Genomic DNA, 280,609 nt, shown 5'->3' on the forward strand with positions numbered 1-280,609 from the left:
CACATTAATCATCATCAATTATTTGGTAACGAAAAAAAAAAATTTAGAAATGATCTAGATTAGAATTTTTTTCCTTCTTTTCTTTGGTCATCATCATTATGTTTTTTTTTCGTGTCTAGGTGTGTGTGACTGTTTGTCTGTTTGTTTGTTTGTTTATTTATTTGTCTGTGTAAAAGAAAGACAGAGAGAGAGAGATAAATCTGCTAGATACAGATAGGCCCAAAGTAATAAACCATATGGTTTTTTCTGACATAAAATAAATTCAATTTGGCCAGGCAAAAAAAAATCTGACCCAGACCATAGACCAAAAAAAAATTACATCTGCTGCTGGATTGGGTTATCCATAAATATTTCTTTCCATGGTTGTTGTTTTTGTTGTTGTTGATTTGTTTCTGGATCGATTGTCCAGCATTTTTTTTATTGTTGCACGTAGTAGTACGTGTGTTTGTGTAGATAAATCATTTTTTTTATATATATGAATGAATAAATCGTTTGTAAATCAAGCTGAACATTTGACATTGACACTAACCAATCTAAATGGATGATTGTTGAAATTGATCGAAAAGCTGACACGTGCCACAAGTTTGTTTTTATGTGTTTAACCCCTCCTTAAAATGTAAGTTGGCCAAAAAAAAAAAAGAAAAAAACCACATTTATGGTGGTGGTGGTCATTTTTCGATTTTCTTGCATTTATATCCATTATATACGCACAGATTTCATTCATTCAATCAATCGATGGGTCGTGTGTCCATTACATTACAACAACAAACGCACACACAGACACACCAAATGATCAGATTGAATGATGGAAAAAAAAGCTTTCAATCTTTTTTGATAAACACCTTGTATATTCCATGTCTGTCCATGTCGTTCATTCATTCGTTGGTTTGTTCATCAAGTTTATTGGGTAGAAAAATCTATTTCACATAGCCAAACAAGAAAAAAAAATATCATAAACAGCAGACGGGCACACAGTTAGTGGCCCTTAAAAGTTTATTTATACATGGTGGTGGTGGTGGTGGTGGTGATTGTGGTGTATCTGTGATTCTTCTTCATCATTCTCATCTGCAAGAAAAAAATTTTTTTTTTTTTTGACGAAGACCTTATGGACATTGAATGTATGCGCGCCAAATATTTATTTATTCGACGACGTGATTTTTTTTCCTTTAGTGTTTCATTAGTGATTGAAGAGAGAATATGGTGAATATAAACATTTTTTTTTTGTTGAGAAAAACACAAAAAAAACCATCTAATTTTTTTTTCTCCACTGGTGCATCATCATTTGATCTTTTATAATCTTCAAGTGCTGCTGTTGTGTTGTTGTGTGTGTGTGTGTGTGTGTGATGTTTGTTTATAAATAATCATCATCATTCACATCTTTGTCTTCATCGTTTTCTTCGTCATCATAGTATTGGTGGTTCTGGTGATGGTGAAAGGCAAAGTTCATTTTATTATGATGATCATCATCATCATCTCAAAGTTTGAAAAAGTCAATGATATTTGCATCATCATTTAAACAAGAAAATTATCCATTATTCCTCTTTCGAACAATACTGAAAATCTTTTCTTTTCTTTTCTGTTCAACAAATCGATTATTGTCCACTCGATATTATTTGTGACCATTGGCCAAAAAAAAAAAATTCTTTTATTACCTTTGACATCTTAAAAGGTTTCTCTCTCTTTGGGTTTTTCTTTGAAATTTTTTTTTTCATTTCAAAGTCAAGTGTTGTGTGAAACAACAACAACAACGACAACAACAAGTGAAAAGCCATTCTGTATATACCCATAAAGCATAATAGCACACATAAAAAAACTCAATTTTTTCTCTTCAATATAAAAAAAAGTAAAGTTTTCTCTATACATACAGGTAAATTTAATTTCAAACCTGGAATTAAGAAATAGAATGAAAAGAAAAGAAAAGAAAAACTTTGACTTTGCCGTAATAATCATCATCATCATCATCATTATCGTTGTCTTCGCCGTAGTCATAAGTTGTGTATATGTGTGTGTTCAAGCCGTTGGCAACTTTTTTTTTCTCTTTCAAACATTTTCTCTTTTTTTTCGATTTTTCAGCAATATTTTCTTTCTTTCTTTTTCGATTTCATTGCCATTACCTTGACGTTGCTGTTATTATTATTCACCTGTGTGCATGTGTGGTTTGTGCTTGTACAACAACAATCATCGAACAAATGAAATGAAATCACCATTTCAACGAAAGAAAAAAAAACACCAAGTCGAATGATCATTTAATATTTTTTTTTGTTCCTTTAAAATTGCATCGTATTCAAAGTTGTCGTAATTTCTATCAGTGTGTGTGTGTGTGTGTGGATGGCAGAGAGTTCATAATGTTATTGAACCAATAAATAATGATCGAACAAAGAAAACAAAACAAATGACCTTTGTTCACGAAATGTCATCACATGATTATTGATTACAAATTGACATTTTGACCTTATGTATATTTATTTATAATCTAATCAAATGACGTGATTCCCATGATTAATACAAAAAAATTGTCAACTAATCAATCAATCATTTATCGATCATTTTTGTGTGTTGTGTGTTGTTTTTTTTTCGTTGATTTGTTAGCAGAAAAAAAAACATTTGTCAACAACAAACATCAGGTGTTTGTTATGCGTGGTGCGTTTCGATTTGTTCGATGATGATATATTTTAACTAGAAATTTTTTTTTCATTTCATTAGAAAGAAAAACAAAAAACAGAAAAAAAATTAACACCATCATTTATTCAACCGTGACCAAACATACATCGATAATGGTAAAATTTTTTTTTTTGATTTTGATATTTCATTCTCATTTGCAATTTGAAATTGACTCTCTCTCGGTGTGTTTTTTACTTTTACCACCACCATACCTTTATGTGGTTCAACCCTTTCATCATCATCATCATCGTCATCATCATTTCAATTTATAGCCAGTAGTGGCCAGTATGTTCGCATCATCATCAGTTTAGTTTTCTCTGGTCATTTCAATACAATAGCAAATATTGGCCTTGAAAATCAAAAAAAAAAAAAAATGTAAATGCAGAAATTAGCATTTGCGGCTGCTGCTGCTGCTGCTTCTGCATCATGGTTTTTTTTGACGAAGAAAAAGAGTTTTCTGGTTGTTTTTGTTATTGTTGTTGTTGTCAACATTCTGACCAGAAATGTTTCAGTAATATAGCTTCTTTTTTTCCATTTGAATGGTACACATAGAAATTCTGGGTCACATTCTACATCAATCGGTAGTGGTGTATTGTGTGTGTGTGTGCATCTAGTGTTTTTTTTTCAGTTTTGCATCCATGCTGCTTTTGCTGCTAAAACCAATATAATACGGTTGTTTGCTGCAATAACGACAACAGATCGTCGTCGTCGTAGTCCACATTGTCAATAGTTGTCATAATCAAAAAAAAAACCACGATTCTGACAGCAAGAAAAAAAAACAGTTTATTCTCTCGGCTCTCTCTCTCAGTCTTGTTATCAATTGATAAACAAAAAAAAATTCATTTTCGTTCCATTTGTTGATGTAATGAAAATTGGCAAAAATTTTTTTTTTACAGCTAAAAAATAAAGTGTCATAATAGCCTAATTTCATCGCAATAACCGTAAGATGTGTGTTTTCGATCATATACAGAAAATTTATATTCGATGATGAATATATTACACACACGCAAACATAAATCGATTAACATCGGTTGTCATCGAAATTCAATTCATTCATTCATTCGATATTTACACATTTATGATGATGATGATGATCCAGATAACCATGGTGATGATTATATTACATGATGATGATGATCATGATAATTTATAATTATGTACCATATCAATATACCGCTACGTTTTTTTTTAATTTCTTCTGAAACAAAAAAAAAATTTTTCTATGTGATAAAAAAAATGTTGGTTCGTTGTTTATGATGATGATGATGATATGACCATTGACAGGCAACATTGACGAAACAAAAAAAAAAATTTAATGTGATGAGAGACTGCTGCTGCTACAAACACTGATGATGATGGTGAAAAAAATGAACATGAAACATTTCCAATAAACAACAACAACGACTACGACGAAGATCATCAAAACATTATTATCCTTTATGTGTTCATCCATCGAAATGATGATTTTCAAAAAAAAAAAATTCGTTCACATTTATTGTCATCGAATCGACTAATTATTATCATCATAATCATTCATCACATTTTCGGGCGTAGTCTTTAGTTGACAAAAAAAAATTTTTTTTGTTTTTTCAACTCGATTCATGTTTCATGTTTTTTTTCTTGGTAGATTTTTGAAACAACGAAAAAAATCTCAAATTTCATTTTTTGTACTGGAATCAATTTCCGTCGTGTTATATACTTTCATGGTGTGTTTCATCTTGAAATATTTTTTTTTTGTTCACATACAGACCAGCACACATATGTGACATATGAATTCATCAGACAAAAATTATATTGCCCTATGAGTGTTGTGTGTTGTGTTGTGTTTTTTTTTTTTTTGTCATTGTCATTCTTTCCATGAACAAACACACACACACAGACAGATATCGAATTTCAAACATTTTCTTTTGATCTTCAATATATAAAATACCAACGGGAAACGATTTGGACAACAACGATTCCCAGTCTCCGGTTCTGTTTTTTTTTCAAATGGTTTGAATTTTTGTTTTTTTATTTTTTCTATTTTAAAATAAATTTCAATATCATCATTATATCTTTGTGACCTTCAAAGATTTATGTCAAAGATCTGTGTGACTGTTTTATTTTCTCTTTCTCTCATCTTATATAAATCAAAGATGTTGTTGAATGTTTAATGATTTCAATATATGAAACGAAACCAAAATCCATAAATATCGTGACCGTAATTTCCGTCTCTAGTATATAGTATATTATTGCACTGCAAATGCAATGCAATCGGTTTTCTTATCAGACCGGCTGACTGTATGCCATACTTTCACCCAAATTTAATGAATTGAATCGAAAAACTAAAACTAAAACTAAAAAAAAAAAAAATTTGGGCAAGTCCTATGCCGTAGCACTGGTGAAGCCAAATGAATTTTAATTGAAAACTTTTTTTTTCTCCATTCAAATCAAGGTGAATATGAAAAAAAAACATCTCCTGATATATATCAAACACATGACTGTTCACAATGTTGAGATTTCTCGAAAAGAAAAATATGTACATAGCTAATTTGTCAATAGAAAAAAAAATCTTTTTTTTGCGGTTTTTTTTTATAGTCAACTATATATATGTGTACGAACGGTAAACAAAGATTATTTCTCGATTCATCAATTTAGATTTATATCACCATCATCATCATCGTTTGATATATTTGTGGTCATTGAGCGCATTGGTTCCTATGACAATAATCAAATTATATTATTAATATTACACAAAGATCAACAAAATTGATCTTGTGATATTTTCACTTGATATAACAGGTGTGGTGATTTTTTTTCTCAAAAAAAAAAAAATGAAAAAAAGAAACATTCTTTATCGATTTCCAAACATACACACACACACACACACAACAACCATACCAAACAGCAGCAGCACTAAACAAAATTAAAGTAATTTTTGTGTGTTTACTATTCTCACCAGATTTTCAATATTTTTTTTTTACTGAAAATTTTTTTTATCTTCTGCTTTAAATTCATCCAAATATTTTGGTCATTGACTCTTTGTTTTTGTTGTTTTTTTCTCTTTCATACAAAAAACATTTGTTCATCACCAAACATCATCCACATTATCGACAAAATGCAATTAACAACAACAACAACGATGATGATGATATATTTTAAACCTTGAAAATTTTTGCTTCACGAACGAAATCAAAACATCCGGTTTTTTTTTGCTTCATTTCAATTCCCGACGACGACGACAACAACGGATTGATTTTGAAACTTTTTTTTTCTTTCCTGGTTCGTTTGTATTTTTTTTTTATTTTTGGTTTTTTGTTCAGCGATAACTAAATCTTTGACCCCAAACCGTATCTATTATGATAATGATGATTTTTCCCATTTCGGAAGAATCACAATAGTGATTTTTGTTTTTATTAATGTTGTTGTTGTTGTTGCTACATGTTGAAATATCGTTTCCACACAGACACATATACACACACACACGCATATAATGACGATCATGAATCACCGCTGAATGAATGAAAACTAAACAACCAAAAGCAGCAGCAGCAGCAGTAGTAGGAAAAAAAATCAAATTGAAACGGTCAATTTATCAAACGCTCGGTTCAATTTTATATATTAATCCCCTCAACATGAAATGAACTACAAAGAGAGAGAGAAAGAGAGAAAGAAAATTAAGCCGAAAAAAGCAAATTTGTTCGATTGATTGATTTTCACAATGAAATTGCAGTGAAAAAAAAAAATTTTTTTTTCTCCAAAATTTATAATAATGATCCAATGGATGAATGAATCATCATCATCATCGATTTCCGGAAAATTTTGCACATTTTCAAAAAATTTCCGTTTCCTTTGCTATGTGGAATGATTGCTTTTTTTTATTTACACACAAAAAAATGATAAAAATGTTGTTTCACCCCAAGATTAATTGTGAGATTTATTTTTGGAATCATAAACTTAATCCATTTTTGTTGTTGTTGTTGTTGTTGTAATCATCAATATCTGTCATCATCATCATCATCATCAGATTAATTAATTGATGATGGTGGTGTATATCATCCACTAAAATACATTCATGTCATATGGTGTTGTGGTAGCAAGAGGGAAAATAACCAGAAAAAAATGACTTAAAAAAGTCCAAATAATCGCCGGATCAATCAATCAATCAATCAATCAATAGATAGATAATAGTCTTAAGTTGATTGACTTATCAAGATGATGATCCTCTCATCCTTGGATTTAATCTATTTGATCGAATGTATTCTCTCTTTCTCTATCTATCGCTCTAAATTTTACTACTATCTAAATCATACTTGTCACAAGACATTATGATCATCATAATTAATATTAAATCGTCTTTTATGATGGTTTAATAAATGCAAACATGTCACATACACAAAACATCTTGATGTTTGTCCTCGTTCTCCATTTTTTTTGTTGTTGTTGTTGTTCTAGAATCCATCAGTTTGTAATTAATGGATGAAAAAATTATAACGGCCATTCTTTTTTTCATTCGGTGAAACATAACAGGAACATGAAAAAAATACTACCAATATCAACATCAATCACGATTGATTTAATCGAAACATTTTTTTTTTGGTAAAAAACAAAAAAATTTTGTTGTTATTGTCAATCACTAGTACTAGTAGTGTCTCTCACTTTTTTCTCTATCTCGGTGTCTGTGTGTGTGTGTCGTCGTTGTTGGAAACAAACACACACACACACACACACACACACAGACCAAAACAAATTGCAGATAATCATTTCTATGGTTTTTTTTTCGAAACAAAATGACAAATTTTTATTTTTGTTATTCATTCATTTCATGTTGGTTTGTATAACTTGGCTTTTGGTTTTTCGTTGTTGTTGTTGTTGTTGTTGATAACATATCAACAAGCAAATGAGAGTCGTGAGAAAACCACAAACATACACATATACAACGTGATAATCCCATCAGTGTATATATCCAAATCAAGTTGATGATGATGATGTTCACATGGATATAGTTTTTTTTATGTGCTGGATACCAGAGAGAGAGAGAGAGAGAGAGAGAGAGAGAGAGAGAGAGAGAGAGAGAGAGAGAGAGAGAGAGAGAGAGAGAGAGAGAGAGAGAGAGAGAGAGAGAGAGAGAGAGAGAATGAGATAAAATCTCCTGTGTAGTAAATTTTTTTTTTACCCGGTAACCGAGAGAGAGAGAGGGAGAGAAAAAAAACCGAAAGAAATTTTGTTGACTATCTGATTATCAATGTGAATCATTATTATTTTACATTGGAAATCTACACCAGAAACCAAATGAGAAAAAAAAGAACAAAAACAATGAAAAATCATGATTAACGGAAATGTTATTTTTCGAAACAATTGCCTGAATTAAGTAAATAAATGTTTGAGTGTTTGTGTGTGTGTGTGTGTAATTCAATTCATTTCCGTTAAATTTTGATTGACTAACTAAATTGGTTGATTGTTGTTCAAGTGTCATCATCATTTTTGGTTGTTCATCTTCAATTTCCTTTTCAATTTATAAAATGAATGAATAAAAAAAACACGATATTTTTGTTTTTCTATATTTCTTTTTTCCTGTCAATTTTAATTTGTAGCCGCCGCCAATGATTTAAATCAATCAATCAATCAAATAAACAAAAACAAATAAAATTGAACAAAACAAAACAGAAACGGATATTTGACAAAATTAAAAACAAAAATAACAATGGAAAACGATCGAACATGGCCCCTAAAAATTAGGGTTTATTATGGAAATATCGAACATAAAAATGATGATGATGATGTTCTCATTCGTGTACGTGGTGATTATTCTATCGGTAATTTGATGGCTTTGATTGGACAACAAATTGGTAAGTGTAAAAAATTTTTTTTAAAAACTTTTTTAAGTTTTTAAATTTTTCTAGGTGCACAACATGATTGGTCAGATTATGCACTGTGGTGGCCAACAAAAAAACGATGGCTAAAAAATTGCCGTATGACAATGGACCAAGTGGACGTGTGTGCCAATACGATCCTGGAATTTCGACAAATGCATCAAACACTAAGGATACAATTTCCTGATCTGAATATTCAAGAATTAAAAATTGATTTCTCCGTCAATGTATTGCAAGCTGTGGCAAAATTATGTCAAATAATCAACATTAGTCATCCAGAAGAATGGTCATTTGCAAGACCATTGACAAATCATGAATTAAAACGTAATGATCATCATAACCATCATAATCGATATTTACAAGCAAGTCCATTGCAAAGGTTTCCATCAACAACAACAACATTATCTCGATATAAAACAACAACAACGAATAACAACAACAACAACAACAATATCTACAGTAATACAATGATGATGATGAATCATTCATCAAATGGTAGTCTTTTATCACAAAAATCATCGACAACAATTTCATCAAATGGTTCATCATCAATGAATGATTCAAATCATAGTCTGACGAAATCATTTTCGATCACCATCAACAACAATAGCAACAATTCACGTGATACAGTTCCGCTATTGTTACCGCATCCAAAATCATCAATACAAAAAGCCCGATTGAATTCTGCGTGGCTCAATGCATCCATTTCGTTGTTCGAACAAGATGTCTGTGAAAATGATTTGCTATTATTGAAAGTTAAATATTTTACATTTTATGATCTAAAATCATCAGAATTAACACGTATAAATTATCTTTATGAAAATTTAAAATGGAACATTCTCCAGGAACAAATATCCTGTACAGAAGATGAAATGTATACATTGGCTGGTATTATGTTACAGGTTAGTTATTGTAGCGGTGAAAATGGTCGTGGTAAACAAATTGATAATAGATTATTATCAACACCACCACCACCGTCAATGCATAACAATAATTCTAATGGCCATCATCATCATCATCATAATCATCACCATCAATCCAAAATGAATGGTAATGGTTACCATAATCACAATAATAATAATAATAATAATAATAATGGTAATGGATTGAATGGTTCAATATCATCATCAACATCAACATCGAATGATATTGATGAAGTAGATTGTGCATTAGAAACATTGGAAAAAGAATTACAAACATTTAGTATTGTGGAAAAATCCAATAGTGGTGGTGGTGGCGGTGGAATCGTCACCAGGATGGTTGGTTCAAAAATTCAAATACCAATATTGGAAGATAAATTGAAAATATCATGCCAAAAAATGAAAAATTCCACATCAACATTGGCAAGAATCAAGTCAACAATTTCTGGAAATGATCGTACATACTATACAATATTTCGTGATACAACATTATATGCATATAGGCCACAAGATTTTGATCACGATTCAATGAATCCAACAAAAGAACCGGAAATCGTATTGAACATGAATATATGCGAAGTGAATCCAGATGTATTGGCCAGTCAACAACGATATTGTTTCCAGATAATTGATTCATCAAAGTCACGTTGTTATTATTATGTTAAATGTCAAAGTGAATTACAGTACGCAAAATGGTTTGCTGCATGTAAACAAGCTAGCCAAGGTCATACAATGGCACATTCATCATATGATGAACAAGTCCATAATACATTGAAGCTATTACAGATTCAATCGAAATTTTCGAAAACAAAAAATGTCAATAAACAAGAGCTAAAAAGTTTGGATGTCGATCCAAGTCAATTTATTGCACCAAGATTTTTGAAACGTAAATCAAAAGAACAGGTAAACAATTTATTTGATTATAGTGAATTGAATTGAATTGAATGATTGATTAATTGATTGGGGTTCTACTTACAGATTTTGGCACGAATCAAATTGGCGCATGAAATATCCAACACAAACACATTGATTGAAGCACAAATGAATTTCATAAAAACATGTCAAACATTGAAAGATTATGGAATCACATTGTTTGTTGTTCGATTTCACAAATCAAAAAAAGAGGTTTGTTTTTCATCAATCTTGATTGGTTGATTGTCAATTTTTATTTGTTTGATTATCGATCAGGATCTCCTTGGTGCTATGCCCGATAAACTCGTATTGATCGATGTAAATAATGGAACATTGAGAAAAACATGGAGATATAAAACAATGATCAATTGGAATATTAATTGGGAAGTGAAACGAATGTCGATTAATTTTCGTGATGAAACATTAGAATTCGAATGTATTAGTGCCGATTGTAAAGTGATACATGAATTTATCGGTGGCTATATCTACATGTCAATGCGTGGCAATCAAATTGATTCATTTGATGAGGAACAATTTCTTAAATTAACCGGTGGCTGGAATGAAGATGATCTTGTCAATGGTGATGATGATGAAGATGAACACATTGCAATGTGTCGTCGAGAAGCATGGGCTAATCTACATCCAGGCTTAATGGTCAAATAAAATAAAAAATTCGATTCGATTCAATATGAACAAAAAAAACAAAAACGAACGCCATCTGGTGTTCATCTGTGAATCTTTTATTTTTTAAATTTTATTTTTTCCCGCACAAAAAAAGAAAATTGTAAAAATTTAAAACGAAAAAAAATCACGAAAACAAACCATCAAAAATTGACAGTCTCATTCGATTATATATTGTTGATTATTATTAATCTATATTATTTAGTCATTCATCATTTTATTTTGTATATTACAAAAAATAAATGCTACTACTACTACTACTACTCAATGTTTTTGGTTTGTCAAGAAAATAAAAATGAAAAATAAAAGACAAGAAAAAATCGATGACTATATATTCTACACAAATGTGTGAGTGAGCAAGATAGAGATTGTTGAGTGAAAAAAAAATGTGTGAGAAAAAATGAATGAAATTGCTACACAAATGCGGCGAAAAAAAAAATTAAATAAATCGGTTGATGATTGATTGATTGATCAATTGAATCAAAACAGGTGACAAACTTTTTTTTCCAAACAAAGTTTTGGCACATATATGAATCGTTTTTTTGCTTTGTTGTTCAAGTTTTCATCATTATGGTGTTGTGTAAAAAAAATGGAATAATAAATAAAAAAAAATAAAATCAAAATTCATTGATTGATTGATCGCGATTGAGTGAAATGATGGAAATATCGAATGGATTCATCACAGAATATGGTCGCCGCTGCCCAAGTGTTCCTCATCATCATCCTCAGCATCATCATCATCGTGATCATCAGCTTGAATTCATATTATTATCATTACGATTAATATTTGTCCAAAAATTTTCCATTGGATCCATTGGATTATATGTACCATTCATTTGTTTATAATAGATATCCAATTCCGGTGGATACGGATCACCCGAATGAAGACGTAATTTTGGTAACATTCTTTTTAGATTATCTTTGAATGACATGAAAATGTTCTAGAAAACGAAAAAATCAAAAGGATTTAGGGATTTAGGATTATTGGAACAGAAAAAATTATTCTACTCTACTTTTGGTTTTGAATCAGGATTGGTTGGCGGATACATTTGTGGATACATCGGCATCATTGGCTGTTGTGGTTGTGGCGGTGGTGGTGGTGAACTTGGAGCCGAATGGGTCGCGACAGGAGGATGTGGTTGTGGATATTTTGGATATGATGGATATGATGGATATTTTGGTTTAACAACATCCAGGCTAATATCAAATTTTGGTGCATTATCAAATTCATGATTCTTTTTGGTATATGACGAATCTTGTCGTTTGTAATATGGTGGATAACCACTACCATGGTCAGGAGCATTGATTACAATGTTTTTATTTATCTCAACCGGCATATTTGGTTTTGGATATGAATTCATCATCTGCGGCTGTGGGGCATATGGTTGACGAGCAGCTGCTGTTGGATATTGGTGGGCAATTGGTTTGGCATTTTGCATCGGTGGGACTTGTTGATGATGATGATTGGAACCGGGATAATTTCTCATCGGTGCCGCTGCTGAATGATACATATGTGGTGTTGGTGAAGGATATGAATGTACGGGTTTCGGTTGTGCATAAGCAATTGGTGGTTGTTGTGTGGGCGGATATTGCATCGGTGGCAATGATGTAGATGGATATGCTCGTTGTGGTTGTTGTTTGGGAGATGTGGGTGGTGGTGGATATGTATATTGCATTGGCCTATATGATGTCTGTGGTGGATGTTGATATTGCATTTGTGGTTGTTGATATTGTTGTTGTTGCGACTGGGGCGTTGCTGGTGAGGATGGTGTTTGGTATGGTGGACCAGGTCTTTGTGAAACATTTGGTTGTGCTTGTTGTTTTGCCGTATAATGGTTTGGTGTTGGTTGCCGATATGTCATTTGTGAGGAATATGGTGATGATGGTGGCAAAAACATTGGCATCGAAAATGGTCCATAAGGCATTTGAGGAAGTGGTGGCGGTGGTGGGTAAGGCATTCCCGGTGGAAACATAAACGGTGGCATCATTGGTGGTAAAGGATAGGGTGGGTAAGGCGGTATCATCATCGTTGGCTTGTTTGTAGTGGATGGTGAAGGTGTAGTAGTGGTCGTAGTTGATGATGATTCCGTTTCGATATCATCATCGTCATTTTCTTCAAAACTTGTTGGCGTATCATCTTCATTGCTTTCAGTTTCAGGCGTTTCAGTTGTCGAAGTTGTTGCTTCTTCATTTTCATTTTCTTTTTCTGTAGTATTTTCCATTTCTCGTTCTTCCTCTTCTCGTTCATCATCACCGTTGGTATTCTCTTCACGTTCATCTATTGGTGATGATGAATCTTCATCTACATCATCCGGTGACACGGTCGTACTAGTGGTCGATACGTCCTGTAATCGACGTGATTTACTACGCTCTTTTTTCGTCTTTTTCATATTTCTATTATTCTTATTATTCGTATTTTTATTTTTATTCTTGATTCTTTCTTGTAATTTTTGTGGTGATTTTGATTTCTGATTTTTCGGTGGAGGTCTACGAAGTTGTGATGTTGATTTTGCTGTTGTTGTTACACTTGTAGGTGTTTTCATTACATTTTCATCATCATTATCATTATCATTACTGACCATAACATCAGCTGTTCCGGCAATGTTATTACGTAAATCATCTAGATTTGTTAGCGATATTTTTTCCACTTTAACAATATAATCTTGATTTTGTTTAGGAATATCTGGCACATCATATTCACTTATCGGTGGTAATGGAATATTTTCAACACTTGCTTTCGGCAATATACGTACAACATTCAATGGTGATGGTGTATAGCTATTGATCAGGCTGTCTGTTATATTCTGTTGTCGATCTGTCAATCAATCAAATCAATCAAAATGTAAATGAATAAATTAATATAATTGAAAAACAAAAATGTAAATGGTTGTCTACTTACAATTATTGTTGAAAAAATTTCTTGATGGAGTCTGTCTTTGTTTTCCAAATGATTGTCGATGATTCCATTGTTGATTAGATACATAACTTTGATTTTGTCTTAGTCTCGGTGTCCATTTCCCATCATCACCATTATTGTTGTTGTTGTTGTTGTCGTTGTTTGAAAAAGCAGAACTCCAATGAAAAGCATCGAAAGTGATTGGTTGTGAAATTTGTTTTGTCGTCGTTTTGATTTGATTATCATCATTATTCGATGATGATATGAAGGATATCGGTCTAATACCTAGTGTAACTTCATCAATATTTTGTAGACTACTACTAGTGCTAGTAATGGTCGGTGGTGCTTGAATTATAGACACTTGATCATCATAATTCAATTTTGTCTTTGGTGTAATATTGAAATTAAAATCTTTTCTAGTCGGTGTAATCATTGTCAATATAGATTGTGCATTTTGTTGTGTTGGTGTAGAAGTTGGTAAATTGTAATCAGTGGTTGTTGTTGTTGTTGTTGTCGGTGGTAAAATCTGAACATTTTGTTGTTGTTGAATATAATGGTCATCATTATTATATGGTCGAAGGATTTTTGCTTTTGTTACACCACCATTATTGTTGTCATTCCAATTGATTGAATCTTAAAAAAAATAATCAAAATCCAGATTTGAAAACAAAACAAAACCAGTTGTTACTTACCAATTATGTTGTTGATTTTATTTCTATTATTATTATTATCGATTACAACATTCTCGACAAACTGATGAATCGATGATTGTGGTTGCGATAAAGCAATCGGTTTATTGGTGGTTGTTGTTTGAATATCCGTACTAGTAATTGGCTGCTGTTGTTGATTCAGATCATTTTGTCGATAATATTCCAACAATTGTGCCAATTGATTTTGATCAATTTCTGTAATTTGATTATTACTACTACCACCACCACCACCACCACTATTAGCAATATATGACGATTTTAATGTTGACTTTTGTTGTTGTTGTTCTGGATTTTTTTGATTAATCAAGCTACCTTTTGGATATAGTACATAATCTTCAGTCGTTATTTCAGGCTGCTGCTGCTGCTGATTATTACTAATCGTTGTTGTTGTTGTTGTTGTCGTAAAAGGTGTTGAATAATAATAAAACTTTTCGTCACCATTTAATAATGCTACAACGTTGTTGTTGTTGTTGTGAAATGATGAAAAAAAAATTTTATAATTAGTTTTCAATCAACCAATCGATAATTTCAGTCAAGTAAAATAAGGTGTGTGTGAATAAAAATAATTATCACTTGATTTGATTCGATAAATGGCTTAAGGATAAAAAAAAATTTTTTCTCATCGCCATTATAAATCTATGACATGTTGTTGTTGTTGTCGTTGTATCGATTAATACAAACAATCTCATAAATTATTGGCCAAGTGCAAGGTCAAGATCACACACACGCAAAAAAATATTTGACCTAATCTTCTTAATGACAATCTACTTAAAAATGTCACTTGACGGTGATTGTTGAATAAGTAACAAAAAAAATCAATAAATAAATCAGCCGGTATTTTATGATATGGGTATAAATGTCTCGCAATCATATTTGATGACCAGCAACATTTATGTTAATTAATTGATGACTTTTTTTTGTTTTGACCATTAAAAAAAATGATCATTAAACTTCATCATCATATATAATGGGGGCCAATAGTTCATTATATTTGGACAATTAATTATTAGAGCAATTGTCCATTGCCAGACAAAAAAAAATATTTGAGGTCATCAACTTACCTGAGGTTTGTTTTTGTTTATCATCAGCATCATCATTATTATTAAATTTGATATTTTGATTTTGTTTAAAATCAATCGTTCGATCTATCGATGGTGATGAATCAACAATATTTGTTGATGTGGAGGAGGTAACAGCAGTAGCAGTAGTTTTAATTGGTATGGCTGTTGTAAATGGAAAAATTGGTTCATTTTTGGCAACAAATTTATTCGTCAATTGTTGTTGATTCAATGATGATGATGATGATGATGATGATGATGGTTTTCGTATACGATATATATCATTGTCAATTTTTCGATGATTCGTTGTCGTTTGTTGTTGCGATGTTCGTGTTCGTGACCGTTGATGACCAGATATTGACGCCGATGACGGTGATTTTGTGGTAGTCGATTTCGATGTTTCAAGTATATCTATGGAGTGGAACAAAGAAACAAACAAAATTATATATAAAAAATGGTTTTATCAATTGACAACAACAACTTTTTGGCTTATTTTTGGTTTTGTTTTGATTATTATCCACAAAACCAATGTGGTCATAGACACTCATGTATGGTGTATTATCATCATAATAATCCAACATAACATCTGGGCTTTTATCATCATCATATTGAACAAATCTATAAACAACATCATCATTATTATTGATGTTTCCGATGGCTGCATTCACAAACAATGTAACATTATTATGATTCAAGGTAAATAAAAAAATCATCAAAATGAATTTCAATCGAATCATTGTAGCCATTTTCCGGTGGTTCATCATCAATATTTAAATGGCCACACAAAAGAAAAAGAAAATGCACGTGGTCGGCGTTTTTTTTTTGTCTTTAATTTATGAAAAACTTTCACATATGAATCAATCAATGGATGGATTTTGACTGACTGAATGAAACTTGAAATGAGCAAAACACACATACATACACACACATACACACAAGTTCGATTGATTGATTCAAAACGAAATGAAACGAAAAACAAAAAACAAAAAAAAAACTAGAAATCATAAAAGAGCATCAAGATAAAAGACATCATCATCATCATCATCTGATGGTCTTTGGAAATTTATTCATTGAAAGAAAAAAAAATAAAAGAGTCAAACTGTTTGTGAAAGTACCGAACAAACAAACAAACGAAAAAACGAAAAAAAAAACTTGGAGAGAAAGCGAAAATTCAGGAGAATGGAAATAAAGGAAATAAACGGCTGTTGTTGTTTTTTTTTCGATGTCCTGAATGAAAATAAAAAAAAAAGATAAACTAGCGATAATGGATAAATTAGCCACACACACATACATTTATCATAGAAGAAAAACGTGCAATTTTGCTTGTAGCATCCAGTTGTTGTTTTTTTGGATTCAGGATTTGTATTTTTTTTTCTTAAAACCACTACTTCTATATGGATAATAGATAATGGGATTGAGAAATGAACTGTCCAAAAAAAAACAGTTGTGTTTCCTTTTCATTTAAAATTTACATTATTTGATCATCATGTTGTTTGTTTCACGGAAATACCTGGAAATGATGACCTAATCTAAACTAAATATCAACAACAACACATCTAAAGTGTTATTTTTTTTTACTAATCAAAAATAACCATCACAATAACAACAACAACAACAACAACACCGGATAATCGTTATGTTTGTATTTTATATCGAACTAAATTAATAAATTATATTATAAATGATGATGATAATCTATGTGCATCAGCATTTAGTAGAAAAAAATAATATCAAGGATGATGATGATGAGGCACCCTTGGAAATATCGTGGATGGTAATAACAACAACAAAAAAAATCAAGAGTTAAACAACAACATGTCATAAGAAGTTCAATACTCTCGAATGGTGGTAGAGAGAGAGAGAGAGAATAAAATTCGGTCACTAAAAAAAAAAATTTCATGGCTATGGTGATGATGATGTTAATTAGATAACTTGTTTCTCGTGTTTTTTTTTCACTCGCTCTTGTGCTTCAAGGAAAAAAAAATAAATATCACTCACACTTGTATTTCAATATTTTCGCAAAAAAATAAAGGCAAAAAAAAATTATTTTTCCCTATTGATTCAATCTAAAAATAAAAGATAAGATCACCAGATGATATGATTTACCTTTAAATGATGATTGATTCGGTGGTCGCCTTTGTCGATCATCATCGGCATCATTCATCATTGTAAATAGATATTCATATGCTTTGTTACGATCATAATAATTGCCATGAATATTTGAATCGAATAAATTTTTCAATTCAATTTCACGTTCATTATCATTTGTTGCAATTTTTATTACTGGTGATTTCAATCTATGTTGATGTATTGTTGTTGATGGTGAATTGTTGTTTTTGACCACCGTTTTCAAACCAATCGATGTTGATGATGATGATGAACTAGTTTGCTGATGCGATATCGATTTATTATTATTATTATTATTATTGCCACCATCCAATTTTCCAAGGAAATGTTCCAATTTTAAATTATTAGTATGGTTTGACGATGATGATGGTGGTTTCATATCGAAAAATGTTGTTTTATGAAAATCATCATTTTTGGACTTGTTGTTGTTACGATGTTTGTCTAGGGTATTTTTCTTATGATTTTGATTTCGATCACCACCACCACCCAAATCAAAATCGAAAAAATTATCGACCATTAAATTTCCATCCCTGAATGATGATGATGATTTTTTCTGATTATTATTGCCACCACCAATATCATTGTTGTTGCGCTGGTTGTTTGGTTCATTATTAATGTTTATGTTCAAATTTTCTTTATCAAAAAAATTGAAAAAATCTGGTTTCAATTCAAATTCATTTGATGGCTTTTGTTGTTGTTTATGATTATGATCAAACTTTGATGATCCACCATGATGATCATCATCCCAGATAACGGCCATTATTTTATTATTTGGATCAAAATTTTGAACCATATTGTTTTGGTTGTTGTTTTTATTTGTGTTTGTTTTGATTCGGAATAAATCCCCATCATTATTACCATTACCATTATGGTTATGGTTATGGTTATGATGATGATGACGATGATGATGATGATGATTACCAGGATTATTATGTAAAGGATAGATTGGATTCAATGCTTCATCATGATGATCAATTGATTCAAAATTATTATGGCTATTATCATCATCATCATCATTTGTTGAATAATAAAATGACAATGGATTATTATTCTTCAATTTTTTCTTTTTATATCTTCTTGTATTCACAACGGGATTATTTTTCGGATCGATAATCGTTGTTGTGGTGGCTATGATCGTCCTGTGATTGTCATATGATGATGTAAATGGTGAATTTTTTCCAGATTTATCCTTGTTGTTATTGTTGACACCCGATGCATATATAACCTGAAAATTATCCAAATCTAAATGAAGAATAAAAACAGAAAAATTAAAAAAAAAGAAAACAGAAGGACAAGGACATGGTCATCGTTTCCAATTAAAGAAACACAAAATCCTAGTGGGCTATATTTGAATCAACAGCAGCAGCAACTACAACAACAACAGAGAAAAAAAGCTGATTATCAATCATCTAATCAATCAATCGGATAGAAAAAAATGGGCAAAATTTCTATTCTTGGACAATATTTTTAACATCAAAATGTTTATAGTGAAAAGATGTAAAGAAAAAAAAATCTCTATGCAAATTTTGCTGGACAAACAACAAACAAACACAAAATCCGATCGTCAAATCAATCGTATTACTTTTTTTTTCTCAAAATATCCACATGCACTAGGCTAACTGAACATTTCTTCACATGAATTAAGTTTATTTGTGTGTAAAGATGATTTCAAATCACCATCATCATCATCATCATCGTTGTTTTTTGTCCATGAATAAAAGAAGGTGAGAGGTCAGAAATAGAAAACAGAAATGATCGAAGACCAATTGTCATGAATGATGATGATGATGATGATGATGGTTTTTTTTTGTTGAAATCCAAAAAAAGGTGTGAGAAACAACAAAATGTGTGTGTGTGTGTGTGTGTGTGAACAATGACATTCAAAAAGGAAAAAAAATTTAAAAATAAAATTCAAAATTCACAATTCGTTCAGCTTCTGATTTAAGTAGCCAGCCCTTAGTTCAATTCATATAAATTAAATTTATAACCAAAAATACATCTGACATACCCTTGACAGATGATGATGATGATGATGATGATGGCAATGACGATGAAACTGGTCGCCGTTCAACAATGACACGATCCACACCATCTTTATCGTCGAATATTTGATTTACAATCTTTGAATATTTACTACGTTCATCTGCCGTTGTTGTTACATCGATTGCTGTGATGTTTTTTTTTGTTATTGTTGATGGTTGTTTGAATGGAAAATGAAAATAAAAAAAAGTCATTTTGTTGTCAACATGTTTCGGTCACGATTTTTGTTTTGTTTACCTCCATTATTCTTTGCATCAGCTTTACTTGCATCTTCATATAATTTGAATGGATCAATTGTTAATTCAGGACTTTTATAATTGCCAAATATTGATTTAATATCTATGTTTTGTGGTGAATACGATGTTGTTGCATCACTAATCATTTTGGATCGTTCAGGTTTAGCCACTATAATAGAATAGGAAAGAAAATGTTTTTTTTTCAATTTGATCAATAAGGCTATTAGCTCATAACAATTACCTGTTTCAATACGTTGACTTTCAGCTGACAACATCATTAGATAATCATTATCATCAACAAGACTAGAAACATAGTGATTATTGTTCCTGTTACTATGATTGTTTCGCATCATTAAATTATCATCAACATCTGTATTATCCATATAATCAATATCAATTGATGATTCTGGATCTTCTGGTTTCATCATTGTTATTGTTTGATTGTTTTTAGCTTTACGAATATTTGTATGATGATGATTCGAAATCATTGCAGATGACAAAGGCAATGTATCCATAGACGGTATATAATTGTTTTCAACGATTGGATTTTTGATTGATTGATTTTTATAATCAGATAATGTTGATGGAAAACTTTGATGGCCAACAAAATTATCTAATGATAATGTTGATGATAGTTGTAACACCGATGTTGTTGTTGTTGGTGGTGGTGGTTTAGTTGTTCGTCGTCGTCCATGTTTATGTTTCGATGACGATGATGATAATGTACCATTGTTGTTATTAGATATTTTTTGTTGACGTTTCTTTTTCTTTTTACGTCGTGGTTTCATTGCTACTGATACTGATGGTGATGGTGATGTAGTTGATTTGAAATCTATTTTTTTTTTTCATTCACCAGAAAATAAAAATTATCAATTATGAATATTATGGTTATCATCATCAAATCAACACACTTACCATTCAATTTTATTGTTGTTGTCGATGTTGGTATGAAAACCGGTGCCGGTTGTACTATATCATCACCATCATCATCTTCGTCACCGTTTTCGGTCAATGATACTGGTACATATGTACGACTATTATTCAAACTAATAATCTTTGATTCTTTATCGATTATATTCGATTTTGATAAAAAATTTGTCTCTGTGTGTGGTTGAAATAAAAAAAAAAAAATTCACGTCAAAATTTAATTCATCATGGTCATCAAACTTACTTGGAGCTAATGCAGCCGTATATGGAACGGATGATTCTTCTTTTATATTATCATCATATAAAAATTGTGATTGCTGCTGCTGCTGCTGTTGCTGTTGACGTTGTTTTTTAAGTTGATTTTTTTCAAATGTAATGGAAAAATCTTGAAAATTTTCATTCAAATTTGTTGGTATCATTGAATCATTATTATTATGGAACAATTTTCGATTCGAACTATCTTTACTTAGATAAAGGACATCCAGATTATCATCATTGAATAGTGATACATTTTTTGTCGCTAGTGTTGACAATTCACAATCATTAAAATTGATGATGATGATGATGATTGTCAGAATCATTAAAACTATACAAATTATGAAAAGAGAATATTTGGACATCAGAAAAAAAATTTTTTTTTTGTTGGAAAAAATTTCTACTTACATTTCAATGATGATGATGATGATTTTTGAAAAGCCATCATTTATCGATGAATTTGAATTGATTTTTCATTCAAATTTTTTTTTTGTATTAATTATTTTGATGACTTCGAAAAGTGTGTCTATGTGGGTCGAAATAGAATAGAATGTTTTTTGTTTGATCGAACAATTTCAATCAATTTTTGACATTCTGAAATTTAAACAGAATCTTGGCAATGTTTTTAGTAATGTGTGTGGCTATTTTTGTCATGACAATGAATAATGATGATGATGATGACGATGAAGCAAGCCACTGGCAAACAAATATAATAAATAAAATTCAATTTATTGCTCGGTCGATAAAGTCAAAGTTTAACTATTTTTACAATCACATAAAACACACACACACACACACACATCGACATCGACGATGACAATGAAAGGTGGACACAATCGATTTTGATAACCAAAACTAAACAACCAAATCGACCCTTACACACAAACACACGCACACATCATTTATGACAGTGGTCATTTGGCCAATGAAAGAAGAAAAAAAATTTTTTTCTTGGCTCTGATAATCGATGGTCATTTTTGAATGAAAAAAAAAAATAAATTTTTTCAAAAGGGCGTCAAACAACAACAACATCGTCAACATTGAATAAAATGGTTGATTGTCAAAACAACAACAAAAATTGAATAAAAATTTCACTTTGAATTTCTTCGTTGGTTTTTGTGCGAGAAACAACAAAACAAAAAAAAACATAAACAGAAAATTCAATTCATGATGGGCAGGCATGCAGGTATGTGACAATTGTCAGATGATGATGATCATCATCATTGTCAAGAAAAGAATTTTTTTTTTTTTGAAAATCAGATGAATCACCAGAAAAGAGAGAGAGAATAGAGAAAAAAAATCGTTGGCTTAATGGTATTTACTTGATGGTAGTGAGATCATCATCATTGTCACATATTTTGAAACATGGTTCTTTTACATTTGTTTATGAGAAGAAGCAACAAGCAAATATGGATGAGAGCCACTGATGATGATGATGATGATGAGTGGATAATGAATAAATGAATGGTGTGGAAACAACAAAGAACCACCAACATGGAAAAATAAATCACAAACTAATTTAAAGTTAAAATTTTTTTTTTATTATTACATTCACTCACACAATATTCGAATGAAAAACGAAAATTTTTTTTTTTGTTTCTTTCCGTTGAACAACAACGATATCATCTGAATGATAATAGTCTTGTAGGCAAATTATCGTTTGTGGTGAAGCCGATTTTTGTTTTTTGTTTTTTAGTTGATGATGATCATTTTTTTTTTAGTAATTCGGTTCCAAAACAGTGATTTTCATGTGTTTTAACATTTTTTTTTTATCACCGAAAAAAAATCAACACACACACATATGACATATCAATCGAATTGAATTCGAATGACTAAAAACATTCGAATTTTTTTTTTCGGTGGTAGCCAAAAAAAAATCCGATCATTCGTCAAAGTTGATACAAAAAAAAAGAGATGAGATAAGATATTTTTTTCTGGTTTTTTTTTCGGTCAATTTTATTTCGATGTGGACAAATATATCGAAAATTATGATGAAGAGACGATCATCATCATCATCATCATCATCGACAATGTTTAGATAACAGATAACTAGGGATGATGATGGTTCAGACGAAGATTATAAACTCGAAGTCGAAAAAAAATAATAATAATAAGGATAACCGGAAATTTCAAATGAAAACTTTCAGAGAGACTAAATTAGTGATTGATTGAACGGAGAGAGAGTAATTCATGTGGATGGGGGATATTGAGATATGGTTAAAAGATGAAATTTTCGTTGATTGAATTGAGATACGAGCAATTTTTTTTTTTTTTTTTTTGGTTGAATTTTGTTGATTTTCTGCTGCTTCGTGATTACTTTTCGTTTCGAAAACATGTGTTTCGTTTTTTTTTCGTCAATCAATTTTTTTTGTTGTTGTTGTTGTTGTCACAAAAAAATGAATGAATGAATGAAAAATCGCTTTTTTTTCAGTTCTCGTTGCTTATGTTTTGTCCATCATCGTTTCGGAATCGAACAGTATAAGTAAAGAAAAGTATGTCGGTGGCACGCAAATCTTATTGGATGATGATGAAGATGATGGTGATGGTGGCCAAAAATAGTGAAATTTTTTTTTCTGCCCCCAAATAGCAGCTTCGTGATATAGACAAAAAAAATAAACAAAACACTTGCTTTCGATCTCTCTCTCTCTCAATCACTCTCTATTTCTACATAATCATCATCATCGAAAAAAAAAAAATTTTTATTCAAATCAAAAATAAAACAAAAAAAAATTACCGCTAATCAGGTCCATTTGGAATTTGTACGCTGTTTTTTGGAGTTATTCATAAAATTCGTTATGAAACCAAAGCAAAAAAAAAACTGGTACACACCCACTCAACCAGGTTGAATTTGAATTTTTTTTTTCGCATGCGAAAAAAATCCAACATTAACAATGTCAACCATTCATCCAAATGATCATTTCGAATCATCATTAGCCAATATCAACCAACACCACCATCAAAAAAATGGGTAAATTGAATTGAAAAAAAATCTTACTACTAATGCTGCGAAATGTGCAAGAAATAAAAATATAATCCATCTCCATTTATAATCGATCAAACAAACAAACGAAAAATGAAAGAATGAACCCAAATTTAGATTCGGGTGTCATTCAGAAAGAGAAAAAAAATGCATCATTATCATTATCATTGGCCATTGTGTGTCTTTGTCGTTTTTTTTTCAAGAAAAAAAATAAACAATAAAAATCATCATCATCATCATTGATTGTTTTTGCCAGAGAAGAAAAAAAAATGTTTGAAATTCCAGTGTCAAAAAAAAAAAAAAATTCCCAAAAACTCACGCACACACACATACACACATTCTGATCGATAATGATCATGGTGATAATTAGATTTTAGCAGATCCACACACACACACTGATCAATGTGAAATGGTGGAAAAAAAATGAAAATTTTTATTTGTTTTATCATTCAATTCAATATATAATCACTGGCATCGTTTTTTGTTTCTGTCTTCACTCTTCTTGTCGATGTCGATCAAGTGGTGAATGTGTTCACCATGGTAAAATGCGGTCACCACTAAATATATTATGATGATGATGATGATAAACAGACACAGCCATAGAAGAAAAAAAATATATATATTTGACATCGTTTTTGATTTTTTTTGGATTTTTACCATTCGTAAATGTGTGCGACATAACCGTAAGTTTCTATTTTAGATATATTCGAACCAGTTATTTTTCATTCATCCAACATCATCCAACATCAAGCGTGACATACAAAAATGACGTATGACTCTGCTACTTTATTTATTTTTTTTTCATTTCAAAATTTTCAAAACAAATAGAAAACAAAAGTTCACTTTTCATCATCATCATCAAATGACAATCATTCATTTTGTAAAGAATCGTTGAACAATAAAAGTTCGTGTGTACGAATTGCAAAAGAATTCATTTTCAAATGAATGATCAAAATGAATTCAACGTTCGATTTTACTAGTTGATGATTGTTGAAAAATGTGATAACATCTTTATCGTTTTCGTTTTATGTACAAAAATTATAATTTTAGAAAGAGTAATATATTTTTATTTTAAAAAATGAAAATAAAAAAAAATCAGTTAAAAATGCGTGTGTGTGTGTGTGTGTAAATATAGTTGGAAATAATACGGTCATCAGATTTTTTTTTAGTTTATCGTTCTCTCTCTCTTCGTGTACGATGGCGATAAGATCATCAATCAATTGATGATCACAGACACACACACACATCAACATTGTCCACGTCTTTTAGGTTTTATATAACAAGGTCCAGGTGGTGCATCAACAATACGACAATTTTTTGATCGTTTCATTACTGGATAATATTGTCCATTACTTGATACATATTGTATAGGTGCAGGTGCAAATGGTGAATGATAACAATATGGAATACGAGAATAATATGGATAATAATAATAAGCCGAATATATAGGATAATATGATGATGTAATCATTGGGCCCCAAATAAGCATTTTTGTTTAGGTTTTATGTTTCAAAGATTCTATATCAAAAAAAAAAAATAAAACAAAACGATGTTATTATCATTGAAAGTTAATGAATGAATGAATGAATGAAAGTGAATGTGAAATTATTACGCAGTAGTAATCACAAGAAATTCTATTATTATTATTATAAACACCTACGCTTTTCTTCTTTTTATGTGTTTTTGGGTGCAAGTAGCTTTGATGTTGATTGCATTTTTTGATATTAATTTCGTAACTGAGTAGTAGAAGATATTGACGATAGGCTGGCGATTTATATATAGACGTTTTTTTTCCAAACTTTGGAAGTGGCATAGAAATAACATTGATGATGATGACTTGCCCATTTCCGATAAGTATATGTGAATGTAGAATAAATTTACGATTATCGTCGTTTTGAACAAACGGATGATCTTCGATATGATGATGAACAAGGACGTTGTGCAGCAACAACAGGTGCCGGTGGTACACATACTCTACTGCTCATAATGGAAATCGATGTTGCCGTTGGAATTATAGCCGGCATAACCGCCGGAACAGGAACAATTGCTGGTGCTGGAACAACGGCCAAATTCATTTGATAACAATGACGACAACAACGTTGTTGAAGTGGATAACCAAAACAGCTACACATTGTCATATAGGCATTGCTTACAACCGGTACGCTTAAACCAACGTTGAAAAACATTTTGAAGAAATCAAAAAAATCATTGAATCTAAAAAAAACAAAATGAAAAAATGAAATGAAATAATTTCCAATGAAACGTTTTATATTTATACCATTTTTTTTGAGATGGACGTCAAATAATTCTACCAAATCATCATCGTCATCATTCGATCTATTCATTGAACATTATTGAATGGAATTAATCAATGAAAAAACAAAACAAAAAACAAAAACAAAAAATCATACCTTTTGATCAATCAATCAATCAATCGAACACTGCAAAAAAAAAGAATTCACACTACACATACAATATTGCTGTGGCGCCACCTTTTGGTTTGTTTTTCGAATAAAACACTTTTATTTTTATTTTTTTTCATCAAATATCATTTTAAAAATAATAATAAAATTGATTGATAAACAAATGAAAAGAAAAATTGATTTAAATAATTTTGAATGAAAGATAGAGGAAAAATCTGTTCTTTGTTTTGTTTTTTTTGCTGTGTTTCTTCATGCTTGTGGGATAAACTTTGCATTCAAATCGAATGGTGATAAGATAGAAAGTGGTGAGAGAGAAAAAAAACTAAAATGGAAAAAAGATGAACAAAAAGCATTCTGAATGATTAATGATTTTCAAACGAAGCATACATTTGATGACATTCTGCGGTTTGTTGTTGCTGTTAATTAAGAACTAATGATTTAATGATCGGCACACACACACACATTAAAGTGAAACAATTTCACCTGGAACTTCGGGCTGTGGTGATTCAGCTGTGGCATGTCCATTCTCTTGATGACTTATTACATCATTGGCCACCGGATCACCATTACAGGGAATATTTTTTAAAACATTCTCATTATTATCATTCGATTGTTGTTGTTCATTTAATTTAGTGGTGGCTATTGGATCAGCAACAATTTTTTCGCCAACATTATCAATATTGACTTGTTGCTGTGATTCATTTTCTTTATTTTCACCAATCATTTCGGCTGGTTTTTCACTCTCAGTTGCCACTTGTTCCGGCTGTTGTTGTTCTATTGGTTTATTGTCAGCAGAAATTGCTTCTTGACTTGATGGAACAACTTCTGGTTGTGGCTGTTGTTGTTGTTCGGGTTGAGATTCAATTTCTTCGGTTGTTTTTACTGGTGTTGGTGTTGGTTGACTAGCGAGTTCTTCGGTTACAACTTTTTCTTCCGATTTTTCAACATTTGAAATTTCGGATGGTTGTTGTTCAGCCGATTGTTCAGCTTGTTTTTCCTCAACTTTTTCAACAATTTCTGGCGTTTGTTGTTCCTCATTTTTAACTACTTCTGGTTCTGCAGTTGTGGGCGGATTTTCTGGAACAACTGAAGCGGCAGCGGCAACAACAGGTTCTGGTTCCTTGTTGATTGACTGGTGGGGCAATCGATTCTGATTCTTTCACAGATTCAACGGGTTCTGGTGTTTTTGCAGCTTCAACAACTACTGGTTCTTTAGCTGGTTCATCACCGACAACAGCAGCAGCAGGAGCCGTTTCAGTTACTGGTTGAGCTTCTTTTTCCGGTTCTGCAACAGGTGCAGCTACTGGTGAAACTTCAACAACTGGTTCAGGCTCTTTAACCGGTTCGACGACTGATTCTGGTTCTTTCACAGGTTCACTTGGTGCAGCAGCAGCAGTTTCTGGTTCTGAAACTGTTGTTGGTTGTGGTTCCGGTTCTTTAACTGGTTCAGCATTGGCTAGCTCAGGAATTTCGGTAGATTTTGTTTCCGATTCTTTAGCCGATTCGGTACTGGCTGGTTGAGCCGCTGGTTCAACAGTTTCTTTGGCTATTTCTGGTTGTGAAGGAGCAGCTGCTGAATCATTTGGTTGTGGTGGTTGTTGTTGTTGTTCGGGTTGAGATTCTTTAGCAACATCCGAAGATGCTTGTGCCGTAATAGCCGCAACAGCTGCATTTGCCGCAGCTGTAACTTCTTCGGTCAAACTTGGTTCTTCAATTTTCGTTGCTGTTTCTGTAGCAGTAGCTGTATCAGCAGCGGCTATTATATTTCCATTCGACGACGGTGGTTGTGTATCCGAATTCTGGTCATTATTATGATTAGAATGAAAACCAAACATAAGAAATGTGAACAAACAATTATAATAATGGTATAAAGTCTGAAAAATTTCTTTTACCATATTTCAACTTGTGTGTTATGTGTGCTTGTGTTTGAATCAATGAAACGCACAAAAAAATGAGTGAAACAAACAAAAAATAACCGAATAAATAAATCCTAAACAACACACTCTGATCAAGAATATGAAAAACAAAAAAAGATTTCCGAATCTAAATTTCATTCGCTTTATAAAGTACGCGAGAATGAATTGTGTTTACGACGTATCACATTTATAGCAACAAAAATATTTCATATTTAACCATACTCTGGATGCAATGAATAAATTCTACAGAATTTAAAGAAGAAAAAAAAAACTATAGAACATTCATATGTCAAAACATATTTATATGTCAACTACGTTTTTGTTTTTGCTTTTCACATGACTAAAAAACATTTCTACATACATAGTTCTATTCTATTCCGCTATAAAGAATTTCGTTTGTTTGTATTTGTTTCATCACACGCATACATGCACACACACAGAATCATTGAATCTAATATTTCAGACTTTATAACGACAACAAAACAAAACAAAAACAAGAATAGCAAACCTTGGGAACATAAGTTTCACGTGCTGTACTTGAAAATTTTGCCGCAGATGATACGGAACGTTTAGATTTTTTGGATCCTTTACCACCACCACCACCATTTGTTGTTACAGTTGAATCATTGGCCACTTCTGAAGTCGGTTTATCTTTCTCGGTAAAACTATATGAACGTCCACGTCGTCGTTTTGTAGATAATTTTAGACCCATTTTTTTCCAACTTTTGAGGCAGATTGAAAATCTATTTAAATCAATTAAAAATCACATGATTAATGAGGAAATTATTTTTCAACTTTCAAATTCTTCAACACACACTGCTGCTACTGCTGCCACTTTTCACTCTTGCTTACAGAGCAAACACACAACATTTGCCTGCCCCTTTTTTTGCATCATCATTATCATCAACATCTGAGAAATTCCAGTCTTCCGTAAAATGGGAAAAAAATCGAATATATGAAATGTTGACATATGCAAGACAAACAACACATTTGAACACACAAACAAGCGAAAAAAATTTATTTAAATCGCAAAAAAAAACAGAAAAAAATCATTCATGCAAAAGTCATCATCATCATCATTTCATCATTTTTCAAGGTTAAGAAAAAAATTTTTTTTCCTCATTCTCAACAACAACCAAAAAAACAACTTTAATACAGTGAAAAAAAAATGAAAAACAAAAATCAACATTGACACACACACATACACACAAACACAAACAGAGAGACACTTTATAATTTACGCTTCAAGAATTGGAATTTAGAGCAAGACAAAATGATGATGATCAAAGATGTCAATGTTGACAACAACAAGCAACATCAACAAATTATAAACATTCAACAACAACCAAAAAAAAAACTTTAAATCTAGGCGATCATCATCATTATCATCGTCATTGCTATTTTTTTGGATCATTACCCATTCAATTCAAGAGAGAGAGAGAATGACAAAAAACAAAAACATCATTGTGTGGGTGTGTGTACAATGCCATCTAATGTCATAAAAAAAGTTTTTTTTTCTAGGACAAGCAAAAAAAATTTTTTTTATAATCATCATTAATCTAATTAAATTATAACGATAATTGCAACGACAACAACAACGATACCTGTGATTCAAATTTCAATGCCAAGAAAAAAAAACACAAATGATGACAGCAGACATTTTTTTATATTTATTACACACATAATAGTAAGAAACAATAACAAAATGTTTGTCAACCAAAATTAAACACACACGCACACACACACACACAATAGATTCCAACCTGAAAGAATTTATCAAAAAGTAAGAAATAAAAAAAAAAACTAACTTGATTCGTTTGACTTATCAACAACAACAACAACGAAAAGCGATAAAAGGAAAAAGATTTTGCCTAAGCAAAAGGTCATCATCATCATTACCATATTATCACACACACACACACACACACACACACAGAAACAGACCAGACACATTTTTTGATTTCTTAGTCTGTTTTTCTCAGTCTAGTTTTTTTCGTTTGATGTTGTAGGATGTAAGGCAACAAGTTTTCATTTTATTTTTTATTTTTTATTTTTTTTTTTGATTCGTTTGGTTCATTGAACCTGAATAATAAAAATAATGATTATGATTATGATGATGATTAGCCAGTTGTGTAATATTATGTTGTGTTGTCCATCAACTTTACGCATATTTTACACAAATCACCACAAGTGTACCACCACCATCACCACCACTACCACCATTATCATCAGCAAAAAAAAATAACTTCAAACATAGATGATAATGGATAAATAATAGAATCATTATTATGAAAAAAAACTTACATTTTTTTTTCTCAAAAAATTGTTGGCGATAAAGAGGAAAAAATCTGGTTCAATCCCCACAATAAAATATAAGAAATGAATGCAAACAAGATTAGCTCAAATTTCATAAAGAAAAAGAAGAAAAAAAATTCTCTTACAAAACACAATGCTTCCAGGTGTTTTTTTTATGATGATTATATATCTTTATTATTCACAATAGCTATTACTATGTAACATTATTGTACAATGATCAAAACTCAAATCTCATAGCCATGTAATGTAACATTCAACAGGTAGATATATCTATCTGTTCGTTGACAATCAACAGTTCACATATACCATATATACTGTTATTAAATTATTATGCTGATGATGCTTGTAAGAAGAGAAAGAAACATGAGTCATTCAAATGAAATAAAAAAAAAAATTGCAAACGAATAGAGTAACTTATGATTTACATAGATTGCCATCAATTAGATTTTCAGAAAAAAAAAATTTGGAATTTACCATGGTAATCCAAATCTCATATTGAATATTTTTTTTTTGCTCAATTCAATTTCCGTTTGAAATGTACAGGGTGTGTGTGTGTATGTGTAATAAAAACATTTATGTATCGGTATCATCAAATGTTGGAAAAATTTATTTATGACAAAAATTTTGATTGCCATTTTTTTTTGATCATCATCACCATGACATGATGATAATCATAATCATCATTTTTTTTCACTGATTTACAGAAAAAAAACGACGGCAATGATGATTATTGTATATATACATAAACAACCGATTTTGATTCATCGATGATGATAAAACAGAAAATTCGACCTAAAAAAAAAAATCAAAGCCGTTTCTCACCAGAATGAATGAATCAATCAATCGAATGGATGAATTTATTGAAAAGAAAAAAAAGTGTCAATAAACGTTTAAAGGAAATGAAAAAGAAAAACTTGTTCAATTCATATATACAACAACAACAAAACCAATTTCAAGATGGATGAATTTTGACGCCAAATTGATACAAGGCAATGAATCGGCAAAATGCAATCATCTGCTGTTATTGTCATTGTTGTTTCTGATGACAAAAGTTGTTATCAATTGAGCTAGCAGGATTCTATTATTTATTATTGGCACAATCGAACCGAAACCAAAATGTGAAAAGATTTTTCTTTTTTGGTTTCACAAACGATGACAATGATTTTTATTTTTCAAACTTGTTGCTGCTGCTGATGTTGCAAATCAAATCGTGACCAATCGATTTTCTATTTTGTTTTTTTTTTGTCATTCCATCCTACTATTTGATGATGATCGAACTTGATCATCAGCGAAATAAAAAAAAAAAAATTTTTGTGGACAAAATGTACGAATCACAAACAAAGATGTTGTTATTATATAATACGAGATAGATCTGTCTAATCGAATAATGAATTTCGGTTTTTTTCCTCTTTTCTTTTGTTTTGTTTTCCAGTGTTTCAAATACCAGAAAATCGATATGTGATCGATGAATGATTTCAAATGATTGGAAAAAAAATCGAAAATCTGATTGACAGCTACATACACACACACAGCAAACTTATTAGCATTAATCATCAAAAAAAAATCATTCATTTCATTTCATTTAAACAAAACAAAACAAAAAAAATCAAACCATTCATCAAACATCGAATCATAAAGGTCATTGTTCTCTTTTTTCAATTCGACAAAACACGAATTTGTGAATAACACATTGAATTCCATTCATTCTGTCGTCAACATATATTACAATCATCATTATCAAATAGTTTGCAACAGGTGGGCGAGACTTGATTTTTTAGGAGAATTTTTTTCATCAGAAAACAATTCAAAAAATATCAAAAAAAAACCGATTACATAAATAATAAATACAAACACACGTACACACAGGTGGCAATAATTATCAAGCAAACAAACAAACAAAAAAAAATCAATCAATCAATCGATTGATGATTGGCGAAAACAAAAAATATCAAAAAAAAACAGGACATATAACATACTTCATGATCATGATCATCATCATCATCATTAAAGCATCGAGTTAAAAAATCATAAACATTCATTTTTTGAGAAAAAAGGAAATTCATCATCATCAAATGAATCAATAAATCAATCACACACACACGGTTGTTATTGTTTTTTTTTTGACAAAAAAAATCGAACGTAATGAAAAGTTTTGTTGTAAAAATTTTCAAAACTCATCTTTTCATCATCATCATCATGATGATGACATAATCATCATCCTGTGTGTTAAGCCATTTGTATAAAAATAAAAAGTTATTTATGAAACAAAAAAAAAATTCGGAAATATGAAATTATTGGCAACAGCAACAATAATAACAATATATTACACTCAATTCATATTGATTGATTGACCGGATATCGATAATGACACACACACAGGATGGATATACATTCGTTGCTGTTGTCGATATTTTTTTTTAATGCATTCGTAGAAACATACGCAAGAAAAGAAAAAAATTTTTAAATCATCGATGAATGATTCTTGCGGGATTGATTTACTCATGTTACAAAACAAAATGAATACATACCAAATTTAAATCTAAATTTTCACGATGAAAACTGGTGAATTAGTTGTTGATTGAATTGAAAAACGGAGAACAAATGTGAAAATTAAATTCGTTAAAACAACAAAAAAAAAATCCAAACGAATTACAGGCATGCACAAACACAAACACAAACACTAAACACACACACACAAAGCAGCAGCTATTGACAATGACGGTTTTTTTTCGCTTTGCTGCTTTCTCTATTCGAATCAAATCAAATCGAGTGAAAAAAAATTCAATAAAAAAAAACACATTGGACTTGGACTTGTGGATTTCGATGATGATGATGATGATGATGATGCCAATCACATATATATCAGAAAAAAAATTGGTATTTCAATGTGAAAATGGAAATGAAATTTTTTCTCGTTCTCTCTCTCTCTATTTTGGCTGGATTGCTGGCCGGTCGTTGATGATCGTGTGTTTGGCTTGATTTTTTTTTTTTTTTTGGTTGCTGTTTGGTAGATAATGTCTATATGATGATGGTCTGCCTTTTGGTTTTTTGCCTTGCAACAACAACAACAACAACGACGATGATGATGATAATGGCTGCTCTATTGAAGCTATATATTGCTGATGGCTTAATGCTGGTGGTTGGTTGGTTGTTGGTGCTCGCTTTTTTTCTGGTGGAATGGTCGAACTTTCGATAAAAGGCGTGCTTTTGACTTTGAAAAAAAACTGAATTTATTTTTTTTGCTGAACTGTTGCTGAGTTTTTGTATGGTGATTGTGGACGTTCGTGTGACTGTGTTGTGAGTTGTGTTTTGTTTGTCGACGATGACTTTCTCTCCTCTCCCTCTTTTTATCATCTTGCACTAGGAAAAAAAAGAGAGTATGTGATGATGGTGATGATGATGATCTCAGATCTTGTCTTGCTCAACTTTATGGCTGGCCATTTGATCACATAAAACAAACAACATTGTGGTGGCCACAACACAAACAATTGAAATTTTGAATGGAAAAAAAAAATTTTTTTCCAGCGGCAAATACAACTGTGTCTGGATTAGTGGGGATCAAACAAAGAATATCGCCATCGTTCAATGGCCTGTTTCAGGCCTGTAGTATTTATATTCGGGCGTGTATATATGTGTGATGATTCATTCAATTTTTGATTCAAATTTCAACCATGATGAATGTTGTTGGAAATTGAATATTTATACAAAAATTAAAAAAAATCGAATTCGAATTAAATCAAAGAAAAAAAATGGCAATTCTTTGATGGATGGGTGGGTGGATGGATGCCAAAAATGAAAGGTTCAAATTACTACACACAATTTTAATTTGTTTGTAAAATCATAGACAGATCCAGTTTCGAATAAATTCGAATCATCATCATTCATTCACAAATGTCGTAAATCATTATGATTCGATTCTGATTTTTTTTTTTTTTTTGGTTCGACAAAATGAATGAATGAATTACGTCTGTTTGTTGGTTTTTTTTATTGCTGCTGAATGAATTTTCGCGGAAAAAATGATGATGATGATGATGATGACAATTTACAGTACAGTAGCCGGTTGACGATGAAATTAATTAATTAACATCTGGCCTTGGAATTTGCAATATAGACAATTCACAGACCGAGAGACATTGATTGGCCTTGACATTTTCAAATGAGCAACAGCGACATTTTTTTTTTTTTTTTTTTTGATTGGATCCAGAGATATCCAGATTTTTTTTTTGTAGACATGCGGTTGGTTGCGAATGAAGAAAATTTATTGTGAAAAAAAATAAATAAATGTTTCCTTTGCGTGTGTGGCAATTGATTTATGAATGAATTTTTTTTCTTTCTTTCTTTCAAAATATAACATCAATGCATGGATTTTATTTCTGTTTTTCTCAGAATTCTAAAGAAGAAAAAATCGTGGTTTTTCTATTTTTGTATTCAGAAATTTGAAATTTCATTTCATTCTGATGCCTTGTTCATATCGTGCAAGTTGTTTTCAAGTTGTTGTTTATTGATTCAATGCTGAGTTTATACGATGATTTTTATTTTTTATTTGTAAATTTTTGGCCGGTTTTTTTCTTTAAAAATCTTAATGTCCCGATTTTTATTACCAACATTATTATTGTCATCATCATTTTGGACATCTATTTGTCATCATTGTTCATCAACGACAAACGGCAGCATCAGCTGTAGTGTGAATAAAATGTCAAACGAATCATCAAAATATTCGATTGGCTATGTGACCATTTCGAATGCCGAAATGGCTAAAGAATTGGCAAAGTAAGTGAATCAGTATTGATTTGTATTTATTCATCATCATTCAATCAAATTTTAAACAGGAAATTGGTCAATGAAAATAAAGTTGCCTGTGTTAATATATTGCCAACAATAACATCAATTTATCGATGGGAAAATGAATTACAAATTGATGAAAATGAATCATTAATGATAATGAAAACAAGAACCGCTGCCATTGATGAATTGATTGAATTTATTCGCCATAATCATCCATATTCAGTGCCGGAAATTATATTTACAGCGGCAAGTTTTATATTGATTTTTGTTGTTATTATTGGAAATCATTATTGTTTATTATTATTATAGATTACGGACGGAAATCCTGATTATTTGAAATGGATTTCATCATCAGTAAAACTATCGAATGAATCGAATCCATGAAAACCAGACAGATTTAGTGTGGCATGAGTCAAACTGCTGAAAATCAAAAACACAAATCTGAAAAATGAAATTTTTTAATCGATTGGAAATAACAACCAAACCTTTTATTTCGGCGGTGGTTTATAGAATTTGAATCGATATTTTTTATTCTTGATTATACCACGATTTACATCTTCATAACGTGTTCCATAACCACCTTTATAGCCTTGTTCATACATTAATTGTACTAGTGGATGAATTGGATAATAAAGTGTTACGAATTCTACATCACCATTGAAAAATTTATTATCCGATGATGATTTCTCTTTTTTACATTGACCATTGTCCAGCAATAGTGATAACAACAACAACAACAACGATAATGTGATGATGATTGATCGTCTCATCATCATTGTGTACGACGAACGATGGCAGCAAATAAAAATGAAAATTTTTCGTCTCAATTTTCATTTTTACGAAATTTTTTTTGTCTGTTTCATTGTTTATTCGCATCAATGGCCATCTATGTCATCGATGACTCTTTTTTTGGTGTGTGTGTGTGTATGTCTGTACGGACATTACCGGATTTTTGTTTGTTTGTTTGGTTGGCAGGTTCCTGGAACTTGTTTTTTTTTCATTTATTTATTCATTTGTTGCTTAAATTGCTTAATTTGTCTGAAAAAAGCCTTCAATTTGAAATTTTAACAAATAGAAGCGCAAAAAAAAATTTTATCGATTTGTTTATCGATTTTTTTTGTTTTTTTGTTTTATTTCCTTTCCCATTTAACTCTTGTTTTTAGCAAAAAAAAAAAAAAAAAAAAAAACAAACGGAAAAAATGCTGCTGCTGGTGGTGGTGGTCAATGTTGTTAATTTATGAATTGTTTTAAAAGTGTGTGTGTTTAAAAATATTCAATAAATCAATAAATCATCATCACCACATGCAGCAACCACAGTTGCAACCAAGAATCAATCAATCGATTGGATTCGATTCGCACAATTTTTTTTTTAGTTTGTTTGGTTAGAGATATTTAGCTGGAGAGACAAATTTTTCATCATTGTCGATGATTCAATGAAAAGTTTTTGGTGAAGAAAAAAATTAAAAAAAGTTTTTCCTCATAACATTTCTCTCTATGTTTTTTTCAATTTTTTTTTACTGGGTACAAATATTTCGTTGTGATTCAAATGTCATCCTTCTACGTTTTTTTTTTCACTTTTCTCCACAGCTATAGCGTGTGTTGAAATGATCGGGTTATTTTTCCACTTCTCGCATATCAAATCATTTCATTTCTCTAATTTCGTTGTTGTCGTTGTTGTCGATGTAAATATCGAATGATCGTCGTCGTCGTCGTCTTGGTGTTTGATTGATTGAAAAACAATCCAAATAATCGTTTCATATAGACAAGAAAAAATGGAAATTTGAAACTTGAACTCACACACACAAACACAAAGATTTTATGCAATTTGAGTTGTATAGAAAATTTTTTTTTTTATTTAATCAAAATTTTGCAGAGAAAAAAAACATCATCATCATCGATTCGAATACAAAATTTTCAATAACCCAAAATAGAAGGGTAATAAACTAAGAAAATGGGGATTGATTGATTGGCATGGCACAACATGAGACGAATTTTTCTTCTTCATTTTTTTTTTGTTTTAGATTCGTTTATATGTTCGAACGGAAGTGACACCATCACAGGATGCAGTCTAAGAATAGAAATATAAATTTGATTTTGGGTTCCATTTCACTTGAAAACATCACAAAAAAAAACTTACCACAACAACTTCATCGCCATTGAATTCACGAATAATTTTCACTTCTTTATCACCGAATTGTGTTTGAACAAATTTATTGTCACCTTCTTTTTGGATGACCGTTTTCACTCGTTTACCATCGGCACGATCTTCTTCGAATTCTTCGCCCAATTTGAATTTAGCTTCAGTATTTTTGAACGTACTTAATGAACGGAAAATGTATTGGTCATTTTCTATTGCCACTTCAAACGTTGGTTTCAATGTTTTAGCTGCCGTTTTCACCATAAAACCGACGCCCAATTTGTCGAGAAATTCATCGAATTTTTCCGATTTTTCTAATTTATATTTACCTTCAATGCTTGCCATTGTTTTTGATTGATTGATTGATTGATTGATGAACACAATATTAAAACAAAAAACAAAGTGGAAATGAAGTTTTCAATTTGATTTATCGTCGTCGAATGTGTGTGTGTGTGAAATGTGAATTGTTTGGTGGTTTATAATAATAATGTAACGATGGTAATGATGATTTTATCGAAATAAAAAAAACTGATGACTATGAGACTTTTATACACGCATTCACAAGCGAAACAAACAAAAAAAAAATGATGCCTGCTAGTAGCTCGACGACGACTACGAAAAAAAGATAGCGGTTTTTTTTTGTCAACCAATGAAACTACTCATGTATAACTCATATCATGCTGTTTCCTCCCAACCATCACCACCACCACCAACACCACCACCGAAACCATCCGGCGTCATTGTCATTCAGCATCATCATCATCATCGTGTATGTCATAAATGTGCACACGTATATTTAACATTTATTTATCGCAAGTTTGTAAACGCAACGTATATCGTGAATCGACCGCGCGAGTACATTGTTTTGTTTGTTTGTTTGTAATAATAATTGGTGAATGTGATAAAATTTGTGGCCCCACCACATATATCAGTTATTGAGGAGAAAAAAAATTTTTTTTTGTTTTTCTTGCTGATATGAAACCATTTTTTTTATCTAAAAATTTTGTTGATCGAATGTTTGAGTGTGTGTGTGCGTTTACACAATTGTAACAATCGCAGTGTGTTGGTTATATTCATTGTGGTTTCTCAAATTTTATTATCATCGTTGATAAGTACAACTGTAAAAAAGCTCTATATAATGAATTTCGATATGAATATGGCTGGATGAATGTGATTCGAATGATGATGATGACGATGATGATAAAATATATGCCACTGATGTATATATGTTGATTTTAATGATTATGATGATGATGTGGAAGAGGATGGAGAGTTTTTTTTTCGATGTAAAGAAAAAATGTATCTGTGTGTTTGTAGTAATATAATAATAATGTGTGTGTACAAAGGTCAATAACCAAAAAAAAAAAAAAAAAAAATATTGAATTTCGTAGTTCGTGCATGTAAAACATTTTGTTTTTTTTTTGTTTGTTTGTCGGTACATTCATTCACAAATATTGTTCAAAACGATTTTTACAGTTGTCGCTGTTGTTGTTGTTGTTTTTTTCTGCTCAGATTTATCAAATCGAATAGAATGTCATCGAATTCGTCAATCAATCAATCTGAAAAAAAAACAGAAATTGATGACATTCAATCAGTCAGTCAATCAATCAATCAATCAATGCATTGGCTTGAAATACATGATGTCTGGCATGTTTGGGTGTTTTTTTTCATTGATTTGTGATAATCATCAATTATCACCAGGCAGATATGGACTTTGTGCACTTTTTTTTTTGATGAATGTGACAAACAACAACGAATCCAATCGGACATTGTTGTTGCGTATACCCGAAAGATATCACATAAAGTATAATACTGTGGTGATATTTATAGCTACTAGATATATGTAAAAAAAACGAATTTTCTAGAATCAAAAAAAAATTTTTTTTATTGATCAAATGAAAATTTTATTTTATCAAAAATTTGAAAATTTTAGACAGATTCAGACGTTTTTCAGATTGTCTACCATCACAAACCACCACCACTACTACAAACGTTTATAGAAACGAACGGAAGTAACACCATTCACTGTGGCTATTACATTCAATCCATCATCGGTAAATTCTCGAACAATTTTCACTTCTTTATCGCCTTTCTGTATCTGTATCATTCGATTATCACCTTCCATTGTGATGATGGTCTGATTGGATTGGAAAAAATTCAAATCATGTGATTAATTAAAGGATTTTTTAGGAACAAAAAAAAACCAAACCTTGACCAAAACATCATCGGCACGCATTTCTTCAAATTCTTCATTCAATTTGAATTTAATCTCTGTATTTTTCACTGTTGTTTCCGTTTTGAATACATAATAATCACCATCTTTGGTTATGGTTACAACCGGTGTTACTCTTTTGGCCAGATTACGTTTAACAAAATTGACACCTGTTGTTGTTTTGATATTCAATGACATGAAAAATTTTTTTTTTTTTTTTGGAAATTCAACAGTTACCACACTTACCCAATTCGCTGAGAAATTCATCAAATTTTTCGGATTTTTCCAATTTATATTTGCCTTCAATTTGAACCATTTTGTTTTTTTTTTCGTTCGTTTAAACAACACAACACAAGTGGTGAAAAATGAAAAATAAAAAAAATTCAAAATAGAAAAAAATTTTCCAAAAGTTATCCACTATTTATACACCACACACACAGCAACCTGACTGTATTTGAAAAGAAAAAAAAATCGAATGTTTGAGATTATGATCATCATCATGGTTACCTTGGTGAGCACAACATCCGCAGAGATATTGTCTTGAAATTTTCAAATGTACTACTTGCATTTCTAGTGATTGAAATCTTTTTCATCATCATCCATGTAACAATTATTTTTTTTTATCTCTGAATAAACAACAACGGCAATGATAATGATGTGAATGAAAGGGGAAAAAAGATAACTGATGATCAAACAAGAGAGAGAGAGAGAAAGATGGCGTGAGATCCAATGAGGCATAAATAAATAATTACCATCATCATCATCATCAAACGAATGTGATTGTCATGGCCATTTTATTATTATTATTATGATGGTGATGGTTACCTTGGATTCCAACGTTCTCATCTAATGTCTGTAATCGGTTTTTTTTTCTATTGATAGAATTCCATCATTAATGTTTGTTTGTTTGTTTTTTTTAGACATAATGCCAATTTTTGCACTAATCAAATAATCCGATTAAATATTCTTTATTTTATTTATAGATATTTATTACAAAACCAGTCAAATCGATGATGATAATCACCGTTATATTAACCACCAATCTGTTGGTGATAATAAATAATGGTAAATTTCCATAATCATTGCAAGCCACCATTTTTATTTGCAGGTACAATAGTACCGCCAACCATTATCAATTGACAAGAATGAATGGTTGTGTGTGTTGTGTTGTGTTTGTGTAGACAATTCATCATCAATTTCTGATCAATTTATTTATTCATTCAATTCAGATATCGATTAACAATATTGATATTGTGCCATAAATTACAATTTGTATGTGGGAAAAATAAGAAGAAAAAAACAACATAAACCAAACATTTAGCTGTAGCTGTAGTTCAATGATTATCATGATAATAAATGTTGATCAAGAAATTCTTCAATCGTATCGGTATCCCATTTCTGTATATTCAGCTCATCAACAACATCATGATGTTCATTCAATAGTTTCAATATTGGTAATATACCACGTACAAATTTAATTTTAAGATTGGAATATTTTTTTGATTTATCACCACGTATGAATGCTATTGTGAATGATAAAGGATAAAAATCACAATGGTGGAATGTTTTTTTCCAAAAAAAAAAAAAAAAAAATTCAAAACACAAACCTTTTATTTGGGGAAAATTTGCAATATTACATTCACAATATTCTAATCGTGCAAAGGAATACTGGTGGATGGAAGAAAAAACATCATGTTAATAAAATTCGAATGTTTTGTCTGTATTTGATTCATACTTTTTTCGAATTTGAATCATCATCTTGACGACAACATTTCATACACGAATCTTTCAGATTATCTAGCTCAAATTTTGTCAATTCTAAACACCGAGAACAAAATAGTTCCGCTGGATTATAACCAAGTTGATTACATTCATTATCGGTTAATTTTTCGCCCACAATCGATGTGATAATCACAGACATGAAACAGCCGAATAGATACATCTGCATGGCGAGAAAAAAAATTTGAAAGTTTTCGTTGTTCAATATTATAAGATGAAACTTACTGGATTCATTTTTTTTTTGTTGCAAATTTTGAGACCAAAAATTGAGAAATTGAAATTGAAATTTTTTTTTGTTTTCAAAAAAAAACACGTCAAATATATTTGAGAAAATTTCAAATTCTACTCGAATGGTCCATTGGTTGGAAATAGTCACAACTGTTTTTTCAATGTTGTCACAAAAATTTATTGATTTATTGATGAGAAAGAACAAAAAAAAAATGGATTGGAAACAAAATCTTATCGATTCAATAAATCAAGATGAACAGATAATTTTCATTAAATTTTGTACATTACTCAATCATAATGCTCAACAGATTGAAGATGAATTAATCAAAGCTATCGGGTCCAAAGCCTATTCATTGGCCGCGATTCAACGTTTTCAGAATGAATTAAAAGAACGACAAAATCGAAAAACCAATGAAAAAATTATCAAAAATATTCTGCTGAAATCCGAATCGAATAACAGCATCAAACCTAAAAAAGTAAGTCAATTGAATTATTGATCATTGACTCTGACTCGAATCATTTGTTGAACAGGAAAAATATCTCAACAACTTACTGTACAGTGATTGTCAAAAATTGGCAAAAAAATCCATGGCCACGAAAAATCATTTTGAAAAAAATTACCTAACAATTTTGGACAAAATATTAAATGCTCATGAATGGAATATTGATGAAACATTATTCGAATTGATTTTGATCAATTCCTATCAAACACAATCAAGTGAATCATTTTGGAAATATGCCAATAATTGCATCTATAAAAAGATTGATCTGAAAATTGTTGACATACATAATATTTATTGGAAATTTCTCTTTCTTTGCCATTGGCTCATGAGAAATGGCCATCCAAACGTTATTAAAGATGCATATGGCCAACGATCATTATTGGTGGAGTTGGCTAAAATCAAAACCTGTATATTACCAAATTGTTGCCTTTTTAGTCAATTGAATCCATTGTATTTTTCATTGGTGCTTCAAAAAATTGAATTCCATATGGAACATGTGAAAATTCCTGGAAATTTCGTTATCAATTCATTACAATTAGAACAATTGGGAAATCAGGATCCATGCGTGTACGAAAAAATCTGTATTGAACTTTTCAATTATATGGATAAAATTTTACAATTACAAATGGAAATTTTCGATATTCGTGGCCTAAATATTGATGGTGCGCAGCAAAAATGTATACTGAATCCATTGAAATTATCGATAATTGAATCAAGTCAAATTTATGATTTAATTTTTCAATTAATGCAAAAATTACACAATCATCATCACGAATCATCATTTGTTAGTGAAAATGATTTGAAAAAATATCAACATCGTTTCCGTGATCAATTTATGCAGCTAAAATTATTTTATTCCAAATGTCAAGAATATGATTATCTCAACGATTCGATACAGATACCTGAATTGGTGGATGAGCCACCAAATTTCGGCAATCCATCGATGAATGATGATGAATTTGAACAACAAACACCAGTGTTTTATCCACGTATTGTTATTGATGAAAATTAATTATTATTCAATCGATTGATAATTGAATTATTTTTACAATACATACAAAAGTGCCCGGTGTAAATCACCAAACAACAACAACAACAAAAAAAAGTAAAACGAAAATGAAACCATTGAATTTGACATTGGGTCATCAGATTTTATTTTTTTTATTAGTAACAACCGGTTTATTATTGATTTTCGCTCATTCATTCATGAAAAATGATGTTACAAGCACAAATATTTTGGATAATAATGTTCCGTCATCTAGAACATTGAAAATATCGAAAGATTTGATTGAAATTATTTTTCATTTCAATTCAAAAATTTTCATCATCGATCCAAATCTTTTAATGGAATTTTTAAATCCACAACAATCGTATGAATTACAATGGAGATTTAATCTGAATTTGAATGAATCTGACCGTCTAGCAACAACATTCGGTATATTTGATTATCATTTACGAGAATTTCAAAATTTATTGAAAAAACAAAATATTACCGTTGAAAATTATGGCAGTCAATTTCCATTTAATGATACCAATGTTCCTGTTCATATCGTTTTCCAAATGAATAATTTGACCATTCATGTTGTCGTTTTTTATCATGTTGAACATTTTCTATGGATTGGACAAATGTCTCCGGCAAATTGTTGTTCACCATCACCAATGTATGGCAAATTTGAACAAATTTTCGATCCATTTAAAATTCAATTTATCGACATTATACCAGTACCAGATGATATTGAATGGTTTCTAAGTCAATTACCAACATCACGTTATTTACATTGTCCAATTGGTGAAAAAATGAATTGGTTCACGAAATATCGAATTGAATTGAATGAACAAAGAATCCATAAAACAATTGAATCAATTGTAACGATGAAATCATTAATGAGAGCATTGCGAATGGAATTCTGGATCATGTGCGGTACATTACTGGGATGGTTTCGTCATTGTCATCCCATTCCGTATACAACCGATACTGATCTTTCGACTTGGTCAAAATATTTTCAAAATGAAAACAGCAGTCACGGAGACTGGATAACTGATCAGTTAAAATCCGTAGCTCTCAAACATGGATTGAATCTTTTCTATCGTTTTGGTGAACCAAGTCAAACATTGGAATATTCATTTCGTACACAATTTTATGATGAAAAAATTGATTTATTTGTTACATATGATAATGATGGTGGTGCTGGTAGTGGTGCAAATGATTCATATTTAATACCAAGTCATATTACAAAACATAAAAAATATCGTAATTATCGTTATCCACGTTATGAACTTTGTTCCATCACGCTGTTAGGACATAAATTACTAGCACCATGTCAAACTGAACAAGTTATTATCCGTGAATATGGCGAAAAATGGAATGAACCAATTAAAGATTGGAATTATGTCTCATCACCATTTAATGGTGATGAAATTATAAATTTTTCATTTCCAATCGATCAATATACAGAATATCGACGATTATATAAATCAAACGAATTGGTCATGATAAATTGATTTTTTTTTCGTTTTAAATATCCAATCTTGCTGTATCTTTGGTGACAAATTTGTTTGACTGTAAAAAAAAATAAATCAGAATTATTCGTTGAATGAAATTTGAATAAATTTTTTTTTCTTATACACAAACCATTTGCCAAATTTGGAAAACATTATCATCAGAAACTGAACAAATCATCAATGGATCGTCGTCATTATGATTCCAATCAAAATCATAAACCCTTGATGTATGACCACCATGAATGAATGTCAATGTTGAAGGGCCATTATCAATTTCTTGTGGTAATAATGAATCAAAAATTTTATCCATATCGAATAGATACACTTTTCGATCATTGGTCAGCGCACCGAACAGTGTTTCACAATGTGGTGACCATTTTAATGTATGAAATTTTTCTTGTTTCAATTGAATTGAATGTAATTTTTCATTCATATTACGAAGATCCCAAGCGGCTATCTGACAATCCGAACCACTAGTGATGAAAACATATTCCGAGAATGGATTAAATTTTATCTGAAAAGCTGATCCTTTATGTCCATTAAAATAATGACTCGGACGTTTCACATTATTCGAACGAATATCCCAAAGCAGGATATTTCCTTTCAATGTTGATGCACCACAAATATCTGGATGTTTTTGATGCCAACTAGCATCATAGATGAAACCAACATGATCATTACCATCATCATCACAACTGAGTATCAATTTTGTTGTCAATGTTTTACGTTTTTTCTGTGAATTCAGATCCCAAACGGCTACTTGATTACGATCGTAGCCAGTTAATAATAATCCAGATGTTTCATGATTCCATTCAAGATTTGTTTCACTATTTAAATTTGGATACGATAGAATTGGTGATGTTGTTCCTAAGTTGTTGTTGTTGTTGTTTCGAATCAAAAAAAATCATTATTCAAATTAGCACTAAAAAATAATTCATCAAACATACCAGCTGTATCATAATCAACAAGACAATCTTTAATATCATAAATGAATAAATCATTATGATTCCTGGTGGCAATAATATTTTCTTTTCCATACATTGATCTAGCACATTGAACAGGTCCATTATGATATAATTTAAAATCTGCTTCCAATTGATCTGAAAAAATTTTCTTGATTAGACATTTTTTTTTTGTTTACCATTAATATATTTACCATTATAATGAATAAATGTACCGAATGCATCTTCTGGCATATTATAAAGATCAACTTTTGGTGGTTCTCGATATCCAGGCAATGCAATCGATGCCACTATAAGATAATTATCTTCATTGAATGCACCAGTATTTGTTCCAAATAATATACGTTGCAATATCGATTCATATGGATCATCATCAATTTTTTCAATACCATCATTTAGCCATTGTATGGTTTGCGATGGATATTCCAATATACGTGTCATCATAAAATCATACATAAATGGTACATTCTTTTTCCATTGTTTATATTCATCGCTTGTTACTCGATCCTCGTCTTTTTTTGATAATTAAAATAATGAATGAATCGAAATTGAATGATAAACAAACAAACAAACAAAAAACCACTTTTTACTTACAAACATCAGTCATGTTGTTGTTTATAATATAATGATGATCGATGATTCGAAAAGTTTTTTTCTGGTAAATAAAATTCGTCAATTTCAAACACAAATCATTCAATGGCCACAAATTGATCATCAATCATCAAATAGTTTAAATGGTTAGTTGGCGGCACTGGTGAACAGACAAAAAAGAGAGGGAAGAAAAAAAATTCAAATTTCAAGCGAGAATGTGAAAAATTGATATATTTTTTTTAATGTAACAAAAATCTATAGATCTTTTTATGTATTGGAAAAGAATGATTTTTTTTTTCTTTATTGAATTCAATAAAACGCATTGGTTGGTCGTACATAAATATCGTAAAAAACGTAGATACAGACATCTATCGTCAGATAAATTAATTTAAAATAAATTTTCAATCATTTCGAATAAATTTCGAACCTTATCCAATTCCATATTGTCCTGATTATCACGAAGATAACGACGTATTTCATTCAAATGATCACGCTGGTGTGAATCAACTTTACGAAATTCTTCGACTAAAATTCGTTCCAAATATGACCGTGCATTCAAATAGGCAGCCTTTGATGATTTAGAAAATTTACGAATTTCTTCTGACAGTGATGCTTTTTGTGATCGCAGTTCACGTTGTGAAATTGTTTGGCCAATCGATAATTGTAGACGTTGTTTGTTTGGAAATCTAGATTTACCATCACCATAATCATCAAAATTATTTGTCATTTCAATTAGTCGTCGTTGTTTTTCAATTGTATAGCTTAAAATTTGATTCAAATGAGCTCGATTCAATTGACCGACTTTTAGGTTTCCTCTTTGTAAGACCAAGAGATTTTGTTCCAAATGTTGAATCTTTTTCAACTGTTCTGTCGATATTTCTGGATACAATCGTTCAAGATCAACACTTAATATTGGATTTCGTTTTTCTTCACGTGTAAAATTAAAATCAAATGTTGCCATCGGTTGAATTGTTCGGGTTCGTACAATACTTTGACGTGAAGCACGGATTAATTCATTTTTAATATTTCGTTGATTCTTGACACTTACATCACCAAGATAGGATTTAATCTTTTTTTCAATTTCTAATGCAATAATCTGATTCTTCAATGCCTTGTACAACAGATCGGCCAAATTGTTTGCCTTTGTTGAATCGCAAATCTGATTCACCATGAGTGGTTCAGATTTGGATAATGATTGTTGAATGTTGAGATTGCAATTTTTTATTTTGGTTGTTGTTGTTTTTAGTTCGCAATCAAGCCAATCACTATCATCAACGAAATTTTGAAAATCATCATTCATATGTTCACCCCAAACTTCGGCAATTTCCAACATATTCGAAATGGTAGCCACATCATAATTAAGTAATCGTAATGGTTTAATATGATCCAATGAAATACCAGCCAATAATTCCAGTGTATTTAAACAAGAACGAATCATTTCCAAACGTTCACGATTCGTACGCAATGACAAATCACATTTGACACGAAATAATCGTGTAAATATTGTGGCCCAAAATTGATAGTTTATGTAACGTGATGATACTAGCCGTGGTACGGCCAATGAATGTTTAACGATTAATCCATTTACACGATCGACAAGATTTTGATTAGGAAGATGATCCATGTATTTTCTTGTTTCGAAATTATTTCATTTGACAAAATGAAAAATGAAAAATCAATAATGTTTTCTCAGTACAACACCAGCAGTAGTAATAGGTGAAATTTTAATTTTCAACTGTCAAAAAATTTTTTTTTTTTTTTTGTTTTTTTTTTGATTCGAATTTAACGTTTGATTGGGGTCGTTCATAAATGAGGTGTTTTAGGGAAAAAAATTAATTCGAATTTTTTTTCATTTTTTTTTTAATCAGATTCAATACTGTCTAATTACACACGTAAAATAAAATTTTTATTTTTATATATTTGTGCTCATCATTCATCAAAGATCAAACAAATGTTCAGCATATTGTCTGATCAAACTCCAAGAATAAAACACATCATTTTCGTTTGTAGTACGTGCACAAATGGCAAAACGTATGATGAATTTATCGTTCACTTTAGATGGTGTTAAAAATATTTCTCTACCATGATTTATTGTCTGTAATAATTTTTCATTCATTTCATTTGATCCTCGTAGCCGAAAACAAACCAATCCCATACGAATTTCATCAATCAATTCAAAACGTTCATCAGTTTTTAATAGTTGTCCAAATAATTGTGCCAATTCTATTTGCTGTTTTTGTTTTGTTTTGGAAAAAAAATGATGAAAAAAAAATTCGTCAAATACAAAAATGAAATTCCACTTTCACAAACAACCTTTCGTATATGTTTTTGTAATCCATCCACTCCATAGCTACGGAATACGAACCACATTTTCAATGACCGGAATCGTCTTCCTAATGGTATTTGCCAATGCTATATATAAATATGTTATTATAATTTCGAATTATTTATATATAGCCAATGAAAATTACCCGATAATCAAGAATACGATTCTGATTTTCATGTTTAAGATATACTGGATTCACATTGAATGCATCCTCGATAAGACTTTTATCTTTTACCCTAAATAACAAAATCAATTCATTATAGTGGAAATGTGTCAAAAACAGTGGTGACAAACAAAACTAACCAGAATGCATTACAATCAAAATTGACCAAAAGCCATTTATGTGGATTCACTGTGAATGATGTTGCATACTGTGTGATGAAATCAATAATAATAAATTAATCAAGTAAGTCAACCATAAATGGAATGAATCAATAACTTACCTCTATACCATTCATATAATGACGAAGCTCTGGACAAACAAATGCTGATCCAGCATAAGCAGCATCCACATGTAGCCATATTTCAAATTCAGAACATAATTGACCAATTTTGTAAAGATCATCGAATGCACAGGTATTGGTTGTACCTAATGTTGCAATAACGATCATTGGTATTAAACCACGTTCATGATCGGCAACGATCCTTCTTCGTAACGCATCGACGTCCATCGAAAAATCTTCATCATTAACCGGTAAGAGACGAATTCTTGTTGCACTCAACATTGATGCTTTTTCTACACTTGAATGTGATTGATTCGATGTATAGGCTACCATACGACCAAGTAAATCATAACGTTTTGAATCTTTATTTTCACCATTTTCGTCATCGTCATCATCATTATTGGTAATTTTATTATCTAAACCATATTTTTGAAGAATTTTTGTACGTGCACCAAGTATTGCGATCAAAGTGGATTCACTGGCTGTTGTTTGGATGACACCGCCGCCAGGTCCACCATTTTTAAAATGAAAATAATCTGGTAGTCCAAGCATTTGTGCAAGCCAATCCATCATACGCATTTCTAGTTCCGTACATGAAGGTGCTGCATTCTGTAAATTATTCAATTGATTTATAAGAAAAAAAATGGAAATATTATTACGCTTACCCAAGTGAAACCAATACAAGCCAATGCCGTGGAAAGCATATCACCACAAATTGCTGGATATGAATTGGCCGTTGGAAAATATGCATGGAAACGGGGTGAATGCCAATGTGTCATCTATTATCCGCGATCATTCGTTCATTCATTATTATGATTCCGGTATCCCCGACAATTCATTTGATACATGGATGTAACAACAGTGACGAAAAGAAAAGAATGTAAGCAAATATTTCACACACACACATTTACAATAAATTGATTTTATATACAACAACAATAATGGCAAGTATAGCCTTTTTGATTTTATCAAAATCAATTTTCAATTCTAAATTCTATTATTCTCTTCTTCTCGATAGGAAAATAGTCAGAATTTTTTTTTGTCACTGATAATAATGTACATTATTATCTAGCTCTATTATATTTAATAATGAAATGGTGATATTGAAAGGACACACACAGAATCAATAATAATAATAGTGTTTTATCAATGTGTCTCATTATTATTCAAAATTCATTGATGTGATCAATTTCTTTCTTTTTTTCTCATTTTTCTTTTTTCGTTTTACAGATAATAGACACACAGAGCCAGAAAGAGATTTATACAACAAAACATAATTATGATGATGAACCGGAATGATCCAATTATTTTTTGTTGGAATTTTTTTTTTTGCTTCTCATTCATTCAAAATGCAATATTTTGATCATTGAATGGATCAATAGATGCAATATTGTAAAAAGTGATAGAGAAAAAAAACTTACGCCTTTCATAATGACCGGTTCGATATCGTTGAATAGATTGATCCATGGTTCACCTTGTTCTGGCGGTGCATCCGGTACCAATTCATTCAGATAGCCCGGTTCAACATCCGGTACGACAGACCTGGTACGTAGACCTTCAATATAATCAGCAATATAATCCGTTAATTGTTTGGCTGCTTGACGAAATTCATCGGAATTCATTTTCAAATCAACGACGAAAAAGTAAAAAGCTCAAGAAGAAACATACAGGAAAGAATTTAAAATTTTCAACTTTCACACGTACACACACGATGTATTGTTGATGATGTTCAAAATGATAATGTTCGAAATGCAGTAAAGTGGCCATTCATTACATTCCAATCCATTCCATTCAAAATCCTTATCTTGTCTTGAGATATCGACTTCAACAGCTACTGCTACTATAGCATCATCATCATCAAGGATGTGTGTGTGTGTATTTTTTCCACACGCATTATTGAATGATAACACTATTTAAAAAGGCAATTCGATTATAAACCAAATCGATTATATAGGAAAAAATGTTTTCCAATCACACACGCACACACATCACGCATATGTTATCGCAATGTGAAAAAAGAACCAACGAATTTTTTGAATACCAAAAAAAAAAAATCAAAATCTTTTTTGAAAAAATGACAAACACGTTGGGACATCTAGTGGATTTTAGTGGTTAATAATTTTTTTTACTGATCACATGTGTACATCAACATTCATTCATTTTTTGATTTGAAAGAAATTTTTTCGGATCTTTTTCTGAAAAAAAATTATAAACCAAACAAACAAATAATGTCTGTCACATTGCATACCGATTTGGGTGATATTAAAATGGAATTATTCTGTGAAAAATGTCCAAAAACTTGTGAGGTTCGTTTATTTCATTGTTTTGTTTTTTGATTCATATGATTTTTATTTTTTTTTTTTTACAGAATTTCTTAGCACTTTGTGCTAGTGATTATTATAATGGATGTATATTTCATCGTAATATCAAAGGATTCATGGTTCAAACTGGTGATCCAAGTGGTACCGGTAAAAATGGCCAAAGTATTTGGGATAGAAAATTTGATGATGAATTACACGATGATCTGCGTCATTCACGGCGTGGAATCGTATCGATGGCAAACAATGGTCCCCAATACTAATGGATCACAATTTTTTATTATTTATGCTGGCCAATCTCATTTGGATCTTAAATATACGATTTTTGCCAAGTATGTAATTTGTATTTTTATCAAAAAGAAAAAAAAATGTTTTCTATTCTAAACCTTGATATATATTTTTTTTTCGTTTCATTTTTATACAGAGTGATTGATGGAATGGATACATTGAATGATTTGGAAAAAGTTGCCGTTAATCCGAAAAATTATCGTCCATTAAAAGATGTTCATCTGAATTGTGTGACAATCCATGCTAATCCATTTGCTGATCCAAATGTTGCACAATGATTTTGTATTTATTTTTTTTTTGCCCAATAGATGGCATGTATATGTATGTATGTGGACGTTCGAATGAATTCCTTGTGACCAAACATTTCGTTTGAAGAATTTTTCATTTTTTTTAATTAATCACAATCATCAAAACCATTTTCGTCATTATATGTCTATAATATTTATTGATCAATAAAAACGTGGATAAATAAAAATTAATTTTGATCGATCGATTGCCATTCAGGCAATGTAAACAACGAAACAAAACAAAACAAAACAAAAATGAAAGACGAAAAACAAACAAACAAAAAATTATTTGAAAAAAGGTCCATTCAATTGATATTTGAAATATTTGCCAGTAATTAATATTCTTTGTTTTTTTTTCTCTTTGCTCTAGAATCATACACGAATTAATAATGGTCGAAAATCGATCAGATGATGATTTTCATCTACATTTCAAATGGAAACATTCGGTTCTCTGTTAGCAGCAGCAAAAAAAAATCATACATCAATTATCATCATTCAATACAGACACACAGCTGTTGTCTTCTAAATGAATATATTACCCATCGAAACAAAACACAAAACAGGTGAACAATCATGAATGCACTTGTTGAATATTTTTTTTTCTTTCGTCAAACTAACGATAAAAAAAATCAAGTTTGCCATTTCAAAGAAAAAAAAAATTTTCATTGTCAAAAACAAGGTGTTTCAAGGATGTCAACCTTTTGCTGCTATTGTTGTTGTTGTTGTTGTTGTTGTAAATCATCGTTTGATATTGTATGGTATGTTAGTTTGTTTTTTTTTCTTCACTTTTAAATATCCATCATTATCATCATCTTGAACACGAACATTATTTTGATGCTTGTTCTATGTTTGTGTGTGAAGGTGAATTTAAATTCTTTTTCACCCATATAGTGAGAGAGTAAGAAAACAGTAAGAAAATTTTTCTTTTCTTTATCTTTCATCTTTGTGAATATATGAAGCAAATCATCAATCGATTAACTTGATTGAATCCACAACAACATTCAACAATCAAATTGAATCAAGGCTATGTGATTGAACCATTCGATTGATTGTAAAATTCATAATCGCAGCTGTATATAGTCGAAATAGAAAACAACAACGACAACAACAACAACAACAACACTGACATTGAATCTATTCATATTTATCCAAACGAAAAAAAAATCCCGGATAATTTTGAAAAAGAAAACCTACGCTTTAGTTGCTAAATATTAATATTTGATTTCATTCTCTCTCTAAAATACACACACTGGATGAATGACTGAACTAACCAAACCCTGTTGGCCATTGGAATTTTTTTTTTTTTTTGATAATGTAAACAGGCAAGATTCATTACCCCTTTTTTAAATGAATGAATGATCAACAACATGTACAATGTACCGCTCCCAAATTTGAATGAAATTGATCTAATGGCAAAATTTTGTTTGTTCCTCTCATTCTCACTTGCCTTTAAAAAAAATGAAATGAAATGAACATCTGCCATTCACATTCATTGATCATGATTTAGCACATTTTTTCTTACACACTCACTCGGTGAATGATTGACAAAAACATAAATTAAAGAGAGAGAGATAGAGAGTGAGAGAGGGTCAAAATAAAAATCCAGTCAACAGTTAAAAAAAAAGAAAAGAGAAAGTGAGATTGATGAAAAAAGGGCGCCATATACACAACCCAATACATTCATTGAGTAAGGGAGAAAAGGAGTGAGAGAATCCGATTCCAACCTATCATCATCATCATCATCATGTGGGTAACATTTTTTTTTCATTTTGTTTAGAATGTACATGTTGTATAAAGGAATGTACATGTGTATGTGTATATTGTTTTCTCGTTGGTGTTGGTTTTTGTCTGTCTGTTTTGTGGTATTGCCAAAATATTCATTTTGATGATTTAAACAAAATTTTGGTATGAAGGATATTGCAGATAATTCGTCAGCAGTTTACGCCCATGGATACCATAGAAATAGACAGAGAGAAAAAGCTTCAATCACAAAGAAATTTTTTTTTTTTTGGTTGCTCCTACCATTTATCATACGCATAGACGGTGTTTGCTGTTTGCTGTTGCTGTTGTTGTTGTTGGGTGAATCGATCTTTTTTTTTGTTTGTCATCCATTCATCTATCTCCATCCGACGCCGATTTTTTTTTTTTGACTCGATCGATACGACAAACAAACAAACTAGTGTCTCTGTGTTATATGTGAAATATGGTTAGTTGATGGTGAAAGTGCGGCAGCAACAAGATCATCATCAAGCCATGTGTGTGCCTGTTTGTCTGGTGGTGGTGGTGGGTTTTTTTTAGGTCAATGTTACTGTGTCAATGTTATTTCAATCAAACATCGTGGTTATTTGTTAGTCGGTCGGTCGATTGGTATTTTTCAACTTTTAATTAAAAAACTTTTTTTTTGTCTCTTTAAACGTTTGTTTTTTCTGGTTAAATAGATAAAAACAAATTGAAAAAAGAATATTCTGCTTTATTCTCGTACATTCTTCTATTGTGTACCTTGTTTGTGTGTGTGTGTGAACCAGACTCGAAAGATCGCGTATCTCCTGGTTACAGTCGCGACCAATTCCAAAAATTCTGTGGAAAAATTTTTTTTCATTCGCAATCAATACAGAAGCAGAATCTCTCTCTATATATATATAAATGAATAATGAACTGTGAGAATTTGTAATAAAAAAAAGAATAATAATAACTTTGTCGCATTTCATTGACATTGACATTGTTTCATTCAAATTAATCAATTTTTTTTATATAATTTTTTGATTGATTATCATCATCATTGACAATTTAAAGTACAGCAATTAACAGCACAGTTTGTCAACCTGATGGATGGTTGATCACACACACACACACTTGACAACAACAACTGCGACGATTAAGTGACTACAGACCAAAACGAAAATTAAAAAACAACACCGAACCTACATCGTATTTTGTTTGAGTGTGTGTGTGTGTGTGTGGGTGGATGGATGGATGGTCTATCATCATCTTTCTTCTTTTTTATCGTTGTTGTCGTCACAAAAACAAATCCTTCCACAAATCCATAAACGAACGATTCACATTGATCATCATCATCATCGTGCTGCATACCGGCGCCGCATATACATCACATCAGACATCACATGTCTAAAAAGGTGGTACAATGTACAATTGTTGTTGTTGTTGTTGCCGATGATCGATGGATTTTTGAATGATAATGAGAAAAAAAAATTATTAATAGCATCATCATATACACATAGACAAAACAAAGTTCAACAAAATCTTTTTTGTGTGTTTATATTCTATTTGTTTTTGTTGTTCTCAAATTAACAAATTTCTTGTGCCTTGTGGTGTTGTGCGTGTGTGTATGTGTCCATGATAATCAACAAGTTATTATGGTCACAAATATTCCGGTATTTTTTTACGGCAAAAACAAAAATTCCGTCCTTTCATCCATCCATGACACGAATTCTTTAAGAGAATTTAATTTGCGAAAAAAAATCATTAATTGTTGAATGACAAACTGTACAACACAATTAATGGCAATATGTATAAAAAAGATCGACCAATGTTGAGCGTTACATCGCTCTTGTATGGTTCACCTGCACCAAACAGTTATCCATCATTATTTAATAACAGCAACAAAAATATTAATAATGGAATGGGTAAGTGAAATTTGTTTTTTTTTGTTGTTAAAAATTTGAATTTCTAAATAGAAATTTTATCACTTAGGTTCTTCGATGACAAATCCAAATGATAATGGTGGCATGACATTGATTGGTAATGGAAATGTCCATAATACAGCTATTACAATGAATACAACTAGTCCAATTATTGGTGGTGGTGGTGGTGGAACGAATCAAACATCTTTATTAAATCAAGTTCATAGTCCAACGACAACAATACAACAACAACAACAACAACAAATGAATAATAGTAATAGTCCAACAAATATTGTTGTTTCTACCTGTGATAATAATAATAATAATCATCATCAACGATATCCTCCTAATCATCCACTAAGTGGTTCAAAACATTTATGTGCCATTTGTGAAGATCGTGCTTCGGGTAAACATTATGGTGTTTATAGGTTTGTGTGTTATGTGGAAACATTTATATTTACAAATATTTGACTTTTGTTTTATCATTTATTTATTTCTGATTTCTAGTTGTGAAGGTTGTAAAGGTTTTTTTAAACGTACCGTACGCAAAGATTTAACCTATGTTTGTCGTGATGATAAAAATTGTATTGTCGACAAAAGACAACGTAATCGTTGCCAGTATTGTCGTTATCAAAAATGTTTAGAAATGGGTATGAAACGTGAAGCCGTACAAGAAGAACGACAACGTAATAAACCATCAACAACGGCGGAAACTAATGAACCAGAATCATCGACAACGATAAATTCACCAACAACAACGACAACATTGAATCATTATCATCAGAATAATCATCAATCTCATCATGATCGACGACTATTTAATGATCTAAATATTGAACGTTTAACAGATGCAGAAAAATTGATTGAAATTACTTCAAAGGTAATGTTTGGTTTTCTTTGACCATGACTTTAGCTGAAATTCAATTAGTTACTTTAAATTTATTTTCAGTGTTCACCAACAACAACAACAACAACAACAACAACGACGAAAAAAGGAGCAACCAGAGAAATTGAACTTTTATTCAAGTGGATCAAAAACATTCCTTATTTTCAATCATTGGATCCAAATGATCAACTTGTTTTGTTGAAAAGTGGTTGGAATGAATTATTGATTGCTGAATTTTCATATCGTTCCACTTGTAAACAGGATGCCTTACTATTAGCTAACGGTGTGGAGGTTAGCCAACAAAAAGCCCAAAGCGCCGGTATTGGTGATATTTTTAGCCGTGTTCTCAATGAACTTGTAGCAAAAATGCGTGAAATGCAAATGGATCCAGCTGAAATTGGCTGTCTAAGGGCCATCGTATTATTTAATCCAGGTATATTTTTGTTTCCTTGCATCATTTCATTGGCTACAATTAATTGATCAAATTTTTTTTTTATTTTCAGCGCTTAAAAATTTAAAAAACATAGATATTGTAGAAAAATTACGTGATCGTGTTTATTCATTGTTGGAAAATCATTGCCGACTACTATATCCGGATAAAACAAGTAGATTTGCTAAACTATTGGTTCGTTTACCGGCATTACGTTCAATTGGTCTAAAATGTATTGAACATTTATTTTTTCAACAATTTCTCGCTGAAAATGATTTAAGACAAAATATTGGTGAGAATTTTTTTATCAGAAATTTTTTATTTACTGATTGATTTTTTTTTCTTTGGTTTATTTATAGATATTTTCATTTCACAAATGTTAATGATTCCTAAATAAAATGATGATCGTCTGATTTGGACCTCAACACAATGTGAATGTTCGATGTTAATCTCATCATCATAGTTTTGTGTTTAGTTTGGCTGTTCATTTATTTTCATGGATTCGAAAAAAAGACTGTATGAATCTCTGCAATGTTTTTTATTATTATTATTATGAAAAGTACAAATTATTCGTTTTCGTTTTCAATTCATTCAAAGTTTACACACACAAAAAAAACGACATGTTTTTACATTTTTTTTTGTTGTTAAGTCATAAGAATTTTATTTTTTTCTTCAATTTTTTCGTTTTATTTTATTTTATTCTTTTTTTGCGATAAAAATATGAAAAATAAGAAAAATATTAAATTAAATGCTATTTTAATCCATCACTGAGCCAGTTGTGTTGATTTGGATTTTTTTTTTTTTTTGGTTTGTTTATTTGTTTTCTTGAGTTCTCAGCTTTCATGTGGTTGGTTCAATTTTTTTTCTTTGAATAAAATTTTTTTTTTTTTTGATTATAACAACAACAAACCAGAAAAATGCCCGAATCATTTGATCAATTGGATTACAATAAAGAATCACAATTATTATGTTCATTGTGTGCACATCCACCTGTTGGTTTTAATAAACATTTCAATATGATGGCCTGTTTGATTAGTTTTAATGCAGGTAATTCATCCGATGTTGATAGTGAAGAATTGTGGAAATATTTCAATTCAAAATATCATCAAGATCGTTTGAATGAATTGCATAAGATTCCATTTCCAAATGATGAAATGGATTATGATCTGTATGAATGTGATGATTTTAAAGAATTGATCGATAAACGTCGAAAAGAAGAAAAAGAAAAAGAGAAAACAAAATCAGAATCGCAACACGCTAAAGATCATCCATCCATTGAAGCTAGTGATGATAATACATTATCCGGTGCTTCAACACCGATCAATGTTCAAACACCACAATTGCCATCATCAAGAAAACGAAAATCAGCAACGACTACGACTACATCACTTCAGGACAATTCTTTAGGATCGATGGATCAAAAATCTCAAACTCCTACAGTGGCAAGTCGCCGTCGTGATAGATCAGATTCAGAAAAAAATGAACGTTCAGAAAGTACTACTACTAGTAGTAGTAGTAATAAACATTCACATCGACATCGTTCGGATAAAGATAATAAAGATAAAGATAAGGATGATAAGATGGATAAAAGTCATTCATCATCATCAACAACATCAACATCGACACCGTCCACCACCACCACCACTAATGTTTCGACCAAAGATAATGCATCATCATCATCATCATCGAAAAAAATTCGAACAATGCCAAAACGTCCATCACGTAATAGTACAGCCAACAATAATATGACAAGTTCCAACACCAGTCACACCAGTGGCGGTGGCAGTAACGCAACACCAAAATCATCATCATCATCTAATAAAAAACATGATAAAAAACATAAATGATCAAATTTAGCCAAAAAAAATCATAGTAAAATCATGATTAAATTCCATTCAATTATCCACTGATTTTGTCTAAAATAAAATTAATTTTTTTTCAAAGATTCTAAAACGCAATATTTAAAGCAAAAAAAAAATGTAAATGACTGACTTCAAGGTTTTTTTTCTACCCGTTCTATGCGCCAATCAAATCAAATGATGATGATGATGATGATGATTGCATACATTAACAATCAAAAAAAAAATATTTATATTATGTAAATGTAAATAATCTTTCTCGGTGTGTTTGTTGATAATTAAATGAAAATTGAAAGTATATGTATGGAATTACATTCATGTGATTCAAGCAATCGACGACTATGATGATGTTTTGGCAATAAAAATTGTTTCGTTTCGTTTTTATTGGTCATTAACCTTGGCAAGAAAAAAAAACAACAACAACAACATTCTAGCCATAATTACACCGGTAATAAAACATTTTTTTTCCCGATTCAAACTCTACACTCCACACTTACTGTTATTGATGCCCGATGTCAGTCAGTATGCCATTATCAATCATCAAATGCATTTAAATGGAAAAATTTTTTCTTTTTCTATATAAAATGCCGTCACTATGCAGCGAGATTAAAATTGTTGTTGTTGTTGTTGTTGCTGCTGCTTGGAATGACAATCAAAAATTTTTGTTGATAAATTATAAAAACATTTTTAAAAATCCATCCGGTGTAATTGGTTGTTGTTGTTGTTGTTGTTGCCTGTCTCAATAGGTCGTCGAACCAGCAATCATTATTATTTGGTGGTGAAAATCAGTGCCATTTTCATTTGTATTTGTTTTTTTTTGGCCAACCAAAATCTTATTTGTTAATTGATAAAACAAGAAAAAAATTTCTCTTTAATTGCCGAATCATCGATATTTGATTGATTGGTGGATTTTTTTTGTGTATGTTTCTATTATCATCATTTATATAAATGTAAAAAATGTCGAGAAAAAAATGTGACAAAAAAAGGACAGAAGATAACGAATGGATAATGAATGGATATTTACATTTTTTTTCATTCTTCTGTTTTGTTGTTGTTGGAAACAAAAAGTTTTCCATCCCTGAATTGAATATACAAATGATAACAAAATAAATGAATGATTTTAACAAATTATTATAGCGAAATAATAATAATTAAAAAAAATAAAACAAGAAAAAAAACTAAAAACAAGATGATTCAACACGTTTTTTTCGGATTAATTTTTTTTTGTCCTTTTTATGGTTGCTGTTGAACGATCTTGAATTCATCGGCCATCATGACTTCGTTCTCATTCTTATCATGTTGTTGTTGTTGTTGTTGTTGTGTTGTATCATCATGAAATTGAATAGCCGATGCTTTATAACAGACAATGAGATCGATACAAAATGCAAGAAACATAATTGATGCTGTTAAACCATGAAATAATTGCCGAAAACGTGTTGAATCATATAGACGACAGGCGCCAAGTTTTCCACAATTTTCTTCCCAAAACAAACATGTAGAATCGATGATTGATCCATAAAGGATTGGACATGGAACATTACCTAGAATAATAATGTTATAATGTTGCCAAACATACATTACAAAAAAAAAACTAACCAAACAATCCGGTTGCAAATGAAATAAATCCTAATGCCATAGCTTTATCACGTGGTTCAACACAACGTAATGTAAGTAACATTGATCCAACTTCAGAGGTAGAATGTATAAGTACAGTAAATGAAAAGATAATAATGTACAATGTCAATGTATTGCACTCTAATGGACAGATTCCAGGTTTTGCTTCTAAAGTTTCAACGATATCGATCATATCGATATTATTATTATTCGAATGTTCATGACATTTACAATCGGTATAAAATTTCTAAAGACAAAGAAAGAAATTCATTATGATTATCTTGTTGAAAAAAAGAAGAAGAAGAAACTTAATACCTCAGTACTATTGACATGAACTGTTGAACATCCTGCCAGACAAGGTGATATAAATGTAATACCATTATTCATACAGATTGGTTCAAAACGTCCTTGTGGACAATGGCAATCATATGAACATGAAAGATTCTTGTGGTTAATATCGAGAAAATAATCTTGACTAAATGATAATATGATGATGGTAATAAATATAAAAATGTCAATATAATCACAAAATACATACCCATTGATATTATCATGTTGTTTAATACCAGCAAATTGATTGGTTGGACAGCCCAAAAACATCAAAATAATCATTCCAATAACATAGGATAATGCAGCAAATGCAATCCATTGGGCAACTAAACGAGCACTTGGATTATAACGACGCATAAATGTACCACTGGCAAATATACCGAATCCCATAACCAGTATACCGGCTAAACCAGCAATCATATTTGCATCAGTTGCTGTCAATTGAAATTGACTTTCCAAATATTTTGGTAAAAATGTATAAAGACCAGATATAGGTAGAATATGCAAAACAGAGCTAGCCGTACGACAAAGTAATATATCATTGGTAAGCAAACGTTTCAAAGCTTGAGAAAATCCACCACCACCACCACCACCAATTGTTGAATGATCATTTTGATTGCCATTCGGTTTTATCTTTTCAATACAATGATCAACAGATGATGAATTATTATCACAGAATGTGATCAATTCAGTATTGTTAAGCTCATCCATATGATGATGATCATGATTATTGATTCGTTGCTGATGTAATGATTTAAGAAGATTTTCTTGTTCCATTTTTTGTTGTTGTTGTTGTCTATGACAATAAGAACTTGGATCAGGTTGTGGTAATCGTCTTGGGAAAACCATCATTGGAATCGATGCTAATGCCAGCGATACACCAACCAAAAATAAACCTAACCACTGAAATATGGGAAAAAAGGAAATGGATTTTTTGAACAAATGAAAAAAAAATCAAAATCATAAACTTACCCAAGCACCAATCCAATTAGGATCATTTGGCTGTAAATCCGATGTACCGAATGGAAATTGCACAGGTATACTAGTACAAACAGATCCCAAAAGAAAACCACAAACCGGTCCAAATATACGAACACCAATTGTAATACCGAAATAAAGTGGTGATTCTTTTGGCGCTACATTATCATCAATATATGGAATGCCCAATGTATTGACAGTAGTCGTACCTAATCCAATCATCAATAGACTCATGAAAAATATGGCCAGAACAAAATTATTCACACGACTTTGTTGTACGACAACGTCGGATTGTTGATTGCAGAATAATTCAGCCGTCGAATTATCAATCGTGCACATTGTATTCATCGGTAAATTGATCAATGATTGTTCTTTGGCGAATAATTGTTGTTGCTGTTGTTGTGTTGATGCTGGTTGACTACCGAAAAGATAATGTGGTGTCGAACATAATAATGCTGCGAATGCAAACACCAACATACCGGTGGCTATCCATCTTGGTCTATGACCTTTGCCACCATAATACGTAAGTAATAATGCACCACTAATCTGGCCAATTTCCGTTGAACTCATTATAATACCTGTAGTACGGCTTTGTACTTGATATAATTTTTCAATTGTTGTTAAAACACTAACAAAATATGTATAATAAATTCCTTGCAGGACGGATGTCAGGCAGAATAAAGCTAGAAAACATTTTTTATTTGCAAAATGTTGCATACATTTTGGATGCCAATTGAATATTCCACAGGAAAAATCATTATCATCAATATTATCATGATCATCATCATTATTGGCCATCATTTTCATCATTAACATTTGATGATGATTATTTGAATGTTGTTGTTGTTTTGGATCGATAGTAAGTGATATTATTTCATTTTTTGATGAATGATTATTAATGTTGTTGTTGTTGTTGTTGTTGTTGATATTGATGGCTGCAGTAGTAGACGAATCATCTTGATTTGTTGACATTTTCTTTGTGTTTATTTTTTTTATAATTAAAGTTGATCAAAATTCAAAAATAAAGAAAGTATCAAAATGATTCGAATTCGGAAACAAAACAAAAAAAAATACAAACACAAACAAGGTTAAAATAGTATATTTAAAATTTCAACAACAACAACAACAATCCGAAAAATGATTGTTTTTGTTGTTATTTACCATTTATATATACAATTTATTGTGACTTTTGGATCATCTTTTTTTTCTTTTATTTCCAAATCAGAATGCTTCAAGACGTGTTGGTGGTGGTGGCGACGAGTCAATTTTTTTTTTAGCAATTAAAAACAAAATAACCACACACCATAATAAAAAAAAACACACACAAATACAAACACAAACAACACAAGAGACACAAGTCGGTCTGGTATTGATGATGGTCGTCATCAACAATCTTCTACTTGCTGATGTCTGGGTAAGATCTCTGTCGTGTGTTGTCGTGGTTGTCGATGATCGGACGACTGGTGGACAGACTATAAGAAGATTTTTTTTCTTTTCGCTTTTCAATTTGGCGTATTCACAATTTTCGATTTTTGTTTTTTCTTTTCACAACAACCACGACTATGTTGATAATGATGACGGCTGTGGCGGCAGTCGGCAGTCTTATGAAATAAAGAAGAAAGCACCGATTTTAGGTTTTCCGATTTTTTTTCATACTACTACCAGTTGTTGTTGTTGTTGTTGTTGTTGTTGTTGGAAACACACCATTCATTGATATACAACAAATACATGCCGTTTTTATTTACACCAAATAATCATTCGAAATAAATACACAGAAAAAAAACAACTATACAGTCACAATGATGAATTGTGAGATTTAGTGAGTGAACCTAGAAAAGCCTAAACCACAACACTAGAACAAAACAGAGATATATAACCGGCCGACGATGAATAGAATTGTGATTGAAAAGAAAGAGAAAGAGAGAAACATGTGCATTCGGGAATTACACCACATGCATTTGTTATATATCAACACAGGAATATCAACACAGAATTCTGTTGATTGGTTGAGTGATTTTAATTCTGGTTAGTTATCTGATGATGATTTTTTTTGGAATTAAATCTGATTCAATCTAAAAAAAATTTTATAACACACACACACACACACACGCTTCGAAATCATTGAAATGGCACAATAATAAAAGTCCATCTCTCTTTATTTCTCTGATTTTTTTTTCAAATCAAAATTGATCGAAATAAAATTAAAAAATGAATGAAACTGCTGAAAGCGGCAGTGGTGGTGGTGGTGGTGGTTGTTCTTTTTTTTTTGTTCAATGCTTTGTACTGCTTCGTAGCGTGTGTGTGATCAGTGTTTGTGTTTTTGACAAAAAAAAACTGGATGGATAACAAACAAGAAGAAAAAAAAAGATGCAGAAAACACAAAACAGCCAACCAGCCAAACAACCACATACAGCATATGGATGATGATGAAAACGAATGAGAGAGTGGCAATCGAATGGTGATCAATAGAAGAAGAAGAAGAAAAGATTTGAAAATTTTTTCATTTCACATTTTTTTTCACGTATTTCGGGCTCTCTTTTTTTTCTATAGTGAACAAAAAAAAAAAATACAGATAAACGAATGATGTGCACGATTTGTGATTGATTACATGATTAGCTTCGCCTCTTGTTTTTTTTTTTTTTTTTTTTTTGAAAAAACTTTAAAGATGTCAAAAACAAAAAAAAAATTTCGAAAGTAAGATACCAACCACCACCACCAACAACAACAACAACAACGGCGATTGTCACACTTTGTGTGTGTGTGTGTTTAAGTTATTATTAACCCTTTTTTTCCATTCTCTTCATCATTTTCTTTCTCTCTCTCATTTTCATGTCCTATTTTTTTTTGTTTTTTGTTTAAATGAAAGAAAAAGCGACAAATCTGGTTATATTGGTTTTTTTTTGCTTTTTGGTCTTACTTTTTCTCGATAATTAGGTCTTTTCTTTTCATTTCAATTTTTTTTTTTAAATAAGAAAAAGGCTTCTTTTTTAGCCTTTTTGGTTGATCATCATCATGATTTGGTCGAAATTTGATTTAGCAATAAAAAAAATGAAATGAAATGAAGTGAAATCTAGGTTATCTCCATGTTGGTCATTTCGTTTCTGGATAATACCGGATTTCGCATACACACATATTTTTAGACCAAAAAAACAAAAAAACAAAACTCTCTGGTCTATATCGGTATTGACCGGTGTAAACCGATGATAATCAACAACAACGACAACAACAATCGTACCTTGGTGTTTTTTTTTATTTCTTTATTTCTTTTCACACAAGTTCAAGGACAGGCCAATGACATTTGTTGACAATCGTCATCATCATCATTCATAATAAACAAAAAAAAAACAAACATCCACTTTGTGAACGATTGCAGAAAAAGATTTTTTTTTTTGCAATTTTCATGTGAAAATTCACGAAAGAAAAAAAAAGAGTTATGACGATGATGATGACCGTGTGTGTAGGTTGAATTTTTTTTTTTTTGAATAAACCACCACCGCCTTTACCTTTAGATTAAATGGACCATGGGAAATTTTTGTTTGGGAATGGTCAAGAACCCTACATGGTCCTGCTGTCAACCAAAAAAAAAACCTGTTGATTGTCTGTTTTTGTCTGTGTGTGTGTGTGTGTGTGGAAAATAAAAAACATTTTGATTTTCCCTTTGGCCTTTGACTGATGGTCGTCTAGGTTTTTTTTCTTCATCTGTTTGTGTTTGTTTGTAGTAGACAACAATTTTCGGTCATTCACATACACACACACACACGTTATAAACGAGTACGGCACTGACCTTTAGAATTTTTTTTTTGTTTTCGTTGTTGAACTTTTTTTTTCAAAAGATATTCGATATGTGGCTTTCACTTTTCACTGTATATTATGAAGATTTTTGGATTTTTTTTTCTTGTTCAACTACTTGACCTCATAGGGTCAGATACGAACAAATGTCATGGTCAAATTAAATCAAATCTCTAGTTTGGATGCTGATCATCATCATCTTTGTCATCAGTGGCCAGGTCAACAATGACATGACATACCTTCATCGTATCGTCATCATCAATGTAGGGTCAATGACAATGAAATCTGATGATGATGATGATGATGACCTTGTCATATTATAGACAGGAAATGCAAATGTTCTATTCATTCATTCAACAGACAAACAAACAAACAAACACAAAGAAAATTTTCTTTTCATTCGATATATATCGATTCAAAAAATGGGCTAAAAACGGTAACCATATGTTCATCATCATCATCATCATCAAAAAATTGCTTCTATGGCTTGGGCAGGCACGACAGTGGACACGAATCAATCGATAGTGGATTTAAAAGAAAAATTTTTTTTATTATTATTGTTATTAGTGGGGTATAGAAAAAAATACATTCATCAATAATAATAATAGTGGCTATAATAGTGTTAATTAATATAAATGTCCAATGGAAAAGTTGATGAGGTGATTTGTCCATTTTTTTCAGAAATTTTTTTTGTTTCTGTTTTGTTTTACATATAAATAATATAATAGAAAAATAAAACAACACATTATGGCTGGCAATAACAACAAACAAAAAAAAATTGATTGCCTATTTAATGATCAATTTTCCTAATCATGGCGGCCAAAGAGTTATTGTGTGTATGTATCACAGTATATTTTTGTTGTTGTTGTTGTTGTTGTTGAAAATGATGAAGAAAAAAATTATTTAATTAAAAAATAAATAAATAGTTGATTGATTGATTGATTATCGATGATGAAATTCAATAAATCAATTCATTGATCGATTGATGGTGGTGATAACCTCAATTTTTTTTTCTTTCTACTGCTCATTTGAATGATGATGAGATTCATACATTGTTTGATTTGTTGTTATGTATTGTATGTGGAGTTTATGGTAAAATAAAAAATTTCAACGAAACGAAAAGAGAAAAAAAATTTCCATTGATATCTGAGTTCATCAAATCGATTGGATGATAATTATGGCCATGTTTCAATGATAACACCAAAAAATGATATGGTGTGTAACCTGAGATTCTCTTATACTAAACTTTCTGAACGATGATGATGATGATAATGTTTCGATGTAGATGATGATGGTAACATTTCAATCTGTATTGAATTTATATTAGATGATGGTATCATCATCGTTGTTTGATTGTCATTATTATCACCATTATTATTATCATGATTATCATTTATTGCTATCAAATTACCAACACCAATCGGAACGGGAATCAATGATGAATTTGATGATAAATTTTCATCATCATCATCTATGGCTGAATTATAATCTGAATCTTGCATCTGTTGCTGTTGATGTTGTTGTTGTCCACCTAGTGGCTGTTGTTCTTCATCAGCTTCAGCAATAGTTTCCGGTGCAACAGACCAACCAAATACGGATAAACGATCCAATGAAATAATTGATGATATTACTTCATCAGTAGTAAATGTACCGTTTTTCATTTGTAATTTTTTCAATTCTTTTTTCTCACGATAACAAATTAGTAATAAATCAAAAAAGAATAAAATTGCTGCCGTTATTTTGAATGCACTACAAACACCAACATATCTATTTTGTGAAAATAAAAAAAAATAAATAGAAAGAAACAAATGAAACAAAACAAAACAAAAAAAAAATAATCCAAATCCACTCACCTCAGACGAAATTGTTCAATATTATAAAGTAAACAGAAACCACCTTGTTCACCGCAATGATTTTTCCAAACTAAACACGTCGAATCAATAACATTACCGAAAACAATTGGCGATGGTATGTAACCAAACAAACGAAACAAAACAAATTGCATTCCCAATGCTAATGAACGTTCTTCTTCATCAACGGATCTATATTATTTGGCCAAAAACAAATTAAAAATGAATGAATTTAAATTCATTCTGATAATGCATATACCTCAATGTAATCATAACAACAGGCATTTGTGTGATTGAAACGACCAATGTGATAATAAATAATAGAACCATAAATGGAACCATTGCCGTACAAATCTGATGACATGGTCCAGGCGTAACGATAGGCACCATAGTGATTTCATGATTATTATTATTATTGGATAGTAGACAAGCACAATTGCTATAATTTCGAATCTAAAGAAATGGCCATTGGATTGTGCCGTCAAAAAAAAACGATAAGATAAGATAAGATAAAAAAAACTGGGATTATGTAATCAAAACTTACATCACGAGAATTATCGACCGAAGTACAGCCAGCAAAACATGGTGAATAATAACTAATTTTATTACGAACATCACATACTGGTTCCAGATCATTCGATGAACATCGACAGCCTAGATTACATTCAGCTGTCAGATTGACGGAAAATGTATCTTGAAATCTTGTTCTATAGAAGAAGAAGAAAGAAATTAAATTTGAAAAAAATATGAAAGTCAAAAAAACATACGTGTTGGCATATGGTAATGTAGTGCCGGCCATTTTAACATTTTCACAACCAAGAAAATATAAAGCCGTATAGAGACCCATACAGATAATGTTGAAAAATAAAACAACTTGAATGGCACCTTTTGGTGTCAATTGAAAACGTTTCAGAATGTAGCCACCAAGAAAAATACCAAAACAAGCACCAGGTATAGCGATACCACCGGCAAATAAATTTGCTTGTGATTTTCCCAAAGAAAATTGTGTTTCCAAATATTTGGGAAGAAAAATTAGAAAACCACTAACGATTGCCAATTCCATACAAGAACCAAGACAGGTGACCATATAGACTGGATTGCATGCCAGTCGCCACATACAAGCCGGTATTTCACCCAATTTACGGCCATATTTTGTATTTTTTGAATTCATAGTTCCATTTGGATCATCACCACAGTTAGTTTTAACGTTATTACTGTTACTATTATTGTTACTGCTGCAGTTATTACCCGTATATGAATGGCAGCCACCACCACCACCACCACCGCTTGGTAAAGCGACAATTAATTCTTTTGATTTTTTTGCTTTCAGACTTTTTGGAAATATAAAAAATGGTATCGAGATCTAAATAGTGTGGGGTCCATACGAAAAAAACAATTAGATTTAGTGGAAAGAAAAAAACTGAAAAATTATTTAAAACATACGATTAAAAGCAGTATACCGAGTAAAATGAAACCAGCCCACCATGCACCGATCCATTTAGTATGACCAGGAAAAATATCTTCTGGCACAACACCGGTGCCCAATGCATTTTCATGAACATTGATAAAGAATCCACCGAGTAGAAATCCACAAACTAGACCAAAAGCAACCATACTATACATACAACCCATATACATTGATGAACTTTCTTTTGGCACATGATCATCAATATAAGTGGTGCCCAATGTGAAAATTGGTGTACCACCACAACCAATCAGAACCATAGCCAACATGAAAACCAACATTTGTGGTGCATGATAATTTGATTCTTGCAGACAATTTGGATCATCATCCAAAAGACCAAGATTAATAAATTGACTATACAAGAAAAAAAAATCTAGTTAGCAAAAATAACACGAAATGATCAAACATCTGATTTACCTGGCTTTCTCAAGAAATGGTGACGTTAATGCCGGTTTCGGTATACGACATGTATTGTCCAAATATTGTTGATCCGATTGATTTTTACCATTATGCATTGATGATAATGGTGATTTCAATGACATAAAATGTGGTAATGAAAATATTAACGAACCAATGGCAGTGACAACGATACCGGTACCGATCCAGCGTGGTATATGTCGATGTGTACCAAAATAACTGACAAAAATTATTGTGGCAAGATTTCCAATCTCAAATGTCGAAACAATAGCACCGGACATTTGTGATGATATATCAAAACGTTTTTCAATCGTAGTAATAACACTATTAAAATAACCAGATGAAAGTGCCTGTTGCAGTGTTACCAAAATGCAACAAAGAAATACGAAAAATTGTATGGTTGCATATTGCCTAAGCGAATTGAATTTCAATGACCAACAACCGCATTCAATTTTTTCTACATCCAAATTATCGGTGTCCGTATCACCAACGCCCACTGTTGAACGCATTTTTAATGATGAATATTTTATCGATACATTTGGATCACCGGCTATTGATGATGTATGATGATGTAATGGAAAATAATATGGTGGATATGTTGCATCATAATGTATTGTTTTTTCTGATGATGTTTTCTTTAGATTTGGTAACGCTAATGCAATAATTGGACCAGATTTATCCAACGCAATTTGTTGCTGTAATGATTCACCTGATTGATGTGCATAAAGACCAGTAGCAGCATAATAGGAATAATCACGTACTGATGTAGCATTTCCGGCACTTTTTGCACGACGATGACCATGTATATAACGTGGACGATGATGATGTGAATGATGTGTTTGTAACTGTTGTTGTTGCTGCTGCTGCTGTATTGATGATGATGGTGGTGCTGTTGGTGGTGGTGGTTGTTGTGGATAAATTCCACCAGATTCACCTGAACAATGCATTTTATGATGATGATGATGGTAATGATGATGATGATGATGATAATGTTTACCACCACCACCACCATTCGATGAGGATGATGATGATGATTGAATTTCTTTATTTGGATTCGACATTTTTTTTTTATTTCTAAGATAATGGCCAAGTATCGAATTATAATAAACAAAACAACAACAACAACAATATAAAGTGTCCACTGAGTTTTTGCCAATAGAGACTAGAATTCACTATAATAATGTAAATAATAAATGGAAAAAAAATTTTGATGAAATAAAAAACCAAAAAATTGGTTCACCACTTACGTTTTGATTTTCGTATATTTCCAATTGTTTGATATTATGTTTCGATAATCTATTTTGTGTGTTGACAATATCTAGAAATCAGAAATATGAATCATAATTAATAAAATAAAATCAGATCAGATCAGATCAGATCAATTGATATATCGATACACAAACACGCACACACACAGACACAACTGACATGCACCGAGTATATACATAGATGGAGAGAAATAAATTGAGATGCAAAATATATGCATTTTGCTTCTCTTTTCATTTTCTAACACACATCTATAGATAAATATAGAGATAGAGAGAGAGAGAGAGTGGACAGTACAAATGGACTGAAACATATGAAATGAAAATACCGGATTCATAACGGAACAGAAAAAATCCCCCTCCTTCCTCATTAAAAAAAACTACAACTTTCACCGGTTGAAACACTGACTGACTGATTTGATTGACTGACACACACACACACACAAGAAAAAGAGAGAAAATCTTTACATCAGAACAAAAAAAAGAAGCAGCAGAAGCCGAAAACAAAATCGAACATGACACACACAGTAACAAAAAAAAAATTGAACAATAACAACAACAAGAACAAAAACAAAAATGCCACGTGAACAGAGATTTACAAAAAAAAAAATTAAAAAAACGAAAAAAAATGAATCTTTCGCACTCACACACACTCTTAGATCCAACACTCTGGAACCATCCAACAAACAAACAAATTCAACAAATTGTCTTCATTATCGTCTTCTTCTTCTTGACTTTATTGGCTATGCGCAACCGAAGAGTAAGATTCATTTCACTTGGAAACCAGAAAATAATTTCTTGGTATTTACCCGATATAACACACGCACATACATATAAGTTTGTCCTTCATTTCTGTTGTTTACAACAACCGAAATCTTGAAAATAATAATTTATATATCGATTTATTAGTGCGTGTGTGTGTATGGAAAAAAAATATGTCAAGTCATCATTCAATTATTGATCGATTATGATTATGGAATTCAAAAAGAAAAACAACAATAAAACACATAAGACATATAAGAGTGATGGAATCAAACAAAATTTGGAACAAAATAACGGTGACGAAGCAGATTTTCATCAATCACGAAAATTCTTTTTCATTTTTTTTTTGTTCATCCATAATCCATATTTATATACAACTTACCGGATATTTCATGTACACAAAGACAAAATTTATTTTGTTTTGAAATTTAAATCAACACACCGGTTATCAAGCTGGATTAAAAATAACAAAATGTTGTAAAATTCATCAATCAGGTATCATTTAAATGAAAGGGCATCAGATTTAATGTAAATGAACCATAAACACATACACACACACACACAGACATTTAATTAATGATGATGATGATTTGATATTTGATTCAAATCGATAGAAAATGTTTGATTATCATCATCAAATATCATCATTTTACCTGTGTGATTTATAGACTACAACAACAACAGCATCCATCCTCTATCTTCTACACATTTACACCATTTTAAAATCGAATCATCAAATATTTATACAGCAAGCATCCAAACACAAAAATCTTTAGATTGGCAAACAAAATAGATGGATATTTACCCGATAATGTGCAAAAAAAGCGACATTTAAGCAGCATCCAAAGGTAATCAATGTTGCTGTTGTTTTTTTTCGCCAAATTTTTAATTTCCGTTTTTTCCTCTATACGAGTAGGGAAAAAAACCGATCACGCGTATACAGAGAAACAACAATCTGTTTGATTGATTATATTTTGATCGATGGCGATCAAATTGTATGCGTGGCACAAAATTTTTTTTTTTCGATATTGATGTTGGTGGCATTTGATCATCATTTTATTATTCACAACGATGATGATGATGATATTTATTTACCCCATATATTTATCAACCAGTTATAACCGGGAAATAACCAATCAATCAATCAACCAACCAACCAACCAACCAAAATTATTGATTGTGAAGAAATTTTATCATTTTTTTTTCACTTTCACTCACTCTCAGTCTCTTTCAGTGTTCAGGAAAAATATACGTTAACGGTAAAAATTTGTGAAAAAAAAGAGATTCAAAAAAAAAATTTTCAACGATGATGATGATGAAAACAAACAAGTAAACATCATATATAAGTCACACACATTACACACACAATAAAAACAAATCAATAAATCAATTAAAATCAATCGATCGATTGATAATCGAAACAGATGAGACAGACATGCGCATATGATAATGTTGAGTTTCTTTTTTTTTCGTCATCATCATCATTGTTGTTGTTGTTGTTGTTTTGAAAATTTATCAATTATCTAATAGTAATTAGGGAAATACGACGACGATGACGATGACAACGAATGAATGACGTTCAACAACAAAGACTGTGGTGGTGGTGGTGGAAAACCGGAAATTTTTTCCTTCTTTTTCAATGAAATTAATCATTAAAAATTTGCATAAATTGAATTTTCATTTCATTTTCATCAGGTTATAATAATAATTGAGTTTTAAAAACATGGAAAAAACTGTCTGTTTGTTTGTTTGTTCGTGTGTGTGTGTGTGTGAATGTGTCAAAAAATTGAAATGAAAATCGATGGTAAATAAATCGATGATTTATTCACTTCCGGGAAGTGAAACTGGCCAATTATCATTGAAAAAATTTTTTCTGATACAATTTTCTACTACTTGACATAATTAATGATGATGTAATGGATTCAAAATTGAAGAAAAAAAAAACATAACAAAACCTCATTCACCTGAAACAGGATTGAAATATCAATTTTGAAAACAAAAAACAAAAAAAACAACAGAAAAAACAGAGTGTAGAGTGGTCACGTTTTTTTTTTTGTTTTGTTACAACTTTATTATCTTGATTCATTTGTATTTTTTACTATCATGTTTTTGCGATCAAACAAATGGTAAATCTTGACGAAGGAAAAGCAAAAATCAGATCGTACAACAATAGATAAACCGCTAAGTATTACGTTGACAAGAATGACAACAACAACAACAACAACAAAAAGCCATAAAGATTGATTGAGGATGATGAAAATCAAGTCCTGAAATGAAATTTGAGCATCATATGTGAAAAATGATACACACTTTAAAAAAAAAAATTTGTTCCTGGTTCGATGAATTTTCTGTTGTTGTTGCTGCTGCTGCTGCTGTAATTTTTTTTGCTCCATTTGGAACCATAATAATAAATCGATGACCATTGATTGATTGATCCATAAACAACAACAAGTGGTCAACATAATGAATGAAGAAGAAGAAAAAAATAAAAAGTTCGTGAACCTTGATTTCTGTGTTTATGTTGAATTGAATGAATACACACACACACACAATCTGGTTATTTTAAGAATAAACAACAACAACAACAATCATTCAAGCAAAGCCAAACACAATCATCATCAGCTAGTTTATAATAACAAAAAAAAATGAAAAAAAATGTCAATGAGCTTTTCATGCATTTTTATACAACAAATCGAATCGTTTGCCAAAGATAGGCAAAAAAAAAGAAGAAGAAATTCTCATCACAAAATCATTCACATGGTTATGCAATCAGAATTGGTTCAAATGAGAAAAAAGAACCATCACCATTGTGTATGTGTGTGTGTGTGCGTATGTCGACATCAATTGTGAAGTATTTTTTATGATCAAAAAAAAAAAAAAAAACAATTCAAAGAGCATTGAACATCGACTTTTGCAATCAAATTTCGTTTTTTTTTTCATAATCATCGCACATAAAGAGAATTTATATAAAATAAAGAATGAAAAATTCTAACATTAAGATGAATGAACTGTGTGCGTGTGTGTGTGTGTGTGATGAAGAACGTTTTTGTGATAGTTTTCTGGTGGTCGTCGTCTGTAATCCGTCCAGAGCGAGAGATTAATGACATCTACCACACACACACACACACACACAAAGACTACTGCAATTGATGCAATTTTTTTTTTGGTAAGCAGAAAAAAAACATTCGAAATTTGAGACATCATCATCGACAACAACAACAACAACAAATCGATTGGATTTACATACCTGACATTTGACATTCAAATCAAACATTTGAATAAATAAGATGATTTTTGATCGACAACAAACAAAAAAAATTGAAGCTCGATTTTTATTTGTTCATTTATTTTTTTCACAGAATTTATTCATCTTGAATCACACAAAATTGAAACCAACAAAAGTAACAATAACAACAACAAGAAAGACACTCACACACACACACAAACACAAATTTAACAATAACAAAATGAGCTCAACAACAACAACAAAGTTTCCATCATCATCATCATCATTTGATCGAATTTACAGAAAAAAAAATTCAAATTACATAAATAAATAAAGTACAACTTTTGAGAATAAAAATGGAAAAAAATGGCAAACAAACGAACAAAAGACACGAATGGAACACACACATACACACACACACAAAACAATTAGAACAAAATCCATTTGAGAATTATGAAAATTTGTCGTCGTCGTCGTTGTCGTCATTCGTGGTGATTATGATGATGATGATTATGATTATGATGATGAAAAAGAGAATGATGGAAAAGCTTTTGAAAAAAAAACCAAAACAAAAACAACGACAACGACAACGACAACAATCGACGTTCGTATATTGTGGCCCCGTTGTTGGTGATTGTACTGATGATGGTGGCAGTGGTATATATGCACTGAAGAAATTTTTTTTTTTTTTTTGCGGCCAAGAAAACGGAACGAACGAATTGAATCGAATCGAAGAAATGGAAAAAAACAAAAAAAAAAGAAAGAAAAGACGAAAATGAAATGAGGAGGAAGAGGAGGAGAAGGAGGTGCTTATATATTATTTAAAGAGACAAAATGCATGTTGTTAGTGAGTGGTGAAAAAAAAACCAGTTTTTTTTTTCGTTCACGAACATCGTCTGTTCTACCTCTTCTTCTCTCTCTCTCTCTCTTGTTTTGTTTTCGAATTTCGAAAACGCGTTCGAATGTGTTTCGTTCGGTGATTTTGTGGAAATTTTGAATCAACAAAACAAAAGTAAAAAAAAAAGAATGAAAAAGAATTTCATTTCATCATCATTGTTTATTTTGTTTTGTTTTTTATTTTTTATTTTTTTCATCGCTAGCTGGTGGTTATTATCGATTAATTATTCAACAATCAGTCTTTGAACAATAATCAGTTCCGGTTTTTTTTTCGTCTGCTGCTGTATTTTCTGTTTTTATCACACAGGTTATAAACAAGGTATTTATAAATATATAATAATCACGATGATAATAATTATCTAAATGTACTACATAATCAGGTCAATTTTTTTTTGTTTCAATCCTTTGATCATTATATGTAATATAACAAACAAACGAGATAATAATAATTTCCTTTTCTTTTTTTGTTTTTTGAATTCTTTTTTTTTGTTTGCATAGGAAAAATTAAAATTCATTCCATTGTCCATTCGAAGCAATAAATTAGTAGTTATGTCATCATTTTGCTATTTTTTTATATTCGATAAGAATGGAAAATGTTTATTGCAATTGAAACAAGCGAATAAATCAAAATTTTTTACACATTCATCTGGCGATTGTATGGTGGCAATTTCCAACGATTCATGCGATGAAGAATATCATCAAATTCTTTATGGTCTAGTTCATTCATTGAAAGCATTCATTAAACGTTTCAATATTCCACCGTACCATAATTCACAGGATGATGATTATTTCTATTTTCGAAATTCTTCATATCAACTAATCTACTATGAATCATTAACACAAATTAAATTCATCATTATCATTCCATTGATGAGATTGACGAATGAAAAAAATCCAATCATTAATTATCGAAAATTGATACAAGAATTTTATCAAAAAATTCATATAAAACGTTTCCTTCGTTTGAATAATCAACCAAAATGTGATTATGAATCTAGTGAATTTCGAAAAGAATTATCAATGTTTATGAAGGAAAAATTGAAAATTTTCAAATAAATAAATAAAAAAAAAACAAAAAAATCGTTAAACACGTCATCTATCGTATTCAATTTAAACTAGTACTCGCATTGGCTAAAAAAAAATATTGCACGCGAATCCATCATTCATGCATGCAAAGAGAACGAGCGAGAGAGAGAGGAATGAAAAAAAATCCTCGACACATCAACACGACGACGACGATGATGATGAAAATGCTCAACACGACAACAAATGATCAAACAGCAAAATAAAAAGAAAACAACGAGCAATTTTTTTGTTGTTGTTGTTTGTTCCAGAAACATTTCTGGTTTTCAATTGCCAAAAGTTTTTGGGGCATGAGTGTTTATGATTTCCACATAGAAAATAGAAAAAACAAATTATCATCACCAAGTGTAAGTGTTAGCATCATTTTGTAATCATCATCATTTATATCGATCGATATACATCCTTTACAGATCTAAAAAACAACAAAAACAAATTCACATCATCCTTCTTCTGCCGGCATTGCTACCACCATCCATCCATCCATCCATACATCCATCACGTCAATCAATCATCATTTTAAAATATTTTGTTGCCATCAGAAAATCAAAAGCTTGTAATATCACCATAGATCTACACACACACACACACACACACAAACAACAGTTTTAATTTTGTTATATATGGCTCTCTTTCTCTCTCTATTTTTTGCTTGAAATTTTACAAATCTCCAAAACAACAACAAAACAACAGCAGCTTTATTTTCATATAATAAGTTTTTTTTTATTTCTTCCAAATCCTCAATTTATATTTATATATATCGTATATATTGTGAAACGTGTCGCAAAAAAAAACAACAACAACAAAAAGCTGACCAAATCATCATAACCTTTTTTTCTCTTTTTAACACTCATCTGAATACCATTGTCGTCGTGGTTGTTGTTGTTGTTGTTGTTGTTGTATACATACAAAAATTTAAACTTTCTCTTTATAACAACAACAACATCTTTTTTTTTGGCTTCTCTCTCACATCATTCAAGCACACACACACACACACAATGTATGTATATGAAATGTGACATTCTGAACATTAAGATTTTTTTTTTATTTATTTATATAAAAAAATAGATAGATTGTGACATGAAATAAACAGAAAGAAAGAAAAATACTCTTATCATACGTATACACATACATACATCGTGTATCATCATCATCTGGTGATCTTTCGATATTCGAAACTTGTGATTTGTGATCAAAAAAAAAAAAAAAGAGAAAACCGCTTAAAAGAATTTTTTTTTACATAGAAAAAAAAAGAGAAATTCACCTTTGACAACAATAACAACAGCGAAGAGACTACGACGGCGACGACGACGACGACGAAAATTCAAAGGTCCTCGTGTATAGTGGTGTAATGATTGTCGTCGGCTGTCTGTTTTTTTTTCTTAAATTAACGGTGTGTTTGTGATATATTCGTTGTGGCAAAAATCCACATACACACACACACACACACATGTGGACTACATCCACTTCCGATCGATTTTTTGATTTTGTCATCGTCATTTTTTTGTTTGATTTTTTTTTTTGCTTCAAGTTTTTACCAATCAATTATTTCAATGTTTATAAAAATTGACGAAACAACAACAACAATCGATACTTATTATCCACCCACCTACACACATACAGAACGCCTATATCATTGTGATATTCCAAGACAAAATTGCCGCAAATTTTATTCTCGTCATTCTGTTATCGTCAAAAATTCTTGCGATATTTTTCATTTTCTTCATTACTAATTGACTCGACTCAAATCCACTCGAATCGATTCATACAGAGAACAAAACAAAACAACACAAAAAAATCTATCGAAAGGTTTCATTTCTTAGCACTGTTTTGTTATTCTTTCTATCTATCATTATCAACATACTTGCTGTGATATAGTTGTCTATATCAAATATCCAAACACACACACATACACACAAATAGTCATTTCAACTTTATTATAATTTAAAAAATTTAAAAAAAAAACAACAATGAGTGATAAACATATTGAAACTGTGAATCATTTAAAGAAAAAATTGGATAAAGGTGTTAGTTTTGAAAAGGTAAGATGATGATGATGATGATGAATAATTTAACAGAAAAAAAATGTTTACTGACCATTTTTTCCATTCGATTTATATAGACAATGCATATATTATATAAATTACAAAAAATACCAATTTCTGTCCAATTATTGGAGGTATTTACATTCATTATTCATTGTTGAACAAATATTAATAATTTTTTTTTTTGCATTTACAAAATTTTAGGAAACTGGTATCGGTTATAAATTACGTGAATTGAGTAAACGTGAAAAAAATAATGATGTTGGCAAAACGGCTAAATTATTGATTATGGCATGGAAACAATTTCTGAAAGATCAACAAGAACGGCAAGAAAAAGAAGATGATGACGATGACGATGATGTTGTCGATGAACATGATGATGAGGAAGAACAAGAATATGATGATGATCATTCTAAACATCAACATAAACATCGAAATGAACGTCATCATTATCAACAACAACAACAACAGCAGCAACAGCATAATAATATGGATTCCTGTGATGATGAACAACAACAACAACAATTCAATGGCAACAATGATGATGATGATGATGATGATGAAATTGGTCAAAATGTTTCAGATAATAAATCAGAAGAAAGTGGTGTTAGTCCACCACAACAACAACATCAATATAGCATCAGTAATAATAAAAAGAAACATAAGAAAAAGAAAAAATCACGAACCAAAGAGAATATGATGGATCCGAGTGATGATGAAAGAAAAGAAAAGAAAAAAGATAAAAAACGTAAACATCGTGATATTAATGAAGATGGTGATGATGATGATAATATGAATGGTTTCGATGACGGTGGTAACAATAGATTAAAATATCATCGATTGGAAATGTCATCGTCATCAACATCATCATCTAGATATATGGATAAAAATAAAAAATGTGATAATGATTCCAGTTTTAAATATTCAAATGGTGATATAATTGGTATTCATGATGAATCAAATTGGATTAACAATAATGAACAACAATCTGTGCAACAACAAGTAACAGCCACAAATAAACGAAATTCAACGAAAATGAAAAACATTTCTTCTACTTCCACTACTACTACTATTTCGAATGGTGGCGATATGTTTAGTTCAATGTTAAATATGGGTGATCAACATGTGTTACAATCTACCAACAAGCATGGGTAATGTTTACAAGTTTCTTCATTTTTTTAGATCATTATAATTAATTTTTGGAACACTAAAATAGGAAAACTTCAATAACTAATTATGGTCGCAATAATCGAATGAATCAATCTTTTTTGAATGATGATGATCAACAGCAATCGTCATCATCATCGTCATTAACTTCGAATTTTGATAGAGAAATGATGCAATCATTGAATTTATCGGCAAATCGATATGATCCAAGCTTATTTCAATATTATCAATCACAATCAAGATCGAATAATAGTAATGATGATTTAGATAAAAATCAAATGATAAATATGGCTGGTATGAAATTTAAAGGCCGTACACAGGTATATGCTGGTTCATCGAAAGTTGTAACCGTTCCCGAAGTATATCGATTACAAGATATTTGCATTAAAGTATTGATGAATCATGTGAATAAAATCTATGAAGTTGGCGATTTACCATATTTTATATTGAAACCAGTGTTTGCTAAATGCACTGTACAACAGCTACGGCGAATCGAACATTATAATCCGGTAAGTATTGTGAATTTTGTTTATTTTTGTTTTAAAATTTTTATTTTATTTACAACCACGAACAGCAATTATTGGAAGATACAGATGAATTGTGGCGTGAATTTTGTGAAAAAGAATTCAAAAACAAACGAATGGATCACAATAGATTTGAATCATGGCGTGATTTTTATGGCTATCTTGTTGATGAACGTGAACAGAAATTGAAAAATATAACCAAAAATATCAATTCAAAACAACGTCAAGCAATACCTGGTTTGTGTGAAATATATTTTTTTTGTTGTTGCACAATTTATTCTGATTTGTTCACTTCAAAACAGAACGTAAAACACAACAATTGGAAGCGGTTAAAACACCAAGAGAAATTCGTCGACGACAAGAACGAAATTTTGGCACAGTATATCCAATGAAACGAACAGGTAGTTCGGTATCATCATCGTCATTGCCGAATAGTGAGTTTTGTTTGTCCAATGATTCAAGGATTATTAATATATATGGTCTTTTTTTCGTTTGTTTGTTTGTTTTAATATAGAAGGAAAACCTGCGCCATTGATGAAGAAGTTACTACAATTGCGGCAGAGTAAAATACGCCGATAATAATAATAATAATATAAATCATCAATCAATCATTTATTCAACAATTTTGGTTGCACAGAATAATTAATATTGAAAGTGTATTATTACGTTATTATTTATTATTCTGTTTTTTTTTTGACTGAAAATTAAATTTTAAAATTAAAAATTAATTAAATTCAATCAATGTCTATTTTTTTTTTTTTTAAATAAAATATCAGAAAAAAAGATGCAATTGTCGTTCATAGTGGATTTATTTGCCAACAGATGGCAGCACTTTTACGAATTAAAATCCAATACCGGTAATTTTGAATTTTCATTTATATATTATATTATAATTATTTAAAGTGCTTTTGATCATTCATTAACAAAAAGCACTAGTTTGCATATAAAGATCATTATAAAATCAATGGATGATCATTATTTCGAAATCAATCAAATCAAGTCAATTGAAATGCAAAAAAAAAAAGAAAAAAGTTTCTTTGAAACCAATAAAAAAAATCAATTTAAACAACAAAGCAATATATTTGAAAAAAATCTACATCACAAATCCACTGGGTTGTTTTGATTTTGATAAATTTGACCATTTGACAATTTTCAATTTTGATATGTGTGCGTGTGTCGTCGTTGACAAACTTTTTTTTTTTATTTCTTCGAAATAAGAAAAAATCTTTTTTTTTTGCATTCTGATTGAAAGGCATTGCTTTAGGCCTTGTTTTTCATTCAATTTTTGTTGTTGTTGTTGTTGTTGTTGTACATCTCAAAGTACTGAGAATCAGAATCAACAAAAGAATACAAACACACATACACATACACACAGAGAGAAAAAAGAATAGGCCAGAGGACATTTATACATTCTCAAGCTAGTCATGTGTTTTCATATATACAGTCTGATTAACGATCACCATATACTGCTACAAAACATATCGAGAAAATATAAATGCGAAAATGAGTTGTTTTTTGTTGTTGTTGTTGTCTATATCAACTCAGAATTTGGAATTTTTTTTTTCGGGCGACAATTTTCTAACCACTTATAATCGTGAATGAATGAATGATGAATTTAATAATGTGTAATGACGATGATGATAATAATAAGAGCAATGAGTGAAAAGTATGAAATAAAAACGGAAAGGAAATATACTTTTTCGCCATATCCATCCATTCATTCATTGTCGTCATTATTATATATTGTGTGTGTGTGGTTTCTTTTTTTAGGTCGTTTTTTTTCTCGTTGTTGTTGTGGTGGTGGTGGTGGTGGTGGACAATGTTCCACTACTGTGCCACAGCGTTATTTAAGATTCAGAAAAAAAAGAATCTTTTTGCCCATTTTTATTATTATTATTATTATTGTTATATTCAACGTGAATATTCCATATGAATGAATTCTGGTGATTCTATTACTGTTTGGAAATGGAGCAAAAAAAAAAAAAAAATAGAAAAGAAAAGAAAAACAGCTGCCAGGCATCTTTCAATCGTTTTTTTTTCATATATTCTTTTTTTGTCGTTTTTTTTTCATTCTTTATTATTATTATTATTGTATATGTGTGTGTGTGTGTGTGATTGCAAATACAAATCTTAATATTGTGCCTGTGTGTGTGTGTGTGTGTGTGTGTGTGTGTGTGTGTGTGTGTGTGTGTGTGTGTTGATTATTTGTTCATTTGTGTGTGTGTGTGTGTGTGTGCGTCAAATGTAAACACACACTTCTTCATGAATAACCCGAATGAATATTTTGTTAGTAGTTGAAATTGGTTGAAAATGTTTCCAAATAAACAGATGAAGATGAAAGAAAGAAAGAAAATAATGAAAATGAAAAATTTAATTTTTCTTTTTTTTTCCTGAGGAAGAATCTGAAAGAAATTTTTTTTTTTCATTTGCAAACAAACAAACAAATAAACGAAAATCAATCAATCGATCAATGAAAATAGCCTATATATGCTAATGAATTGGCTTAATAAAAAAAAAAACTTGGAAATAAAGAATCAAACAAACCATCCAATGGAGAATAAACTTTTTTTTTCTGTTTGTTTGTTTGCTACGATTATGAAATGGAAAGAATAATAATAATAAAAAAAATGACAAAGAAATGAGATTGTGATGTACCAAAAATCATAGCGAAAAAAAAATCTGGTCAATTGTTATCATTCTGTGTGTGTGTGTGCATTCCACACACACATTCACGAAATATCTGAATTATATGGCGGTGAATCAATGAATGAATGAATGAATGGTTTTTTGATGTGGAAAAAAAACAGAGGCACGAAAAATGTGCAAAAAAAAAAGCAATCTCACTCTCTAAATCTCCATCTCTCTCTCTCTTTCTCTTTTTGTATGTATTTATCTTATCCATTTCATTTGAAATGTAAAAATATTTACCGCATACAACAATACAATCACAACAAAAGATTCATTTTCAAACAAACAAAAAAAAATGAAATAAAAAATACCGCGAATCAACCAGAAAAACCTGATTATATTATATTGGTGATGGCTGACCATAATTCATACACACACAAAAACACAATAAGAGTGTGATTCACATTCGAACAACAACAAGAATCGAAACTCCACAACAACAACAACAACGAAAAAAAAATTGAAAATACTCGGACAATAGGAATAGGAATTCAGATGAAATGAAATGAAATGGAAACATAAACGTTTGATTCTTTTATTCATTTTCTTTCAATCGATTACCGTGTGGTCAAACCACACTAACACACACACACATCCATTTTTTTCAGGCAAATTCTATTCAATTTGAATTCACTCGATTTTTTTTTTCGAGTGTTGCAAACAAAAAAAAAACGAAACTCAATCTTATTCACGAAAAAAAAACAGACACACATACACTTGTTCCGGATGACTGTCTTTTTTTTTGTTGATTCTATCTGATCGAATAAATCAATAATCGTAATCATAATTATTTTCTCTGCGGCTTAATTCACATGCACACACACAGAGATCGCATATATGTAATAGTTGGTGGTGGTGGTGGTGGGATTTTTATTATTCTGATTTACAGCGTTACATTAAACGATTGCCTTATCATCGAGAAAAAAAACCTCATAACCATTTACACATTTTTTTCAGAGTGAGAGAGAGAGAGAAATTACTTTTTGAATCATTGATTATACAAGTGTGTGTGTGTGTGTGGTATATAAAAACATAATTTTTTTTTTTTTTTTTTTTTGGTTATTTATGGTTAATTATGACTTCGGGCCATTCATATAATATGTGTGTGTGTGTGTGTGGATGTGTTTAGATTTCAGGATATGGAAAAACTTTCTTTCAACCGTTATTATGTGATTATTTGAATGTTTGAATAACTTTATGTTTTCATTCACTTTGACAATCTTTCTTGTTTTAGATTTTTTTTTTATTCGCGCTCCAATGGTTTTTTTTTTTTTTTTTTGGTGGCAATCATCATCATGACGACAATTCAGATCCAGATTTTGGGTATTTAATTTTCAAAACATTCTGGATTGGATTTTTGTGGCAATAAAAACTATGATGACGATGATTATTATTATGACTATAAATGGCCAAATATTAATGGGCCATTGCCAGAATCTAGGAATCTATAGAGAGAGAGAGAGAGAGAGAGAAAGAGAATCTCTGTTTCCGTTTTGTAAACGATGTTGATGATAATTTCAACAACAACATGTTTTCAATAAGATAATTTTATTATTCCAGCAAAAAAAGGAATCAAAAACTTTTTTTATGGTAACCATATAGAATGAAAGTATAAAATGATCATCATCATCATTTCGATCATTCTTCTTGGCCCATATATAATATCTGTTTATTTTTGTCAATTGTCATCGATGTGTGCGTGCGTGTGTTATGATCGCTCAATAACAACAATCGATTCTTGAGAATTTATGGCTCTCGAATTTATACATAAATACAAAAAAAAATTTTTTATTTGATACAAACACAGAATTTTTGTTTGATTTTAGATTCTTGAATTTACAATTGAATTCTATAATGAATTCTGTTTCTATTTTCTATTTTTTTTTCGACTTGTTTGAAACTCCAATCTCGATGGAAGGATTTTTTGAACAATAAAAAAAACGAAGATGATCATCATTATAAAGTCAATAATAATGAACAAACTATATAGACAGCAGAGTCAGTCAGTCAATATATAAATGTATGGATAGCAATAGAGAAAGCCATTGAATGATAATAATGTAATGTATATACCGAATAGTGATAACTAAACATCATCATCATTGAATTGGCACCACTAATCAATTGAACTTGTATTTATATATATATATCATAATAAATTGAATGAAAAAATTGACAATTGAAAAGTGAATGGAAAAGAAACGAAACGAAACGAAACGAGAAGAAAAAAAATTTTATGATCATCACCAAACACACACACACATGCACACAAAGAAAGAAAGATCGAAATGAATTGAATTGAATTAATCGAACAACAACAACAAAAAAAAAACGGAAAAACGAAGAAAAACGATCAAATCAATTGCAGCAGCTTTACTTTTTTTTTATTTTATTTTATTTGCCATTTTCATTGCTTTTTCTTTGTAATGGTGATGGTCGTGTGTCGTATTTTGTTGGACGATGGTCGTCGATTGGTGTGTGTGTGTGTGTGTGTGTGTGTGGTGTGTTTTAATTTATTTTTTGAGATATTGACTCTCTCTCTGTGTGTGTGTGTGTATGGATATCCGGATAATGAATAATAAATAATAATGAAAACGACCGAAAAAAATGGACTGCAAAAAAAAAAAAAATTTCTCTCATTTTTCATAATTATCGCGTTAATCAATTTAGTAATCATTTTTTTTCACATTGAAAAAGTGAAAAAATGGAAAAAAAGGCGCGAAAAAAATATATCCAGATCACACACACACACACACACATATATTTGATTAAGACATCTATTCAATGAAAAAAAAACTGTCAATGTAAAACAAATTTACTGAAATTGAATGGAGAATGAATAAGATCCTTAAATTCAAAGTTTTTTTTCTTTCTTTCTTTGTTTGTCGTTTTTGTTGTTGTTGTCGATGTTGTTGATGTAAACATCGTATCGTTTATGAATGGGACTGATTTGGATTTTTGGTTATAATAATAGACGATGACGACGACGACGACGATAATCGGATCATTTTTGTTCGTTTATTTTATAACATATCCATCAAAATGGATGGTTTTAATGCTGATAAATTAGTTCGACACACACACATACACACACAGCACCTTAACGTAAACATAAAAAAAACCTGGAACGAACAAACGATCCTGGAACAACAACAACAACAATGGATGAATGAAACCCTGAATATAGTTGATAAAAAAAGAAAAGTGAAGAAAAAATTTTTTTCTAATGAATTGATCATCTCTCTCTCTCTCTCTGTCCCGTTCTCTTGTTGGCCGATTTGCTTTTTCATGGATCATCGTGGCTGCTAATTTTCTAAACAAACAAAAAGATTATTTTCAATCATCATATAATCATGACGAAAATTTTTCGGATCATTTTACCGGACAAATTGAATCGTTTTTGTTGTCATTTTCAAAATGAATTCCATACACACTGATGATTGATGAATAACATGAAATTGTTCATTCAATTTCAATCAATGATCCACGATATTCAAAATGACTGAAAAAAATGACTGACTAAATACATTTCAATGGCAATGTCAAATATTGGATTTTGTTGTTGTTGTTGGCATCATCATCAACAACAACAACAACAACAATAAACAGGAATCGATATTGAATCGGTAAAAAAAAATTATAATTGAAAAGTATCATCATCAACAACAACAACAACAACAAAAAGAAGAAGCAGAACTGATTGAAGATTGAGCGTCAAAAAAAAAGAATGAAATGAAATAAAATGACGGTATCAACAACAACAAAGACAACAACAACAACAACAACAACTTTTTGTTGTTATTGAAGATGAAGTTTATTATTTACTGACATATCCAACGATGCATCGACGATTGTGGTTGTGATTGTGATTGTGAATCAAAGAAAAGAATGAAAAGATTGAAATTGATTGATAAAAAATAAAAAATAAAAAAAAACGAGCGGCGAGTGGGCACGTTCTCTTTTTCTTCTTCTTCAAAACTCAAAAAAAAACTGATGATTATCATCATCATCGTTTTGCAACATTCATACCCATACCAAATGACAAGTAGGTGATAGGTAAGTGATGTGTCTATGCCCATTATCATCATCATCATCATTTTGTGTCAGTAGAAAAAAAAACATTCCAGCATGATGGGTATTTGTTGTTGATGTGAACAAGAGAGAGAGAGAGAGAGAGCGAAAGAGAGAAAATGATGTATTCGATTAGTTTATTTTTCACGTGAAATGTGTCATATTTCAATTGAAAAATTCATTCAATGATGAAAAAAACGAAAATTTCATAACAGATGAATCAAAGAGAGAAAAAAAATGTCATTTGAGATTCTAATTCAATCGATTGATGGAGTGATGAAAATTGAAAATTCAAATCATCATCATCAGAAGAAGAAGAAGCAGAAAAAGATTATGCAAATAATTAACTTTAAAGGCAACGACAAAATAATGTCATCATCAGTTTTTTTTCCAATCAAAATAAAGAATCCATTATTATTTGTAACATAATATTCTGTTTTTCAATTCGTTATCGAAAATTCTGTTTTTGCCACTCATCTGGCTTAATGATTTAACAAATTAACCAACAACAACAACAACAGAAAAAAAATGTAACACGCATGTTATCAATCAGAATAATTAAGAATTTTTTCATTTTCACAGCGTGCTGAATTGCTGATAATTTCATTTCACTGAATCGATTTACTGCTTTTATCTTGGCTTGGCACACACACACACACACACACACACACATTTGATAAATAATTTGATAATGATGATGATTTTGGTTTTTGGCTGTGCCGGAAAAATACCAAGATAACCAGAATCTTGTTTCCTGTTTTAGGCAAAAAAAAATGTATTCAAAAGTGTGCAAAATGTGCTTGGATCATCGGAATCAATGACAATCACCAAGTGTGTGTGTGTGTGTGTGTGTGTGTGTGAAATACAAAAATCCAAAAAAAAGGTTGATGACCAGATTAAAATGATGAATGATGAAAAAAAATTTCAAAATTTTTTCTCCATTTGTGTTGTTGTTGGTTCGGCAACACACCAATTGACAATAATCAAGAAATAAAACAAAAAAGCAAGGTGAAAATCGTCGAAATGGTGTGAACAAATTGATGATCCAGGTATCATTTCAAATCAGTGTGTGTGTGTGTTGCAAACAAACAAACAAACAAAACCAACCAAACCAATTTCTCTATATTTAATAATAATCGGATTTGGTAACAAAAAAAAAGAAAAAAAAATTTCCAGCACACAAATACCAAAATGACCAGAAAAAAATGTTTATGGTTTTAAAACACTGTGTGTGTGTGTGTTTATTTGTCATAAAGATTTCCAAAACACACACACACACAAATGACTGTCATTTTGTTGTGTTCGCTTGTGTGACAATCTACTGTTTATCTCTATGGAACGGCTATTGCAACAATAAATTCTGTCAAAGGACAAAATCGTCTTAACGTTGAATTTTTTCTTTCATATCTAATCAATAATAAACAACAAAGAATATTTGGGGGTTTTTGTTTTCAAATTTTCACACTTTTTTTCGCTCATTGATGATGATGATGATGATGAATAAATTGTTATTAAAAGTAACAAAATAAAAAATAGGAAAAGCGCGCCAAAATCATCATCATCATCATCAATATCAAAAACCATAATGTGCAGCCATCTCAACACACACACAAGATAAGATAGGATATGATGATGATGATGATGAACACACAAAAAAAACCAAACTTGACGCTGTTTTGTTCGTTGTTTCATTGTTGTTGTTGTTGTTGTTATTATGTGTGTGTGTAAATGATGATAAAAGGTTCAACAACAACAACACAACAACAACAAAAATAAGCCAATCAGAACAATGGGTCGGACCCACAAACACACACACACACATACACAATAGCCAATGGTATATAATGCATTATTGAACACACACACACACACAGATCATCACATAGAAAGAGAAAAAAGAGAAATAATGTGGGAATGTGTGTGTATGATTGTATTATATATTGAATTTATAAAAGAAAAAGGGAGGCGCTATTTTCCTTTATTTTTTCTTTTTCTTTTTTTTGCATATAACCATTGTATTTTCATTCATTGTGTGTGTGTGTGTGTGTATTGTATTACCGAAAAAAAAACCCATAGTTCTTCTTGTTACAGTGCATTCTTGATCATCACTCAAAACACCAAACACACACAAACATTTTTTTGACAATAAAAAGTCGAAACATAAAAATAAGCCCAGTTTCATTTCATTTTATCGGTCGATTGGTCGTGTTTTGAATTTTTTTTTTGTTTCATCTTTGTTTTTGTATTTTATTGTAGTGATCAACAACAACTCGTCAACTTTGAACAATTTTTTTGTTGTTGTGTGGCTATCGATTTGATTTGATTCGATTCGATTCGATTCGATTGTGTGTATCATATCCAGGATCGACTAATCGATTTCAAATCTGTTTGATTGATTGACAGTTTTATTTTATTTTGATAAATGAAAATTTGTCAAAAAAAAAAATTTTCGTTACAATTTTCCAATTTCCTTTTTTTCTGAATCTTCATCATCATCATCATCATCATTACTGCTGCCATCGAGAGACGATAATATCGACGAAAAAAAAACAATCATCAGTGATCTTTGTAGACAAGCATCAATTATATTGTCATCATCAGTCAGTCATCATAATCATATCATTTTTTTTTTTTTTGATGTTATGTAATGTAATGATTATCATCGTCATCATCAAATGGACATTCTCTGACTATTTTAAAAAACAACAACAACAAGATCATCATCATCATCATCCGATGATCATTCTATTGTCTTGACCAACCATTCAAAACAACAAATTCAACAAGGAAAACGATATAATGATATCATTTCAAAAAAAAAAAATCAAATCAAATCAAATTGTTGTTCGCTGTTCGTTGTTGTTGAAATGAAATGATTACCTCTGTTTGAAATTTCAATCAATCAAATAATCTGATTTGATGTTTTTGGTGACTTTGACTTGATTATTATTATCATTATTTAATCATTATTTCATCATACCTAATACATTACATTGTTTGTGTGTGTGTGTGTATTTGAACGAATTTCCGAATGTTGAATAATTATCTATTGACAACAACAACATCACCAGAAATAATATTTCCATCATCATCATCATTATCGATAACAACAATGACGATGAATACTGCAGCAATGTTGAACAAATCGATAACAATGAATCATCACCATCATGATCATGTTAAACGGCCAATGAATGCATTTATGGTAAGTAGAATGTGAATCTTTCTTTTTGGCTCATGAAAATATGTTTCATGTTTCTTTTTTTTTTTTTTTTTTGTTTTTTTCAAAAAATAAAATAAAAATCACACACAATCGAAGGTATGGTCACGTGGACAGCGACGTAAAATGGCACAGGAACATCCAAAAATGCACAATTCAGAAATAAGTAAACGTCTTGGTGCCGATTGGAAACAATTGTCTGAAATGGAAAAAAGGCCATTCATTGATGAAGCGAAACGTCTACGAGCATTACATATGAAAGGTAATCATTATTATTATCATCATCATCATCATGATCATCATCATCGACGATATTCGTATTTTTTTTTTTTTTTTTTGTTCTCAAAAAAATGAAATGAAATCAAATCAAAAACGAAATTCCATGTTATAATAGCAGCGGCATATTGCTTATGTCATTATTAGCGGTTCATTGTATCATGACGATGATGATGATGATTATGACGAAGACAAGAAAGATCAAAACACAAAAAAAACCACATACACACACACACACACACACACACTACTAACCTGTCATTATCAATAGCGCCAATATGGCCAAAGATTATCATTATTATTATTTACCAGTCAAAGAAAGAAATATCATTCATTCATTTCATTGTTTTAAGCACTAAATTCAATTTGAATATAACCGTGTGTGTTGAGAGTGCGCGCAATTTTAGGTTTGTAATAATAATGAAAAATTGGCTGCTAAACCGCCAATTTTTGTTTTGTTTTTTTTTTTTTTTTTTTTTTGACAAGATTCAAACTGATATACAATGAGAATTTCGTGGCATGATGATGATGATGATGATTGTCATTCATGTTCATAATTATATTCCAATGTTTGTGTGTGTGTGTGTGTGTGTGTGTGTGAAAATTTTTTTCTTTTTCATATATTCAGAATTTCAATTTTTTTTTTTGTTTACTTCCATTTCATTTCATTTCATTTCATTTCATATCATCATAACATAAATATAGAACATCCTGATTATAAATATAGACCAAGACGTAAACCTAAACCATCATCATCATCAACATCATCATCAACATCATCGTCATCATCATCATCATCAGTATCAAATATATCATCGACAGCATCACCGTCGGCAAACAATACATTATTGAATAATCATCATCATCATCATCATAATTTGAAAAAAGATTACATAACATCACCAATATCAATGTCTAATTCATATACAACACAACAATCAAATAATAATTCACCATATAATATATCTGCTGCAGCGGCTGCTGCTGCTGCATTTGTTGATCCATTACGTGGTTTATCAACAAATACAATATTTACAAATGGTCATTATAATAATCATCATCAACATCATGGACATCATCATGGTCAACAGCAACAACAACAACAACAAAATCATCATTTACAACAGAATAATTTTCTAAACAATCTCAATAATGAACAACAACAACAACAAAGTAATGAATCAGAAAAAGCGGTGACAGCAAGATCATTTCCGGCTACATTGGTACCACCGCCACCACCACCACCACCAACAACAACACAAATGTATACATCGATGAATCAAATGGCAATGGCAGCAGCAGCAGCCGCTGCTGCAGCTGCTGCCGCTTCTTCAGCATCAAATAAATTACCATTAAGTCCAGTAGGAATAAAAAATCAACAATCAATAATCAATAATAACAATAATAACCATCATCATCATCAGCACACACAGAATCATCACCAGAACAATGATATATTCAATAATTTTTTCAATAATCATCCTGGATCATTTTACAATACAACCAGTTCATTATTATCAACATTATCAAATGTGGCAGCACAAAATCCAAACAATCCATATAATCAAATTGGTACGAATTATGGTCTGACCGCAACAACAACACCGCCAACAACAGTAACAACAAATGGAACAATGAATCCATCGAATCCATTGACATCATTCAATGATTTTCGTAATAATCCATTTGCCGCTGCATATCTTATGATGAAACCAGAAGAACGTTTATCGTCATTGGCTAAATTATCACCACCACAATTAGTTTAAAATAATCACATATACACACACACACACCATATATATCTAATATTAATCCAACCGACACAATTATCAAATTTAACAAAAACAAAAATCACCCTATACACACACACACTAACCAAACGCCCACGCATATTCACACACACACACACACACACACACATATCAGTTTTCTGCCACGCAAAATTCATTTCAATTTAATTAAATTAAACACATCCTACTACTACTATTACTATCCACAACTGTTGATTTAGTCAATTTTGTCTGTGTTTTTCTCAACTTTCTTATACTTTTTGTCGCTTTGAGTGTACATAAAAAAAAAACCTCTGTACTTTTTTTTCTGTCGTCATTTTCATCATTTTGATCATTTGATTGTAGTGTGAAAGCAAATGCGCAATGTGTATTTTATCAATAATTATTGAATTTATGAACAAAAAAAATAAAATAAAAGAAAAATGAAAGAAAAAAACGACAGAATTCTCTTTTTTTTGTTGAACATCAATTTGTTCAAATCTTTAATCATTGGCCGCTTTGCAATCACCAACTGATATATATTGAATCAATGGACAGCCGATGATTGTCGATTGGTAAAAAAAAGTAGTCATCATCATCATCATCGGAGCAGACAACAACAACAACAACAAAAAATACCGATAAATGATAATGACAGACTGAAATCGTTCAACTTTCGCCATCTTTTTCGTTTTTCGCTTTGGTTGTTGCTGGTGTTGGTTGATAGTTTGTTACACGATGGTGGTAAATTGCTAAATTACTCATGGTGTTTTTTTTCTGTCCAGTCCGGTCCGGTCGACGGGACACGATCAGCAAAAAAAAAATGAAAATAAACTACAACCGTCTATGGTGGGCCATCACTTTTTCACCAAATGTGTATATATATTCTTTTTGTTTCTGTTTTGCGGCGGTAGTTAATTATTATTGTTGTTGTTGTTGTTGCTTTTTTTCACTTTAAAAAATGGCAAAAAAAAGTGTTGAAAAACAACAACAACAACAACAACAAATATTCATTAATTTTCCAAAATGAGCTATACTTGACGACATTGGTTTAACAAAACAAACTTTATTTATTTTCACAAAGAACAAGGGAAACAAAAAACAAGAACAACAATTTTACCACACCACACCACGTGTTCTCTCCGCGCCGTTCATAACAATCGTTACCCCCGCGGTAGCATTCCCCCTCCTAAACGTGTACATGGACGTCCACGAAACCGCAATTCAGCCAACGGCCCATCACCAAAAAATCTTTTTAGATGATTCTTATGAATCAACTTAGAATTGCCATAGCAGTCCACAATTACAACATTCGGATCAGTAATTCGTAAAATTTTAAATGGTCCTTTCCATTTTGGGTTCAACTTCTTCGACGTACCAACCCCCTTAGCCATTACATGCCATAATACCAAATCATTTACATTAAATTTTTGATTACGAACAGTCCGATCATAATATTTTTTCATGACTAAATTCCAAAACTTTAGCACAAAAACCAGCAAATTTACGATATTTCATTACAGAATGTTGTGTTAGAATATCTTTATGCAAAGCTGGAAATTCCAATTTTTCAGTTGCTTCTAAAGCCAACATATAAGCTTCCAATTCGCCATGATACCATTGATCAGAAATAGATTTCCACGGAAATGTTGAAAATTTTCCAATAGCTTCTGATATTGTGATCATAGAAGTGAGTCCATAAGTTTTAAAACGACCGTGAAGGATTGTAAAGATTTCAGTTAAATCATTAGGCCGTAAAAACATAGATGACAATAGTTCCTGTTGTTTTTCTGTTGTTATTGTTGTCATATCACTCCACACACCCATTTCAGTCGGAGTGAAAAAGAAGTCCATTTGTCCTCCAGTAAGTGCTTTAACAAGATTACCAGTGGATCGAGATGGTTCTTTACCAATAACTGTAAAACCAAATTTTGCATAAGAATAAGCCATTAATTGACTCACGGTCATAGTCGTTCGTGTCATGAACAAGTAATTAAAGAGAGTTCCAAGATAAGAAAACTTCTGATTCCGACTATATTTATTCCAAATTTCAGCAGTCATAATTGATGTTGGGTAGGCAGATTTGAGTACCTCAAATGTCACTTTATCCACTGTTGATAACGGGTACATCGTGATTCCGCTGACTTTATAACTGAGCAATGTACCAATCCCGTATCGCATTGCATTTTCGGACGAGATTTTTTCAGGAGTCAAATTCTGTTTATCAAGAATATAACCCATGCCTGATGCCTGGCAGAACCAAATGTAAAATTCATGGTTATTCATATTAGGCCGAGTGATGTCTGTCGGAAAAGCTGGAAAGGGAAGAGCAAGTCTTCCACGGACCATTGAAGTGAAAATTGATGTGGCATCATTGCAATCTTCTTTAGTAAATCCAATAGTATTTTGATATGTTGAATAACCTTGGTTATTGAACACCTCAACATCAGACACTTTTTTATCTGGCATGACATGATTCACTGAAAATGATCACATCATCCAAGAAAATCTTAACAAAATTAAATCCTTTTAAAACTTCTTGCATCATTTGTTGAAAGGCGATAGGTGCATTTGTTAAACCAAATGGTAAGCGTTTAAATTGGTACAATTTATCTTTTAAAACAAAAGCAGTTTTTCGCGACTGTTTGTATCCAATGAAATTTGATAAAACCCTTTCGTTAAATCCAATTTGGAATAAACTTTAGATTCAGAAAGATCCAATAATGCTTCTTCAATGTTTGGCATCGGATTGCTGTCTTTTTTGGTAATTCGATTAAGATCTCTAAAATCAATTGCCAATCGAACTTCACCATTTTTCTTGATGATAGGGACAATTCTATTTCTGAATTCACTTTGTGACAACTCAATTATATTATCAGCTAATAAAGATTCAACATGATCCACCAATTTAGGAATAAGGTGAACCGGTAAACGTTGGACCCTATGCCGAATAATATCATCAGATTTTGTAATTATCTTAAATGTAGAAACATCTGTGCACCCAACACCATGAAATAAATCTGTGTTTTGATCCAAAACGTTCTGTATTTCTTGATAAACAGAAAATTGACGTTCGACGAATACATTTGAAAAAGATTGAGCTGCTGCACAATGATCATGTGACGAAGGAACCGGTATATTACACATCGTTACAACTCCTTGCGAACGTTGTTCCAAATCAAAAACATTAATAACGTTCATTCCTAATAACATCTTCGAACATAAATTTTCGGTAACTTTTACAGAAATCATTTTTGATATCGATCCAATGGTTAATTTAAATGTAGCCCAGCCCATACTAGTCATCAAAGATTTATTTGCCAACATAATTTTAGAAACATTTTCAATAAATTTTAATTTTAATTCCTTCACCAAATCGTAAGAAATAGTTGAAACAGAACAAGCCGTATCATACACGGCAGTTACAGGAAAATTATCAATAAAAATAGCACAATGAATAAGCTTCTTATAATGGGCTGGGCGAACTAGTTTAAATCATTGGAAGACACTGAAGGAAAATCCGCCACATTTAACATTTGATTTGCAAGCTTTAGCGATATGACCAATTTGAAAACAAATCAAACAACGACGAAGAGAAATCAGTTTTTGTTTACGGGATTGCACAGAACCAACATTGCAGACAGCTGGAGCATGATTCTTATTACAAAACAAACAAATCACATTTGAAGGCCGAAGATTAGGAACATTAAATGATTGTTTCTTAAACCCATTAAAATTTGATCGTCCCGGACGATTGAATTGAATTGACCAAAATTCTTTAATTCGTTTTGACAGACGGTCCAAAATATCTTCAATCAATTCGAAGCCTTCCAAATCCAGCGTCGAAACATAATCTTTCATAGGCATAGCCCAACCATTTGGTAACAAGGAGAAAAAATTGTCCAAAAATTCTTGCTCCACCCTGCTCGAATCTGCTTCAGCATCGGATGCTCGTCGAAACCAAACCATTAATTCATCTGCTAACCGTCGGAGATCGTTATTGACAAAAGCCGGTTTAATTTTCTTGAAATCGCGAAAAATTTCGTTGATTGAATCATCCGGGGAAACGTACCGGTCATCTAGATTAGATAAAATCCACTCTATATTTTTTAAAGTGGGATTCACATTAAAGAATGAATGTAAATAAACAGGCATTGCCTGACGCAAAAGTTGGAATTTTTCAGTTTCGGACAACTGCGAATTTGCCAAATATCTCGTAACGAACAAATCACGGAAAGAAAGCCAATTGCTCTTCCTACCATCAAATTTAATAATGATTTTCGGCATATTTCGACATGCGTTATTATCCATCTTAACTTTTGAATCGAAAAAATCCCATACTGCTTTGATCTTGACGACATATGATTCGATTTTTTTTATTTCTTCTTCCGTACCATCCATGGAAACCAAAGAGTCGATTCTCTCTTCCACTAATGAATTGTACTCTTCACAGATACTTTTAAATTCATTTATCTTCTCAAGTGAACATTCCAGAGCCCGTGACTCAACACCATGATAAAACTTCGTGATCACACCTCGAACCACTGTTAATCTAGACTTGGCACCACTTGACGACATTGGTTTAACAAAACAAACTTTATTTATTTTCACAAAGAACAAGGGAAACAAAAAACAAGAACAACAATTTTACTACACCACACCACGTGTTCTCTCCGCGCCGTTCATAACAATCGTTACCCCCGCGGTAGCACTATGTCAATCAATCAATTGTTGTTGTTGTTGTTGTTGTTGTTGTTGTGATTTGGCCACTATTCATTCATTCATTCAGGCAATAATGAATTGAATTTGACAATAATCATCATCATCATCATCATTGTTGTTGTTGTTGTTGTTATCTCCCAAAAAAAATCATTTCTTGATAATAATCTCATCATTTCAATTGTGTCATTGTGTGTGTGTGTTTAGAGATCATCAAGAAAATCTTTTTTTTCCACTAATAAAAAGGAGACATACAATTATTATTGTTGTTGTTGTTGTTGTTGTCGTTGACAATTATTATTATTTTTTTTTTTCATTCAAAAAGTAAATGAAATGAAATGATATCTGGTGACCCAAAGTCATGAATGATCACCACCAACATTCACAATATAATAACGTAACAATAACAACAAATCAGGGCCACCGAACAAACAAACAAACAAACAAACAAGTAAAGCCAACAATTCATCATCATCATCATAATCATTATGGACAATTCAATTCAATTCAATCCAATCCAATCCAATGATGATGATGATGAAACAAAATTTTCATTTTTTTTCGGGTGATCCATTCATCCATAGGTCCAAATATCTCAATCATTTTCTCTCTCTCTCTTTCTCTTTTTTTTTGTTAACAATGAAAAAAATTATCTCTCTCTCTCTCCCACGCAAACAAAACATAAACATAAATTATGATAATTGAACAATAATAATGATGATGAGATTTGAACAACAATGACCAACAATGACAAGTAATAATAATTTTCTTTTTTTTCATAACAAAAACGGATATGCATGGATAATTTGAATAAATTATCAAAAAAAAACTAACAAAAAAAAATCATTATCATTCAGTTGGTCTGTGTATGCATGTTCAAAGATTCAGATATCAAAGTTCAAACAAACAAACAAACAAACAATCATCATCATCATCGTTTGATAATGGCAATATCATATGGTTCACTGATGATAATGATAATGATGATCTAAACAATAGGAATTTTGAAAAAAAAGACGACGACGACGACGACGACTACTACCAACTACTGGCTACATTGTGTTGTAGTTGTGAGTGAAAATTTTCCTGAAATTTTAATTTTATTTTAGATGAACGAAAAAAAAGTGGGAAAATCAAAATGGAAAGATCATCATCAATGACAATGGGCAATTTTTTTCAAAAAAAAAGAGAAACAAACAAGCGAAATAATGATGATTTGGTTAACCAATTTGATGGCATGGTCGTTGTTGTCGTCAGTTTTTTTTTTTTTTTTTTTTGAATAAAATCGTTAAAGTATCATTAGACTGATGATGACGAAGTTTTTTTTTCTTTCCACAGATAAAAAAAAAGACTAAACCAATAAATGGGTGTTATGTCTATGTCGATGTAGGTGGAGACATAAAAGAGACAACAACAACAATTTTATCCATGTTTGACCCAATGGCGAATGGACAACAATAATAATGGGGATAATTGTTCGAGGATTGGATCGGATTCAAAAAAAAAAAAAAAAAAATTCTCCATTGTGAACCTTATGGACTTGTAGATTTTTTTCATTACTGTGTGTGCATCAAACAAAAACATCAAGAAAAAGCAAATAACAACGACAAAAAACCACACACAACGAGCACGAAATTCATCAACATTGATTCAGTCAAAACAATATTATGTGTGTGTACCTGGAATATAATAGATAGGAAAAGAAGAACAATTGGAAAGCCGCTTGATGATGATGATGATTATAAGGTTTGTGATTGATTTAATGGTGTACAACACACACACACACACAAAGGAAAGAGAAAAATTTATCAATGAAAAACATGCATGTGTGTGTGTGTGAAATGTCGTTTGTAATTCAAAAATTTGTGCGTGTTTATTTCATTTCATTTCATTTTTCAGCGAGAGAGATATTGTACATGATGAAACCACAAATCCTCTTGAAATGAAGCCATTTTCCATCATCATCATTTTTTTTTGGTGTTCATGTCGTTTTTATTTCAATGATAATGATAATGGTTTGTGTTTGTTCGTTTTTTTTTTTTTTTTTGGTACATTATCATTACCTGAACCTAGTGATGACTGGTAACCAAAACGGACCTATGATGATGATGATGATTTGTGGAAGAAGAAAAAAAAGATTTTTGTCCATGTCGTAGTTGAACAATTACCGTATGTTTTTCTTTTTTTTCTGCCAAAAAAAAAAAAAAAAATAACAAATTGATATTCATATATGTGTGTATGGGGGTAAATCAATCATTCATTTTTTCTTGTTTTGTGTTTGTGTGAAACTCGTGTAACAACAACAACAACAACAACGATGACGACAACAACAACAATGATATCATCATCAATGGACCACACTATTAACTAAATGATAATAATAATTATGATGATCATGACCACCACCACCATCAAACCATCATCATTTTTTTTTTTTTTTTGATTTAGATTCAATCGTTTCCGATTATTAACCACACACACACACACACACACAAAAAAAAGAAGAAAAAAAAACAGACATATGATACAAGATAATAGATATGAATGGTCGTTCGTGTTCGTGTTTTTTTCCCCCCCATTCACTTGAATCAATGAATGATCATTGAAAAAAAAACGCCAAAAAATTATAGATAACCTTGTCTTGTCTTGTCTAATCATCATCATTATCATTTGAATTGGATTTGAATGTCCATTAAAAAAAAGATCAAATCGATAAATAAATGACAAAAATTATGCGCACAACGTAAATTGAATAGATTCACCATTGTGTTGAAATGTATATATATGCAGTTTATTTTTATTGTTTGCATAACGAGATTGAAATTTTTTTTTTTTTTTTTTGTTATCAATATTCTTGTGATAACCGATAAAAAAAACGGTCGTCGTTTTTTTTTTTGGTTCTGCCAAGGCCAAAAACACATAGACACACACACACACACACACAGTACACACACACCAAAACGGCCATCAGATGAAGAGAACAAGAAAAAAAAATCAATTGTGATCAATATCCGTTTTTTTGTGATTCTTTTTTCTCTTTTTTGTAATTGTTTGATTGATTGAACAATTATGATTTCCTAATTTTCACCGAGTGGTGGAAAATGTTTATGTTTTTTTTTTCATATCAAATGACAAAATTTGATTTGATTTTTGTTATTAACTGATGGAAAATTGTGAAAAAAAAACAAATAGAATCTAAATCTAAAACACACAATTTATATTCATCAAATTTTGATTGTATTCAATTGATCGGATTGTGTGTGTGTGTGTGTGTGTGTCATTCTTTGCCGAGTTTCTTTTTTTATTCATTTTTTTTGTGCACACGCATGAAAAAAAATGCTCTGATTTTCTTCCCACAGATGATGATGATGATGATGATGATTGGGTAAAATTATGGAACTAGAACATGGAACAAGATGATCTACTTCATCATCATCATCATCAATTTATTTTGCACATGAATAAATCCATAAGAGTCTATCTATCTATCCATCCATCTATCTATATCGTATACATAAATCATCAAGGTCACAAATGTAACAACAAAATGTAAACCGCTAAATTAACCATAAAATCATTCAATGATCAACAAACACAACAACAACAACAATAATAATAACCACACAATAGCAGAGAAGGAGAAAAAAATGTCATAATCTTTATTTATCAACAACAACAACAACAACAATGAACCAACGGAACGCAGATGTGACTCTTGATTATTATCATCATCATCATCATCATTAGATAAAGAATTACAACAACAAACGACAACAACAAACACACAAACACAAACACAAACACAAACAAATGAAATCAACGACTACAAAAGGTCATGAATATAAAGCTTATATTTACATAATAATGACGATGATGATGATGATGATAAATCTAAAGTAAATCTATCCATTTCTTCTGCCCGTACCAATTGTTTGTTTTGTTTTGTTTTGTTATCATTATCATCCATTCATTTGTTCATTCATAGCAACCAAGATTTTACATTTTCTCTCCTTTATAGACACCAATCATTGCAGATTGAGTTTTAATGAATAAAAAAAAAATTTTTTTTTTTTTGATTTGTATCGATCCGTATTCGATTGAATTCGAAATATGAATGATCGAGATTATCATCGATATCTATTCGATATTGATATTTTTTTTTATATCCAAAGCGGATCGATTTTTTTTTTCTTGTTCAAAAACATCAAAGAGAACAACAACAACAAAAAAAAATCTAGCACCAGAGAAATGAAAAAAAAATTGAATTGAATTGAATTTGTGAACAACAACAACATTCCAACAACAATCGAAATGATTGCAAAAAAAAAAATACAAAAAGATTGGACAACAACAACAGCAAAAAAAAAAAGTTTCAATTGATTTTCAATCGACACACCAACGATTATATTTTTCTGGTCGGTTGTTGTTGTTGTTGTTGTTGTTATTAGATTATTCGTAAACCAAACAATTTTTGTTGTTGTTGTTGATGATAATAATCATTGAATGATTGAATGGTTTCTCTCTCTCTCTTTCTTTTTTTGTTACATTTTTTTTCTGGTTCAAATAAACACATATACACACAAGGTATGTGTATCTGGAAAAGAAAGAATGAAAAACTGGATAAATTGACTGTATTGGTTGTTGTTGTTGTTGTTGTCAATCAATTGTATTCAAATTTTTTTTTTCTCATTTGGTTCCATTCATTCATTCATTCATTTGGATATCAAAATGTAACCAATGTGTGTGTGTGTGTGTGTGTGTGTTTTGTGTGTGAATTTGATTTTACAAAAGATTTTTCTCTTTTTGCTCGCTCATTGAGGAATGATGAAGAGATGTAGAGGGTTTGTGTTGGTGTTCTGGTGATGATGATGATGATGATGACTATGATCGAACTAAGGAAGAAAAGGAGAACAAGGAGTAAGAGCGTGAAATGAATAGAGAGAAAAAAAAATAACCGGACGATAAATGGAAAATTTCGGGATTTCTTTTTTTATATATTCAAACACAATTGTTGATTGTTTCAAGTGTAAGTGAGTTTTTTTCTTTCGTATTCAGCATGATAAAAAAAAATAATGCTTTTTTTCATTCATTCATTGTTAACGCAATCAAATGGGTCTGATTTTTTTTCATTGTTTCAAAACTAAGAGAGAGAGAGAGAATGGATGATTCACAATGATGATGATGATTGGTGACCAAATTCTATTGTGTTATTCATCTACACACACACACAAAAACTATCGATTGTATCGTTTTTGTGTGATTGAAATACAACAAAAGGTTCAATTGACAGTGTATATTATTATTATTATACAACCAACCAAAATCAGCAACAAATACTGTGTGTGTCTCACAACAATGGACTAATTGCAAAAAACATTCATTTTATGGATCATCATCATCATCATCAATTGAATTGAATTGAATTGGCATGATTAATACAATACACATACACACACACACACTGACAGACAATAAACTAAACCAATCTAATAACAACTCATTGGGAATCATCTATTCGATTGGATTCTTTTTATTTCATTTTCATTTTTTTTATATTTGTTCAAAATCAGAATCAAATAATGACTGATATGATGATGATGATGATAATGATAAAATGGAACGACATCTTTTTTTTCATCAATTGACAATAACAATGGTTCGGTTTTTTTTCATTATTATCATCTCTGAATAACAATGTTCGTGCATCATGTTGTTTGTTTGTTGATGAAGAATATTGTTTCCGATATGAATCTTCTTCGTTTTTTTCCATCTCCATCTCTATTCTATTGTGTGTAATAACAATTACGCGTTTATAATCATCATCATCATCGTGGATGACAATGGAGAAACGAAATACTTTTGTTGAATAGAATAGAATCGATATCAATGAAAGAAATGAAACGAATGTTATGTAAAGTGGCTGGATGGGTGAATTTTGCAACGAAAAAAAAAAAAATTTTTTTTCATCAAAAATTATGTAATCTATACAATACACACATAAATTGTGTGTACACAAAACAGAATTGAATTTTTTTTTTTGGGTGGCAAGTATTTAAAAAAATAATTTTCATTTTTCTCACTTTTCCGCTTGAAGAATAAACGACAATGATGATGATGTTTACACATATTCACGAATTCTTTGTTCAAACATGGACAGTTTTTTTTTCAATACACCACTGGATTCATAATCATCAGAATCAAACAGAATCCAATTATAATTTCTATTTTTTTTTTATTATTCATGGATCGATGTCATCATCTGATGTGTGTGTGTGTGTGTGATCCAAAATAGCGTGTACATTGTATAACAACAACAACAACAACCACACCAGTGTTATGGTGATTTTGGTTTAGCGATAATCCAATTGAATTTCAATTCAATTCACTTCATTTCAACAACAACAACAACAACAAACTAGAGAGAAAACAGACGTTCAAACCACATACACAGAAAAAAAAGATCGACTTGTCAAGATTGTTTTTTAATCGCTTTTTTTTCTTATTCGCCCATCATATTATTATTTACATTCAAATGGAATAAATCTCATCATTGAGAATCCGAAAAAAAAATATGTAATATGCCAGCCAGTACGTGTGAATGATCATATCAAATAGAATGATTTCACTGTTGAATTGTTCGGTTGTTGTTGTTGTCGTGGTTGTGGTTGTTGTGAGAGAGAGAAATAGAAAAAAAATATGTCACCAGAAACGATGATGATGATGATGATGATGATTGAGATATAAAAAATTTATTCATCACAAGTTTGAAGCATGACATCGTATTTATGTAAATTTTTTTTTCATTTTCATTTTTATTTCATTCACCAGTCAATGATCGAATTTTGATCAATCATTTTTTGATCAGCACACACATGAGTATGAATTTCAATTAAAATTCATTAAATCGTTAAATTTTTTTTTTCTTCATCTCCATCGATGTGAACAATTCATTAACGTATCATCATCGTCGTAGTGTTAATCGTATTTTTTTTGGAAAAAAGGCAAAAAAAAACACAAACAAAAGATTCATTGAAATGGATCATTTCACACACACACACACACATAGACAATATGTGTAAATTCAATTTAAAACTGTCATACTCCCCATGTGTAGTACTACCAACACACATACATACAATGGTGACAAACAAATAAACAAAAAATTGAATTAAATGAGCATCCACCAAATACACACACACAGAATATTTCTATTATTCTGGAACTCAGATAAATAAAGTCGATTATAATGAATAGCGAAACACCCCCCCGCCCCCACAAACAAAACCAATTGATTGACACGATTCTCATTTTTGTTTGTCTGTTTTTATTTTCTGGTTGTCAAATGTTTTCGTTGTCATTGTTCAAATGTGTGGAAATGATGACAACCATATATAGAAAACGAGAATTCATTGGTTCAAGAATTTCCGAATCAAAAAAGAAAAAGAAAAAAATGAATGAATGAACGAATGAATCAATAAATTGAAATAGAAACTATATAAAAAAACGATCGATTAATTCCATCATCATTTAAATTAATGTCATTCTGTTTCCGTTCGATTACAAATCATTTGTTCAAACCGGGCTCTAATAAACATAGAAATAGAAAAATGTTGGTGGTGGTGCGAAACGGAACTTCGAAAAAAAAGAAAAATTTCAACAGTCAGTCAATTCCATATGAATGGAACGAATGAAAGAATCGCGAAATTCAATTGTGAGAACAATGACAATGGCAACAGAAATGGACCAGATACATATAAATATAGGAAAAGAAAACAAACAAACAAACAAAATAAATGTCCGATAAACCGTCCATTTTCTGGATTGCCATTTTTTCTATTGTTATCTTGAATGTGGATGGAACACATTTAAGACAGAGAGAGAGAAAAAAAATTGGAAAGAAAACGCCACTGTAGGCCAAATATACAATCGACAACCAGAAACTACGACAACAAAATAGCCAATTTGACATATGTGTGTGCTTATACGCGGATCATTCATGAAGAATATTTTTATTTTTTTTTTGTTGCTGAATCCATTTCCCAGACAAAGACAAGTTTGAAATTCTAAATTGACGTGATGGTGGGTAGAAAATCATTGAATAAGTTGAAGAAGAAAAAAAAAGAATGATGATGATGAGGAAATGTAGAATAAAAAAAAAAAACTTGGACTTTCAAAGTTTTATTTTTTTGTTCTTTTTTCAACCACCAGAATCGACAACATTTTAATATAACAAATAAAAATCCACCATCTTCTATTTATATGAAGAGAGAGAGAGAGAAAAAAAAATTTGCCAATTACACAATGCAAGAATAAAAAAGTTGAAGTTGACAACGAATAATAAGTGTAAGAGGAATATTTTTTTTTTCTTTTCAAAAATAAAAAATTCTTTTCAAATTCATTCACTTTATCAATCCATTCATTCAATTTTGTCTATCCACACACACACACACACACACATACAGAACAATACTCCATTTTCAATTCGTTCGATTCTATTTCCACACACACACACACACACACAATACACACAATAGAATACAATAGAAAATTCTTGATTCTCAATTTCTATTTCTACACCATTATATTCATATATAAATACAATTCAATTCTATTTCCATGTTCTTCTTCTTCTTCTTTTTATTCTTGTCATTGTCGTTGTTGTAGAATTTCAACATTTTTTTTTTAAATGCAACTTTTCCTCTCACACATTCTCTCTCTCTCTTTTTACACAAACACAAATTGAATACAATTATTATTATTATTACACCAAGAATTGGAAGAGAAGAAGAAATATTTATTTATTATTCTGTATTGGTCGCATCACCATCATCATCATCGTCATCATTATCATTATCATTGTCAACACACCATTGGTGGTGGTGTTGGTGATGATTATGTATATATTCGACAACAACAACAACAACAACAACAAATTGGAAAAAAATACAATAATAGATGATGAATGAATGAATGAATTCACAAAAAAAAAAAAAATTTTCCCATTACAAAAGATTTTCTTCTCATCTCTATATATACTGGATGGATGGATGAATGAATGAATGAATGGATGGATGAAATGGAATGAAAAAAACGAAAGAGGAAGAAAGCGAGAGACAGTGAATGAATATTCTTCTACAAACAGCATCAATTTGACAATTGGCAACAACAACAACAACACCATATGTTGTGCGTATGTGTGTGTGTGTGTGGGTGTATGTATTGTGAATAATAAAAAAAAAATTCGTACCTCTATTATCACCAGATATATATGGAAGAAAACCATGGTTTTCAATATTGTCCAACACTTTTTTTTTTTGGTTGAATCCATTCATTTCATTCACACACACACACACACACACACACTCATTCACAGACAATAGACATCTTCGTAGTTTTTTTTCTGTCAACACACAATCCTTTTGTTAGTAATGTTGTTGTTGTTATTGTTGTTGTTGTTGTTGTTGTTGTTGTCGATGTTGTACAATGTCTATCATTATCTATCTTTTCAGTGAATTTGTTATTTTTTCTATTATAACAACAACAACAACAATGCACACCAATACATCACAAGTTTCGAATATTTTTTTTTATAATTTTGGAATTCAAATTCTTTTTGTTCACCCAAGAAAAAAATTGTTTTTTTATTTTGTTGTTGTTGTTGTTAACATGAAATAGAAAACCAGGTTGGTGGCTTGTCATCGATTTTGTTTATTTTTTTTAATTCAAATTCAAATTTAAATTCAAAAACTTTATCATTTTACCATTCTTGGTGTGCTGATTCCGTATACAGTGATTATTAGTTTTTATGTGTGTGTGTGGGAGTTGTACAACAACAACAAAATGACATGCCACAATATTCATATGGCCATGATGAACATGACCACCACCATCGAACATGATCATCATGCAATTAACAACGGTAAAACCAAAAAAAAAAACCGAAATCAACCGAAAACATACCAATATACCGTTATTGGCAATGGCGGTTATTGTGGTGGTGGTGGTGGTGGTATATCAATGTATTCGAGAGATATTGATATCAATTCAATTGTCCATGTGTGTGTGTGTGTGTGTGTGTATATGCGAGTGAATGTATGAATTGAATCGACAATTCATACAAGGAGGCTCATACAACAACAACAACAAAAAATGAATGAATGAATAAAATGAAACCATAGTTCATTATAACAAAATACAACAACATCAACAACAACAATGATGATGATGTGCGAACAACAACAACAACAACAACAAGAATAACGAATGAATAAATGGCGGCCGAAACAACGAAAACGATCATCATTTTCATTACAACACTAGGACATATTGTGTGTTGAGTGTGTGATTGAAGTTTGTGTTTTTTCTATTCATTTTTTTTTTCGTTGATTTTATTTATTATCATCATCATCATCATCATGTTCAACATCAAAAAATCATCCCCATTTTCGAACATTTGAAACCTCTATTCACAAATACAAGTAGATCGACGCTTTTTTTTTTGTTATCATTATTGTTTGAAGCAAATTGTCTCATTCATTCATTCATTCATTGTAAACTAACTATAACTAACTCATTCACATTCAATCTGATCAATGTGTTTTGTTGCTGTTAGTTATTGTTATTGTTAAATTTTCTATAGATGAGAGAGAGAGAAAAAAAAATATCACAAAACAATAGCCGAAATATTAGAAAGATTGAATGAATGAATGAATGAATGGATGGATCGATTGAATCAAAAACACAATAGAGAATCCTAACAAAACTTGAAAACAAAAGAGAATGATGATAATAGTGAAAAAAAACGAACGGACGGAGCGAACAATAAAAGCAACAAAACACAATTGTCAGTTGAATGAATTTGGAACAGCAAAAATGAAACGAAACGAATTGTTGAATACGTGGTGAATATATATATATATATATATACACAGAGAAAGAAGAAAGATATGTTCAGGAAAAAAAACCCGATCATTATTGGAAACAATGGCCAGACAGACAGAATCTATGAATGAATGGAATAGAATAGAATAGAGAACAAGGAAAAAGATTGAAAGCCATTGAATGAATGAATGAAAAAAAAAAACGATGGAAACATGAGAATCATCATCATCATCATCATTATTGGATGCCGTTATATAATGTTATAATGGGGTATTTCACTCAAATATCAACATATAACAAACAAACATAAACAGAAAAAGATGCTCAATGTATATATAAATATAGGAAATTCATATTGTCATCGTTGTCGTTGTAGTTATTCTATTGTTTTCAAAAAAAAAAAAAAAAAAAAAATGAAACAAAAAAAAATTCCATTTATGTCCAAATAGTTGTTGACTGACTATTATCATTATCATGAAAATAAAAAAAAAAGAAAACAGACACAATAAATATATATAATAATGGGCAATTGTATTCAATGACAATGATCATGATGATGATGATGATGTTCAATATGGGCGCCATTCGATATAACAATGAATAAAATACAAACAATGGAAAAATACACACTATATAGAGAGAAAGAAAGAGACGCAACGAGTACGAGTACATCATTATCTCCCATTCAATTCACTTCATTCATTCATTCATTCATTCACTCTATATACATAAAAACAAAAGGATAAACGGAACATTGAACAACAACAAAAAATTAGTGGGAGGATGGAACAAAACAAAACAAAACAACAGAAAAAATTAACCTTATTGTATGTATATGCATTATTGGTGGACATCCAATACATTTGTTCATTTGTACATGTTCATATATAGGAGTTTGACATATAATATGTGTGCATGTGTGTGTATTGCAAAAAAACAATAGACCAATCGGAAAATGAAAGCCAGCCCCAAAACACACGCACGCAAAATCATCTGATTTTTTTTTAGTTTAAAAATAAATTTCATCGAACGCGAAAAAAATCAGCTAATTCAGCAGATAGTACAGGTATAACAATGGGTAAAGAAAAAAAAATTCACATAATTTTTAAATTGAGAATGAAAAAATAAAATTGGTTGATAAAGTGTTACCTGTGAAATAATAATAATAATAAAAAAAAACAAATAATCATTCCGAAACTCAGGTGTTCACAAATGAATCATTCGCATTTTCTTCTTTCAATATAATGAAAAAAAAACTGTTCTTTTGTGTTTTTGATGACCATGCAACACGTGTGCGTGAATGCACACACACACACAAACACAAAGTAAGTGACAACAACAACAAAAGAAACAGAGAGATTCGTTTGAAATTTTTATGAAAATGTAAAAAAAAATTGAATGGTTCCAGCACTTTGGTCCATACAAATCAAGATTAAAAAGAAAAGAAAAAAGGAAAAAAAATTGTCAAATAACAAGCCGACACACACACATATAAGGTATCTTTCTCTATCTCGGTGTAAATTGCATTTGATGGAATCTATTGTTGTTGTTGTTGTTTTTTTGTGTAATTGTCACATTGTACGCTATATGGTGGTGGTGGATATACATTAGGTCAATTTACGTCAGGTAAAAATAAAAAAAAAACAGGCAGCAATGGCAATCTAAATGATTTGTAGCTTTTCCCCTATTTACTATGTGTATGTGTGAATGAATGTCATGGTGGTGGTCTTTTTTTTTAAATACTAGCGAGAGAGAGAGAAACTTTTTCTTTTATTCTTCATCAATCTAGATCAGAAAGCTCACCTATTTTTTTCTCTCTCAAAAGGGACCCCATTAAGCCAAAAAAAAACACCCGATCGACTACACAATATACAATGGACAAAAAAAACAATAACCAAGAAAAAAAAACTAAAAAACAGTAGGATCCATGTATATATATATTTATTATGGTGAAAGAAGAAGAAAATAAAGTGTTAGTGTGACCAATTTTCATTCTTAGCGAGATCGCAAAATTCAATCGATTCGTTTCGAATCAATTTCGATGAACAATGAACAATAACGAATCAGAAAAGAACAAAAGCCACGTTTTTTTTTTTGCTTTCGTTGAAAAATTGAGAGCAAACGAAAAAACAGTGGACATTGAAAAAAAAATTGAATGAAATTTTTTGTTGAAAATTTTGTATTTTATGTGTCCCATTGTAACCAGAAACAAGGAAAAAAACCAGAAACAATTACGTGCGTGTTTTGTATTTATTTTCGTAATTCAAGAGTTGAATCGAGAGAATAAAAGAAAAAAAAATTCGTTGTCTTTATTCAGAATGAGAAAAAAAATTACAAAAAACCGAAATGCACCTGATTTCAAACCAATAATAAATTCAATTTCAAAAGAAGGTGTGTTACACGCACACACACACACACAGGTGCTGCAAAAAAAAAATCAATCACTATATCGATCACTATGAATAGAAATTTATATTTCATGCCAACGTAACTGCCGTTTTTATTGGATCACCATCCAGATCATCATCATTCACCGGTAATCGTTGTCCAGATAATTCGGCTTCAAATTTAGCATATCTATGAAAACAAAAAAAAACCAAAACAAATTATCATTTAAACGATGCACACGTGCAATGAAAAATCAAACAGAAATAAAAATTCAATGGAAAACACACACACACACACAATGAATGAACAATAGAAAATTTTTTTCAAAGTTTGCACTAGACAAAAAAAATAACCACAAAAATAATAGACAAAAAACGATAAATTTAGATTGCATCAATTTCATCACCATCATCATCATCAATTATCGATTGTAAATATTGGCACCAAAAGTCACATTAATCTTCAAACAAATGGTGTAATTAATCAAAAAAAAAAAAAAAAAAAAGCCAAAATGATCGGTTATAGATTCACAAAAGTAACAAAAAAAACAGACAAATAACCGAAAATGAATGTGGAATCTTTCCATTTCTCTGTACATTCTCATGACTATCTTTCTGTCTGGAGAGAATGATAATATACACAATTTGACGATTTTTTTTGGTGAGAAAATCAAATAATCTAACGACATTCTCTCATCATCATCAAAAACAACGTTAATCTAAAGAACAAAATCAAAAGTTATCTATCTTTATTTCCGAGACAAACAACAAACAAACAAGACAATAAAAAAAAACAACAAGACAAAATAAAACAAAACAACAGAAAGAAACAAAACAAAAAAAAATTCCGTTGATGGAAAAAATTGCTTTCGAAAGATGAAATCACAAATCAAAACTCATACAATAAACACAATGATGATCATCATTAGATCATTAATAAATCGAATTGGAAAGCCTAATTTTAACAACAACAACAACAACAATAACAACGACGACCACAATGGTTACAATTTTGCACGAATAAGCAGCTAAAGAATGTGAATATTTTGAAATGAATGAAACGATTCACTGGAATATTCCTCACTCTCTTTATTCTGCAATGAAAAAAAAACATACTGATCTCAACCACGTTTTTTTTCTATTTAGACTGACACAACAAATTCAACCACAATCATAATAACGATGATGATGATGATAATGAAATTTAAATTGAAAAGAAAAAAAATGTCTACAACAACACAATCCACATACATACAAAATGAACATTTTTTTGTGAGCATCATCAAGAGAGTCTATTTATGTGTGTTTGTGTGTGCGACGACGACAACAAAAAAAATGGAAAAAGAATTTTTCTTTTCAGAATATATTAGAATGAGAATAGAATCTAAAAAAAAAAATTTCAATTTAAAATTCTTTCAACAAAAAAAATAAAAAAAAAATGGAAAATAGTTTTATGCTTCAGTTAGCACTTAATATGATGATGATGATGCTTGACGCCGAATAATAACCAAAATGATTCGGCCATTCAAAATAATGATCATGATGGCTGCAAGAGAGAAAGAATATTGTGTGTAAAAAAAATTCTGTAAATACAGAATATTCAACATACACACACACACACACACACAAGAAATTATGAATTAAATTATGAATTTCTTTCTTTCTTTAAAATCATCATCATGATCATGATCATGCCAACAAAAAGAAAAATATTAAAATTCAATTATTGAATTCAGATTCAAAACCATTGTGTTCATGTGTGTTTGATTGAAAAAAAATTCTCACACTTTCTTGTCATAATAAACCTAATATAATAATATCGATAATATCGATACATGGATAGATAAATGATTCAATAACAAAAAAAGGTCATCATCATCATCCACCAAAAAAAAAAAATTTGTCACAAGTTAATAATAACTTTATGTGTTTGTCTATCTGTGTGTGTTTGTATGAGAAATTGATTTGTTGTTCAAATCAAATATTAATCAAAAATCGTAGCCACAGTAGCAGGTAAATAATAAAAATATGGCTGATGAGAAAATCATATCGCACACATATGATTTGTATTTGTATGTGTGTGTGTGTGTGTGGGAATAAATAAACGAAGAGATAAACAAATAGATAGTTTGATTTTGTCAAAATATAAATAACAAAAAAAAAAATAAAATGAACAAAAAAAAACTTACATTCGATTAAATCGATTACGTTCCTGTTGACTAAGTGCAGGTCTTGTCATCTTCATTGCTTGTTGAATGTTTGTCCATTCAATTCGAATTTTTTTATCATTATTTTTGCTGCTGTTGTTGTTGTCGTCGTTGCTGTTGTTGTTGTTGTTGTTGTCATTTTGTTGTTGAATGATTGATTTTTGATGATCATCCATTGCCTGTTTGGTGGCATCTAAAAATGCATTATATAATAATGCCTGTATATCGGCACCAGTAAAATTTTCCATTGATTTCTCAATCTTATTGAATGATGAATTGATGTTTTCATTAAAATCTATTGATAATTTTTGGCCATAAATAGTAAAAATTTCTTTTCGTTCATTTTCATCAGGCAAATCACAACGTATTAATTGATCAAAACGTCCTGGCCGTAATAATGCCAGATCTATTAGATCTGGACGACTTGTGGCGGCTATAATGAATATATTTCGATCACGTTCTTCAAGACCATCCATTAGTGTTAACATTTGATTGACAACACGATCGGTAACGCCAGTACTATCATGACCACGACGTGGTGCTAATGAATCAAATTCATCAAAAAATAGTATACATGGTGATGCGGCTTGTGCTTGACGAAATATTCGTCGTACAGATTGTTCACTATTACCAATATATTTGGACAATAATTCTGGTCCTTTAACATTTAAAAAATTCACTTTGGATTCATTTGCAATGGCTTCAACTATGGCCGTTTTTCCGGAACCAGGCATACCATAAATGAGTAATGAATTTGGTAATTTCAATGGTAAATATCGATGCAGATTTGGATGTCTTATTTGCATGAGAATAAGATCTGAAAGCATTTCTTTAACACGTTTCATACCGCCAATATCTTTAAACAAACGTTTAGTATTCAATTTTAAATTATCTGTTTTTTGTGTCAATTGAAAATTATTCCATTTCGTTATAGCTTGATTTACATGGACATCATTAATCATAATCACTTTTGTATCATTCATTTGTTTTGGCATTAAATTATCAACCAATGCACTGTGAATAATCATATCGATTAAATTGTTCAAATGTTGAATGGGAAAATTTTTCGTTATTTTTGACAGATATTTCATATCAATATTTATTGATGTTGTCATTGTTGAACATTCACCATACGATAGATTTTTATATTTTTTGTTGAATATTTCATTCAATATTTCAATTCTTTGTCCACTATTCAGTGGTTGTAAATCGATTGTTTGATCAAATGTTGGAAATTTTTTCAACACACGATTTAAACATTCACTGGATTCAGCAGTAGCAATGATGGTGACACGAGAAAATGATGTACAAGATGATTTCAATTTTTTCAATGAATCAACAAGATGAAAAAATAAATACGATATCCGTTCACAATAAAAACTTTCTGGTGTTGTTGATTTCGTTCGATCTGATTCATCATTTGAATCGAATGATCGTACATTGTTCCTGCCACCACCACCATCATCATCATCACCATCACCGGTATCATAGGCAATCTGATGTAAATCTTCAAATACCAATATTGATGGTTGATGATGAATAGCTTCAGTGAATAATCGTGACCATGATTTCTGCAGTGATTCAATTCTTTTACCCTTAATGTTTGAACATTGAATTTTAGCACTCCAAATTCGATGATTTTCAAAACAATCATATAAAAGACGTTCGATTAGTGTTGTTTTACCAGTACCTTTTGATCCGGTAACCAATAAAGCGGTGAATAAATTTACATTGCCAGATTCTGTAATTGAATTTAAATTCAATGAATTATGAATGAAATGTATGCATTCTTGTAAGGTTGCAGTACGGCCAGCAAACGGTTTGGTGAGGATTTTTTCATAATTTTCCATCATATCATTGATTATTTGACGTTTTTTTGTCAATTTATTCAAATGCATTGTCATGGAAGAATTCACAGCCGATACTTGTTGCATAATGATTTCAGTCAACAATGGATCAACCACAAAACTTGTGGAAAGAAATTTAAAAATTTCCACATCAAAATCAGGCACCGGTGATTGTTGTTTGATGATGAAATATTGTTCATTATCATTTTTTGGATCAGCAACCAAGAATCCATTATACATGAGTATTTGATTGTTTGATTTTTTGACCAATTCATTGTGGAATTCATTCGATTTCAATTTTGACCACAATAATGGAACTATGAATATTTTTCGAGCCACCGGAATATTCAGACAATCAATGCCATCATTGTTTTTTTCTACAACCAAATTTATTTGCCGTAAATCTGGACTATCCAAAATGACGTAAGATAGAAACGATAATGAATACTGTATGATGAATGAATGGCTAAACATTATTGAATCATCTGGACATTTGTCATTTGCCATTACTAATACGTTTAGATCATTTATGTGATCATAAATTTTCAGATATTTATCAACGAATGTTGTACAAAATTTTTCATTAGCAGACATTGTTGTCACATCATAGCCGATGGAAACAATGTCTGACGTTTTACTCGTTGAAGGATCTAATTTTATCAGTCGAACAATAAAACGACTTGATTGAGTGCCTAAATTTTCAAAATGTTTTCTAGATATAAATCCAATGGATGTTGTGTTTGAATCAATTTCTTTGGCCAGAATAACACGTAAAAATAGCTTTTTGCCATGATAAATTGGAAATAGTGTATGATGATGTTTTGTCATGGTCATCGTATCACCATCATCATCAGTGATGGGATCATCATTCGATGATGAATGAGTAATGGGAAAAATATTTTCACGATTTGGAACCAAAGATTTGAATAGACCAAAAACGGATTTTAAACTTGTAGACGGCATTGTAATTGGCGGTACGATGGCGGCATCATTTTCAATTTCATTCTGCGGAACGATAACAATTTTCGTTTGCCTGGTTATTATCAATCCGGTTTTATTTGTTGTTGTTGGTTCAACACGAAAAATTCGCACAAAAATCGGCACATTTGGTGAACTTTTCAACCACAATGGAAAAATATTGAATTCATTATTTTTCAAAAAAGCAACAGTCACCATTCGTATTTGATTTAGAAATTCATATTCAATTTCTTCAGCATTCATTTCAATAAGTTGATGATCATCATTGGATAATGGTTTCAAATAACAAGAAACACATGGTGATATTCGATTCGATAGATCATCGATAACTTGCACCAGAATCAATTCATTATCAATAATATTAGATTTTGATGCAAAATTTCGATCCAAAAATATTGAATCTTCAGTACAATTTTTACTTCCATTCCATGTGACATATAGAAATTTATCTGGTTTTATATCGTCCAAAAAGATTAATTTGATTATAATTAGACCCTATAGATCAAGAGAGAAAAATGACATGTGAATCAAATCAAATCGAATGTTAGATCTGACTTACAAATGAATTTGAACGAAAATTTTGTACAGTCCATTTCGATGGCAATGTTATGAAACAATTTTTCGTATCTTTTAATTCTATTCGACCATGAAAGAACGACATTTGATGATCATTGATTGATTGATTGAGATAAATAAAGAAAAACTTTTATTTTAATTTTTTTCAAAAACAAAAAATTTATCGCCAAAACAAGAACAATTTTTTCACAACAAAAAAATTGCCAATATTACACAGTGTATAATGATGATGAACTTGCATTGTATGAATAAAATTAATCATAAATTTCGAATGAATATAAAGTTTTTTTCAAGGTATAAAATGTATTTGGATGAGAAAAAAAAATGACCATCATCATCAAGATAATTGCGAAAAAAATATCAAATTTTTTTTTGTAATGAAAAAAAATGGATAAAAAACAAGGCACACACACACACAAACAAGAAATGAAATCACAAAAATTAATTGCATTGTTTATCTCTTTGCGTTTGTTTGTATATGTTGTTTAAAAATGAAATGTTGATTTTTTTTGTTCAGTTAAATTTTAGAAAAAATTGTAAATGTGTGTGTGTGTGTGTGTGTGTGTGTGTAAATGTAATGTTTAAAAAAAACAAGATCAAAAATTTAAATCATCATGATTTAAAAATAAATAAATTCTTTGTAGATGCAACAGCAATCAGATTCTGATTTGGATTCCAAGCAGTATGATAGATACGTCGATTTAGATCAATATTGTCTACGAATGTTTCATCTTTTTTTGGCTTTCTACGAAAACTATCCGTCGTCGTGTTTGTTGTCGTAATTTTTTGTGGCCGTAAATGTTTTTGTTTCACAACATCTTTATTAATTTCAAACAATGATTCTTGTCCGGAATTACGGTCGATAATTTTGAAAAAATTATATGATCCAGTCATTATATAACTATATATCAATGAAAAAGATTTGATTTTTGATTTGATAAAAACAAACAAACAGGCAAATAGTACTCACTTATCGTTTCCACTTAATGAAAATTCAAATTTATCAAATATATATTCATTCTCATAAAGTGTACCTAAACGGCCACGTAAATATTCATGTACTTCATATGTTTCGATTGGATTTCGTTCCATATTCAGATCCCAAACATTTACGGTCATATAATCACGTGTAATCATATAACGACCACTATTTGTAAATTTCAGATCTGATATAACAGTGATGAGTTCATGGAAAAAATTTGAATTATCTGAACCATTGATAGTATCACGAAATACTGAAAATAAAAAAAAATGAAATCAAAAATGAATGAATGAAAAAAAAACAATTGAAATTCTTATTCTCACTTTTCGAATAATGATCACATAATGCAGCTTCACGCATGTCACATAATTTAATGGAACCTTTACTTGTTGAATATGCAAATATGTTACAATGTTGTGGATGAAATTCAGCGGCACTTATCACTTCGGATAAATCGGCCATATTTGATGGTTTAATATCGACAATCACTATGGGAAAATTTCAATTAGAAAAAATTTACAACAACAACAACAACAACATACCAAAACTTTCATTGGTAATATCTAGATTCCAAAGATTTATTCTTAATTCATCCGATGATATAAATGTTTCTTGATCACTATTAATAGAAACAGAATTGATATGAAATGAATGAGCATTGGAAAATATGCGACGAAGATTCGAACGAATTGTCGGTTCGGTGGCCATCATTTTAGGAACCCTTAATTCGGTATGATCAAATTCTGGATATTCAGTCGTATCACAGCCACCAATAAAATTTCTGTTAATATTTGAAAAACTATCATCAATACGTTTATCTTTTTCGGATAATTTCCATAATTTTATCGTCTTATCATTTGTGGTCAACATGAAATGATTTGCCGCCGTTTTTGATTCATCTAGCCAACAAATTTTATTGATTTTTTCTTCAATTTCCAGACTTTTAAGATAATCAAATTCAGCTTCATGACTTTGAAATGTACTATAAAGATCATATTCAGTGGTTTTCTTTCCCTATTTGATATAGAAAAGATCAATTTTGTTTTTAGAACAAAATAAAACAGAAAAATTTACCTCATTCCCTTGGAATATAACGATTCTGCCACCTTTATCACCACATGCCAATAATTGACCGGTGGAATTGAATTCCACACATGAAATTAAATCGGCTAAATTTAAAAACACAAAGAATTACATCATCTTCACCAGAAAAACTTTACCAAAAAAAAAAACTTACCATCACTAAATTCATCTTCTAATGTTCCTTTTACCTGAACGAATGACCAATTTAAATCGGTTGATGATGAATTATTTCCTTTTTTTTCAATAGACAAAAAAAATCAATCAATAATCAATCAGCAAAAAAAAATGTAAACAAAAAAAAACACTTACGAATTCCGGATAAAATCGAATGTCTAGACGACATAGTAGTATGATGATGATGATGATGATGGAGAATATGATATGATGCAATCGGTGACAAAAATCAGACAGAGAGACAAAAATATTTGGTGGTAAAACGATTTGTCCAAAGACAAACATACAAAGTACATGCAAGAAATTAATTTAATTATCTTTTTTGTTTGATTTTGTTTGAAAAAATAAAACAATAATAATTCCGAAAGTAAAAATTATACAATTTGTGCGTGTGTGTGTGTGTGTGTGTAAATGTAAAATGTTGAGCGAGTAGTAATAAAAAAAAATGGAATTTTAATTTTTTTTTTTGTCATTCATTCATTCATTCAAAGCCATCAATTTTTTTTTGTTTTTTTTTGTTGTTGTTTGAAATCATCGACAAATAATAATAGGCCAACAACAACAAAAAAAATTGATATATGGTACGTTTGTATGTCTATCTATGTGGTGGCGGTCATGATGATGATGATGATGATGATGATGATGATCTATTGAATGATGATGATGATGATTAATGATGGCGCGATGAGAAATGTTCAAATGCAGTGTATTGGCAGCCAAATGATTTTTTTTTTTTTTGATGATAATGATGATGGCGATGATCACAAGATAAATTCAATCAGTGTGTTTGTATGTGCGTAAACATTCGATTTGTTTTGAAATGAACTTGATTTGAATTGATTCGAACAGATTTTTTTGATTGCAATAAAATTTTTTTTATCGATAAAATTTACAGGAACTGATTTATAATAATACACAAAAAAAAAATATAAACAAATAATTGATTGATTGTAAACTTGAAAAATTTACGAGAGCAAGAACAAACGAGCTTGACCCAACCCTTGATGGACACACACATTGATATATCAAGAGTAGCTGCAGTAGCAAGAAGCAGCAACCTCGACAATAAATCGAGTGAACAAAATAATAATAATAAACAGATGATGATTGTCTGAAAATATTTGCAAGAATTTTTCTTTTTTTTTGCGGTTAATCACAATATCACAATGGCAATAATGATGTGGTGGACAACAATAATAACAACAAATGGAAAAAAACCGAGCTAGCGGCTTTTCTTTTTTTTTCTAGTTTTTCACCCGATACACAGCGGGTTAAATAGCTTGCGTGCAATGCATGCTTGCATGTCTGGACAATACACAAATGTCATTCTCAAAAAAAAAAAATTCGAATGAAAAAAATTCAAAATTAAAAAAATTCAAATTTTATTTTAAAAAAACGCTAGAATCATTTAAATAATTTCAAATTCTTCATCATCACCATCATCATCATCATCAACATCATCATCAAATGTTGATGCAGATTGTTTTTGTTGTTGAATATTGTTACAATCAAAATTTGGTGAACTTTTTAAAAATGATCCATGAATAGATTTGGATGTGGAACCGATACAATCTAAATCATTACCATCTTCATCATTTTGCCATTCATATGGTCGTGATTTCATTATCTCAAACAATGGCTGTGTTTGTTCATGAAATAATTTTCCCATCATCAATTGATGCCAATGATTAAATTCTTCTTCATTTTTACAGAAAAAACATAATGCTAATGATGGATCAAGTAATGAAATTGACATTCTATATGGCCGTTCACAATGATAGCTAACATCATCAGCTGAACGTTGATTTAATGATGATGATGTTGTCGTTGTTAATTGATCATCAATATCATCAATAATCATCATCTGTTCTTCATGCTGTAATAATCGTTCCAAATATTCACGATCTTGAGCAACTATATGGACATTCGATTGTGTTGTATGTGGATCTAAATAGATAAGATCATCACCACAACAACCAATAAAATACAGTGCATGATTTGGACGGCCACCAAGTATACCTAATGTTTGTGGAAAAGTAAATGTTGTTTTTAAAGCACGAAAATAGATTGGATTAATTTCCGATAAACCCAATCGAAGTGGAATGAATAGTATTAATGGTTTCCATTTTTTTAAAGTTTTCATTTTTTGTTGTTCTTGGCACTTTGTTTCATCATCATCATCATCATCATAATCATCATTTTGAGAAATTTTACAAGATTTTCCTAATTGTAAAACAAAAAGAGCAAAGAAAATTATTTTATGATTCCAAAGGTTCCAAATACTTACTAATATCATCGAGAAATACAATATTATCCATTGCAACATAGATGAATATATCGTTCATTTTATCAAACATTGATAGTTTCCTTTTGGAAGAAAAAGAACAGATTAAACAGATCAACAACAACAACAATGAAAGAAAAAAAATTCACCTTAAAACCTGTGCAATTGTATTTGGTCCAAACCATTGGCCAACATTTTTGCCTTCACAAACACCCATCAATGCAATCTGATGTATTGAATAGGATTCGGTTTTTTGATCATTAAACATTTTCAATAAATTCTTATAGATAAGATATTTTTCTAGTTCTTCATCGATTTTTCTTTTTACATCTTCTTCTTCTTCTTCTTGGCCATCATGGTCCAACAATTGTTTGATTGATTCAAGATTCGCATAATTCCAACGCCAATCACGACCCATATAAAGATTGATGAATGCCCTGGCCAATACCATTTGACCACATCGTAGCATACAACCCCAACCACTATCGGATGTAAAATTTGTATCACCAATTGGCTGAAAATTTCGTCGATATGTCATCCATATATTTGTTCGAACATCTGAACGTATTTCATTCAATTCTTTCAGAGAAAACACAAACAAATTTAGTATTTTCTACTAGAATTTGAATCAAAATTTACCATGTAAAGAGCTATATTTTTTACCCAATATATAAACAGGATCATCTGTTGGTGGAAAATCTTTCCTGTTTTCATCCGTTGATCCATGATTGTTAAAATCACGATTTAAATTAGTTACTGATGTGAATAAAAAGGTTTTTTTTTCTTATTATCATCGTTTACAGTTCAATCAATCAATTGATATTTACTTTTAGGTGCTAAAGAATTCAATGTTGAATATATGTCCATTTTCATTAGAGATGATTCGAATTTGATGAATTTAAAAAAAAATAAATTCAAAAAAAAAAAAATAAATTTTAACAAAAAAATTGAAAAAAAACGCTTGACTAGCCAATGGTTATTGGTTCGTAATGTACATGATTCTTTTGGATAAATGATGTTGGCGACCTGAAATTACAATCACCATCATCAGCTCAAATGAGTGGATATCTGCTGTCTGTGTGTGTGATTCATTCACTTGATGGTGATTACAAAATAACAAATGGAAAACAAAACAAAACAAAACAAAAAAATTAAATCGTCATCTCAGGTGTTTTGTATGTGGATTGGATTGTTTTGAAACGTACAACAACAACAACAAAAACATAATTTTCATTACCGTTCAAAAATGACGTATTAGATCACGTGATGATGATTAATTTAATTTAATTTTTTTTTTGAATTGAATTAAATTCAATTGAACAAACAAAAACAAATTTAATTAGATTAATAGAAAATTTAATTTACTCATTCTTTTTTTTCAAATACATGATGATGTGACGACCATGGAAAGCATTTAAATCTCGTTTTCTATTGAAATTTCGTTATCGGTTTTTTTTCTCAAGTTTTTTTTCTAAATACCAACGAAAATTAAAAACAAACAATGATGGGTGAAGAAATACAGCAATCAATTTTCGAGGTAAAAGAACCGGAAAGTGAAAAATTGAAAAGTTTTAAAAAAATCGAATACGAAGTTGCCGATGTTGGCAAAGTGATGGAAGAATTGAAAGTTGAATTGATAAAAATTATTAAAGGCGATCCAAAACAGGAAACAACGGCCATACATAAAGTATTCATTAATGATGAACTTGTACGTGAAATGGATTTCGTTAATGATGTAGTGATTAAATCTGATTCACGATATGAACCATGGACCTTTCTACGAATGGATCAATCAACATTTAAACAGATGCGTGATAATGCGGCCATAACTTTTTGAATGGCATAGAGAGAAAGATGACGGATAAATGGATGGAAATCATGCATTTTTTTCATTTGTTTTTATTTGTTGTTGAAAAATAAAATTGTAAAGAATGAATATCACATCACAATTGTCGTTGTTTTTTTTAAAATTTTCAAAAATCTTTTTTAACAGCAGCTATATTTGTGTGTGTGTGTGTAAATAGAACAATCATGTGAATGGTATAAAAATGTGCAATAAGCGACTGTTATTTAATTTTTTAATTTTCTATTTCTGTAAATAAATAGATTGTAGAATCCGATGTAAAAATGTCCGATGATGATCATCATCATCATCATCTAGATGATGATAATAACTATGAATCAATCAGTGATCAAATACAATCCGTATCAAATGAAACAATGTTAAGTGAGAAGGAAAATAACGAATCAAACAACGAAGACGATACTGTGGTTGATGAAGAGCTTGAAGAACAGCAACATTTTTTCGATATTATCAACACGTTTCGTTTTTATAAAAGTTATAATATGAAAAAAGTACAAAAACGAATCGATTTTGTTGGCACAATGTCCACAAAATATCAACAATTGTTGCAAAATTATTCCAAACATTTGACTAAAGTTCAACATTGTATTCTACATAATTATGAAATAATTAAAGTGATCATTGGCGATGCAGCTAAAATATTTCGTAATCATGTTTTTCTCAAAGACAATAGAAAAGAATCCAATCATTCATTGATAATGAAATTGGAAAAAGATCTTGATATTTCTCGTATCGATTCTATATTGAATCAAATTGTTCGTGAATGGTGTCATGAAGGCGCTACAGAACGTGAATCATGTTTCCAGCCAATATTGAATACAATTGAAGAATATTTTCCTTCACTTGTGAATCGAAATCAAATCAGAATTCTGGTTCCTGGAGCTGGCCTAGGAAGATTACCATACGAAATAGCTAAACGTGGTTATTCATGTCAAGGAAATGAATTCAGTCTGATGATGTTATTCGTTGCCAATTTTATATTGAATAAAATTGATTCTACCGATATGTTTACATTTTATCCATGGATATCACATTTTTCAAACAATCTTCAATCTGATCATCAAACAATACCGATAAAATTTCCCGATGTTAATCCTGCGACGATTTCGAAAGATGTAGATTTTTCAATGGTTGCTGGTTCATTTACGGAAATATTTAACAACCAACAACAGCATAAAAATGACCAATTTGATTGTATTGTCACTTGTTTCTTTTTGGATACAGCACAAAATATCATAAATTACGTGGAAACCATTGACAATATTCTTAAATCAGATGGTGGTTTATGGATAAATTTTGGTCCATTACTTTATCATTATGCCGATTCATCACAAGATTCATCAATCGAACCTAGCTATGAAATTGTCAAAGAAATTATTGAATCATTTGGTTTTAAATTTTTACAGGAAAAAACTAATCAAACTTGTTATTATACTAGAAATCCAAATTCATTGGTTTCATATGAATATCATTCGATTTTTTTTGTTTGTCGTAAATAAATTTCTTTTATTTTTAATTAAAAATGAAATGGTCCATTCAATGAAATACGTACATAGTAGCTGTAGCTTATTTAATGTATTTTTCCATAAATTTTTTATGAAAATCCGAACGTAATGTATCGTTGATGAATGATTTATCTTTATCTTTTAAATCATCTTTAGCACAATTTTTGAATACAACATCATCATCCCAACGTCTTTTCACTTTGAAATTTGTTGATTTACCAGCATTTAATAATGGATTTCCCGATAATATATTCTCCATACGTATTTTATTCTCATAATTTCGTTGTTCTTCTTCACGTTTAGCTTCTTCGGCGGCACGTTCACGTTTAATACGATTTAATTCGGCTAATAATGCCTGAGTATCATCTTCGGAATCTTCATCGGAATCCGAATTTACATCGTCATTATTATTACCGCCACCACCACCACCACCATCATCATCATCGTCGTCGTCATCTAATTTTTCATCAGCATCTAATTGTGATAAATTATTCGCCGTTCGTTGATATTCGATACGAGGTTTTTTATTCGATTGTGTTAAAGAATGATTTGAAGACGACGATGACTGCTGTTGTTTAGAATTGTGGCCACGTTTTCCATCCTTTTCTAATTGTGCTAAACGTTCACGTTCTTCAAGTTCTTTACGAAAATCTTTTGTTTTCACATCATCAGCTGTATTTTGTCCATGTTGTCTTTTTTATAGGAAAAATGAAAAATTAGTTTTATTTCCAATAAAAAAACAATCGATTTTTTTTACCTGTATTTCAATTTAAGATGAGATGGTAAATCTCTTGATGAATAATGTTTCGATAAAGAGCTAAGACTTTTTTCTCCACGACCAGAACCACCTTTGGCTGGTTCAAATGTTGGTCGAGCTGCTGTGGTCATGATTTAGTGATAATGATGAAAATCAAATCAAATCTAATTCTAATTGAAATAACAAAAAAAAATGACGTTCAAATGTCGTGAGCACAAATGCGACAAAAAACGATGCCGTTCATAAATGACATTTCCATTTGAATTTTGAATAAAATTAATTGAATTTTTGAATTTATTATCAGTCAAAATTTTTGTAATAATAAATAAAACATGCAATTAAATAATTTGTTTTTTTTTTTTTGTTAAATCAGAAAAAAATTTACGCATCAATTGAATTGGATTTTGTTATTCGTTTGAAACAATTACGGCATACCGATTTGAATGATACAATAGGCTGATGACATGGAAGGGTACAACGTTCACCTAAACATCGGACACAAAAAATATGTCCACACGCAAAACAATGTAATCTTGTGGAATAAGGCTCTAACGGTGTTGAACAGCTACAATTTTTAAGATTCTGAAATGATTGCCAATTCAATGATATGATTGAACAATCCTGTACAACTTGTTCCAATGGCATTGATAAACAATCTTCTTCGGTTTCATTCATGTTCATCATCTTGAATATTGTTTCCTAATTTCAATGAATTAGGTCTAGGAATAGGACTCTGGAAAAAAAATTTCAGATCAAGATGATAATGATAAAGATCAAGAACATTAATTTAATTCTTTACCTGATTATCAACGGTACGATTTTCATTCGTATCAAGTGATGATTTGGATTTTTCATCCTCATCAATACATTGTTGTTGTTGATCTTTAAGATTTTGTTCATGTTGCATCACTAATCTTTGCATACATTGTTCAACCACTTTTAATGGTCTATCAATTTCATCCAAATCGATTGAACCTAGTGGTCGAAATTTTTGTGGTTCACCACCATTTTCTTTTGGCTGTTGTTGTTGTTGTTGTTGTTGTTTTTGTGCTAAATACTGAAAAAAAAAAAACAGAAAATCAGAATAATTCGAATATTGTTTGAAAAAAAAATATTTACATTTTCCAGAAATGTGATATGTTTTCTCATTTGATCAATATGATGATATTTGGCTCGTAAAATATCTTCAAGAAAATCACGTGGATGAACACCAGTTTCAAAACGATTGTACAGGCCTCTCCAAAATCTAATCAAAAACGAAATGAATTAAAGTTTTTTTATGATCAAAAAAAGGGGAAACCTTACTTAATAAATTGTGGCGCCACCGATATTGTCAACATTGAATCCATTGGTTGATATAATGGATTTACATATTCAATGCGATGAGCATCCAAATAGCCCCATGCAGAAAATGTCCGTTTCGATAATCGTGATTCATTACGTTCACGTTCACAATTACGAACAAATGTGCCGAATTGAACATTGTAAACAAAATCATTTATATTGATCAAAAATCGTTCATTAAATTCAAAAGCACATGGATGTTGTTGCATTATTTGCCAAATAACATCCAAAAATTGTGTAAACACTGGTGCCATTTCACGATTATCACCATTAAAATGGCCACAACGATCAGTGAATTTATGGCCAAAAGCAAGCCAATCTTTTTCAATCAATGTTTGAAAACCATCAATCGTACGATAAAAAGGGTCTAAAATTATCGATGCTATCGCTGAAACGATATCAGATTATTGATTGATGATTGATTTTACAACAACAACAACAACAAAAAACTTACAACAAGTTTGAGCGGTACGATCCCAACCATCGGAACAATGGATAACAATGCTGATACCATTGTGGACAGCGTTTGCAATAAACACTGATGTTTCCAATATCGATTTAACATGACGTAACCAACCACTGCCTTCGACACCGGTCAAAAATGAATTCATTGAAGGTACACGAAGTTCACAAGCTACAGAGAAGAAAAAAAAATTAGTAAAAAAAACAAATGAACAAATCACTCAATAATAATAATACACACATACCATCGATCAATTTTTGTAAACTTCCACGCATAACATGAATATTTTCGATGCCAAAAAAATGAAATTTAATATTCTCATAATACATTTCATTTTCATATCCTTTTCCTTGTGCTTTATTGACCATTGCATTGATCTGTATGGAATTGATTTTCAATCATCAAATTTACAACAACAACAACAACAACAACAAAAATCAATCAATCCTACTCTTGGTCTTGTATCAACCACATACAAAAGTGGTGATTGTGGATTCGTTCGTCGAATATGATCCAATAATTTTTCATCTTCAATACAGCGAGCATTGAAACCAGATAATGGTTGTGCACAACGACATATTGAAGCCTGAATCAAATTGAATAAAAAAAAATTTAATGGATATTTCACCTCGACGGGAATCATTACACAAACCTTGTTCGTATAAAGATAAGACAATACTGGTAAACGTGATTTTGAACGAAATCTAGCACTACCACGTATAATATAATCATCGGCAGTACTTGGTAGAAATAAACATTGTGGATAAGTTTTACATAATTCATAATTTTTATTCAATGTTGATAATTTCCAATTATTATTTGGACAGCCCATACGTTCGTATTCTTTTTCCAATGATATTTTATTCCATCCATCATCGATAGTGAAAAATTCATTCGATGCAGTATAATGAAAACAATATAATTGTTCAATTCGATCTATATCGAACGAATGAATAGTGTTAGTGATTGGAAAATTAATTTTTAAACTTACTTGGTTGTGATAATTGAATCAAAGATTGATAAATATCATGAGCTTCTTTTTCTTTTGGTATCACAAATGTTATGCATAAAAAATGTTTACATCTCATTAATAATGGTGAACCAATCGTTGTGATGGGTAATTTTTCCACTGATGCAATCAATGAATGTAGGATCCATGTTTCACGTTGTAGGCCAGGATCTACGAATATTAAATGTGTTGCCGTCAAATAAAGTGTGCCGGTAGACGATGAATTTGACACTGTTGGATAACGATACAAGAATCGTACATTTTCAACCTGTAGTTGTTTTTTCAAATGGAAAAATTTTTTCATTTCATTTAAATAGCAAAAAAAAACAAGGAATAAAAAAATAATTATACCTTTGGTGTACGTATAAATTCCATTCTTTCAATCAGTCAGTGATCAATTTTCCATGAATAAATTGAACAATCGATATAATTATTGATGAACAATGCTAATCGATGAATAAATTCATGGCTGCCTGGTAATGAATGTAAATGAATGAATGGTCATAAAATCAGAAAGAAGATTAATGATTAACAATGACAACGACAACAACAACAACAACAGTGGAAAAAATTTAGTATTCGTGGAACAAAAGCATTGTCATTTTTTTTTATTTTACTTTATCATTTATATTTTGTCAAACAAGAAAAAAAATACACATGACCATTTGTGTTTAAATAGATTTTTTTTTATTATTAATTCTTAAATCAGCTGATTGTATTTGTAATCTGCATTTGTTTGTTTGTTGATGAAAAATCAAAAAATTCACACACACAATTCATTTTCGTGAATAAAATTTTTGTAATGCATCAGCACATTCTTCAGATGCCCAACTTTGTTGTAGAAAATCACATTCAACTTTGTTGATTTCATGTAACTTTAATCGGGTTTCTTCATTACGTACAATGCCTTTTGCATTGAACATTGAATTTGGATAACATGTTTTCACCAGTCCTTTTTCACTATATAGCCATTCTTCAAGATGATTTTGTAGTTTATCAGATGGAACGATCCGTGATACTAATCCTAAACGATGAGCTTCTTCAGCTGGCATTCGATAATTAAAATACAATAATTCCGATGCTAATGATGGGCCAAATATTTGTGGAAATGTATGTGTCGAACAACCTTCAGGTGATTGTCCCAACGATGAAAAAGGACAGGTGAAAAAAACTTTTTCCGTAGCGATGACACAATCATATAGGCCCAACGTTGTGAACATGATTCCAAAACAAGGTCCATTAATGGCACCAATTAACATTTTAGGAAAATCAATAAAAGCCGATACAAATTCTTGACAAAGGGCACGTGATACATCCATTGCTTTCGGTATATCACCATCAAATTCTTCAATGGCTCGTGGAAAATTATCTGTAAATTTAAAATTTTAGTCGATAATTCCACAAAAAAAAAATCTAGGCAAGCAAAACAAAACTTACTTAAATCATTACCACTGGAAAAATATGGACCATTACCAGTGATGACCGTAAATTTAATACCAGGATCTTCAGCCGATCGTTTCAAAGCATCAATCAGTCCTCGATACATTTCCGGTGTAAGAGCATTATATTGTTTGGGGCGATTTAATTTAATCCAATAAACTTGATCACGTTCTTCGAATACAAGTTCAGGTTCTTTTTGTTTTGTCGATTTATCCGGATTTTCATTCAATAATTTATTAACAACTTCAATGTATTCTTTTTTTGCATCATCTTGTGACATTTCACCTAACGATTTCCATGCTTGATATGTAGCTTTTTCACTTGCACTAAACATTGATGGTTTATCACCGGTACAAGGTCCAATACTACCTTGTTTACAGAGAGCAATTAGTCGTAATTTTGTATCATTATCAGCGTTGATAATTTTTGGAAAATTAGCAATAGCTGTTTGAAAATCTTTTTCAATCTGATCTTGATGCGATGATGATGATGATGATGATGAGAATTTTCGTTTTGTTAAATCATGAATATTTGCATAGCTGATTTGTTGAGCTTTCATCAAACTTGGCAAATAATTTCGATTTGAAATGAAACATTTTTGATTTCTTATCAATGAATTGCCAAAATATTTGGCCAAAATTCCAAGATTTCGATTCATTGTCTTTTTTTCTGAATAATTTCAATTCAATTGATAAACAAACACTTTCAAATGCAGGTACACAAGTAGCTCAGATGTTCAATTTTCTAAAATGGCATCGAAAAAAAAAATACTTAACGTACTCTATGAAGAGACCATCAAAAAAAATTCAATAAAAAAAATACGGATTTTTTTTCAAAACTTGAAATTTTTTCATTTCCGGAATCATTTGACGGTTTTTTATGATAAAATAAATTTTAAAAAAATTGAAAAAAAATAATTTATCGGGATAGAAAAATACATTTAGTAATACAAATACGGATGATGATGATGATGATAATGTGGATGTCCCGTGTTTGCCGTCGTCGTCGTCGTCGCTGTTGTTGTTGTAGATGATGAATTTGGTTGGAAATTTGCATAATTTGATTGATGAGAATGGTGATTAAAATAATTACAATCAACAGCAGCAGCAGAAGCATCAGCATTGTTCGAAATGGTCATAGATGATGGTGGTGGTGATGAAATTGAATTGATCGGAAGCGGAGAAACAATGTTTCCAGGTATAGAACTATGATTTAAATCATTTCCATATTGTGAATAATTCCAACCACTGTTGCTATAAATTGTTGTTGTTGTTGGTGATGACGATTGATTCGAAGAATGATGATAATGATAAACATTCGAATATAATGAATTTGGCGGTGGTGGTGGTGGCGGTGAACTCGAACATGTGGATGATGATGTAGTTGAGGGTGGTGGTAGCGGCAGGGATGGTGGTTGTGAAACAAACATTCCACCGGAAGATGAGGAAAATTGTTCATGAAAATTACCAAATTTATGAAATATTGTTCCAAGGAAATTATTCGAATTTTGTTCGACTGGTTGACAACAACTACTGGTTGTGGTTGTTGGCGTTGTTGTTTCAGATTTTCTCGAAATATTAAATGTTTGATTTTTCGAATATATCGATGAATCGTGTGATGATGATGATGATGATGTGGTGATGATCATCGGTTTGATTGTAGACGGTGATGGTGATTTGGAATCAAAATTTGAATAGGAAAAATCTATGGATGAATTCGATCGAGATTTTGTTCGATCATTTTGTTTTTGTTGTTTATCATCATCGACTGTATTTCCGATAAAATCTTTCGATACTGAATCATATTTAACATTACGAATTTTTTCTTCACGTCTCCATTTAGCACGACGATTTGAAAACCATACCTGTATACGTGATTCAGGCAGATTGATTTTTGTGGCCAATTTTTCTCTAGCAAATATATCCGGATAATGTGTACGTTCAAATTCCTTTTCCAATGCATTCAATTGATATTCAGTAAATGCAGTACGATTACGATGAAGTTTTTGTGTAACTTGTTCCGCAGCCATTGTCATCATTGGTGGATACATTCGATTATCATTATCCTCATGATTGGACATTGTTGTTGTTGTGGTATTTGTTGTAATTATTAAATTAGTTTGATGATGATGACTTTGATCATTTCGGTAATTAAATTTACCCGATGTATTTGATCGACGATTCGTTTTTGTTTTCAATAATGATGATGATGATGATGATTTAATAAAAGATTTTGATTTCATCGTTCGTTGTTGCTGTTGTTGTTGTCGTAGTAGGTATAAACATCTATCAACAACTAGAAAAAAAAATTGGTAAAGAAATGGTCAATCAACAGGTGAAGATAATTTAAACGACAAATGTTTCCTCTCTCTCTCTCTCTCTTTCTTTCTGTATGTTTATCTCTCCACGACGGTTTTTGGTCTATAGATCTATCGGTAGGTAAGTCGGTTATGATCAAAGTGAAATGAAATAATCAGGCATTAATCTTGAAATAATTACGATGATGATGATGAAGATTCGAATATCAGGTTTTTTTTTGTTGTTATAAATCACCAACAACAACAACAACAACAACAAGATGATAATGATTGGCCATGCTAAAGATTTATCATCAAAGAAAAAATTGACCGACGATTATCGTTAAAACTGTGGTCGATGATGATGATGTGTGGAAACATGAAATAAAAAGACCAAACAAACACCAACACACACACACACAATGTCGATGAAATGGGTGGCAAAATGATCAAAAAAACGACAAGAACAAAATATTCAAATATCGATATAAATCGATGACAGTCGTGGTCAAATTTTTTTTTGAAGAAAAATAATCTTGTTGTGTTATCACAAACAATCATCGAATACAGAAACTTTTTTTTCCCAAATAAAACAATATAAAAACATTCTCGATTCATGATGATGATGAAACATTTTTTGAACCTGAACTAAAGAAACGAAAGCTATGATGATCATGATGATGAACGCCTGCTGTCCATCCCTTATTATTGTTTTAAGCTCCACCATGGGATGTGCTAAAATCATCATCATCATCATCATATTATCTATGGAGAAAAAAAGAAGAAGAAAACTTGATTATTTTCTTCTATATGGATGTGATATTTAAGAAAAAAAGTTTTTCCACCATCTAGTGGTGGTGGTGGTGGTGGTGGTGGTCAAGTAGTAGTCTAATCCTTCCTTCAGAAATAATCAACTCTATAATGAAGCAAAATTTGGAAACTTTTTCGAATATATTCAAATCATTCAATGGCCATAACAATATTTTATTCTAGAAAAAATCTATAGGTGGATCGCAATGATAACCATGAATAATAATCGGAAAAAAACAAAACAAAACGTTGAAGCGATTAATGTCAAAAAAAATGTTGACAACGAAACTGAAGACCAAAGACAAAGTGGATGAAAAAACCAAAAACCAAAACCAAAAACCAAAAACAATCAAACAAACAAGAAAACATGTCACAGATTTTATCTACTCTAAGGTAATAATAACGACAAAATCTTATTATCGCATAATTATTAATAATAAAAAAAAAAGTTTTCTTATCAAAATTGTTCACTTATACAATTAACCAAAAAAAAAAAAAAAAAAAACAAAAAACAAACGAAAACAAACGAGACACACACACACACACACACACACATTTGAATATATTGTCTATTATGATTATGGTCAAATGATGATGACGACTAAGACAACGACGACGACGACGACGACAGGACATAGTGATGACACATGTCTATGCAAAAAAAAAAGATAAAATATTTGTCCATCTCTCTCTCTCTCTGTGTGTGTGTGTGTGTGTGATATTTATCTATATATATCAACCGCGTGTCAATAAGAATTGTTTTTGTTGTTGTTGTTGTTGTTGTTTTGTCTGATCCATCATCATCATCATCATCATCATCATTTATGACAATTTGAAGAATTTAAACTGACACATTTCACCTGAAGATTTACATTGCGACCAGATTTATCTAACCAGAATGAATTTTTCATTATTTCACCCATAGAAAACACACATTGTATTCAACATTTTTTTTTCGGTTATTTTCAACAACAACAACAACAACAAAATCAACAATTTTATTTCTAATTCATTTTGATTAGCCAAACGATGATCATGATGAATAATGTCCATCCATCCATCCATCCATCCATGCCGAATATTGTTCCAGTTGATCTGCCGACGATGACCACGAACGACACGGTAATCACACAGTTGTTTAATCACAGATGATGAATCCGTATGTAATATGTTTGGACATTTAGAATGAAAAAAAAAATCACTAGTCTTTTTTTTCATTTGATTTTTCATGTCAATTCTAATTAAGATCGATGCAATTCTTCTATGGTTTATCATTACTTGATTCCTTTACATTTTGTGAAAGAATTACATATTATACAAACAACAAAAAACATCAAATCTTCTGATTTTGGCTAAAATCTAAATTTTGTAATGATCAAAAAAAAAAAAAAATTCCAAATAATCGATTTGTTGAAAAATTCAAAATGATTCAAAATGGATGATGATGGTAATCAATTGTCATCACATCATCATCATTACAATGGGCAATCATCGAGATATGAAAACGAATCATGATCATCTCTTTCTGAATTTTTCTCTCTTTAGCAATCAATTTTCCTCATTCATAATGAGGATGATGATAACTAAATCAACATGAAACAAAAAGACAAACTTTATGTGTGTGTTTATTTCTATCGATCAATCGATAGAAATAAGAAAAAAAAGATATAGATTATTACATTAAACCATAATCATTCATTCATTCATTCATACATGCAGCTGCAATCAATCATGATCATCATCGATAATCAGCAAAAAATGATCATAATGATGATGATGTCGGCGACTGAACAAAACCAAACGGATAACCATAATTCGACATTGATTGAAAACATTGTCGAATTTTTTTCTCTGCTGCGCGCTATGCCAATTCAAATATTTATTCTTTTTTTTCAGCTTCAAAAATTGATATTTTAATAACTCAATTAAATTTAAAAAAAATGTTACCATTACTTTATCTATGGAAGAAAACAGGCAAAAAATTTTTTTTTTTTGCCTGTTTTATACTAGATTGTCCGATAATGGATGAGTGAGTGATTCATCATTTTGAATTCCTGTCCATCTAATATTTCATATAAATATTTTTGATCAATTAAAAAACAATCGATTAATCTATAATCGATCGATCGATTGATAATAATGATCCATGATCTCGTTTTTCTAGCAACAACAGAAAAAAAATGAGAACATCATCATGTGATGCACACACACACACACACGTATATCCTGCTGGTTAAATACCAAAAAAACGATACACACGTTTTCAAAAAACCAAAAAAAAAAAAATTGCAAAATTTCATCATAGTAAAATACAACCAGGATCACAGTATCACATAGATTTTCGGCTATATAGCCACCATTAATATTGCATGAACGAACGAACGAAAAAAAAATGGATAACCGTATATGTAAGTCTCGAGGTTTTTTTTTTGAATTGAAAAAAAATCGTCACCACACAAACACACACACACGCACACACCACGGCATTTTTGTTTTGTATCAATATCTAAATCTAAAATACTGAACAAAGAAAACATGCTGACTCTATATAATCACCAGCAAAAAAATTGACGATCATCCATACCACTGCCACCACCATTTAACCATCATCATCATCATCATCGTCACCTCAAGCATGTCTAGTCTGGTCTGGTCTAGTCTGGTTAACAAGATTATATGAGTTACTGTTTTTTTTATTTTTTTTGTTATTTCGTCTTTGAATTGGATTCATTTTTGTTTGCTTTTCTCGTTTCGTTTGTTGATCATGAACATGATGATGATGATGATGATGATCAAAAAAAAAAAACGCGTGCACATAAAAAACAACAAAAAAAATAACTAAAAGGAAATGAACATCATCATCATCATCGTTTGTTACAATCATTGAATGTTGCTTATTCATTCATTTCATTCTATGAAAATTTTTAAACGACGACAACGACGACGATGATGATGATAAACAACGTATCGTCTCGTTGAAAAAAAACCAACGTGGTTTTCTCTTCTTTTTATCATTTGCTCAACCGACAACGACAACGACAACAACGACGACGAAGACAACGGTGGCAAACAACGATCATCATCACACATCAAAGCTTCAGCTTCAATCGTCGATGACTTTTTCCCTTTGATTTCATAAAGAAAAATCATCACACTGTGTGTGTCACACCACACTGCGCAACACATTTTGGACATTGACTTTTTTCTTCTTCATTTTTTTGTTTCGTCAAGTTTTTTTTATTTTTATTCAGAAATAAAAAGACCTGGTGAGTGTTAATCAATGATTTTAATTGAAAGAAAACAAATCATTATCAGTGGTCAATAACAAATCAAGTTTTATTTTTTGATACCTGTATATTGGTCGATTCGATGTAGCTGTGTTGTTTGTTGTTGTTGTTGCCATTGCCATAGTCGTTGTCCTTTGTTCGTTGACGTCATTTTTGTTTTCTCGTAAATATCAATTTCAGAGAAATCAAATTTTAATTCATCGTCATTTGAAGAATTCTTTTTTCGCAAGGATAAAAGAAAATCCCTGTACGTTTGTTTTCAACTTTTCATCATCCTTGATCAATTTCAATCAATCGAATTGAATCGAATCAAATCAAATCAAATCAAATCAAAAACATGTCGAATGAAAATCAATCATCATCAAGTAAAACAACTGGAACGGAATCATTATATCAGGACAATTGTTTCACTAATTGTCTATCATCATCGTTGCCATCATCATCATCAGGTGGTGGTCAACAACAAACCAGTGATGGTTTTCATCCTATCCGTTATTCATTTCAGAAACAACCATTTGTTATCGGTGTTGCCGGTGGTACAGCATCGGGAAAGGTATATAATCGATATCAATCGGAAATGAATCAATAATGTAATTTTAATCCATCCAAAATCAACAATAGTCGACAGTATGTTCAAAAATCATCAAACGACTTGGACCAATTGATCCAAAATCCATTTATTTATCACATGAAAAACGTGTTGTTCGTATTTCACAGGATTCATTTTATCGTAAATTAACCGATGAAGATCGTCAAATGGTTGACAAAGGAATGTTTAATTTTGATCATCCATCAGCGTTTGATGTTGATCTGATGGTACGTACATTACGTGATGTTTGTGATGGTAAAATGGTTCGTGTACCAATCTATAATTATAATGAAAATGAAATGTAAGTTTTTTTTTTGTTGAAATACAAAATCACAAAACAAAACAAAAATTCAAATTGTTTTTTTTTGTGTTAAAAAAAAATAGCAGCGACAAAGAAGAGATAATTTATCCGGCTGACGTAATACTTTTCGAAGGCCTGTTGTTATTTTATTTTCCTGAATTACGTCAAATGTTTCATATGAAAATATTTGTCGATACGGATCCAGATACACGACTATCACGTCGTGTTATACGTGATGTTAAAGAAAGAAATCGTGATCTAAGCCTAGTGTTGGCACAATATTTGAATTTTGTTAAACCTTCATTTGAAGAATTTTGTCTTCCTGTAAGTGTATATAGTGTGTTTGAATATGACCCAATCAATCGATTAATTCATTTATTGATTGATTGATTATTTATATAGACAAAAAAATATGCCGATATAGTTGTACCACGTGGACCTGATAATGAAGGTAATTTTTATTAATTGATTTTTTTCGCTATATTTCAAACAATGTTGCATGTTCATAATCAAAAAAAAAAAAAAAAAAATTTGGCCGGTTATTTCAAAGGGGTGGTAAAAAAAGGGTTAAATTTTCAAAAATCATACTGACACACAAACAAATGCACAGAGACCAAAAAAAAAAAAAAAATATAAAGAATCTAGGCCAATGTTATTTTGACTACAGATAAAAAAAAACCAAACACGCTACACACTTCACACTACTCTTATCTCTACTTATCTTTTCTTTTCTTTCTTTATTATGATGAAAATGATGATGATGACTTATATTATGCTTTTTCATCCCATCCAAACAAAAACAACAACAACAACAAAAAAATATTTATCATCAAGTGGCGGTCAATTTGATCGTAACACAAATACATTCGGTTGTTGATCCTACAATACGACATCGAACAATAAAATTTGGCCGATTATCATTGATTAATGATAATGGTGATGAATTTAAAAATTCACCAAAAAGAAAATTATTGTCATCATCGTCATCATCATCGTCGACATTATCATCATCATCATCGTCGACATTGTCGTCATCGATGGTTGAGAAACAAAATTCTCTTATTAATGGCTCAAACATTGTTAACGAAGAAAAAGGTGAAAAACCAATCAATGGTATATTGAATAAAACAACAAAATCGATTCCGGTTCAAATTCGATATCCTAATAATGGTGGTGGTGTTTACACCAATGGTCATCATCATCATCATCATCAAGCATGTGGTTTATTGGCTGATAAAATTGATGATCTATATCTATCATCATCAGCACCATCTTATTTAAATAATGGAACCATAAAATTCACCACCACCAATCATAAACCATTGTTGATGGTCAATCATGATGATAATGAATTGAAAAATGATCTGGCTTTTCATCATCATCATCAAAATCATTTAAGGCCATCAAACCAATCATCATCATCATCATCATCATCGACGATATCTGTTTCATCGACAACAACAGTAACCGGTGTGGAAAACACCAATAATGGCCAATCGGCTAAAATTTTAATGATTGCAAGCCGTTAAAAAAAATTTATTAGACAAAGTATTTGTGTGGATGGATGAAATTTTATAAATCAAAATTTTACAACAAAACAAAAATTTCAAAAAAATTTTTTAATTTTACACAAAACAACAAGCAAACATATATTGATTTTATTGTGATTGTGATTTTTTTTCATTCATTCTTCTCAAAAAAAAAGTAAAACAAAAACTTTATCTTATCAGATTTTCCACCACTATAGGATGGATTTGGACATTTTGAGATTTATAAATTCAAAGAAAAAAAACCAAAAAAAAAAATCTGTGATTTTCTAGCTTTCCCTCTCTCTCTCTCACTCTCTCTCTCTCTCTCTCTCTCTCAATCAATCAATCGATTAAACCGGGTAGAATTCAATGAAACAAATCAATCAACCATTTTTTTTTAAACCGGAATATGAAAAGGAATTCTGTAGGGAAAATTTTTTTTATAAAAAAGTATTTTTTTTTATTACTTGCATTTTCAATTTTTTTTTGTAATCTACAATAACCGAACCGGGCCAATATTTCAAAATTTTTTTTTTTGTAATAAATTTTCTTTCTTTCTTTCTTTTTTACTTTCAATTTTTGATTATGAACAACATATATTTTTCATGTGATATGAGATGATGCAACATTGAAATGTTTTTTTTTCAATTTGAATCAAAATTTATTCGAAACTTATTATTCACAATCTATTTTCTTTCTTTCTTTCTCTCTCTCTTTTTTTCCCATTTAAAACACACATACACACACACACACACAAATCACTATTATTGATCAATCAATGCAGTTGCAATCGATTTCATTGTACAAACAATAAGAGATTTGATTACAAATAAAATTAAATTTCAAAAAATCATGACAACAACAACGACGACGACAAACAACAACAACAATGATAACAATAGTGGTTCAAATTCGACACCTGTATCACCTGTTGTCAATAATAATGAACAAATGACAATTAAAAAATCAAATCATCATCACCATCATCATCATAGACATCGAAATCAATCGAAACCAATGGAAATTATACGCACTAGACATAATAGTGATTCAAAAGAGGACATTTCATATAATCGATTAAATCCATATGAATAAGAATAAATCTCATTATCAACCGAAAGTCACATCATCACATGTAACATTGATTTCACCATACTCACCGATGATTGTTGCTGTGTCAATTGTGATTGAATTTGATTGACCATCTTGTCCAATGTCATCATCACTTGATATGCTTTGATCATACAATTTTGATTTAAATCATCAATGATTATGTCTGTGTGAAAATGAAATCAAATTATTTATAATTAAAAAAAAATCAATATCAATCCAAACCTTGAAGCCAGATTTTAAAATCAATCATTTGATTTGATAATTCATTTAAAAGATAATGACCAGGTGTTGATTGTAAGACAATCTTAAATGTTTGAATGATTGCTGAACGAACATTGCTGTTTGAATTTTGAATAAAAAAAAATGCAAACAGTAAATTAAATTAAAATTGTAATCAAACACAAAAAAACAGCGAACCTTTTCGAATGATTACGATAAGAATAAATGAATGGCAATAATTCTTTTGACATTAACATTGTTTGTGAATGTTGATGACAATTCTGTAACAGGATGCCCAATGCCAATATTAATGATTCAACAATGAATGAATCGATATCGTTGATTTTCAATTTTAAATCCATTTTTTCAAAATCACGTAATAATGGAAAGAAAAAATATTTTGCAAATGGCACGAATCGATTCGATGATGATGACATTGTTGATGATTCTGAATGTTTTTGATGATAAATTGGTGAAATAAATCTTGTATTGGATTTTATTCGCTGTTCGATTATGGATTTCCAATTTTGCTGTTCAGAACGATCACCATCATCATTATAATCGGTATCGATAGTGAAAAAATCACGTTGAAATTTTTGATTCTTTTCACTGATTGATAAAAGTTTCTGACTGTTTTCTGGAATTGGTTTGATAAATTTATCATGATCTTTATATTTAAATGGCTGTAATTGACACAGTTCTTCACTGGCTTTTGTCAATACAGCAAGAACATCTAAACGATTCTGGATGGATATATACGGTGCATAGAAACGATCAGCTAAATAGCTGGCAACAATTTTTGGTGATCCAACACAAAGTGCAATCAATGAATTCAGTCGTAATTGATCGAAATTTTCAATACCACCATTATTATCTAAATCTACAAGTATTTTTGCCAAACGTAATGATACCGAATCCAATTGATTATAATGATCAGTATTGGCACGAATTATTTTCTCAGCTGATTGTAGACATTTTTGTTTCCATTCAGATTTTTCGTCATCACTACATAGTCCTTCAATCAAATCTTGCAGATAGATGGGCCGCTGTTTAGAGCTATCAATCAATAGGATATCTTGAATATTTTTCTGATTTTTCAATATTGAAGAAGTGCCCAAATTTTTCTTTGTAAAACGAACATCATCACCGATTGGAATATCATTTGAAATATCATATGGTTCTAGATCATCATCGTCGTCATCATCGCTATCAAATGTTGTTGATTTCATCATATCCACTATATTAACATTATCATCAGTAGTAGCAGTGGTTGTTGTTGTTTGTTCATCATCATTGGTCATCATAGATTGTGTGGAAATTTCGTTTTGATTTTGAACATTATCAAATAATTGATCCAAATCGAATGAACCAAGATATTTTAAATGTTTACAACAATCATCATTTTCTAATGCATCAAGTTCTGGAAATTTTGGCAATTCAATATCGATAGAATTGAATCGAATGAAAAGATCAAATAGAATGACTGATGTAGTGAGGCCAATATTACGAAATTCTTGCTGTGAACAAGCCAGATTTATTGTCGAACCAATAAAAGTTGATGATTGTAATTTTTTGATAATTTTTTCCATATCTTTGACATTGCTTTGATTTTCTGATAATAATAATAATCTTGTAAATAAAATCATTAAACGACAAAAATAAAATTGCTGTTGATATTGACGATAATTGAATGCATTAGAATTTGACCATGCATCCATTACATTTAGTGAAGCATTGATGAACCACTTGCGATTCGCACGAAATAAATAGCCCAATAAATTATAGATGAATTGATCATCACGATTATTATTATTGTTATTTTGATAAACAACCAATGGACAATGATAAATGAGAATGAATTTGTTTGTCAATAGAAATTCAATTTTCGATAATAATGAATCATGATGTTTGTGTAGATAATCGAATGGAAATAAAATTTCCATCGATTTAGGACTAGATGAATGATGCAATATCATTTTGAATAATGGTTCTAAAAATTTAGACATTTCAGAAATGGTTGGTCCATCATCATCATCCTCTTCACGGTGATATGAAAATAGAATATGTTGTGTAATGATCATCCATCGAACATCATCGATTAATTTATTGAATAAATTTTCAAACAAATGAATCCAAATCAATTCTTGATAACCACGTAGACACAAACGACGTATAATACAATGCATATGGTGCATAATAAATGATTCCATAGCTTGTTCAACTCGATATATTCCATCAAGAATCTGTTGCAAAACCCGACAAAGTCGGGCAATGTAATTTTTTGTTTCAAATTTATGTGGATAACCAGGACCATATAGATTTGCAATCAATTCGGGAAATGATACCAAAATGTTGATAAATTTATCCAACTCAAATGATGAATATTTCATCGTTTGTTTCCGGATAGATGTTGTCATGATAAGATTTTCAAAATTTTCCGATTCAAAAATGACATCGATAAGAATCGCAATCATTTTATCACGTCTTAATGATTTTTCTTTTTCAATCAATAATTTTTCAATAAAAACATTGAATTTGATGATTGATCGAGACGATAGAATATACTGGTGAAATTCATCATATTTTTCAGCATCATTTTCGATTCCATTCTTTAATCGATCAATATTTTGGGCAATATTTTCAAAATTATCTTCGATCGAATCCATGATTGATGATGAAATGTAAACAAAATTTTTTCAAAACAATGTGCTCGACGCTATTCATAAATGTGGTAATAATATAAAAAATCGATTTTAATTTTCCAGATATGTTAAAATCAATAAATCAGTTGAAAAAATGACATTATCAGCTAATAAATCTTTCAAATGATGAGAAAAACAAAAGAAATTCTTCTGTTTTTCACAACATTTTCGTTGATCATTCGTATCGATTAATAATCGTTCACTAGTAAGAATTAATTTTGGTGCATTCCATTGATTATTCTTGTTGATCAGTGACCATTTCTGTGCTAACCAATCAACACATTTACCAATGGACCATTCACGGCAAAGAAATATTGGTTCATCACGAAATTCTTTACATTGTTGATTGTAGCCAATTTCATTTGCAATGAATGAAAGATAAAAATATTCACGTTCTTCTTGCGGCGTTGATTCAAGACCAATGGCTTTGGATTTTAATTTCATTAATGCCACTTTCAATGCTAATGGATTATTTTTGGCACCACGATTTTTTACATTCATTCCCGGTTTATATACCGACCGTATTTTGGCTAATATTTCATCGGTTTTTGAATCAATTTTCTTGTCATCGATTTGATTCGATATGAGTTTCAAACATTTATGATCCACTTGATGACGATGATTTAAACAAAATCTTTTCATACAATGATTACAAACTGATGATTGTGTAATTTGTACGGAATCTATGCAAAAATGGCATTTAATAAAATCATCATTTGATCGATGATCATTGTCTTGATTGGATTCATAACGTTTTTCTGCCACACATTCATGTGAAATTCTATGATCTTTGCTATTTCAAATGGAGAAATCATCATCATTTTCAGAATCTTAGAATCATCAAAAAAAAATTACCAGAAAAAATTATTACAATCAACACATTTGACTGGTAAATAATCTAAATGATGATTGTTTTCAAAAGAAATTATTTGAAAAAAAAAATTTTTCAAACAACAAAAAAAATTATTACCCAAAATCGAACAAATGGAACAATGTTGACCTAAATGTGGTAATTCGGCCATGATTAACGAACAAAAAAAAAATTTAATTTCGGAATTCAAAGTTTATAAACAAAAAAAAATCATTTGTCAGCATTTTTTTTTATTGGTCAGTTTATACTCGACAAGTTACACACATGTGTACATTAAGATGTTGTGGTGACATTTGCGAAAAAAAAAAATTTCAAAATTCAAAAAATTCATCATTTCCGATAAATAAGCAATCAATCAAATCCAAATTGTTGTTAGTAGTAGTAGTAGTGGTGGTTGTCCAATTATTATTTTGTGCATCCATTTTGTTGTGATGAACCACCACCACCATCGGCATTTCGTTGTGTTAATAATAGGCCAAAACGTTTTTTAATCATAATTCTTTCATTTGCATAACGATCATCTGGTGAAAAACGAGCTACAAAAAAAAAAATAAATTTAGAACAAAAATTATGGCACTGAACAAACAAACAACATTCGCTTCATAATATACCTGGATGAGCCGAAAATGTTGGACGTCCAAATGGATCAACTTTGGCCATAGTATAGACACGTTTATTGCTTGTATCATCCAGATAATACATTAGATACATTTTGTTTTCTTTTGTGTAATTAATCGATTGAAAAACCAAACCAAACAAACAAAATTAATTTGAATCAAAATTGATTTCTTTTTTTCTCTCTTCCAACACACACACACAATATATGTGTAATACAAAAAAAAATGACCATGTGCTCATGGCAATGAGCATGCTCAGAATTTTATTTTCAAAATTCATAAAATATGTAAACAGATTTTTTTTGTTTGTTTTTGTTTTTGTCTTTAGAAAACAATTTTTATTTTCAACTACAAATCAACCAAAAATACACAGCAAAACAAAAAACAAAATTACAGAAAGAGAAAGCGATCGAATGATGATCAATGTAAATCAATACGTAAAACATATTTAAAATTATGGCGAATAATAGCGAAACCGATGCCGGTAAAAAATGACAAAATTGAACAAATCAAATGAATAACGGCAACAATTTTCAAATCATAACGTATGGTTGTATTTGTTAACCAATCACCAGCCAAGATGGCCATCATATCATCATCATCACCATCATTACCATCATGTTGATCAAAATAACAGCTAAACATGTTGAAAAAATAAATGGCAATGATAAAATTTATAATGGCAATCAATGTGAATAGAAAAAAACTTGTACGACAAAAATTACGACGAAATTTTGTCGTCTTAATTCTTGTACATAAACATTGTATGATCAATAATAATAATGAAATAACACTGGTTATAATGGCAACAATTAATGATAGATTCACTTGAATCTGGCGATGATTCCAACATTGTGGTCGTGGAAATAATAGATAAATATAAGGCCATATCGATGTTGCCAATATGATCAATATGATCCATGTTAGATAATAAATGGCACCTAAACGTATTAATCGTATACGTCGTTCACGATTATTATTTTGATTTTGATAATTTAACATTGATTTTGGTGTCAATCGTTGACAATGACAATGATGATGATGATGATGATGATGTCCTTTTGTCGATGGTGTCATTGTCGTTAGACTTGTTGATTCTTCAATATTTGATGAATCCATTTTTCTGTGTGTGTGTATGGGTGTGATTTGAAATTATTTAAATGAAAAAAAAATCCTCGGTTTTCAATTTTTTTCCTCTCTCTCACACACAATAAATTATTTATAGAAAAATGAAAAAAACAAAGCAAAAAGTGTGCAATGTGCGGTAGAAAGCCACACAGACGAAGAAAAGTGAAAAATTTTTCAATCCATGGATGGAGGTTTTTTTTGTTCAATAATTTTTTCTCTGATGAAAGATTTTTCTATTTTGTCAATCCCAAACACACATGTGAAAACACTTTAAAAAAACGAGGGCAAAAAAAATGAAGCAAACTTTGTCTCTATGTGTGTGTTTGTTTGTTGTTGTTTTTTGTTGATTAAAAATGATGTTGTTCAACAAAAAAAATGAAATGAAGTGAAATGAGATGCGAAAAACATAAATTCGACTTGTCAACTCTCTCTGTTCGTCTTGTTCTTCTTCAAAAAACTTGACAACAATAAATTATTTGTGTGTAGTTTTTTTTTTTGTGGTTTGATCAGTAAAGTTTTGCCAAGACCAGCGTGAAATGATGATCATAATAACAATAAAAATTAAGTCAAAAGAGGCAAAAAGTAAGAGACACAAATCTTACACACACACACACTGAGAGAAAAACATTTCAAAATTCAGTCATCCGTTTTTGTTTTACATCATCATGATCATCATTGTTATGTTTGGTTTCCATGTTTTTGATTATTATGATGATGTCGATGATGATTTCGGTTTACGGCTGTACAGACTACAGAATTCAATCTTTAAACAATCATCGTATAAGTTTTTTTTTTCATTCTGGGAAAAATGATTTTCTTTTGTCTTTTCTTGGCGGTGATTCAGTAACAGCAGTAGCAGCAGCAGCAGTAGTACAATTTCATTGTGAATTTGATTTAAAAAACATCAGTAGACATCATCATTATATGGCTAGGCTGTGTCATTAACGTCAAAATGAAACGAAATAAAATCATCATCATCTGTTTATTACAGAAAATAGAAAATGGAAAAAAAAACAAGAAAATTGATTAATTATTCATTGTAAAGCATCTGGAAAAAAAAACTAAAAAAAAATGAATCCAGAATCAAATTCTCTCTGCGTGTGTGTGTGTGTGTGTGTGTGTGTAACTTTGAAAAAAAAATCATTCCATTCTGATTGATCTGATATTGATTTCGATGTTTTTTTCTTTTTACTACCACCACCAAAACTGTCACAACTTGTCAAAAAGAAAAAACAAATGTTACGCCTTTATTTGTTTTGTTTTTGTTGTTGTCGTTGTCGTTGCTGTCCGGACATCATCATCATCATAATGCCACAACCACTAATGCACACCACCACCACCACCACCACCACCACCACCACCACTAACCACCACATCATTATAGACATCATTGTTGATTGTCATCGAAAAAAAATATGATATGATCTCAAACATCTGACGATGACGACAACAACAACAACAACAGCGAAAAGTAGAATAATCGATATGACAACCAAAAAAAAAAAAAAAAATTCTTCATTCATCCGGTCGAATGAATGAATTAGGATCATATACGACAAACACACACACACAGACATATGGAAACATAATTGTTATTTAGATGGTTTTTGTTGTTGTTGCTGCTGGATTTCCGGTTTTTGTGTGTGTGCGCGTGTTCGTCTACTAATTATTATAAATGTCCTGGATCATAAATTCAATTTTTTTTTTCATTTTTAAATGAATAAATGTCAAGCTAGGAAGTTTGACATGAATATAAATAAATAAATCATTAAAATGAAACGAAAGAAAAACTTTATGATCTAGAAAGAAAGAAAAACAAACAAACGAACGATATATCATCATCATCAAAATCAATCGATCGATCGATCATGATAATGTAAACAACAAACAAAAAAACAAACACAAAACACGCATATTAAAAAACAATGAAAACAGGTAGAATATATGCAAAATGATCAATAATCAATATATTGAAATATCAAACAGAATAAAAAACAAACAGCAAAAAAAAAATTGATACAGTAAAACATTGACCAAATTGTTGATTGACTTGATCGACTTGATCAATTGATCATTATCATTACCATCACCATCACCATCACCATCACAACATACAAACAAAACGAAAATGGCAACCAAATGACTGACGATCGATTGATTGATAATGATGATGATGTTTGACGGTCATTGTAAAAAGGGAAAAACAAAATTTTCCACCTTCATTACTCACCAGAGGAAAAAGTGAATGTTTTGAAAATGAAAAAAAAAATTTTTTCGTTGTGAAAATATGAAAAAAAACTGGTTTACATTTTTTTTTTATTTTAGCTAGTGGCCATCATCGTCGTGGTAGTCGTCATTGCCGCCGTTGGTTATTTTTTTCAAAAAAATTATCAAGAAAAAAAATGACGTTTGGCAACAACACATGCAATGTGTACATCCACACTGGCACACAAGTGATGTGAATAACTAGAGAAAAGGCGTCATACGAATCATCGTCATGATCATCATGATCATGATGATGATGTGATGAGCTAAAAAAAACTTGTAATTACAAAATAGACACATCAAACGCACACACATAGACAAACGAAAAGAAAAACATCCAATGATCAAGAACCATGCGTTTAACCACACACACACACACACACAAACAAACAGAATAAGATGTGTGTGTGTGTGTGTGTGGATATTCAATTATTAATCATATCAAAAAATAGAATTCCGTATAAAACAAGAATCTTGATAATGGATCATTTCGTTCGATCGTTTATCGGCAAAAAAAAAACGTGATTCAATTTTTGCCATTCAATTTAATCATTGATCTATTACATAGATAGATGGAAAGTCAATACTTGTTAAAATTCAAACATAACCCAAAAAAACACCAAGAGAGAAAATCAACAAATAAACAACCAGAATAAAATAAGGGCACGATTCTTGAATTCGTGAAAGAGAAGTGGAAAAAAAACTAGTCGTGTTGTCGCTGTTGTTGTTGTAGTTGTCGAGAATAACAATGTAATGATAATGATAAAATTTTAATGAATAAAATTATGGTGAAACGAAAAAAAGTTTTTTTGTTCAATTTCAAAAAATTCTTTAAAAAAAAATCTTTGAACAAAAAAAAAATTCTCAACAAACGGTAGGTGGTTCGGTTCCGTGATCATTATATTATAAATGACAACAGACAAACGAATGAAAAACAAAGAATTGAATAGTCAAAACACAAGAATACAGAATTCCAGACAACAACAACAACAGTGCGGTAGCAATAAAAATGAGAGAATCAAAAACCAAAAAAAAAAAAACGACAACAAAGACGATCCGACAAAGAATCGTCGTCGTAATAATAAATGAGAATATATATGGCACAGTTGATGGAGAATGGAGTTTTTTTTGAAATTAATTAATTTATTTATTCATTCGATTCATTCGGTGATTTAAGACGATGTTTTTTATTTCTTTCTTTTTTGCTGTTTTGTTTTCATTCTTTTGATGTTTTTCATCATCACCATAAAGAGAATGGTCATCATAAAATGAATTTTTTTTTCACTTACATCTGGTTGGTTGGTTGGTTGGATGGTCGTTTTTTTTTCGTACAGCTAAACACACAAATCGCATTACACAATTGACGCAGATTGAAAAAGATTTTCAATCGATCGATCTATGTGGTTTTAGATTACAACCACCATATATATATCTGATTACAATCGATAATGGTGAAACAAAAAAAAATTATCACTGATTGATTATCACACATTTATATTTAGATTATCATTGAAAAAAAAATATTCAATCGATTGACAATTATTTGTTCATGATAAAAAAAAAGTGGTGCTGGTGTCGAATGCACAATCTTTGTGGCAAAATTTTTTTTTTGTCGTCCACAAACATTCACTGAAATTCACAAACCAAATGATGATGATGATGGATGTTTTGCGCATTTGCAAAACAAGTCAAATTTAGTGAATAGATAGTGATCAGTCAAAAACCAAGTAAACCAAAAAAAAACTAACGACCAAACAACAACAACAACAACAACAACAACAACAGCGGCAGAAAAAGGCTAAACAAATATAATGTTCCGCATTATATTCCATAAGTTTCTGATTCTGTAGATCATTTTTTTTTTGGTTTTGGTTTTGTTTGTGCAAGTGTGTGTATGTTTTTTTTATGGATGGATCAATCTGGTTAGTGTTTGTTTTATTTTTTTTTTGTTTCTTAACATGATTTTAAATTGGTTTTTTGAGTTTGAGCCTGTGTGTGTATACACCACACTATTGTGAGATTAATGATTTTTTTTTTATATTCTGTTTGGATTCTCAAGAATTACAAATATAAAAAAAATGAGGGAGAATAATTGACACGCAATGAAATCAATGACGATGATCGCAGTTCATAGTTCATCATCATCACCATCATCATCATGAAAATGGCAGATTTTAAATCGATAAATATCGATTATGATGATGAATTTTCGGGTAAAAAGAAAAGCAAAAGCAAAAAAAAAAGAGATCATTTCCAGACCATGAATTTCAATTAGCAATTTATCCAGGTGAATAAAAAAAATGTATGTATGCAAGTTGATTGATTGAATGAATGAAAAACACAGGTAGATATATATGTGGCCTGGTCTGTTTTTTTGTTTGTTTGTTTATCTTAGAAAAAACACAAATTTTTCGCATTTATTTTTTTTTTTTTTTTTTTTGATTCTTTCATGGCATAGAATTTGACATTTGATATTTGAAAAATGGAAAATATTCTGGATTTCATCATGACGGGATTCTTCCAACAACAACAACAACAAAAAAGAAAAGAAAACTTTTTTTTCTCGCTGTTGTCGTTTGTTTTTATGATGAAAACATTTCAATTTCAATTTTTTTTTTTTTTTTGATTCAATGAATAAATTCCTTATTTTCAATTCTGCGTGCGTGTGTGTGTGTGTGTGTTTGTTTTTTTTCCTGTAACCAAAAAGAAAAAGGAATTTAAAAGCTAAAATCTTAGCTTCAACAAAAAAAAAATAAATAAAAAATACGGTGACAAAATTCAACCAAGCGAAAAAAAACGATCATCATCATCATCAAATGTCATCTTTTTATGTAAGATATACATACACACACAAACATTGAATGTGAAATGGAAAAAAACAAATAAAAACAAAATATCCGACCATTTAAATTCAAGGAAATGATCCAAATGAAATAAAAAAAACTTGTATTTTATCCAAATGATCAAGATCATGATGATGATCATGACGACGACGATGACGACGACGACGTTCATCCCTGGTTAAATAATCGATGATCATTCAGTGTGCTTGCTTTATACGAGACAAAAACACATACTGAATTGATTACACTTCAATCGGTTTGTTTTGTTCCGAGCATACCACACCAATAACGATATTTTATAGTTAAATATATATGTACCACTCCCATTGATGATATTCTATAGAAAAGAATGAAAAAAAAAACAAAAATGAACATTGCACGCACAAGCAATAAAAAAATGAATGAATGAATGAACAAATTCTTAAAATGATGACGATGAAAAAAAACTAGAGCACGTTTTTTGTTGTTGTTGTTGTTGTTCGTAGTCATCTTTTTCATTCTCATTCACGTTTGATTCTATTCTGTTTAGGAATTTTTTTTTTCTTTTTATTAATTCCCACATTGTTTCAAGTGTAGAATTGAAAAAAAACATAAAGAATTTGCTTCTTCATTTCTACAGGAGAATTCTAGAAAAAAAAAGTTTTTCATTATTATTATTGACACATATGTAAATGAATCATCATATACCTTTTATCATTCAGCAACGACGACGAAAAAAAATGTCAAACTGTTCATAAAATTTCTTATGCTTTCTCTTTTTTCTTCGTTCATATGTGTGATTGAACAAAAAATCACAAATCGCGTTTTATCGAAAAAAAAAACCAAAAAAGACCGACGGCTAATAAGTTCATTCATTCATCATTCAAGGTCACATCATCATCATCATTCACCAGCAGCATTGTCGACTCATCTCTCTTTTTTTTCTACTGATCATTATCATCAAATCAACGACGACGACGACGACGACGATCATTCAACATTTGAAATAGCAAAAAAAAAAAAAAAAATTCTTTTCATTTCATTTCACAACCGTCAATCAAATAATAATTTCTTTACATATCGACCACATATACACACACGAAAAAAAACATGCCGACCATTGAAGAAGGAATTAAACTTGATTTCAAAGATGTTCTATTGCGGCCAAAACGTTCAATATTAAAAAGTCGTGCCGATGTTGATCTGAATCGTGATTTTCAATTCCGTAATTCGGAACATAAATATCATGGCATTCCTGTCATCGCTGCCAATATGGATACAATTGGAACATTTGAAATGGCTATTGTATTGGATAAAGTAAGTGAAATTTTTTTGAATATTTTTTTTACGATTGATTTGACATTTGATCTTTTTCTTTTCTTTCTTCTTTTCTTTTCATTTTTCCACTTCGTTGTCATACATCACTGGCAGCACAACTGTTTCACTTGTATACATAAACATTATTCCTTAGAGGAATGGAGAGATTTTGCCCAGAATCATAAGGATACACTTAAAAATGTTGCCGTCAGTTCTGGTTCAAGCCAAAATGATTTTGAAAAATTAAAAGAAATCATCAATATAGCACCGGATATAAAATATATCTGTTTGGATGTTGCCAATGGTTATAGTGAATCATTCGTAACATTCGTAAAAGATGTTCGTGCTGCATTTCCTCATCATACTATTATGGCAGGAAATGTCGTTACTGGTGAAATGGTTGAAGAATTAATTCTTTCTGGTGCTGATATAATAAAAGTAGGCATTGGTCCTGGATCGGTTTGTACTACACGCAAAAAAACTGGTGTCGGTTATCCACAATTGTCAGCCGTTTTAGAATGTGCCGATGCAGCACATGGACTTGGTGGTCATATCATATCGGATGGTGGATGTACATGTCCAGGTGATATTTGTAAAGCATTCGGTGCTGGTGCCGATTTCGTCATGTTAGGCGGTATGTTAGCCGGACATGATCAATGTAATGGTGATGTTGTGGTCAAATCGGATGGACAAAAAGTGAAACAATTTTATGGAATGAGTTCCGGTACAGCTATGAATAAATATCATGGTGGTGTGGCCGAATATCGTGCCAGTGAAGGAAAAACCGTTGAAGTACCATATAAAGGTGATGTGGAAAAAACCATATTGGATATATTGGGTGGTTTACGATCAGCATGTACATATACTGGTGCATCACGATTACGTGAATTGCCCATTCGTACGACATTCATACGTGTCACACAACAAACGAATGAAATTTTTCGTCAGCTTGAAGTTTAAAATTCTAAAAAATAAAAATCATCACTTATTTTGGGTGCCAATTCATACACACACACCCACACACATATGATGAAATCAGTACCGTGGCCTTTTTTTCTGTCTGGCATTCATTTTTTTCATTTTATTTTATTATTTTGCCCATTGCCCATTTATATACATAAAACACGTACTTAAAAAATTTTTATGAATTTCAAAAATTTGATGATTTAAATAAAATTCGACAGCTTGTCATATTAAATTTGAGTAGTTGAAATTCACGATGAAACATTTCTATTCGTTTGATTGTTAAGCTTCGTGTTTGTTCAACATGATCATTCGATGCTGTTGTTGATGATGATTGAGGACGATTTATTAAGTTGGTGGCAGCAATGGATTCTTCTGTTTCAAATTTTTGAGGCATTGATTGTCGAACATAATCATCTATCGATGCAAACCATTGTAAACAATCAAAATCATTCAATTGATTCAATAATTTCAATACATAAATTACACCCAAAGCAAAACCATCATCAGTAAACGATGCACCTTCTTGTTTATTTTTTCTTGCCAATTTCTCTTTACAGTGGATAATATATTCAACATAATTCAATGTAGTGGCCGGTAATATTACATAAAAATTACGCAAATGAACATGTTTCGTATCACGAAATGTTGGTGCAAATACTTCGACCAATAATTTAAAATAATCAGTTGCTTCAGAATAATTATCTGCTACCGTTTTCAATACAGAATCTAAATTACGAGCAGCTTCAAATGTTTCTTCAGCTAATTGATTTTCGGTTGATTCTTCTTGGACCATTCGTTCAAATATGGTTTGTTTCAAATCATCAAGATCTGGTACAAAATTGGCAATTTCCGCCGTACAATGTAATGCACCACTACGAAGCATCCGTACAAATCCCATTACATTACCGATTTGTGTAAGCAATTGACGAAATTTGTCCAAATATGTCATACCATCTTTAGCGATGCCAAGTTTACGAATTCCTTTTACAAATTTATCCGCACGTTCAAATGGAAATTTAGCCAGTCTGCCAGAAAGACCATTATTATTAGCCGAAATACGATTCATTTCTTCATTGGACATCATTTCACGAAAATGACGAATATCTTTTATCAATCGAGATTTGATATGTTCTTCATGAAGAAATTGAAATAATGTTTGCAATTTTTTCCGTAGAAATTGATATGCAAAATTTACGGTTGAATTCAATATACCAAAACCATGTGTTTGAACCGAATTCGCCACATGTCGAATGGTAAGAACATTCAGATGTTTGTTTGAAGAATTTCTTTCGACAAAAAATTGATTATTCAAATTATACATGTAAGCTGCAACAAATATATGAATATTACGTGTGATTTCCAATACATCAAGTCCTTGTTCCAATGTTTGCGTTGGCAATTGAAGCGATGCAAATTCCAGACCAAATTTTGAATGTGCAAATCCCAACATTGATTCATATGTTTTCCAATCATGCAATGCTATTGTTGTCATATTGTATGCAAGTTCATTGAGAAAATTTTCAAAATATTTTTTAAACCAAATGATTTTTCGTCCATAAAAAATTTTCATCAATTCTGCGCTTAAAAGTTTTGAAAAATCTTTATAATTCCGTTTGAATGGATTTTTATCGCCAAGTTGAAGATCCAAATGTGTCAGGAATCGTAATTCATCTTCAAAATCTTTACAAACTGGATTTAAAAATTGTAACTTGAATGTACGTAAAACATCATCAACATAAGCTTGTATAAGTTTTTCCGATTTTGTTTCATCATCAATTGAATGTAGCAATGGAATTGAATCGGAAATTGCGGCAAAAAAATATTGTAAATCATTAATATCAGTACAGCCGATGGATTGGCTACCAAACGAGTCGTAAAAATGACGAAAATAAACTTTGATAATTTCATTATTGAAATAAAGATATTGACAATCAAACATTTGACTGATGATGTTGAATATATTCAAAAAGAATGCTAAACGATTGGTGAGTATTTGTATTTTCGTCAAATCATCATTGGTGAAAAGATCCACATTAGATGTACAATAAGCAAAACATAATGATATCAAACTAAAACGTTTCGATGTAATTACAGGTCCATTCAAACAATTAGCACAAAGAATTATTGATGATAAAAGATCCAGTTTTTGTTCGGAATAATTTGTAACATTATTCAGTAGTTTACGTTTTGTTCTGGTCAATATATTCAATATTGCACAAGCATTATATTTTTGATAATGTGTTGTCACTTCGATCAATATTTTCTTGTGTCTTGAAAAAAATCGTTTAATTCCTTGCAACAATATTATTGCTTTACAAAGGGCTATCGTATCGATTTTCGATAATGGACAATTACATTGACAATGAATTGCAATACAATTACGTATTAGATTCGATAATTGTCGTATGTGTTCGAAACCATCTTTCATTAATTGAATATGGATGAACACCTGATTCAAAGCATCACCATCACCGATATCATTATAGAATCCTGAATTGAATGATTGTTCAGTGGTAACTAGCCATTGTGTTATCATCGGCGTCAATGATTTCATTTGATGATCAATAAAACCGGATTTCATTAATAGTTCACGTTGATTAACAAAATGATCAAACATTTTGGTATCGGCTAATTGTCTGGGTAGTGTATACAGAAGCATTTGATCAGGTGAAATATTTATATTGCCCGGAAGATGTACATAGATTATATTGAATTTTTTCTGCTGATCGATCAGTATTTTCAATAATTTTTTATCCGAATCTTTCCAAAACATGTGTATGTATAAAGAGAAAAAAGTCGTCACGGATAAAAGTCGATATTCATCAATAAATTTTTCTTCACTTTGTTCCAATTCTGTGCACACATTACGTATGTAAGAGGCCATATTATCATTTAAATGGCAATTTTTCAATATCGTTTCATTTTCGGCAATATTCAAATTTATTATTGAAACTACAAGGCCTTTGAAAAACATTGAATCGATACATTGAAACGTTCTGTTCATTGTTGTCGATGTGGATGAATGTGTTCCCGCTATTGAACCTTCCAATAATTCACGTTCAATTTCATTGATAATTGTCATTAAAGATTGAATTTCATTTTCACGATTTTCAAGATGATAATGCGATAGATCTCTCAATACGGTTTCCAATGATCTTTTATAATTGAAAATATCACGTCGTATTACTGATGATTGTTGACTGAATACCTGGTCAAGATTGATCAATGTTGTGGCTAGATTTGCGAATGATTCCCATGCAATATCGAATCGAATATTTTCATTTAAATCTGGCAATATTTCTCGTAATGATGTCTGAAATTGTTTATCTTTTGTTTTGACATTTGCATACAAAAGAAATGTATGTTGTTGCATAATCAGATTGGTGGCCACTTCATAGCAACGTTTTACATAACATATTAAATTAAATAAAATTGGCAGTATGGATGCAACAGCTGAAAATTCATCATCTTCATCAATCATTTTGTTTGTATATTTATCATTGTCGGTTTTTACATCCAAAACTATCGCTTCTTTTGCTGCCAAATTGATAACATTATCTTCACGATATAACAGAATTGGACCGATAAATTTCTTGATGCCCATAATGGACAATTCATTCATTTCATCCACCAATGAAGCAAATACTAGCATTAATTTATTCAATTGAGTATTGCCACATGTTTGTAATAATTCCATGAAATTTGTATGCTCTTCAAACAGGATATTTTCATTACGAGCATAAAATTGTCGATGTTCATCGAAAAATGTGAATGAACTAAAACCACTATAGGAATCATTGAAATCAAATTTATCATTAACATTTTCGATATCCGAATATAGTTCATCGATAAATGTTCGATATTTTTTCACTGTATCATGACGTAGTTTGTCTAAATGAATAAAATGAATAGAAATGAATTGATTTTACACAAAAACCAATTAGCCACTTACCAATTATTTCTTGATCCAAATCTGAAGAAGTGGACATTTTTAACAAATTTTTTTCCGGCACGTAAAAAATGAAATGATAAAAAAAACACCTCTTGATTCAAAACACCACAGATCACCACAAAATATACACTCGACAAATATAAGAATTTCGAATTACACAAAAATATCGAATTGACTATCGATAGTCACAATGCGATTGTTTTCGAAAAAAACAATTCTGTTATTCTGTCAAATTGAACACATTGGAAAAAATGAATTTTAAAAATTTTTTATTTCTTATATATACGAAGAATCATGAGAAACAAATCAAAAACAAACAAACAGAAAATAATCACAAAACAATATTAGATGCTAATCACAACAAAGAAGAATAGAGAAAAAAAATGAATATGCTCAAATTCAAACAAAAATGACAACTAATTCAAACAGAAAAAATTCAGAATTTTACGAGCAAATACACATAATGTGAATGTGAATGAATGAATGAATAAGGGATGAATTAAAAAGGCCAAAAGAAAAAAACACCAACATCTGCCATAATTAATGTGTATATATTGTTGGTCCAATAGATGGCAGCCAAAATTTATTGATTGATTTTTATAAACAAACAGAATTTGGTCCCAGAATTCACAATCTTTAATTTGGATGAAAGTTTCTTGGAATTTTTGATTTTTTTTAATGAATGAATGAATAAAAAAATTTTCATTCAACATTATCACCACCATTATCGAATGTTGATGGTGGCCAATAATTATTTTGATATTGCTGCTGTTGCCGTTGCCGTTGCCGTCGTCGTGATTGTGGCGTGACCATTTGATGTTGATGAAGATTTTTCAATGAATCTTTAATCAATGAAAGTTTTTGATTATAAATTTCACGATATGGATGTAATATGTGTGCTAGATTTTGTTTGAAACCAAGAAAACGTTTTAAATCATTATCTCTTGATTCAAGTATATTAATAATTGCTTCACTTAATTTAAATACAATTGCTAATGATTGTGCATCAAGACGATTAATTGATTGTTGTTGTTGTTGTTGTTGATTGCCACTACTGCCACCATTACCACTGCTATTGTTACTATTGATTTTTTCATTAACAAATATTGATGTCACCAATTTGCCCCAGAATAATTCCATTATGTCATTTTCAAAATTATTTTTTGACATTATTGCGGTTTGTTGTTGACTAGTATCGATTCCATTTGAATAATTATTATCACTTTTATCATCATCATCATCATCATCTTCTTCTTCAATCACAGTGATTGGTTCATCAATCGATATTGGTATATGATTATTATGATGATCATCATTATAATTCATCATCATTGTTATGATGTCGTCATTATGATTATGATTACTGTTGCCATTGTTGATTCTCGACAATTGAATCGGATGTTCAGCAAAACAATTTTCAAATAAATCATTCGATTGATTATCATTACCATTCACAAATGTTGTTATTGTTGAGGAATTATTATCATCATCATCATTATCATTATTGACATTAACATTGGTTTGGTCGATATTTTCAAAACAAAAACGTTTACGAAAACGTTCGAACCAACTATGGCTTGGTTTGAATTCCATTTTTTCAATACCATTATTATTATTATTATTATCATAATTACCACCGTTGAATGTTGTCATCGTTTCTTGTTGTTGTCGTTTAGCATTTTCAAATAATTTCAATGCCTTATCACGTACTTGTGAATAGCGTATAGTATCGATTGAATAATTACGATGTTTAATCCAATTATATAATGATAATTCAATTTCATCGATAAAATTATTTTGATTATTATTACGTGCATATGAAATTTGATAATATTGATTCTGTACGATGGCACTATTTTTACAGAATGCTTTTATCTGTTCTTTTTTCGAACGTATAGTGCTCACTGTTGATGATGGTAGATTATATTCATGACAAATGGATGAATTTGATTCACCTTTTTCCAAACGTTTAATTATCTCCAATTTCAGACCCAATGTTATGTTTTTACGATTTTTACGTTTTGTTATCATTGTTTTTGGTTTCATTGGTGTCTTCGATGCTGATGTTGATGTGGTGGTTGATTGTGTTGCCGATAATGATGATGATGATGATGAATTTTGTTTTTGCAATTTAGACATTGATGATGATTCGCTAGTTGTCGTAGATGTTCGTTGTGGATGATTATTACGATTCAATAATGATGATGATGATCGGATTTTCGACATTTTTTTTTATTCAGTGAGATTTGATGATGACCAGAATTACAACAAAAACAATAAGAAAAGATGAAGAAAAATTTTGTCCAATTTAATTTCGAAAATCGAAAAAAGACAAAATTTTTTCTGTTTGATTTTTCGTTTATAAATGATATATGAGTATGTTTGTAAGTGATTGATTGATTTTCTTTGATTCGAAACAGAAAAAGAAATGAAAAAAAAATTAACGAACTATGAATCAAAATGAAGAAAAAAAAAATCATACCAAATACAACGACGACGACGACGACGAAATTTTATTAATATAATCAATAATCAATCAATCAGACCAATAATAATAACAACAACAACAACAAACAACAAAAACATGTACGACTCATCGGCAATAATAATAATAATAAACGCACGCATCTACTTATCATCATCATCATATTACATCTGCTCGTAAAAAAATGCGAGAATTTTTTCACTTTTCGTGGGTTTTGTGTTTCGTGTTTCGGTGAGTGTTGTGTATGTTTTGTACGTGTGTGTGTGTGTGTGAATGCACACACAGAAACCAAAAGTTTATTTTTTTTTCTTCTTATTTTTCGCGAGCATTATACAGAAATAACGTAAATCTCGTATTTTGATTTTCATTTGATTTGTAAAACCAAAAAAAAAAAAAAAAATTAAATCCAAGAATCGAAAAATTCTTGGTTTTGGATCAGAGTTTTTTTTATGGTTCGATTTTAAGGTTTTTCTTTTTTGCTAGTTGAACAGCTTGCGCATGAAAAAAAACCTGATTATCGACATCACCACGATGACCAAATGTCGCGTGTCAGGTCGAGGATTTTTACCATTTTTTTTGTTTTGTTATTTTCCACTTTCTTTGTGTTTCATCTTGGAAATTTTAAATTCAAAGATTCAAGTTATGACCTAAGATGGATGAACACGAGCCATACATTTCATTAGTGGAAAAAAAACGGCAGCTGTTATATTCTAGCTATAGGTGTATCGCGCGCTCGCGACCTTTTTTTTCAACAGAGGGTGGTGAATTCAAATGCTGGTGACCCAAGACATTTACACACACACACACACAGACGGCAGATGTTTGATAATAATCTTGAACGCGTGCTACATAAAAATTTTTGTTGAACCAGTATGCATGCAGAACAATAAAAAAAAAATTTCGCCTTAAGCCAAACACGCGTCTTGACAAGCCAATATATGTATGGCGGCAGTACGTCAATACATCTTGAAATTGTCATCATCATCAACAACAATATAACTGACCCAGGGTCAATCGAAGGGTTTTCAATTTTTCATTTTTTCGCTTTTCTTTTGTTATCATTTTCTATTTTCGATCCATATGTTGTGTTTTATTATTATAGAAGTGTAAAAATTTCGACCTTATGGCCAATTTTTTTTTCTTTTGGCTCGTGGCCAATAATGGTTTTGGGGTGTTTTTTTCGCTGAAAAAAAATTAAATAAAAAAAAATCAAACGCGTGCCAGGTGTCTCAAATCTAGAGAATTAAAATCGATTCATTAAAAAATAAAAAACACGACCAGCGTCGTGATAGATGATGATCATGGATATATTTTTTTTTTTTTTTGGTCCATTTAAATTTACCGTTGCTCATGTTGCTATATTCGATTCATTTCATCATTCAGGTGATGCTTATTGAATATCGTCGAAATTTTACAGCATCCAAAAATGAGGCCAGAAAAAAAGATCCATAACCAGACCGAGACCCTGTTTTACTGCCCGATTTCATTGACCCTCCATCATCATCATTATCATTATGATTACCATACAAAGGTGGCCAACGTCCCATTGTATGTGTTGGTGTCTGCGCTTGTTTTTCTGCTATTGTTGTTATATGTATTTTGAATGTCTAAGTGTCAAAGTTCAAAAACGACAGCTGCATGGTTTGGTCAAATTGTTATTGGTGCATTTTTTTGACCATATGTCGTTTTTTTTTTGCTTCACCACTGTTGTATCTACTTTGTTTTTCGGAAAAATGGACAAGATCAGCAGCAACAGCAAAAAAAAAATCTGCTATTTAGACCGATAAACTGGATGATTTTGGTTTCATTTCTACTTTGATCATTGATTGATTCACAAGTGCCTTTTCGACCAAAAAACAAAAACAAAACCAAAACAAAAACAATGACCATCATTGGAACAAAATCACCACCAAAATCATCGATTATCAAACAATTTTGGCAAAATTATTCATTCAATAATCTGGCTTCACTTTGGTATTCAGTGTTGATAACCTGTTTACAGGTATTTATAATTTAAATTTAAAATTTTCCGTTTGAAATTGAATCCATTCCATGTTTAACCATTTGACAGATTTACATAATTGTACGTGCTATCAATCGTTTTAGTGGATACATTTCATTACCATGGCCAAACAACGATGATGGTGGACAAGCACCACGAGATTCAATAAATTTTTATCTATTTTTCATTGCATCAAGTATATTGATTATACCATTTTTTATGATTGTATCATTGATGAAAATTGGCAACTATCCAAATGATGGCCGTAAATTGGGCCATTTTGATATACGAAAATGTCTCCATTATCTTGCAACCAATGATGATGATGATGATGAAACGAATCATAAATGGTATCGTACACTGTGGAAACATTCATTACCGATTGGTCCGATATTACATCTCATAATGGCCATGTGTTTACTATTTCCACGGTTGATAACCGAAGCACAATTGATTCGCCATGGTTTTCTATCCAAAACCAATATATGGAAAACTGATTTTGATTTCATTCTCAAACATTTTGATGATGGAAAAATTTATTTCAATTTTTTCGGTCTGATTCAAACAATCAACAAAACTGAACAGAATTCATTACTGTTATTCAGTGATACGGCCACAACATTAATTGGTCGTTATTACATGAAGAATTCGAACATTTTTTCCAACGATTATGGTACAATAATGTCACCAGAAATGATCAATATTATCATTGCATTATTGATGATAACGGCAAAATATTCATCAGTATTTTGGCGTATAAATAAACAATTTTCGGCCATATTAACATTTCAATTGTTATTGAATTCAATGCAAAGTTTAATTACCATCAATACGTTTGAAATTGGTTTCAAAATATTCATCTGTGATCCAACACATATGTTGATTAGATTTCGTGAATCATCATCACTGTCATTGACGCAATTAACATTTTTGACCATTCTATATTTGGCCACATTACAATTGTCAAGTGTTTCGTTATATTGTTATGGTCTACTGAAATATCGTGAATATCGTTATGCAAGGACAAAATATTTTCAACAAAAATATGAAAATTATTTGATGGTCAATTTGTTACCATATTTATTTGCATTAATATTTTTCATCATGATGGCCATCACTGTTGGTCCATTATTCTATGAATATACGATAATTTATTCTGGCAGTCTAAACATTGGTGCCTTATTGATGCTCATTGCAACCATTATCTATTTTTTATGTTGGATTCTAATGTGGATATTGTTGGCAACAAAAACTAGATGGAATTTTTATTATGATGATTTAGAGAATGTTGATGGTGATGATCAAATGGCCAACAACAATAGTAGTAACAATTCATCATTGTTAATAACAAATGATGGAAAAATATTCAAAATCAAAGATAATCTTGCCACAATGGCCATTGTGAATTTTATACAGGCTAATGGTTTTGAAAAGAATGGCCATTATATTAATATAAATGGTTGTGAATCATTGCAACAACAACATCAACGAATGACCACGACTACAAAAGATTCGAAATTGAAATCTGCATTGAAAATTAATCACCATCATCATCATCATCATGGTACTTTGAGTAAAAATTTTCGTTTTTCAACTAATCAACGAAACGTGACAGATTCCAGCCAAACATCGTACGAAACATTAGAGAAACGAATCAATTTTGATGATCGTGAAGATTCTGATTCTTCTGATAGTGGTGAATACACTACGTTTCATCGATTGAAACGAACTTATTCATTCAATCCAAATGTAAGTTTTGTTTTTTTTTTGGTTGTTTTGTGTGGTTTTTTTTCATTTCTTGATTTTTTTTTTATCAATAGACAACCCGTGTGAAACAGATGAGAAATCAACATAACGAAACTACAGCAACAACAAATGTTGCCTATGGTATAATGGGCAATAATCCATCAAATGGCAATAATCGAAAAATTGATTCAATGAAAAAAAATAGCCATGACCAAATTAGTGATATATCAAGTGGATTTCATTCTGATGGCAGTAATAGTCTACATTGTTCATTATTGGTCGACGACGACGACGACAACGACAATGACGCAGTGTATAAACCGACAACAACGATAAAAAATTCATTTGAAAATTTAATGGAAAAAATTGAAAAAGCCGCAGCAGAACGGCCAATAATTCGTAGTATATCACCAATGCAGAAAACATCAAATTTATTATTGAATCAAATGTTTCATCATCATCATCATCATCATGATGGAAATGTCAAAACAAAAAACATACTCAGTACATTTAAACATCCACCATCGACAGCACCAACAACAACAACGATTGAATCATCAAAATTGATTGAATTTACAGAGAATCCTGATTATAGTAAATATTATTTACCACAACTATAAATAATGATGATGAAAATCAAAAAAAAAAATCGAAATGGATCGGAAATTCTCTACATTCGAATTCATTTTTCATTCATTCATTTATTCTGTTTTTTTGTCATTTGTAAATATTGTTATTCTTCTTCTTTTTTTTTGCTTGTTTTTTTTTTTTTTTTTTTTTTTGATTAATGATGATTAAACATTTGATTACAAGAAAAAAATGATAATGATGATGACATAATCTTGTATGGCTATATATTTATTCTGATGGGCCCACAAAAAAAAGAAAGAAAGTCAAACCAGGAATTTCCACCAATTTTTTGACCACCAACAAAACTGGTGGTGGTCTATATATACGGCTGGTTTGTTGTTGTTGTTGTTGTTGTTGGTGGGGTTACTAGGTCTCTCGATCTTGTTATCATCATTAAAGCAAATATATAGCGTTATATTCTAGCAAGAATTTTTTTTTTGATGCTCAAAATGGAATCGAATACAAAGCACACACACACTCACACACACAGTGATCAAGAATATTGAGGGCAACACAAGATTATATTATTATAATAGAAAATCAATACCACATCGAAAAAAGAAGAATAACATTGTCGATTGTGTGTGTATGTGTTGTCAACAATTTTTTTTTTCTTTCTTTAATCGTTGAAGTTCAAGTTTTTGTGAGAGAATCAAAAATCAAAAATTTGTTGTTAGTTGTATTCTAATATTTATTGCGCTGTCTCTGCAGAAAGAAAAATTTTGTTCAACAAACACACAAACAAACATTCGAAATCAATTGTGTCCAAAGATGTGATTGAAATTAATGGAAGAGAACAGTATCTATATGAGTGTGTTGTCCATTTCCAAATACACACACACACACACACACACACTGGTGGACACCTTGATATGAAAAAGTAAATTCCAAATTGAATCAAAAAAAAAAAAAATGCAATTAACCCGCACATATAAAGATCATCGATTATCATTATTGAAATCATTTCAACATTATCGATGTTTATTCTAATTATTCAATTGTTATCATCATCATTATTATTATCATCAAAAATTTTGACAACAAGAAGAAAATTTTCAATTTTTTTCATTTCATTTTCTACATTTACATTATTTATGATTGATTTTTATTATTGTCAACCACAACAACAAACAAACGAGCATAATGAATATTTTTCCAGTATTGAATCACCATCGACCACGATGATGATGATGAAGCCAAAATATTTGAATCGCCATTGTGATTTTGAAAATATTCCAGCACGTGGTTGCCATCTAAGAGAATCATATTGTAGTCTACATACCTGTATTTGTAAACCAGATTTTCCAATCAATATTGATGATCGTTTATGTTTGGCTAGATTAAAATCCATTGGTGATCAATGTGAATATAATCAAGAATGTCAAAATGGAAGTATTTGCGCTAATGATGGAACAAAAACAAAAATGAAAATTTGTCGCTGCAAAATTGGCTATGTTTATTCGGCAAAAAATCGACAATGTATAAAAGGATTAAAAGGTGCCAATTGTACGAATGATGACGACTGTTTTGGTGATAATTTATTCTGCAGTATGGTATCATGTGAATGTAAATATGGTTATCAATGGTCTAGTGATGAAGAAAATTGTTTAAAACGTTCGAAATTTGGTGAATTATGTGATACATCAATTAATTGTAAAGTATATGATGAATTCAGTGAATGTGATTTACATACAAAACGTTGTGTATGTGGTGAATTTCTTTCGAGAAAATATACACTAGATGAATTGACTAGACGTTGTATTAGTTGCCCGATGAATCGTTTGAATCATACATCTAATACATGTTTACCGGAAAAGACTACCGTTGAATATAGCCTATTGGATCGTACAGCTGATGAAAGGAAATCATTGCAATATGGTATCTATATTGCATTGAGTATGGCACCATTTTTTATATTTGCATTGATTGGTTTCATTTATCGTTATGTTAATCCATATGGAACATTGGAACCAGAAACAATGGATCATTGTGCATCGAGAATAATTGATGAAAATGGTCATGGATCCAATACCACCACCACCACCACCATCAACAACAACAACAATCATACAGCTGATGATTTGATTTCGCCTTCATCACATTATTGTTTATCGATTGATTTTGATAATTCTGCTATTATGGATCAAATACCATTTTCATTTGCACCACCACCACTACCACCACCATTATCTACAGCAAATATTATTATCTGCGATAATTCACAACAACAACAACCACAGCAGCAAAATTCATCAACAGCACAAATTTCGTTACCACCGGAACCACCACCATCATATGATTTAGCATCACAAGATATGCCACCATCATATGATGAAGTTATACGACAAGAACAACAACAAATGGAACAAAGAATCACTGATGCATGATGATTAATTTTATTTCCAAGCAACATATCCCAAGAAAAAGAAGAAAAACAAATTGATCGATCTCCAATTGACGATAATTTTATGCGAAAAAAAAACAATTTATCAAACGAGCTATGCTATGTAGACATTGAAATTCTGAACTTTGTTTTTATTTATTGCCAAAAAAAAACAACAACATCAACATCGATGTAACAACCAAAAAGAAAATAAAAATGTTAATGGTGTGTGTGTGTGTGTGTTGGTGGCGTTTTACACAAAATAACAATAGGTGAAAAGAAAATTGTTCAAAAATTAATAATAAAACATATGATAATTTTTCTTTTTATCAAAAAAAAATGTCTAAGAATTTCAATTAAACAACATTATTATTATTATATTTACACAACATACAACAAAACATTCGATGAAAAAATGATTCTTGGATGCAAAAGGCCAATTTTTTTTCAAGAATTGATTGTTTTCTGTTGTTGAGAATTAATCTGAATCGATGGATGGATGGATTTGGAATTATTTGACCGATAATTCTTCAGTGACAGGAATTTTGGGTAAATTGGATAAATTTAAATTTATATTTGTTGCTGTACTACTACTACTACTACTTGAAGATGTTGCTGTTGTTGATTTCATTGTCGAGGATGATGTCGAAGATGTTGTCGTGGGCATTGTTAGATTTTCCATTCCTTTATCACGTAAAACGTATTTTAAAAATTCATAAACTGACCATGATATTGCTGTTGCAGGCATTGAATAAAGAACACGTGCCTGTAAACCTTGAAAATATCCTTTCACACCACAACATTTATAAATGGTTGATATGGCACCAAATAATCCTGTAATGATACGTTGTTTTGATGATTGTAAAACTTGTCGTTCTTGTGTATTGATTAATGTTTTACAAACATCTAATGGTGTTGTGATAGCAGCGGCAAAACCACCAGCCATTGCACCCGATATAACATGTACACGTGCATTATATTCACGATTTTTGTTCAAGAAATTTTGCATCACTTCATAAGTCATAAAATGTATACTTTGAAATGGAACATTCATCACTAGACTTGTATAATAACTACGATAGAATGCACGAAAACCTTCTTGTTTGAAAACATCGGCCATACATTGAAGACTTGATCTATAAGGACTATTATAGATTTGCATTCGTTGTTTAATCACTTCGGCTGGATTCATGACGGCATCATGTAACAATGTGGCCAAACAACCAGCCGCTCCTATTTCATAAACAAAATGAGAAAATATTGCAAAAAAAAAATTTCAAAAACATCCATACCATGAGAAAGATGTGTCTGATCATAACTGATTGTCGTACCACTTAGTATTAATTTCATTCTTTCATAACAAGAATAATATAAGGCATGTGCTGGTCCGGCACTAAAAAATACCACTGATACACCTTTAATTGGCCTTAAAAGACCTTCATAACGTATCATTTTATATAATGCTTCCGGCACTGAACGATATGATGCATTTGGATTTGGTCTCAGTGTTTGCATTCGAGTCTACATATAAAAAATAGTGATGAAAAAGAATTTTAAAAATTCAAATGAATATTCTCATACCTTTACAGAATCAAGTGGATACATTAGTACATGTTCCATCATGCCAGCCATTGCACCGGCCATCATATGTACACCAACACTTGATGATTCAGGCATCGATTCATAATCATCACCATCGAGTATTTCATTGTTGTTTGTTGTTATTAATATTTGTAATTGTAGCAGTATTAGTAGTAGTCATCGGTGGTGATGAAAATAATCCCAACATTATAAATAAATTTGAAATATGATCAAAAAATCGTAATAATTAAATCACAATCAATTGAAGAATTGAGAATGAAAAAAAAAAATAATTTGATTTTGATTCACTAGATTTTTTTTTTTTTCGTTCGATTGGTGAATTCGAATTAATGGCCACTTATGTTGAATTCATAAATAATGAGAATGATGATGAATTGATTGATTGTGAATATATATCAAAGTGAGTGAGAATGAGAGAGAGAAAAAAAACTAATGAAGAATTCAGTTGATCAATCCATTTGTCTGAATTCGTGTAGAATCGATGATGATGATTAAAGTTTAAAATTCATCGGAGAAATTGAGCAGAAAAAGAAGAAGAAAACCTAATTGATGTGATAAAATAATTAATAAAGATTGATGAAAAAGAAACAAAAAAAAAGTGATGATGATAAATCTTTATATCTCGAATGAATGAATGAATGAATGAAAATGGATATTGATATTTGATAAAATGAACATGCGCGCCTACCTTATGAAATTTTTTTTTTTATTCTTTCACTTTATCTTTTCTCGGCTCCCAAAGACAAATTTTCGTTGATATATTTTTGTTGTTGTCGAAAGAAAAAAAAGTGCAACATTCGTTCCTTGCCATGGCATTCAACATACACACACATGTTTCTCTGTATACAGCTTAATAGTAATGACATTATTTCCACACAATCATTCAAGTATGGGTGTAAATAGATTCGAACGAAAAAAAAAAATTTTTTAATTCGACGAAATTCGAATTTTTTTTCTTCATTTTATTTTTTTTTATATAAATTAATTAATTACAATTTGATTGATTTTGTCAAATGGTCGAAAAATTTACAAATCTTCAAAAAAAGCTACCTTTGCTTTGGTTGTACCGGATAATGTTCGTTTTAATGTTGAATATTTACTTTCACCACGATTAACATTCTCTTCGTAAATTTTATCCAATGATGTAAGACGTTCTTCCACTTTCAATACTTGTATTTCGGTTTTTAAACCTTTTAATTGTTCTTGTAATTGTTTAGATTTTTTCAAATATTCAATACGTTCTTTTTCCACTTCGGATTCAATTTTTCCCATATCCAAATCAGTTAATTGATGAAAATCATGTGATTCAATGTCATCATTCTGTTCGTGTTGTTGTTCACCCGATTCAATTGACCATTCGTTATTATTATTCATGAATGATGAATGGTGATTGGCTAAATATTGATTATTATTATTATATTTCATAATGGTATCATTTGGATCTTCATAAATATGAGCCATATTATTATCATTATCAATATATGGACTTTTACCACTCAATTGTGATGTATTGGCCGATGTTGGGGATGTTGTTTTTAATGATGTCACATCGATAATGATTGGTGGTGGACTTGTTGCATTATTGTGATGAGAATTATCACCGACAATTGAACACCAAGATTTTTTCGCACCATGATGATGATGATTATGATAATCTGTATTGGATAAATTGATACCAATACAATGATGACCATTACCATTATTCAATTCATTTAGACTAGTTGATCCAATCATTATACCTGGAATATCACAGCCATTGTTTGTCGTATGAATCAATGATAATGAATTATTATGAAGATTTGATTGTTGTTGTTGTTGTTGTTGTGGTGTTGGTAGTGGTGGCGATGTTGTTGTTGTATGTAAATGATGAGAATGATGATGACCAAGAAGAGGACCAGGTGTTGTTGGAGGTGGTGGTGGTGGTGTCATTGTTGTCGTTGTTTTTGTGGTGGAAGCAACAAGATTGTTTTGACTTAAATTATCATTTTGTTGTTGAAATTTATTCAACAAAATCAACAATTGTTTTGTCGATAATTTTGTACTATAAAGTTCTTCTTTCAATTGTTCAGTTTCTTTCACACGTCTATCGGTCTCTTCGGCCAATGTGGTGGCTAATAATTCAGCTTCATCAGCTTTTCTTTGTATCAGATGTTTTTCTTCTTCCGTTTTTATTGCCGTTATTTTAATACGTTGAATTTCTGCTTCAGCTTCCGCTGCTTTTTGTGATAATAACATTGCTTCCTCTTCGGCTACACGTGCTTTTTCTGCTAACAATTCAGCAGTTTCTTCACTTCTTCTCAATGCTTCCTGTACACCATGTGCTTCTTCTTGATATTGTAACAATCGTTGTTCTAATGTTGCTTTTTCTTTTTCCACTTCTTGTCGTAATTCTTTTTCACGTATGAAACGTGATCTTTCCAATTGTCGACGTATTTTTTCTTCTTTTGCTTGTGCTTTCATTTGTTGTAATTCAATTGAATCAGGTTTTCGTCGCCGCATAAACAAATCATGATTGCCGATACATAAATCTGTTGTTTGATAATCCAAAAAAAAAATCAGTTAATCGAATCAAATCAACCAATAAAAAAAAAACATACCTAAAATCAATTTATTTAATCGCGATTTTGATGAATAAAAATGAGAACTCGAGGCATTCTTTTCAATTGGCCGAATGATAAATTTTCTATCATCATAACTAATGTTACGTATTTCACTCCATGAAAATGTGATTCTTGGCGATAATTTATTCTCCTTTTCGTAGATATTCAAACCAAGCGCCGTCACACCGAGCCATAGTTCACTTTCTTTTTTATTACTAATAAGAAAATAATTCACACCATACATTTCAAGATCTTGTGCAATTTTCAAATATTCCATTTCAGCTTCATCACGTGTCATACATTTATGATCTTCATACCATATACGGATTTTATCTTGCCACATTCTTGGTGTCATTTGATATTGTTCCAATACACCACGTGGTAATAATTCTTCGACATCCACCAATTTATCCATATTATTAAATGTTTCATTATAATCACCATATTTTGCCTGTACAGCATATGATGCTAATAGGACACTAACTTCAGCTGGACAATGAATATCCATATTTAGAATACTTTGTTTGACTTGTAGAAAAAATAAATGCTGTGTCACTTCTTGTATTAATTCTTCGGCAACATCTTCGGGAAAAAATTTTGCCAAAAATAAAAATGACATTACCGAATCGTTTATTGAACATTTTTTCATTTTACTATTCAATTGTTGTTGTTGCTGTTGTTGTGTTCGTTTCTGTATGGCAATATCTTGATCACAGATACGTTTGGTCATTTTAAGCCAACTAATAAAACCTTTTGAATCGATATATTGTAGCCCGAAATACCAGACTTCTCTTAGACCTATATATGTGAATTTCAAACGATTAATGGCTGGTTATTCGTAACAAAAAAAAAATTCAATCAAACATACCGATGGCACGTGTAACAAGATCAAAAAGATCACGACCGGTTGCATTTCTATCAATTTCAAATTCCAATTGTGCATCCATTGTATGCACCTGTATGGGTATTACTTTTTTTGTTTTGGAAAAATTTAAAAATTTGGCAAACATTTTTGTTGGGAATTTTTTTTTTGGTTTTTTTTCGTCGTCGTCTTCAAAATTGAAAATGAGAGATTACCAATTACCAATGGTTCATCAAGATGATCAAAAATTTGAATCATTGAATCGACAATTGTCGATGATTCACAATCACCAAATAAAATCACATCGATTAATTAATTAATTTTTTTCTTTTTTAATTTTATAAACATGCAACTAGTGGCAAGAATCCAAAACGAGCAAAAAATAACAAAAAAAAAATAAAAAATTTATTTCAATCTTTGTGGCACCATTATTGCCATCTATGAATATGATTCGGAAACAAAACATCAAAAAAAATTTCCCGTTAAATTCGCCAGAAGAAACGAAAAGAAAGGTCGAAATTATTTCCAGAAAACGAACGCATCACACAACAAAATATGCCTGTTGTTGTTGTTGTTGTTTTGCGAATGATTTATATCGACGCGTTGATAAAAAAAAAAAAACAAAAACCATTTGCCATTTGTGACACATACATGTTCTGATTCTTAGATATACGTCATTCGTCATTGTTTTTTTTATAACTGCAAAATCTAAATTATTCCAGAATCACGAATCCAAACAAACAAAAAAAAAATGTCTACAAATCAAGAAAATTCATCACTCAACAATCAAAATAACTCGAAATATCCAATAGAAAAATTGTTCGATTTAAAAAGGTAAACAGCAATCGAATTTTTTTTGTTCTTTTTGAATTGAAAATTTGATTTTTTTCCCACGTTTTACAGAATCAAATCATCACATCTGTGGCTAACATTTTATTCACCATTGGGATTATGTTTATTCATAATCAGATTTTTCATATTCCTATATGTTTTATTTGTATCATCCATTCTGCCTCATAGTTCAACAATGAGAAGGTGAGTTGGTTTTTTTTTTTTTTTTTTTGATTTTCGAATTTTAGAAAATACAATAACCATGTGGTTGTGTTTGATCGATTGTGTGAAATAATAAGCTTTGTTTTTAGATCATTATTTTTCATACTCGGCATATCGATCACAGTGGATGAAGAATATTTTCGAAAATTAAAAGCCAAATTCTTGGTCGCAAATCATATTTCGGATTTGGATCCAGTTATTTTGAATCTTTTAATGCCATGTGCCGCATACGTTAATAGCAGTAGCAGTAGAAGTAGTAGTGCAAATAATCAACCATGTTATATTAGTTGGCTTTGTCGGATATTAAAACGTGATGATGATGGTGGCGGTGATGGTGATAATAATGTTTATGAATTGTCAACAAAAAACATACCGATTGTTTGTTTTCCTGAACAATCCAAAACAAATGGCCGTTTTGGTTTATTTAAATTTACATCATGCTTTTATCATCATGATTCATTGGTACATATGGTTTTTCTTCAAACAAAACGGCCATTTTTCAATGTTAGCATATCACCATTGGGTGGCCATTGGTTGGCCGATTTATTCTGGATTCTTTTTCTTCCTGTTACCATATTTAAAGTCAAGTAAGTAAAGTTATTCTGTGTGTGTGGGTGGGGAAAGAATCCATTTCAACTGTTTTTTTTTCATAGACATCTTGGTACATTGGAAAAAGAAGAAACGGAAACATTCGAACAATTCTTACAACGTATCCAATCGGTGATGGCTACGAAAACCGGTTTACAAGCAACCGATTATTGTTTACATGATAAACGTGAATTTATTAAACGTTTATTAACGGAAGAAAATTTTAAAAGATCTTTATTATCAACAAAAAACAGTGCTGGTAATAATAATCGTCAAAAACAACAACAACAACAATCAACAAACAAGCAAAATGGATTGAAAATTGATGAATATTCACAAAAAGTTAAAGAAATTTTACCACAAGTTCCATTGAATGTGATAAAAGCGGATATTGCCATAACAAATAATATTGATGATACTGTTGAACGTATACTGAATGGTGTGGTTAAATTTGAACCGGAACCACAACAACAACAACAACAATCATCATCATCGGTTAATGATCATTCTATCCAATCAACATTGAATACAAACATAAAAATATCGGCAATAGATAATAAAAATTTTGCTGCAAAAACATTTGGTAAAACATCGTCCGAACGTGTGTCATCATTTCAGGAACGTAAAGAACAAATGTATCGTATGGCACGTATACGTTATCTAAGGAAACGTGGCCTAGTTAATAATAGTAATTTATTGTTGCCGCAACAACAGCAACAATGAAAAAAAAAATGGTATAACAACAAAAAAATCGATAATCGGTGGTGATTGATTTTTTTTTCTTCTTCTTATGCATACATAATAATTGATATATTTACAATAAAAAAAAATATATTCGATGTGATTTAATTGATTGATTGATTGATTATCGTGTGTGTGTGTGTGTGAGAGAAACGAAAACAAAAACAAAAAGCAAAAATAAAATTTGTTTTTGAGAATTTTTTTTTGTACGATAGATGGCGACAGCGTTGTCGATTTGTTTTGATTTTTCAAAAATTTTTTTTTTTTTGATGAAAAAATAATTTTCATCCATACCAATAATTCATTATCATTGAATGAATAAAAAAATTCAATCGATAATAATCATCATCATCATCAATCATTAGTGGCTAATTTGGCAATTATTTTTTCATAATAATGAAATGGATGCATCATTTATAGAGAAAATGATCAGTGAAAAATAAAAATAATGATGATCAAAACAGAAAAGAATTCTCTATTTCTTTCATTCAATTCAATTCATTCATATAAATTGAAAAATGGAATGAAATGAAGAAGAAATATAGGAAGTCAGCTTCACATGTTGTTTTTTTTTCTTCATTCATTCATTCATTCATTGTTTATCTAAGCCAATTATTTGAAAAAAATAATTAAACCGTTTACACACACACACACACACATCGATCGATCGTAATAATCATCATCAAATATCGATGAATTTGATATTTAAAAATTTTCATGAACCAGATGATGTTGGCAGTTGGTTTTTGGTTTTTTTGGATATCAAAAAAAAATAAATAAAAGGTGGAGCCATCCACCGGAGCATCTTGATCATCATCATTATTTTGTGCCAGTGAAAATAAAAAAAAATCGGTATATATATTGAACCAACATGAATTCCAAACATTCTCACTTTTTTTTTATTTTCTGCTGTTGTTGTTGTTGTAATTTATTTTTCCGATCCTATAATATTATCATGTTTCGTTGTCGTCGTCGTCGTTATATATGATGATATTATGTAATGCCGTCACTCATACCCAATATACTATGCAGCTATACATTGTGGTTCAAAAAAGTAAAAAAAACGAAAAAGAAGAAGTAGAAGGAAGAAGAAGAAGAAGAAAATCTCTGATTACTTCCGAAACGACCATGAGTTTGTAGAGTTTGTTGCCCATCATCATCATCATCATCATCGTTGTCGTCGTTGTTGAGAGTTGTCATCACCATACCATTACTACTACTCTATATCCACTATGAAATACAGAATAAATGCCCATAAGAGAGAGATAGTGAGACACTCACAAAGTTTTTGGAACATGAAAATCCACCAGAAAACGAAAAAAAACTTTCATTTCCCCATCTTTTTTTTCTGTTGTTGTTTGTTTGCCCATCCCTCATTATTACCACCACCAAACACCAATGTTTCTTTCAAAATTTTTTTTTTCAATTCAAACACACATAGAACAACAACAAAAGAAAAAAATGTAAAGAAAGTTTTTCTTTTTTGGATGTGCTAAAACTAAATTCATTCTCATCATCACTGATGCTGCTGCCTGCTTGTGTACAAATTTTTCTCCTAAATGATGATGATGATGATGAAAATCTTTGATGAAAAACAAAACAAAATTGATCCACCACCAACTACTGAATACACATTACTTGATGGATCAAGATTTGGAGCAAAAAAAAATTCGGCCAAAGCTTTCGGGTTTTTTTTTTGGGTAAAATATGCCAAAATTGTCGAATTGTCGGTATCTTTTTTTTTTGCTTTTCAATGGCCAAATATCTACACAGTCCATCACAAGCGTAAGCAGTAGATAAATTTTTTAAAGGAAAAGCACCATTGTCACACACACAAACACACACAAAAAGACATGTGAGATTTAATAGAGAAAAAAAACTGTCACACACACACACAAACTAAAACTCTCTGATGAGAATGATTGAGACCTAGATTTCAATGAAAAAAAAAAGAAAAAAAAATTCAAGTCTGGTTCGTTCGTTTTTCACGAAATACGAAACAATAGAGTTTACCCAAGAAAAAAAATTTTTTTCTTTTTCTTCAATCCAAACCTCTGAAACTTAATTTTTTTTCTTTTCTTTTGTACACATGAACATGGTGATGAGAACCAAAGATTTTCTTTTTCTTTCTGTTCCAGATTGTTGAATTTTCAGGTCCCTCGTTCTTTTTCACTACGTGTGTGTGTGTGTGTGTAGTGAAGTAGTTTCGTTTGAACGAAAAAAAAAATTTTCTTTTTTTTCCATAATTGGTGACATATGAGAGTGAAAAATTGATATCGGTGGAATGGAATGAAATGAAAAAATTCGGCCCAGGTATGAGCGAAAGTTTTTGCCATTTCGGTTTTTTTTCAAAAAAAAAACACCCTGGTTTTTTCGAACCAAATGTAAATTGAGATTTATCATTGAATAACGTGGACGATATTTCTTCTTCGTTTTTTTTTCGTTTTTTGACTATCGTAAATCGAATGATCGATTGATTGATATAGTTTGTTGCTTACCTTGGTCGGTCGGTCGGTCCGGTCTACTGGTCTTGAGCAATGAAAATGGCAAAAAAAAGAAGATATGAAAATTTTGTTTCATTTCACTCTTTTTTTTACTTTAAATTCAGTTCACAGAGCGGTATTTAATTTATCTTTTGAAGTTTTTCTTCATTGATTATTGAAAATTTTTTTTGACGACACCTGCATGTCAAGATAAATCGAATGTTCGCCAATCAATGATAATGATGATCGGTTGAAAAAATTTCCGATTAACGTTTTTTTTTTTATTCGTCATTCCTTATTGTCGGATCATTCATTCATCTGGGATCTGATTTGATCCCACTTGATCTAAAAAACCGGCAACAATTCAAACAAAAACCGAAACAAAAAAAAAAGAGAAAGAAATCCACATAATCACCATGCCGGTTTTTTTGTTTTGTTTTGTTTTGCAAACACAGAACTTTCGTCTATTTCGTAATTGATTTTTTTTGTTGTTGTTCTGGTCATCTAGATTAAGCTCTTGACATTTTTTGTTGTTGTTGTTGTCTTGTCTGTCTTTGGTGACATTTAAACACACACACACACACACACACACTGCTATTTCGGTGTGTGTGTCATAAAGATGAGCTGAACAAATTTTTTTCTGTCTGTTTATTTCTTTTTCTTACTTAAATTCTCAATGTCAACAATGTATATGGATTGATGTTTTGATCGACAACTGAACGGAAGTGATTTTTTTTCTCTCTCTCTCTCTCTCTCTTTCTCTCTATTCTGATTCTTGATTCGACTGGAATTGATCGATGAAATAACATATTCGGTTGCTTTTAATTAAAATGCTTTTTTTTCTTTCTCCACTTCCTTATCATCATCATCATGTGTATGCTGTATGTGGATGGAGAAGTACTGATATCGGTTTTTTTTCCCATTTCGATTGGAAATTGAATTTTTTTTGCTTTTCATTCTTTTTTTCCCGGTATCTCAAAAAACAGAATTAGTGTGTGTGTGTTTGTGTGTATTTCCAATTGATGAATAGAAAAAGGAAAATATTTTGAATGGCCACACGAGCCATCATGGCACACGTCATCGTCATCATTTTTTTGGTTAGAGAATAGAGAATAATGAATTTGAACAAAAAAAAAATTCACTAAATGAAGCTGTATCATTCATTCAATAGAATCTTGGATCCAATGTATTTGTGAATGACTTTGATTTTCGTTTTTTTTCTATTACTACTACTACTACTGTTGGTCAAGTGAATGAAATACATTACACACACACATGGAAAGATCACGTGTGTATATCTACTGGTTCAATAATAATGGAACATGTTCCAAAAAATTTTTTTTCAAGAGTCTGAAACTCTATTTGGAACTATAACAGTGAATGTGAGTGAATGAATGAATAAAAGAATCACGGTAAGCAACTTTGTTGTCTGATCAGCAGACAACCAGTACTTCAAAATTCATTTTGCTAATTTTACTTTTTTTTCGTTCGTTTGTTAATAGGAACAAAAAAAACAAACTTTTTTTTTGTTCAATTCCTGAATTTTCTTTCTTCTTTGAATAGAATTTGTATGGGGTCTCTCGCTCTCTCTCTCTATAGTTTTTTTCTGGTCTGGTTTGGTCGTTGTTTGATTTGATGATGTTAAATCATCATCATCGAATGGATGATGATGATGATGATGATGACAAAACAGGAATTGGGTGACAAAAATGGATTGCACGTGGCTCCAGCAAAAAAAAAAATTTTTTTCTGGTTTTTAGGTTGGTCGGCAATGAGATAATGGAGACATCATCATCAGCATCATGAGTTGCTCTGTATTTGATCGGTTTTTCGTTATATAATGAAGCTGAGTTTTCATATTCTCATCATCATCATCACCACCACACAGAATTTAATTGACTAAATCATTCTCTTTCTCTCAAATTTTTCAAAGATTCTTTTATTTTTTTTTCCTGAAAAGTTTTTCTAACAAAAAAAAAAAAATTTTTTTTTGCCTACAAGGCATGAATGGAACAAGAAAAAAAATTCACAATAATCACTGGTGGTTTTTTTCGGGTTTTGCAAATGGGTGTCATTGACAGAATAATTCTGTGCTGCTGGTGGTGGTGGTGGCATACATTTTCAATGACAAACAACAAAAACCAATGATTATAAAGCTAATTAATTTGCATTTTTTTGTTTGTTTGTTTCCATCTGGAGAAAACAAATCATGAATCAATTTGTTTATACCAGATTTTTGTTTTTTAAAAAAAATTCTGTTCATGTGTCAGTATCATCATTATCATCATCATCAGTGTTTTATGGACAACGCGTGCCAAAATATGGTATGAATTTTTGTTGTTGTTTTTTTTATCTTTTTCGATTCAATTTTCAATGTTCATTCTCCACCCACCCACACACACACAAACAATGTTGATGTCATGGTGTGTGTGTACATGAATCTAATCTAATGACTTTATGGCTCATTTGTATCACTATTTTTTTTTTTCATTTTGCACTCACTGGGCGATAATCGTAGTGTCGTAGTGGTGTGGTTTGTTGGTTGGTTGTTTACATTTGTTTGATGATGCTATTTTACAATATGATGATGATGGACAACATCGGCAACAACAACAACAACAACAACTAGTGGAAATTGAAATCAATTTTAGTTTGAACATAATTAATTATCATCATCATCATCTGATTCAATTAATTTTATTTGAATTAATTTTTTCTTCTTCATCTTGTTCAGCCATGATGATGTTTTTTGGCAAATTGATTCCATTGCTAATAAACAGATGATAGCGATGGTGGAAGAAATCCTGTGGTTCATTTTTTTTTTTTTGGCGTTTTTTGTTTACCCTGAATCCAAAAAATAAGTTTTATTGGCATCATCATACACAGAATGGTGAAACTTGGTGCAGAGAAAAAAAAATTCATCATTCATGGTTGGCGTTGGTGGTTGGAAAAGAAAAAAAATTCAATGATGATGATGATCAGTGTAGAAATAAAAAAAAAAACATCATCATCATCAGTGACATGGACGATTATTGCCATCATTAATGGTTTTTTTTTCACTCATTCACTCAGTGGAGCCCTATGGATTGATAATCATTGATTGTCGTCGTTGTCGTTGTCGTATATATTTTTTTTTTAGCGATGTTTCGTAAATTCTGTATGTTTCTCTCTCTCATTCTTTCGTTTGGTGTGTGTGTGTGTGTGTGTCATTAATCATTTATTTTATTAAATTAAGTGCCATTATATACAATAGGGTTTTCTTTTTCTTCTTTTTCATAGAAATTCTGTCTCTCTCTCTTTTTGTGTATTAAATGAGTATAATTCGTTTGGTTTCATCGTCATCATCATCATCGTTGTTGTCGTATTCTGTTATAATAGATAAATAGAATTATTATAGGAAGAATAATAAAGAATCGAAAATGAAAAACTACAACAATGATGATGATGATGACGAAGAAGAATAAAAAAGCCAAATTGTTGTCGTTGTTGTTGTTGTTGTTGTTCATTCTTGCTATATTGTTCATTCATTCATTCATTCATTTTTTTTTTTTTTTTTTTTGTTGGCCCCAAATGATGATGAACCAAATTCACACACACACACACACACACACATACACAATACAAATGTATGAATGCAATGAATACAATTGTGTGTTTGTGTGTGATATAATAATAGAGATGATTACAAATTGCTTTTGTTGTTATTATTATTATTATATCCTGTCTCTTTCTCTCTCTCTAACTAACTCACTCAACTGAATGGTAAGTCGGTATGTGATGGGCATATGAATGTGGGTGTGTGTGTGTGTCATGATGATGATGATGATCATGATTTTTTTTTGGATTAACAAATCCTCTAAATATCAGAAACCTACCCAAATTATCATACAATTATTAATTCGGGTGAAAATTATACAAATTTTTGAACTTGAAGATATCAATATTCAACGAAAAAAAAAAATTTTTTTCCACTGTCAATCGTCGATTATTATTATTACTATTACCGTTATTATTATTATTGTTCAAGTGGTATATAACAATAGACTTTGGCCATAGCCAAAAAAAAAAAAACACAATAGAAAAAATTTGAATTGAAAATGAAAATGAAAATCTACTGCTCTACTACACACACACACACACACACACACACACACACACACACACAATGAATGAATGAATGTCACAAAAGTCTAGTTCTAGTCTGTATATGATGTGTATCAAAAGAAAAAAAAAATTTTCAAGAAAAAAACTCTTTAACACTATTTTTGTCTTTTGTTCGACAATGGACAAAAACAACAACAACAACAACAAAACATAAAACGATTATCATTCATTTAATTAAATTATGGTTGTTGTTGTTGTTGTTGTTGTTATTGTCCAACTTGTTGTTGTTGTAGTTGTTGTTGTTATAATTATCCATATATTGTTTTGTTTCATTGAATTACGAATCTATTAAAAACGATATTGTGTGTGTGTGTGATGCAATTCATTCATTTCATTGTTCACTTCACTTTACATTGTGTGTTTTTTCCTTATGGTGTGTATTGATTTCCATATACAATATATGGTCAAAAGTTTTTTTTTTTGTTTTTGTTTTAAATTTTGCTTTTGCTTTTGTTTTTTTGGTCAATGGCGGTTTTTTTCGGGCGCAATTAAATTGAAATTTTCGTCATGATCAAGTTTTTTTTTTCTCGCTACCTTCGAAAATGTTTGTGTGTGTGTATTGCAAGTTGCAAATGTATCGTTTTTTTTCCATGTTTGTCTCTCTTGTCATCGATGATGATGATGATGATGATGATGATTAAACAAACACAACCAGCCATCAAGCACCCAAAATATCTATTAACACCAAATGTTGTTTGTTGTTGTTGTTGTTTGTTTGTTTGTTTGTTTATCATTCGTTTTTTTTTCTCTCTATTTGCTTTTTTCATTCATTGGTTGTTGTATGTTTTCATATATACTACACTTATCAAATATTTAGATTGTGTACACAGTCAAAAAAAAAAAAAAAACACGACACACAGGAACTGAAAATACACACACACACACACACACACACAGACATAGGCATTTTTATTCTTGTTATTTGACACTCGAATCATTCATTCATTCATTCATCCATCCATTGATAATGAAAACAAAGAGTAGAATTCTATTTATATTTTGCTGCTGCTGTTGTTGTTTATTATTTGTAAAATGACTATTTTTGTTGATGATTATGTAATGGTTGATTGATTGATTGATCGTTGATGATCCAGTAGTTGTTACAAAACAAAACAAAAAAAAAATTCTCTTGAGATAATGAGTTGGACATCATCATCATGTATTTGTAATATGCCCATTTGGGAATTTTTCAAATTTTTAATTTTCAACACATTACATTCTCTTGATGATTATTATCACATTGTTTTATTGTGGTGTGAATATTTGGTTTTTGGGTTGAGATTTTTTTTTTCGTTTTTTTTTTGCTCACGAAAATATGGTTATGCAATATTAGGAAAAAAAGCCGGATTTTCAGATTTAAGAGATCAGAGCGACAGACCAAGAGAGACAGAGATTTTATTTTTTTTTTCTTTGCGTTTCGTTTTTTTTTGTGTGTAAAATCCGATTATAATTTATTAATTGTCGATCAATCGATTTGTGTGTGTGTGTGTGATAAATCTCGTAATAATGAACCAACATAACAATGGCAACAACAAATTCATTTCAACTCAATTCAAAATGTAAAAATGAATTTTTATCCACTAGTGTCACGTAATATCATTTTGTCATGTTTTCGGTGCTTTCCTTCTCTCTCTTGTTCCATGTGTGTTATTATTAAATCATTTTGGACAATGAAAACAGAAATGATAAAAGAAAACATGCGACATTCTCTATCTCTCTCCCTCTATGTGCAATTGCATGATAAATGTTGTCAATGTGAAACAAAACAAAAAAAAGGTAACTCACTCAATCATATGATGATGATGATGATACGAAAACAAAACAAAACGAAAAAAAAATTTATCTAGTCATTCAGATGCAATCGTAAACTTTTGTAAATCATTGCTGCTGCTGCTGCTGTTTCTGATTAATCAAGTCTCTCTCTGTCTCTGTCTGTCTCTCTCTCCAGTAAATTGCAACATAATATTAAAATCTATCCAAAAAGTTTTCTATTCAAAAAGAAAAGAAAAGGAAAAAAAAATTCTCATCGTTCATCTTTCATCGTTTGTTCGTTTTTATTTTTTTTCATATTGAAAATTTTCATTCATTCATTCATTCATTCAATTCATTTCATCACCAAGTGATTTACCGGATTTTTTTTTTGTAGGTGAATGAGAAAGAATCAGAATCAGAATCATAATAATAATCCGAAAAGAAGACTTAATTAAATAAGTTCCCTTTTTACACAACGACCAACGCATTCTGTTTCATTTCATTCCATTCCATTCTATCATCATCATCATCATCAGTCTATCTATCTTGCTTGGGCACAATATGACGATATATTGTTAGCATTGGCGCTGTTGTGCAACAACAACAACAACAACAACAGCGACATTATGAATTGAATTGAATGCAAACACACAATCTGCGTGTGTGTGTGTGTGTGTGTTCATTCAATTAGAATTATATAATCCGCTTTTTTTCTGTCTATACGATGCTGTTTTGGGAATATGCTGTGTTGATGTTGTGTTCAATTTCTCTATCACTGTATGTGTGTGTGTGTGAGACTGGATTAATTTAATCAACAACGTGCGTTTCGTTTTTCATCGTTGGCACAATTCTCAGATTTTTTTTTTTTTTTTTTTTTTTTTTTTTTGGTTCGTTGGTACTTGCAGAATCTTTTTTTTTCGCTGAAAAAAAAGCCAATATTTTGAATCATATCGATGTAACCATTGAATTTCTGTTCACTAAAAGCGTATGATGATCATGATTAAAACGATCGTTCGTTCAACGATGTTTTTTCTTTTTTTTTTTTTTTTTTTTTTTTTTTTTTTTTTTTTTTTTTTTTTGATCTTCTCAATCTCTTTTAGTATGAGTGATATTTAGGTGTTTGTTTTTTTTTCATCATTTCTCGCCACTTCCAATCACCACCACCACCACCACCCCATTCAATTTCAATTTTTTTTTATTATATGGATCAATGCTTTTATCTAAATTAATTGAATGAATGTGTTGAAAATTGATTCACGGGAAAAATTGCTGTCTAGATCCTAGATCCTTAAAATTGAAATTGAATTAATCACCCATATATGGTTGTTATCAATCAAAAGTGTGTATTAATACGTGCAGAAAATTTCAAAATTTATCGTTTTTCGATTTTTTTTTTGGCTAAAGAAAAATTTCTTGAAAAAATTTTCTTCACTCAGTTGATGATATATGAAGGCGATGGTGATTCAATTCAATTTTTATCGGATATTTCAATGTCCCAAATCGACAATTTGATCAATCGTGATGGATTCGATTGAAAATCAAGTACTCCCTATAGAGATTCCATATTGAGTGAGACACACGGAGAGAGAGAGAGATTAATTTCTTTTAAATTGAATTGAATCCCAAAAAAAACGTTGTTGAAATTAATTAACAACCCAAAAACCCCTTCTCTGTCCTTTTTTGCTCAATGTCAATTTGAGATCAAGAAAAAAACGGTTGACAATTTTATTCTCTCTTTTTTTGCAATGAAAACAAAATTCCAGTGAATTAAAACTTGGCAATTAGTGGCACACACCCACACCAACTGACACACACACACACCCGTTGCCGTTGTCGTTGTCTAAAGAATAAACAAACTAACCACAGGAATAAAACTAAACTAAACATCGGACGGAAATTAGCTCAAAACATACACACAAAGTCAATGACAACGACAACAACAACAACCATCGAAGCAAAACCAAATGAGATGACAATTTTTGTATGTATATAGTTTGTATCTGTGTGTGTTTGTTCGTTGATAATGATGATGACAATTTTTGTAGTTTGAAATTTTTTTTTTCACATGCTGTGCGATGCTCTGAAATGAAATCAAATTTTTTTTTCTTCTTCTTCATGATAATGATGATGATGATGATGAACCGCGCCCAACGGTGGCGTCACTGTCCATGAATTTTTTTTTTTTGATTTTGTTTGACGATTTGGTTGGTTGATTTGAAAACGGTTTTTTTTTATTTTTTCATTGCTGGCCAGATTTTCTCTTTTGTCTTTTGTGCTGATTAGGATTATCCTGTTTATGGCTGTAAATCCGAAATCGAAAAACAAATCGAATGGAATGGAATGAAAATTGTTTCAAAAAACAAGAAGCCAGAAGCCAACAAAATCAGAAGAAAAAAAGAAAGAAAGATAAAAACTGAATGAAATAAACGACTTTCATCCATTTTTCGTCGCTGTCGTCGTCGTCGTTTTTCGCTTGTTTGTTTCGTTTCGTTTCATATCATAAAATTGCATGTATCTTTTGTGTGTGTGTGTGTATGTGAGATTCAATCTCCATTTTTTTGTTTTGTTTTGCTTGTTTTTTTCTTGCTTTAGTCTGGCCCGTTTGTTGTTGTTGTTGTTGTTGTTTGTTTGTTTACGATAATGCACCTCAATTTCCGCCTGACATTCATCGACCAGAAAGAAAAACCCCGACTGAATAACAACGGCGACAGGATCCAAAAATATCAGCATAGAAGCGATGACAGCCAAAAATGATGATGATGATGATGATGTTAATGTAACAACAATCATACGACGACGAATTCGGTACTAGAATTCTGTGAACGGGTTTTCACATGATGATGATTCTTGGTATTCGATCTTGTTTCGTTTTTTCAATCAATTTTATTATATAACCAACCAACGAACCGACAGATCGACAGAATCTCGGTTATATTTGATGATTGAATAACACACACACACACATTTATCTGATGATCATCATTGATGTTGGTTGATTCTGGTTATTATTGATGATGATGTGTAATTGGTGGTGGTCTCGTGATCATCATCATCATCCATTGAAAATAGCCAAGCCCGGTACAAAAAAAAACGAAAATTTTGCCGAACAACAATCTGACAATGGATCGATATAATATACACGACGACAACGACAACGACGACGACGACGATGGCGGCGGGTGTTAAAGCATAAAGATTGACTTTTACTGATAAACACACACACACACACACACACACCATCATCACATCATCAACCATATACCACCACCACCACCAACACCACCAAATTTATTGATAGAAAGATAGAATTTTTTCAACATTCAATGATGACATAACAGAACCGAAAATGAATTTGATGATGCCAAAAACAACAACAACGACAACACGAGGCCAAACAAACTAATAGGCTTATAGATCAGTTGATGATGATGGTGATGATGATGATGATGGAAAAACGACAAACGAACGACAACAAACCAAGTGTGAACAACAACAACAACAACAACAATAACCGACTTTATTTTTCGATAACCGAACCAAATGTTTTACGAATGTTGATGTTGATGATGAGGTGGGTGGCGGAGATGAGAAAAAAAAACCCAATGATTTCTAAAAATGTGTGACTTTTCCATTGAAAAACAAAACACACAGAGAAGAAAAAAAAATTTTCTGACAATAACAGCAATGCATGCATGGAATGGTGATAAAATAATCAACACGAGACACGTGTCCTTAAGTCAACGTCGTCGTCGTCGATGATGATGATGATAATTTCGTTGGTGTGTGTGTATGGAATTCAATTTTCGATTCGATTCGATTTTTTTTGTTGTTGTAGTTAATTTTCCTTTTTTTTTATTCCAAAGAAGAATTCAGCCATTCTTTTCATCATAATCTCTTTTATATTAGCATTTTTTTTTCTTTTCTTCTTCTCTTTCGATTCAATTTGATGATGATGATGACAATTTTTTTTTCAAAAAATTTTTTATCACCACCAACAAAATGGCCGTTTGTTTCCCAAAAAAAAAATTATGGCCCATAATTTGTCCATTGTCCAATTTTTATATATTTTACAAATGAATAGAATCATTGCTGGATGATAAATTTTATCATCATCATTTTGTTTGGTGTAATGTCACCTGTTTATATATTTCGAAAAAAAAAGAAAAACAAAACCCCATTGCATAGGGAAAAACAATATATATTCAAGAAGATGGAAAACAAAAGATAAAAGCCAGGAGAATGTGATTCCCTATCACCCAATCTCTATCTGTGAAACGATCTTGAGATATATAAAATTTTGCCATAATCTTCATCATTTTCAGTTTTTTTTAATCTGCATACATTTTGCATTTTGCATTTTTGCCCGTTGTAGGAAAATTGGCTTTTTTTTCGGCCAATTTTCCATCATCAAATTCAGTAAAGATCAGCAAGAAAAGAAAAAAAAAACTGAAACTCAGAAAATTTGAATAAAGACAATCTTCATTTCTTATCATTTGGCCAATCTCTCTTTTTTTCATTCTCACTGAGTGAATAAATGAATGAATGAATTCGTCACTGACTACAACGACAACGACAACGACAATCTTAGGTTGTTTTGGATCCCATTTTTTTTTTCTCATTTTAATTCATTCAGATATCATCTTTATCATCATTTGCATAACATGAGTCTTTCTCTCTCCATCACCCACGTCGTCGTCGTCGTCGTTGTCTTTTTTTTCTGGTTGCCTGTCTGTTGTGTCATGTGATTATATACCATTGATGATGATGATGATGATGGAAAGTGGACGGAAAAATTAAAATTAAGGAAAAAAAATTATCGACTGAAAAAAAATAATAATACGATGGTGGTGGTGGTAGTAGTGGTATTATGATGACAATGATTTTTTTTTTGTTTGTTTTGTTTATTCGTTTATATGCAAATGACGTTAATGTTGTTGTTGATTCGTAAACATTATCGTTATTATTATGTCACGTCCATGATTCTGGATGATGATGTGTTCAATAATAATTAAACATTGATTAAATCTTGATCTTTATCCTTTTTTTCAGTTTTTTTTTTTGACTTAACATTTGACATTATCGGACCAAAGTGCAGCAGCAGCAGCAGGAGAAGAAAATTTGAATATTTTATCTTGCATAAATTAAGTCGTTATGTGTGGCATAAATACCACGTACACACTGTGAATGAAAATTGAATTCGGTAATGTGTCCAAAAAATGATGATGATTAGATGATGTTTTTGGATGGAGATTTTTTTTTTTTTTTGAAACAAAATACCTCGTGTTTTGAACCATATGAAATAAAATTCAATCAGATCGAAATAGCCTATGGATCAAAATAGATTCGAATGTGTTGATGATTTTTTTGTTGTTGTTGTTGTTGTTTTTCCATCGTCATTCATCCAAATTGACAAATCAACTACGGTATGAATTTTTTTTTTCGTTTTCATCTTCAAGAATTTGTTCATTTGATGAATTCTGGATGTTTTCATTTTCATTTTTTTCTTTTTTTTTCATCAATTGAAATGCACACGCGAGCAACCAAGAAAAAAAAACGAAACGAAACGAAATGAAAAAAAAAATCCAAAAGCCACAAATCAACTACAAGTTCTATTCGCATTCCATTTCGGAATACATTTCATTTCATTCATAAAGTGAGAATAATAAACCATGACATTAAAAAAACTGATTCCACCGAAATATTGTGTTGAATATCGTCGTAGTCGTCGTCGTTTTTTTATTTTCGCTCAGAATATATTGGAATTGGACATGGTGCTGCTGTTGTTGGTGGTGAAAAAAAAAAAATATTTACAGCTGTCATATGGAGATGGAATGTTTGCGTTTTTTTTTATTCATTCATTCATTCATTCAATTCATTTTCAATCTTGCTGAATTTTTTTTTGCTTCTTTTAAATACTTTTAGAGATTAATAAACCACCATTGTCGTCGTCGTCGTCGTCGTCCGTTTTTTTTTCATGATCGGTGTATGCAGAATTCTTTTCATTGGAAAAAAATGAATTTTTTTTTCATTTTCATTTTCTGGGTGTTAAATTCCGTTCCGAATTTTTTTTTCTTCATCATTTTCTTCTTGCCCATTCGCCATTGAAATTGTAACCGAATATTTTCTCTTTTTTACTGTTTTGAAAGATTATGTTTTTTTTTCTCTCTCTCTCTCTCTCTCTCTCTCTCTAGGTCCGTTTAAATATTCCAAAAATGTATGTTCATCATCGCTGTGTTTATTTAGTCAAGAAGAAAAAATTCTTATTGTGAATTTTACCAGTGCAAAAAAAAAAAAAAGAAAAAACAAGAGCTATAACCATATACCATATATCTCTCTCTCTCTCTCCCATTCTCCATCGTGTTAATTTATCTCTCTCTCATTCACTATGGTTGTTGTTGTTTTCGAGAATTATGCTCCATACACACACACACAACATTATTGAAAAATAATGATAGACAGATCTCTCTAGATTCTTCTTCGATTTGTACAGAATATTCTCCCTTTGTGTGTGTGTGTGTGTGTATCATTCATTTATTTTTTGTTTGTGGTTTTAGTGGTTGTACAGCAGAACCTGAAAAAAAATTCTTTTTTTTTTAGCCATAAAAAAACATCATATAAAAAATGAGTATGCAAAAAAAAAAGAAAAAAATTCTGGAATCCACCACACACTCAAGTTGTGTGTGTGTGTGTGTGTGTGTGTGAAAAAGGCTATAAATCATTTCAGCAGAGAGAGAGAAAAAAAAAATTCTTTTCATTCTATGATCTTTGGGTCGGTCGTTCGGTTGGTTGTTGTTGTTGTTGTGGTTGTGGTTCAACTACGATGATGATGATAATCGGGTTCTCAACCCAGAAATTTTTTTTTTCATATATTCAAAATTGTAAAAAAATAAAAAATAAAATTAGCGTGCAACAATAACAACTTTGGATCATTTGTGAATTTTTTTTTCCATTCATTCATTCATTCATTCGTTTTAACAATTTGAATGAATCGAAAATCCTTTTCTCCCTCTCTCTCCCTGTGTGTGTGTGTGTGTGTTTGCGGTTATTATGATGATCATCATCATCTCATGCGGTCTAGTGAAAATCTGTTATGCGGTATTTCTTTTTTTTCTTCTTCTGTTTTGTTTTGTTTGAACCACCACACACACACAATAACCGATGAATAATAACCATCATCATCATCATTGAAAGAATAATTTTCGGTTTATTAGATTTGTGAATTTTCTTATTTTCTTCCCACTTATACGCACTCAGGAATATATTTATATATACAGACAATTAATTTTGAGATATGCAACGCATACAACAAGAATAGGAATTGTTGAATTTATGATGAAATATCGCGTAAAAAAAGGCAAACAGAAAAAAGAATGTTGTTTGTCTGTCTATTAATAACCATAGTGTGGTTTGCTTGATGGTTTTTCAATTATGGAATCATTCACACACACACACTTGGTGTTAAATTTTTTTTTTTTTTTATTTAAAGAATTATGTTTCATTGTGAATTAATGAATGTTGTTGTTGTTGTTGTTGTTTTTTTTCTGGATCTTTGGATCAACCATTAAGCCTTTCTAATGATAATGATTCTGGAATCGTTATCATCATCATCATCAAATGAAGAATTTGTCAACATAAAAACAAAAACATATGTTGTTTGTAACACAATTGATTGGCTTTGTTTGTTTATTTGTTTGTAATTCCATGTTTGATAGTTGGCAATTAATCCACTAATATAGAACATCATCAATGATCATGATGCCAGAATTCTGGCCATTCATTTGATCATTGATTCTGTGTGTGTGTGCGCGCGTATTCAATGCTTAATGGCGTCATGGTATATTTTTTTCCACTACATCTGCTGCTGTTTGATTTGACGTTCAAACGTGATTTTTTTTTGCCTTTTTAGTTTCATCGAAAAAAATGGAAATGGATAAAAAACAAGTGTATATCGCACACAGAAAACAAGGACATGACAACGGAATGAAATTACAAAATGTCAAAATGTTGTACAACAACAACGATGACAATGAATGACAACGATGAGCTTGTCGAAATTTATTGGTGATAAATCAGTGTTATTAACCATGACCGCGTGGATTGTGTGACAAGCAAAAAAAAAAACGAAAGTCAATTCGACACATCGAGTGATCATGACGATCATGATTATCATTGCCGTTAAGAGTATGGTTTTTTTTTTGTTCAATTATTAAATACCACTACCATTTATAGTAGTGCTAGATTTTCGTTTGAACAAGCGAAAAAAAAAATCTAATCATCGACAACGATTCACCATCGATGATCATGATGATGATCATGAGAGGATCATTAGATCCACATAGAGAGAGGGAGAGAGAGAGAGATTTTGATTATGAGCGAAACAAATTTGTTTCAAAAAAAAAAAATTTGGTAATTGAAAAAAATGGTGATAAAGAATTTGTTCGGTTTTTTTTCCATTCTCTCTCTGTGTGTGTGTGTGTAAAAATTACCATGACGTTGAATAATTCTGATTCTGTGTGTGTGTTTTTTCTTCTTTTTCTTCGTTACAGAATCAGCCTATAGACACTATCATAGAATATTCATTCATTGAAAATTTTCGTGTGTGTGTATGATCATTGCGTGTTATAGAAAATTTGTCAATTCCAATGACGACGATGATGATGATGATGACAAGAACGGTTTTTATTATTATGATCAAACGATAATGATCATCATCGTATGATCATCATCAGTTTGTCAATTTGAAGCTTTTCTTCATTGTCCAATGAATACCATTTACACACACCCGTTTTCATTGTTCGATGGCAACAAAAAAAAAATTAATTAAACACACACACACACACACAAACACCGAAACGGGTAGACTTTTATTTTGAAACAAGCAAAAAAAAAAATTTTTTTTTTTTTTTTTGGTAATTCCTGACTGTGAGCATTCGATTATTCTTTATGATGATAGGTAGATAGTTTAGTTGGAATATTCTCTTTCATATCTTTTTTATTCTTGTTCCTGAATTCCTCCTCCATTGTCATCACCATCATCATCATCATATATTATCCTCGAAATGAAAATGAAAATGGGCAGAAAAAAGAAAAAATCCACTGCTGATGGTGAAGGTGGTGAACTATGAACATGCTGCTGATTATTATTATCAAATGATGATGATGATGATGATGATGAAAAATAATTAAAAAAGAAAAAGATCCTGGTATATAAGAAAATGATGAGATTAATGAGTTTTTGGCCTGGTTTTTTTTTTAATCATCACATCTAATTAAATTTCATTATCCAAATCTTTTGATGATGATGATGATGATGGTGGTGGATTCCTATGGATGCATTTTTTTAATATGAAAAGAAAGAAAAAAAAACGAAAAACATTCGTTCTGTATTATATGGATGATTTCTTATTTTATTTTTTTTTTTATTGAAGGACATGGCAGGCTCTTCCGTGTGGCCTTTGTTCATGTTTGAATGATTATCATCATTGTGGTGGTGGTGGTGGTGGTGGTGATGGCAATGGAAATTTTTATTTTCTCGTTTTTTTCGTTGTTGTTGTTGTTGTTTTTTGATCAGTTATACCTGTGTGTGTGTGTGGTAATTAATCGTTCAATTAATTAATTGATGATAAAAATTAATTTTTCCACTCATTATCATCATCATCATTATTATTATTATTGTTTGATGGCTGTGATTGTGTTATAATCAAACTAAATTTGTCATGGACAATTGAATTTTGTTCATTTTTTTCGATTTTGATTTTGATTGATACTAAGGATGGATAAAAACCAGGAATTCTGATTGCCACACCACATATTTGGCCACAACAACAAAAAAAATGAATTTGTTGTCGCCACCACACACACAGATGTTTCCACAACTTGTTTCATTTCCATTTCAATTCCTATTTGATCCATCTTTTTTTGTCTTTTTGTCGTTGATATTTGTTGTCGATGATGATGATGATGATGATCCGATTGAATTTAGAAATCAGAATTTACCATAATCATCAAACAAGCTGTTACAAGTTTGTATCAATTTCAATGGTGAATGGAAATCTGTTGTACACAAACAAACACACATGGACAGAGTCTATTAAAATTGAAATCTATTTCATAGTTGTTTGTTCCTGAACATTGGTGATTCAGGTATTTTTGTTGATTAAAAGTTTTTTTTTGGCCACCATTTTGGTTTGTTTATCAATTTAGATGCAAATCAGATCGGGATTGAATGACAACAACAAAAAAAAACAGCAGCAGCAGCCAGTAGGATTTTATTTCTGATTTAGAAAGTAAAGTTTTTGTCCAATTGAAACAATTTTCATTTTTTTCGTGTGTATGTGATGTTTGGTTTTCTCGATCTCACTCTCTCCATTCTGGTTACATTTGATGATGAACCAGAAAACGAAATAAAGTGAAATGAAATGAAATTTACAAATTGCTCTGAAATGATCATCATTATTAAATAATGATGATTTTTTTTTCGTTTTCTTTTCATCATTTCCATCATTTTATTGATCGATGATGATGATTACTGCGGTGGTGGTGGTCCATTCAAATATATAAATCGGAGAGAAAAAAAAATTCCAATTCGTGTAGCATCTAGCGATCCATATAACAATAGATTTTTTTTTTCAAAGGTTAATTGAAAAAAAAACAAATTGGCAAAAACGAAATGAATGAATGAATGAATAAACGTTTTTATCTATCTACTTGGTGGGGTATGATGTGTCCATGTGTTTGTTTATCTATTTTTTTCTATTTCGACTGCTGCTGCTGATGATGATGATGATGATTGAGCATCGGCGGCGGCTATTTTCAAAAAATGCAACAATTTTTTTTTTCTTATCTCCCACTATAAACGTTTTGTTTATAATTTTCATTCCATCTCATAGATTAATGATCATCGTTTACTGCCCATTTTATACCCCCTTGTCCCCACCTCTCTTTTCGATTCAATTTTTTGATTTGATTTTATTTGATTCGATTTTTTTTTCTTTTGTTATTTTTGTTTGTCTGTCCGGTATATTATTATTATTATTGTGTGTGTGTGTGTTTAAATAGTTGCCTTCAACATTTAGGACATTTCTTTTTTTTTTTTTTTTTTTTGATCATGAACATCACATCGTCTTCTTCTTCTTCTTCGTTTTCTTTGTTTGAATGATTATTTTTGAACACACACACACAAGCACATTATCTATCGCATTCAATTCCTTTTTTTTTATTTGTATTCAGAAGCTATTAGAACCTAATCTGTCATCATTATCTATCACTATCTGTCTATGTCTGTCATCCGGACAGATCAAAGAATAGTAGTTGTGTAGAATAGGAAAAAAAATTTTGATGATGATGGTGGTAGTAGTGGTGGTTGGGGATATTAGAGGGGGTGGTAAATAAATAAATATTTTCAGGCTACATTCACAACCTTTGTGAAATAATAATGTTGATGATGATGACACTTATGTCAAATTTAAGAAAAGGAACAAAAAAAAAATTCTTGTAATATTCGTGTGGCTTACTACTACAAACACACACAAGAATATGTGTGCATAAATAAAATTCTCTGCTTTTTCGGTTTTTGTGTGTGTGGACAATTTTTTTTCAGCAAACCAAAAAAAAAAATTCAATATTTACCATCAGACCGATGCCATTAAGGAATTTATTTTCATCCAGTGTTGATTATTGAAAAAACTTAAAAAAAAAATTCAAAAATGAATTGTTGTTGTTGAATTTGATGCGCCAATAAAGCCATTGTTGTTGTTGTTGTTGTTCGATAAATTTGGTTATTAAAATTGAAAAAATGACGACGACCGCAAACCACCACCGCCACCACCAATATTCGATGATCCATCTTTGGCCATCATAACACTGTCTATGACTCTTTTTTTTTAGCTTTCTCTAATGCTGTATAATCATGATTGATGATTTCCATTGACATTTATCAAATACAAAACAAAGAAACAATGAAAGAAAGAAAAAAAAACAGACAGAGAAAAAAATAAAATTCATTTGATCAATCGACAATGATCAATAATAACAACATTCACCATCACCATCATTATATGGTCTTCAGTGGTGATAAATTTTTTTTTTTTTTTTTTTTGATAAAAAACCTCATCCATTCGTCCATTGTATGAATAATAATAAAAAAAAGTGATGCATTTCATTTAAAAAAAAATTGGATTAAATATCCACACACGATCTTTTTCTTTTCTTCCCATTCAGCATGATGATGATGATCCATCGGAATTCAATTTGGACAAAAGATGACGATTTTTATCATTATTGATCATCATCATTATCATTTCATAATTGAATTTAATCGTTCATCTAATTTTTTTCCTTTGGTTTGTATCGATTCCCGATTAGTAGTAGATCGATTGATTGATTGAAAAATTTTTGAAAAAAAATTCTGTTCATTTTTTGTTTCATTTATATAAATGTATATGAATGATGATTGAATAGTAGTTTGATTGGCCATATTTGTAATTAGTCATCAATTAGCTTGACCTTTTTCCATTTTTTTTTTCGTTTAATTGTCCATAATGATGATACAGACACTGGCTGTGTTGAATGAATGATTGTTATTTTTTTTTTGTTGTCGATTACATAACTCTCCTGCTGTGTGTATGTTTGGGTTTTCGAGATAAATGTCGAGTGGTTGGATCTTATTTTTTTCCATTATTTTTTGTTGTTGTCTTTCCAAATGAAAAATTACAATTTCTCTCTCTCTCTCTCTCTCTCTCTGGATTACAATGGTGCACCTTAATTCATCATCATAGATGATGATGATCAATCGATCTATTGATTTATGATTGATTTTTTCGTTTTGTTTTGTTTTGTAGTTGCTTCAGTTCTCATCATCATCATCGATTGATTATTTTTGAAACACAATACATATTGTATTCGATCCTATTTCCACCTTAAATGTTTTTTTTTTTGGTCATAATATCGGTCGTCGTTTGTGTGTTGAATATTAATATTTATGCGTTTCTTCTGGATCGCTTTTCTGGATCACAAAATACCTTACCTTTTTTTCCAACATTTTCTAGTCCCGATTTTTTTTTAATAATAAAAATTTTCAATCATTTTCTCTCCATTTTCATTTCAATTTCAATTTCAATTTGAACCGTCACATAGTGAACGACGATGACAATATATTCACGGCTTTGATCTCACCATCATGATGATGATGATGATGATGACAATTTTTTTTTATTTCGTTAAATTCAAAAACATAATGTGTCCAGGTGTGCATATTGATGATGATGATGATGATGAAGGGAAAAATGCAATTTTTCCATTTCTACCTACCTATCTAATACTTTTGGAATGCCTAACACACACACACACACATACATGCATAATAATGTATGATCCTCTCTCTCTCTTTCTCTCTGGATCGAAACAGGGACAACAAAACAAAACAAAAAAAAACCCGAGCTCCTACTGTGTGTGTGTGTATATATAATGTAGAGCCTAGGCCCTAATGCTTGTTAGAACCAGAGAAAATTTTTTTTTTCTTTTTTGACCGGTATAATATGAATCTATATATATATAAATATACATTACATGTGAACCATCATCGTTCCAAAACATGGTCCACGAACAAAAATCGAATAACTACCACGACGATGACTACGACGACGATACATCAAAAACCGCCATCAACAACAACAACAACAACAACGAAAATCAAACCGATATGAACCGAATTAACTTATGGTTTTCGGTTTTATTTTTCCTCCACCTCCGTTTTAGAAATAATAATAAAAAAAAATCCTGAATAATGAACACAACAACAACAACAACCCAACCAATCCAATGCCAATTTCCCTACACACACACACATTTATTTCAGACCTTAATCTTTGTCCTTGTTTCATTGCATTTCATTTCGTTTCTTTTGTTGTTGTCGTTGTTGTCCATCATCTAGATATATCCCTATGATGGAAAAAAAAGTTCATTGCACCGAAATACACATTGCACGTTATTGTGAACGTTTTTTCTTTTTTTTTTTTTTGTTTTGTGTTCCAGTATTTTTCATTCAACAGAGTACTCAACAGTTTCACACACACAAATTGTACCGTGGATTTTTCTTTTCTATTCAGTTCAATTATAAATTGAATTTGATTTTTTTTTCTTTTTTGCTTTCCACTGGATTTTTTTTTCTCAATTCAAGGAGCACACACAGCATATTGATAATGATGTGGATGATGATGATGATGATGGTGACAAAACCACGATGACACACACCGGGGTATAAATATATGGACGACAAAATACGATGATGATGACGACGACGACGACGACCTTTGAGTTTTTTTTTCTAGATTTTCGTATTAAACCAACAGGCACTATTACAGTTCGTTTATGATATAAACAGTGTGGCCATATTGTCGTTGGCATTTAGTTTTTATTTGCTGGTCTCGTTTGTTGGCCCATTCCCCAATAAATCTACAAGGTCAATATATCTGAATATATAATGATGATTGCTGATCGATTAAACAGATCAATTTATTATTGCTATTTGAAATTAGAAGAAACCAAAAATTCAATTCAAGCAAATTGAAAAAGAGAATAATTCACAGCAGCCACACACACACACAGTAGAAACTATTATTATCAATCTATCCAAAGTGAAGGTGTCATTTTTATTTTTTCACAGCTAAATTTTTTCCCTTTTCTCACTCATTGTGTGTGTGTGTGTGTATGTCGATTCATTCATTTATTCAAATTTTTGAAATAGAGAAATATCCCGCTGTATTACAGAGCTTTGGATAGATAGATAGATAGATAGGTAGGAAGCCAAAATGAAGCAACAACAAAAGGAAAACTTCCGTTAATCGAGGTGTGATAGATCAGATCTAGATCGTTCGTTCGTTCGTTCTTTCGCTTTTTCGATGATATCACATGTATAGAAAATTACAAAAATGAAGAAGAAGGAAAAGAAAAACTGTACGAGACAACACCAAGGGGGTTTACGTTGTTTCATTGTTGCCAGAAAAAAAATAGAAAAAAAAACTTGTCAAATAATCGCTGGACACTGCATGAGATTTTTTTTTCTCTTCATTTTCTGTGAAAAAAAACAAAATTTCTGTCACTTTTTTTTTATCCAAACTCTCACTATGTTCCACCAGTTTGTAACACCACCGTCAAGGTATTACAAAAAAAAAATCGATCTAAATAACTCTTCACACATTGGACACACCTTGTGGCTTGAATTCATTTGAATATTTCAAATAAACGGTGTTTGAGGTTTTCGTTTTTTTTGCTTTTTTTTATGGACAACAAAATTTCGCTTACGGCCAGGGGTAAATTTATTTTTTTCCACAGAAAAGAAAAGAAAAGAATAACAGTTGTCATTTATTGACCTCGCATCACTCATTCCATTTCATTTTTTTTTTATTTTGGTGAAATTTCTGTTGCTGCAATTTATTCACATGAAATGTGGACCACATTTATTTTACATTAATAAAAATCATTCATTTGAATAATGTACACGTACACTCGTACACACACACCTACGAATGTCAAATGGAATTCAATTGAAAATACCTGGAGGAGATAATTTCGTTCGTTTGTTCCTGTGTGTTTATTTGTGATTCTGAAATAGACCTGACACTTTTTTTTACTCGTACTGAAAATCGATTATTCAATGGCAAATAATGTCAAAAAAATGGAAATAATTCTCATCATCACCATCATAAGCACGGTAACCAAAAAAAAACCACGGGAGATCGAAAATAATAACAAACTGACCACTAGTGTTTTCTTTTACTTCACCACACACACTTTCCACTAATGAACATCAACATCACATTTATTGGACACAAACACGTTTTATGTTCTAAATCGGTTGGTTAAATTGTGAAATTTTCGTTACGGTTAATTTTGTCTTTTGCGGTACGAAAAAAAATGCCCAATAATTCCTGGAGAATTTCAAGGTTAATGAATTCTGTGTGTGTGTGTGCGTGTTAAAGTTTTTGTTTCATGTAAATCAATAGATTGTATGTGAACAAAACAAAACAAAACAAAACGAAAAAAAACTGCAACCAATTAATCGGCCATAAATGAAAAGCTTTCATTTTCACTTTTATTTCTCCATTTCTATTCACAAAAAAAAATCTTTTCAACAACAACAAAAAAATTTTTTCATGAAAAGATTTGCAATAACAATGATGATGATGATGATAATATTATTATTATGAAGCGATTAAACAAATACAATGGTGGCGTACATATGATTCGTGATTCAATTCAATATTGAATTGAATTGAATTCAATTGAATTTGCGAATATATAAAAAAAAGATCTAATTTTGTTGTTGTTGTTGTTGTTGTTATATATCAAACAAACAACAACAAAATAAACAAGCAATTCAATTCATTTTTTCAGAAAAAAAAGAGCGAGAGAGAGAGAGAGAGAGAGAAAGCGGAAAAAAGAGACCAACAACAACAACAACCTTAACCTTTACACCATTTTCATTCATTCATTCATTCATTTTTTGTTGTTAATTTTCTTTTTCTTCTTCATTTTTTGAATATATCCACAATACAAACAATGACATTCAATGGCATTTATGCTTGATGCATGCAACTGTGTTTGCAGTGAAAAAAAAACACCAGAAATCATCATTTCATTACAAATTTTAATAATACAATTGAATTGGTTTTTTTCTGGTTTTCATTCAGAAAAAAAAAATTTTTTTTTCTGGTAAAAATTTCCATCCCCTTTTCTATTCTATTCTATTCTTTTCTTTTCCATTCAAAAGATTTACACGGGTAATAACAAATAATGAATATATATATATGAATACCCGGTGCTTCTGTGTGTGTGTGTGTGTGTGTGTGTGTGTTTATTTTATTATGATCATCATCATCATTTCATTGTTATTCTATTCAATTTCAATGAAGTAAAAAAAAACAACATTGTTTGACATTGTAATTTTCAAGTGTGTTTTTCAACAACAAAAAAAAAATGAGAAAAAAGATTATCCACTCTGCTTATCATTTATATTCAATAGATGATGATGATGATGATGATGTCTAGTTATAGAGTGAATGAATGAATGACTGAGATATTGATCGGGTTTTTTGTTGTCGTTGTTGTTGTTGTTGTTATTGAATTCTTTTCATTTCAATTGAATTCATGTTTTTTTTTGTTGTTGTTGTTATGGAATATAAAAGAAATTTTTTTTTTTTTTTTGGTTTTTTTTCTGTTGGTTTGTTGTTGCTTTTATTGTTTTTATATACACACACACACAAAAAAAACCAGAAATGAATCGAATGAATGAATGAATGGATCATAATTGGCTCAATTTTCATGTATCGTACACACAATGGCAAGTAAGTGTGTGTATTTTGTTTCTGTTTCTGTTTTTTTTTTCACTGTTAATTTGTAAACATTTTATTGTGTTTGACGATGATGTTTTTTGTTTTCTTTTTAAATACGATATATTGATAACCGATTACGCCCACGCGTTTCTTTCTTTTTTTTTTTTTTTTTTTGGTTGGAAAAAAATCATTAGATTTTCTGAATACAATATTGTGTCACTAAACTCAGAAAAAAGAAAACAGCGTGGGAGGAGGGGGTGGCAACCGATCTATTTGTAATGTCCATCCTCAACAACATTTTTTTTTGCAATGATGATGATGATTTGTACATGATGGTTTTTTTTATCTTGTTAAAAACATTAGACAACAACAACAACTGTGCGATGTTTTTCATTCTCAAGATTTATTTGTCCACTGTGATATTAATCTCTCTTCTTCTTTTTTTCATCATTACCACTCATTCTTGATCATCTGAAGTAGCAGTGAAAAAAAAATCAAATTTATTTGCTATTGATGGGTTTCAGATGACCAAATCCACCGAAAATGATTGGAAATTTTTGTTTTGAATTTTTCTTTTTTGGGTCTTTATACGGCTTCTGATTTGTTTTTTTTTCTCTCTTTTTTTTCTGTTGATAACAATAGACAACCATCTCTTTATCTTTAGATATATACGAGTAGGGTGATATATGATGATCATAGAGAACCAATTTGGACAATGGAAACACCAAACAAAGCAGCAACAACAACAACAACAACAAAAAAACCTCCGGTTCAAAACAATGACACCGGCCGATTCTCCATTGATCAACTTTTGTACATTGAAAACTGTTGAATATTGGATTGGAATACGAATCAATCAGTGTCGTTTAAACTTGATTTTCATTGTTATTGGATTGTTGAATTCAGTTATTTATCCTTTTGTTGTGTTGATATTACCAAAAAAAAAAAAAAATCATTCAAATTGCCATTGTGACAATAACCATCTTCTTCTTCTTCATTTAATAATGATCATCATCATCATCATCATCATCATGATTTCAAACACACACACACAAAGAAAAAAGTAAAAAAAAAGAAACTCAAGTTTTTCATCATCATCATCATCAACATCATTACAATCATTAATTTGGCCTCAATATTTTTTTCGGTGTTGAATAAAAAAAAAATGTTCGGGTTAAAGACAGTAAGAGAGAGAGAGAAGCCTATTCTATGCTCATGTAGCAAATTTTCTTTTTCATTCATTCATTCATTCATCCATCTCTGGCTCTATTGATGTCATTACCGTCTATTGTTTCTTGTTCCTGTTTTTTTTTTTTTTTTTTAGGTTGTTGGCTTGGCTTGGCTTCACTATTACTATTCAATATATACCCGCCATCAGTTTTATATATACAAATTTTTTTCTGAGTATAAATGTTGAGATGAAGTACATGCGTATTGAAACGGTTTGTTTTTTTTTTTTTTTTTTTTTTTTTAGTTTGCAGACATTGTATGTGTGTGTGTCCCTTTTTTCCATCTTTCTTTCTCTCTCTCTCTCTCTCTCTCTCTCTCTGTCTCATTCTCTGTATGGATGAGTTGTTTTGGATGGTTTAAAAAAAAAAATAAAGAAATTGCGTGTTGGAATGTTTGATGAAGAGAAAAAAAAAGAAGGCGTCACCGTGTAATACCCAAATATAAAATGATCATCATGGTTTTATGTGTGTGTTGATAAAAGACAACAGCAATCTTACTGTTGATGCGTCTCTCTCTCTCTCTCTTTCTTTCTGTGTTTGTGTATGTATCATCAACATACACAAGTAGGCGGTCTTTAACCATCAAGTAGGATAGTCATATTATTAACAATAAACAATATAAAGAGGAATGGCCATTATTTCAGCTCATAGTTCATGTTATCATCATTCTACCTCTGCCTCTATTTTTTTTTATTGTTTTGTTTTGTTTTGTTTCTACCATACGTGAAGCAATACAACAGCCAATCGAGTTTAAGAGATTTTTTTTTATGATGTGATGAAAAGCAACAACAAAAAAGTGTGTGTGTTGTTGCTATTTGGTACACACTGCAAGCAAATATCACGACTATCTAATCTAGCTAGCTAGCCATGGCTACTAGCTCAATTAGTTTGTACAGGTCAATGCAAGCAAACGGACACAAGATACATACACACATAGCCAATGTAATAAAAGTGTAAAAGAAGAATTATAAATTCTCATCATCAACAACAACGACAACAACAACAACAACAAAAACTGTTATCTTCTATCCATCGATATTATTTTTTTTTCTCCTATTTCTAAGGGCTACAATTTTTTTTTTTGTTCCACAACCAACCAGTCAACCAACCAACTAGCTAACGAACGAACGAACGAACGAAAAAAAAGAAGAAAACTAACCAACCGACCAGAAAGAAAAAGATCCTTCTCTATTTTTTTTTCTTCTTTGGTTTGGTTTGTCATTGTGATGTGTTGTGTCACATATATACACACAAAAACGTACATCTTCTTGTCTTTACTGCTGTTTACTCTGTTTTTGTGTGTGTGTGTGTGTGCTATTTTGTTTTCTTTTTTTTTTATTGTCAAATTTCATCTTGAGTTCCAACAATACATCTCTCTCTCTCTCTCTCTCTTTCTGTCTATAGATCCATGAACAAATAGGACGACTGCAAAAAAAGTGTCCCTAGAAAATCTAACTAGTGTAGAAAAAAATTTTTTTTTTCTACCAATTGAATCTGGTTCTCTTCACAGCTTCACTTCATCTTGTCTGTGTGTGTATTGATTTTGTCTTCAATTTTTTTTTCTTGGGCTTTGTTGTAGCTGTGTTTGGACCCGAAAAAAAAAGAATACTCTCTCTATCCAAGTTTTGGTTGTTTCTACACTGTGTGTTTTTTTTTTGTTTGTTTGTGTGCATTATATCCGAGAAAAAAAAGTTTCAAATTCATTGCCCCGTTTTATTCGTCGTCATTTAATGTCCAAATTCAATATAATCTAAAAGAAACTCTTCAGACCAGAAATTGATCTTTATCATCACAAATCCATTGTCGATGACAACAAAACAATTTTCATTCAAATTCAATACACATAGTGTTTCAAATACCAAGTGTTTCAATTCGAAATTCATATTGTTGTTGTTCAATAAACTATTGTCATGATGATGATCATATAATAAGTTGACATTGATGATGCAAATTAAATTTTTCGATGAACAATAACTGATTTGAAAACAAAACAACCCGACGGTTGACAATTGTTTTTTTTCTGTTTTGTTTTTCGGTTTTTTTTATTGTTTTAATATATACCGTGATTGAAAAAAAATGTGTTTACATTGTTGATTGATTCAATCAATTCATCTCATCAATCGAATATTTCTATTTTCTGGTTATCTTCAATACAACTAAACATTCAAAACGGCATTCTATCATCCAACAACGGCCACAATGGCCACATTAGAACGCGATTATTCCGCGTATACACCATTTGGTTTGGCAGCAGCAGCAGCCGGCCATCATCATCCACATCATCATCCGCATCATCCCCACCATCAACATACAATGGATGCACATGATCTAAAAGCATTTAGCCATCATCATCATCAAACATCAATACCACAACAGTTACCATCATCGGTAATGACACCACCAACACCGACCTCAACACCAAATTCACAACAACAACAACAACAACAGCAACAACAACAACAACAACAACATCATTTACATGCAACAACAACGGCTACGTCATCATCGTCATCATCATCATCATCATTAAGTACGAATCATAGTTCCAATAATAATAATCAAAGTACACATCATCATCATAATAATAATAATAATCATCATCATCATCATAATTCAAATTCAATCAATAAAAAAGAAATTGATCGTGTTAAACGTCCTATGAATGCATTTATGGTTTGGAGCCGTGGCCAAAGACGTAAAGTAATGATAATGAACATGATTATTCAATCGATCGATCAATCGATCGATTTTTTTTTAAATCTAATTTTCTCATTTCCATTGATTAATGTTTTGATTTTTCTTGTTTTTTTCCATTTTTCGATAATTGTTTCTTTCCTTTTGATACAAAAAAAAGATGGCTCAAGAACATCCAAAAATGCACAATTCTGAAATAAGTAAACGTTTAGGTGCCGATTGGAAGGAATTATCTGAAATAGAAAAACGACCATTTATTGATGAAGCAAAACGTTTACGTGCTGTTCATATGAAAGAACATCCTGATTATAAATATAGACCACGAAGAAAGACAAAAACGTTGATAAAAAAAGATAAATATCCAGGTATTAATTCTACTGGATTATCATCATCAGCAACATCATTGTCATCGGATACAACGATGCCAACTAGCCGTAATCACCATCATCATCATCATCATCATAGTAGTTCATCAGCGGCTGCAGCAGCAGCTGCCGCTGCTGTACAACAAGTAAGCCGAGATATGTATGGCCAAATGAATGGTTATATGACCAATGGTTATCCAAGTGGTTTGATGCATGAAGCATATCAACAACATGCTGCTGCCGCTGGTTATAGTAGTGCTGCAGCGGCAAGTATGGCTGCTGCAAATGGTGGTTTATATGGTCGTTATGATATGTCACAAATGACGATGCCTGGCAGTTCAATGCCAATGCCATATATGAATGGTTCGACAAATTATTCATCGATGGCACCAATCTCTGGATCAGCATATTCATCGATGGGTTCATCAGCAAGTCCAATATCGGGCACTGGATCATCATCATTATCATTGAAATCAGAATCATCAGGTCATAGTGGTAATTCACCGAATACGATGGCAGCGGCTGTTGCCGCTGCAGCAACAGCTGTAAGACGACCGTGCAATACTGATTTACGTGACATGATTAGTATGTATTTACCGCCAGGTGAAGCGGCAGCTGCTGCTGCCGCCGCCGCCGCATCCTCTAATGGTGGTAATAATGGTGATCCAAATAATGTACAAACAACAAGATTACAACAGATGCAAAATCATTATCAAACCTCACCGAATGAACATCCAATGTCATTATCTCATATTTAATCACATCATTCATTCTTTCATTGTGTTTATGGTGTGTGTGTGTGTGTGTTGTACTATGTGAGCATTTCGGTGGGAGAAGGGCGAAAAAAAAACATTCAAATTCAATGTTTTTGTGTGTCACTTAAATCGAATCTCAATCCATCATTATCGACAAAAAAAAATAACCATTTCCTTGTTAAGTATCTGATCCGCGCCCTTTATTGGAAAAAAAAGAACTTGAATCAATTTGTGTCAAAGTTAATCTTCAAATTACATCACATCATTATCACCATCATCACTACGACCACCACCACTACCAACAACAACTACCATCATCATCATTAAACATATGAACGCCCATTTGTTCTTTTCTCATCATCATCATCATCATTTCTCACACTCATTGATTGATCATGATCATCATCATCATCAGCAACAACAAGACTGAATGGACAGAAAATCATACCCACTGGGCAGCTATTATGGATTTAAAAAAAAAATTTAGAAGAAACGAAAAAATTTTTCATCACATCACTTGCCACAAAAAAAAATACAAGCTACTAGACCAAAAATTCATCATCATCAGCATTCAATTAACGTTTTTTTTTTCCAATTTTCGTTCCAAACAAGCAAATAAAAATTGTTTCCAACATCATCATGATCAAGACCACCATGTTTTCTGTTTGTTTGTTTGTTTCTGTTCTGTTCTGCTCGTTTGTCAAACAAAAAATATCCAATTTCATAACAAACAAACAAAAACACAGTGGACGCCCACGCGGTTTTATTTTTGTAAAATAAAAAAAAAACGAAAACGAAAAACATTTTTTCTGTTCAATATTTATTACATCATCAATTTCAATTTGGTGTATAATGATGATCATCAACAACAACAACAACAACAACATCCTATTCACAAAAAACAGGACAATTTAATCTCATCTTATTCCACACATACACACTCACACACACACAGACATCTTATTCTTATTGGTCTCTTCATTTCTTTATTTAGATGGATTTTGATTGAAAAAACAAACAAAAACAAACACAAAATTTTTTTTTTTTTTGCGATTTGAACATATATCATCATCATCATCATTATATACATTAATATAATATGAAAAATAACTATTTGTAAATATATCGATTATTGATTAATCAAAAGAAAAAAAACGAATGAAAAAAAAATACAAAAAATTAAATACCAAAAATTGATTGATTCACAATTGATCCAATTTTCATTTCATAGCATCACCAATTTTTTTTCTCTCTCTCTCTCATTGATATTTTGTTGTTATTATTATTATTATTATCATGATTATCATTATGTCATAAACATTTTCAACAAGAAAATGGAGAATCGAGAAAAAAAAATTTTCTTAATAAATTTGCAATAATAATAATGACAATTTTTGGAAAGGAGAAAAAAAAGCCAATTTTTTTTTTATTAGCCATAATCATCAACGATTCCAGGTTCATTTGGAAACATGTAAAATATGGCCGCAAGCGATGATAATTGCCCATTATTATGTGTGTGTGTGTTATTTGTTTATATGTATGGCTAAAGTGTGCCATATGCGTGCCATGATCAAATAATTTCATCATCATCGAGTGAGTGAGTGAGTGAGTGATTGAGTGTTGATTTGATTTGATTTTGTTTCAATCATTTTATCAGTCAAACGAGGAGATATAGTAGTGTTTATGGAAGTAAATTTGTTCCGTTTGAATGATGATGATGATGATGATGATGAGAATATTGTGATTCATGAACAAAATAATACCCAGTGTATTAAGAATCATATATAATTGAACTTGACTTGATTTGATTGACTTGAATGATTTGATAAATCGTGTCGTCGTCGTTGTAGTCGATGAAATTAAGTCGTGTGCGGCGGCGGCCGCGTTGGCAATTATTATCATTTTCAATCAATCAATCAATCAATCGATCAAATGAAATGAAATAAAAACAAAACAAAAAAAAATCATCATTTCAAATCAAGTTCGAAGGTTAATTATATGCTTGACCTTGTTTACTACAAAAGAATCCCAGAGTGAGAGAGAGAGCGGGAGACAAAATGCTGGATTTGTCATTTTATTTCAATTTTGTTTGTTTGTTTGTTTGTTTGGTTGGTTATGATTATCTAATCAGCATATGAAAAACAAAAACAAAAAAAAATTCTGGTTCATCACATCCAGAGCGCCAAACAATAACATTGGATGGTTATGGCTGTATATGACAAGTGGTGACAATTTTTTTTTGTCTGTCCCCACACTGAGGTACGGTTGTGGTTGTTGTGGTTGAAAAAACGTCAATTATCTATCTATTGATCACTATGGTATTCATTGTGGACTATGGACATCATTTATTGTTCAATCATCATCATCATTAAAAAACAAAAAAAAAATCCCCGCCATTTTAAAAATATTTTCTTTTTTTTTTGTTACCACAAAGAATGAAGCATTTTATTCATTTTTTTTTTTTTGAATTTGACATTTGCATTGTTGTTGGTCTTCAAATCTCTTCCTTATGACAAATTTTTTTTTGTGCACAGAGAGTTTATCTCTTCATCATCATTAGTGGATTTTTTTTCTTCTTTTTTTTTTTTGAATGAAAATTTTTTCACATCAATTGAATTATGAAGATAGTAAGAAAGAAAATGATGGCCCACTACTACTTCTAGTACTACTATTTCTGTCTACTTTATTATCAAGATTAGGTTAATGGTCAAGCGACCATGCAAACAAAATATCCATTCATATCTAATCTAATGATAATGATCATTTAGTAGTATCAATGTTTGGATCAGGTGGTTAATGATAATTTAATGCGATAATTATTCAACAAAACACAGAAAGAAAAATTTTTCCATTTTGTGAATACGGAAATGAATGAAAATCCATCATAATCATCATCATCATCATTCAAAGAGAAAGATGCAAATTCAATTCCATCACATATATGTAAATTGTGTGATTACAGACACACACACATACACAAAATGATGTTTTGACGTTGTTGTGTCGTAGTCGTGTGGTGGTGGTGGTGGTAACGGTGGTGCCCAATGTATCATTCCATCATCATTATCATTATCAATTTCTTGTTATTGTTGTTGTTGTTGTCCATATTTTATAACATATAATTCAATTTGGCCATTTCACCATTATGTTTCGTTTTGTTATTGTTCATCACGATGATGATGATGATGATGATGGAATTTCGGAAAGAGTTGCTGTTGTTGTTGTTTTTTTTCTGGTAGTGGCAGCCATTTATAATATATATATGACATATAGGTTGGCTAATTTTTTTGTTTGTATGCGATTGAACGCATGGATGGATGGATGGATGGAGAGAGAAGAAAAAATCCTTTGATGTGATGACTTTGGCCGAGAAATAGAAGAAAAAAAACACTGAACAAAATAGCCACTGAGCATAATGTTATTTTTCTTGGTGTTTTTCAAATTGCTGACTCTATATATAAATCATCGTGATGATGATCATCATTTTTCATGATTAAGATTAACAGCCATTGGACGCTTCAGGCAACAATCATAATCCTTTTTTCTTCTGCTACCACTACACATATTAATCCAATCTAATCAAATCAACAAAAAAAAAAAAAAAAAATTCTGGCGAAAAACAACAACCTGAAACCATGCACCGATGATAATCAAGCAAAAAAAAAAAAAACTAGCCAGGCAGGCATGCAGGCAAGCCACCATGATTACAGTTATTTAATGGCCAATTAAATTGTATATTGCTGATCACAAATGATGATGATGATGATGTTTTATACGACTATTGCTCAACCATGCAGACACACACAGGAGGAGAATGATCAAAGATCATTGTGTGTGTGTATGTGTGTGTGATATATGGTGGTTTTCTATCCATTATACCACCACAATCCTAATCATCATCGTCATCATTATCATGGTTTTTTTTCCATAAAATAATAATGATATATGGTAGTTAATTTGATGATCATCATCATTATAGTTTGTGTGTGTTTTTTATCCACAAAAATTTCATAGATCCACATCATTGTTGTTGCTGTTATCTTGGATCTTTTAAACTAGCTAAATGATCCAAGATGTGTAGAGAGAGAGAGAAAAAAAAATACATAAATAAATAAATAAAATAACAGGTTCGATTGCACCTGAAAAAAATTGTATGTATTCTGGCATAATATAATGATGAATCCTTATGATTGCTGCTGCTGCTGCTGCTGGTAAAGTGAACAACTACAATTACAACAACAAAAAAAAACGGATATATCGAGTACTACTGAACATATACATATTTCTCTATCTCTCTTGGGCAAAGAATTATTATTAGTAATCTAAATTGACAATACATTTTCGATGATGGTGATGGTGATGGCGATGGCGATGGCGATGGCGATGGCGATGGCGATGGTGGTAGATCATCATCATCATCATCATCATTGGGTTGACCGGTTCGTAAACAACAACCAACCAGCCAACAAGAGAGAGAGAGAGAGAGAGACTTGCTTCAATGAATTCTTGGGCGTGTGTCACAAAATTTTTTTTTTCTTCTATTTTCATTCCATTTTGTTCGTTGGTTTATTTTTTTTTTTTTTATTTCATTTCACGAAGATGATTTGTATTGCGATAACGCACAAAAAAAAACGTTTGAAAATGATGATGAATGAATGGAATGGAATGGAAAAGCCTAAAAAAGCAGCAGCAGCAACAACAACAACAACAACAACAATGACTAAACAGAATGATGATGAAGGAAGCAACAACAACAACAACAAAAACGGAAGCAAATAATGAATAGATGTCGATTGTGTCCTGTGTGTGTTCATTCCAGCAATAAATATATGGATATCGTTGTTGTTGTTGTTGTCGTTGTCATCAATGTTTTTTTTTTTTATTTTGCCTGATTCGATTCAAACGGCTAAATTTTTGTTTTTTTCCCGTTGCTGCTGCTGCTGTTGGTTGATTATTTCAAACGAAAAATTTTTTTTTTCGTTTATCGAATATTTTTTTTCGCAGTTTTTTCCTCCTCTCTTTCCTTTCGGTTATTATCATCATTACCGCAGCAAAATAATGACAATGACAATGACAAGCCAGGAAAACCGGGAAAGAGAGAGAGAGAAAGAAAACGGGACATAATGATGGTGGTAGATAATTATTAATTAACTATGGTTCAACTAGCCATTATCATCATCATCATTTGACCAAACTATGGTCATCATTAATGGTGTAGTGACCAATCAACAATAACAACAACGACAACGAAAAAAAAAAATCGAACGGAATTCACTATTTAGACACATATCAGTTCCAAATAGTCGATATAGATGATGTCGAATGAATCGATATTCGTCGTCGTCGTCATTGAGAATTTCCAATTTTCTTCTTTGGTTGCCACACACATACCCAATATTTCATTTCATTCATTTTCAAATGTCCATTAATTAGCTTTTTTTCCAAATAATCTATTTTTCGAATGTCAAAATACGAATTTTTTTATGCTGCTGCTGCTGCTGCTGTTTGGTTCATTGGTTCATTGGTACACAGCAATGATGATGAAAGAAAATCGAAAATGTTTGGCCCAAATTCAATGTGTAAATATTTAATTTGTCCATCACCATCACCAATGCCACCAATGCCATCACTATTCAATTTTCATCAATTCACGCTAGCTAACAACATTTTCGATTGGCTTTTGACGTGTTTGTATAAGTTTAGCTATGTTTTTTTCTTTTCTCTTGGTGACATTTACACACACACATTAGATGATGATATACGATGAATTTCTGGCTTTTTATCATTCGAAAAATATCGATGAAATCCATCCATCACGATTGAATGAATTTAGCGAATTTTTTTTTTCCTTACACAAAATATCTGGAACTTTGGTTTTTTTTCCTCTTTCACAAATTGAATCAACCAGATGAAATGTGTCTGAAACAGAGAGAGAACGAGAGAAACCGGAATAAATAAATGCAAAAATGTCGTCATCATAATGGATTGAAACGGAAATAGAAGCGAGATATTTTAGAAAAACAAACGGAAGTGAATCGTGTGTGTGTGTGTCACACAGTGTCATTTTGAATGATTCGAAATAAAAAATCAATTTCGGCTATTTCTACATTTTGTACCCTTTTTTTCGGTTGTTTTATTGAAAAATTGATTTATTAAAAACAAAAAACAAAAACAAAATCAATGTGACCAAATTATAATGATGACCAATGAAGTATAGAAATAGAGAGTTGTAGTAGTAGTAGTAGTAGGAGGACAATCCACATATATGAATCTGGCTACACACGCGCATCCTGAAATGAATTGATGGACGAAAAATAGAAAAAATTGTCATTTTTATCAAACTTTTTTTTTCTGGCCACTTCCTATGATGTGGCCGTTGGTTTGTTTTTTTTTTCGTTTCTGTTGTATTCGCCTCAATGAATTTGTATTTCTGATTTTTTTTTCTATATTTCTGGCTAATAATAATAACTGGTTGTATGTGTCACCGTATGGAACATCAAACATCAAACATCATCATCATCATCATCATCGTCATCGTCATCAACCGAAATGGATTCCACCCAAAACAAAACAAAAACAACGATGATGATGATGATGGCAATTATATGATTTTTTTTCTGGTGGCCAATCCATCATCAACCAGAATAGAGAGAGAGAGAGAGAGAGAGAGAGAGAGAGAGAAAAAAAATACCCAGCCCAAAGATCAAAAAAAAAAAAAAAAAAAAATGCTGAACAAAATGAAACAAAACAAGTGAATTAGACACACACACATATACACATCGTACACAGACAAACGAACAAACAAAAACACACAACAGTGGCTATTTTAACATAAAAGTCATTTTTATATACCTGATTTCATTGAATGAAATGAATAAATGTTTGATTGATTGATGAATGAGTTGAAATTAATCAAAAAAAAAAAAAAAAAAAAACGAAACAAAACGAAACATTTTATCCATCGTGGTTGATAATGATGATGATTTCCATCACCATCACCATCAAATGGCACACGAACACTTATGTACACTGTATATTATGGTATTGGTGGTGGTGGTGGTCATTGTCATTGTTTTGTCAGATGATGTTATGACGACAAATTTTTTTTTATCCAACATCAACCATTGATGATGGATAGAATGAAATTATCATCAATTGAAAAGAATGATAAGGGATTCATTTCGTTTTGTTTCGTCAATGATGATGGAAATGTTGGAATGTCACGTTTTTTTTTCTATTTATTTCATTCACTCTTTTTCATCAAATCTAATATGGATGGAGATGGATATCCACTGGACTATGTCAGGTGAGCAGCTCTAGTGTCCTGAAAAAAAAAAATCTTGATGGATTTTCTTTTCATTTTTCATTTATATACTGGACATTTTGTTTTCACACACACACATGCCGGCCAGTTATTGTTTTGGTCAAAAATTTTTGTGTGTGTGTAAAAAAAGAAACCAGAATAAAATATAACGAACATGTCTATCATATCCAATCAATCCATTTTGGTTTCATTTCAAATTCTCATTGATGATGATGATGATGGCTTCATTTTCGCCATTATTTGACACATTATTTTAAAAAGGCCAAAAAAGAAAAAAGTTTTGAAATTTCATCCATTCACTTTTGTTACTGCGTTTGTGTGTGTGTAATAGTCATTTTTTTTTAAAAAATTTTCATCGTCATCAACACACTTGTTCGTTGTTGAATGGAATTGAAAAAAAAAGACAATCACACACACACATACACAATACATTCAAACTATTGATCCAAATTTTTACCACAACTTTGTCTGTTTGTGTGTTTGGTTTCTGCAGTTGGCACGTTTATTTTGTTTTCGTTTTATCTTCAGGCCACAATGCGTGCATATGATGTGATGTGATGATAATGATTCCAATTTTTTTTTTTTTTTTTTTTGGTATTTGATAATCCAGAGTTTTTTTTCTTTTTTTTTGCTGGAAAAAAAACACATAACAAGCCTGAAGACATTTTGAGATTTTGTGACGATTCCACACACACACACACACACACACACTAACCACTAACCACAATGTCAAACGTAGGGCTGAGAATTTTTTTTTTTTCGTTTTCGTTTTCGAATCGTATTTTATGGCTTTTGACCCATGGGGAATGACACTACAAAGGTGGTGATTAATACAACACTTCTGTTTATGATAGTTAATTAGACAAAAATGCAAAAAAAATTTGTTATCTTTTCGGCCATAATTCCAATGGGAATTTTCAAATCACAATTCGATCCTATTATCATCCTATATGTCATTATGAAATGGCAATGACACCACCACATGTTGGATTACAGCCACTTTACACATACACTTTATACAGTGGTGGTGGATCAAAAAAAAAACAAAAAAAAATTCAAATTTTAACAACACTAAAACAAGACAAAAAAAATGACCACAGAAAAATGAAAATTAGATTCAAATTTGACCTTTTAATAATCAAAAAAAAAAAAAAAAATTTTTCATTGTATGGTCAGTGATGCAAAACAAAACAAAAAAAACAAAATATGAAATGAAAAATTCATTCGATTTTCAATTGGTCAAAATCGTTTTATAATAATTGTTTCATTTCTGTTAATCCTCATACATTATTATGTTTGGTTATGGTTCATTTGGCAAACATTTATCATTATTAACCCCCCACCAAAGACCAATTCACCCCACCCCCACCATCAATGAATGAATAATGAATAGATTTAAATGATTGAACAAAAAAAAAGTGTCGATCATGATGATGATGATTATGGCGTTATGATTTTGTAGTTAATTTGATATAATTTAAACAAAACAAAACAAAAGTTAATTATGATTATCGAATCGAATTGAATAAATGGATGAATGGATGGTTTTTCTTTGCTCAAACAAAAAACCGAAAAGACGATTATCGGTGATGATTATCGATGATGATGATGATGACGATGAAAAACTTTGAAGAAATCTGTTTTGTTTCGATTTTGAACAAAAAAAAAAAATTGGAACAAGAAAAAGGTTTTTCTCTCTGTCTCTGTCTGATGATCACATACTGTGAATTTGGCAAAAAATTTTTTTTCCCTTGATTATTACAGATGATGATGATGATGATGTCATTACGATTGGTTTTTAAAGATTTTGATTCGATTCGAGCGTATACAGCCTACAGCCATGTGTTCTATATGCCATCAATGTAATCATCATCATCATCATCATTATCATCAGCGACAACAACAACCGACCATGATTTTCTAACAGTTTTTTTTCTCAGTTCAACAACAACAACAACAACAACGACGACGACGACGACGACGATCAATCCTGAGAGTTTTATGAATTCTTGGGACCTTGGTATATTGCTTGGCTTGCTTGATAATGTGACAAGTTACAAGATTGATGAGTATTTTTTCATCATCATCATCACCATCAAGTCAATTTACCGAATTCATTCTTGTTCTCTCTACATTCGACATTTTTATTCATTCATTCTTATCCACAGCCAAAACAAAATAAAAATAACGAATGAAATTCGAATAAGATGATGATGATGATGACTTGTATCCACTTTTTATTTCTGGAACATGAAAAATTTCATCGATCGATCAATCGATCAATCAATCAATCAATCGATAATTTTGGTTGTCTTTTAAAAGAATTTTTTTTTTGTTTTCTTTCTTTGAAAATCAATTGTTGGTGATGACGATGATGATGAAAAATTCATTTTGTTGTTGTTGTTGTTGTTGTTTGGATAAATTCTGCCAAGATCAAGAAAAAAAAATTGGTTTTTTTTTCATCCATTCGGGTCGAGAATTAATTACCTTTTAGAGAGAAATTATTTAATTAACACCAGGACAAAAAAAAATATTTTCACACCTTAGAATTGGAAAAAAAACAACTACAATATGGACAAGCCATACATATCCTTGGTGTCCAGCAAAAAAAAAAAAATAAAATAAAGGGATCGTCCATTAACAGCTGATATTTCAGCTGTTTTTGGTATACCAATCAATTCTATAATAACCCAAGTGTCAAAATAGCGAACCATCATTTGTAATAATTAAATTTTCGAAACCATAAGTTATATATTATTATTATTATTACTACACACTAATTTGATTTGATTTGACTTTGATTTGATTTGATTTGAATTCCGTATTGCCGGTTTTTTTTCCACATTATTAGATTATGTTTTCACACACACACACACACACGCGCGCGCACATCGAATAATGTTGTTGCTGCCTGTGAACAAACAATTTGTCTATCTGTTTTTTTTTTTCGTTCACGATTTTCATTTGTTCCGTTCTGTTTTTTTTTTGTGCGGTCTCGATGATAATAAAATGTTATATCATCACAAGAGGAAAAAAAACCCGACGAAAAAAACAACAACACAACACAACTGGTTGGCTGTCCAGCCCAAACGATTTAGATTATCGTCACGGGATTTTTTTTAAATTTTTTTTCTTTCTTAATATTCGTCATCATCATCATCATTCTGTCAATCAACTAATGATATATATCGTCGTTGATTCTACGTCATCATCGTGGCGGTGGTGGACACAACATGACAGAATATCGATATTGTACACACACACACACAACGAAACAAAATTCATGAACAAATTTTCAATCATCATCATCATTGATGATGATGATGAATATCGTGCACGGATTTTTTTTTTTTTATTTCATTCTCATATTTTTACCATCACCATTGCTTCCTTACCTCATCCCTCCTTCCTCCAGCCCCCGACCGCCCCGCCATCCAGAAAAATCTTGACAAAACAATAATCTTTCAAGATGATGATGATGATGGCTTTGATCATTTGTCCAGTTGTGTTTGTGTATGAATGTGTGTGGATAATAATGGCCAATATGAAATAAAAATTATTATTATGGTGAAATTGCAAGTTTTTCATCAGATTTTTTTTTGCAGTTTTCTTCTTGGTTGATGATTAGAAGGAAAGGCCGCATCGAATACGATGGATAACATGGATTTTTTTTTTTCGTTGATGATGAATGTTTAAATCTCTCTCGCTCGCTCTCTATCGCGTTGCCGTAATAATGATATAGGAGATGACGATGATGATGAGATTTGTGTGCAAAAAGCCGTAGCAAATAAACATGTTTTCATCTGGCGTCCATTTTCCATCATTTTATCCTATCCTATTCGTATTCATCCGCTTCAAATCTTGTTTTTTTTTCTTGGTTGCCGCGTCTTTGTATTGGTCATCATCATCATCATCATAATGGACAACAACAACAATATTCGTATGATGATGATGAATGGCAATGATGATGTGGATGAACAACGAATGAATGAATGAAATGTAATGAATGAATCAAACGAATATGGCCGAATGTAGCTAGATGATGAAAAAGAAGCAGATATGGTCAGATAAAGCAACAAATGGATTGAAATGACGAGCTTTACTATTCTAATCTCTCCAAAAGATTTCAAGATTCATAACTAATAAATTGATCAAATTAATCGAATCAAATTAATTGGAAAATTAAATAGTTTGTGTCCAGCAAATGAATTCATGATTATCTTGATGATGATTAAATCAAATCAAATTTTGGCGCCCAGATAATAATGAAAACTAATCTAAATGTCGATTGTTTATAATGAATTTGATTAGATCCTTGATGATGATGATGATGATGATCAATCCATCTAATGGCGCTCGGACTTGGACACACACAGTAGTTTTCCATATACAAAAAAAATACTGATCATGATCATTATAAAAATGAATGATGATGATGAAAAATTCATTGCGTGCAAAATTTTTCATTGCAACATAAAAAAAAATTATTCAAAAATCATCATCATCATCATCATAATCATCATGATTGCCACCGCCACCACTATCACCATCATGATCATCATCAAATATTGAAATCATGACTTGATTTTTAAACTTGAAAAATGATGAATTTTACTCTCTCTCTCTCTCTTCATCGCTTGTCACAAATTGAGACATTGTTTTTTTTTCTTTGATCATAATTGACCAACTGGTGAAAAAAAAAATTTACAAATTTTCAGCCAAACGAAAAAACAAAACAAAATTGATTTTCCGGATCATCATCATCATCATGGGATGATAATTTGCCAATGATGATGATCACCATCACCATCATCATTGATCATAATCATCGTGATTGCAACAATACAAAAAAAAGGTGTTTGTTTTGTGTTGTGTGCATTGTGTGATTAGATCATCATCATCATCATCATCATCGTCATCATCGGGAAAAAAAACGGGTTCTCTAATTAAAATTAAACCACAATAAAGTCATCCGTCATCTTAAGACGACGACATAATCAAAATGATGATGATGATGATCATCATCATCAAGATCATAATCAAGATGTAAAAACCAAGAAAAGATTCGCCTAAAACACACACATTTTCTTCGATAGAAGGACGAGAGAGAGAGAGAAAAAAATTCTAATTACAATTGACTTGAATCGATGACGATGATGATGATTATAATGATGATGTTCGCATTCGATTAGATTTGTGTGTGTGGTTTTTTTTTCTTTTTTTTTTTGCTCGAATAAATATTATACGAATCAAAAATGAAAAAAAAAATGAAAAATTCCTCCACCCCGCAACAATGGATGAGTAAGCCGAGAAAAAAGGTCCAGTGTACGATGTTTTGCTCTACTGGACAATAATGTGGAGAAAACAAAAATTTGTCTGTTTGTTTGTTTGTTTGGTTTGGTTTGGTTTGGTTTTGTGTTGTCCAAGATCTACACAGATCTTGAGATTGTGAAAGATGAAGATCATCATCATATGATCACATGGATCAATAAAATGATTTTTCATCATCATCATCATCATCATTGTGTGTGATGGTCGATCATTTTTAAAAGTTTGATTCGGTTCTGGTTGGCCAGAAATAATAAAAAAAAAACGAAATGTCAGGTGTACACTGGCTGGCTGACTGAAATTTGACTTTATTCATCTTCACCGAAAAAAAAACTATTAGAATGATTACTATCATTACAATTTTTCGTTTTTTTTTTCGTTCAGATTTGAATGATGGATAAAAATTGTTTTTGGTGGTGGTGGTGGCGATGGTGGTTATTCGTCAAAATTGGCCATATGGATTCACGATATACACATGATGATCGGATGAATTTTTTTTTTTTTCGTTCTTTTCCATATTCGTGGCAATGGTGAGTGAAAAATTTTCATTGTGGTGGCGTCAGTCGTCGTCATCGCCATCGTCATCGTCCAAGACGATGATGATGATGATGATGGCCACACGAAAACAACATGTAATTTTATTGTGATGCAAATTTTTAATTTATTTAAAAAAAAATTCCGAAAAAATAAAGTTTTGTCGTGTGTGTATGTTGAATTGAGATTCTTAGTTTCGGTTTCGAGGTTTTTCATGGGCATTTTTTTTCTGGCTGGCTGAATGGGATAAATTTTTTTTTTTGTTACACACGACTATCATCATCACATTTTTTTTTCGTATTTATTGATTGAATAAAAATCATGATTATTGATCATCATCGTCAACATCATAGATAGATAGATCGATCGATCGATTGATCATCCATAAGAAGGATTTTTTCTTTTTGTCTGATCAAGATTGATTCACACAGCACAACATTGATTGAATGTGAATAAATAAATTGAAAAAAAGAGGTTTTTTTTATCTAGAAGAGAGAGAGAGAGAGAGAGACTTGATGTTGTTGTTGTTGTTGTCCATTTTCACGAACATTTTCTATTCTCACACACGCACAGACACACACACACACACACACACACACATCAGTTTGTAAAAGTTTTTCCACAATTCTTTCAACAACAACAACAACAACAACAACAAAAATTAAATTATATCCAACCAGAGAAAAACATTGTGTGTGTGTGATTGCATTTTTCCGGATTCTCTATAATTCCGATGTTGAACCGGTTTCAGTGTGTGTGTGTGTGTGCAAAGAATTTCTTCTACATATTGATTGAATTATTTCGTAATCAATATATATATATATTCAATTATTGTTTTCAAAAATTTCTACAATTTCAATGTGACAAAAAAAAATTTTCTTTTTTTTTCTAATCACAAACAACCAATCAAACAAACCGGTGATGGTGTTTGAGAAAATTTTTCCATTGAAAAAGTACCGTTTCATTTTGTTTTGTTTCGTTTCGTTTGGTTATGTTCAACAGAAATTTTTCTCTCTCTGTGTGTGTGTGTGTGTGTGTTTTTTTTTTCTGTAATGTAAACACATCTATTACACACAAGGTGTAATATATGGAGCCAGTGAGAGGCAGAAAGATATATCACCGATACACTTTAGGGACTTCGACTTGTCATCATCATCATCATCATCATCATCCGTACAAACATTGTTGTTGAACTGTGTACACTGCACTACACTACACTACACTACTATGGCTTTTGTCTGTGTGTGTGTATGTCTTATTATTTGCTTTGGGCGACAATCTATATACGGTAATCATCATCATCATCATCATCATCATCATCACCGTATATTATGTTTGTCGAAAAAAAAGAAAGAAAAATAAATAAACTCCTGGAGCGAATTTCGATGATCATGATGATCATGGTGAAGACTACCGAATTCGGTGTGTTGGTTGTTTTTTTCTCTCTTCATGTTCATGTCAAAAAAGATATTTATATCTATCGAATCGATTGGATAGATAGGCAAGATACAAACAGACACACACACACACACACACAAGTTGTCTATAATTTGGATTATACTAATTTTTTATTTTACACATTCAAGTACACCCACAAAACGATAATTTTGTTTGATCGATAGCCATTGATTGATTGACTATTTTTTTTCCATGATACATGTGATCATCATCATTGCATTTAATGTGATAAAATAACTGTACATTTACCATCATCATCATCATCACACACAGATTGTCAACATGAAAAAATTTTTTCAAACTTTTTTTCTTTACTGTTCTATTTGACAGACCACACATATGAATGGAGAAAATGACAAAATGGAATTGAAAAAAAAATTCGCCAAACTTGAATTTGTTTGCCATACGTATGGCGTGTGTGTGTGTGTGTGTGTATGAAGGATGTTTACCTTGGTGTAGAAGTTTGAATGAACGAAAAAAGATTATTTCTTGTTTCGTGTATTTTTTTTTTTTTTTGATCATCATCAAAGCCAAATAATGACGATGATGATGATGATGAGCACTCAAGCAAATCTTGATTACCATTGTTGTTGTTGTTGTTGTTGTTGTTGCTGAATTGCATATACCGCACATACATTTTACCAGAATAAATGAATTTGAAGATGATGACGATGATCAGCAGTAGTTTGTTCGAGTTTTTCTTCTCTATATAAATTTTTCTCTCTTGAATTTTAGTTTGTCGAATCGGTCTATCGTCACCTGGTTCAATGATTTCGATGATGATGATGATGAGTTGTTGTCATCATTATCATCATCATCATCATCGTCATTGAATGGCACGCGTATGAATCGAATCGAATCGAATGTGGAATTTGAATTTTTTCTGCATTTTCGTTGTTGTTTGTTGTTTTCCTACCGAATGAATGAATGAATGAGTTGACAAACGCAATTTATAGCCAGGAAAAAAAATTTTTTTTTCTCCCATTTTCGTTTCGCTATTTACTGCAAAATCGATGAATTTTATTTTTCCATCCATTCATCCATTCAATCGACCAAATATAAAACAAAAAAAAAACGAAAAAAAAATTCATATCCTGGTCGCTTTGCTATTTAGAAATATGGCGCGCGAAAAAAAATGAATTCATTTCGCGCCATACCTAGGCAACAAAGGAGTGGTTGCTTGCTTGCTTGCTTTCGTCTTTTTTTCTCAATTTCGTTACCTTGAAACAATTTAATGGGCAAGCCTTTTTGTTCATTTGATTTTTTTTGTTTGATGCACCTATGGACCTTTACAACAACACATTTTTTTCCGCCGCTCTAAAATCGTGACCATAATTAAGAACTGCAATGTGAGAGAGAGAGAGAGAATGAGAGTCTAATTAATTACACAATTAACACACACTATAAATTGAGTGAAAAAAAATGAACGAGAAAAAATATTGATTATGAAACAAAACAAAAAACAAAACACAAACAGAAGAATAAATCAAAAAAATCTATCATTCCTTCATTTCATTTGCACACTTCATACAAATATTATGACATTTGACCTTCGCTATTAAACGTCTATGTTTGTCTGTTTGTTTGTTATTTGTTATTCATGAGAATTGAATGGCGTGATGCCACGGTACCACCACACGGTGTTCATTATTATATCGATCGGGATTAGTCAGTATATATATATCGATAATGATGATTCTACAGAATCAAAAAACATCTATCCATAGTTGTCGTAGTGGTTGGGCAGCAGCAGCAGCAAAAAAAAATTATCATTTTTTTTTTTTTGGACAAATTTCAATCTAAAACCAGCTATTATCGTCATAATCATCATCATCATCATTAGTAGAATGATGAATATTGTGATGAAGAAAACACGTTTCACTTATTCTTACCCTCCCCCCCCCAAAAAAAAAATGGCCAATCAAAGAGCAGTAGTAATAGGAAAAAAATGGTTAATCGGAAATTCTGTGATTCTACATTCTCATTTTAAATATAATTGTAATATACTTCATTTATGATGAAGAAGAAGAAAAAAATAAAAATCATAATCATCATTTGAATGGAAAAAAATTTTTCTTTTCTTTTCTTTGCAATTTTTTTTTATTGTTGAATCAAATGAAAAAAAAGAAAAAAAAACAGGTCGCCGCCCGAACATTAATGAGTTTGATTATGTCTGTGTGTGTGTTGTGGATGGATGGATGGATGGTTGGATAGTCTGAATAGATATTTTTGGATTCTCTCTTTCTGTTTATTCGTTCTTCGTGGTGGTGGTGGTGGTGGTGCCGGTGATGATGGTTAGATGATGATCATCGATGATGATTATCAACCAACCGACCAACAACAAACGAAAAAATCGTTTTATTTTGAACACACACACACATACACACAATTGATCGTTGATGATCATCATCGATGATGATGATGATTATTCATTGATGGCCAATGTCCGATTGTCATGATTATCATCATCATCATCATCATCATCACTATATGGATTTGATTTTAAATCAAAAAAAAAAAAAATTCGACAAATCGAAATCGACCAATCATCATCATCATCATCATCAATCGATTGAAATGAATATTTTATGCAAGCAAAAATTTTCTTCTTGTTGTTGTTGATGATGATGATGATGAATATATAGAAATGGATAATTTTAAAAATGTTTAGATTTGATTCAAGATGAATTTCATTCATTCATTCATTCATTCATTTCATTTACCCATTATATAATGGTCACCATTCAAATTCAAATTGATATGAATGTTGATTGATCAGTCATCAATCACCATTTTGACGATGATAATGATCATTTTCATCATTTCATTTCATTTGAATTCGATTATTCCGGCCATTAAAATGTGCCAAAAAAAAAATAAAAATATTTGGCACTGGAGAAAAAAATTTTTTTTTTCTTGAAAATGCTCAAAAACAAAACGAACGTGATGAGATGACCAAATGTTTCTTTTTTTTTCAATCACTGATCAACATTTTTTGTCAACGATATGAAACGGGGAAAAAAACACTGAAAAAAAAATAAATTCAATTTGTGAATGATTGAATTTTATATTTTTTTCAGTGTTGTTGTTGTTGTTGTTGTTCTTGTTCACACTACTAGATTATCAATTGTTAGGTGGTAATCAATATTCTATCCGTGAAACTTGTGTGTATCAAGTTTGTCGAATTTGTCGAGTGTGTGTGTGTGTATGTTACGTACGTTTTCATCATCCATTCAATCAGGCTAATTGAATCTTTGTCGTCGTTGTCGTTGTCATTGTCGTTGTTGTTGTTGTTGTTGTTGTCTCGGAGCCAATAACCATATGTCTAATAGCTTCATAGTGTGTGTGTTGAAAGCAAATTTTTATCCAAGTGCAAGTTGTTAGTTGTTAGTTGAGTGAAGAGAAAAAAAACTAATTATAAAATTGGTAGCTTCAAAAAAAAAAAAAATTTGGAACAAATACAAGAAAAATTTGTTCGTTCAACAGCCAAACAGCCAAACAAACAGACAAATTGATTAGTAGATAGATAGATGATGATAATGTGACAAACGAATGAATGAATAAACAGAAGAAAAAAAATGATGTAAATTTTTGAATATTTGCCAAAATGAAATTTTTTTTTTATTGTACCAACAAACAGAAAAAACAAACCACCACCAGAATCAGCAATAAATATAGATGAATGAACTTGAAATTTAGAATGTGTCTAATTGATTGTCTACTACGACGACGACGACGACAACGTTGGTTGTCTAAACGAGAGATAGCAAGTCAATTAGCGGATGAATTTTTGTTGTTATTATTGTAATTTATTGTAATCATGATCGATTATAATCACCGGGGCGACGATAGTCTCTCTCTCTCTCTCTTTCACTGGTCATATAAGAAATTTGACCCTTTGGATCTCTTTTTTTTTTGGTCAACCGATGGTTATCTGTCTCGCTTGTGTGTGTGTGTCCATTTACTGTTGTCGTATTGTATATTGTATTGAATTACATAATTTCCAAATCGAACAGAACAGAAAAAAAATGTTTTTGTAACATTTTGTAATCAAAAAAAAAAAAAAAAAAAAAACTAAATCAAATCAAAAACTTTCAACCAAAATGAATGGCACACACACACACATCATCATCATCATTCATCAATAAATTTTCTCATAAAAAAAAGTTGAATTTTCTGACAAGCATCCTCATCATCACCATCATCAGCTGAAAGCTGAAATTTTGATTGCTGATGTCGTTCGTTTATTCAACAAATCTTCGGTTATTGTTTTATATTGATATGAAATGAAATTTTCATTTCATTTTTTTTTTTTTTCATTAATTTAAATTCCATAGCTGGAAAACAAAACAAAACAAAACGAAACGAAACGAAAAAAAATCCAACTTGATTTGAACTCGATGAAATTTTTTTTTCTTTTTTTCTGTTTTGTTTTGTTTTTGATGTGTCTCATTATTGTTCTGAATTCCATTGCTGATTTGATGATGATGATTGCGATGAATCAAAAAATCAATCAGACAAAAATTTTTTCTCTTCCATTTTTTTTTCGCACTCATTATTGCCTACAAACAAACAAATTCAATTGATTTTGATAAGACGATGACGACGACGACGACGACGACGATGAAATTCCTCAATTCCGTATGTTCATTTTCCCACATGATGTGTTGCTGTTGCTGTTGCTGTTTTTTTTTCATTTCATATCCATGCAGGTGATTTATTAATTTTTTTTTTGTTCCTCATCATCATCATCATCATTTCCACAATTTTCATTATCAAACCGAACAACAACAACGGCGAATGAAAATTAGATCGATTTGAATTGCAGCGAGAAGACAACCAGAAACGAAATAAAACTAAAAAAAAAAAATCTTAGATAACAGCTGATTGCCTGGTTGACTGTGTGTATAGCCTGTCATCACATTCAATGATTGATTATTGATAAATGGCCAATTTTTTTCTTTTCGTCCACATAACATCAAGTCCAAGTGAAATTCACAAGCGGATGAACAGAAAAAAAATTGAAATGAAAATTTCAATTTTTTTTTCTTCTTCTCATCATCATCATCATCAAAAACGGAATAAATGAGAAATAATTATCACATTATCATTTGCCACTTAATAACATCCAAAAATTGATCAATAGACATTCTCATTGTGGTACAATGAGAATGAGACAATGGAAAGAAAAAGAAGAAAAAAATTGATTTTCATTTGTTTTCCATCCATTTTTTTTTTGGCTTTTTGGGCCCCTGAACAAAAGAATAATTGGGTGTAAAATCACGAAAAAGGAAACAAAAAAATGATGAAATTTCAATTTAAAATTTCCGCCATTTTTTTTCTTCATTCATTTACATATTTGAATGTCATCATCATTATCATCATCGGCAAAACAATTATATAATGGTAATAATCATAATTTTTACAAATGATAAACGGAAATGGAGACTTGTTCAAGATCATTTTTTTTTTTGTATTTTGAATGAGAAAAATTATTTTTGTTTTTTTTCGTTTCATTTCTTTTGTTCGTCTTTTTCTTTTTCTTCCATCATAATCATCATCGATGATGATGATAATGATGATGATAGAACAATTGAAAATTGATGATGATTTTTATTACCGTTCAACTACTGCCATCTATTGAGTTTTAATTAAAAAAATTTTTACAGACAATTTTATCATTAGTGTGCCCATATGGGTGTAAATAGTGATTTGTTTTTGTTTTTTTTTTTTAAATATACTCGTGTCAATCTCGGTTGAATTTTGTGATAATTCATTTGACCAAGAAAAAAAAATGGATCCAACAAGATCGACCAATATTTTTTCCCACGCGTTTGGTCAGATTTATTTTGCCTTCATGTTTTACATTAGTTATTTTATTCATCTATTAAAATTACCATTCATTCGTCGTGATAATGATGGACGTTTTATTGATCCAATACGGCCACCAAAAGCAATTATTGATGGATTGATGGAAAATTTCGACGATAGCCGATTAATCAATGCAAATGAAACCGTTGAGGATACTTATATTCGTATGATTAAATCAAAACAATATGAAACAGCAATGAGATTGGCAAAAAAATTTGATCTCGAAATTGATTTAATCTATAAAAATATGTGGCAACATAATGAGAAAAGTATTCATTTGATTGATGAATGTCTAGCTAAAATTAATGATCAAATGTGGATCATAAATCAATGTATTGATTGTATACCGAGACAATTGCCCGTACAACGGTATCTATTACAATTTGGTATCAATTTAATTGCCCACCATCAACAACAACAACGACAACAACAATCTGAAGATTCGAATGTTTTCAATGAAATACGAACCAAATTATCGATTCATTTAAATCGATTAGATTTATATGAAAAAATATTGAAATCAAAATTTGGTAACGATAACGATGATTTCGTTGATAATTTTGATCAAGAATTTTTTCGCCAATTTCGCCAAAAAAATCCATTTCAATTGGCAATCGAACATGCACATCAAGCTGATATTGAAACATTGTCTGTATTATTTGCTCATGAACACCGAAAATTGGCATCACATTTTTTTGTCATTCTTTCAAATCTACCAGAAACATTACCACCATCAAATTATAAAGATCTGATTGAATTGGCTATTTCAACATTATCCAATGCTACAGATGATGATTTTTTATCCATCACAAACATCGACGATGATGATGATTATGAAAATAAATTCTATGCAAATAATAGTGATCAATTAAAATTTAAAAGTGATAAACCTGTTGATGAAAAATATCTAACCGAATGGTTTGAATATCGTGCCCAGATTATCCTCGATCTTACCATGTTGATTGATTATTCATTAGAACTGTTACGTATTGGTATCGATGGTCAACTTTCACGATTGGAAGATTTATATTCTGAACTTGATCTTTATTCATTGTTTGTTTACGAGAATTTCACCCTGACAATAACGTTTGAAAAATTTCGTAATTTATCCATCGATGAAAAAATGAATTTATTATTCAATGGCGAGAAAAATGACAATATTCTATTCATTAGAAATTTATTTGAAAAATTTTTCGAAAAAATCACCGTCTATTGTCAACGTAAACAATTGGTGAATGTGAGTAGAAAAGAATTACTTCGGAATTTTTTTCTCAACATTTCCCGGATGGATTTTGGACAATGTTTGAAAATTTTTGAAATCTATACCATAGTCAATCGAACCACAGAAGAAATACGTCATTTGAAAATTATTGATGATCCATGTGATCTTATTGAATTGGCATTAGAATGTATTCGATCATATGATCGTGTTAGTGATCTTGATTTGGCATTCAAATTAATGGAATGTCTACCGGAACGTGATCAAGCACACTTGTTGAATGTTGAACAAAATAATGATGATGATGATCAATGGTTAGATCGATTCAATAGAATCAATGATGAAGCCGATGAAATTGCTTTTCATTTATCAATGGTGGAATTTTTATGTGAAAATAATACACCCATTACGGTTAAAGAATTGATTCAAATTTCGGCTACAACGACCACGACGACGGAAAAACAATTATCGTTTGTGAAAAAAGTGTTGAATAATTTTTGTAAACAACGAACCACTATCGATTCATTGGAATGGAAACAATTTTTTTTGAATCTTAAAGATTTAATTAAAAAATATCTCACATCTATTAGTGATGAAGAATTGATTGAAACCACTGTCCGTTGTTTATTGTGGTCAAATAATGAATATTTCATTCAAATGGCATTCAATCATATCGATATGATGGAATCCATCCGTGGAAACAGGAGTAAAAAATTAAATACAGAAAAAGGAATTCAAATTCTACGACAGGTTGCTAAAGATTATCTGAAATATGCTGGTTCACAACCCGATGATGTGATGATCAAATATGCTCGAATGTGTTTGGATTTCATTCACACCATTGATCCAAATGATTTTGATACAAATGATGAATTGAATTTTATTCAAGCATTACAATTGTTGAATCAAGAATTCCCGGTAAAGAATGGCTACCCATACGAATCAAAAATATTGGCCAACAAGATTTATTGGAAATGATTTTATCATCGGCTCGAAATGCACATACAAAAATTGATGAAATTTTAAAAATTATTCATCTTCTCAATTTGTTCAAATCATCCGATGATAATGATGACGAGGAACAAGAAGCTCGATTATTGAACATAATCGGTGAAAAGGCAATTGAAAATGGTGATTATAAAACAGCAAATGATTTATCAATACAAATTATGGATCGTAATCTTGGACATGGAAAATCTGGTTGGAAATTATGTTATCAAATTTGTTGCATGATGAATAAAGAATTGGAATTTGAATCATTATTGACCATTGATCAACGATTACGGATATTATCGTTTGTACTGGCACATTGTCCCGATACTGATGTCAATATGCATTATGATTTATTGAATCAATTGAAAAATCTTAAACAGCTACATGTTAATTATTTGATTGAACCAAAAATTTACATCAATTTTCATAATGGTCAATCAACAACATTGGTACAATAATTGTTTCAACAATGTTTCTTGAAATAGCTTGAAATATCTTTGATACCAGATTTGTCCACTTTATTCAACATTCGTTGTGTATGTGTTAATTTTGGTTTCTTTTCCAATGATGACGATTTAATATATGAACGTGCGTGTGTGATAAATGAAGAAAAGAAAAAAAAAATTTTCTTTAAAACAATTTACAGCAACCACATTTGCAATTATTACCTTGTTTTTATCATTCATTTTTCGTTGCTCATGTTGTTTCGATTTTTTCTTTGCCGGTGATGAATCAAGTTTTCGCTTATTTTTTTTTGGAATTTAAAAAATTTAAAAAAATAAAAATTTTTTTCTCTCTAAAAAAACACCAAACCTTTTTATCATTATTTTCGTCCTTGATATCTTCGTCTTGTTGTTGTTGTTGCTGCTGCTGTTGCTGATGTTTAATGTCGGGGATTCTAAACGAATGAAAAATGAATGCAACAAATCAGCCGAACATGATATCATCATGTAAAATAATTATTACCCAAGTATAGTACGTAATTCACGTTCATAATCATCGCCAATGTAATCCGATAAAATCTGCAAAGCCATCGAATTGTATTGAGCTGTGAATGTAAAAATGAATGGAAAAAAACAGAAAAGTAAAAAAAAAATTCAATTGATAACGTTATCAGCAAAACAAAAAATAAAAAACAAGTTTAACAGATGCTGATTTTTTCTCCATAAAAAAACCTTCAATGTCGAATCTTTAAAATCGTTCATTCATTCATTCATTCACTCAATCACTGGACGCAAAAAAAAATCCAAATGGATCAATTTTCACTTGAATGTCTTCGCCATGGAATACCGATTGATCCATTGCCTGAATATGATGGTAAACGTAATGTGAATATTGTACATGCACCAAATCGTTTACATAATCTAAATAATTATCATGATAAACAATTGGCCATTGATAATGCATTAAGATATTTTCCATGTCATTTACATTCATTGCTTTCCGTTGAATTCCGAAATGAATTGGATCAATATGGACATATTTATATGTATCGATTCATTCCAAAATTCCCGATCCGAGCATATCCAATTGATTTATATCCGGCTAAATGCCAAGAAGCAGCTGCTATAATGTTGATGATTATGAATAATCTAGATAATGATGTGGCCCAATTTCCACAGGAATTGGTCTGTTATGGTGGCAATGGTCAAGTTTTTTCCAATTGGTATGTCGTTTTTTTTGTTTTGATTAAAAGAAATTCAAATTAATCTTGTTTCTTAAAATTCAGGGCCCAGTTTTGGTTGACAATGAAATTTCTAAGCAGTTTGGAATGTAATCAAACCATGGTACTAAGTTCTGGCCATCCATTGGGCGTGTTTCCCAGTTTATCATCAAGTGCACGATTACTTATTTCCAATGGAAATATGGTGGCTAATTATTCTAGTAAAGAACTTTATAATCGTTATTTTGCTCTTGGTGTCACTATGTATGGACAAATGACAGCTGGAAGTTTTTGTTATATTGGACCACAAGGTATTGTTCATGGTACAACGATTACAATTTTGAATGCAGCACGTAATCAATTGGGCACGGATCAACTTTCGGGAAAAGTATTTGTATCATCTGGTTTAGGTGGAATGAGTGGTGCACAACCAAAAGCCGGTGTTATTGCTGGATGTATTAGTGTTATTGCCGAAGTTTCATTGGAAGCATTAATGAAACGTAAAAGACAAGGATGGCTAATGGAAGTGGAAAACGATTTGAATAATTTGATCAAACGAATTGAAAAAGCAAGAAACGACAATGAAATTGTCAGTATTGGTTATCATGGAAATGTTGTTGATTTATGGGAAAAATTTGCTGATTATCATCGAAAAACGGGAAAATTATTGATTGAATTAGGTTCAGATCAAACATCATGTCATTGTCCATTTACCGGAGGATATTATCCAGCTGGTATTGGATATGAACAGGCGAAACAAATGCTTGAAAATGATTCCGAAGAATTCCGTAAATTATGCCAGAAAAGTCTTGTACGTCAAGTGGCTGCTATCAATTATTTGGCTGAACAAGGAATGTATTTCTGGGATTATGGTAATGCATTTCTATTGGAAGCATATAGAGCAGGTGCTGATTTAAATCCAACCGAAACATCATATGGAATTAAATTCAAATATCCATCATATGTCCAGGATATTATGGGTGATGTCTTTTCACTAGGTTTCGGTCCATTTCGTTGGATTTGTACTTCAGGTAACGCTAAAGATCTTCAAATTAGCGACCGTATTGCATTGGATATAATGACAAAATTATCAATGGATCCTGATCTGGACAAAGAATCGAAAAGACATTATCAAGATAATATTAAATGGATTGAAAATGCTGATAAACATCAATTGGTGGTAGGATCACAGGCACGAATTTTGTATTCGAATCATGATGGTAGAGTAGCGATTGCTCGAGCATTTAATCAAGCAATTCGTGATGGAAAAATTACACGGCCTATTGTCATTTCACGTGATCATCATGATGTTAGTGGAGCAGATAGTCCATATCGAGAAACATCGAACATTTATGATGGATCAGCATATACAGCTGATATGGCCATATTGACAGCCATGGGTAATGCAACACGTGGTGCAACATGGATTGCTTTACATAACGGTGGAGGAGTTGGTTTTGGTGAAGCACAAAATTGTGGTTTTGGTTTAGTATTGGATGGCCGATCAGAGACCGAAGAAAAAGCGGCCAACATTTTGTTTTGGGATGTAACAAACGGTGTAGCAAGACGTAGTTGGAGTGGAAATTCGAATGCATTGAAAACGATTGAAAAAATTCAAACAAAAAACACTAATATTCAAGTGGCAAAAAATCACTTACATTGATCAATGATGTCGGTTGACACCAAATTACTAGCGGCCACATAATTGTTGATTGTAAATCCTCCTGTAGTGTTCGATTTGAAACCATGTTTGGCTAATGATTTTTTAATTTGTTCAAATTTCAAACACAACCATTTCATTGTCCTTTCTCGGTTAAATCGTATGAAAAGTTCAGATTCGAATGATTTTACATCGGCTATACATTTCAATAGTTTATCATTAAAAATTTTATTAATCAAATCAATTGATGTCGAATCTAAATTTTGATCGGCCATAATGTCCATTAATGAACAATAATTGTTGGATGATTGTTGTTTGTCCATTGATCCAATGATTGGAATCATCAAGAATAAAGGATCAATCGGTGTGATAATATAAACGTTTCCATCTTGAATTAGACAATCATTCATAAACCATGAATGATAAGAATTTTTTCTCATATTAAGCTCATAAAATTGTTCATTATCACAATAATAATCACATTCTATTTGATGATTTTTCGGATGTTTTAATCGTATACGATTCAATTCAATTGATGTTTTTGGTAAAATGAAAATTTTCGACATTTTTTTTTCTTTGGCCCGTGATCAGATTTGTTTACATTCACGAAAAATTTTTTTTTTTTTTTTTGGCGCGCTCCAAATCAACATGTTCATAAATGACGTTTTCAGTGGCATAGTTTTCATGAATGGCTTTGAGAGAGAAAAAAAAAAAAAAAAAATTTTCTCGAACAATTTCCATGTGTCCACAATAGATCCACAATTCGTTTGCAATTCTCTGTAATTTTTCGTTAGTTTATTGAAATTTTAACAAAATATACAAAAATGTTCAACTAAATTTCACGCTTGATTTCATTTGTTTAATTAAACAGAAACTTTTTTTCATAAACAACAATTCACCAAATCTTATATCATCTTTCATATATAAATAGTGTAGTAAAAATAGAAAGAAAAATGTTGGAAACCACCGAAACTATGACGCAATATCTTGAACAATGGGCTCAAGATGATTCAATCGACAATGTCATTGAACAATTGTCCAAGTAAATAAATGTTTTGGATTTAAAAATTGTGAATTTTAATTGTTTTTTCATATGTAGAATATGCGAATTATTGGAAAAAGAAACAGAAATCTATCTTAAAATGGATCCCGATCCATTGGATGATAGACATCCAAGTCGTACGAAACCAACATGTAGTTTGGGACCATTATTGAAATATCTATTTAAAAATGATAATTTTATGGATAAAGTAAGATTCATTTTTTTCATGGTTTTTGTTTTAAAACAAATTTCATTTCAGCTTGTCACTTCATATTTGTTGAATCGAGATAATCGTGATTTACAAATTGTTGCTTGCCGGTTAACCATCGATATTCTACCCGGTCTTGAGACATCAGTTGTTTTCAACATGGATTCTGTATGTGTATTTTGTTTATAATTTGAAGATAGAAAAAAAATGTTTTATCATCATTTTTTTTATAGACTGGATTAATTGATCGACTTTTCATATGGGCACGAGATGAAGATGAACCATTGCAATCTTATGCTACAGGTCTTTTGGCTGCAGCCATTGAACAAGCAGATATCGGTGTATATTGTAAATCGGAAAATGCAGAATTGATTCCAATAATGTTGAAAAAACTTAAAACATTGATGGAAGAAAGAAAGAAATCTAATGAAAATGTCAACACAATTAGTAATGATTGTCGTCTTTTATCGCCAAATCATCATCATAATCATCTTGAACCAGCCACCAAAAGACGTCGAATTTCAAGTCCATTAAATGATTGTTCCAATAGTAGTTGGGCTGAAATGGAAACCTATGTGATTGGTTCATCAAAAGTATATCCATTAACTAATGAAATAAGTCAACGTTTCATTTTTCAATATCTTTCTTCCATTGGTGGTTATCAAGAATTTTTGAGCAATGTTTACGAACATAATGCACTTTCATTGATATTGGAAAATATTGATCTTGATACAAATCCAGATGTACGGCTTGCTTTCGAATCATTAAAGGTAATGCATTTTTTTTACGAAAGAATTTTGCCACTAATTTCCTATTTTGTTTTCCAGTATTTATCATCATTAATATGTCATAAAAAATTTGCCCTTGAATTTGTCAATAATGATGGTATTCAAGCTCTGTTGAAAGTTTATAAACAATCATTAGCTGCTTGTGGTGTTTCCATCTGTCTTAGTAACATTGGATATCATGAGGATGTTATGGAAAAGGTAAATTTGTTTATGAAATTAAAATTGAAATTTCATTTTCATTTGTTTTTGAATTTTTTAGATCTGTTCACTGCCATATGAGATCCGTTATGAACTTGTTTCCTATTCATTATATCTGATTGAAAGATCACATGATTCAAGTCGTACAAATTCGATGGTTTTTCTAAGTTTAGCATTCTCGTATCAAGAAATTGTTGAACTTTTTGATAAACAAGATGGTTTACGGAAAAATTATCAATGAAGTATGTATTGTGTATATATGTTATTGTTTTTCCCAAATAATTTTTTTTTATTCTAGATTTCAATGATTGATCTATTCTCGAAAGATATTACATATTCTGATGAAGAAATATTCACTAAACGTCAATATGCCAAACATATTTGTGTGGCCTTGAAACGTTATTTTGAAACACATTTAATACTAAAAGCACAATCATTGATACAAACATGTTTCAAACAAAATATCAACAATGAAAATTATCAGAATTATTCACGATTAATGAATATAAATTTTCCAGCAAAAAAACCAATCAATTATGATTATGATTTAATCATGGAATATGTTGATGCCATGTTACATCTAATATCATTACGTTGTCAATGGGAACCGGTGGATAAATTGATCAAATACGGTGGTGCTAAATTATTGATGCAATACATTAGTATGTCGTATGATTGTAATTTTACTGGAAAGTAAGTCTTTTTTTTATTGATTAATTACAATTCTAATTGTTTTGTTTATTGAATAGATCTGATGCTGTTCGTAGTGCTCTCGATGTTCTTGTCGTATGTACGGTGATGCCTAAATTTCAATTGAATCTTACCGAATCAATTCCATTCGATGATGATCATCCTATTGTTAGTATGAGAATAATTTTATCGGCAGCTTCCGGTGAACTTATCAATGATCCAGAATGTCAACGTTCAGCATTGAATATAATTATTAATTGTGTTTGTGGTCCTATGAGTCGTATGATGACAGATTTGACCATGTCGAAAACATCAATGGGTAATGCAAGCAAGAAAAAATTAATACGTTATGGTGAAGATGTTCTTAATAAACTTTGGAATTGTGTTCGTTTCAATAATGGTATCATGTTGTTGATTACATTACTTATGACAAAAACACCGATCACCGATGCTGATTCGATTCGTAAATTGAGTTGTAAAGCATTGTGTGGATTAGCACGAAGCGAAAATGTACGTCAAGTCATTTGTAAATTACCATTGTTCACTAATGGACAGATTCAAAGTATGTTGTTTTGGAAATTAACAAAAAAAAATTTTTTTATCATCCTTAATTGTTTTTTTATTACAATTTCAGCCTTAATGAAAGAACCAATTCTACAAGACAAACGTGCTGAACATTTAAAATTTTGCAAATTTTGTATTGAATTGATTGAAAGAATCACTGGTACACCGGTTACGAATACATTGGAAACATCCATTGGAAATCTTAATAAAGCCGAAGTGATTACCCAAACAAGAATTGTTTACAATGAAAAAGAGCTTTTGAAATTGATTCATAATCACTTGATTGCCAAAGGTTTAAGTAAAACGGCACAAATATTGTCTAATGAAGCAGATTTATCCGATTCGGCCATCAATAATCAAATAAAAAATACATTGAAATTTTTGACACCAACAAAAACATTTACACCTAGAGTGGTTTGTTTGATTTTTTTTAAATTTATTCCATCTGATGATCATTTTTTTCTGTTTTCTAGTCACGACAAATATCGGCAGTTACATCAACATCAGCATCGACAATGAATTCATCACCAACTTCTATAAAACAGTCTTCAGATGATATACTTGAAACATCAACCAATACCGGTATACCAATTAGAATTAATCGTACGAATAGAAATCGATTAAACAACAGTAATCAAGTTGTTCATCGACGAAATTCTCTAAATTCGCCAATTAAAAAGGAAAAAATGACCATTCAACCACAATTACAGCAAACACAACCTCAACAACAACAACAGTCATTATCACAACAATCAAATACAATATCATTAGATTCAATTGTCATCGAATATCTTCGTAAACAACATGCATTATGTAAGAATCCAGTGTTGACATGTCCACCATTTGATCTGTTCAAACCACATCGTTGTCCTGAACCACGTGAACGTAATGTTGCTCCATTCAATATTGCTGCACGTTTGATTGGTCGACAATATTATCCACCATATGGTGGTTGTTATGGATCAAAAATGAATCGTAAATACATTTATAGTCGTTTTCGTTCATGTCGTTATATTCGTTGTATAGAACCAGCGGTATTTTTAGATTGTGCTTTCGCTGTAAGTAGATTTGTCTGTTTTTTTTGAAACTGAACTCATCATGATGATTTATCCATATCCATATACACACACATACATAGCACAATTCTGATTTGATTTATGCCGGAAACGACAATGGCGATTTACATGTGTTCAATTATAATGGTACTATTGAGAATACTTACGGATGTTATGAAACACCTATAACTCATGTCGAACCTTCACTGGTAAGTTTCTTTTGGTTTGATTTATTGGATAATGTAATTGATATTTTGCCTCAAAATAGGATAATAGATTAATATTAACCACTACCTTATGGGAACAACAAAACTCTATACTATGGTCGATTAACGAAAATAATTTTGATGAAAAGTAAGTGAATTTTTTTTTTGATTATTGAATTCTTAATTATTTTGATGATCAATTGATTTGAATACAGAATGTCATTTCCTAATGATACTCATGTAGAGTTTGGTAAATCATCACAGGACAAAGTTTTGGGAACACATCATTATGCAGCACATGTAAGTGTTTTGATATTTTTCATATGAAAGAAACAATATTCTAACAACAACAACAATAGTTATATGATTTGAATAGTTCACAATTGGTACGAACATTTGAAGATGATAATTATTCCAACAAATATAATCAAAATATTGGCACATTTCATCCGGATGATTATCTTATACTGAATGATGGTGTTCTCTGGGATGTACGTAAAGAATCACCTGTACATAAATTTGATAAATTCAACGATTCAATCAATGGTGTATTTCATCCAAGTGGACAGGAAATTATCTCTAGTTCAGAGATTGTAAGTATAGAAAATTTATTTGTTTTATCCTCTTAGTTTTATTATTTTGTTTTGTTTCGTTTAAAAAAAAGTGGGATATAAAAACATTCAAATTACTCAAAACGGTAACGGCATTATCGGATAGTCATGTTCGATTTAGTAAACGTGGTGATGTTATATTCGCTTTGTATGATGAAGATGAAGATAAACATTTTCATGAAATATCACATCAATCATCATTTCGAACATTCGATGGTTACGATTATTCACCGATTGCTACAATCGATGTGAAACGTTCAATAAATTCATTGGCAATAGATTCAAAGGATCGTATGATTGCATTAATTGAAAATATTAATGAAACATACTTTTCCGATAGTGTTATTAGATTATATGAAATTGGCCGTAAACGTGATGAAGATGATGAAGAAAGAACCGATGATGAAGATGAAGATGATGATGATGCTAGCGATGATGAAGATAGCGATGATGATGATGACGACGATGATGATGATAATGATAATGATTTGGATGAAGAAGATTCCTGTAGTGATTCTGATGATACTTTATTCCATTCTGGTAGTTATCGTAGTGGCTATGGTTCAAGCGATTATGATACAACAACCAGTGATGGATTAAACAATAATTTCGATGACGATGAAGATGAAGATGGCGTTTTCTATCAACTTTCAATGTGATTTGTCAAATGTTTAATTTTTTTTTTATTCAAAAATCATAATAACCATGATGATGATGATGATGTTATATGAATGTCACATGTACAATCAAAATTGATTTTTTTTTATTAATTAAAATTATGATCATTATGGTAAAGCATATACATTGTTTATTTTCAAATAACAAAAAAAATGAAATGAAAAAATGTATCAATCAAACAAACTCTATATGCGGCTGAATGTTTTCTTGTTGACATATACACTCATCATACAATTGAATGATTAACTTTTTTTTGGATCAATTATGAGAAAAAAAAATGAAAAGTCAAATGATGATGATGATGATGATGGAAATGGACATCAATATAATATAATCAATTGGCAATAGTATCTTTTCTGTATCGTTCTTTAACATCTTTTAAACATGTTGGACAGAACCAGCTACCATCCGGTGGTACTTTGATGCCAACACATTCATAATGGAACCATTGATATGGACACTGTAAATTTAAAAAAAAATGTAAGATTTATTCATATAATCAATGATAATAATGGATGTTACCTCTTTGTTTTCACAGAAAATCATTTCACCATATGAAACGGAATCACAATAACAATATCGTGGTTCATTCATATTGTTGTAATCAGCATTGGCTGCATCGGATGATCCAGGATCTGAGCTATTATTGGATGCATCTAAATTATTATTATTGAATTGATTACTAGTACGATTTCGTTTAATACGTGATCTTTTCAATCGATCTATTGGTCCAGATTGATCACCCATACCACCACCACCACCACCATTACGTTCTTCATCATTCGAACGATTCGCATTGAATTGATAGAAATTGGATAATCCTGTATTCGAATTGATTGCTTCATAGCTAGCTTTCAAGCTGGCAGTTTTTCTTCCAACAGTATTGGATTGTGATGTTTGCACAATAGCTTGTGATGCAATTGCAGCAATGGCACTAGGTCCGGATAGATTTATTTTCGTATTGAAATTATTACCCGACGATTTATCCGATGATTTTGTCGTATTCCAATTGGAAAGACAATTATTATCAAAGGATGATTGTTGTGTTGTTGACACATTTGCCATTGTATTTCTATTCTGTTTTGCAACATTATATCCATTCAATGAACGTTGATCATTCATCGTGGTTTTATCATTGTTATTATTATATTTTCCACATCCAGTATTTAATGTCATTAATGATGCATGTTTACGTTTCTCTCCACGGCTATAATTTGTCGATACGACATTATCCGATTCAGAGATACCTTTTTTTGTTAGAAAAATCAACAACATTAAATATTTATTATCGATGATAAATAGCAAAAAAAAAAAATTTCAATTACGTTTCTCAAGTCTTTCGGTTATTCCGGCATTATCGGCTTCTAATTCAAGTTTGAATTTTTGTAGATCCATTTCTAATCGTCGATAATATTTATCAATAAGTTCACCAAGTTGGATGGCAATGGAAAATTTTTCAAATGAATATTCGATAATTTTTTCAAAATCCTAAACAAATATACATTAGTATAATAGTGTTAAAACAGAAAAAAAACATACCTGTCTCAGTTGCAAATATTCCTGTCGCTGAATGTCTTCCGGTAAATCGGCAGTACGTTGACTGAAAAAAAGTTGTTGCCGTTCTTCATGTTTATCTTTTTCATCTGGAAATCATCATATTTTTTACAAATTTATTTTATGAAAAAAAAATACAAACACTTACTGTTGACTAGAAGATCCAATTCTCTCATTTCGGTAAATCTATCTCGTAATTCTTGAGGTAGATTTTCAATGACTAATAATAATGGATTTTTTTTCGTATGTAATTAGAAAAAAATTTATTTATATCAAAAAAAAAATTAATCAAAACATACTTTCAAGATAATCTTCAAGGTAGAGCATTTTTTTTTGTAAATTGAATTTGAAAAAAACAATGAGTGCTTTAGTTACAAACGAATATACTGGAGGGCGTTGTGGTAAGTTTTTTTTTTAATGAGCAGCACTGTCGCAAAAAAAAATTATACCAAACAAATTCAATTTAGCAAATTTTCCAACGATTATTCGTTGGAACAATTGGAAAAAAATTATAAAATGAATGTCGAAAAATGAATATTTTTAATTTTAATTTTTTTTTTAATTTTAAAATTAAAATAATTTCTCTTGATTAGAATGAAAATTGGAATGAAAAAAATGAATTTGAGGTAAATCGAAATTTGATTAACAAAAAAAAAAAAACAGAAAAAATCAAAACACGCTGTTATGTCAGTGTGTGTGTGTGAGCAAGCCGAGCTCAGTGTGTTTATTATGATTGAAACACCCTCAAAACTGAGAAGTAAAGAAGCATAGAAAATAGTTACAAAAAAAAATGGGAGAAAATTTGTACAGCCAAAGTAACAATGTTGGAAGCATAGAAATGAACCATACTCTATACGCTATAACAAAAATCAGGTGGTGAACGACTTATCCGATAGTATCCCGATTTTTTTTTGATTGTTTCATTAAACGATTGTTTTATTGATTTCCGGAATAAATCCGGAAATTAAAAAAATTATTATAAGATAAAATAAAAAATACAAATTCAAATTAAAAGCCACAAATTGATAAAACGGACGAATTTTCGATATTATAAAATGAAGATATGAATAAATCAACGAATCTCAATAAACAAAAAACTTTTATTTATCAAAATTATAAGTATGAAGATCAATATATAACAATGAAACAAAAATGAATCATATTGAATAGAAACAATATGACGATTCCATATCCAAATTTTGTGATGAAGTAACAAGATTGACATATGGTCGATCATTCGGTGGATTCATATTCCTCAGGTTGGATGCAGTTGGGATTCATCATAGCAAATTTATCTTGCAAGTATGATGAATTAGACATCCGATCAATATAATCCTTGAGATTATTACTAGCCGATGGGATAGATCTAATCAAGCCGGGAAAAGTGTTTCGAATGAGCGCTCTACTAAAATTAAAAAAAAGTCGGCCTTCAATCATCTTTTTCACCCAAAATTCAAAGGTGGAATATTCCGAGTCTGACAAAGAATTTTTCACCTCAATCAAAAATTCGATTGGATCGCCTTCAAATTGTTCTTCTTCAAATGATTCTTCTTCAAATGGTTCTTCTTCGTCGAGATAAATCATATCTACATCGTCGTAATTTTCGGATTCATCATCATCATCATCCGAATGAATGGATTGTTCATCCGAAGAAATTGATTGTTCATCCAAAGGAATGGATTGTTCATCCAAAGAAGCGTACGAGTGTTCCAAAGAAATAGGTGGTTCGATTTCATTCAACATTTGAATGTCCCGAGAGCGTGTTGATTGATCCACCATCGGATAATTCCGGGAAGTGCCTTGAATCTGTGATAAATCGGATGATTCATTCTGAGGAATACTGTCGTCGACATATAAATTCGCATGATCAGCAACGATATGTCGATATAATGGCATGTAATCGCGAAATTCATTGCTGCAGCAATATGCCGAAGAGATTTCGCCTCTTTGGATGGCATGCAATGATTTCACAATGTAATTATTCTCGTCAAGTTTTCTTCTTGATTTTGACTAAGTAAAAAAAATTATAAGCAGTGACATATGATTAAAACTTGAAGCATTTACCTCTGAAAAATCCGCAGCAAGTTCATTCGCACGATCAAATTTGGATCTTAACGATTCTTTGATCAGTGACGGAATTTCTGGTGAGTTTATCAAAGCTTCCACCTTTTTTTGCACGGCCTTGAACTTGTCGTGTTCCGTTGCGTAAGACGTTCCATACATCTCCACAAATTTTACAAGTTTATCGACATATTCTTTGTAGTCCCGGATGAAATGCAAATCGTATCCTGCGTCGATCGATGCGAACAAATGCAATAAATGGCGTCGCAACCAATGGATTTGGTTTTTCTTGGTCATCTTTGAAAAATGGAAAAAAATAGAAAAAATAGAAATAATTAAGAAATTATGAGTTATGAAAATTTAAGTTATGGCTGCGAAATTTGGTTGATTCAAAATTTAATAAAATGTGGATGATAATGATGGTGGTGAATAATAATGACCAGCAAGCAAAAATGATATCGAGTGCTTGTTTGGCATGGAATTTTATATGATTTTGTGGACCATACAACTGCCAACCGGTTGACCATGACACTTGTTGATAACCAGCTATCTGCCAGTAAATCCAAGCGTATTATAAAAATTACTTTGGTCCAGTAGTAATATAATATACAACGACAAAATCATATATATGAATTGTAAAATAGAATACTACTTAAATATAGTAGAAAAATTAATCCGATTAAATAGAATGTTGACGAGTATAAACAAAACTTCGGCAACAACGCTACAATGTTTTTTTTTGACAATCTAGTGTCCAGGTGATCATTTCGATATTCATATGATAATCTTCACAAGAACAATTCACACAGAACAAGCACACACCAATTTCATTACACTATTGTAAACGAATTTACAACCACCTAAAGGTAAACTAACCATATAATTATAAATTGTTTTTATCTTCTTTTCGTTTTTAAATTTCAAATAAATATATCTTTTTACAGATATATGATCATTAATATAAAAAAATAAAATAAAGCAAAAGCATAGATTGCAAGTTCGTTGATTTATTTTTGAAGTACAAATCGAAAAAAGTCTCGCAATGCAACATCATCACCAGAATTGATAGCGGCATTGCCATTTTTTTTTTTTTTTTTTGCATGTGCTTTTTCATCGTAAAAAAGCTGACATTACCGTGGTCGATAATCGAGAGTGTTAAAAAAATTATTATATAGTCACAATTGAAAAATGAAAAATTATGTTCACTAGTAGAAGCATGTATTATAATGCAAAGAATGTACACAGTTGAAACATTAGCCGACCACATACATTATTGTGACTATCCTAGCTTAAACTGCCGTATAAAATAACATAATGATAACTCGATTCTGCTGTTGCTGCTGCTGCTGCCATCTATAGAATCGATAGTCGATATTGATACCGTGTCAATCAACTCAACAAACACACACAAATGGGAATTTACTTATTGTTGATCGATCTGGATCTGAATAAAAAATCCATTCACATTCATTCATTCATTCATTGATTATCATCCATTTTTTTTTATTTACGATACGATTCATCATCATTATGCCATCGACGAATATATCACTTTATCTGGAAAGTATACGTTCATCAAAAGCTCCATATTATTGTCCATTTCAGAATTGTGGTAAAAGTTTTCGAAAAATTGATGCCATAAAAATGCATCTGAATAATATTGATCATGCAGAAATTTCACCAACATTTTCATCGACCGGTCGACGAATAATGCCAACAACAGCAGCAGCGATGAATACGAATGAAAAACGATCTACGACGACAAGAGATTTGAAAAATAATGACCATGAGAAAAGGATTCGAATGATTCAATTTAAATATAAATGTCAATTGGTAACAATACCAGCTGAAACTAATATGAAAATGAGATTTATATCGATGCCTAAAGTTGATAATGCTGATACTAATAATTCGGCAGCAGTTGATGAGAAAAAGCCCAAGAATCGTAAATCGAAAAATAAATCAATAAGCAAAGCTTCGGCAACAACAACAACGACGACGACGATAACAAATCTAAAACTACCTGAACCATCATATCGATTGTTGAATTCAGCTGATAATGATTATAAAGAGCCATCTGATTCATTGGCTGCTTATTATCGATTTCTAGATGATTCTATCGAAGAAGAAGACCAAATGAAAGTCGAATATGATATGGATGAAGAGGACGCAGTTTGGTTAGAAATGATCAATAAAAAACGACGTGAAGATCGTCTACTCGATGTAAATGTTGAAACATTTGAATTGATAATGGATCGATTTGAGAAGGAATCATTTTTTCAAAGTCAAAATTGTGGTGCCGATATTAGTTCAGCCATAGATGAGGATGCCGTCTGTTCAATATGTTTTGATGGTGAATGTCATAATTCGAATGCTATACTATTTTGTGATATGTGTAACATTGCTGTCCATCAAGAATGTTATGGTGTACCATATATACCGGAAGGTTTATGGCTATGTCGACGTTGTCTTCGGTCACCATCGACAGCTGTTGATTGTGTTCTATGCCCGAATAAAGGTGGTGCATTCAAACATACCGATGATAATCGTTGGGCACATGTTATATGTGCACTTTGGATTCCTGAAGTTGGATTCGCTAATAACGTATTTCTTGAGCCAGTCGACAGTATTAATGCTATACCAGCGGCACGTTGGAAATTATTTTGTTCAATTTGTCATCAAAGAAATGTTGGTGCCTGTATTCAATGTTATAAAAGTAATTGTTATGTTGCTTTTCATGTTACCTGTGCGGTACAAGCCGGTCTTTATATGAAAATCATTCCGGTCAATGAAATAACACGTCAAGGAAATGCTGTTGTCACGATCAAAAAATTTGCCTATTGCCTTAATCATGCACCAGTTACAAAGAATGGCTGTTCCAATGGTCTTTATCTAAGCGGTGATGAAGATAGCCGTAGTGAACCAATCAATAACAAAAATAATAAAAAAAGTAAATCAAAAAATTCTCGTAAAATAATTAATGATAAACGTACGTCCACATCTATAATATCGATTCCAACCATACCGAATGAACGTTTATCGAAAATATCTGAATTGGTTTCATTTCCACGAAGAAATGAATTTATGCAACGATTATATGCATATTGGAAATTGAAACGACAATCACGTAATGGAATGTCATTATTACGACGATTACAATATACAAATTCTACAATGAGAATCGATATGAATAAAGAAAAATCATCAAAACGTGATTATATAAAAATGAAAAATCAATATAAAAAATTATTACAACTAAGACGTGATTTAGAACGTTCACGTTTATTATTGGAATTGGTAAGAAAACGTGAACGAATCAAATGGAAAATTATACGTGAAACACGATCATTTTATACTTATAAATTGATTCCATATAAAATGTTTCTAATTCATCTGTTGGATAAAGTTGTCGAAAAAGATATGAATCAATTCTTCATTGAACCGGTCAATGTGGAAGAAGTTCCTGATTATCGTGATTTTATTAAAAATCCAATGGATTTGGGTACAATGCGTAAAAAAGTCGATGAAAATCAATATATATCGTTTGATCAATTTGAAAATGATTTAAATTTAATTATCGATAATTGTACATTCTATAATGAAAAAGATACTATATGGCATAAAGCAGCTTTAAAATTGAAGATACATATCGATAATATTATCGAAGAGAATCGTAAATATTTATCCAACTATGATACGAATACTGGATTACATTCATCGTCTGATAATCAAGAGGTGAGCCACATATATTAATTTAAATGAAATGAAATTTTAATTTTTTTTTTTGTATTTGATCTATTTACAAGATTTTGTTCGCTGGTGATGCTGAATCATGATGAATGTCTTTTCTTTTTTCTTCTCGTCAAAACATTGGTCATCTCATCATCGGATACATCGGCTTCATCTTTGGCTGTCTTTTTTGTTTCCATGGTCGATTCATTGCCATCATCATTTTCATGTTGACTATGTTTTATACGCATCAATTGTTCAATTTCAGGATTCATACCTTTAAATGACATACGACCGTATTTAAGATTTTCACAAAAAATAAAACTATTTGTTGCCAGAAATTTATCACCTTCTTTTTGACATAATTCCAATAGTTCTTGTTGTCTTGATGATGATTGTTGTTGTTCATGACGACGTTGTTGTTCAGCTTTCTCGGCATTCTCATAATTTTCTTTACTCCTTTGCATGAATTTCATTTGGAGTAAATTTTTCGATAATCCAGAGCTATTTCGTTTCATTTTTTTTAAATTTAATGTTTATTTGTTTCAATTATTGATTATTATCATCTATCAGATTTTTTTTTGGAAAGAAAATCTCACGTGCACTTGGCTATTTGAACCTGGCGAACGGTAATGGGTAAAAATAGAAAATTTAAATTTGAAAAAATTTTTTATTTTCAAAAAATTAAAGTGAAAAACAAATTAACATCAGTGTGGAGGATTCTGTTAACACCATACTACTACTAGTCTCATTTAAATATTATCAGGATCGGAATCATTTTCATTGACAATTGTAATCAATTCTTTTAATTCGTTGTGTTTTTTCAAATCTTCAGGTAATTTATTTAGCTTGCTAATAATGATGGCAATAAAATTATCCAATGTTTTAATCTCATCCAATGATCTTCGATGATTCTCTTCCAATACGGCACGATTACGAGCAAATTTTTCTTTCAATTTTTCCAATGTTTCTTCTTTCAGTCGCAATTTTTCGGACAATTCAGTATTTTCTAATTTTAAATTGATCTGTTCCAAAGACATACCATTGTTGATCAGTAAATTTTTCAATTCAGCTATCTCAGTTTTTAAACATTGAATATTCTCTTTTTGTTGGTCGGAAATTTTCAATTTTGAATCTAATTTGTTATTGTTATTATTATCATTATTATTGACAATATCACTATGTTGTTTTGGCAATGATTTGAGAAATTTTTCGGCAATTTCCAATTTCTTATCAAAAGATTCATTATTGATTGAACATTTTCGAAAATCTTCAATCAATAATGATAAATCATTATCATTGGAACATTGGATGAATGTATCATGAATACAATTGAGAAATTTATCCATTTGTTGGCCATATTTTTCATTTTGTGCTCTGAAAACAAAAAAAATTGATTTAAAAAACAAACAATCAAAATATTCATGTTTGCGTTTCACTTACAATGTTGTCTTGTATTTATCATTCAAATGTTTGGACCAAACGACTACTTCTTCGAATTTTTTTTTCTCTTCTATCCATTCACGTTTTTCATTGAAAGCACGTTCTTCCAAATCTTTGAATACAGTATTTTCGGATGTTACAAAATCCAGTGTTTCTCGTAATTCTTTGTTTTCATTTTCCAATTCTTTAATACGAGAATCTATCAACAAAAAAAAACAAACAAACAATCATAAAATTATCATCACGATGAGGAAGAATTTAGAAAAACAAACCTTGTTTATTGTCTTTATTAAAAATGGCCAAAAATTCTTTATGTCTAGTTTCAAGTGTTTTCATATTATCAACAATTTGTGCCATTTCAGTATTTAATGATTTATTTATCATTTTTTCTTGTTCCAATTCTTGTCGTAATTCATCATCGGTTTTTGTATCATTATGATGATGATGAGGATTATTGGAATGATGGCCACCTGTTTGTTTTGATGATTTGATTTGTAATTCACGATATGATTGCCATAAACGTCCATGTTGTAGTTGTAAATGTTGTAAATCACAAAAATATTTTTGTATATACATCCCATAAACATTCATTTGTTCATTATTTTCTTGTTTATTATCCATTTTTTTCAATAAAAATCATTAGAAATTAAAAATTGGATGGAATGTTTTTGTGTGTTGTCTTGTGTTGTTGAAATTATGATCAGACAAAACGCGCGGTCATCGACTCAATTGAATCATGTTTATATGTTGAAAGTAGTATCCATTGTGTGTTTCAAATTCTGATTGTTCGTTGGTTTTTGTTTTGTTTTGTTAAAGAAACAAAAAAAAAACCAACGAAATTATAGAAAAAAAATGACCACGTTACAAAATTGGAAAAATCAAGTGGAAAAACTTTATAAAGAAATTTTAAGAAAAAAACATGATAATCATATCAAAACGGTTGAGGTAAGTTTTTTTTTTTTTTTTTGGTTTCGTAAATTAATCTGCATCTGATTTGTAATTAGGATTTGGCAAAGAATAATCTGCAACGATTATTGAAGAATAAATTGTTTAAAGCTGTTCAAAAATCAAGCCTGGATGGAGAAAAGATTCCACCACCTATCGAATTTGATGATGTTCATCCAAGAATCGAGGTATCAAAAATAATTTTCTTGATTTTTTTTATTCATCAAAATGATGTACTTTTGTTGATAGCATACAATCGTCGATAGTTTCGAGCCATCACGATCATTTGTTATACCTAAATATTATCTCAAAGATGTTCCAAAAACACCATTAATGTAATGTACCAAATACATCTTTTTTTTTTGGTGATAATTAATAATAATCCTAATCAAGGCATGTTTGGGCACCAGTAATGAAAAATGTTCATATCGATGATGAAACAACTTTACATCATATACCATATCTTGGTGATTATGTTTATGAAAATGAAGATAATTTTATTGAAGAATTATTAACAAATTATGATGGAAAAATTCATTGTGAAAAAGAAAATTTTACTGATGATATTCTTGTGGAATTAATTGATAAACTTAATCCATTGGTTCTGGTGGCTAATGATGATGATGATGATGATAAAGATGGTTCGGAAAATGTATTTGAAATCATATCGAATGTTTTTGCTGATAAAGGATCAGCTGAAAATTTAAAACAACGTTATGATGATTATAAAATCAAAAAACTCGATCCAATGGAAACACCACCAAATATTGATGGTGATCTAGGAAAAGTTTATTCATTCGATAAAATAATGCATTCATATACGAATCTATATTGTCGCCGTTGTCATACATATGATTGTACGGATCATAGTAAGTTGAATGAAAAAAAAATGTCGAAAATCTTTTGACAAAAAACCTATCCCATTTTATTTACAGCATTTTATAATGTAAAATTTCGTAGCAAAAATGAAGGCCGTAATAAAAAACAAAATCCATGCGGTAAAGAATGTTATTTAAACATGGTAAGTTTGGCTAATTTATAATTAATGTTTGAATAAAAAACAACACTTAAACATGTGAATTTATGTAAAGGAAAATCTATCAACCGATTCTAGTGATGAAGATCCACGAATAAAATCAGCCATTTTGGAAAAAATAAAATTCGATTCCTGGAACAATTTGGATCGTACATTATTCAATGTGGCCATGAAATCGTATTATAACAATTTTTGTAATATTGCAACATTGATTTCTAAACCATGTATCGAAGTGTTTGCCTATTCCGAACACATTAAAGATGATGTTGACAGCGATGACACCAATAATGCATATGAAGATATGCGTAATAAAAAGAAAAAAAAGAAACCAAATAAATGGTCAGCACATTGTAAAAAATTACAACTGAAAGATTCATCATCGAAAATATTGATTAATTATACACCATGTGAACATTTGGATTCAAAATGTGATCAATCCTGTTCATGTGTACGTAATAAATTGATTTGTGAAAAATATTGTGCCTGTAGTAAAGATTGTCCTGAACGTTTTCCTGGCTGTCGATGTAAAGCACAATGTAATACAAAACAATGTCCATGCTATTCAGCTGTACGTGAATGTGATCCAGATATTTGTGGTACATGTGGAGCTGGTAAGTTTTGGAATGTTTTTTTTTCATTTTTTTGGTTCTTCAATCGATATAATGATGATTTGTCTTGCCAATAGATCAATCGGACTTGCAAAATGTTCGATGTAAAAATATTGCTATTCAACGTGGCCTAAAAAAGAAATTAATTCTTGGTGTATCCGATATTGCTGGCTGGGGCATATTTTTAAATGATGTTGCCGAAAAAAATGATTTCATATCTGAATATTGTGGTGAAATGATCTCACAAGATGAAGCGGATAGAAGAGGCAAAATATATGACAATAATGGCTCTAGTTTTCTATTCAATCTCAATAATGGTATTCTGTTGTTTTTTATTTACAAAAAAAAAAAAAAATAACTTGACGTTTTTGTTCATTCATACAACTCTATAGATTATGTAATCGATGCAAAACGTAAAGGAAACAAAATTCGTTTCGCAAATCATTCAATCAATCCAAATTGTTATGCTAAAGTAATGATGGTCAATGGTGAACATCGGATCGGTATATTTGCTAAACGTAAAATTAAAAAATTTGAAGAATTATTTTTCGATTATCGTTATGGACCAAATGATCAGCTGAAATTTGTACGAATCGAACGTGATCAACAATTGAATTGAATTTTTTTTCAATTAATTATTATTTTCAGTTTTAAAATTTTTATACTTAATGATATGGATTAATAAAATTTTCAAAAATTCAAAAAACAAAAAAAAAACAAAATGGATTTATTCATAGATAAAGTGACAACATGCAAAACATCGTGATCATCAAACATGGCCAAACAACAACAACAATCGAGCAATAGAGATTTAATTTTATGTGAAAATAAATTCTTCGTGGATAAAAGTAAACCGGAGAATTTATTCAATTTTAAATCAGCCGAAAAAAGGGGTGATGATAAACAATCTACTGGAAATGACTCGTCATTCAAAACGGAAAAATTAACATCAAATGGTTTGTTCGAATGATTCTCTTTGATATTTCTGTCAATTTCAAATTTTTTCCTTTTCAAAATACTAGTTCTTCCTCGAATAAAGGATTTTATGGATGCATTGAAATCAAAAAATCCTTTGGATGAATGTTATAATATCGAAAAAGATGATGATGATGATGATGAAGAATCCAACGTAGATGATACGAATTTGGAACCAAAGAAAAAATTGCAATTGGATATATTATTGTTTGAAAATGAAAATGATTCCGATGATTCTAGTGATGATGATGACGATGATGATGATGATGATGATGGAGAAGATACTTAATTAGAAATGAAACAAAAAATAAACTTTAAATGTTTTTCACTTTAATTTTTTTTAAATAAATAAATTCCATGTCTATTTATACCTAAACGTTTCGTCTTTGTTAAAATAGTATCTCACGTGTTCGGTTTTTACGATTCGATTTTTTTTTCTTTTGATTTTCATTCGTTTGTTTGCTTGTTTGTTTAAAAAATTTCCACAACAAAATGGGTAAACTATGGAAGATTGTTGAAAATTATTTCAAAGTTCATGATATTGCCGAACATCATATCAATTCATACAATAGTTTCATTGAGAAAGGTATGAAAGATATTGTTGCCGCCAATGATCGTATTACATCCGAAGTTGATCCAGATTGGTATGTGAAATATTTAAATATTCATGTCGGCATGCCAGAATTACGTGATGGCCACAATAAACATTCATTGACACCGCAAGAATGTCGATTACGTGATCTAACATATTCGGCACCAATCTATGTTGATATTGAATATACATATGGTCAAGATGTTTTAACACAAAAAAATCTATTGATTGGACGTATGCCAATAATGCTTCGTAGTAATAATTGTGTGTTGAATCAAAAAAATCGTGATGAATATTTCCAATTACAAGAATGTCCACTAGATCCAGGCGGTTATTTCATTATTAATGGTAGTGAAAAAGTGATTTTGATGCAAGAACAACAATCAAAAAATCGTATTTTTACATTTAAAAATGATGATGAAGTTATTTGCGAAGTAACAAGTATTGCTACGGAGAAAAAATCTCGTCTTACATTACAGATGAATAAAAAAAGACAGGTAAGTTTTTGGTTTTTCTTTGCAAAAAAAACTGATTATTTTATCTCCTCCTTGTAGATAATGGTCAAACACGGTGTTTTCAAAGACGGTGTACCTGTTATCATCATGATGAAAGCAATGTCCGGACTTAGTGATCGAGAAATTACGAGCCTGATTCTTCGTGATTGTAAACGTAATATGGAAATGTTTAAGCTGCTATTGCCATCGCTTGAACAATGTATTGAATCGAAAATTTATTCAGAAATCAATGCATTGGAATTTATTGGCAAAAAAATTAGCCTATCAAAAGAAAGTAGTCGTCATCCAGCTATGATTGCATATGATATAATCTATAATTCAGTATTGACGCATATACCCGTTGTGAATGATTCATTTTATCCGAAATTTTTCTATTTAGCATTCATGGTACGGAGACTTTTGTTGGCACATATTGATCCAGAAAATCATATTGATAATCGTGATTTTTATGGCAATAAACGTCTAGAATTGGCTGGAACGTTGATTGGTTTTTTATTTGAAGATGCATTTAAACGTTATAATCTAACGATAATGAGTACGGCAAATAAAATGATACCAAAAGTTAAAGTTTGTCAATTCGATGTAACAAAACATATGACCAGTAATCTTATAACACATGCATTGAATAATGCAATCGCAACCGGTAATTGGTCCATACGACGTTTTCGTATCAATCGTATTGGTGTATCACAAGTATTGTCACGATTAAGTCATTTGGCCAGTCTGGGAATGTTGACTAGAATTAATTCACAATTTGAAAAAACACGTAAAACAACCGGTCCACGATCATTACAATCATCATATTGGGGTATTGTTTGTCCAAGCGATACACCTGAAGGTGAAAGTTGTGGCCTAGTGAAAAATATTGCACTAATGTGTCAGATATCCACTGAAGATTCGGACGACGATATTGTACAAATTTGTTCTGAATCAAATTTCGTTCTTGCATATGGTTGTGTTGATCTAGATCAAATTGATTTGAATCTTTATTATCTATTCATAAATGGTGTTATTGTTGGTTATGTTACCGATCCAAAACCATTCACTACATTTATGCGCCAAAAACGAAGACAAAGCCAGATACCAAAATTTACAACAATATTCACAAATAATTATCATCAATCTGTTTATATTTGTTCAGATGCAGGAAGATTATGTCGTCCATATATAATTGTCAATGAAAATGGTGAACATCGTCTTACGCAGGAATTATGTCAATTAATTGAACGTAATGTCATGAATTTTAATGATCTTATTGATTTGGGTATAATTGAATATCTGGATATGAATGAATTGAATGATTGTTTTATTGCATTAAATGATGATGGTATTGTGGCTGGCCATACAACACATATGGAAATTGAAGTATTCACCATTTTAGGTATTTGTGCATCAATTGTTCCGTTTCCACATTGTAATCAATCACCACGTAATACATATCAATGTGCTATGGGTAAACAAGCAATGGGTGTGATTGCATTGAATCAAAATCTTCGTAATGATTCATTGCTATACACTATACAACATCCACAATATCCATTGGTGCAAACAAAACCAATGAAAATGTTTGGCTGGATTCCGGCCGGACAGAATCCTACCGTTGCCGTTATGTCATATAGTGCATATGATCTTGAAGATGCTACCGTATTGAATAAATCCAGTATACAATTAGGTTATGCACGTTGTTTTGTGTATAAAAATGCAAAAATTGATCTGAAAACTTATCCAAATCGTAGTTGTCGTGATACACTGTATTATCCTCGTACGACGAATGAATTAACTAGAACACAGAATAAATATCTGACATTGGATTCGGATGGTATAGCATCACCGGAAAGTTTTGTACATTCTGGACATATACTGGTGAATAAACAATCACCTGATGTAATGAATAATAAAAATCTGCTAGCACAACAACAACAAACCAAATATTATGATAATGGTCTTGTTTATCGTTCGGAAAATAGCTCCGTTATCGACAAGGTTACTATTTCTAATAATGATGATGAATTAGTCATAAAAGTTTTATATCGTCAAATGCGTGCACCAATTGTTGGCGATAAATTTAGTTCAAGACATGGTCAAAAAGGTGTTATTGGTGCCATATTCAATAAATCCATTTTGCCATTCACAAGTTGTGGCATTAGTCCAGATACAATAATGAATCCACATGGTTTTCCATCACGTATGACTGTAGGAAAATTGAAAGAAATGACAGCATCAAAAGCAGCTTCGTTGAAAGGAACAATACATGATGCGACAGTTTTTAATGGAACACCGATGGATGATTGTTTTGATATTATGCATCAACATCATCGTCTGTTTTCTGGTAAAGAATTACTTTGTTCTGGCATAACTGGTGAATTATTACCAAATGAAGTTTATATTGGTCCTATTTATTATCAACGTTTGAAACATATGGTCATGGATAAAGTCCATTCACGATCGATTGGTCCAACCATATCGTTGACTAGGCAACCAACTGAAGGTCGTTCACGGAATGGTGGCCTACGAGTTGGTGAAATGGAACGTGATTGTCTTATTGGCCATGGTACTTCGAATTCATTATTAGAACGTTTTATGTTCTCAACGGATGTTTATGAAGTAGAAATTTGTCATAATTGTAATTTTTTAGTTGCATCAAGATTCTGTATGCTTTGTAATTCTTCGGACAATGTGACTAAAGTACGTATACCATATGCATTCAAGCTATTGGTACAGGAATTGTTTGCAATGGGCATACATCCGGCTATGGGTTTTTGTTTAAGTAAAAAACTTTGAAAATTTCTCATTTACATTAATTATCGCCTTTTTGTTTCACTAACTAAAAAAAAAAAAAAAAAATGGAAAAATCCATTGACAAAAAAAAAAGCCAATGAAAAGATGACAACAAAATATTGTTCAAGCGTGGCCAAAACAAAAAATATTTTGTCATATGACACATGGCCACACACATACACACATATAATTCAAATTAGTGTCCAAATTCATCATCATCATCATCATCATCATCATTGGCAAATGTCGCCAAAAGTTCAAAGATTTTTTTTTTAATATGAATAGATAGCATCGATTGTTTGTTGCCGCCAATTGTCTATGTTTTGTGATTATTATTACATCATTCACTATTTTTGTAATATTTGTGTAGTGAAATAAAAAAAATCATATTTTTAAAAACAAGAAAAGCGTTTTTTGTTGTTGTTGTCGTTGTTGTTGCCGAAATAAAAGTCGGCAAATTACAAAAACAGAATTTTTCGTTTCTTTTTTTTTTACAGAATTTGTGGTTTCAAATGGAATGAATGGAAAGCATTGTTTTGTTTCTGGTTTTTTTCTTTTGAAACGATTTTGTCAATCTGTTTTTTGGTGGATAAAAAAGAAAATTTTTTTTTGAATTTCGGACAGAAAAGAAAAAAATTGACATTTGTCATCATCATCAATGAATGAATGAATGAATGATTCTTGTAATTTTTATTTTTTTTTTTTTTGGTAGCAAAAAAAAAAAAGATTCAATTAAAGAATCGTTCAGTAAATGAATGAGGAATGAACAAAAAAAAAATCTGATTTATCATTCTGCTGTGTAATGATGGGGATGGGGGCAAATAAGGATAAATGACGTTTTTTTATTTTCATCATTCGTTTGCCAAATTGCCAAATTGGCTCATTGTAATCAAATTCAATACCAAAAGAAAATGATTATTCAAATGACTGATTTATATATATTTTCAATGTGCGTTTTTCATTTTTAACATTTCTCGTTGTAATTTAGCTACTGTAATAATTTAAATTGATGAACATGAACAATGAATTCTTATTTCGTCGTCATCATCATCATTATCCATTTCGGTGTTCACCGTGATTATTTACACGAGAAAAAAAGAAGAAGAAAAGATGACATTTATAATTGGATCATAATCATTCCATTCAGACTAATGAATGAAAATGTTTTTCCGCTAAATTAATTTTTTTTTTCATTTTCTATTTTGATGAATAAATGAATGAAAAAAAAAACACAAGATGTTTACCACCACATGTTGTGTTGATAATTTGAATTTTAAACTGTGAAAATTATTTTTTTTTCAAATTCTGATTCTGATTTATACCTAATAATTATCGATTCATTCATTGATATTTGGAATAATAAATCGATCAAAGTTGATCCATTCACCTTTGTTCAAATCCGGATGCCGGCCTATGAACAACAACAACAACAACAAACCAGAAAAAAAAATCAAACAATCAACCAACCAACCAACCAACCAGAAAAGAAAAAAAAATGGGCGAAACATACAACAGACAGCAGAAAACAAACCAACAAGCAACACACATATACACACACACACACACAACCAATTTTTTTATTATAAATCAGCCAACCATTTTTGTTTGGCATTATACTAAACACAACATATTTCTCCTCCTTTTTCGATCTATCTATTTTGCTATTTTTATATATATATAAAATGTAGCAACCATCAATAGACACAAAGTGGTTTTTTTTTCCTGAATATAGATGTGTGTGTGTGTGTGTGTATGTCATGCCTTTTAGCAGAAAAAAAGCCACAACTCACTATATATATAACTCTGGTAATGATGATTTAAATACATCAGACACACATACACACAGACTGGATTTTCTTTTGGAACTGCAAAAGTTTTTTTTTGTTTGTTGCTGAAAAAAAAAATGAAACAGAAAAATTTCGCGCGCACACACACACACACATCATTTGATTGTCGTTTTATTATTATCATCATTATTATAGTTTGTGATTTGGATGCTACGATCATGATGATGGAAATCATTTCACCACCGATACCACCACAAGAACAACTACAATAACTGTAAATAAGTTGATTTGATTGATTCAAATTCATTAACCCATTTGTGTTTGTGTGTGTGTGTCTGTGCGTGTTTTGGAAAAAAATGATTGATAATAATAAAAATACAGATCAATTGACTAAAATGAACAAAACAATCATGATGAATAATATTGGTTGCAATAATAATGATTATGATAATGATAATGATGATGATGAACTGAATAATTGTTCAAAAACAACAAAAAATATGATTGAATTTATATCGATGAAAATGAATAAAAAAAAATCATCACCACCATCATCATCAATGAAAAATAATAATGTGAAAAACATGGCAACAACAACAACAACAACGACAGCGACAACAACAACAAATTCTACAAGCACATCATTTATGGTTGAAGATATATTGAATCCATATAAATTTATGGGCCAACAATTAGGTTTAAATGATTTTTCATCATCATTATCATCGTCATCATCATCATCATCATCGATAACGGCAACTGCAACAACAAATCAAAATACAACAGCGGCGGCTGCTGCCGCCGCTGCTGCAGCTGCTGCCGCAGCAGATTATCTATTGCGATGGCAACCATGGTTAATGAACAATAAGAATAATCATCATCAACAGCAGCAGCAGCAGCAGAATCATCATTTCAATGATTTAAATTTATCATTTTATAAGCCTTTTCTTAATCATCATCATAATCACCATAATGATTGTAAGTAATCGAAATTTGATTGATTGATTGGAGAGAAAAAAATCGATAATAATCAATAATAAAAACCTTTTTTAGTATTTAGTGATTTAAATATTGATTCTCATCATTATCCACCACCACCACCACCACAACATCGACATTTAAATCTAATGAATAATCAATCAAAATTAGCCGATAATAATAATAATGATGCTGAAATGAATTCAAATTCATCAATAATTAGTGGTGATGATGATATTGATGATGAACAAATGGAAAATGATCATCATGATCATCATAATCAAGATGATAATGATGGTTCATCATCACCAATAATATTGAATAGCGATAGTGAAACAACCACAACGACAACAGCAACAAGTTTCTATTGTCAACAGCAGCAGCAGCAACAACATAATAATAATTTAACCGTTTTAAATCCCGGTAATAGTAATAATAAAAAGAAATCAAATTATCAATCATCAACATCAAGAACAGGAAATACAGAAAGAAGCGGTACTGGTGGAAAAGGTGGTAAACCACGTCGTGCACGTACAGCATTCACTTATGAACAATTAGTGGCATTGGAAAATAAATTTAAAAATACACGTTATTTATCTGTTTGTGAACGTTTGAATTTGGCATTATCGCTGAGGTTAACGGAAACACAAGTAAGTGTGCAAAATTCGTCAACACACACTCACACACACACACACACGCACGCAAACAACTCAAATAAAGGTCAAAAGTGGGGGTCGAGGTCGAACCGAAGAGGAGGAGGAAGAAGACGATAATTATCGTAAATTAGTCATTTGAGATGAGAGAACATCATCATGGCTCATTTGTATCGTATTACGTTTTCTTGTGGTGTGCGCGTTTCACACTTGTAAAAATTTTGCTAAATTTTTTTTTTGCTTTTTTTCGTCCGAAAAAAAGCATCTGTCATACACGTGTGTGTGATGGATATTTTTCTCAATTTTTATAAAATTTTCTATTTTTCTGTTCTTTTTTCTCTTTGATAAAAATCTAAATGATAATCAGGTTAAAATTTGGTTCCAAAATCGTCGTACAAAATGGAAAAAACAAAATCCTGGTATGGATGCTAATAATCCAAGTGGAAATAATAATAACGGTAGTAGTGTAGGTGGAAATATTATTGAAACAATCGGTATTGGAATCGATACAAATGGAAATCTTGGTAATAGCCAATCATCATCAACATTGATTAATAACCAATCAGCAGCTGCAGCTGCAGCAGCAGCAGCATTTGGAATTGGTCATCATCATCATCATCATTCGCATCCACATCCTCATCATGGACATCATCCTCATCATCATAATAATCCATTAATATCATCATCATCGGCTGCATTTTTATATGCACAACAATTGGCCAATTCATTTGTAGCTGTTAATCATAATAATAATCATGGAAATAACAATGGTAATCATAATCAAACGACCGATAGATCACCTGTAACAAATCATTTGATTGCTGCAGCAGCAGCAGCCGCATCATTTAATCATGTTCATCATCATCATCAACAACAACAACATCCTGTTTCATCATTATCATCATCGACGTCATCATCGTCATCGTCATCATCATCACCGATTGCCATATCATCATCTTCATCATCATTAGCAATAACGACAACAACAACGACGACTATAGCCACATCAACATCCACTAGTAATGATACAACAACAAATGAAACATTTTTAACACAGGCTATTTCAATCTAAAATTGGGCAATATTTTTATTTTGACAAATTCAAAATTCATTATTCATTGTCATTGTTTTTTTTTCACTCATTATTTCCTATTTTCTTGTTATCTAATAAATCTTATTTCAACCTAAAAACAAAAAAAATTATAATTGACCAAATCAACAAGCAAAAAAAAATTCCTTTCTCTCATCTGAATAATAAAAATGATGCGAAATAACAAAAAAAAATCAATCATTTTGCAAAGAAAAAAAAATTAGATTTGATTTCCGTAAATAATCATTCGATTTTGGATCTATTGATTCATTCTATCATCATCATTGAGTTGAAATTGATTTTAAATCTTTCTCTCTAACTTTTGCATTTGGTTCGAATTCAATTGAACAGAAATTGATCATGTTTTCCGCATCATTTTATTATTCAAGGGCAATTGAATTCAATTTCAATTTCAACTATTTATTGCTCAATAATAATAACGATCAAAAAGTCAAAATGAATATATTCACAATTCAAGTGTGTGTATAATGAAATTCACAGCAACAGAATAAAGAATAAAGAAAATGAACCAATGACATTTATAAAATAATCATTGTCGTTTATAGCCAACAACAACAACAACAACAAAAAAGACATGGCAGAAATTCTAGTGAATTAAGTGATCCTTCAACGGCCAAAAAAAATAACCAAATTTCAGAAAAAAAAGGGAGCCAAAGAGATTTTGACTTTGGAACATTTTTTGGAACTCTAATAAAATGATCATCATCATCATCATAGACCATTGAACGTAAATAGATGTATAATTTAATATATATATATATATATCTGTGTGCGTAAATATAGTATATATTCAACTGACCGTATTATTAAGTGATTGAGATTTGATTACATCACATACAAACAACATACACACACACGGAAAAACAGCTTTTTTGAAAGCTGACTATTATATAATCGGGATTGAAACGATGTGATTGAGATAGATAGAGACGGAGAAAATTCAAGAAGCATTTAGGATGAATAAAATGATGATGATGATGATGGATTCGCGAGAGTAAATGGCAATTATTTAGCATGAAATTCAATGATGATGACCGTCATCGTCGTCATTGGAAATTTTTTTTTCCGGTTGAATGAATGAATAAAATATCTATAATGTGTGTGTGTGTGACAAATAATTCCTTAATAACCATATCCAGAAACGTGAAAAATCAACGAGGAAAATTTGTCTGATGTTTTTTTTTTTTTTTTTTTGGTGGGGGGAGAGGGAAAAATGAATGAATGGAAAAAAAACTTGACACACTGTTTTTTTTTCATAGAAGAAAAAAAAACACTGGGAAGAATGGGTGGTGATGGTGGTGGTGGTGGTGTAGTTGATTCTATCGAAAATTCTGTCAACCAATAATAGCAATGTCGTTATTATTATTAGTCATCGGATTCTTTATTCTGAATGAAGAGAAAGAGAATTATGATGATATAATAATAACAAGAATGAGATATATAAGATGATGATGATAATAATAATTTGCATTTGATCATCATCATCACCATCAACAATCATTGAGATAAAGTTGACAATATTCTCTTCGTTTTCTTTTCTTTTCTGGCCAAAAAAAAAGGAAAAAAAAATATTCACCCAAACATTATTATTATCCATTACAAAGAATAATAATATTTAATAGCTGGGCTATTTTCTGAATCTTTTGAATCGTTACAATTTTCTTTTTTTTTTTTGGCTACTTAGATTTTGTTCTTGTTATGTTATCGTATAATATTACACATCAGCAACAGCAAAAGAAAAATGAATGAAATGAAACATGGCCATTATCTTTCAAATATGTCATCATGGTATATATATGTGTGTGTTGTTGTTGTTGTTGTTGTTGTTGCATCGTTTCTTATTTCTCATTCATAAATGTATACAACGACGATGAATTTGAATAGAAAATTTTTTTTGGTAATCAAATCAAATAAATATTATGTTTAGTACATTTAGTCTTATTGGGGCGGTGATTATATTCTTGAGTTGTTGTTGTTGTTGTTGTCGTTTGAAATGGAATTTCTTACAAATTGAATCTTTTAGTAGTGGTGAGATTTATAGGCTGAATCAATTGATTTCAAAAAAAAAAAAAAAAATTTCACAAACAATTTAACGAAATTTGCCAAATTTGATGACAACTTATCGTATAAATGGCCTGTATTCAATTCAATATTTGAAAGTTAGCTAATGATGTGATCAGAAAAGAAAAAAATGCAAAAGGAATCGGAATATACATCATCATCATCATCACGATCATTTTCATGGTAAATGAATTTATATTTTGAAATGATGGTGGTAGTATTCACACAATAAAAACTGATTCTTTGATTTTTCTTCAAAATTGCAAATTATGTACATATCACATCATCAATATTCGCAAGTTTTTTGTTTCTTTTTGGTTTGTGTGTGTGTGACAATTTTCAAAGACCAACACACACACACACACACACACACAATCCACAATAGACCCTAGATTCTCTATTTCAATAAACGACAACAACGACGATTGGAATCGATTGATGATGATGATGATGATGTCATTGTATCGCGATTAAGTTACAAAAAAAAAACACACACACACACTGACTAACTAGGTTCAATTTTCGAGACAAATTTTTTTTCTATGATATGCCACCATATTATTAATATATGTGTGTGTGTGTCTGTGTCCACCCTCTCTCTAAAATCACCCAACCACCACCATCATTATCATCATCACAATGATGATCGACTGGAACATAATGATAACATAGCATAGCATTATCATTATTATTGAATCAAGTTAAACACGTCAAGTAATTCTACACACACATAAACGCATTGATTCATTCATTCATTTTCGATCATTTTTCATTCAATCGATGATGATGATGATGGCTAAAGCAACGAAAAAAAAAATTGATCATCATCTGATGTGTATATTAATTCAGATTATTTTCTTTTTGCTAAATTGTAAATCATCATTATTATTATTTGGTGGATTCTCTGGTTACTTTGTGTGTATGCGTGCATTCGATTAGGAATCATTATTCAAAATGGCCAAAAAAAAAAACGCTAATGAAACAAACAAACAAAACAAAACAAAACGAATGAATAAACGATAAAATTGAAAAATCAACAAACAAACAATGTGATTATAAAAAACAACGAATCAAGTCAATAATAATTTGTTGATGATGCTAATAATAGACATTAAAGACAGACAGAATTGGAATGTTTGACAAATTTTTTGCTTTCTCCCCAAGAAAAAAAAATAAACGCTTGTCACACAAAGAAAAATTCATTCATTTGGTTATTCGAATCAAATACATCAATTTGATCAAACAAGAAGTGAAGAGAAGCAGAATGACAACAAGAATCTCTAATGAACATATATACACCACTAACTAACTAGATGGATGGATGGATGGATGACAAGAATTTTTTTTTATTATTATCATACATCTGTAATTAATTATTGTTGTTGTACATAAAAATCAAGAATCATCACCATCATCAACTAAATTCTATGGCATTGGCTTTGCTATTCAAACAAACAATAATTAATTTGAGTAAGTAAAAAAAAATGGAATCAGATCATCATCTGATCATTTTTGTTGTTGTTGCTGTTGAAAATCGATTAACATTATCATCAAAAATCATTCAATTTGAGACAGGGATTTTCTTCTTTTTTTTTGGCCATTTGCCAATATATATCAATTTATTCAGGCTATTTATTTAGGTTGTAATCTTGTGAATGAACGCACACACACACGCATCACCATCGAAAGAAGGGGAAACTGTAAATTTTGCTTGTAAGGGCAGCCTCGAGTATCAAACACAATCAAGCAATTCAATTATAGTAATTGGATTACAACATTTCACACCAATAGACACACACACACACACACAATTCATACATAGAGAGATGGAAAGAATGAGATAGGACAGGATATCTTTTGTTCAGAAAAGAATTAAAAGTGAAAAAGTTGAATGAACAAAAAAAAAGAAAGAAATTTGATCCAGAATAGAGAGAGAAAATTGCTTTTGTTATGTGGATAATTGATCATGGAGAAACTCTATTTATTTACACAAATTAGAAAAATAATAATCAATCAATCGATTAATTTGATTCGAATACAAAAATGAATCGATTACTTACGAGGAAAAAACAAAAATGATCAAAAAGCGGAAATTTTTTTTTTCAGTGGTCAAAAAAAAACACAATCATCATTGGATATCCGGTCAAATTAACTTAGTAAATTTACTTGATTTTAATTCAAGAAAAAAAAACACAACCAGAACATGAACCAGATGTAAAATTTCCCATTTCAGCAGCCAATAAAATGAATGGTGAAATCATCAAAAATCTTAATTATAATCATCATCAGCAGCCAGTGTAAGGAAAGAGAATCGCATCATTGAAAAATAAGAATTAATAAAGAATTTTTAATCGAAAAAATTTCAAAGATTAATGCTTGATTACCCATCACTAGGAATTTAATTGATTTGATTCATTCATTCATTCATTCATTGTATGAAGTAATGTTAATCGGATCACACATTCTAGCTAGAGCACTCAATCATGGTGATGATTGATAATGATGATTAGTGATTAGTTAGTCAGTAGTAGTAGTAGCACATTAAATAGTACTTGGTTTATTATATTTGATTGAATGATTTCCATTTTCGTATGGATAATGAATTCTTTGGTCCAAAATTCAATTAACTTATTATTATTATTATCATTATCAATACACCAACCATACATACACACACACGAATCATACTAGCTAACTAATTTCTTAGAATAAATAGACAATATGTGAATGAATGAATGAATTAATTGATGAGAGATGTAAAAAAAAATAGATAAATAGATTCGATTAGAATTTTTTCTATGGAAATGAATCACCATCATCATCCATTATATAATAGGCATGCTTGATGATGATGATGATGATAATAATAACAATCTGATAAGTGATACGCACACATACATACATACATAATGATTGTATGTAAATTGAGACCAATTAATATTGTGTGTGTGTGCGTGTGTGTGATATGATTATATTGCTTGTTTTTGTCGATATTCAGCAAAAAAAAAAAAAAAAAAAATAACAAAGATCAACAACAACAACAACAAATGACATCTAATTAATTTGTGCATCAAACAAAACAAAAAAAATTCAAATACAATTACATCAAAGACATTGAACAATTTCCAACTAAAAAAAAAATTGTCTCACACACACACAATTACCAGAATGAAAAGCAAAATGTCAAACGAGATAGATATAAACTTTATTGAATAATGGAAAAAAAAGCTAGACAAATGACAAATGAAGTGAGTGTGGTAATTAGCATGAATCACTTGCACCAGCACCAGCAGTAACAACAAATATCGATGTCAATATTCCAATTATATTCAGGGTGTGTATGTGTGTGTGTGTGTGAGAGAAAGAGGCATCTTTTTATATTTTCTGTAGTGTTGGTGGTGGTGGTAGTGGTGGGGGAGAAACTGTGATTCACTATTACGATGATGATCATGATGATGATCATCATCATCATCATTATGAGGAGTGAGCAAGAGAGATTCTTTCTCTATATCCAATATTGGGTAATATGGCCTGGTGAATTGAATGAATAAATTAGATCCATGAATAATCTCTTTTCATACACACACACACACACACACACATAGTGCCATATAAAACCGGGTTTAGTTTTTCGTTTTTTTTTTTGATGTTTGGTGTGTGTGTGTATGCTTTCCATACACGAAATACTAAATTAAAGGGGCACACACATACATATCATACATACAAACATCACATCTGGATGGGTCTATGATCCAGAAAAGAAAAAAGGAAAAAAAATATAAAGCAAATTGGCCGACGCGTGTCACACTTATACTGAATGTTTTTTTTTCTCGTTGGCCAAATCCAACGAAAGGGGGACCAGCATCACCACCACCACCACCACCCCCAAATAAGTTTTTCGTGTGTGTGTGTGTGTTTGTGCAAGAAATGAAGAAAATTCATTCGAAAGAATATCATTACTAGCAACACATCACTAAATAGAGAGGAATATTATGAATCAAGTTAAGTTGAATGAATGAGTGAATGGGAGACTATATTGTGTTATGCTTCAATAATAATTGAAAGAAAATTGTCTCTTTAAGGTTATTATGTGTGTGTGTAATGTAATAGTATATTTATGAAGCGTTAAATGAGTCAATTTGTGGCTTAACTTTCATATATACATTATACACATACACACACACACACAAAATGTGACAATCAATTCATTCACATTCACTGTATCATATTCAATGGATATATGATTCGATTCAATTGGATTGGATTCGATTTTTACTTTTTCTTTTTTTTTTTTTTTTTTTGCTTCAGACAATAAATTGTTGTTGCCCTCTTTCATTCTATTCAATTCATTCATTTGAATGTAACAACAACAACAACAACAACAACGATGACTATTGAAAATGAAACAGAATATATTTCGGGGTAACACGAACCACGAATTCATTCATTTCATTCATTGTCAAAAATAGTTAGTGAATAAATAAATAATAGTGAAACGAGAAAAAAAAGATTTAGTTTTTCAAAAGTTTGTCGCGCGCTTTTAAATTTTTTTTTTTTAAATTTTCGTTTTTCTTGTTACAATAATCTGTGTGTGTGTATGGCACCAGTAACCAACTAAATGAATGAATTACTTGATCGACGAGAAGCTAATAGATTTTATGTGGTGGTGGCGGTGGTGGTAATGGAAAAAGAAGAAAAATTCAAAAAAAAAATCTGTCTCAATTTTTTTTTCTTTTTTAATGAAATGGTCACACTTCAAGTAACTCACACAAATGAATGTCAAAATTGAATTGAATTTTGTTATTTTTTCCGTTTCATTTCGTTTATTTTTACGATAAATAAGTGTGTGTGTATGTTGGTCTGTTTTAATTGGAGCTAATAGAGCTATTAGTTGTTGGTATAAGAATGATTTTTGTATGTAACAAATTGATTGTCTAACAAACTATTAATCGATGATTCCTGATTGAATTAAAACAACAGCAAAGAAACAGTGGTGACCGAAATTTTCAGATTGGTGTGTGTGTGGCCAGAAAAAAAAGAAATTAGCAACGCACACACACACAACTATAGTCGTATTCCATAAGGATCAAAAGTTGGAAGAGAAAGGTAAAGAGATAAAAAAAATACATCATTTATCTTGTATCCCCCCAACACACACACACACAATAGTCATCCTCTATTGTTATGATGACGATGTTTGATCCACCACCACCAGCAACAGAATGATCACAATGAATCTTTTTTTTTCCCGTCACGCCTCAACAATATTGAACTAATATAACCAATAATAATAATAACCAGTGAATAATAAGAGATTTGGCTAAATAAGCATCAATTTGAATGATGGACAAATGAAAAAGAATAAAATCTATTATGCGAATTAGTACTACTTGATTCTCTCTTTTTATTTCGATATAATATTTATATATGGAAAATGGAATATTCCCCAGAAAACAAAAACAGAAATCTCAAGAGAATATTCCATCAATGAGGTTAATAATAATAATAATGAAAACACACACACACACACGGATGACAATTACAATTATTATTATTATTGTCATTTCTCTCTATCTCTCTCTCTCTCTCTCTCTCACTCTCTCTCTCTAGTGTATCATACACAATGGATTATTAATCAGAATCAGGAAAAAAATCAATAATAAATAAATCAATTTGATTGGATTGGATTTGATCATCATCATCATCATTATTGACAATTGATCAAATCAATCAAAACACACACACAGACAGGAAGAAGAAAAACTTACAACGAAAATAAAAAATGTTCTGGCCATCATCATCAATAATCATTGTCCAAAACAAACAAACAATGAAAATTTACGCTGATAAAATTCTCGTAATCATCATCATCATCATCCCTATTATTAAATATTGGATTATTTTTTGTTTGGACTTGTTATTCTTTTTTTTTGTAAAAAAAGAGATTTTTTTTTCGTTGTTGTTGTTGTTGAAATGATCATGTTATATGGAAGATGGGGGAGATGGGGCGTGGTAGTGGTGGATCGATGATGATTACCCTTGAGGAAAAGAATTCTGTGGACATTCATTTATTGAATGGCGTGATTATCTAACAATATTGTCAATATATGGATATTTTATATCACAAAACATTGACTGATTGTGTGTGTGTGTGTGTTGTAATCAAATATTTTTGTTTTGTTTGCTTTATACTTTTTTTTCATTTTGCCAATCATCATCAGACAAGATGCTTGTGTTCTCTTCATATAACAAACAAACAAAAAAACACAAAATGATTATTTCGATTACATTGAATTGATTATATGATACCAACAATAAAATAATGAAAATAATAATTTTCAACACAAGAATTTTCGATTATTATTCGATACAGTCATAGAATCCAAGTACTACAAATTTATACCAACAACACATACAACTGATCAAAACATCTGATAATTACTTTTTATTGATGATCTATTAATCGAAGAATCGATGATGATGACAGCCATCAATTTAAATCCAATCAATCAAAAAAATTTAAAAAATAAAACACACGTTTACTCTCAAACAAAATGAATGAAATTTATCATCTGGATGGAAAAAATTCATTTCATTCAAATATAAAACAAACAAACATGAAAAAAAACACTGACATGAGAAATTCTTACATTTCAATTATTACATAGTATTATTTGTGCAGATTCAAATCAAACACAAGAATAATAAAAGAAAAAAACATTCGATGCCCTTATTTGCATAAAATCTAATTTAAATTTTTTTTCTTATGTATTGTAGAAATGGAAAAAAAATTAGAATAAATGAAACAAAATAATTACCTGATGGTGGTGGTGGTGAGTTCTGTGTCTGTACACGTAAACACAGATGCTTTTAAATGATGTTCAATCAGAAAAAAAATTGGCCCTTTGTTTATATATTGGCCATATCAATTCACAATCAAATCGATGATGATGATGATGATGAGATGTATGGTCAGAATTCATTTCATTTCATTTTATTTTATTGTGTGTGTGTGTGTGGGTGGTACAATTCTCTTGTGAATTTGATGATGATGATGATGGTGATTCGTATTTTTATAAAACTTGTGGTATTAAATACACTGGATAAAAATTGATGATGATGATGATGATGATAAAAATGAATCATTTATAAATCTGTTGTATCAAAAAAAAGTGTGATTTTTAAATTATTAATTCATTATTTATCCACCACTGCTTGTTTGGTGGTTTTTTTTCAGTTGCTGAATGAAGAAAAAGAAGAAAATTTTTGTGTAATGGTGGTGGTTATCCTTCATTGACTCTTTTTTTATGATATGGGATGAAATGAAATGATGGCACTGAAAAACAGATGTTTGTAATTTACATTTATTATCGTTATAATAGATTCGATTTTGATTATCACACACACAAACACACACGAGGATAACTTTTGTAAATGGGATTCTGGGATACAACCGTACGAAAAAAAAAACATTTAAAAATTAAGAATTGATGATGATGATGAAGACTGTCTTCTTTTTTTTTTGCTGAAAAAAATTACCACTAAAAACAATATTCGTTAGCCGTTCAATTTGTGTCAGTTGTTGATTGTATATAATTTCTTGGTGAATTTCAATTTCTTCATCATCCAGAATGAAATGTTTATTTGATGATGATGTTGATTCACTATCACAACGAAAAAAAGTGTTAATAAGATTTTTTTTGTGTTTTCTTCCACTGTTTATTAAATTAAATTATTCTTTTGGCTTTTATTTTATTATGTGGTCGCAGTTCATTTGGTTGGTTTGGTCGATTTAATTTGCTGTTGTTGTTGTTGTTGTTACTGCTGCTGCAATGATGATGGTGGTGGTGGTGGTTTATTTTTTTTTCATTTCAGTTGTTGAGTGGTTATTTTTGTTTTGAATAATTTAACTTGATTGTTTGGTTTGGTTTGGCTAGGTTGTTTTCAAATCCATAATTGATGATATAAAATGTTGTTATTTGTTGATGATTATGGTCCAGCAATGGCAATTGTTCAACATGGGAGTAATTCACAAAGGACGAACAACAACAATAATAACAACAAAAAACAGCTTAAATGAAACCAATTTATTTTAGGACCACCACAAAGATTTTTCATTTTCATTTTATTCATTGGATTTTTTCCCTTGTTGTTGTTGATGATGATGATCACATTTTATGTGTGTGTGTCTGTGTGTGTGTGTGAGAAACGAGAAATCTCTTAGTCTCAAATGTTATTAAATATTGAATAAAAAATACACCAAAAACACATTCACTTCATTGTAAGCCCAATTAATATTAACACACACACACACACACATAGACAAAATCTTCGTGGACCAAAGGGACATGGATTTTTATTTTGCTGTTAAATCTTGATTCAACTTTTTTTTGTTGTTGTTCAGCCACATCATAATGATGATGATGTTGAAGCGTTCGTTGTTGTTGTTGTGATTATGGGCCAACTTTAAATTAATGGTTAAATTGGATGATTTTTTTTTCTTTCTTTCTTGGTTTTTAATAATTTACAAATTAGTATCATCAACATTAAAAGAAGAGAATCTCTATTTGGTATATACCAAATGTGAATAAAAATAAAATTCAATCTACCCATTTTTACAATCATTAGAATCTTTTTTCGAATCCTAATTTTTTTTTCACAAACGCCATCTATCAACCATCAAATTAATTAACACAATGTTCGAAACAAAATTTTTTGTTTTGTTTTGTTTTGTAAATCAATCAATCAATAATTTTAATAAATTGTGTAAAATAAAATATAAAAAAAAATCAATACAAAAAAAATACTAATTACATACAGAATGACAACAATAATCGTATGTATAGCCAAATTCGAAAATGTTTTTATAACCAAGCATTACGATATTGTTGATTATCGATACGATCTTCAACTTTTTCACGAAAATGTAATATCGATATGGCACATGTTAATATTAGACCAAGTATCAATAGAAATGATAATGAGACCAATGAATATATGCTCATGTTGATGAACACACGTAATTCCCAATTTTTCATTTGATCCGGTTCATATGGCACTATAACCAAATTTGATCCAGGTATTATTTCATTCCATTTACGTGTACGTGATGGATTTTTACCATTTGCAATCGATATGGATAAATCATTTATAACGTTCAAAACATCACCTAAACCAAATATAATATATGGTGGCTGTAAAGCAAAATGAGCCGTTTGACTCATCTGCACTGAACAACAATGATCATCAGTATATGGGCCAGCAAAACAAACCATTGCACCAGGTGGTGTACCACCATACGCTAAATGATTTGGACATTTATGATCTTCAGTTTTATCCGAACATAGTCCAGAAATAACGTTAACACGAAGAAAACTAAAATATAATGATTTTTCTCCATAATAATCATATGATTGTAATGTCAACTGATTCGTATGGGCATTTTCCGTCGTTATCAATAAATTTAATCTTCCATTATTGAATATATCGAATAAGCTGACCATACGAACATTTTCCGTATATTCACCGATCCAATCTAATTGAAATATACGATTCCATGTATTTTTTTCACCATCAATCATTTTATTTAAAAAAATCGCCGCAACAGTTTGTTCAGTTTGTTGATCGAATAATATTGTTGCAAAATCTGGATAACCATCATAATCAATATCACCAATATGTAATGTAACAGGAATTTCAATATAATCACAGAAACGAGAATCGATAAATGTTAATGTACGATTAAATTCTGTACCCAATGGTTCAGTTGTATTCAATATTGAAAACCAATCACCGGTATCCATGTCGAAAACCATTAAATTTGGCTGTTTACATTGTGCAAATGATTTGGCATCCGAATCCAAACAAACTGGAATCAGATGTTCTAATTTTCCATCATAATTTCAGATCAACAAATGATGATTGGCCACGTATACTGGCAATAGTTGGAAATGAATAAAGATTTTCACCATTTTGATTCGGTTGAAAACCTTCTTGTGGTATATTATAAATATATTCAAATTCATTTTGGCCATTTATGAACAGATCCGAAGTCATATCAATCAAATACGAATTGAGATTAAGAAAACCACTTGCATGTGGATGTGCTAAATGTTTGATTTTTGTTAAATTCGACAGACAAACATATCGATTCTTTAGTTCGTGTTTTGAATCGATTGTTAAATTATTATAAAGATCGATTGTATCGATAGTAGTATCGGTCACGCCACCAAGTACAAGTTGTAATGAACAATCATCGGTTTCAACAATAAAATCAGAGATCATATCACCATTGTAATCTAAATGTTTTCAAATGGAAACGAAAAATTTTTATGAAAAACTTTTGGAACAATATATTGAACACCCACACTTACCCAAAATGAATGGTTCACTTTTTGCATTATTGATTAGAATTTTTTTTCGTTCATTACAATTAAATTCTTCAGCTGTTGTATTACCATTGACTAGTATGATATCATAACGTGATTTAAATTTCGTTGATTTCACCGTTATCAATAAATCTTGATGCATATGGCCAGTAAAATCAGATGCAATTAAATTGTAAACATTATTTGATAAATGACAATGAAAATCGTGGACAATCGATAAACAACGACGTGAACCAAAAAATGTTAACACCGTTTTACCATCAACACATGAATGTCCTTTCAATAGATAAATGCTGGTACCATTATTGCCAAGCATAAAAATATCCGTAAATTTATCTGAATCAAAATCACCATATGCTAATGGTATGGCCGATATATTTTCAATCATTGATTGTGGATTGAATGGTGAATATATTGCTTCCGGTGCAAGAAATTTTGTTGTACCATATGATAATCTGGATTGTGACTGTGATGATGATGATGACGATGATGATGATGGAAGGAAAAAATTTTCAAAATTAAAATTTGACAATTTATCCGTCAAATTGATTAAATTATAATTATCATCCACATGATCATCATCGATTATGGATCGATTTGCGGAATTATTATTCACTATTTGTTGTGATAATGATTGTAGTATGGTTATCAAAGAAAAAACTATAAAAACACTGGTTATTAAATAATGAAAATGATGAAAACAATTTTGTAATGGCATGGCTGTTGTTGTTTGTTGTCAAAAAACTTTTAATTTTAAAAAAAAAATCACAACAACAACAACAACAATGATGGTTGATGACAGTTAATTTTTTTTCCAAAAAAAAAAATTCACAAATTCATGATGTTTATTGATGTATACACTATGCTCAACTCATGACAAAATCCAACGATGATGATCATCAACCAATGTAAATGTGTATTTCCAGAAGAAAAACACGACGTAGCAACAAACAACAACCACGAGCCTCAACAACAATATTGATCATCATCATTCATTTCAGTGCAAAATGTATGTTTCCACAGACACACACACACACAAACACACACAAACACAAAACAGTTATCAAATGATGAAATACACACACAAACAAACAAAAAACACTTGATAGAATGATGATTCAATTAATAAAAAAAGTGGTTGTTTGATCGCTGTAGTAGTGGCGTGGCTTTTTGATGATGATGATAATTTTGTCTGATTGAGAATGATGATTTTATCGATTTTTTTTACTTGATTCCGCCACTTGTTGTTGTTGTGGTTGTTGTTGTTGTTGTTGATGTTGTTGATGATGCACAATGAGGAAACCAAAAAAAAAAAATTCAGGTCAAAATTGACAGTACGATCTGAAACTTTTCTGAAAAACTTTTTATTTTTATTTTTCCAACATTTTAAAAATTATTAATGATCGTTTTTTTTACAAAATCGTCGTTTGTTTATTTATGTGTATGTGTGTGTTAAATCGAAATTGAATATGAAAATCAATCAATAATCAATAATCATCATTTTTATTTTATTTTTGTTTTTTTTTCTGAGTAGTAATAATAATATTAATAAGTAATAATACGAATATATAAATGGGGTTGAGGGGGGTGGTTTTGTTGGTTTTGAAGATAAAAATTAATGGGCGATTCATTGATTGATTGTGTAGAGCTGTCTTCTACTATTATAGTGTGTGTATGTGTGTTGGCTGAATCGTATAGAATCAAATTTTTTTTTTCTCACAACACAGATCGATTTTGAGTGTGTGGGTGTGTGAAAATTATTTTTTTCGAATCCAATTATTAGGTTGATTATTTTTGTTTTCATTTACAAAAAAGACAAAGAAAAAAAATTTAACAAGCACAATTATCATTTCGTTGTTGATTTTGATCCTGTGAAAGATTAATTTTATCAGGAAATTCAGAATTATACAATTCAACTTCAGTTTCTTGGGCTAAACCATTTTTGGCTACAGTTGAAAATGCTTGATCAACATTAATGGCTTCTTTTGCGCTTGTTTCAAAGTATGGAATGTTATTCTTACTTTGACACCATCCTTGTGCACGTTTAGCTGAAACCTTATTATTATATGGGGTGGAAAAAAAAATTCAATTAAAATGTCAATTTCAAATCAAACAACTAAACTTACGGCACGATTATCCAGATCAACTTTATTACCAATAACAACGAATGGAAAATTTTCCGGATCACGTGGTGATGCTTGAATCAAAAATTCATCACGCCATGAATCCAATGATTTAAATGAACCAGGTGATGTTACATCATATACAAGTACACAACAATCGGCACCACGATAGAATGCAACACCCAATGATTGAAATCGTTCCTGTCCTGCTGTATCCCAAATCTAATAGAACAGAAAAAAAATTTGTAACATCAACCAAATTGAATTGAAAAAAACCAGTAAAAACAAACCTGCATAGTAACAAGACGATCATCAACAATAATTTCTTTGGTGAGAAAATCTGCACCAATAGTCGCTTTATATTGATTGGAAAATTTATGATTTACATATTGATTCATTAACGATGTTTTCCCCACACTATAGCAATCAATGATGATGAAATCATCAATTTAAAAAAAAGGAAAAAGAAAAAACAACAACCAGGAAATTCGTCAATTAAAAAAAAAAATAAACGGCAATAAAAAAAATTACACGATTATAACATACCCACTATCACCAAGAATGATTACTTTTAACAATGCCTTTTTACGTGATGCCATAATGATGATGATTTATTTGTTTATTTATTTTTATTACGATGAAATAGCCAGGAAAAAAACAGAGAAAATGAATTCAATTATTTAATTATCGATTTGATGATTGATGAAGAATAAATCCAATATAATGATTATCGATGATTGACCAGAGAATTTTTTTAAAATTTATCTAAAATAACGAAGAAAAAGAATAATTAGTCAATCAATGTGTTTATGTAAATACAGAAATGAATGTTTGTTGCTCTCATTCAAATGTGTATATGGTAAAGTCACATACAACACACACACACCAGAAACATTTTCAAAAAAAAAAAAAAATTGATAACCATCCACATCAAATATGTACACTATCGACTAAAAAAAAAATCAATCAAATGAAATGAAAAAAAAATCAGCCATCTATAAACTATATATCAATGGAAGTAGAAGAGAAAAAAAGATATGAAACAAAAAAAAAATTTTTTGTGGGTGGTTCATTCATCCATTCGAATCATCCGAGCACCAGATTTTTTCTTCGTTTTTTTTGCAATGATTTCACACAAACCAATCGGTTCATTTTAATCAATATTGAAATGAGGAAAAAAAAATTTACCTGAAAAGGAATTTGATGAACAAAAAAAAAACAAAAAGGCAACAATAATGACACTAACACAAACACACAGAGAGAGAAACAATTAATTCAATGGCAGATTTGATGATGATGATGTTGTTGTTGATGACTAATGGAATCAAAATTACCCACAATCAATCAACCAAAACAAATAGACGATGAAATATGATGGTGATGATGATGATTCAATTTTTATTGTATTTGAATGATTTTTTTCTGTTTTGTTTTGTTTTTTTGTTCCGTTCAATCAAAATTCATTAATTTGTCAATAATTGGGGCCAGCAAATAATAATAATAAAAAAAAATAAATAAATCACTACGAAGATGAAAATAAATGATGATGATATCTTTCACTTTGAAATAGGATCAGTATAATTATACAGATGATGATGATGATGTTTACCAGCATCAGGATCTTTCTATCTATATTTGTCACACATACACAAAATATTTGTTTTTCTTTTGATGATCAATATATACTTCTACTACCCACAAAAAAAAAACATTTGTGAGAGAACCAAACGAGATTGGCATTCAATTTTTTTTCTGGTGACGGCGTAGTTTTTTTTCACTGTTTCACTTTCTCTTGCTCTTTCTATTTGTTGTTGTATGTGAATTGGATTGTGTGTATCAAAAAAAAAAAAAAAAAATGAAACGCAATGATCATCATCATCATCGAACGTCGTCGTAAGCAACAACAATAGCACAATGGGAAAAAAAAGAGCAGCAGCAGCAGCAGCAGCAGCTAAAAATTAAACAATAACAATCGACCGTACATAAATGACGTGACAAAAGAATGTTTTATTCTGGCTATTTTTTTTTTATTTCAAGAATTAAAATTCTTGTTCATTATAAAGCATAGAAAATATGTAAAAGTTTCAATTTCATTTTGCTTCTGACTGACATTTGGTGACACCGGTCATTACATTTGTTCGGTTTCGGTAACATCATCATCAAATCAATGAATAATCAACAAAAAAATTCATCACGATGATGGCGAATAATAAAGATGTACATTTATTACATCGTTTAAATTCAAACATGACCAATTTGATTACAAATAATCATGATATATTTGTAGATGATTTGCATTTTTGTAAAGTGATTCTTTATAAAGAAATCAATGATACCAGGTAATTATTATTATACTAATATATAATTCATTGATTCATTTAAATTTTTTTTCCTTTAAAATTTAGCATTCACATATGGGACCTAATTATATTCATTCCGAATATTCTATTCCTTCTTTATATGATATGGCATTCACAATCGGCTAAAGATCGTGTACGACAATTGAAAAATTTTCCAATTTTAAGAAATTTCTACATTTTCATCTATTTATGTATCATTATATCATCAATACGATGTATAATTTCATCGTTGATGAAAGTACATACATTTGGTGGCGATCTTACCGACAAGGTAAACAAACGGCTACACATTGTTTCACAAAATATATTCATTTTTTTTCTTCTTTTCTTTTCATTAGATATTCTGGGTGATTGTACGATTTTTTCTACTTTCCACCGAGATATCTGTACTTGTATTCGGTTTATTTGCTGGTCATCTTGATGTTCGACAATCAATACGTCGTATATTGACCATTACATTAATGTTATCATTAATATATTCAATATGTCAAGGTTCATTTGAAATTATTGCTCCAGATTCATCATTCTATATACATTCAAAATCATATTATTTATTTGGACATGGTGGAATGATATTCTGGTTTGGCACTTGTTTTCTTTCATTCATCATTTATTTGATCGTTGTACTATTACCATGGTCACCATGTCGTCATCGTCTTTTGTTACCAAGTAAGTTTGACAGCTGTAACAAACAAATGATTTGTACATTTATTATTATTATTTTTTTGATTATACAGCCAAAAAATCATTCTATTTTTATGCAGCAACATTATCGACACTGAATCTGATACAAGCAATCGGTGCATTATTGTTCTATTTAAATGTACCAGAAGGATTATGTATTGTGGATGCAACAACATATTTATATTTTACATTCTTCACACCACTTGTTTATTTTATATTTTTATCACCATTTTTAGCTGCTAGTACTACGAATCAAGTTTCATCAGCATTAGTTACAACAACAGCCGGTATTGAATCATCTACACATCATCATCATTCAAATTCGAATCGTCCTATTGTACCATTAACACGGCCAACAAATCTATTCAATCAAAATGTTCGTGGTGCAGTGAATTTTTCTTATCGGCCACAAATTGATGATGATGAATTATTGGATAATGAAGATGAATTTGCCAATAGTTTTGGAAGTTTTACAGGTGGTGCATTACATTTTGATCATTATGATGGTGGTCCATATGCACAACAACAACAACAACAACATGGTAGCCATGGATATCTAGTTTATGGTGGCAATGGCAATAGAGGAATTCCAAGAGATTTTTCTACATTCTCAATACAAACTACAGCCAGTAATATAAATTCACCAAATGTTTCCGGTTTGTTGGAGAATCAAAATATTGATTTAAATCGATCGGAAAAAAATCGACGTGATAATGATGATCAATCGAAAAATGATGATGATGATGATGATGATGATCGTCGTGTTATTAATACAACTGAAATGATAAATACCAAAGATCATTTATTAATTGAATCTCATATGCTTCAAGAACAAAAACCTAGATTAACAAATGATAATCAATGTGATGATGAAAAAATTCAAAAATCAGAATGCACAGAACAATGAACGAATATATAGAATATTATTTTATATATGTGTAATATAAAGACCTGGCGCCAACTATCGTTACAAGATTGAAACTCATATCCACTGAAAAAAATAATGTAGATGGCAGCACGGTGTTTATCATCGATGCATTTTCCAAATTAAAAATTCTTTTTTTGTTTGTTTGTTTGTTTTTGTTTTCGAAAAAAAAGTCAACAACATTTCTTTGATCTTGAAATTATAATTAATTAGAATTAAAATTAAAATTATGAATAATAAAATAAATTTAATAAAGGAGAGTGAAAAAAAAATTGCATAAATTTGAAAATTGAAATTTCACGATTATATTATTCGTTTTTGTTTATTTGCGTAGTTTTTTTTGTTAAAAAAATGGCCACCAAACAAATGTTACGTATTATTACAACCGGTGATGAATCGATGAATGATGAGGAATCCAAATTCTATGGCAACAGCAATGACGAAAAATCATTAGATAATTGTAGTTTACAGCAAATATTTGATCATTATGATTTTTCCTTTACATTTATCCGGAATAATTTGTTTTGCGATTCGAAAATCGATTACAACAACGACGACAATGATGATGGAAAAATTAATTTCAACATTTTATTGAATAAATTTTTCAACAAAATCAAATCAATGCACGGATCATTAGCAAAAAAGTTTCAAATGATCGATCATGATGTCAAACAAGTTATAGCCAATGTTAAACGGATGAATGAAAAAAATGACATCAAAGCCATTCAATTTTATAATTGTAGTATACGTGAAAAAGATTATCATACAAAACTTTCATATATTAATCAGGTTTGGATGTTTTATATATTTCAAAAATTTCATTTCATTTCGTTTCGTTTTTTCTTAGGCAATGATTTATGGATCAAACAACAACAATGATGATGAATGGAATCTATTGCGCAATAGCGTTCGGCAAAGAGCAACGGTTTTCTTTCGAAATCAAGATTATGTAAATGCATCACATGATTTAGAATGGCTATTATTAACACAGAATCGTAATCATCATCATCATCATCATAATCATGATGATTGGAAATTATTAAAATTTGCCATAATCAGTTTTTATCGATTAGCAACAAAATCATTGTATATTGCCGATTATCAAGGAAAAAAATATGCTAAAAAAAATATTGAAAAATCGGAATATTTTCTACAGCAATTAAAAATTCTTTCACAATTGAATCCAACAAAATATCAGATGGATCTACGTTTTGTTTATGGACAATTGAATATTCTGAATGAGAAAGGTGAACACAGACATTTTGATGATTTACGTGAACAAATCCACCATAATGAACCGGATAAGGTAAGAGTGATTATTGTGTGGGTTTATATATGATGTGTATATATTAACCAGTCGTGTTTTAAATTTTAGCAAGAATTTAAAAAATTAAATCCTACCAATATATTCGCTGAATCCAATGCCGCCAATACTGTATTGATTGATGATCATGGAAATTTGATGGCTGGCCGTACAATAAATGAAAAGGAAAAAATTTTCTATGAAATGATTATGACTAGAATACCGCCAACAACGACAATGAAAAATGATGATTATAAATATTGTGCAAATTGTAATCGTCGTCTTGGCTATAGATTTTATCCATGCGCTAAATGTATTGAAGTTGTTTATTGTGAACAATCGTGTATGAAAATGTCCAATGATGATAATCATCATGAAAGAATTTGTTGTTTATCACCACAATATTTAATTGAATCATTGATTGAAAACGATGATGATGATCAACAAATGGCCATTTGTTATGATTTATTTGCTAAATTACCATTGAGAAAATTGATACGATTATCAAAAAAATATTCAATAACACGTGCATATCATAAACTATTGAAACAGAAACGTGAAGAAGAATATCCACTATTTGCATATTATAATATGCTCTATCACTCATGTGGATCATTGGATTTAAATCAAATCGATATTGATCAAAAATATTATCAAAAAATTTTGATAAAATCATTACAATTATCATTAATAATGAAAAATCAATTTAACTTAACTAAATTTGATTTAAATGTCCACGATGATGGCGATGATGATGATGATGGTCAATATGGACAAGCCGAATTAAAAGATTTGATCCAAATAATCCCATTGATAATGGTCACATTGACCGTATTGGATGGTTATTATTTGAATCAATTTATAAAACAAAAAATGACAATTTGGAAATTGAATGAACAACAACAACGAAAACAATTAGTTGGCATTGGTTTTGGTACATTTGGTTTACAATTAATCAATCATCATCATTATAATCATGCATCATCGATGATGAATGTATATCGTCGATTTACAAATAATGGAAAATTTGAATATATTGCCACCAGACGTATTGAACAAGGTGAACGTTTACAATGGTTATCAACATCAACAGCAAAATTTTCAACTTCAGATGGTGATGATGAACAACATAAACAAAACAAACGACAACGACGTGTTCATTTTGAACTATAGTCATACATACACATACACATACATTTTGAATGTTTCAAAGAGAAAAAATTTTTTTTATTTTTTTCGTCGAAAAAAAGGGTTAATAAATTTTCAAAATTTCAATTGTGCTGCTGATGCCTGACATTTTTTTTTTTGTTCATTTTTTAAAATGAGAAAAAGATTCAATGTGTGAGTGTAAAATTTGTGTGTTTTGTAAATTTATTACAAATTTTTTTTTTTCAAAATAAATCATTGATTGATTGATTGATTTTTAATTCTGTTCTGTTTTTTTCATTTTCATTCGTGGACAACACAACAACAATAGGTAGTGGTCATTGTACAAAGAAGGCACCGAAAAAAATATGATTCTGCAACAACAACAACAACAAAAACGGAATTGTGGACAAACAACAGAGATAAAAATCGAAAAAACACTGGACAAGTGTTGGTGAACAGAATTTTTTTTTTGTTTTGTTTTGATGTTGTTGTGGCCTAATATATAATGATGATGATAATGACATAATAATTCAATGAAACTGACTTTTGCTGTGACTTAATAACTGTTACTGTGAATTAATGAATTATATATCGATTCATTAGATTCCAGAGAGAGAGAAAGAGAGAATTACATGGTTTTGCACCGAGATTTTTTTTGTTTGTTTTCATTCATTCATTTATTTATTTGTTGTCTAGCGACTAGATGTGTGTGTGTGTGTGTGTGCTGTGTGTTACAAATGGAATTATTCAATTTTTTTTTGTTTCTGTGGTTTAAACCAAAAAAAAAAAAAAAAAAAAAAAAAAAAAATCAACAAGCAAAACCACACAATATACATAGCAAAGATTTATTTGACTAAATATAGATGGATGGATATAGATGAATCAAGAGAGGCAAAAGAAGCGGAAGAACAAGATGATGATGATGATGATGGTGTAATCTGATCATCATAATCATCATCAGTAGTAGTAGTAGTAGTGGTAAAAGAACAACAAGAAAAAAAAACATAAATTAACCAAAAAACAAAAAAAAAACAAAAAGACGGAAATTCAACTAACAAAAACTTTTGTCTGTGTGTGTGTGTGTTTGTCTGTAATAAATATAATAAATAGAGATACAAGGCAATTTTTTTTTTTTTTTTTTTTTTTTTTTTGGTATTTCAATTTTTCAGCTCTAGATTTTTGCTTTTTGTTGTCATTTTGACCGAAAAAAATATAACGATGATGATGATGATGATGATGACATAAATTTTATTTCATTTTTTTCACAATAACAATAACAACAACAACAACGGAAGTCAATAATAACGCAATGATTCATTTCAGATTTTTTTTTTTTTGGTTATTTTGGGTCAAACAATAATAAAGAAAGATAACAAATTTGACTCATAATTTAATCATCATCATCATCATCATCATCAGTATTTTGTACTGAATAGTTGTAGTTTCAATTCAGATTTTTTTTTTGTTTTCACAATTATCACAGAGCTCGTTTGTTTTTTCTTGGTAATCAAGAAAAAAAGGCAACAAAAAATGATTCAATGACGATGTTGTTGATTTGCATTTTGATTGCCACCACCGCTACCGGCACCACCACTACTAGCAGCATTATTACGTGCTCTTTGTTCCAATTGTAATAGACGTTGTGCAGCACGATCCATTTCTATTTTTTTTTTTTTGGAAAAAATTTTCAAAAAAAAAAAAAATCCACGACCACACTACCACCACTTACCTTCAGGTGTTAAATCACAAGCTTCAGCTAGCTCTTGTTGTGCAGCACGAATCACTGCCGAATCCAAATATTTACCCAATCCTTCTTCACGTAATATACGATCAACTAATGCATCAGCAGCACCGGATGGTTTGCCACCACCACTATTTGTTCGTTGTAATGGTTGCCTATTATTATTGATTAAAATTAAATTACTATCAGAATGTACAATTGGTTTCAATGTTGTTGATGACGATGTTGAAAATGATGACCGAGGTGATGGTGATTTACTTTGCGATTTTGATCGTGGTAGTTGTTGTTGTGGTGGTTGTGGTTTAGATTTCGCTTGTTGTAAATTTGTTGATGTTAACGATGATGATGAATGATGGCTGTGGTGGGAAGGCACTACTATCATTAAATCATTAAATGAAGCGGTTAGAAAGCGTTTCGAAGCATCGGCTAATAAGGTAGATATCTCTAAATTACGATTTCTTGTTAATTCTGGCTTTTGTTGTTGTTGTTGTTGTTGATGAGGAGATGGAAAAATTTTTAAATCACCAATTGTATGATGATTATCACCAATTGAAAATGAATACCGACATCTTCCAGTTGCTGCTATCACATTTTTGGTTGATAAATCATCATTATCACCGACAGTATCAAAATTTGATGTAGATGAAGATTTTTTTGTTGTCGATGATGATCGATGACCATGACCATGACCATGATCAGCGCTAACCGAACGTTGACGATTAATAATTTTACTTGCACGTCGATACCAGCTTGTTTTTCGTTCTCGTTTTGATGGTTGTTGTGTTGCTGTTGTTGTTGTTGTTGTTGATTGATTATCATCATCATCATTGTCAACATCATCCACATTTAAAATTGGACATTCATGACTATCTTGTTTACGTAAACAACCAGAAAGACGACGTCTAATTGATGATGAATTTGATAATTTTCTTTCATATTGTTGTTGCTGTTGATGATAATGATGATGTTGATTATTACCAGAAACAATTGAATTATCATTCATTATTTCATCTAATAAATTTATAGAACAAAGATCAATATTGTTATTCGATTGTATCGATTGTGATGATGATGACGGTGATGTATCCATATCAACAACAATATCAGGTGGTGGTGGTAGTTGTCGTTTTTCATCATCATCATCAATATTTTCATGTACAATAACAGAAACTGTTTTCATTTCTAATTGTGATTCATTGCTTTTTTTTCGATTATCGGTTCAAACGGACAAAAATTGATTGATTGATTGATTCATGGATAGGAGGATGGTGATGGGATGAAAAATTGATTAGGAATTTTTTGTTTTTTTTTTCTCAGTAAAAAAAAATAAACATTTTCATCACAGAAAAAAAGGACATCACATGCCACTACACAATCAACGTTTGTTTTTTCATGCAATCAAACCGAAAAAAAATCTAAAATTTGGTCAGTGAATAAATCAAAACAGAAATTTAACATGCAATTTATAAAAACAAAAACAAAAAACAGACTTCAATACCGAAGCAAATTTGTTGATGCTGATTGCGGTAAATGCATTATTGATACTGATGATGATGATGATGATTTCATCATTTCCGGTTTATTATTACCATTTTCGATTGATTCTGATCTTCCTGTATGATCGATAATTGAATTATTATTATTACGAAATAATGGTGGTGGTGGTATCAATGGCATTGATAATGGACTTAATGGCAATGATGATGATGATGATGATTGAGGTGGTGGTAATGGTATCATGGTTTCATCGAA

At 30.7% G+C, this 280,609-nt stretch overlaps 56 protein-coding genes across 91 annotated transcripts in view; 24 read left to right on the forward strand and 32 right to left on the reverse strand.

Moving 5' to 3' along the window:
* The first annotated feature begins 2,002 nt into the window (after window positions 1-2,002).
* Window positions 2,003-11,346, forward strand: LOC124491594 (unc-112-related protein-like). 7 transcript variants are annotated; one of them, XM_075731391.1, is made up of 6 exons: window positions 2,003-2,640; window positions 2,704-2,777; window positions 8,235-8,489; window positions 8,544-10,336; window positions 10,412-10,558; window positions 10,622-11,346. In XM_075731391.1, exons 3-6 carry the CDS (start codon window positions 8,345-8,347, stop codon window positions 11,006-11,008), a joined length of 2,472 nt encoding a protein of 823 aa, XP_075587506.1. In that variant the 5' UTR covers window positions 2,003-2,640; window positions 2,704-2,777; window positions 8,235-8,344; the 3' UTR covers window positions 11,009-11,346. The 7 variants fall into 7 exon arrangements, with proteins under 7 accessions (XP_075587506.1, XP_075587496.1, XP_075587490.1 ...); XM_075731381.1 differs by lacking the exons at window positions 2,003-2,640; window positions 2,704-2,777 and adding an exon at window positions 3,128-4,653; XM_075731375.1 differs by lacking the exons at window positions 2,003-2,640; window positions 2,704-2,777 and adding an exon at window positions 3,139-5,922.
* Window positions 11,347-11,497: 151 nt separating this feature from the next.
* LOC124491599 (uncharacterized) lies at window positions 11,498-23,841 on the reverse strand. Its single transcript, XM_075731330.1, has 13 exons — window positions 23,593-23,841; window positions 21,684-21,971; window positions 21,265-21,606; window positions 21,009-21,194; window positions 20,335-20,925; window positions 20,095-20,262; window positions 19,826-19,984; window positions 17,797-19,059; window positions 15,694-16,101; window positions 14,615-15,082; window positions 13,926-14,555; window positions 12,040-13,841; window positions 11,498-11,967 (listed from the first exon to the last, which is right to left on the reverse strand). Exons 2-13 carry the CDS (start codon window positions 21,721-21,723, stop codon window positions 11,776-11,778), a joined length of 6,249 nt encoding a protein of 2,082 aa, XP_075587445.1. The 5' UTR covers window positions 21,724-21,971; window positions 23,593-23,841; the 3' UTR covers window positions 11,498-11,775.
* A 2,913-nt stretch (window positions 23,842-26,754) lies between these two features.
* LOC124491994 (uncharacterized) lies at window positions 26,755-34,708 on the reverse strand. Its single transcript, XM_047054744.2, is given in 4 exon segments — window positions 26,755-27,789; window positions 27,791-28,477; window positions 29,103-29,337; window positions 33,439-34,708. Coding segments are annotated over 3 exon segments (1,539 nt in total). The 5' UTR covers window positions 29,307-29,337; window positions 33,439-34,708; the 3' UTR covers window positions 26,755-27,141.
* Window positions 34,709-35,107: 399 nt separating this feature from the next.
* Window positions 35,108-36,344, forward strand: LOC124492341 (divalent-cation tolerance protein CutA). Its single transcript, XM_047055208.2, has 3 exons — window positions 35,108-35,680; window positions 35,740-35,941; window positions 36,005-36,344. The coding sequence occupies exons 1-3, from the start codon at window positions 35,493-35,495 to the stop codon at window positions 36,077-36,079; spliced, it is 465 nt and encodes a 154-aa protein (XP_046911164.2). The 5' UTR covers window positions 35,108-35,492; the 3' UTR covers window positions 36,080-36,344.
* Window positions 36,345-37,525: 1,181 nt separating this feature from the next.
* On the reverse strand, window positions 37,526-38,359 carry LOC124492343 (fatty acid-binding protein). The gene is made up of 2 exons (XM_047055211.2): window positions 37,833-38,359; window positions 37,526-37,763 (listed from the first exon to the last, which is right to left on the reverse strand). Exons 1-2 carry the CDS (start codon window positions 38,175-38,177, stop codon window positions 37,713-37,715), a joined length of 396 nt encoding a protein of 131 aa, XP_046911167.1. The 5' UTR covers window positions 38,178-38,359; the 3' UTR covers window positions 37,526-37,712.
* Window positions 38,360-39,689: 1,330 nt separating this feature from the next.
* LOC124492344 (fatty acid-binding protein) lies at window positions 39,690-40,516 on the reverse strand. The gene is made up of 3 exons (XM_047055212.2): window positions 40,291-40,516; window positions 40,042-40,214; window positions 39,690-39,969 (listed from the first exon to the last, which is right to left on the reverse strand). The coding sequence occupies exons 1-3, from the start codon at window positions 40,358-40,360 to the stop codon at window positions 39,817-39,819; spliced, it is 396 nt and encodes a 131-aa protein (XP_046911168.1). The 5' UTR covers window positions 40,361-40,516; the 3' UTR covers window positions 39,690-39,816.
* A 495-nt stretch (window positions 40,517-41,011) lies between these two features.
* Window positions 41,012-42,174, reverse strand: LOC124492342 (selenoprotein F). The gene is made up of 4 exons (XM_075731551.1): window positions 42,049-42,174; window positions 41,780-41,986; window positions 41,652-41,712; window positions 41,012-41,567 (listed from the first exon to the last, which is right to left on the reverse strand). The coding sequence occupies exons 1-4, from the start codon at window positions 42,055-42,057 to the stop codon at window positions 41,389-41,391; spliced, it is 456 nt and encodes a 151-aa protein (XP_075587666.1). The 5' UTR covers window positions 42,058-42,174; the 3' UTR covers window positions 41,012-41,388.
* Window positions 42,174-45,146, forward strand: LOC124492336 (huntingtin-interacting protein 1-like). The gene is made up of 2 exons (XM_047055203.2): window positions 42,174-42,527; window positions 42,583-45,146. Exons 1-2 carry the CDS (start codon window positions 42,174-42,176, stop codon window positions 43,564-43,566), a joined length of 1,338 nt encoding a protein of 445 aa, XP_046911159.2. The 3' UTR covers window positions 43,567-45,146.
* LOC124492339 (ribitol-5-phosphate transferase FKTN) lies at window positions 43,671-45,146 on the forward strand. The gene has a single exon (XM_047055206.2). It carries the CDS (start codon window positions 43,671-43,673, stop codon window positions 45,054-45,056), a length of 1,386 nt encoding a protein of 461 aa, XP_046911162.2. The 3' UTR covers window positions 45,057-45,146.
* Window positions 44,697-46,872, reverse strand: LOC124492337 (histone-binding protein RBBP4-A). Its single transcript, XM_047055204.2, has 5 exons — window positions 46,613-46,872; window positions 46,213-46,530; window positions 46,004-46,156; window positions 45,187-45,923; window positions 44,697-45,114 (listed from the first exon to the last, which is right to left on the reverse strand). Exons 1-5 carry the CDS (start codon window positions 46,731-46,733, stop codon window positions 45,070-45,072), a joined length of 1,374 nt encoding a protein of 457 aa, XP_046911160.2. The 5' UTR covers window positions 46,734-46,872; the 3' UTR covers window positions 44,697-45,069.
* A 1-nt stretch (window position 46,873) lies between these two features.
* Window positions 46,874-48,337, reverse strand: LOC124492338 (uncharacterized). The gene has a single exon (XM_047055205.2). The coding sequence runs from the start codon at window positions 48,231-48,233 to the stop codon at window positions 46,998-47,000; it is 1,236 nt and encodes a 411-aa protein (XP_046911161.2). The 5' UTR covers window positions 48,234-48,337; the 3' UTR covers window positions 46,874-46,997.
* Window positions 48,338-48,495: 158 nt separating this feature from the next.
* On the reverse strand, window positions 48,496-51,000 carry LOC124492335 (aromatic-L-amino-acid decarboxylase). The gene is made up of 7 exons (XM_047055202.2): window positions 50,800-51,000; window positions 50,044-50,157; window positions 49,379-49,987; window positions 49,239-49,306; window positions 49,081-49,171; window positions 48,923-49,021; window positions 48,496-48,839 (listed from the first exon to the last, which is right to left on the reverse strand). The coding sequence occupies exons 1-7, from the start codon at window positions 50,998-51,000 to the stop codon at window positions 48,546-48,548; spliced, it is 1,476 nt and encodes a 491-aa protein (XP_046911158.1). The 3' UTR covers window positions 48,496-48,545.
* A 544-nt stretch (window positions 51,001-51,544) lies between these two features.
* Window positions 51,545-52,462, forward strand: LOC124492340 (peptidyl-prolyl cis-trans isomerase-like 3). Its single transcript, XM_047055207.2, is given in 4 exon segments — window positions 51,545-51,684; window positions 51,747-51,947; window positions 51,949-52,028; window positions 52,121-52,462. Coding segments are annotated over 4 exon segments (501 nt in total). The 5' UTR covers window positions 51,545-51,606; the 3' UTR covers window positions 52,263-52,462.
* A 1,816-nt stretch (window positions 52,463-54,278) lies between these two features.
* Window positions 54,279-57,995, forward strand: LOC124492334 (retinoic acid receptor RXR-alpha-B-like). The gene is made up of 7 exons (XM_075731450.1): window positions 54,279-54,554; window positions 55,065-55,915; window positions 55,983-56,340; window positions 56,420-56,792; window positions 56,862-57,231; window positions 57,302-57,520; window positions 57,588-57,995. Exons 2-7 carry the CDS (start codon window positions 55,798-55,800, stop codon window positions 57,623-57,625), a joined length of 1,476 nt encoding a protein of 491 aa, XP_075587565.1. The 5' UTR covers window positions 54,279-54,554; window positions 55,065-55,797; the 3' UTR covers window positions 57,626-57,995.
* A 26-nt stretch (window positions 57,996-58,021) lies between these two features.
* On the forward strand, window positions 58,022-59,171 carry LOC124491600 (MRG/MORF4L binding protein). Its single transcript, XM_075731517.1, has one exon. It carries the CDS (start codon window positions 58,146-58,148, stop codon window positions 59,073-59,075), a length of 930 nt encoding a protein of 309 aa, XP_075587632.1. The 5' UTR covers window positions 58,022-58,145; the 3' UTR covers window positions 59,076-59,171.
* A 760-nt stretch (window positions 59,172-59,931) lies between these two features.
* Window positions 59,932-64,560, reverse strand: LOC124492333 (solute carrier organic anion transporter family member 74D-like). The gene is made up of 6 exons (XM_075731416.1): window positions 63,171-64,560; window positions 62,004-62,984; window positions 61,240-61,934; window positions 61,017-61,176; window positions 60,684-60,948; window positions 59,932-60,628 (listed from the first exon to the last, which is right to left on the reverse strand). Exons 1-6 carry the CDS (start codon window positions 63,171-63,173, stop codon window positions 60,321-60,323), a joined length of 2,412 nt encoding a protein of 803 aa, XP_075587531.1. The 5' UTR covers window positions 63,174-64,560; the 3' UTR covers window positions 59,932-60,320.
* A 1,767-nt stretch (window positions 64,561-66,327) lies between these two features.
* LOC124492345 (solute carrier organic anion transporter family member 3A1) lies at window positions 66,328-75,301 on the reverse strand. Its single transcript, XM_075731356.1, has 9 exons — window positions 74,805-75,301; window positions 70,778-70,848; window positions 69,531-70,702; window positions 69,092-69,467; window positions 68,416-69,011; window positions 68,193-68,355; window positions 67,908-68,101; window positions 67,652-67,840; window positions 66,328-67,565 (listed from the first exon to the last, which is right to left on the reverse strand). Exons 3-9 carry the CDS (start codon window positions 70,589-70,591, stop codon window positions 67,034-67,036), a joined length of 3,111 nt encoding a protein of 1,036 aa, XP_075587471.1. The 5' UTR covers window positions 70,592-70,702; window positions 70,778-70,848; window positions 74,805-75,301; the 3' UTR covers window positions 66,328-67,033.
* Window positions 75,302-76,855: 1,554 nt separating this feature from the next.
* LOC124493168 (uncharacterized) lies at window positions 76,856-81,234 on the forward strand. 3 transcript variants are annotated; one of them, XM_075731438.1, is made up of 8 exons: window positions 76,868-77,760; window positions 77,829-78,802; window positions 78,883-78,939; window positions 79,010-79,956; window positions 80,022-80,481; window positions 80,547-80,733; window positions 80,799-80,930; window positions 81,011-81,234. In XM_075731438.1, the coding sequence occupies exons 2-8, from the start codon at window positions 78,731-78,733 to the stop codon at window positions 81,073-81,075; spliced, it is 1,920 nt and encodes a 639-aa protein (XP_075587553.1). In that variant the 5' UTR covers window positions 76,868-77,760; window positions 77,829-78,730; the 3' UTR covers window positions 81,076-81,234. The 3 variants fall into 3 exon arrangements, with proteins under 3 accessions (XP_046912201.1, XP_075587553.1, XP_075587551.1); XM_075731436.1 differs by having other exon boundaries at window positions 76,868-77,110; window positions 77,174-78,802; XM_047056245.2 differs by having other exon boundaries at window positions 76,856-78,802.
* An 8,113-nt stretch (window positions 81,235-89,347) lies between these two features.
* Window positions 89,348-92,602, forward strand: LOC124491765 (uncharacterized). The gene is made up of 3 exons (XM_047054465.2): window positions 89,348-90,460; window positions 90,575-90,737; window positions 91,457-92,602. The coding sequence occupies exons 1-3, from the start codon at window positions 90,287-90,289 to the stop codon at window positions 92,515-92,517; spliced, it is 1,398 nt and encodes a 465-aa protein (XP_046910421.2). The 5' UTR covers window positions 89,348-90,286; the 3' UTR covers window positions 92,518-92,602.
* Window positions 92,603-94,809: 2,207 nt separating this feature from the next.
* Window positions 94,810-97,110, reverse strand: LOC142598171 (uncharacterized). The gene has a single exon (XM_075735171.1). It carries the CDS (start codon window positions 97,096-97,098, stop codon window positions 96,016-96,018), a length of 1,083 nt encoding a protein of 360 aa, XP_075591286.1. The 5' UTR covers window positions 97,099-97,110; the 3' UTR covers window positions 94,810-96,015.
* A 13,246-nt stretch (window positions 97,111-110,356) lies between these two features.
* Window positions 110,357-116,297, reverse strand: LOC124493137 (uncharacterized). Its single transcript, XM_047056211.2, has 3 exons — window positions 116,099-116,297; window positions 112,697-116,034; window positions 110,357-110,697 (listed from the first exon to the last, which is right to left on the reverse strand). Exons 1-3 carry the CDS (start codon window positions 116,198-116,200, stop codon window positions 110,598-110,600), a joined length of 3,540 nt encoding a protein of 1,179 aa, XP_046912167.2. The 5' UTR covers window positions 116,201-116,297; the 3' UTR covers window positions 110,357-110,597.
* LOC124492663 (serine/threonine-protein phosphatase 2A 55 kDa regulatory subunit B delta isoform-like) lies at window positions 116,232-119,681 on the reverse strand. The gene is made up of 7 exons (XM_047055624.2): window positions 118,490-119,681; window positions 118,335-118,412; window positions 118,172-118,266; window positions 117,640-118,111; window positions 117,421-117,585; window positions 117,086-117,350; window positions 116,232-117,016 (listed from the first exon to the last, which is right to left on the reverse strand). The coding sequence occupies exons 1-7, from the start codon at window positions 118,521-118,523 to the stop codon at window positions 116,728-116,730; spliced, it is 1,398 nt and encodes a 465-aa protein (XP_046911580.2). The 5' UTR covers window positions 118,524-119,681; the 3' UTR covers window positions 116,232-116,727.
* Window positions 119,682-119,721: 40 nt separating this feature from the next.
* On the reverse strand, window positions 119,722-121,827 carry Atg4a (Autophagy-related 4a). The gene is made up of 5 exons (XM_047054284.2): window positions 121,466-121,827; window positions 121,278-121,394; window positions 120,788-121,217; window positions 120,642-120,721; window positions 119,722-120,577 (listed from the first exon to the last, which is right to left on the reverse strand). Exons 1-5 carry the CDS (start codon window positions 121,509-121,511, stop codon window positions 119,763-119,765), a joined length of 1,488 nt encoding a protein of 495 aa, XP_046910240.2. The 5' UTR covers window positions 121,512-121,827; the 3' UTR covers window positions 119,722-119,762.
* A 147-nt stretch (window positions 121,828-121,974) lies between these two features.
* Window positions 121,975-124,042, forward strand: LOC124492955 (carnosine N-methyltransferase). The gene is made up of 2 exons (XM_047055986.2): window positions 121,975-122,449; window positions 122,929-124,042. The coding sequence occupies exons 1-2, from the start codon at window positions 122,140-122,142 to the stop codon at window positions 123,999-124,001; spliced, it is 1,383 nt and encodes a 460-aa protein (XP_046911942.2). The 5' UTR covers window positions 121,975-122,139; the 3' UTR covers window positions 124,002-124,042.
* Window positions 123,979-125,012, reverse strand: c12.1 (spliceosome-associated protein CWC15). The gene is made up of 2 exons (XM_047055985.2): window positions 124,765-125,012; window positions 123,979-124,699 (listed from the first exon to the last, which is right to left on the reverse strand). Exons 1-2 carry the CDS (start codon window positions 124,893-124,895, stop codon window positions 124,069-124,071), a joined length of 762 nt encoding a protein of 253 aa, XP_046911941.2. The 5' UTR covers window positions 124,896-125,012; the 3' UTR covers window positions 123,979-124,068.
* Window positions 125,013-125,028: 16 nt separating this feature from the next.
* Window positions 125,029-128,207, reverse strand: LOC124491636 (phosphatidylinositol-3,5-bisphosphate 3-phosphatase MTMR6). Its single transcript, XM_047054316.2, is given in 11 exon segments — window positions 125,029-125,443; window positions 125,445-125,497; window positions 125,564-125,821; window positions 125,884-126,010; window positions 126,070-126,496; window positions 126,563-126,742; window positions 126,816-126,948; window positions 127,023-127,157; window positions 127,224-127,507; window positions 127,563-127,848; window positions 127,932-128,207. Coding segments are annotated over 11 exon segments (2,205 nt in total). The 5' UTR covers window positions 127,956-128,207; the 3' UTR covers window positions 125,029-125,145.
* Window positions 128,208-128,244: 37 nt separating this feature from the next.
* LOC124491637 (enoyl-CoA delta isomerase 2) lies at window positions 128,245-129,771 on the reverse strand. The gene is made up of 2 exons (XM_047054317.2): window positions 129,018-129,771; window positions 128,245-128,949 (listed from the first exon to the last, which is right to left on the reverse strand). Exons 1-2 carry the CDS (start codon window positions 129,676-129,678, stop codon window positions 128,357-128,359), a joined length of 1,254 nt encoding a protein of 417 aa, XP_046910273.1. The 5' UTR covers window positions 129,679-129,771; the 3' UTR covers window positions 128,245-128,356.
* Window positions 129,772-131,177: 1,406 nt separating this feature from the next.
* LOC124493140 (telomere length regulation protein TEL2 homolog) lies at window positions 131,178-141,888 on the reverse strand. Of its 2 annotated transcripts, none has more exons than XM_047056216.2 (4): window positions 139,363-141,888; window positions 139,168-139,283; window positions 138,993-139,108; window positions 131,178-131,315 (listed from the first exon to the last, which is right to left on the reverse strand). In XM_047056216.2, exons 1-4 carry the CDS (start codon window positions 141,828-141,830, stop codon window positions 131,259-131,261), a joined length of 2,757 nt encoding a protein of 918 aa, XP_046912172.2. In that variant the 5' UTR covers window positions 141,831-141,888; the 3' UTR covers window positions 131,178-131,258. The 2 variants fall into 2 exon arrangements, with proteins under 2 accessions (XP_046912172.2, XP_046912171.1); XM_047056215.2 differs by lacking the exon at window positions 131,178-131,315 and adding an exon at window positions 135,993-136,279 and having other exon boundaries at window positions 139,363-141,830.
* A 3-nt stretch (window positions 141,889-141,891) lies between these two features.
* LOC124493142 (AN1-type zinc finger protein 1) lies at window positions 141,892-142,956 on the reverse strand. The gene is made up of 3 exons (XM_047056218.2): window positions 142,837-142,956; window positions 142,722-142,764; window positions 141,892-142,659 (listed from the first exon to the last, which is right to left on the reverse strand). The coding sequence occupies exons 1-3, from the start codon at window positions 142,886-142,888 to the stop codon at window positions 141,918-141,920; spliced, it is 837 nt and encodes a 278-aa protein (XP_046912174.1). The 5' UTR covers window positions 142,889-142,956; the 3' UTR covers window positions 141,892-141,917.
* On the reverse strand, window positions 142,948-143,562 carry Nop10 (Nop10 ribonucleoprotein). The gene is made up of 2 exons (XM_047056220.2): window positions 143,349-143,562; window positions 142,948-143,273 (listed from the first exon to the last, which is right to left on the reverse strand). The coding sequence occupies exons 1-2, from the start codon at window positions 143,446-143,448 to the stop codon at window positions 143,143-143,145; spliced, it is 231 nt and encodes a 76-aa protein (XP_046912176.1). The 5' UTR covers window positions 143,449-143,562; the 3' UTR covers window positions 142,948-143,142.
* An 88-nt stretch (window positions 143,563-143,650) lies between these two features.
* On the reverse strand, window positions 143,651-148,292 carry LOC124493143 (uncharacterized). 5 transcript variants are annotated; one of them, XM_075728554.1, is made up of 2 exons: window positions 148,037-148,292; window positions 143,651-145,460 (listed from the first exon to the last, which is right to left on the reverse strand). In XM_075728554.1, exon 2 carries the CDS (start codon window positions 144,471-144,473, stop codon window positions 143,775-143,777), a length of 699 nt encoding a protein of 232 aa, XP_075584669.1. In that variant the 5' UTR covers window positions 144,474-145,460; window positions 148,037-148,292; the 3' UTR covers window positions 143,651-143,774. The 5 variants fall into 5 exon arrangements, with proteins under 5 accessions (XP_075584669.1, XP_075584675.1, XP_075584666.1 ...); XM_075728560.1 differs by lacking the exon at window positions 148,037-148,292 and adding an exon at window positions 146,503-146,701; XM_075728551.1 differs by lacking the exon at window positions 148,037-148,292 and adding an exon at window positions 146,393-146,701.
* Window positions 148,293-150,191: 1,899 nt separating this feature from the next.
* Window positions 150,192-152,084, forward strand: LOC124491728 (GMP reductase 1-like). Its single transcript, XM_047054423.2, has 2 exons — window positions 150,192-150,886; window positions 151,001-152,084. Exons 1-2 carry the CDS (start codon window positions 150,680-150,682, stop codon window positions 151,844-151,846), a joined length of 1,053 nt encoding a protein of 350 aa, XP_046910379.2. The 5' UTR covers window positions 150,192-150,679; the 3' UTR covers window positions 151,847-152,084.
* On the reverse strand, window positions 151,014-155,971 carry SWIP (strumpellin and WASH-interacting protein). The gene is made up of 2 exons (XM_047054422.2): window positions 155,805-155,971; window positions 151,014-155,743 (listed from the first exon to the last, which is right to left on the reverse strand). The coding sequence occupies exons 1-2, from the start codon at window positions 155,839-155,841 to the stop codon at window positions 152,037-152,039; spliced, it is 3,744 nt and encodes a 1,247-aa protein (XP_046910378.1). The 5' UTR covers window positions 155,842-155,971; the 3' UTR covers window positions 151,014-152,036.
* An 84-nt stretch (window positions 155,972-156,055) lies between these two features.
* Window positions 156,056-158,587, reverse strand: LOC124491611 (uncharacterized). Its single transcript, XM_075734332.1, has 2 exons — window positions 158,287-158,587; window positions 156,056-158,208 (listed from the first exon to the last, which is right to left on the reverse strand). Exon 2 carries the CDS (start codon window positions 158,028-158,030, stop codon window positions 156,507-156,509), a length of 1,524 nt encoding a protein of 507 aa, XP_075590447.1. The 5' UTR covers window positions 158,031-158,208; window positions 158,287-158,587; the 3' UTR covers window positions 156,056-156,506.
* tinc (transmembrane protein tincar) lies at window positions 158,382-162,857 on the forward strand. 2 transcript variants are annotated; one of them, XM_075734325.1, is made up of 4 exons: window positions 158,382-158,520; window positions 160,032-160,291; window positions 160,361-162,040; window positions 162,112-162,857. In XM_075734325.1, the coding sequence occupies exons 2-4, from the start codon at window positions 160,172-160,174 to the stop codon at window positions 162,655-162,657; spliced, it is 2,346 nt and encodes a 781-aa protein (XP_075590440.1). In that variant the 5' UTR covers window positions 158,382-158,520; window positions 160,032-160,171; the 3' UTR covers window positions 162,658-162,857. The 2 variants fall into 2 exon arrangements, with proteins under 2 accessions (XP_075590440.1, XP_046912241.2); XM_047056285.2 differs by lacking the exon at window positions 158,382-158,520 and having other exon boundaries at window positions 159,680-160,291.
* A 286-nt stretch (window positions 162,858-163,143) lies between these two features.
* On the forward strand, window positions 163,144-165,086 carry LOC124491558 (uncharacterized). Its single transcript, XM_047054222.2, has one exon. The coding sequence runs from the start codon at window positions 163,645-163,647 to the stop codon at window positions 165,052-165,054; it is 1,410 nt and encodes a 469-aa protein (XP_046910178.2). The 5' UTR covers window positions 163,144-163,644; the 3' UTR covers window positions 165,055-165,086.
* A 95-nt stretch (window positions 165,087-165,181) lies between these two features.
* Window positions 165,182-167,459, reverse strand: LOC124493012 (mitoferrin-1). The gene is made up of 4 exons (XM_047056046.2): window positions 167,341-167,459; window positions 166,632-167,194; window positions 166,343-166,571; window positions 165,182-166,283 (listed from the first exon to the last, which is right to left on the reverse strand). The coding sequence occupies exons 2-4, from the start codon at window positions 166,725-166,727 to the stop codon at window positions 165,562-165,564; spliced, it is 1,047 nt and encodes a 348-aa protein (XP_046912002.2). The 5' UTR covers window positions 166,728-167,194; window positions 167,341-167,459; the 3' UTR covers window positions 165,182-165,561.
* A 137-nt stretch (window positions 167,460-167,596) lies between these two features.
* LOC124491617 (merlin) lies at window positions 167,597-170,494 on the reverse strand. The gene is made up of 3 exons (XM_047054294.2): window positions 170,121-170,494; window positions 169,250-170,050; window positions 167,597-169,180 (listed from the first exon to the last, which is right to left on the reverse strand). Exons 1-3 carry the CDS (start codon window positions 170,260-170,262, stop codon window positions 167,679-167,681), a joined length of 2,445 nt encoding a protein of 814 aa, XP_046910250.2. The 5' UTR covers window positions 170,263-170,494; the 3' UTR covers window positions 167,597-167,678.
* A 193-nt stretch (window positions 170,495-170,687) lies between these two features.
* On the forward strand, window positions 170,688-172,604 carry LOC124491619 (lipid droplet-regulating VLDL assembly factor AUP1-like). Of its 2 annotated transcripts, none has more exons than XM_075734342.1 (4): window positions 170,688-170,948; window positions 171,018-171,149; window positions 171,245-171,754; window positions 171,821-172,604. In XM_075734342.1, the coding sequence occupies exons 1-4, from the start codon at window positions 170,866-170,868 to the stop codon at window positions 172,476-172,478; spliced, it is 1,383 nt and encodes a 460-aa protein (XP_075590457.1). In that variant the 5' UTR covers window positions 170,688-170,865; the 3' UTR covers window positions 172,479-172,604. The 2 variants fall into 2 exon arrangements, with proteins under 2 accessions (XP_075590457.1, XP_046910251.2); XM_047054295.2 differs by having other exon boundaries at window positions 170,702-170,948; window positions 171,257-171,754.
* Window positions 172,605-200,263: 27,659 nt separating this feature from the next.
* On the forward strand, window positions 200,264-204,403 carry SoxN (SRY-box transcription factor soxNeuro). The gene is made up of 2 exons (XM_075735491.1): window positions 200,264-202,154; window positions 202,309-204,403. Exons 1-2 carry the CDS (start codon window positions 201,654-201,656, stop codon window positions 203,269-203,271), a joined length of 1,464 nt encoding a protein of 487 aa, XP_075591606.1. The 5' UTR covers window positions 200,264-201,653; the 3' UTR covers window positions 203,272-204,403.
* Window positions 204,404-223,706: 19,303 nt separating this feature from the next.
* On the forward strand, window positions 223,707-226,453 carry LOC124493157 (NBAS subunit of NRZ tethering complex). Its single transcript, XM_047056232.2, is given in 2 exon segments — window positions 223,707-225,918; window positions 225,921-226,453. Coding segments are annotated over 2 exon segments (2,745 nt in total).
* LOC124493159 (ribonuclease H2 subunit B) lies at window positions 225,603-229,923 on the reverse strand. Its single transcript, XM_047056236.2, has 5 exons — window positions 229,317-229,923; window positions 226,962-227,043; window positions 226,809-226,893; window positions 226,664-226,738; window positions 225,603-226,551 (listed from the first exon to the last, which is right to left on the reverse strand). Exons 1-5 carry the CDS (start codon window positions 229,882-229,884, stop codon window positions 226,459-226,461), a joined length of 903 nt encoding a protein of 300 aa, XP_046912192.1. The 5' UTR covers window positions 229,885-229,923; the 3' UTR covers window positions 225,603-226,458.
* On the forward strand, window positions 227,038-229,558 carry LOC124493158 (urocanate hydratase-like). The gene is made up of 2 exons (XM_047056233.2): window positions 227,038-227,661; window positions 227,725-229,558. Exons 1-2 carry the CDS (start codon window positions 227,246-227,248, stop codon window positions 229,319-229,321), a joined length of 2,013 nt encoding a protein of 670 aa, XP_046912189.2. The 5' UTR covers window positions 227,038-227,245; the 3' UTR covers window positions 229,322-229,558.
* A 75-nt stretch (window positions 229,924-229,998) lies between the features above and the next one.
* mahj (LisH and WD40 domain-containing protein mahjong) lies at window positions 229,999-235,475 on the forward strand. Its single transcript, XM_047056231.2, is given in 16 exon segments — window positions 229,999-230,360; window positions 230,418-230,568; window positions 230,620-230,736; window positions 230,802-231,338; window positions 231,396-231,554; window positions 231,616-231,777; window positions 231,779-231,796; window positions 231,853-232,247; window positions 232,304-232,806; window positions 232,879-233,222; window positions 233,282-233,866; window positions 233,947-234,072; window positions 234,132-234,217; window positions 234,285-234,369; window positions 234,429-234,662; window positions 234,734-235,475. Coding segments are annotated over 16 exon segments (4,197 nt in total). The 5' UTR covers window positions 229,999-230,271; the 3' UTR covers window positions 235,340-235,475.
* On the reverse strand, window positions 235,423-237,654 carry LOC124493173 (inhibitor of growth protein 3). The gene is made up of 6 exons (XM_047056252.2): window positions 237,212-237,654; window positions 237,061-237,132; window positions 236,898-237,001; window positions 236,684-236,846; window positions 235,881-236,605; window positions 235,423-235,818 (listed from the first exon to the last, which is right to left on the reverse strand). Exons 1-6 carry the CDS (start codon window positions 237,237-237,239, stop codon window positions 235,693-235,695), a joined length of 1,218 nt encoding a protein of 405 aa, XP_046912208.1. The 5' UTR covers window positions 237,240-237,654; the 3' UTR covers window positions 235,423-235,692.
* Window positions 237,655-237,994: 340 nt separating this feature from the next.
* LOC124491436 (uncharacterized) lies at window positions 237,995-239,925 on the reverse strand. Of its 2 annotated transcripts, none has more exons than XM_047054071.2 (3): window positions 239,850-239,925; window positions 238,977-239,270; window positions 237,995-238,922 (listed from the first exon to the last, which is right to left on the reverse strand). In XM_047054071.2, the coding sequence occupies exons 1-3, from the start codon at window positions 239,850-239,852 to the stop codon at window positions 238,146-238,148; spliced, it is 1,074 nt and encodes a 357-aa protein (XP_046910027.2). In that variant the 5' UTR covers window positions 239,853-239,925; the 3' UTR covers window positions 237,995-238,145. The 2 variants fall into 2 exon arrangements, with proteins under 2 accessions (XP_046910027.2, XP_046910029.2); XM_047054073.2 differs by lacking the exon at window positions 239,850-239,925 and adding an exon at window positions 239,626-239,833.
* A 397-nt stretch (window positions 239,926-240,322) lies between these two features.
* On the forward strand, window positions 240,323-247,430 carry LOC124492770 (histone-lysine N-methyltransferase E(z)). The gene is made up of 6 exons (XM_075731807.1): window positions 240,323-241,996; window positions 245,484-245,959; window positions 246,026-246,111; window positions 246,182-246,737; window positions 246,812-247,051; window positions 247,127-247,430. The coding sequence occupies exons 1-6, from the start codon at window positions 240,504-240,506 to the stop codon at window positions 247,351-247,353; spliced, it is 3,078 nt and encodes a 1,025-aa protein (XP_075587922.1). The 5' UTR covers window positions 240,323-240,503; the 3' UTR covers window positions 247,354-247,430.
* LOC124492771 (uncharacterized) lies at window positions 242,721-244,842 on the reverse strand. Its single transcript, XM_075731822.1, has 4 exons — window positions 244,418-244,842; window positions 244,146-244,344; window positions 243,462-244,079; window positions 242,721-243,227 (listed from the first exon to the last, which is right to left on the reverse strand). Exons 1-4 carry the CDS (start codon window positions 244,764-244,766, stop codon window positions 242,804-242,806), a joined length of 1,590 nt encoding a protein of 529 aa, XP_075587937.1. The 5' UTR covers window positions 244,767-244,842; the 3' UTR covers window positions 242,721-242,803.
* Window positions 247,431-247,460: 30 nt separating the features above from the next.
* On the forward strand, window positions 247,461-248,043 carry LOC142597585 (uncharacterized). The gene is made up of 2 exons (XM_075731831.1): window positions 247,461-247,690; window positions 247,757-248,043. The coding sequence occupies exons 1-2, from the start codon at window positions 247,510-247,512 to the stop codon at window positions 247,996-247,998; spliced, it is 423 nt and encodes a 140-aa protein (XP_075587946.1). The 5' UTR covers window positions 247,461-247,509; the 3' UTR covers window positions 247,999-248,043.
* Window positions 248,044-248,092: 49 nt separating this feature from the next.
* Window positions 248,093-252,001, forward strand: LOC124492768 (RNA polymerase III subunit RpIII128). The gene is made up of 2 exons (XM_047055750.2): window positions 248,093-248,798; window positions 248,856-252,001. Exons 1-2 carry the CDS (start codon window positions 248,202-248,204, stop codon window positions 251,595-251,597), a joined length of 3,339 nt encoding a protein of 1,112 aa, XP_046911706.1. The 5' UTR covers window positions 248,093-248,201; the 3' UTR covers window positions 251,598-252,001.
* A 1,790-nt stretch (window positions 252,002-253,791) lies between these two features.
* slou (homeodomain transcription factor slouch) lies at window positions 253,792-256,243 on the forward strand. Its single transcript, XM_075731811.1, has 3 exons — window positions 253,792-254,359; window positions 254,435-255,009; window positions 255,380-256,243. Exons 1-3 carry the CDS (start codon window positions 253,792-253,794, stop codon window positions 256,082-256,084), a joined length of 1,848 nt encoding a protein of 615 aa, XP_075587926.1. The 3' UTR covers window positions 256,085-256,243.
* A 10,640-nt stretch (window positions 256,244-266,883) lies between these two features.
* LOC124491614 (T-cell immunomodulatory protein) lies at window positions 266,884-269,579 on the reverse strand. Its single transcript, XM_075731835.1, is given in 3 exon segments — window positions 266,884-268,080; window positions 268,082-268,482; window positions 268,558-269,579. Coding segments are annotated over 3 exon segments (2,166 nt in total). The 5' UTR covers window positions 269,291-269,579; the 3' UTR covers window positions 266,884-267,048.
* A 477-nt stretch (window positions 269,580-270,056) lies between these two features.
* Rab7 (RAS oncogene family member Rab7) lies at window positions 270,057-272,392 on the reverse strand. 3 transcript variants are annotated; one of them, XM_075735387.1, is made up of 5 exons: window positions 271,884-272,392; window positions 271,242-271,460; window positions 270,986-271,112; window positions 270,699-270,917; window positions 270,057-270,627 (listed from the first exon to the last, which is right to left on the reverse strand). In XM_075735387.1, the coding sequence occupies exons 2-5, from the start codon at window positions 271,292-271,294 to the stop codon at window positions 270,403-270,405; spliced, it is 624 nt and encodes a 207-aa protein (XP_075591502.1). In that variant the 5' UTR covers window positions 271,295-271,460; window positions 271,884-272,392; the 3' UTR covers window positions 270,057-270,402. The 3 variants fall into 3 exon arrangements, with proteins under 3 accessions (XP_075591502.1, XP_075591504.1, XP_046911591.1); XM_075735389.1 differs by having other exon boundaries at window positions 271,942-272,333; XM_047055635.2 differs by lacking the exon at window positions 271,884-272,392 and having other exon boundaries at window positions 271,242-271,551.
* Window positions 272,393-272,496: 104 nt separating this feature from the next.
* LOC124492547 (transmembrane protein adipocyte-associated 1 homolog) lies at window positions 272,497-274,936 on the forward strand. 3 transcript variants are annotated; one of them, XM_047055463.2, is made up of 4 exons: window positions 272,497-273,034; window positions 273,101-273,326; window positions 273,394-273,724; window positions 273,793-274,936. In XM_047055463.2, exons 1-4 carry the CDS (start codon window positions 272,892-272,894, stop codon window positions 274,644-274,646), a joined length of 1,554 nt encoding a protein of 517 aa, XP_046911419.1. In that variant the 5' UTR covers window positions 272,497-272,891; the 3' UTR covers window positions 274,647-274,936. The 3 variants fall into 3 exon arrangements, with proteins under 3 accessions (XP_046911419.1, XP_075591501.1, XP_046911420.1); XM_075735386.1 differs by having other exon boundaries at window positions 272,592-273,034; window positions 273,101-273,347; XM_047055464.2 differs by having other exon boundaries at window positions 272,592-273,034; window positions 273,820-274,936.
* A 44-nt stretch (window positions 274,937-274,980) lies between these two features.
* Window positions 274,981-277,240, forward strand: LOC124492546 (uncharacterized). The gene is made up of 3 exons (XM_047055462.2): window positions 274,981-275,453; window positions 275,512-275,970; window positions 276,040-277,240. Exons 1-3 carry the CDS (start codon window positions 275,016-275,018, stop codon window positions 277,138-277,140), a joined length of 1,998 nt encoding a protein of 665 aa, XP_046911418.2. The 5' UTR covers window positions 274,981-275,015; the 3' UTR covers window positions 277,141-277,240.
* A 662-nt stretch (window positions 277,241-277,902) lies between these two features.
* Window positions 277,903-280,609, reverse strand: part of Ca-alpha1D (Ca[2+]-channel protein alpha[[1]] subunit D) — a 42,748-nt gene continuing 40,041 nt past the window's right edge. For 7 of the 16 annotated variants that reach the window (XM_075735391.1, XM_075735390.1, XM_075735394.1 and 4 more), the window contains 2 exons: window positions 278,846-280,056; window positions 277,903-278,776 (listed from right to left, as the gene is read on the reverse strand). In XM_075735391.1, coding sequence (XP_075591506.1) covers window positions 278,652-278,776; window positions 278,846-280,056 — 1,336 coding nt within the window. In that variant the 3' untranslated portion in view covers window positions 277,903-278,651. Of the gene's footprint in view, window positions 278,777-278,845 lie in introns of those variants that run through there. The other 9 variants (XM_075735399.1, XM_075735398.1, XM_075735395.1 and 6 more) reach the window with 6 other exon arrangements.

The sequence above is a fragment of the Dermatophagoides farinae genome, chromosome 1 (genome assembly GCF_024713945.1).
Source record: "Dermatophagoides farinae isolate YC_2012a chromosome 1, ASM2471394v1, whole genome shotgun sequence".
Lineage (NCBI taxonomy): Eukaryota > Metazoa > Arthropoda > Arachnida > Sarcoptiformes > Pyroglyphidae > Dermatophagoides > Dermatophagoides farinae.

What these genes read in the sequence shown, in the direction of transcription:
- LOC124492337 (XM_047055204.2), bottom strand. Translation starts at nt 46,733, where the DNA reads ATGATCAATTTGTGGCCATTGAATGATTTGTGTTTGAAATTGACGAAT. An exon ending in CAACAACATGACTGATGTTT is followed by an intron (nt 46,531 to 46,612) that starts GTAAGTAAAAAG and finishes TATCAAAAAAAG; the next exon opens with ACGAGGATCGAGTAACAAGC. An exon ending in TGTTGATTATGATACAGCTG is followed by an intron (nt 45,924 to 46,003) that starts GTATGTTTGATG and finishes ACAACAACTTAG; the next exon opens with GAACAACATCACCAATTCTA.
- c12.1 (XM_047055985.2), bottom strand. Translation starts at nt 124,895, where the DNA reads ATGACCACAGCAGCTCGACCAACATTTGAACCAGCCAAAGGTGGTTCT. An exon ending in CATCTTAAATTGAAATACAG is followed by an intron (nt 124,700 to 124,764) that starts GTAAAAAAAATC and finishes CCTATAAAAAAG; the next exon opens with ACAACATGGACAAAATACAG.
- LOC124493012 (XM_047056046.2), bottom strand. Translation starts at nt 166,727, where the DNA reads ATGCCTGAATCATCAAGTGTTGGTGTACATATGATGGCCGGTGCAATG. An exon ending in ATCCACTTGATTCTGTAAAG is followed by an intron (nt 166,572 to 166,631) that starts GTATGAGAATAT and finishes TTTTATATGTAG; the next exon opens with ACTCGAATGCAAACACTGAG. An exon ending in TCAGACACATCTTTCTCATG is followed by an intron (nt 166,284 to 166,342) that starts GTATGGATGTTT and finishes TTTATGAAATAG; the next exon opens with GAGCGGCTGGTTGTTTGGCC.
- SWIP (XM_047054422.2), bottom strand. Translation starts at nt 155,841, where the DNA reads ATGTCCACTTCTTCAGATTTGGATCAAGAAATAATTG. An exon ending in TTTGGATCAAGAAATAATTG is followed by an intron (nt 155,744 to 155,804) that starts GTAAGTGGCTAA and finishes TTATTCATTTAG; the next exon opens with ACAAACTACGTCATGATACA.
- LOC124491558 (XM_047054222.2), top strand. Translation starts at nt 163,645, where the DNA reads ATGTTTATTCTAATTATTCAATTGTTATCATCATCATTATTATTATCA.
- LOC124493142 (XM_047056218.2), bottom strand. Translation starts at nt 142,888, where the DNA reads ATGGCCGAATTACCACATTTAGGTCAACATTGTTCCATTTGTTCGATT. An exon ending in TTCCATTTGTTCGATTTTGG is followed by an intron (nt 142,765 to 142,836) that starts GTAATAATTTTT and finishes ATCATCATTTAG; the next exon opens with ATTATTTACCAGTCAAATGT. An exon ending in GATTGTAATAATTTTTTCTG is followed by an intron (nt 142,660 to 142,721) that starts GTAATTTTTTTT and finishes CATTTGAAATAG; the next exon opens with CAAAGATCATAGAATTTCAC.
- LOC124493137 (XM_047056211.2), bottom strand. Translation starts at nt 116,200, where the DNA reads ATGTCGTTCTTTCATGGTCGAATAGAATTAAAAGATACGAAAAATTGT. An exon ending in ATTTTCGTTCAAATTCATTT is followed by an intron (nt 116,035 to 116,098) that starts GTAAGTCAGATC and finishes CTTGATCTATAG; the next exon opens with GGTCTAATTATAATCAAATT. An exon ending in CGTAATCGATTTAATCGAAT is followed by an intron (nt 110,698 to 112,696) that starts GTAAGTTTTTTT and finishes TTGTTTTCATAG; the next exon opens with ATATGCTAAATTTGAAGCCG.
- LOC124492343 (XM_047055211.2), bottom strand. Translation starts at nt 38,177, where the DNA reads ATGGCAAGCATTGAAGGTAAATATAAATTAGAAAAATCGGAAAAATTC. An exon ending in ATGGCGATGAAGTTGTTGTG is followed by an intron (nt 37,764 to 37,832) that starts GTAAGTTTTTTT and finishes TTCTATTCTTAG; the next exon opens with ACTGCATCCTGTGATGGTGT.
- LOC124492338 (XM_047055205.2), bottom strand. Translation starts at nt 48,233, where the DNA reads ATGGATCATCTTCCTAATCAAAATCTTGTCGATCGTGTAAATGGATTA.
- LOC124491611 (XM_075734332.1), bottom strand. Translation starts at nt 158,030, where the DNA reads ATGTCGAAAATCCGATCATCATCATCATTATTGAATCGTAATAATCAT.
- LOC124491599 (XM_075731330.1), bottom strand. Translation starts at nt 21,723, where the DNA reads ATGATGGCTTTTCAAAAATCATCATCATCATCATTGAAAT. An exon ending in ATCATCATCATCATTGAAAT is followed by an intron (nt 21,607 to 21,683) that starts GTAAGTAGAAAT and finishes TAATTTGTATAG; the next exon opens with TTTTAATGATTCTGACAATC. An exon ending in TACGGCTGCATTAGCTCCAA is followed by an intron (nt 21,195 to 21,264) that starts GTAAGTTTGATG and finishes AACCACACACAG; the next exon opens with AGACAAATTTTTTATCAAAA.
- LOC124491765 (XM_047054465.2), top strand. Translation starts at nt 90,287, where the DNA reads ATGTTGAATAATTATCTATTGACAACAACAACATCACCAGAAATAATA. An exon ending in GGCCAATGAATGCATTTATG is followed by an intron (nt 90,461 to 90,574) that starts GTAAGTAGAATG and finishes ACACAATCGAAG; the next exon opens with GTATGGTCACGTGGACAGCG. An exon ending in ACGAGCATTACATATGAAAG is followed by an intron (nt 90,738 to 91,456) that starts GTAATCATTATT and finishes ACATAAATATAG; the next exon opens with AACATCCTGATTATAAATAT.
- Nop10 (XM_047056220.2), bottom strand. Translation starts at nt 143,448, where the DNA reads ATGTATCTAATGTATTATCTGGATGATACAAGCAATAAACGTGTCTAT. An exon ending in AACATTTTCGGCTCATCCAG is followed by an intron (nt 143,274 to 143,348) that starts GTATATTATGAA and finishes TTTTTTTTGTAG; the next exon opens with CTCGTTTTTCACCAGATGAT.
- LOC124491619 (XM_075734342.1), top strand. Translation starts at nt 170,866, where the DNA reads ATGTCTACAAATCAAGAAAATTCATCACTCAACAATCAAAATAACTCG. An exon ending in CATAGTTCAACAATGAGAAG is followed by an intron (nt 171,150 to 171,244) that starts GTGAGTTGGTTT and finishes TGAAATAATAAG; the next exon opens with CTTTGTTTTTAGATCATTAT. An exon ending in GTTACCATATTTAAAGTCAA is followed by an intron (nt 171,755 to 171,820) that starts GTAAGTAAAGTT and finishes TTTTTTTCATAG; the next exon opens with ACATCTTGGTACATTGGAAA.
- LOC124491600 (XM_075731517.1), top strand. Translation starts at nt 58,146, where the DNA reads ATGCCCGAATCATTTGATCAATTGGATTACAATAAAGAATCACAATTA.
- LOC124492771 (XM_075731822.1), bottom strand. Translation starts at nt 244,766, where the DNA reads ATGGATAATAAACAAGAAAATAATGAACAAATGAATGTTTATGGGATG. An exon ending in TAATAAAGACAATAAACAAG is followed by an intron (nt 244,345 to 244,417) that starts GTTTGTTTTTCT and finishes TTTTGTTGATAG; the next exon opens with ATTCTCGTATTAAAGAATTG. An exon ending in GATAAATACAAGACAACATT is followed by an intron (nt 244,080 to 244,145) that starts GTAAGTGAAACG and finishes TTTTGTTTTCAG; the next exon opens with AGCACAAAATGAAAAATATG.
- SoxN (XM_075735491.1), top strand. Translation starts at nt 201,654, where the DNA reads ATGGCCACATTAGAACGCGATTATTCCGCGTATACACCATTTGGTTTG. An exon ending in GCCGTGGCCAAAGACGTAAA is followed by an intron (nt 202,155 to 202,308) that starts GTAATGATAATG and finishes TACAAAAAAAAG; the next exon opens with ATGGCTCAAGAACATCCAAA.
- LOC124491436 (XM_047054071.2), bottom strand. An exon ending in TTGCTGCGGATTTTTCAGAG is followed by an intron (nt 238,923 to 238,976) that starts GTAAATGCTTCA and finishes TTTTTTACTTAG; the next exon opens with TCAAAATCAAGAAGAAAACT.
- slou (XM_075731811.1), top strand. Translation starts at nt 253,792, where the DNA reads ATGATGAATAATATTGGTTGCAATAATAATGATTATGATAATGATAAT. An exon ending in TCATAATCACCATAATGATT is followed by an intron (nt 254,360 to 254,434) that starts GTAAGTAATCGA and finishes AACCTTTTTTAG; the next exon opens with TATTTAGTGATTTAAATATT. An exon ending in TGAGGTTAACGGAAACACAA is followed by an intron (nt 255,010 to 255,379) that starts GTAAGTGTGCAA and finishes AATGATAATCAG; the next exon opens with GTTAAAATTTGGTTCCAAAA.
- LOC124491594 (XM_075731391.1), top strand. Translation starts at nt 8,345, where the DNA reads ATGGAAAACGATCGAACATGGCCCCTAAAAATTAGGGTTTATTATGGA. An exon ending in AACGTAAATCAAAAGAACAG is followed by an intron (nt 10,337 to 10,411) that starts GTAAACAATTTA and finishes TTCTACTTACAG; the next exon opens with ATTTTGGCACGAATCAAATT. An exon ending in TTCACAAATCAAAAAAAGAG is followed by an intron (nt 10,559 to 10,621) that starts GTTTGTTTTTCA and finishes ATTATCGATCAG; the next exon opens with GATCTCCTTGGTGCTATGCC.
- LOC124492663 (XM_047055624.2), bottom strand. Translation starts at nt 118,523, where the DNA reads ATGTCGTCTAGACATTCGATTTTATCCGGAATTC. An exon ending in AGAAGATGAATTTAGTGATG is followed by an intron (nt 118,267 to 118,334) that starts GTAAGTTTTTTT and finishes TTTTAAATTTAG; the next exon opens with CCGATTTAATTTCATGTGTG. An exon ending in TTATATTCCAAGGGAATGAG is followed by an intron (nt 118,112 to 118,171) that starts GTAAATTTTTCT and finishes TATATCAAATAG; the next exon opens with GGAAAGAAAACCACTGAATA.
- LOC124493168 (XM_047056245.2), top strand. Translation starts at nt 78,731, where the DNA reads ATGAGTGATAAACATATTGAAACTGTGAATCATTTAAAGAAAAAATTG. An exon ending in CAATCTACCAACAAGCATGG is followed by an intron (nt 79,957 to 80,021) that starts GTAATGTTTACA and finishes ACACTAAAATAG; the next exon opens with GAAAACTTCAATAACTAATT. An exon ending in ATCATCGTCATTGCCGAATA is followed by an intron (nt 80,931 to 81,010) that starts GTGAGTTTTGTT and finishes GTTTTAATATAG; the next exon opens with AAGGAAAACCTGCGCCATTG.
- LOC124492333 (XM_075731416.1), bottom strand. An exon ending in CTAATTGGATTGGTGCTTGG is followed by an intron (nt 61,935 to 62,003) that starts GTAAGTTTATGA and finishes CCCATATTTCAG; the next exon opens with TGGTTAGGTTTATTTTTGGT. An exon ending in TTCATGTCAATAGTACTGAG is followed by an intron (nt 60,949 to 61,016) that starts GTATTAAGTTTC and finishes CTTTGTCTTTAG; the next exon opens with AAATTTTATACCGATTGTAA.
- LOC124492339 (XM_047055206.2), top strand. Translation starts at nt 43,671, where the DNA reads ATGAAACCATTGAATTTGACATTGGGTCATCAGATTTTATTTTTTTTA.
- Rab7 (XM_075735387.1), bottom strand. Translation starts at nt 271,294, where the DNA reads ATGGCATCACGTAAAAAGGCATTGTTAAAAGTAATCATTCTTGGTGAT. An exon ending in ATCATTCTTGGTGATAGTGG is followed by an intron (nt 271,113 to 271,241) that starts GTATGTTATAAT and finishes TGATTGCTATAG; the next exon opens with TGTGGGGAAAACATCGTTAA. An exon ending in ATCGTCTTGTTACTATGCAG is followed by an intron (nt 270,918 to 270,985) that starts GTTTGTTTTTAC and finishes CTGTTCTATTAG; the next exon opens with ATTTGGGATACAGCAGGACA.
- LOC124493159 (XM_047056236.2), bottom strand. Translation starts at nt 229,884, where the DNA reads ATGTCGAAAATTTTCATTTTACCAAAAACATCAATTGAATTGAATCGT. An exon ending in GAATTACGTACTATACTTGG is followed by an intron (nt 226,894 to 226,961) that starts GTAATAATTATT and finishes TCATTCGTTTAG; the next exon opens with AATCCCCGACATTAAACATC. An exon ending in AAATGAATGATAAAAACAAG is followed by an intron (nt 226,552 to 226,663) that starts GTAATAATTGCA and finishes TCATTGGAAAAG; the next exon opens with AAACCAAAATTAACACATAC.
- LOC124492770 (XM_075731807.1), top strand. Translation starts at nt 240,504, where the DNA reads ATGCCATCGACGAATATATCACTTTATCTGGAAAGTATACGTTCATCA. An exon ending in ATAATATCGATTCCAACCAT is followed by an intron (nt 241,997 to 245,483) that starts ACCGAATGAACG and finishes ATCCTAATCAAG; the next exon opens with GCATGTTTGGGCACCAGTAA. An exon ending in TTGTGGTACATGTGGAGCTG is followed by an intron (nt 246,738 to 246,811) that starts GTAAGTTTTGGA and finishes TCTTGCCAATAG; the next exon opens with ATCAATCGGACTTGCAAAAT.
- LOC142597585 (XM_075731831.1), top strand. Translation starts at nt 247,510, where the DNA reads ATGGCCAAACAACAACAACAATCGAGCAATAGAGATTTAATTTTATGT. An exon ending in GGAAAAATTAACATCAAATG is followed by an intron (nt 247,691 to 247,756) that starts GTTTGTTCGAAT and finishes TCAAAATACTAG; the next exon opens with TTCTTCCTCGAATAAAGGAT.
- LOC124492547 (XM_075735386.1), top strand. Translation starts at nt 272,892, where the DNA reads ATGATGGCGAATAATAAAGATGTACATTTATTACATCGTTTAAATTCA. An exon ending in AAAGAAATCAATGATACCAG is followed by an intron (nt 273,035 to 273,100) that starts GTAATTATTATT and finishes TTTAAAATTTAG; the next exon opens with CATTCACATATGGGACCTAA. An exon ending in TCATCGTCTTTTGTTACCAA is followed by an intron (nt 273,725 to 273,792) that starts GTAAGTTTGACA and finishes TTGATTATACAG; the next exon opens with CCAAAAAATCATTCTATTTT.
- LOC124492344 (XM_047055212.2), bottom strand. Translation starts at nt 40,360, where the DNA reads ATGGTTCAAATTGAAGGCAAATATAAATTGGAAAAATCCGAAAAATTT. An exon ending in TGAATTTCTCAGCGAATTGG is followed by an intron (nt 40,215 to 40,290) that starts GTAAGTGTGGTA and finishes AAACAACAACAG; the next exon opens with GTGTCAATTTTGTTAAACGT. An exon ending in CCGATGATGTTTTGGTCAAG is followed by an intron (nt 39,970 to 40,041) that starts GTTTGGTTTTTT and finishes CAATCCAATCAG; the next exon opens with ACCATCATCACAATGGAAGG.
- tinc (XM_075734325.1), top strand. Translation starts at nt 160,172, where the DNA reads ATGACCATCATTGGAACAAAATCACCACCAAAATCATCGATTATCAAA. An exon ending in TGTTGATAACCTGTTTACAG is followed by an intron (nt 160,292 to 160,360) that starts GTATTTATAATT and finishes ACCATTTGACAG; the next exon opens with ATTTACATAATTGTACGTGC. An exon ending in CTTATTCATTCAATCCAAAT is followed by an intron (nt 162,041 to 162,111) that starts GTAAGTTTTGTT and finishes TTTTATCAATAG; the next exon opens with ACAACCCGTGTGAAACAGAT.
- LOC124492342 (XM_075731551.1), bottom strand. An exon ending in ATGATTCAAATTCGAAAAAA is followed by an intron (nt 41,713 to 41,779) that starts GTATGAATCAAA and finishes TCCATCCACCAG; the next exon opens with TATTCCTTTGCACGATTAGA. An exon ending in AAATTTTCCCCAAATAAAAG is followed by an intron (nt 41,568 to 41,651) that starts GTTTGTGTTTTG and finishes CATTCACAATAG; the next exon opens with CATTCATACGTGGTGATAAA.
- Atg4a (XM_047054284.2), bottom strand. Translation starts at nt 121,511, where the DNA reads ATGAAAATGGACATATATTCAACATTGAATTCTTTAGCACCTAAAA. An exon ending in GAATTCTTTAGCACCTAAAA is followed by an intron (nt 121,395 to 121,465) that starts GTAAATATCAAT and finishes TATTCACATCAG; the next exon opens with TAACTAATTTAAATCGTGAT. An exon ending in AAAATATAGCTCTTTACATG is followed by an intron (nt 121,218 to 121,277) that starts GTAAATTTTGAT and finishes TTTCTCTGAAAG; the next exon opens with AATTGAATGAAATACGTTCA.
- LOC124493158 (XM_047056233.2), top strand. Translation starts at nt 227,246, where the DNA reads ATGGATCAATTTTCACTTGAATGTCTTCGCCATGGAATACCGATTGAT. An exon ending in GGTCAAGTTTTTTCCAATTG is followed by an intron (nt 227,662 to 227,724) that starts GTATGTCGTTTT and finishes CTTAAAATTCAG; the next exon opens with GGCCCAGTTTTGGTTGACAA.
- LOC124492768 (XM_047055750.2), top strand. Translation starts at nt 248,202, where the DNA reads ATGGGTAAACTATGGAAGATTGTTGAAAATTATTTCAAAGTTCATGAT. An exon ending in AGATGAATAAAAAAAGACAG is followed by an intron (nt 248,799 to 248,855) that starts GTAAGTTTTTGG and finishes TCCTCCTTGTAG; the next exon opens with ATAATGGTCAAACACGGTGT.
- LOC124492341 (XM_047055208.2), top strand. Translation starts at nt 35,493, where the DNA reads ATGTCCCGATTTTTATTACCAACATTATTATTGTCATCATCATTTTGG. An exon ending in ATGGCTAAAGAATTGGCAAA is followed by an intron (nt 35,681 to 35,739) that starts GTAAGTGAATCA and finishes AATTTTAAACAG; the next exon opens with GAAATTGGTCAATGAAAATA. An exon ending in CGGAAATTATATTTACAGCG is followed by an intron (nt 35,942 to 36,004) that starts GCAAGTTTTATA and finishes TTATTATTATAG; the next exon opens with ATTACGGACGGAAATCCTGA.
- LOC142598171 (XM_075735171.1), bottom strand. Translation starts at nt 97,098, where the DNA reads ATGTCGTCAAGTGGTGCCAAGTCTAGATTAACAGTGGTTCGAGGTGTG.
- LOC124493143 (XM_075728554.1), bottom strand. Translation starts at nt 144,473, where the DNA reads ATGGATTCATCAAATATTGAAGAATCAACAAGTCTAACGACAATGACA.
- LOC124492334 (XM_075731450.1), top strand. Translation starts at nt 55,798, where the DNA reads ATGTATAAAAAAGATCGACCAATGTTGAGCGTTACATCGCTCTTGTAT. An exon ending in AAATATTAATAATGGAATGG is followed by an intron (nt 55,916 to 55,982) that starts GTAAGTGAAATT and finishes TTTATCACTTAG; the next exon opens with GTTCTTCGATGACAAATCCA. An exon ending in TGATTGAAATTACTTCAAAG is followed by an intron (nt 56,793 to 56,861) that starts GTAATGTTTGGT and finishes ATTTATTTTCAG; the next exon opens with TGTTCACCAACAACAACAAC.
- LOC124492336 (XM_047055203.2), top strand. Translation starts at nt 42,174, where the DNA reads ATGGTCCATTGGTTGGAAATAGTCACAACTGTTTTTTCAATGTTGTCA. An exon ending in ACAGCATCAAACCTAAAAAA is followed by an intron (nt 42,528 to 42,582) that starts GTAAGTCAATTG and finishes TTTGTTGAACAG; the next exon opens with GAAAAATATCTCAACAACTT.
- LOC124491617 (XM_047054294.2), bottom strand. Translation starts at nt 170,262, where the DNA reads ATGTTTGCCAAATTTTTAAATTTTTCCAAAACAAAAAAAGTAATACCC. An exon ending in TCTTGTTACACGTGCCATCG is followed by an intron (nt 170,051 to 170,120) that starts GTATGTTTGATT and finishes TCACATATATAG; the next exon opens with GTCTAAGAGAAGTCTGGTAT. An exon ending in ATTAAATAAATTGATTTTAG is followed by an intron (nt 169,181 to 169,249) that starts GTATGTTTTTTT and finishes ATCAAACAACAG; the next exon opens with ATTTATGTATCGGCAATCAT.
- LOC124491728 (XM_047054423.2), top strand. Translation starts at nt 150,680, where the DNA reads ATGCCGACCATTGAAGAAGGAATTAAACTTGATTTCAAAGATGTTCTA. An exon ending in TGGCTATTGTATTGGATAAA is followed by an intron (nt 150,887 to 151,000) that starts GTAAGTGAAATT and finishes CATCACTGGCAG; the next exon opens with CACAACTGTTTCACTTGTAT.
- LOC124493140 (XM_047056215.2), bottom strand. Translation starts at nt 141,830, where the DNA reads ATGGATTCGATCGAAGATAATTTTGAAAATATTGCCCAAAATATTGAT. An exon ending in TATCGTAATCATTCGAAAAG is followed by an intron (nt 139,284 to 139,362) that starts GTTCGCTGTTTT and finishes AAATTCAAACAG; the next exon opens with CAATGTTCGTTCAGCAATCA. An exon ending in TGACACAGCAACAATCATCG is followed by an intron (nt 136,280 to 138,992) that starts GTGAGTATGGTG and finishes TTATAATTATAG; the next exon opens with ATTGGTACACGAACCATTTT.
- LOC124491637 (XM_047054317.2), bottom strand. Translation starts at nt 129,678, where the DNA reads ATGAATCGAAATCTTGGAATTTTGGCCAAATATTTTGGCAATTCATTG. An exon ending in TTCCAGTGGTAATGATTTAA is followed by an intron (nt 128,950 to 129,017) that starts GTAAGTTTTGTT and finishes TTAAATTTACAG; the next exon opens with ATAATTTTCCACGAGCCATT.
- LOC124493173 (XM_047056252.2), bottom strand. Translation starts at nt 237,239, where the DNA reads ATGCTCTACCTTGAAGATTATCTTGAAA. An exon ending in ATTGGATCTTCTAGTCAACA is followed by an intron (nt 237,002 to 237,060) that starts GTAAGTGTTTGT and finishes GATGATTTCCAG; the next exon opens with ATGAAAAAGATAAACATGAA. An exon ending in AACCGAAAGACTTGAGAAAC is followed by an intron (nt 236,606 to 236,683) that starts GTAATTGAAATT and finishes TAACAAAAAAAG; the next exon opens with GTATCTCTGAATCGGATAAT.
- LOC124492335 (XM_047055202.2), bottom strand. Translation starts at nt 51,000, where the DNA reads ATGAATTCCGATGAATTTCGTCAAGCAGCCAAACAATTAACGGATTAT. An exon ending in CTTGTATTGGTTTCACTTGG is followed by an intron (nt 49,988 to 50,043) that starts GTAAGCGTAATA and finishes AATAATTTACAG; the next exon opens with AATGCAGCACCTTCATGTAC. An exon ending in ATTATATGAATGGTATAGAG is followed by an intron (nt 49,307 to 49,378) that starts GTAAGTTATTGA and finishes TTCATCACACAG; the next exon opens with TATGCAACATCATTCACAGT.
- LOC124492345 (XM_075731356.1), bottom strand. Translation starts at nt 70,591, where the DNA reads ATGTCGAATCCAAATAAAGAAATTCAATCATCATCATCATCCTCATCG. An exon ending in CGGTCGATAATTCTCGTGAT is followed by an intron (nt 68,102 to 68,192) that starts GTAAGTTTTGAT and finishes CCATTTCTTTAG; the next exon opens with ATTCGAAATTATAGCAATTG. An exon ending in GTTGTTATGATTACATTGAG is followed by an intron (nt 67,841 to 67,907) that starts GTATATGCATTA and finishes CAAATAATATAG; the next exon opens with ATCCGTTGATGAAGAAGAAC.
- LOC124492955 (XM_047055986.2), top strand. Translation starts at nt 122,140, where the DNA reads ATGATGGGTGAAGAAATACAGCAATCAATTTTCGAGGTAAAAGAACCG. An exon ending in ATCAACATTTAAACAGATGC is followed by an intron (nt 122,450 to 122,928) that starts GTGATAATGCGG and finishes AAGAGCTTGAAG; the next exon opens with AACAGCAACATTTTTTCGAT.
- LOC124492546 (XM_047055462.2), top strand. Translation starts at nt 275,016, where the DNA reads ATGGCCACCAAACAAATGTTACGTATTATTACAACCGGTGATGAATCG. An exon ending in AACTTTCATATATTAATCAG is followed by an intron (nt 275,454 to 275,511) that starts GTTTGGATGTTT and finishes GTTTTTTCTTAG; the next exon opens with GCAATGATTTATGGATCAAA. An exon ending in ACCATAATGAACCGGATAAG is followed by an intron (nt 275,971 to 276,039) that starts GTAAGAGTGATT and finishes TTTAAATTTTAG; the next exon opens with CAAGAATTTAAAAAATTAAA.